Source organism: Panthera onca, chromosome F2 (genome assembly GCF_046562875.1).
Source record: "Panthera onca isolate mPanOnc1 chromosome F2, mPanOnc1 haplotype 2, whole genome shotgun sequence".
NCBI classification, from domain to species: Eukaryota; Metazoa; Chordata; class Mammalia; order Carnivora; family Felidae; genus Panthera; species Panthera onca.
This window is the reverse complement of record NC_138356.1, coordinates 52,237,719-52,491,450: the sequence shown is the minus strand read 5'-3', so window position 1 is coordinate 52,491,450 and position 253,732 is coordinate 52,237,719. Positions and strand designations below refer to the sequence as shown.

General features: G+C 37.5%; 3 long non-coding RNA genes and 1 other non-coding gene across 5 annotated transcripts; 2 read left to right on the top strand and 2 right to left on the bottom strand.

Annotated features, from left to right (window-relative positions):
- The first annotated feature begins 38,959 nt into the window (after positions 1-38,959).
- LOC132664919 (U6 spliceosomal RNA) lies at positions 38,960-39,063 on the top strand. Its single transcript, XR_009603911.1, has one exon. It is a non-coding gene; the product is annotated as a U6 spliceosomal RNA (small nuclear RNA).
- A 21,590-nt stretch (positions 39,064-60,653) lies between these two features.
- Positions 60,654-107,011, bottom strand: LOC144615042 (uncharacterized). Of its 2 annotated transcripts, none has more exons than XR_013553386.1 (4): positions 106,781-107,011; positions 94,306-94,493; positions 93,449-93,599; positions 60,654-60,720 (listed from the first exon to the last, which is right to left on the bottom strand). It is a non-coding gene; the product is annotated as an uncharacterized LOC144615042 (long non-coding RNA). The 2 variants fall into 2 exon arrangements; XR_013553387.1 differs by having other exon boundaries at positions 106,806-107,011.
- A 23-nt stretch (positions 107,012-107,034) lies between these two features.
- On the top strand, positions 107,035-133,608 carry LOC132664404 (uncharacterized). Its single transcript, XR_009603657.2, has 3 exons — positions 107,035-107,127; positions 129,593-129,710; positions 133,556-133,608. It is a non-coding gene; the product is annotated as an uncharacterized LOC132664404 (long non-coding RNA).
- On the bottom strand, positions 124,968-242,175 carry LOC144615043 (uncharacterized). The gene is made up of 4 exons (XR_013553388.1): positions 242,028-242,175; positions 128,498-128,619; positions 127,159-127,318; positions 124,968-125,074 (listed from the first exon to the last, which is right to left on the bottom strand). It is a non-coding gene; the product is annotated as an uncharacterized LOC144615043 (long non-coding RNA).
- Positions 242,176-253,732: the final 11,557 nt, after the last annotated feature.

Genomic DNA, 253,732 nt, shown 5'->3' with positions numbered 1-253,732 from the left:
ATGCTTTCAAATCCTAAGAGTGCCTTTGTATCCTAGGAGGTGCTCAGTTAATAGCAGGTTGACTAATCACTTTCTTGAACATCTACTACATACAAAAAAGTTATTCTCATTACTCAAGATAAAAAGGGACATAAATAATGCTTCTGGCCTGAAGAAGTTTGCAATCTGCTTACAAACACAAGACACAGGAAATAATATTAATATTAATAATGACAAAAATAATAGAAAATATTTATGTAACACCTGCTATATGCTGGAGACCAATTGCGGTAGTGTTTTTTATGTGTTTTAATAACTTAATTCTCATAAAAGTACCTATGAGGTAGATATAGCTTTACCAGTGAGGAAACTGAGGCACAGAAAAAATAAGGAATTTACCTAGAGTAAGTGGTGAAATGGGGACAAAATCCCAGGCAGTCTACATTTAGAGTCATTTCAAGCTATATATTATTCTGTAAATGACCTAATACAATATTAAGTTTATTAAATTAAATTGAAAAGACTAAATATTAAAATAACCATATATTTATTTAATAACACATGCAAAATTTCTACACAAAAATATTCCATAATTTTAATTCACTTTGAACCAAGGAATTTTTTTTTCAGTCCCATACCTCCTCTCAAATATCATTAAACTCATAGAAACTATGCACAGCATCTTCTTAGGAACCTCTCAGAAGAGTAAGACATTGGTCCCAACTGCCACTCCTTCCAACCAGGGCAGCTTGCTTCTATTTCTCTTCTGTATTGAGGCTTCGCATAGGATTCTGTCCACCAATAAAGTAAAAGTACTTTTAAAATCACTGTTATATCTGATATGTGTAAGTATACATAAGACTCAAGATTAGCCCTAGATAAAAACAGAAAATTAAGTAGTATCACATACCTCTGCGATCACATACCTCCCTTCTATTTCCTTCTCCTATGTCAACATAATCACCCTCTACAGCCACTGTTAACCTATGCATAGGTAAGCTAAACTTTTCGTGAAATATACAGGAAATGCTTCCCAAATCCTGACTTCATTAACTACCGGTGTCCTGAACTTTTCATCCCATCTTGTCCTCCTGTCCTGGCCAATGCTATTTTCAAGTCTGTACTTGATCACCTCTACTTCTTGTCTCTACGAATCCGCATTTAACCTTGGATTTGATGCTAAGCACATGTTTACTCCAGCACTCACTATTCTTGATCTTGCTTCCTAAATCACTCCAGGTAAAATTCCTGCTCTGGTAGACATCACACTGCTGCCAGTCCAGATCACCAGTATTTAGCAAAATATCAGAAATCTGCGGGACATTGACGGGGCCTATGGCAATACCTTATCTAGAGGTTCCAGCTTCTCTTTTATAGAGATTCTTGTAAACTCTTAAAAAATGGACTTCTGTTGGTAGTTTAAAACATGCCAGAGGTTTGGGCTCCAGAGGCCTACCCATCAGCACCATGGGAACTGATTTTTCTGACATGCCTTATCTTCCAAACTCATGTCCAAAAAACCAAATACATTGTCACCCATCTCTCCCATTTCATCATTTTTTCCATTATAGTATCTTAAATATAAGGCTTTATATATACATGGTACTGCTCTCAACTCTAGAAACCACGAATTATGGGCTTTAAAATAAGGCCACATAAGTTAAAATATAGCCAGGAAGTAGAAAATCTAACCTACAAGATCTTCAAACCTATATATATATATATATATATATATATATATATATATACACACACACACACACGCATATATATGTATATATATAGTTAAAATATATATATTATATATATTTGTATATTTCTAAAATATATATATTTTATATATAACCATATACATATATATATGGTTAAAAGACATATAACCATATATATACATATATATATATATACACGTATATATATGGTTAAAAGACAAAGTGTCATTAGTAACAGGCCTACTCAGTTATCATAAGTTGCATCAAATGTAGCGTTTCATAACCTTCAACATTATGTGCTTAAGGTAGATAGGTTTGTCAAGAAGGCAACTATTCCAATATTACTGAAGTCTGTCTTGTGTCTGGTGCACTTTTCCACGGGACTTGATAAATGAGCAAGAGACACAAGCACCACAGGATGTAGATAAGATGGGCTGAACATAAAAATGTGTAGAAAGGGAGAAAGCTGGAAAAGAGACACAAAAATAGAAGTGGAAATAGCATGACCATCAAATTCTAAGAAGTTAAATCTAATAAGCAGTCTTTTGTACTCTAGGGATGGCTAGAATCTTTTTGAGGCAAGAATCATGTGGTCCCTAAGGCCATAGGTAGTCTGGTAAAAGATAAAGACCTCTGTAAACAATCCCAACATAAGAGGATAACTTGGATATGAGCTCAACAAAGGACTATCAATCATGTATACAGCTTTAAAAAATGGTGAATGGAGGAAATAATCTCACAAGAAGTATCTTCCCATACAGAGGACACAAAGAGCTATATGGCTAATACTCACTGAATTTTAGAGGGGCGTCATTTGGGAGTTTCTTAACATGGTTTAGGACTCAATTATCTGACCATGTCCATCTTGTTACAGTTCTTTAAATATGATTCCGTTTTTTCCTTCCTCCCTTCCTTCATCCCCTCTTCCCTCTCTCCCTTCTTCCCTTTCTACCTCTTTCAACAAACACTTATTTAATTCAAATTCTAGGTCAGGAATTTTGCTAAATGGCTCATGTCTTTATGCATTGTTTCCCCAAACTAGCAATCCAGCCCATACTCCTGAAAAGCAATCCATATACCCAATGAATCTTGAAGTCATACAGCCTAGGATTCAATCCAACTGTGTAGCCTTGGGCAAATTACTTAATCTTTCAACTGCTATATACTCATCTATAACCTAAAAGTGATAGTTACATATCCATTTCCTAGTTTTGTGGTAACTATCAAATGAGATAATCCAGATAAAGAATTTAATAGTATACCTGAGGTATAGTAATTGCTCAGTAAATTTTAGATATTACTCCCATCACTGTTTGTAAGATTCATCATGGCATCACTCTAAACCATCTGTGAACCACTCTCCAAGTCTGAACTAGCCTTCTTTTGGGATCCTATAGCATCCTGTGTGTGGTCAGCAGATCCCACCCCCCTCAGTTGCTTCCAGGTTTACAAGGAGTGTGGTCATGAGACAGTCTTCAGCTGACAGCTTCAGACTCTGGCTCAGCTGCAGAGAATGACCTCACCCAAGGTCATGTCATTCATCAAACAGCCTGCATCTGGCCACTAAGCAAAGAGATTTATAGACTTGGACTGACATGGGACAAGTCTGATGGGCAATACTGCAGATTGTCCCACTACGTTAGCCAACACTTTGGCAGACCTGCGTTAGTTCCAATTTTCTCTCTGCCCAATCCTGTTTCCCGCCCACTACTTTCACACTTTCACTACTTTTATTAGGGATAAACATCTTGTCCCCTAAACTTCATCTTAGTACCTGCCCTCAGAGAACCTAACCCAAGACTACACCATAGCTCTGTTCTATTAGTTTATTCCTCTCCCAGACTAGACTGTATGTTCCTTGAAGACAAGGAGAATTCTATTTAGCCCTGTACCTTCAGCACCTAGCAAGTGTTGATCAAACAGAAAACACTCACTCAGATACTGTACATTGAATGACTAAAAAATAGGCAAGGAATCAGCTTGAAAGGAAAAAAAAAATTAAATGTGTTCAGTCAAATTGAATCATCATTATAATGATTCTGTTTCATCTTAACTTAAAATGCTTCCATGAATGAGGTAGAAGCTCTTGTACAAATTACATATGCAAAGGTAGAAGAAGTAAGTTTTATCAGCAAATTCAACACTGCTCTGGATAGAACCCTCTTAACATTTTAACAGCTACAGAAACTATTTTTTCTTTTCAATGCTTACTACACATACTTGGAGGATCCAATAATGAACAATGTATGTACGACATCTGGTGGCTCCCAGATAATGTTACATCGAACTTGCCTGGAGTCTGAGCCACAGAGCTGGGCGATCACACCAGCCTGAAACTTGGCTCAGATTGAAATCCTACCCAAGATTAACATAGGTTTCTTGCCAGTGTTGGGAGGATAGGAGTTATTAAGTTTACCAAAGACGCCAGTTGTGATGAAAGTAACAGCCCCATTCTTTCAATCCTTTGATTTATAACGTCTTCAGAATTAATAATCATTCATCCAATTAAATGCTGTTGGTCTGGGCCTCTGGCCAATTCTATGTCATAGGAGGTGATAAGACCCATTAGCTCCGAGCCTTAAATTAACCAGCATCAGGCCCAAGGGAAGTATGTTGCCCAAATGAGCCACCTCCCTCTAATTCCAAACCTTCATGACTGATGCTAGAAAATATCTTCATTACATTGCTGCTGTTATGGTCAAAAGAACAGATTTAGATCCTACAATTAATAAAGCTTAAGGTCTCTTGATAGTTTTTCAACCATTAGTGGATTGAAGTTACATTTTAAAAATCTATGCACATATTATGTGACCTAATATAAACTTATGCAAACATAAAACATCTAGAGGTAGGGAAAAAATCAGAATTTTATGTGCTGTTGATGATGTTACAAGAATACACTCTGGTGACCAACACATGGACTAGATTAAAAAAATACTCTCAGAAATGGAAGAACAAACTTTTGTGCTTTATTAATAGGTAGCAGGACTAAATGTCAGATTATGTTTATTTGCTTTGTTTGGACAAGTGACTTTACCCTTGATTTTGTATGTATTCTTATATTTTCTGTTGAAAAATAAATTTAAATAGCATTGAGATATATAATTCATACATCAGGAAAATTAGGACATGACAAATAAAAATTTAGGAAACATTTGCTAAGTAGCTGCAGTTTCTTTAGGAAACAAAAGAAATCCACTAAAGCTAGGTTAATGTTTGGTGCAGTTCACATGGATTTGAGCATATGCTACTTTGCAATGGGCTAAAATGTGGGCTTTTCTTTGAACTACAAATCCTCAAAAATAAGAACTGATGAAAAGGGTCAGCAAAGTTAAATCACCATGGAAATCCAGGCAGTTTTACACTCTTCACTTTCAAAGTTGACAAGTGTCATTGGGTTGAGGTCAACATTGGTATTCAAACAAGAGGGTGATCTACATTCCTTATAACTAAAGTCTAACAAACATTTTTATAATATTTTATTAATGGAAATTTCAACATGCCCTCAATCTTTGGAATTCTATTAATAAACATAGGACTCTTTCTCCAACAGTGATATTAGAAAAGATATCTTTATTAGTTTTCATTTGTACATATGAATTGTCTAAATTAAAATTATCAGAATTTATTGAATGTGGTTCAGAGAAAAGCCAGGAGACTTTCTGGATCAAATTACCTCATAGCCTATTTTATTCCATTTGATTTATAATGACTTGTGTATAATCTCCTGACTACAGAGTTTACTACAAGAGTTTGATTTGTCAAGGAGATGAGACAATTTTTGTGCTTATTGCCTGCTGGAACACATGCTACAAGTTCACAGGTTAGTAAACGTGTCCAGATATGAGCATATACTCGCTGGTTTTCAATTCCCTTTCAATTTTTCATGCTTACTTCTCAAGCTTATCATTATTATTCTTGAACTTTGAATTTGAAATCTTTCTCAAAAGTTACCCTCATTGCTTCCTATTGTAGATATACATCTGTAGAACCAAAGTAGGCCAAATCTGTATTTGCTAAGTGCTAGAGTTTTATTTAGCAAAATTTTGCTAAGTAAATAAAAGAGCAGAATTTGAAATAGAGCTGATTGATGACTTCATGAAAATCAAACCCTAATTTTACCATAGAAATTCTGCAAATTCAGAAGTGGACAAGAAAATATATGGACCTAGTTACTTTTTAAAAATACATACAAAAATCCCCACCTCATTTTTAATTGTAATGAATTATCATATTATAAAATAGGTAAAAAAAGATCCATCACAGGGAAGTATGTAAGGACAGGAATCATGACCATCAAGAGGAAGAACGAAGGAGGGCTTACACAGAGCAATCAGCTTGCAAGACGGTTGATGATCAAATGGGAACACACCACTGACTGGGAAACTGAGGAAACTTACAGGGGTTGGAATCCATCTGTGGGCTCTGGGTCTCGATCAGGGACCTTGCTCTTTCACCTGTTAAACCTGGAGATCTTGGGCAACTTCTTAAACATTTCTGTGTCTCTATTTCCTGCTCTGTCAAATGAGAGTAAAAAGTACCAATGTCTTGAAGTATTAACTTTGGCACTTAATACTTTGGCCTATTACTGGCACATGATACGTGTTACCTGTCGTTATAAAAAGAGTTTTTGATAGAATCAAATATTGTAAAAAAGTAAAGAAAAATAATCAAAAAAGACATTCAGATAATAATCATGAGGTTGGACAAAATTAAATGTGACACATTAGAGGAAGAGAAAGTTTTTTCTTTGAAATTAGGCGAAAAGTACTGAGGACTTGGGCTTGAAATATCCCAGCAGAGTTTTTGTTAAAGAAAATGCTAACTCCTCCTTTTGGTCTTTTGATATGAACTAAGGGAAGGGTTTCACAGAGTTCACAGGCTCCCAGACAAATGTCCCTATTAAAGTCCTTTCATCAAAATAGAGAGAAAATTATTTGAAGGGATTAATGAGTGTGAGCATGGGAAGAATTATTCACAATGGAATATGGATTCCAAAGGATGTTGCCAAAACATTACCACAGTTAGGAGAGGAGTGAAAAAAAAATCGGCAGTAAGAAAGAACAGAGCACTAATAAAGATATATGGAAAATAAGATAAAGTCAAAGTCTGAGAAAATAAGTACAGAATTAAATCATCACACATGTCCTAAATTTGGTGCAAATTATATTGGTTCTGGAACTGGCTGAGCTTCCCAGGTGCTGTCTGGGTTGGTTTCAGAGAGATACTGAGGTCCCAGGGAGAAAGTAACCAAGTGCATCAAATATCCATGTTTGGTCATGCAGCAGACACAATGCCATATGTTCCCCAAACCCCGTTTTCCTTTCCTCCTGACCACATAGCTAGATCCGGTTGTCATTGTGTCTAACAGTTAGGTGGGGTAATGAGATTGAATTATCCCAAATGGGGTGTAGAAGTTGTATTGTACATTATTTTCAGCACTAGCTCTTCTGAAAAAAGTAAACTTGGTATGCTTTTCTTCTCTTTTCCTTCATCTGCCAGCCATATTCAGAAGTTTTGGGGAGGCTCTAGAGGACTATGGAACCATTATTTGGAAAAGGCTTGGGTCATACAATATCATTGTCTCCCTATTCCAACCTTCATTTGTGACATGAGCAAGAAATAAAATTTCACTGTGCCAAGACACTGAGATTTCGTGAATATCAGTTAAGTCCCCACTGATGAGAACCAGGAATTCATCTTGGATTTGGCAAAACATAGGTAATTGACAACCTAAGTTTAGTTTTTAGTGGAATGGTGAAAATGAAAGCATGACTGCAATATGTTCGAGAGACAATGTCAAGAGCACACAGTTGTTTGGGGAGTTTTTCTGTGAATGCAGAAAAGTTATATATATATTATAAAATTATATATATTATAGAATATATATAATATTTGCATCCACACACCTATAAACATACATATATACATATATACAAAAATCAGTGGCCAGGTTATATGTATAATGAGGGGTGAAATAGGCACATTAATAGCCTCCCCAAAGAGGTCCACTACCTAATCCCCAGAATTTTTGAATATGTTAAGTTACGTGGCAAGGGGGAATTAAGGTTGCAGGTAGAATGAAGCTGTTAACCAGCTGACCTTAAGGAGATTATCCAGGTGGGCCCAATGTAAGCACAAGAATACTTAAACAGGGAAGGAGGAAGCAGAGGAACCAGAAGCAGAGAGATGTTGTCGGGGAAGGACTCGACTGGCCGTTGCTGGCTTTGGAGATGGAATGAGTGGGTCAGCTGGGAGGAGCTGGAGATAGATTCTCCCCTTGCGTCTCTGGAAAGAACACAGCCCTGATAACCTCTTGATTATAGCCCAATGAGACGGCTTTTGGACTTCTGACCTCCAGAATGGTAAGATAATAAATTTACATTGTTTTAAGCCACTACGTTTGTAGTAATTAGTTACAGAAGCAGTAGAAATCTAATATGGAGGACATTCTAACAAAAACAACCAAAAATGGCATGTCTAAGAATATACTTTATAGGGAATATGTTGTTCCTATCTGAAGAAAATTACAAAACTTTACTGTAAATTATAAAAGAAAATAAAAAATAATTGGAGAAACATAATATGTTTCTAAAGAGGAAGGCTGAATACTACAAAGGAGCTCAATGTTCTCAGACTTACATATAGATTTAATGCAATCACATCCATACCCTTCAAAGACCCTTTTTATTATTTATGACTAATAAACTTAGCTCAAGCTAGGGTATTGTTATTGTTTCAGTGATTTTTGTGTTGGAAGAGTAAACTGGAAAACACTGAAAATTTGGATGGTCTCCACCTCTAATTTCTGCTTCTTTCCTCAGATTAATTTCTTTCTACAGTTTTTTTCTTCATACTCTCGGGAGAGCGAGGGACATGGTTTCCCTGCAATATAGTCATTAAACTGATTGGCTCAGTCTAGGTCAAATAACCGTTCCTAAACTAATATGTGTAGTCTGAAGAATGGACATCATAATTGGTCTAGTCTAGGATACTAGCTAGTCCTATAGCCAGAAAAGAGGAGTCTTTTACCAGAAGGAGAGACACAGGTAAACAGAAAATTTCTCAATACAAATCTGATTCTAGGAATCTATTCTAGGAAGTAAAGATGGAGAAAACTATGTAAATGTATTTCATCATTGTGTTATTTATGAAAGTTATTGAAACGATCTAAATATCCAACAATAATAAATAGTAAATTAAATAATGGTCTAACCACACGATGAAATACTTGGTAGTCATAAAAAACATTTTCCATGAGTTTTTAGGACTGACTGATAGAATTCACATTCCATGGGAAAATACTCAAGGTATTAAAAAAAAAACACAAAGAATGTATATTATGGCCCAATGTTGCTATGTGTATATATATATATATATATATACACATATATATATATAATTCACCAAATATTATCAATATGTATATCTAGATAATCAGATTACATTTTCTTTAATCTTCTCCATATTCTAATGAATAGCCTCAAGTGGTATATTTAGACTGTTTGTAAATCTATACATATATATAATATATATACAAAACTGTCTTTGTGAACTGTATAAACATTCAACTAATATAGACACATCTTTTGCTACTAGTACCCAAGGCTATAGTGCAGTACTTCTCAAGTTTGATCAGGCATCATAATCCCCTTAGATGACTACTTGAACACTGATTGCTGGGCCCCATCCCCACAGTCTCTGATTCAGTAGGTATGTGGTGTGAATGGAGAATTTGCATCCCTAACAAGTTCCCATATGATGATAATGATCTAGGGACCACAGTGTGAGAACCAGTGCTCCAATCCTATTTGATGTCATAAAATTGCTTGTACACTCTGCTTAAGTGCCTTTCTGAACCTCTGTCTAGCTTCTCCCTCTTCGAATGTATTGGAAAACCATGGCTTCTTGTCAGCCTAAATCCTCCCTGATCAGAAATCCGATGAGACATTACCTCTCCTGAAGGATTACTTCTTTAATTTCCTAATCTGGATCAGGTGACTTTCCCATTGGCTCTCAAAGCATCTAGAGCTGATTTCTACCTGACTCCACAGGGCTCTGCAAGCCTCCGTTATGGCCCCTAGCATAGCTTTGAGTAAAAGAATGAGCCTATTGTCTTTTTGGATCTATAACTATGTAAGGTCATTGTTGTTGTTCAGTCAAATTGTACAAATCAGTAAAACTGAGGTTCACAGAGATTAGTTTACTATTTCAAGGTCAGCCAAATAGTTAACAGCTGGGTCAGGTCTCCACTCTAGGTTTCTTGATTGCAAGTCCTGTATTTTCTGTATTCCCTGATACTCTAATCGTAGAGGATACAAACTATGCATCTAAAACTGTTACTTCTCCACTACGCACTACTGTGAGATCAAATTGAATCAGAAATAATGGGTCTGAAGCCTGCATCTTCACAAAAAGCCACCTGAAGCAGGGAAGTGGGAGACAAAAGAAAGAATTCTTTTTTAAAAAAACAAAAACAAAAAACTTGTATGCCTCTGGTAGCTAAATTAGGAATTTTTAGAACAGTTTGATTGAAAGAATTGACATATGACACATTTACCCATTTTAATGTGTCCAATGTGCAATGGCTTTCCAGCAATACAAGGTGTGCAACTATTACCACAGTCAATTTTAGAACATTCTCATTATCCCCCCAAAGAAGCCCATACCCTTTAGCTGTTACTCTTCAACCCATCTCCTCAGCCCTAGGCAACCACTAATCTCTCTCTGTAGATTTGTCTGTTCTGGATACTTGATTAAATAGAATCACTGAAAAAATGTGGTCTTTTGTGACCTTCCTTTACTTAGCATAATGTGTTCTGGGTTCATGCCACATTATAAAATTAATAATTCACTCCTTTTTATTTCGCTGTATAGTATCCCATATTTTACCTGTTCACCAGGTGATGGACATTTGGATTATTTCTACATTTTGGCTACTACTGAATAATGCTGCTAGGAATGTGTACAAATTTGGGGGCCTATATTTTCATTTCCCTTGGGTATACACCAAAGGCTATAATGACTGGGTTGTATGGTAATTCTGTTTAACCTTTTGAGGAATAACAAAACTGCTCTCAACATGGTTACATCATTTAATTTATTTTTTAAGTGAATTTGCGCAAATACTTAAGTTTTATTTGGATTGTGCAAAAACAAACCTAACCAAAGTATTCACTTTTTGGTCAGTTATTCATGTCAGATCAACACAATGGACAGTCTTCTGGGGTTGGGGGGCAGGGGAGATACTTGTGAAGCATTCTCACCCTCCTTCTCCATCCTAGATGTCCTATCTGTCACCCATGGCTGATGTGTCATTTCACTTCTTACCGAGTACTACTAGCCTGACCATTTCTGAAAGCCTGGAATAAGGCCTAATTGAGTATGTATAGTAGTTTATATATGTCACTTCATGTAAGAAATTGAAAAAGCCTTGGTGAAAACATGTGGGGCTTAAACAGCTGATTTTTCATTGCTAATCATTTGTAACTACTTCACATATTTCCCCTAAATTTATGGGAGGCATCATGCCATTAGAATAATAACCAAGATTGTTTCCCATTTCAAAAAGATGGTTTTATTCATGTTTCAATTAGGCTTTTCCATAATCACAGGTAGGCATCTTCAAGAACAGAGCTCTGGCATCTTGTACCCTACAGGATAACTCCTCGTTTCTTCACAGAATTGTTGCCCTTAGGCATTGCCTGGTGGGTTTATTTGGAGTGGCTAAGAATCTTGCCCAGGTTTTAATCTAGGCCTCTTGTTGTACATGATTGTACATAAATTCTTGGGAATACTCAAGTTCAGTAGGAAGAATGAATTCTCAACTGGCGTGTATGATCCTTGCATAAGGACTTCATTTTTAAGTGTCTTTTTTTTTTAAGTTTATTTATTTTGAGAGAGAGCACAGCATAAGCAGGGGAGGGGCAGAGAGATTAGGAGAGAGAATCCCAAGTAGGCTTTGTGCTGTCAGCCCACGGTGTGTGACACAGGGCTTGATCCCATGAACCATGAGATTATCAAAATCAAAAGTCAGACACTGAATCCACAGAGTCACCCAGGTGCCCCTAAAGCTGTGTTTCTTTAAAAGAAGCTTTGATACGGGCACCTGGGTGGCTCAGTAAGTTAAGCGACTGACTTTGGCTGAGGTCATGATCTCATGGTTCATGAGTTCAAGCCCTGTGTCAGGCCTTGTGCTGACAGCTCAGAGCCTGGAGCCTGCTTCAGATTCTGTGTCTCCCTTACCCTCTGCCCCTTCCCTACACACTCTCTCTCAAAAATCAAAAAACTTTTTTTAAAGAAGCCTTGACAAACCGGTGGGGGGGGGGGGGGGCAACTGGACTTTGATTAGTTGCCCTTTGTGTTCTAAGGGAGGGGAAAGACGAACAGTTTTCCATCCCTTCCGAAGATGTGCCCTTTGCCTTAGATTTCTCTTGTTCTTACCCCATGACTTTGCAACAAAGTGCCTTAGAGTTTTGAGTCCAGGAGCAAAGCAATTTCCCAAATAAAAGTATGTGAATGAACAAAAAATGTAATTTGCAAAATGCTTCAAGCTAGAAAAAGAAGGTAAGGCAGCTTGTAAACCTATTACACTGAGAATTTAAGTTTATATGACTTTAAGCCATTGAAATTGTAATATCCAGTTAATGAGTTGGTAATACTCCTGTAGGATTCTAATAGTTCTTAAGTGAAATAAACATCTTCTGTTCGAAAGCACAGGCTTTAGAGTCCAATAGCTTTGCTCTGAGTCCTGGTTCTGCAGCCTTCAAGCTATGACCTAAGACGTGTAGTTAAATCACCCTTGTCTAGTTCCCTGGTAAAATTGGTAAATCAAAAAAATCCATATTTGCAAATAGGGTTTTTGTAAGAATTAAACCAAGCCATACAGTGAAAGATCTTTGCCCAGTAACTAGAAGATAGTTAAGTACTCAAAAGTTGCTTACTATTACAATGACCGCTAAGACGTTGAAACCATCTTCCCTAAAAGAAACAACTTCTCTGAAAGAGCTGTATCAAATCTTAACTAATGAATTCTAAAATCTTCAATAATTGAAATTTAAAAAAATCAATAAGGAAAAATGTCAAAGGATTTTTGCCTTCAACAAACCCATCAAACCCAAAGTTTTCAGAACCAGTTTTTAGATAGCCTTGCTTCAGAATATCCATCTGCTTTTAAACACTAGTTGAAGCCTCTACTGGGCTTTGTGGTTAAAGTTTTACCTGGTCTCCTTCTTAAGTATCCCTTCCTTAAATAACTTCTATCACCTCCACCTTCATCCAATTTCCCACCAATGGCACTCCCCTATACACTGTTTGAACCCCTCCTTTGAGAGTCAAATTTCCTTCCAAGAGCTACATTGGCAACTGCTTCCATCACCAGCACTTGAATCAGGTACAAGTCTGTCTTGCTTTTTTTACTCCAATTTTTATCTCTTTAACTAGTTCAGTTTTTTCTATATTTTGGTTCCCCTTTTTATATTGAAAAATTTCAAACTTCCAGAAAAGTTACAGAGACCATGAATACTCAAATACCTTTCTTGTTTCACCAATTGTTAATAATGTGCCACATTTTCCTTATTTCATTCTATCTCCCTGACCCCCAACACGCTTTTTACTTTCCCCAGAAATATTTGAGAGTTAGATGCAAGTATCTTTATTTCACCCTAGATACTTGAGCCTTTATCTCATAAGAACAATGACCACATTTGGGAAATTGAACATTGTGTAATTTTGTCTAATACATAATCCATATTTAACTTTCCCCAATTGCCCAATAATGTCCTTCATAGCTACACCAACCCCCACCCTCCAATCTAGGATCTATCAAGGGTCACACAATGCATTTAGCTCTCCTGTCCATCCATCTCTTAATTCACCAAGGATTCCCTTTCTTTTAATTTTATACTCTCCTAATAACCCACTAAATTGATACACCTAGCCCTAATATCTAGGAGTGAGCTACTGAAATGGTCTATTGAATGCCTCTCTTCTTGCCAATCTGAGTGAGAGGAATCTCTGTGTTGATTAGAAAGATAGGGGTTGGAGTGCCTGGGTGGCTAGGCCAGTTAAGTGTCCAACTCTTGATTTCAGCTCAGGTTATGATCTCACGGTTTGTGGGTTTGAGCCCTGTGTCAGGCTCTGCATTAACAGCACAGAACCTGCTTGGGATGCTCTTTCTCCCTCTCTGCCTATCCCCTACTCAATAACCTCCCCCCCCCCAACATAAATAAGTATTTAAAAAGGGGGGGACTAATTTCATTTATTCTGCCTTGATCTCTGTATCCAAGTGAATACAAATTCTTAAACTTAGAATCTGTTCACTCCAATGACTGAAGAGCAGCAGTCTGCAAACGTTGCAAAAAAGTTTCTTTAGGGTTTTTACTACATTAACCCCATGTTTTGAAATCTTGACTCCCAAAATGCATTAATTAATAATCAGTGCCTTTTAAATAAAATCTCAGCACAAGGCTAAATTGGGGAGGGGAGGTGTTGGCGGGCAAATGTCAGCCTTAATAGGCTTTTTGAAATACTTGACAATAGTGTTTAGTCTCCTTCCTAGGCCACTAGAAAGGATGCATGAACCCCTCCAAAATGAGAACTACTAGCTTACTAAATAAATGTGGAATTCCTTACCCTGCCATAGAAATCTCTCTACCACGTCCCTTTTTACCTCTGGCCTAATTATCCACTGCACCATCTTACGTACACTGCACCAGCCACTTTTGCTGTTGCCCAAATTTTTCACACGTCTGCTCTTTTCTGATCTGTTCCAAAGTTCAGAATCCTCTCGTGTCCATTTTTACCTGTCAAGATACAGGCCAGTGTCATGTTCTCTGTGAAGCCTCCAGTCCTCTACACCATGATTTCTAGACTTACCTGAATGGTTTTCTCAGTACTTTGAAGATATCTCTATCATAAATTTTTATCACATTCTGTTACTACCCTGTCTCTCTTCAGAGACTATGAGCTACTAGAGGACAGAATCTCCCCTTAATCATTATTTTCCCCTGTGGTCTAGCACATTGTAAATGCTCAATAAATACATGGTGAATAAATAAATTCATCAACGAACGCTTGGGCAGATAGTAGAGGCACACAGCCAATGAATGGAGAGTATCTCAGTGATAAAATGGTGGTAGACTGGTTCTCAAGCCATTTTGGCTCTTGAACTCCTTTGAGAATTGTCTATGAACCCAGAACCTATTCCCCTAGAAGATGCTTACATGCACAACCACATAAAACCCCTTACAATGTTAGGTTACTGAACTGACTCTCAGATAACAACTTCTGCTGTGTCCTGTGATTTTTCTGTTAATAAAGCTCAGCCAATCACAGGTTCCTCCCTTGGAAGTAGCAAACAGATTACCCGTATGTTTTGCAGAATCTACTATTTGGCTAGCAAATAACTTTCAACCTGGCAAAGCAGTATCATGTTGATAACGAAAAAGGGAGCAAGTAATCAAATGGTAACTATAGTACTTTAGCATTAAAACACCACTGGTGCCAGTTAAATCTAGTTCCTCCCTAATTTGAATGATCAAACTAAATCTAATGGAAAAACTATTCCTTTTGTGTATCCACACTCAGATTTTTAAAGCAGTTAACTGTCTGCTTCTTTGTCTTCAGAAAAGATTTAAATTTAAGAAAGGCTTTACAACATGGAGAAAATTAGCTGCTGATAAATCAGTTTCTCTAAATTACATTACTCTAAATCCAGAATTTAATCAAAATCAATCACCAGTTTTCAGCGAAGTATGTTCTAAGAGTGTATCCTAAATATGCATTCAAGAATATCTTAGAAAGTCCGTAGAATGACCTATTTTTTGAAACTTCATGGACTGAAAAGATAATGAGAAAATAGATTGTTTCAGTCTATAGACTTTCCAGACATTTGATATAAAGAATTTTAAAATAAGAACTTAAAACAAAAGCACACAGCACCATTTTAGATGTAGCAAACATGTTTTAAATGTTAATAAAAACTTTTCCACTGCATTTTATCCTTAGTGATTTTTCAAAATTAAAATTAGGTTTGCCACATAAAAGAACTCCTCTATTTGAAATGTTAGTAATTAAACAATGAGTACTTACATGGCTAAAATATGTGGATATTTTAAAATTAAAATTGTGCAGTTATGTTCCTCTAAGAATTTTAAATATAAGACATTTATAGTAGTCAAACCCCTAACTTACCTATAAATTAGGTAAGCACTGGAGTTGCTATTTACATTTTTTTGGGGGGAAGGATAAAGGAATAGAAAATGAAGAAACCTATTTGGACTAATATTTGTGGTCTTAATCCCACTAAAACTAATATTTAATTTCAAACAAAAATTATAAGGAGTGCCTGGGTGGCTCAGTTTGTTGATTGTCTGACTCTTACTTTGGTTCAGGTCATGATCCCAGGGTCATGGGACCAAGCCCTTTGTTAGGTTCCATGCTGAACATGAAGCCTGCTTAGGATTCTCTCTCTCTCCCTCTGTCTCTCTCCCTCACTCACATTCTCCCTCTCTTAAAAAAAAAAAATTGTACATGTGATAAGTACTACATAGAATGAACCAGGCTAAAGGATGGGGACAGAATTGATAGAGATCACACCTCAACCACTACTGTTACCCTGTTACTAGGTTGATTTTTTTCTGTTGCCCTCAGATGGGTTCTAACTTTCCTTCCATTGGCACAAATTTCCAAAGGGCATAAGATATAAGATGATGGTGAGTCTGAACCACGTCTTTTACAGCTGGAAGCAGAGTATGGCACTGCAAAAAAGGTGATACTCTGGTTGGACTTATAATGAGATGAATTATGTAAAAGAAGATAAAATACCTGAAGAATTTCTAATGATAAAGTTATATCTAGCAGAAGAATGGATGAGGAAACAAATGTGATTGACTACAGCAATGTTTGAGAACAGTAGCAAAGATAATTCTTGGTGTTTTTTGAGTTGTTTCCATGGAATTAAGGATAATTTAGGTAAGTTAATTATTGCATTCCTTTTTATTTTTTTATTTATTTGTTATTTTTTTTTTTTTAACGTTTATTTACTTTTGAGACAGAGAGAGCATGAACAGGGGAGGATCAGAGAGAGGGAAACACAGAATCTGAAACAGGCTCCAGGCTCTGAGCTGTCAGCACAGAGCCTGACGTGGGACTCGAACCCACGGACCGCGAGATCATGACCTGAACTGAAGTTGGACACTTAACCGACTGAGCCACCCAGGCACCCCTGCATTCCTTTTTAAAATAAAACAAAAAACAGATTTCCTATTCTATCAGAATCAACTTGGTGCTTTTTTTTTCTTTGTATGACTTATTTATTTTTTATAATTTACATCCAAGTTGGTACATGGTACAACAATGATTTCAGGAGTAGATTCCTTAAGCCCCTTACCCACTTAGCCCATCCCCCCTGCCACAACCCCTCCATCAACCCTCCGTTTGTTCTGTATATTTAAGAGTCTCTTATGTTTTGTCCCCCTCCCTTTTATATGATTTTTGCTTCCCTTCCTTTATGTTCATCTTTTCTGTGTCTTCAAGTCCTCATATGAGGTGAAGTCTGACTAATTTTGCTTAGCATAATACCTTCTAGTTCCATCCACGTACTTGCGAATGGCAAGACTTCATTCTTTTTGATTGCCAAGTAATACTGTTGTATATGTATACCACATCATCTTTATCCATTCATCCATCGATGGACACTTGGGTTCTTTCCATACTTTGGCTATTGTTGATAGTGCTGCTATAAACATTGGGGTGCATGTGTCCCTTCAAAACAGCACACCTGTATCCCTTGGATAAATGCCTAGTAGTGCAATTTCTGGGTCATAGGGTAGTTCTATTTTTAATTTTTTGAGGAAACTCCATACTGTTTTCCAGATTGGCTGCACCTGTTTGCACTGCCACCAACAGTGCAAAAGAGATCCTCTTTCTCCACATCCTCGCCAACATCTGTTGTTGCCTGAGTTGTTAATGTTAGCCATTCTGACAGGTGTGAGGTGGTATCTCATTGTGGTTTTGATTTGTCTGTCCCTGATGATGAGTGATGTTGAGCATATTTTCATGTGTAAGTTGGCCATCTGGATGTCTTCTTTGGAGAAGTGTCTATTCATGTCTTTTGCCCATTTTTTCACTGGATTATTTGTTTTTTGTGGTGTTAAGTTTGAGTTCTCTATAGATTTTGGATACTAAACTTTATCTGATGTGTCCTTTGCAAATATCTTCTCCCATTCTGTCGGTTGCCTTTTAGTTTTGGTGATTGTTTCCTTCACTGTGCAGAAGGTTTTTATTTTGGTGAGGTCCCAATAGTTCATTTTTGCTTTTGTTTACTTTGCCTCTGCAAACATGTTGAGTAAGAAGTTGCTGCGGCCGAGGTCAAAGAGGTTTTTGCCTGCTTTCTCCTTAAAGATTTTGATGGGTTCCGGTCTTACATTTAGGTCTTTCAACAATTTTGAGTTTATTTTTGTGTATGGTGTAGGAAAGGGCTCCAGGTTCATTCTTCTGCATGTCACTGTCCAGTTTTCCCAGCACCATTTGCTGAAGAGACTGTCTTTATTCCATTGGATACTCTTTCCTGTTTTGTCAAAGATTGGTTGGCCATACGTTTGTGGGTCCATTTCTGGGTTCTCTACTCTGTTCCATTGATGTGAGAGTCTGTTTTTGTGCCAGTACCATACTGTCTTTTTTTTTTTTTCTTCCCATACTGTCTTGATCACAGCTTTGTAATACAGCTTGAAGTCTGGGATTGTGATGCCTCCAGCTTTGGTTTTCTTTATCAAGATTGCTTTGGCTATTCAGGGTCTTTTCTGGTTCCATACAAATTTTAGGATTGTTTGTTCTAGCTCTGTGAAGAATGCTGGTGTTACTTTGATAGGGATTGAATTGAATACATAGGTTGTGTAGGTTGCTTTGGGTAGTATTTACATTTTAACAATCTTTGTTTTTCCTATCCAGGATCATGGGATGTTTTTCCTTTTTTTTTTTTTTTTTTTGTGTGTGTGTGTGTGTGTGTGTGTATCTTCTTCAAATTCTTTTTCTATAGTTTTCAGTGTATAGATTTTTCACCTATTCGGTTAGATTTATTCCTAGGTATTTTATGGTTTTTGGTGCAATTGTAAATGGGATCGATTCCTTGATTTCTTTCTGTTGCTTCATTATTGGTGTATAGGAACCCAACCGATTTCTGTGCATTGATTTTATATCCTGCAACTTTGCTGAATTCATGGATCAGTTCTAGCAGTTTTTTGGTGGAATCTTTCTGGTTTTCCATATAGAGTATCATGTAATCTGGGAAAAGTGAAAGTTTGACTTCGTCCTGGCTGATTTGGATGCCTTTTACTTCTTTGTGTTGCCTGGTTGCTGAGGCTAAGACTTCCAATACAATGTTGAATAACAGTGGCTAGAGTGGACATCCCTGTCTTGTTCCTGACCTTAGGGGGAAAGCTCTCAGTTTTTCCCCATTGAGGATGCTATTAGTGTTGGGTCTTTCATACATAGCTTTTATGATCTTGAGGTATGATCCTTCTATCCCTACTTTCTTGAGGGTTTTTATCAAGAAAGGATGCTGTATTTTGTCAAATCCTTTCACTGCATCTGTTAAGAGGATCATGTGGTTCTTGTCCTTTCTTTTATTGATGTGATGAATCACATTAATTGTTGTGCAGATATTGAACCAGCTCTGCACCCCAGGTATAAATCACACTTGGTTGTGGTGGATAATTTTTTTAATGTGTTGTTGGATCCAGGTGGTTAGTATCATGTTGAGGATTTTTGCATCCATGTTCATCAGGGAAATTGGTCTATAGTTCTCTTTTTTTAGTGGGGTCTTTGTGTGGTTTTGGAATCAAGGTAATGCTGGCTTCATAGAAAGAATTTGGAAGTTTTCCTTCAGTTTCTATTTTTTGGAGCAGCTTCAAGAGAATGGGTGTTAACTCTTCCTTAAATGTTTGGTAGAATTCTCCTGGAAAGCCATTTGGCCCTGGACTCTTTTTTTGGGAGATTTTTGATAACTAATTTGATTTCTTTATTGGTTACGGGTCTGTTCAAATTTTCTTCCTGTTTCAGTTTTGGTAGTTTGTTTCTAGGAATTTGGCCATTTCTTCCAGGTTGCCCATTTTATTGGCATATAATTGCTGGTAATATTCTCTTATTGTTTGTATTTATGCTGTGTTGGTTGTGATCTCTCCTCTTTCATTCCTGATTTTATTTATTTGGGTCCTTTTTCTTTTTGATCAAACTGGCTAGGGTTTTATCAATTTTGTTAATTCTTTCAAAGAACCAGCTACTGGTTTCATTGATCTGTTCTGCTTTTTTTTGTTTCAATAGCATTGATTTCTGCTCAAATCTTTATTTCCTGTCCTCTGCTGGTTTTGGGTTTTGTTTACTGTTCTTTTTCAAGCTCTTTAAGGTGTAAGATTAGGTTGTGTATCTGAGACCTTTGTCCCTTCTTTAGGAAGGCCTGGATTGCTATATACTTGCCTCTCACGACAGCCTTTGCTACATCCCAGAGGTTTTGGGCTGTGGTGTTATCATTTTCGTTGGCTTTCATCTACTTTTTAATTTCCTCTTTAACATCTTGGTTAGCCCATTCTTTCCTTACTAGTATATTCTTTATCCTCCAAGTATTTGTTATCTTTCCAAATTTTTTCTTGTGGTTGATTTCAAGTTTCATAGCGTTGTGATCTGAAAATATGCATGGTATGATCTCGATCTTTTTGTATTTGTTGAGGACTCATTTGTGTCCCAGCATGTGACCTATTCTGGAGAATGATCTATGTGCACTGGAGTAGAATGTATATTCCACTGGTTTAGGATGAAATGTTCTGAATATATCTGTTAAGTCCATCTGGTCCAGTGTGTCATTCAAAGTCATTGTTTCCTTGTTGATTTTCTGATTAGATGGTCTGTCCATTGCTGTGAGTGGGGTGTTGAAGTCTCCTACTATTATGGTGTTACTATCAATGAGTTTCTTTATGTTTGTGATTAATTTATATATTTGGTTGCTTTCGCATTTGGAGCATAAATGTTTACAATTGTTAGGTCTTTGTGGATAGACCCCTTGATTATGATATAATGCCCTTCTTCATCTCTTGTTGCAGTCTTTATTTTAAAGCCTAGATTGTCTGATATAAGTATGGCTACTCCAGCTTTCTTTTGTCAACTGTTCACATGATAGATGGTTCTCCATCCCCTTACATTCAATCTGAAGGTGTCTTTAGGTCTAAAGTGGGTCTCTTATAAACAGTATATAGATGGATCTTGTTTTCTTATCCATTCTATTAGCCTTGTCTTTTGATTGGAGCATTGAGTCCATTGATGTTTAGAGTAAGTACTGAAAGATATGAATTTTTTGGCATTATGTTGCCTGTCAAGCTAGAGTTTCTGTTGGTGTTCTCTGGTCCTTGTGTAGTCTTTGTTGCTTTTGGTCTTCCCTCTCCCCAACCCCCCAGCCCCATGTCTTTTCTCCCCTCCAAGTCCCCCTTAAAATTTCTTGCAGGCTGGTTTCGTGGTCACAAACTCCTTTAATTTTTGTTTGGGAAAATTTTAATCTCTCCTATTTTTAATGACAGCCTTGCTGGATAAAGAATTTTTGGCTGCATATTTTTCCGATTCAGCACATCAAATATATCTTGCCACTCCTTTCTGGCCTGCCAAGTTTCTGTGGATAGGTCTGCTACAAACCTGATCTGTCTTTCCTTGTAGGTTAAGGACTTTTTGTCCCTTGCTGCTTTGATGATTCTTTCCTTGCCTGAGTATTTTGTGAATTTGACTATGATCTGCCTTGTTGATGGGCAGTTTTTGTTGAATCTGATGGGAGTCCTCTGTGCTTCCTAGATTTTGAAGTCTGTGTCTTTCCCCAGGTTAGGGAAGTTTTCTACTATGATTTGCTCATAGAACCCTTCTACCCCTTTTTCTCACTCTTCATCTTCTAGTACCCCTATGATTCTGATGTTAATCCTTTTAAATGAGTCACTGAGTTCTCTAATTTTTATTTTGTGCTTTTTTGCCTTAGTCTCCCTCTTTTTTTTTCCTGCTTCATTGTTTTCCATAAATTTGTCCTCTATATCACTGGTTCACTGCTCTGCCTCATCCATCCTTACCACTGTGGCACCCATTTGAGATTGCAGCTCGATTATAACATTGTTTATTTCATCCTGACTAGCTTTTATCTCCACAGAAAGGGATTCTAATCTATTTTCAACCCCATCTAGTATTCTTATTATTGTGATTCTAAATTCTGGTTCCGATATCTTGCTTGTATCTGTGTTAAGTCCCTGGCTGTCATTTCTTCCTGTTCTTTCTTTTGGGGTGAATTCCTTTGTTTTTTCATTGTGAAGGAAGAAAAGGAATTAATAAGGTAAAAAAAATTAATTTTAATTAAAAATAAAAATTAAAAGCAACACAAAAAAATCAAAGGATGCTAGATCCAAAGTGTGTTCTGGTCTGATTGTTTAAAGGAGCCTGACAGAAGAGAGAAAAAAGGGAAAGATGAGAAAACAAAGGAAAATGTTTGAAAATTTGAAAAAATGAATGCAATGAGACAGAATAAAATGAAATGATGGAGGTAAAAAAATACAATTTGAAATATTTACAAAGTAGTAAAAATATTTAGTAGAAAAAAATGTTAAATATTTTTAATAGAAATGGAAAATTTTTTGTCTTTCTGTATTCAAGAATAAGAAAAAAAAATTGAATAGATGGATCAGGAAACATACTGAAGTACAATTGAAATTACATCAGTTTCCCCTAGAAGTTGAACTATGAAGCACTTAAGAGTCCATAAACTAAGCAAGTGGAGAGACTTGTGTTGTTCCTGAAGAGTGATGTTGGCCCAGTTGGGCAGGGCTTACTGTAAGGGCTCCGTTCTCCACTAGATGGCACTGCTTAGCTTACTGGGATGGATTGTTGTGGGCTTATAGGTGTGCATGTACATGCGCAGGAGGGGTGGAAATGGCGTCCCCCAGCTACCCAGTCTCTAGTATCAGAACTCTACTTGATCAGCAATCATGTACCCATCCTTTGTCTCCAGTTCCTGTTCACTCCCCACTTTTACACTGTCGGTGACAAAGCTATCAGGCTACCAGGCGGCACCTCCCTCCTGAATTTTATCTCCAGTGTGGCTGTGTTTCCCAACCCCTCACTTCTCCGGGACTGTGGCTTTGACCTGCTCAGACTTTCTGGGGGAGGGTCTCACTGATCAATGGCTAGGTGCCAGTCACATCCAGGAACATTCATGGGACTGTGCTGTTGTCAATTCCCAGAGCCTGTGGCTGGGTGCCAGCCCACCCCAGAAAAAGTTCACACGATAGTGTAGCAGCAGCATTTCAGGGATTATGGGAAATCACAACACACATTTGGTGCTACGTTTCCCCCTTAATGTCCTTGTTCTAGCACCAGCAAATGTGGTTGTTTCCCATGATCCACTGGGACCTTTGCATGTGGGGAGACCACACAACCTCTATCAGATGTCCTCCCAGCAGGGAACAGGGGAACCACCTCTCCACGTGTGGCCCAAGGACACCCAGACCTCACTCTGTTCCTGGGGATTCGCCCCTCCTACCAGGGCACCGCCAGGTATCAAGCTGTGGAGTTTCAGACCCTAAATTCCCCCTGTTTATAGAGTCTTAATGGAATTTAAACCCTCTCCTTTCTCCTTTCTCCCTTTTTTGGTCAGTCCCTTGTGTACTCTTTCTTTTCTCTTCAGCTGCTTTCCAGGGAGGGGGCATGCTTTTCATACTCTCCCCCATCTCTGTCCTCTCTCCTCAAGCAAAAACAGCTCCCTGCTCTGTTTTCTTCCCCTGTTTACCTCTCCACACTGCATAACTGCTGAGTTCTCTGGTTCAGGTTGTGCAGATTGTTGTGTTAATCCTCAAACCAGTTTTCTAGGTGTGCAGGATGGTTTAGTTTGATCTGGCTGTATTTCAGGGACAAAAGAATGCAAAAAGAAAAAAAAAACCTTCCAGGCTGTTCTGCTATCTTGGCCCTCCACCCAAAATGAAAAGCTCTCAACTTGGTGCTTCTAATAATACACCCTTCAAAATGCCACTGTATTGATAAAAATCCTTTGATACAACAGCAGCCCACAGATAATTTAAATATGCAAAGATGTGATCAAAGAAATGAATTTTTTTGCCCAATTTTGATAATTTTATAACTGCCTCTAGTTTATTAAATGCCTCTCAATACAACTTTTCTGAACCTTTTCTCTTAACTCTGATGAAGGCAAAATAGACTTACAGATAAATTTTTCTTTTTTTTTAACTTTTATTCATTTATTTTGAGAGAAAGAGAGTGGGGGAGAAGCAGACAGAGATGGAAAGAGAGAATCCCAAGCAGGCTCTGCACTGTCAGCACCAAGCCCGGTGTGGGGCTCCATCTCACAAACGGTGAGATCATGACCTGACCTGAGATCAAGCATCGAACATTTAACCTACTGAGCCACCCAGGCGCACCCCCAGATATACTGTTTTCTACTAAATAACATGGTGTGCAACTTTCCATATTTGGTCTCAATTATATTTAAAAAACAAAACAAAACTAATTATCTTAAAAGCCTATACCTGTTTCAATATAGTACTTTCCTCACTATTTGCAGGGGAAATGCTAAAAATTTGGGAAGACCTAAATTAGATGTAGAAGACAGATATATGGATAGCAAGAATTTGTTCATTCAGCTACCAGTATTAATAGGAAAAATGTGTAATTATCCAAGTTAAGATACTTTGGAGAATGAAACTGGAAGTGAAATTGAGATGCTATTAATAATTATGTTGGGACAATAGGTACAAAGTAGACTTTTCCCAATCAGACTGGGTTGTATGCTTAGCATAATTATTAAGCATCTGTTAACATGACAAACATAGGGATATTTTTAAAATAAAAAAAGTTGCTGCCTTCAAAGATCCTTGAGTCTAGCAACTGAAAGGAATAAATCAGTCCTGCTGATGCTGAAATAGCAAAAAGGCACTGTCTTGCCAGCCAGTTGCTTGCAGTGGTAACTCTCATCCCTTGTTTGAACTCTGGGATTAGCTTGGGGTCTAGGCTTCCATTATCTGTTTGGACACTTGTATGGCTTGACTGGAGTCATAGTTATGACCCAGCTTTGCCCTCTTAATGGCTCTTTGTGTGTATGCCCTGTTCCCACTGTGGTGGCCCAAGACCTGTAAGTAGGATTACATGAATGCTCTTGTTACCAGACCTGCACATGCTGCAAAAATGATCCAATTTTGAGTGTATGTTTACTCCCTGAGGATTTATGATATATATATAGCACTGATATTAAATCTCTACATTGGCACTAAGTAGATCATTTTGTAAATTGTTGGTAATATGTTGTGCATTCTATATATTGGCTTCCTTATATATGTGGAACAATGCAATCTTCAAAACAACCCTATGACATTGATCCTATCATTATTCTCAATTTGTAGATGAGGAAACAGTTTCAGAGAGGTTGATTAATTTTTCCCAGGTACCCAGCTAATAAGCATGGAACTAGGATTCAAATCCAGGAATCAGGCTCTAAACCTCCTACTCCTAACACTACACTTCACTGGACTGGGCAGAACAACATGCTCAACTTGAAATTGGCATTCTTGAATTAATCCTCACTATCAGCTCAACTGAAATATAAGAAGATTAAGTATTGTTAATCCCTTAAACTATAAAGAAAGCAAATTTAACTGTAAATCTTCTCAACAAGTGTGTGTGTTTCAAATGAAGGAATCTGAAACTGCTTAGAGAGTACACTGTCCTTTCACAAAGTAAATATATACTAATGTTATTAGAGGAAGGAGGGAGTCTGTATTTTAAGGGTTGAAGAAAAGATAGTGATTTAAGCTCCAAAACCCACAGGAAATCCACGATCCTTTATCCAACAGTACAATCAGTTGAGTGGTCCAAGTATCCATCATTCCAAAATACCTCCCCAAAGAGCAAATGCAGAAGATTGGTTCAATCAAAATCTTCGGTTGGAAATGTTCTTTATCATGCTGGTCACATAAAGATGCTTGGCTTATTTCTATATTTTGAATAAGTTAGTTTAAACTGAGCTTCAATTCCTCAACTCTAAATAGATATAATTACAAGAATGGTATTCGATATCACAGACATAAAGAAGTATCTTCTAGCCTATCTATACAAAGTAGAATTTTATTCCATCAGAACATAACAAGTACTCTTCATAACTGGATTTGTTATTTTTGCGAATAGAATTAAAGCCCTCTTGCTTTCAACCTGAATTGTTGAAAAGCATTCCTAATTGTCTTTGTTCACTCCTGTTGTCTTAAATATGGACAAAAGACCTTAAGGTGCCTCCACTAGTTTCCCAAGGATGGGGTATAATGCAGTAACCTTAGAATGAAAACTGAATTCAATACCTGTCTGTTCCTGACACTTAATAGCCACTATTGAGCCAAACCCTTAATCACTTAATCATTTATGTCCTGGTTTCCTAAACTGTAAAATGGGTGATTTCTGACCTATTGAATTTAAAATATCGGTTCAGGGGCATCTGAGTGGCTGAGTCAGTTAAGCATTGGACTTCTGCTCAGGTCATGATCTTGTGGTTTGTGAGTTCAAGCCCCATGTTGGTCTCTGTGCTGACAGCTTGGAGCCTGGAGCCTGTTGCAGACTGTGTGTCTCCCTCTCTCTCTCTGCCCCTCTCCTGCTTATATTCTGTCTATCAAAAATAAGTAAACATTAAAAAAACTTTAGATCATCGTTTCAAAATTTAAATGGCCCAATGTATATAAATATACTTTGCAACTTAGAGGTGCTATATAAGTTCATATCCATTTAATAGGAAATATGTGTAACTAATTAGGCAGTATGACTTCCAGGTATACTTTGGAAGTTGTTGAGAATTTTCCATTTGAAGTATTAGCATCTTTTTTTGTTGTTTACTGCCTTTGAGTTCTTATGACTGAAACTATTTGAATTCTGAGGTTGCTCTATACATACCCTGTCTGCACTAACCTATAGTTCATTAGGCTTTATGAGATGTGTGTTGTGGTCTAGATTTACATACTCTGTTAAATAATAAAAATAGTTAAATCCCTTGATTTGTGTTTCAGTGTACTTTCTTTGGATATGAAAAATCCTGTAGTATAAAGGGTTATACTAGTTACTTGGTTGTATCCCCAGTCAGTGCTGCTGCTTTCAGATGATTTCAAAATTATTAGAATTGCAGCAGATTTATATGCCATTATATGCATCTTACTGGGACTATGTATGTGATTTTTGTCATGGGCAAGTGACTTAGGATAAAACTAATATTCTTTAGAGTTGTCACAAGCAAAATGCAGCTTAGGCATAGATGACCCATAGAAAGAAAAATACTATTTTTTTCCAAGTTTTTATTTAAATTCCAGTTGCTTAACCTATAGGGTAATAGTCATTTCTGGTGCAGAATCTGGTGATTCAACACTTACATACAACACCCAGTGCTCATCACAAGTGCTCTCCTTAATCCCCATCACCCGTTTAATGTATCCCCCATCCAGGCCCTCCCCCAGCAACCCTCATTTCTTCTCTATATTTAGGAGTCTTTTATGGTTTGCCTCTCTTTTTTTTTTTCTTCCTTCCCCTGTGTTCATCTGTTTTGTTTCTTAAGTTTCACATGTGAGTTAAATCATATGTCATTTTTTTCTTTCTCTGACTGACTTGTTTCACTTAGCCTAATACATTCTAGCTCCATCCACATCATTGTGAATGGCAAGATTTCATTTTGTTTTTATGGCTGAGTATTATGGCTAACAGACACATGGAAAGATGCTCCACATCACTCATCAGGGAAATCTAAATCAAAACTACAGTGAGATACCACCTCACACCAGTCAGAAAACGTTATAGGAAACAACAGGTATTGGTGAGGATGTGGAGAAAGGGGAACCCTCTTTCACTGTTGGAATCAAAACTGGTGCAGTCACTCTGGAAAACAGTAAGGAGGTTCCTCAAAAAGTTAAAAGTAGAACCTATTGACCTATTGAATTTAAAATATTGGTTCAAAATGTAAAGGGCCCATTGTATACAAATATTCTTTGCAACTTAGTGCTATTGCTGAATCATTGCATAAGGGATACATGCAGCTGTATGTTTATAGAAGCATTATCAACAATAGCCAAATTATGGGAAGAGCCCAAATGTCCATTCACTGATGAATGGATAAGGAAGATGTGGGGTGTGTACACACACACACGTTCTTTACATTTTCTGAACCATTTGAGAACATGATGCATATATCAAGCCACCTTAACCCTAATGCTTCAATGTGAATTTCCTAAAAACAAGGATATCCCCCTACCTAACCATCCTAATCAAATTCAGAAAACTTAATATTGATACAGGAATTGCATTTAAAAATTTTTTTGAAGTATAGTTGACACACAATGTTACATTGGTTTCAGGAATACAACATAGTGGTTTGGTAAGTTTCCACATCATGCAGTATTTATAAATGTAGCCACCATCTATCAACTTACAACATATTACAATACCATTGACTATATTCCCTAAGCTTTATCTTTTATCCCCATGACTTATCAATTCCATAACTGGAATCCTGTATCTCCTACTCCTGTTCACCTATTTTGCCCATTTCCCAAACTCCTTCCTCTGTGGCTATCATCAGTTCTCTGTATTTATGGGTCTGCTTCTGCTTTTTAAGGTTTTGATTTTTAAATTCCACATAAAAGTGAAATCATATGGTATTGGTCTTTGTCTGACTTACTTCACTTAGCATAATACCCTCAAGTGCCATCCACGTTGTCACAAATGGCAAGATCTCTTTCTTAATTATGACTGAATAATCAATTTTAAATACACAACACGTTTTCTTTATCCATTCATCTATCAGTGGACATTTGGATTTCTTCCATGTCTTGTCTATGGTAAATAATGCTGCAATAAACATAGAGGTGCATATATCTTCTTGAATTAGCATTTTCTTTTTCTTTGGATAAATCCTGAGTGGTAGAATTACTGAAGTATATTATGGTATCCTATTTTTAATTTTTTGAGGAACCTCCATACTGTTACAGGAACCATTTTGGATTTTAAGGGAGTTACTGTCACACATAAGGCCACAACCCACCAGGTCTTTCATTCCTTTTATGAAGAAGTGGAGAAGTGTCCTCCCATTTCTGTCATGATGAAAAATCAGTTTCTAGCCCTAGCAGAGATTATAGCCCAGACTCTAAAGATCTCTTCTTGTTATGTATGTGGGGGGACCAATATGGGGCACCAATGGCCATGGGAGGCTAGAGAATTAGATCCCTGTAAACCTTATAGTGGAACAGAATACCCCAGTCCTAGTCCCAGGGTTTGGATTCTCAAAACCTCAATTATTGGGAAAAACTGCCTTGCCTGGTGGGGAGGGAAGTTCACCATCTCTGTTGAAAGCTTAACATGCCTAGGCTAATGATTTTATAAGTCAATCCCTGGGAAACCCAATGGTGGGGAACCCCAGATCACCTTGAGCCAGGTCCCCACCTTTTGTCTAACTTGTCTTATCTCCTAGAGGCATGGGGCAATGTCAACACAGCCATCAGATGGCAGGCCCCAGGTGGACTATACTGGATATGTGGAAGGAAAGCCTATACAGTACTTCCCCCAGGCTGGTCAGGGTCATGTGTGCTAAGAACTATTCATCCAAATTTCTTCCTGCTCCCACTTGACAGGGGGAACATTTAGGCATCCAAGTGTATGGGGACAGGGAAACAACATGTCCTACAAATTGGCAGTTGGAAAGATGATGAATGGCCTCCTGAGCATATATATAATCCATCATTATGGTCCTGCCACTTGAGCACAGGATAGGTCCAGGGGCTACCACACTCCCGTTTACATGTTAAACCACATGATCAGACTGCAAGTAGTTGTAGAAATTATATTCAATGAAACTGCCAGAACTCTTAACTTACTAGCCAAGCAGCAAACCAAAATGTGCAATGTTATCTATCAAAATCACTTGGCATTAGATTACTTGCTTGCTTCTGAGGGAGGAGTTTGTGGAAAATTTAATAAGAGTAATCATCTGCCTACAGACAGATGATGAAGGAAAAGTCATAGAGGAGATCATAGATCGAATGAGAAAGGTTGCTTATGTCTCAGTCCAGACCTGAGAGGGTTGGAACTCTGGGGAGTTATTCGGAGAATGGTTTTCAACTCTTGGGGGATTCAAAACTCGCATAGGTATTATCCTTTTGATTTTGGGAGCTTGCTTAATCCTACCTTGCCTAGCTCCCCTGGTTATATGGTCTGTCTTCAGCTTCATTTAGGTAATGGTCAAAAGGAAAACAGCCACACATGTGATTATGTTATGGAAGCATAAACCTCTGAACCAAGATGATGCTCTTTGACCCAAAATAGGGGGTCTGAGCATCAAAGGGGTGGAATGTGGTAGAGCCCTGCCCTAAGGAATGTGGTGAGAACCTCAAGACAAAGGAAGGGAACCTGGCTATCTGCCCATGTACTACCTTCCTCATGACTCTGTAACATAGACCACCCATTCAGACTGTATGTTACCATATGTGGGAGACAAAGGAGCAAAAATTGTACAAAGGGCTATACTCCGCTGAGCTTGGGGCTCAGTTTTTTGGGTACCAACTGCTGAGCCCATGCCAGCATGACAAATTAAGTTGCTTTCTGCAAAGAAAAGCCTCAGTGTCCCATTTCTCTGTGCAAGAATCTTGCTACATTCCCACAGAACTTTTGTTTGTGGATGTATGATAAATTTTAGTTGTTAAAATGGGGGAAAGACAGGAGGAACATCTTATGCCACCATGATACCAATATCACCCTCAACCCAGCTGGAAATCTTAAAGGATATTTTCATGTCTGCTTTCATTTCCTCATTATTCATTTCCTCTAAATATTGCAGAGTTTGGTTTCCAACCTTATTTCTACCAAACTGATTGATATTTACTAATGACTTCATAATCATCAATTTATAGGCCTTCTCTCCTTCCTCATCCTCTTTTATATCTTGTGATTTGACACTTGTAGATGTTCTCTTATTTCTTCCTCCATACTATCCAGATATTCTCCAAAACCAAATCTTTGACTTCTGCTGCACTCTCCCCTTGGCAATTCATATTCAATCTAAACAGACAGCTCTTAAATCTGTAGGTCCAACCTCACTTGGTTACTAAATTCTAATATTTAATATGCAACTACTTTCTAGATTTCTTTGCCTATTTGGTCTAGAGACATCTCAAATTCATCATGTCCAAAATTTAAACCCCTTCAGCTTCCATTCTCTGACACTCTTCTTTGAATCACTGTTCTCTTAATGAGCCAGGCTTTAAATTTAAATGACATCCTATCTTCTTTACCCTCACAACTCATTAAATACAATAAGATGGTTAAGTGAGTTTCCCTAATTCTGTCAAACCCAGGTTGTTCTTCCTCTTGTCACATTCAACAACTCCTTCTTTAATCTAGTTTACACTTCGCTGATTAATCTTCTTTAAGGAACGCCTTAAGCATTTGCTTCCTATTCAAAAATCTAAAATGACTCTGTACTACTGAATAATATTTGGATGCCAAGCCTGTTCTTCAATGGTCTGGCTTCAAAAAAAAATTTTATCCTGCTGTTTTCTATGATTTTTCTATAACACAGGGCTATTTGTTCCATGTACATACCCTGCATTTTCAGTCTCCATATCTTGCAAAATGTTATTCACTTGCCACCTGATTTCCCTATGCTTGCTAACTCTTGCACTGAAGTAGTTCTAGATTCTACTCATTCTTTAAGGGATTAGTTTACATTCCATCTTTATTGTGAAATAGTTCTTAGTCTTCCAGATGGAAATAATCTCTTTCATGAAATCTTAGATTATTTTTATCTTTATTTCATCTATGGCATTGGTCATTTTTGGCTTTGTACTATGTAATAAGTTTAATGAAATTTTAATAAATACTTATGAAACACTTGCATGTACCAGGCACATTGGTAGATACTGAGGATGCAAAATTAAACAGAGTTCAAATCCTCAACCAGCCTCCATTCTAGTACTTCTATGAACATTTATCTTCCCTACAAAATGAAAATATTTTGGAGAAGACCATTTCAAAATATGTTAAAAAGAAAAAATCAGTTTATGGAAAAATAATAACATAAATACTTTGATCAGAAGAAATTTTTAAAAAATTCTTAACTTCAAGATCTCTACCACAGGTAGAAAAGTTCTCAGAGAATTCTGTTACTTTACATATGTCTCAGTCTATACTAAATTTCACATAATTTCAACTAAAGTTCAACTTTATGATAATTCATTTTTTCTTCCTCTTAGTAACTAACGTAACTTTTTTAAATAAATGAAACAAAAAAGAAAATTTTGTTATAAGGAATGACTTTGAAAGTTTCCATGTGAAAATAAATTAGGATATACTCCTAAATACAGACTTGGTAATAAAAAAGTGTTTTGTAAAAGATTGGTCATAAATGACTTGTCTAATAAGACAATATTCCTATCAATAAATAGCAGTGGTTCTTAAATGTTAGTATGTATCAGAAACATTTGCAAACTTTAAAACAACACAAATCAATAGGTACCTACTCCCAGAATTTCTGATCCAATGGGTCTAGGATGGGGCTTTAGAATTTGTATTTTGGTCAAGGTCTCAGGTGATGTTGATGCAGTTGTTCCAGTGATCACATTTTGAGAACTACTACTCTACAGAATTACTTTGTGCCATGACTATTTTGAAAATATTTCTAAGGGCATCCAATTACTTTTTTCATTTCTTAAGAATTTTTAGAGAAGAGAAAATGGTCCTATATCATGATCTTCTCTTGGCTACTTTGGTTAGTAGTCTTAGATCTCTACACCATTCATCAATTCTAGTAATGATAAAACTAATAAACATTTTGAAGGCTAATGTTATCAAACCATTATGAAGTAGATAATCTCATAACGTAATAAAATCTATCAATATATAACATTATCAGCACTTTGCATATATTCAACAGTAGGTAGAGCTAAAACTCCCACAAAGGTCTGCCTGACACCAGATTGAGGCTTTACTCTTCCTACTATTTCCTTTGAGAAAATAAATTTGTAGAGACCAGTGATGCATTGTTCTAGTGTTTGTTCCACAACTTAATTGAACAGAGATAATATATTTTCTGAATATAATATTTGATGAAATTTCTCAGACAAAATTATTCCACCATGTCTCCTTATAAATAGCCTATTTCCTTTTTGTTAATTTTCTATTTTATCATTAATAGTGAGCTCTTGGTGAGGGCATACATTACGTGTTTTCATATTCTCATCAGTGAAGCATATTTTCTGCCACACAGTAGACATCCAAGAGTCAATGAAGTGAACTAGGGTTATCTAACATTTTATGTTCTAAATGCCAAGGCTTATCACCTTGTATCAGCAGTGATTAGATTTAAACACTTGAAAGATAAAAGCAATTTTCTGGAAAAGACTAAGCAAATTCACAATTTTATATGGCATGTATGTTTTTAATCACTTCTTGGATCCCAATCAATCAATAATACCACTTCCTGGAATAATAAAACAAAATAAAAAACAGATACTAAAAAGTAATATATTAGGACTCTAATTCTCTTTCAACAGTGCTTGTTTTATGCCCTGACTCTGAGGAACATTTATTACTATGAGTTAAATAAGGAAAACCTTGGGGTGCCTGGGTGGCTCAGTTGGGTGAGTGTCCAACTTCGGCTCAGGTCATGATCTTGTGGTTCATGGGTTCAGGTCCTGCATTAGGCTCTGTGCTGACAGCTCACAGCCTGGAGCCTGCTTCAGATTCTGTGTCTTCCTCTCTCTCTCTCTCTCTCTCTCTCTCTCTCTCTCTCTCTCTCTCTCTGTCTCTGCTCCTCTCCTGCTCATGCTCTTTCTCTCTCTCAAAAATAAGAATATTTTTAAAAATGTAAATAAGGAAAACTTTTTTTCTATAAAGGGGTCATTCCCCCCACTCTTATCTGAAGAACAATTACCATTGTTCTTTTTAAGGCACAAAAATATCTGTATTATGCATATATATTACATTGATAATATTTCTGTCAATGAAGAATAGAAAAATTCTCTTCATATGACCCTTTCCAAAGTGCCTGCCTGAGAAAGTAGTAAATTGGAAGTCACTAGAACAAAATTAAAATCTTGATCAAAACCCAGATGTTGAAAATCTATGGCCAAACTCCGGGGTAAAAAAATACATAAATATATACATATATAAATTTCAGGGGCATGATTGCCAAAGAAAATCAACTTAAAAACTGGTGTTGACAGGGGACCATCAGTGAGAAATCATAGGAAGCAAGAAAGCATATAATTAGATACTTGATCTGTGACATATTAAAGTTAAGTCAAGATGATGTGAACGAAGTCATGGTACAGTCTGAAAGACCTACCATGAAACCAAGGGTAAAAACAAAAGGATCATGTAGCTGAAGGTTTCAAAGCAGCAAATAAACTATGACATGCTCTTGAAACAAAATGACATCCACTGGTGAGGGTCTAGGGGATCACCATGTCAAGAACCACTACATCCAAACACAAATAACATTTACCAATATGTAAATAGATAAATGTTCTATAATGTTCTATATATACATATGTAATGACAGATGGTTTTCTTTTTTTTTTTTAACCTCTTACTTTAACACACCCAGAAGTCTGAAAAATTGTAAATCCACCAAACAAAACCTGCTCTATCCTTGGAACCTGAAGATTTCTGGAGTCCTATAGCTAAGCATAATAAACGTCAAGCTCTAGGCTCAAAGAGAAATGGCAAAAAATCAATAACCTGAGCAGATAATAATCAAAGTATGAAAAATTTGTGCTTTGTGTTTCTATAAAACTTAGAGCTGGGACTCAGTTGAATTATAAGCCCAAGTCTGAAGCCAATATTTCCACAGATTCTTTCCCACCAAACACAGTATTCCAGGATGAATCTGAAACATGGTAAGACTATTCAGTTTTTAACATATTGGTAAGTGAATATTAACAGTGTTACTCACCTGAATATTAATAGCACTACTGAGGTTTTTAAAATACTCTGCCTAGCTTGATTTTTACCAGAATCTTCTACAACACGTAACTGTTACCAGAATCTAGACACAAATCTAATGTTTGTCAAAATATTGGCCAGTAAAGCATATATCCATGGTCAAGATTTAATTTACATGTCAAATCGAAAGGATGGGTGAAGAAGGAAGGACATATTTGTCTCTTTAGGTTTAAGTGCGACTGACGCTAACATAACATTTTAAATTGTGCTGATCAAATTTTAAATAAGTATCATAAAAAAGGAATAAAGGACTTGGAATGAATCAGACCTGAATGCATTAGAATTTTTTCTGTTATGAAATTTTTTGTTTTTTTTCTATGTGACCTTAGGCAAATTTCTCACCCTCTTTGAGCTTTGCCTTCCTAACCTGTAAATGAGGTAACTGTATTAAATAACACATAAAAGATGAGATAGAAAATATAAAGTGTCCAGTTCAATGTCTATTATTTAGGAAATGTCCCGTAATCTGTGTCCAAAGTGATATTTATCATGCATCTAATAAAAATATGTTTCTGGGCACTTTGTTTGGGACCCCTTCTGAGATCTGGGAAGAAGCCCTAGCAATGTGTGATTTTCTGGAGTATGTCAACTTAATTTTTAAAATTCAGATACATAAATCTCATTTTAAATTTAATTTTAATGCCTAAATTCAACTTCATAATATTGTATATACAGTTGACCATTGAACAACACAGGAGTTAGAGGTGCCAGCCCTCCATGCAGTAGAAAATCTGCATGTAACTTTCAATTCCCCCAAAACTTTACTAATAGCCTACTGCTGACCAGAAGCCTTGCCAATAACATCAACAGTTGATTAACACATATTTTGTGTGTTATATGTATTACGTACTATATTCTTACAATACAGTAAGCTAGAAAAAATTTTAAGAAAATTACAAGGAAGAGAAAATATATTTATAGCACTGTATTTGTGAAAAACAATTTGTATAAATGGACCCTCAGTTCAAACCCATGTTGATCAAGCATGAATTGTATTCTTAGCTTCATAAATTGAAATTGAAATTCCCACAAAACCTCTATCTACCTGTAACTATGCCTATAATTATGTCATTACTAATAAGAATCGGTAACTCTAGGGGCACCCGGGTGGCTCTGTCAGTTAAGGGTCCGACTTCAGCTCAGGTCATGATCTCACAGTTTGAGTTCGAGGCCCACATCAGGCTCTGTGCTGACAGCTCAGAGGCTGGAGCCTGCTTTGGATTCTGTGTCTGTCTGTCTGTCTCTCTCTCTGTGTGTGTGTGTCCCTCCCCCACTTGCACTCTGTCTCTCTCTCAAAAATAAATATTTTAAAAAGTTTTAATGTTTATTATCCGTAACACTAAAATTCAGTGTAATTTTTTTTCCTAGCTTAAAATAATCACAAAAGGTTACTTTTAAAGAATATATTTATGGAATCTGAGATCACAATTAAGTGTGTATAACTAGTTTTGCTTTTCAAAGCTGAATTGCCATCAACAATGGCTTTGCACACACCTGAAAAAAATCCAGTGAAGAAATGGGCAGAAAACATAAATAGACACTTCTCTAAAGAAGACATCCAGATGGCCAACAGGCACATGAAAAGATGCTCAACATCACTCCTCATCAGGGAAATGCAAATCAAAACCACACTCAGATACCACCTCATGCCTGTCAGAGTGGCTAAAATGAACAAATTAGGAGACTATACATGCTGGAGAGGATGTGGAGAAATGGGAACCCTCGTGCACTGTTGGTGGGAATGCAAACTGGTGTAGCCACTCTGGAAAACAGTGTGGGGTTCCTCAAAAAATTAAAAATATTTCTACCCTATGACCAAACAATAGCACTGCTAGGAATTTACCCAAGGGATACAGGAGTACTGATACGTACGGGCACTTGTACCCCAATATTTACAGCAGCACTTTCAACAATAGCCAAATTATGGAAAGAGCCTAAATGTCCATCAACTGATGAATGGATAAAGAAATTATGGTTTATATACACAATGGAGTACTACAGGGCAATGAGAAAGAATGAAATATGGCCCTTTGTAGCAACGTGGGTGGTACTGGAGAGTGTTAGGCTAAGTGAAATAAGTCATAGAAAGACAGATACCATATGGTTTCACTCGTATGTGGATCCTGAGAAGCTTAACAGAAGACTATGGTGGAGGGGAAGGAAAAAAAAAAAGGGAGGCAGGCAAAACATAAGAGACTCTTAAAAACTGAGAACCAACTGAGGGTTGATGGGGGGTGGGAGATGGGTATTGAGGAGCGCATCTGTTGGGATGTTGGGATGAGCACTGGGTGTTGTATGGAAACCAATTTGGCAATAAATTTTCATATTAAAAAAATAACTCAAGTTAAAAGTATCTTTCAAGTTTGCCCTTTCCAAATAGGCAGTTAAGTCAGGTGCAGTTTTGAAAATGTTAGCAAATATTATCAAAACGTTTGTGTATTGGGTGAAGAAAGAAGCACATTTTAACACTGTAAGAGAACAGATACTTAGCATTGGAAGGAAAAAGGCTGAGTTTAAATGATATTGGATCCAACCCAAAATTGTCAAGCCAGGTAGGCTGCTTACAAAGACCATCTGCCCAGAACCATAATGTCCAAATCAAAACTTCAAGAATGAACACAAGAGTCCAATTGCCCATATACACTTTACTCAAATACACAAGAATAAGTGTAGAGAGAGACTGAGAGCATATGTGTAGGGGAGAGAATTAAACAATGTGGGAAAAGCTGACCTCTTTGTGCTGGATGATCCAATGCCTCAGAGTGGCAGGTGCAAAGAATGAATCCGCCCTCACCTGATGTCCAATCCCATGAGTCTCTCATTTTGGGAGTTTCTTGCAATCTAAGTATCTCAAGACACAAAGCACACAACTTAATCTGGTGTCACCTGAAAAAAGAGCTATTCTTGATCCCTGGAGGAAAAACTGCCTGTGTGGGATGAATTGAGTAAATATATAGTATATTGCACTGTATGCTTGGCCTAAGGGATTTCTTGAGTGACTTTTCATGGTAAACAATTCTGCTTTACACCTAGTTTAAGAAATGAATCTTTAAGAAATAATTCTCGGGGCAACTGGGTGGCTTAGTCAGTTGTGGCCAACTCTTGATTTCAGCTCAGATCATGACCTCACGGTTCATGAGTTCAAGCCCCACGTCAGGGTCTGCACTGATAGTATGGAGACTGCTTGGGATCTCTCTCCTCCTCTCTGTCTCCCTCTCTCTTCCTCTCTCTCTTTCTCTCTCTCTCCCCCTCTGCCCCTCCCCTGCTCATGTGTATTCTCTCTCTTCTCTGAAAATAAACTTAAAAAAAGAAGTCTATATCTTAAGGTTTCTAATCAAGATTCTGTAACAGAAATAGGAAGAAATCAAGTATACATAGCAAGTATAAATTATCAGGTCCTATTATTCAGATATGCAAAGATAATATGCCTCCGTTTTTTATAAATAAACTCAGATCCCTATCCTACCTGATTTTAATCAATTCTAACATTAGTAATTTCAAATTTAAGCTAGCCCTCTAAGACTTTTCTTTCCCTGTCTTCCTCTCCCAGGTTTCTGGATTCTTACCTAAGTTTGTAGGGATTAGTGAGTCCTGGTGGTGGTGGTGGTGGTGGTGGTGGTGGTGGTGGTGTGTGTGGAGCAGGGCAAAGTTGATTATTGGAAGAATCTGGTCACTTGCTGACACTTTCAGCCTCCTTGGTCCCTAGCATTTCATGCTCCCATGCTGGCATCCACGGAGATCCACTATCCCATTGGTCCTAGCTTTTGTTTCACTGTCTATGTTCCCCTCTCCAAATAGAGAAACATTTTCTGATCTGCTATACTTCTTTGACATTCTTGAGCCATGAGATATCATTCTACTTTCCCTGAATCTTTTAAGGGCCATAGGAAAAGGTCTTGAGAGCTATCTCAAGTGTGATCTGCCTAGTCCCATCCCACTACCATTTCTGCTCCACTGCTACTGCACTAAGTTGATGTGGCACTGGACAGTCGCAATTTTTGCCAGCTTCCTTGGGCTCCACATTGTGTTCTGAATGACAAACTTAAGTGGAAGATATAAGAAGTTCTATCATATGCCTCCACTTGGAAATAATCACAGAGAGGACATAACATCCAATTTGTAGCTTAGACACCCACCCAGGACTCACTCTGATGTACTTTGTTTCTCTTATCCTATTATCTTCCTGAGTCCAACTTGAAAGTCTTGATCAAGATTGAGAAAAATGGGTGCTCATTTCAGCAGCACATAAACTAAAATTGGAATGATACAGAGATAACCATGGCCCCTATGCAAGTATGACACACAAATTCATGAAACATTCCATATTTAAAAAAGAAAGATTGGGCATGTGGGTGGTTCAGTCAATTAAGCATCCAACTTCAGCTCAGGTAGTGATCTCAAGGTTCATAGGTTTGAGCCCCATGTCAGGTTCTGTGCTGACAGCTCAGAGCCTGGAGCCTGATTTGGATTCTCTGTATTCCCCTCCACCACTCCCACTCTGCCCCTCCCTTGCTTGTGCTCTGTCTCTCTCTCAAAAAATTAATAAATATTAAAAATTAAAAAGATTGAGGGAGAAAACCATTTTGGGGGGGGCATGGACTTTATGCTTTGAACTTTCCAGTTTCTCCTTCTGAAAAATACAAAACACAGCTCTTGTGATTCAAAATTCCTTAATATTATCACCTTGTCTTGAACTTCAAAAATCTATTTCAACATGCAAAAATCTCAGCATTTGTTCATCTTTCACTTTACATTTCTGCAGTAACATCTACTGTTCTGGTAATAATCCCAGGATGATTTCATTGCTAGGACAAGGAGAAGTATTCAGTGCCCTTCAGAGTGGGCACTGAAACCTAACAGCAAATGTGACACAATATCTCAATAGTTCATGAAGAAAAGCTACTTGAAAGAAAATATTCTCTCTTAAATGCTGAGGGGGAACTCTGCCTAATGGAAGAAATTTCTTACAAATCTCTTAACTGGGCTTTTCCAGAAACCCTGGAGAGGATAGAGTAGCACTTGGAACAATGGTGGCACAGGTCTCTGATGTAGCAATGAAAACTGGGTGAACTTTACTGAATGGTTTTACTTAATCTTGTTCAGATGTCAAAGTAACTGGAAGTCATGGAATTCTTTACAAAGTGATAGAACTTTTTGTTTGATGGAATTCAGCTGTTAAAACTATCCTGTTTTGAACATATCTATATGAATTAGAGTCATGTATTAGTATCTTTCTCTCTTCCCTCACTGCACCTCTTTTTTTTCCATAAGTGTATAAAACGCAAATAGTCATAGACACATGAGTCCATAAGGAGAGCAAATGATCAAAATAGGTATGGTTAATTATATCCTATTCATGTTCATTTGCAATTTCCTCATTATGTGTCTCACTTTCAGTACTGGACTCTAAGAGTGACAAACAGCAAATATTAAAAAATTGAAGTAACTTGAGATTAGGAAAATCCTGTCTGTGGATTATTTTTATTCCTTGACTCTGGAAAAGGCTGCTGCTAACTGTTTTATTTTCTTTATTGGAATTTATTCAGCTCAAGAAACAACCTAATATTTGGAACCACCTAATATTCCTGTACTAACTGATTCTTGTTTCATCTTTCAAAGATTTGGAATCACCTCTTTCTTATGACCAGTCTTTTCTCTGCATGGGTTGTAAACAGCCTAAAGAAAGCGATTTTTGAGATCCCAGTGTAATCCACATGTTCTTATAAGCAAAATTCTAATCCACAACCTTTTGCAAATACAGGAACACAGGGCAACAGGTTTGTTCTGTTTTGTTTGGGGTTTTTTTTTTTGCATGTTTCTTTTTGTTTATATTGGTTTGAAGTAAAAGATAGTCAACAACAATGAAGGAAACAGATTTAGAAAGAATTTCTGTAATGAATGTCTCCCAGCATCTCTCAGTACAGGCAATATTATATTTCCTGCCAAAACTCATTCAGAGTATTTGAGCCATTCTTGTTACTTAAGAGCATTTGGAAGGAGTCACACAAGAGAACTGTAGTTCCTACAACTCCCTCTTGTATCTATTTGAGCAATAGCAATAGATAGAAGAAGCAGTAGAATTAAAACTGATAGAATTCATGAAGTTTGAACAGAAAGCATCTGTCATTTACAAACTGAGCTTTGAACAAATGGCAGGCAAGCAATCACTGCTATCAGATGTAGGATCTAGCAGTAGACCATATGAATCAGAGGCAGAAACAAAACTAAGAAAAAAGAAATATTTAAAATATTTAAAATAGACCAAACTCATTCTAAGCATGCCCACCTAGGGACTTCACCAGCAGCAAGAAAATGGTTGATAGTTTTCAACCAAAGAGCCAATTCAGACAATAGGATAGCAGTTGCTAGAATTCCATTTTATGTGTTTCATTGTATATAAGCTCTACACTTTAGCTCCATGACTGTCCAAAGTAGAAGAGCCATAAGGAGTGACACTTGTGCCATGAATTTTCTGAAGTTTGGGAAAAATGCTGCAAGCAACCTGAAAGAAAGAATGGTCTTTAAGCTTCTGTTAACTATAAACTGAATATTTTAAAAAGTAGATTTTAAGTTTCAAAGAATTCTTTTGTTGATCTTGTAAAAGTATCAAGTAAACCTGTTCAGACATTGTTAAGGAAGGGCATGTAAATGAAGACTCATGACACTAGAGTCACTATACTGGATTGCCAACAAATTTAGAGAATTTGCACCTTAATAGGGAGCATTCCTATTGGAATAAGTCAATAGGTGATCTTTTTTAAAAAATTTTTTTAGTGTTTATTTATTTTTGAGAGAGAGAGAAACCAAGCACAAGCAGGGAAGGGGCAGAGAGAGACAGAGACACAGAATTTGAAGCAGGCTTTAGGCTCTGAGCTGTCAGCACGGAACCCAACACAAGACTCGAACTCATGAGCTGTGAGGCCATGACCTCAGCCGAAGTTGAACACTTAACCGACTGAGCCACCCAGGCGCCCCAATAGATGATCTTTTTAAATTGTGTCTGAGCAGAGTCTAAATGTACACAAGCAAACAAGTAACTGCAAAGAGAATACATATAATTATATCTTTGAATGTAAGATACTTATTTTACTATTTCTACTCTCAGTAACATTATAATACTTGCGTGGTTGTATTTTTATTTAACTGAACTAATTAGACCAATTTTATAAACAACGAAGACATCTTAAAACTGAAGGAATATGACGTCAACACGAGCTCTAAATTTCTCTTGGTCTCATTCTTTTTCCCAGTTTTGAGATATATTAAACATATAGTACTGTATAAATATAAGGTGTAAAGCATAATGATTCGACTTACATATATTGTGAAATTACCACAATAAATTAACAGCCATGACCTATAAATATAGGGGGAAAGGGGTGGGGGAAAGTTTTTCCTTGTAGTGAGAACTCAGGATTTATTCTTGTAACAGCTTTCAAAGGTACCACACAGCAGTATTAACTATAGTCATTATGTTAAACGTTACATCTCTAGTAATTACTTACCTTATAACTAGAAGTTTGTACCTTTTGACCACATTCATCCATTTATCCCTTCTCCAACCCCCACCTCTGGAACCACAAATCTTTGTTTTGTTTTTAGTTTGCATATGTAAATGAGATCCTACAGTATTTGTCTTTCTCTTTGTATAATGCTCTCAAAGTCCGTGTTGTTGCAAATGGCAAGATTTCATTCTTTTTTATGGCTGTGTGTGTGATCACATCTTTATCCATTCATGAAAACTTAGGTTATTTCCATGTCTTGGCTATTGTACATAATGCTGCTATGAGCATAGGGGCGCAGATACATCTTTGACATAGTGTTCTCATTTCCTTTCAATAAATATCCAGAAGCAGAATTTCTACATCATATATGGTAGTTATATTTTTAATTTTTTGAGGAACTTCATTCATTTGCAATACTAGCTGGATCAAATTACAACTCCATCAACAGTGCACAAGTGTTCCCTTTTCTCCACACCCTCTTTTGCATTTGTTATCCTTTGTTTGTTTGATAATAACCATTCTAACAAGTGTAAGGTGCTGTATCATTGTGGCCTTGGTTTGCATTTCTCTGATGATTAGTGATGTTGAGCAGATTTTCTTGTACCTGTTAACCATTCACATATCTTCTTTGGAAAAATATTCCAGTTATTCTACTCAGGTCCTTTGCCTATTTTTAATTGGACTCTTTGTTGTCCTGCAAATATTCTTTTCCCATTTGATAGGTTGTGTTTTCATTTTGTTGAGCAGAAGTTTTTGATGTAGTCCCACTTGCTTATTTTTTATTTTGTTAAATAGGCTTTAGGTGTCATATCCAAATAATCATTGGTAAGACCCATGTCAACGAGTTTTTTCCCTGTTTTCTTTGAGGAATTTTACAGTATCCAGTCTTACACTTAAGTCTTTAATCCGTTTTGAGTTAATTTTTGTGAGTGGTGAAGAATAGGGGTCTAGTTTTATTCTTTTGCATGTGAATATCCAATCTGTCCATTTATTGAAAAGACTATCTTTTCTCCATTGACTATTCTAAGATCCCTTATCAAATATTAGTTGACTGTATGTAAGTGGGTTTATTTCTGGGCTCTCAATTCTATTCCATTGAACAGTATGTCTCTTTTTATGCCAGTACCATGTTGTTTTGACTACTATAGCTTTATAGTATAGCTTGAAATCAGAAAATGTGATACCTACTACTTTATTCTTCTTTCTCAGGATTGCTTTGGCTATTTGGATTGTTGTGGTTGCATATAAATTTTAGGATTCTCTTTCTACTTTTGTAAAAAAAATGTCATTGGAATCTTGATATGAATTGCATTGAGTCTATAGATGGCTTTGGGTAATATGGACATTTTAATAATATTTTTCTAAGTCATGAACACAAATACCTTTTCATTTATTTGTGTCTTCTTCAATTTCTTTCAATCAGTGCCTTGCAGTTTTCAGTGTAGAGATCTTTTGCCTCCTGGTTAAATTTATTCCTAAGCATTATTTACTTATTTATTTTAATTTTGTAGATGGAATCATTTTCATTTTCCAATAAAAAATATTGCTAGTATATAGAAAGGTTACTGATTTTTTGTATGTTAATTTTATATTCTGTAACTTTTCTGAATTTATCTTTTAGATGAACAGCTTTTGGTGGATTCTTTAGGATTTTCCTATATATAAAATTATGTCATCTGCAAATAGAGACCATTTTACTTTGTCTTTTCCGATTCCGATGACTTTTACTTGTTTTCTTGCCTGATTTCTCTGGCTATGATTTCTACACTATGCTGAATAAGAGTGGTAAGAGTGGGCATGCTTGTCTTATTCCTGATCTTAGAGGAAAAGTTTTCAACCTTTTACAATTAACTGTGATGTTAGCTGTAGGTTTATCATATATGATCTTTATTATGTTGAGGTAATTCATTCTATACCTAACTGGGTGTTTTATCATTAACAAATATTGAATTTTGTTAAATGCTTTTTCTATGTATATTGAAATGATACAATTTTTTTCTTTTATTCTATGAATGTGATGTATCCTATTGATTTGTGTGTATTAAATCATCCTTGCAGCCCAGGGGTAAATCCCACTGATCATGGTGAATGGTCTTTTTTTGTGCTACTGAGTTCATTATATTTTTCACATGCTACTGAATTTATTTTGTTAGTATTTTATTGAATTTTTGCATCTATATTCATCATAGATATTGGCCTGTAGTTTTCTTATAGTGTCCTTTTTTGGTTTGGTATCAGGGTAATAGTGGCCTCATAAAATTACACTTTGATTTTTTGGAATAATTGGAGAAGGATTGGCATTCTTGGTTAAATGTTCACCAGTGAAGTCATCTGATCCTGGGCTTTTCTTCATTGGAAGTTTTTTTATTACTCATGCAATCTCCTTACTAGTAATTAGTCTGGCCAGATTTTCTATTTCCTTCTCATTCAATCTTGATAGGTTGTATGCTTCTAAGAATTTTCCTGTTTCTTGTAGGTTGTCTGTTTTGTTCACATATAGCTGTTCATAATACCTATTTATGATCCTTTGTATTTCTGTGATATCAGTTGTAAAGTCTCCTCTTTCATATGATTTTATTGATTTGGTCTTTATTTGTTAATCTTGCCAAAAGCTTATACATTTTGTTAATCTTTTTAAAGAATCAGCTCTTTGTTAATCTTTTTTTATTGTCTTACTATTCTCTATTTCATTTATTTTTGCTCTAATCTTTATTTCCTTCCTTTTGTTAACTTTGGGTTCAGTTTATTCTATTTCCTTGAGGTATAAAGTTAGGTTATTTATTTGAGAACTTTCATGTTTCTTGCTTTTGTGAGTGGGTTAGAGGGACAGAGAGAGAGAGAGAGAGAGAGAGAGAATCTTAAGCAGGATCCACTCTAACATGGAGCCCAACATGGGGCTCAATCCCATGACCCTGGGATTATGACCTGAACTGTAATCAAGCAACAGATGCTCAACTGACTGAGCCACCCAGGTGCCCCAAGAAATTTCTTATTTCTTAATGTAGGTGTTCATTGGTATGAACTTTCCTCTTAAAACTGTTTTTTGCTGCATAAGTTTTGTCATGTTGTGTTCCCATTTTTGTCTCAATACACCTTTGTCTTTTCCATTTAATTTCTTCTTTGATCTGTTGATTATTTAAGAAACTGTTGTTTAATTTCCACGTATTGATGAGTTGCAGTTTTTCTCCTGTCATTAATTTCTAGTTTCAAACAATTGTGGTCAGTGAAGAAACTTGGTATGATTTCAAACTTCTTAAGTTTTCTAAGACTTGTTTTGTGACCTAACATATGGTCTATCCTAGAAAATGTTCTAAGCACACTCAAGAAGAATGTGTATTCTTCTGTTGTCAGATAGAATGTTCTGCATATATATGGTATGTCCATTTGGTTTATAGTGTTGCTCAAATCTGATGTTTCCTTATGTTTTCTGTATAGGTGATCTATCTGTTTTTGAGAGGGGGTATAAAAATCCTTAACTATTATCATATTGCTGTTGATTTCTCATTTTAGCTCTTTTAGTTGCTTTAAGGTACACAAATGTTGGGTTCATAAATATTTGCAATTGTTATATCTTCTTGATGGATTGATCACTTTATCATTATATAACAATGGTTTTTGTCTCTTTTTACCATTTTTAGTTTAAAGTCTATTTTGTCTGATAAAAGTATAGCTACCCCTATTTTTTATTGTTATTGTTTGGTTTGCTTTGTTTGTTTACCATTTGCTTGAAATACCATTTTTGATTCATTCAGTGTCATTCTATGTGCATCTAAGGCTAAAGCAAATCTCTTGTAGGCAGCATTCCATTGGATCTTTGTTTTTTGTTTTGTTTCTTTATCCATTTAGCCATTCTGTGTGTTTCCATTGGAGAATTTAATCCATTGATGTTTAAAGTAATTGTTGATAGACAAGAACTTACTATTGCCATTTTGTAAATTGTTTTCTGGTTATTTTATAGATACATTGTTTCTTGCCTCTATTCCTGCTGTGGATTTTGTGCATGTGTTGATGTCTTTTTGTGTCAGTTTTCTTTGATTTCTTTATTATATTCTTTTATATGATCACTACAGGTTTTCCCCTTGTGGATACCATGAGACTTACATAGGATATCTTAATATTATAGGGGTGCCTGGGTGGCTCAGTCAGTTGCACATCCAACTTCAGCTCAGTACATGATCTCGCATTTGTGGGTTCAAGCCCCGCATTGGGCTCTATGTTAACAGCTCAGAGCCTTGAGCCTGCTTCAAATTCTGTGTCTCCCTCTCCCTCTGCCCCTCCCCTGCTCATGCTCTGTCTCTGTCTCTCAAAAAATAAAATAAACTTTAACAAAATTTAAAAAATTATAACACCCTATTTTAAACTGTTAGCAAATTAACCTTGAGAGTGTTCCTAAAGTTTATACTTCTTCTCTCCCTCACATTTTAAGTTATTGATGTTAAAGTTTATATATTTCACACTGTGAATCCTATAGCAGATTATTGTAGGTATGGTTATTTTTATTACATTTTTAACTTTAAACTAGAATTGTAAGTGAATTACACACCTCTATTACCATATTAAAGAATTTAACTTGGACTATGTATTTAGCATTACCAGTGAGTTTTATGCTATTTCCTTACGTTTTTACAATGTTAATTAGCATCCATTATTTCCATTCAAAAGATTCCCTTTAATTTTTTTTTTTTTTTTTTTTTTTTTTTTTTTTTTTTTGGTAAGACAGGTGTAGTGGTGATAAACTACCTCAGGTTTGTTTATTTGGGAAATTCTTCATCTGTACACTTCTGAAGGACAGTTCCACTGGGTACAGAATTCGTGTTTGACAGTTATTTTCTTTCACTATTTTGAATTTTGAATATCATCCCATTCTCTCCTGGCCTGAAAAGTTTGTGTTGAAAAATAGGCTCATAGTTACATGGGTGTTCCCTTGTATGTAACTTGTCACTTCTTTTTTCTGCTTTCAAAATTCTTTTTCTTTGACTTAATAATTTAATTATGTGTCTTTGATATCCCTATTTGTGGCCCTTTAGGCTTCATGGATCTGGATGTTCATTTCCCTTCCCAGGCTTGGGAAATTTTCAGCCATTATTACTTTAAATATACTTTATGCTCCTTCTTTTCTCCTTCTGGCTTTCCCACAACGTGGATATTGTTTATTTTGGTTGTGTCCTATAAGTCCCATAGGCTTTCTTCACTCACTTTTTTTTTTCTTTTTGCTCCTCTGACTGGACAATTTCAAATGTCCTGCCTTCTAGGTCACTGGTTCATTCTTCTTCATGATTGGGTCTGCTTTTGAATCTCTGTATTGAGCTTCTCAGTTTAGTCATTGTATTTTTCAGCTCTAAGATTTCTGTTTGTTTTTTGATGCCCTCTATTTGCTGAATTTCTTGTTTTGTTCATGCACTGCTTTCCTAATTTCATTTAGTTGCATATCTTGTGTTTTAGAATTCATTAAACTTTAAGATGATTATTCCAAATTCCATGTCTTAGAGTTCATTGATTTCCATTTCTTTTGGTCAGTTGTTAAAGCTTTATTAGTGTTCTTTGGTAGTTCACCCTTACTTGATTTTTTTATGCATGATCCCTGAATCCCTTATATTAGTATCTGTATATTTGAGTAAGGAGTTTCCTCTTCCCATCTTTACAGGTTCATTTTGGAAGAGACCGTATTTTACCAATAAGTTCAGTTTGAGTTTCTGGCCAGGTCTGCTTCTAATGTCCTGGTACACGGAACTTACTATCAGAGTCCATTTTGGGGCAAGGCCTCTGCTGAACTCTGAGATGGGGGGTAAGGAGTATGTACCAATGGTCGAGAATAGTTAAACAGGACTTCTGACTTGTTTTCCTGCCCAAGCAAGGCTGTAGGATGGGCATCACTGTTGCCTGGGTTCTCTGTTCAGTCTTCCTAGATGTCAGAACTGTGTAATATTCTCAGCAGTAGGTTCAGCTATGAGTTAGTTTCTCTGCCCTGGCAGGGCAGCAGAATGGCCGCCATAACCCGCATAGCTAATTGTTTGAGGACTCAAATCAGGAAGACTGTGCACTGTATTCCTTGGCCAAAAAAGGCCACTGATTTTGCTCTGCAGATGGGAAAGACCACAGGCTAGGCTCTCTGTTCAAGTGCCCCTGTACACAGGACTGTTGAAGGGGCTACACAGCGTCTCATTTTCTCTGGTTAGGTTCTCTGGTCAGGTGGGCTGAAAGTTATATGCAGCAATGAGAGGGACTGTGAATTAGTTTCCCTGCTTGGGCAAAGCTGGTGAACTGGCTTTAAGTCCAGGAAGGCTTTTTTGGAGTTATGGACTGATTTTCAGGATCAGTAAGACTCTGAGGACCAAATCAGGCAGATCTGTGCCCTACTGAATTCCCTGGTCAGGCTGCACTATCATCTTGGCTTTGCAGATGAACTGAGACACTAGTTCAGACTACTACTTGGGTGCTGCAGGTAGGAATTTGGTCTGCCAAGATCTGGCAACTGGTTGTTGCAAATACCTCCCCTCATCCCCATTACAATCAAATTCCTAGTGGTCAAGTCTCACAGATTTTCCTGCAATACCATGGGGGTGATATCAGAGTAGGGGCTCCCAAGAAGTGACCCAAAATGCTGGAGGTGCTGAATGTCTACCCTAGGTTCCCCCCCCCCCCCCCCCGCCACTGATGGAAGAACCATAGGCTCAGGGGAGACCTCTCAGTGTGGTACCGTGCTGGCTTGAGGGAGGGGCAATGTGGTCAACATGTAGCCATTTTTCTGACACTTCTAATATAGTCTGTCTTGGTCTTTGTGGTACCCGGTGGGAGGTGGGGGGCTTGTTTCAGCCTCACCTCTGTGTTCTACGATTTTCTCAGTGGTGCCTTGTCTATGAACAGTTATTAGCTGTTCTTGTGAGTGGAGCAAAATTGGGATCTATGTCACCATCTTGGTAATACCATTCTTCTCTTGGAATCTTTGGACAATAAGCTTACTAACCTAACATTAAGTCATATTACAGGCCTATACTTCATAAGGAAGAGTGATTAATGTGCTATTGTAGAAAAAAAATCCATGAATGAGAAATAAGATGACCTGGAGTTTATTTCTAAGTAAGTTCATACTAACTAGTCTTCTAGTTATACTAAATTAAGTTTATAAGCTCCTCCAACTCTAATATTCTTGTTTTGTTTTTTTAGTAAACTTCAAAATATCCATTCTATAAAAGCAGTTAATATTTATAATTTAAATATTTTATAATTCAAGAAATATACAAATTATCAAAGATTGAATTCTACTCAGCATGATCTTGATGTTAGGTGTATTTTTTTATATTCCATTTTTTAAAATTGGTCATCTACTTATACAAGTTTGTCTTAAACATAGTTTGCTACTATGTTCCTCTTTGTTTAATCAAGTTAAATAGGTAAGACTTACTTTTTGGATTTTATAAACTTGAGCCTAAGTATAAGCTACCACAAATACTTCATGAAATTTGTTGAAATTTAAATTTATTTGTTTATAGGTAAAAAATAAAGTAGGCACATACCATCAACATAGTTTGATCACTAAGTTATTGCAGTTGTTTTTTTAACTCTTAAAACTTTTTTTAAATGTTTGTTTATTTTTGAGAGAGAGAGACAGAGTGTGAGCAGCGGGTGAGGGGCAGAAAGAGGGAGACACAATCAAAAGCCAACCTCAGGCTGTTAGCTGACAGCTCAGAGCCTGATATGGGGAGCCAAAGTCACACGCTTAACAGATGAGCCACCCAGGCACCCCACAGTTGGTTTATAAAAAGAGATGAATATTAGAATATATTCATTAAAAATAAGAAAACATAGAAGGATACTTCCAGAGCATTTAGCAAATTTAATCCCCAAACTTGCAGTTTTCGGTTGTATCCCCGTTTGTTCATCACAGACTGTGCCAATAGCTTAGCTTTTAATCCCTGAAAAACAATTAAACATTTAAGCACCACTTAATGGAGAAGAATCATTAAAATAAAATTGAAGTTCACATTGTTACTTGGAGAGGCTCATATTTATTGTTTCCTATAAAAGTTCCAAGGAAACTAAAAAAATTACAAATATTGGCATGGGGCACATCACTTCTTTGCCTGCTTTTAAAAGAGTTGTCTCTGACAAAGTTTACTGATATGAAAAAAAGGGATAACAACTCAAATTTTCAAAGAGCTTGGAACATAGATCTCTAATGAAGTGACTTTATCAGTTCAAGCTTTTTCTCTCACCAGTGACTATTTTAGAGAGAACAGCCTAACAGGCATATCACAGACTGCACAATCTCCATAATATGTTTTCATTCTAAACACCAATGGTTGTATTTGGGAAATATTAACAGTATTAGGAAAAGTCTTTAAAACTTTTTCTTTAACGTTTATTTCTGGTACAGAGAGAGAGAGCATGAGCAGGGGAGGGGCAGAGAGAGAGAGGGAGACAGAAACTGAAACAGTCTCCAGGCTCTGAGCTGTCTGCACAGAGCCCAACGCGGGGCTCAAACTCACGGACCGCAAGATCATGACCTGAGCCCGAGTCGGACGCTTAACCGACTGAGCCACCCAGGTGCCCCAGGAAAAGTCTTTTTAAAAAGACACTACAGAATTAGAGGTCAGGGGGATGCTTAAAATAATTATGAATAGACATTATATTTACAAAGAATTTAATAGGATAGGAAACTGTCATATTATGTTAGTGAAAAAGCATAATACAAAGCTATGTATATAGTGTAATATCCATCATATATAACATCTATAAATATGAGTACTAAGTATACTAAATGGAAATTTATTAAAAGCAAATGTACTAAAATACTGTGATTTTCTCTTAGTGTGACCTTGTTTATGTTAATACTTTGCTATACTTTTCAAATTCTTTAATATTCATAAAAAGGGAAGATGACTAAGTATATAATACAAAATTTAAACATCCTTTATCATGATGAAAATTGATAGCCAGAATGATTAAAAATGAAAGCAAAACCGTTTAAATGGGGGGAAAGTACCACTGTGCTCAATTTAGATAAATGACACAAAATCAATGCCATATTAGAAAAATTAGGATTTTTAAAAACTTCAACAATTAGCTAACTAGAGAAAACTCTCTTAACTCAAAATACTTTTCTTCCCCAATAATGAGCAGTGAGAGAGGAGTCCTTGTTTGTGCAGAGAAGGTAGAGTTTCAGGCTCTTCCTTTCCTATAACTTCTGTTTCCTCCTCACAGATTCCTATAAATCACTAGTAGTTTATGTTACTAAGCCTATGCCATCTGCTCACTGGGGCCATGTTGTAACCAGGTTTATTATATATCACAATACAGTTGTTAAGAGGACAAGTCCTGGGTTAGGCACCTGTGTTCAGATCTTGGCTTCACTTCGAATGTTGCCCAGCCCCCTAACCTCTATTTCAGTTTTGTCTTCTGTGGAGTGGAGATGACAGCCTCAAAGTGTTTTTTAAATTTTTTTAAAATGTTTATTTTTGAGAGGGGAGAGACAGAGTGAGAGTGGGGGAGGGGCAGAGAGCGAGAGAGGGAGACAAAGAATCCGAAGCAGGCTCCAGGCTCTGAGCTGTCTGCACAGAGCCCAATGCGGTTCCAAACTCACTAACCATGAGATGATGACCTGAGCCGAAGTCCAACACTTCACCAACTGAGCCACCTAGGTGTCCTGGCCTCAAAGTGTTTTAAGACGGTGAAAGGGGTAATTCCTGGAAAGCTGACGATATCCCTCCCACCCTACCCAAAGCCTCACGGTCTTCTCCATCTCATTTCATGCCAATTCAGTCCTTCCGTGTGCTCATGTCCAAGTCCTTGATTTCATCCTAATCCCTCTTTCTTCTCACACTACATCCAATCTGCCAGCAAATTTTGCTGTCTCTACCGTCAAAATAAATGCAGGGTCTGACCACTTCTTTCCATCTCTACTGAGACCATCTTGGGACCAGCTGCCATCCTCTTGATCCAGGACTATTGCAACAGCCTCCTTAACTGTATCCCTCGTTCCCTACAATCTGTTCTCTGCAAATCGCACAGTAAACCATCACGTCACTCCCTGCCAAAATCCTTCAGTGGCTGCCCATCTTGGCCAGAGGAAAAAGCAGATTCTCAACCAAGACCTAAATGGCCCTACAAAAGCTGATCCCTCGTACCTCTCTGACCTCAACTCCTATTCCTCTCGCCTGTGCCTCTCGTCTCCAGCCACGCAGGTCTCCCAGTTGTTCAGAACGAAAGGCAAGTCTTGCTTTAGGGCCTTTGCACTTCCTGTCCCCTCTGCATGGATCATTCTTCCCTTAGATATTCCTATGGTTTGCTTCCTTACCCCCTTCAAATCTTTACTCACATATAATCTTCTCAACAAAGTCTTCCCCATTTAAAATGGCAAATCCTCCCTTAGGACTCCCCATCCTATTTCCTGGTTATATTTTTAACTTGAACATGTATCACTTTTTCCACTTACTATATAAAGTTTTTATTTCTGCTATTTAGAATATCACTCTAGAAAGGCAAAAATTGGGGTCTTTAACAATGCCTGGTACCTATAGTTAATATTTTCTGAGTAAATGAATGACTGCATATCCTTAGGACATTGACTGAAGATAGCAAGTACTTTACACATTTTAACTAATAACATGTTCCATGAGAATATCTAGAATCATGACATCATAAAGTTGGAAAGAACTTAAACCATCTATTGTTTTTTCTATAGTTTTGAAAGGTGATCATCTGAGCTTTCAGTGTGTTCTTTCTCAATAGGCCATTGGCTACCAAAAAGAGAAGCCAGTTTCCTTTTTAAATCACTCTTTTTGTTAGCTAGCTAGGCTGACATGTGTCTCCTGGTAAGTTCTGTTCGTTGATGCTAAGGTTATGCTCTGCAAGTATACTCCATCCATCTTCTACATGAGGGAACATTCTGAATATTGGAAGACATCTAGAATGTCCCACTTAAGTCTTCTCTTCCTCACATGAACATTAAGCATCTGTATACATTTTCTGTTAATACCTGAAAAGTGAGCTCAGAGATGGTCACACCAGTATACTTCCACTATTGCAGACCAAGACTACATTAATATTTTATCCACTGATGTCATACCATTAGCTCATATTGAATTTTTGGTGGTATAAGATAACCAGGTTATGTTAATGATTTATGGGTTTTTTTTTTCACATTAGCTTCTTTTAAGGTGGTTCCTTATATACTTGTATTTTCTCACAAATACGAGATAATCTTCACAGAGACCTCATTCTTTTTAAACTTAGAAATAAACTAAACTAGTGAACTATTACAGTGGTAATGCTATAAACTTTCAGGCAAAGAAAGAATAATAATCCACTATTTTATCATCTATAATCAGAAACACTTGTTATATATTTAAAGCTTCACTCAGGTAGTTTCCATAAATTCTCTTCTTCCACCATCATATCCTCTGCTACAATCTCGGAATTCTCAGCTAAAGAGGATCCCATCTTTGATGAAACACATACCCCCACTCCTCTCAGACACTCTATACTCTAAACATGCCTCAGAGATCTCACAGTGGAAAAACCTCTGTCTCTCCATCTGCCACCAAACCAGGATCTTGAGAACACATAAAACTACAAAATGACTGCTTCTCACAAAGATGATGCCATTAAATTAACTTCATGCTATGAACTAAAAATGTCGAACAGAAACCTTGGTTTGGTAAATTGCTTTCTCGCTCTGATTTTTGTACCTCACTGCTCAACCCATTTGTTTATCATTAAAAGCAGGGTCATAGCATGATGCCTAATAATATCAACAGTGGAATCAGATAGCCTTAATAGGATATATTTTGAAGTGCTTACAAGACATATTACAAATAACAAGTATTTATGAGTTGAAGAATAAATCGTTAACTACAAGCAGTGAAGTGTTTAGTAACAGAACAAACAGCTTATTCTCTGTACTACAATTCTTTTCATCCTATCATAACCCTCCCCGAGCTAGGCCTGAACATGGCTGATGGGAAACCATCTTCACCCTCAAGATTAATTACACATGTGTAGCTAAAAGCGATTTGTCACCAGGAAGATGTCAAATCTCGACACGAACAGAAACAGAACCATATTGTAGTCAAAACAGATTTGCTGGACAGTTATTTTAGGCTTCCAGCACAGGTTACATCTAATTATCCAGATTGGACATGAGAGACATAAGCACATATATACAGCCCTCCAGATAATAAAATGTTAATCAAAATCTATTTAAGTTGCTTTAAGCAGTTTTAAGAGAAGGCTACCAGACTTTGCAAATAAAATTCCAGGTGCCCAGTTACATTTGAATTTCAGATGAACACTTTTTTAGTTTACACATATCTCCAATAGCAATTGACATACACACACAAAGAAATTATTCACCATTTATCTGAAACCTAAATTTAAATGGTTATCCATTTTCTCTGGCAATCTTAGGCTAAGATCTAAGCAAGGGGACTACCATTGGAGTTCACATCAGTGTAACAGAGTGTTAACTGGGGTTTTGGTCCATGCAACAAAATACAACAGGTGATGTGTACCAAAGCTAGGTGACAGACAAAAGGTAGAATGCACAAAAAGAATGTACAAAAACTGGTTCCACGCTTCTTGGACCATTCAATCAGATCAAGATTATAAAAAGGGGGGCAAAGCATTTAGAGAATGAAAAATATATTTGGGGGAATGTTTCTATGGAAAAATCTGGGCTTGAGCCTCACCTCCAGTCCCTGAGGGGAAAAGAGAGGAGTTTGTCATTCACAATCTCAATGAAGAGTAAGGGTTTCAGCCAGAGACACTAGAGGGACCTAATCCTCTCCATAATTGAGAGATACCATGGACTGAGAAAATTAGAGTGGCCTATTTCAGGAAAACAAAGAGACAACATGGTTCTGTTTGCAAAGGAACTATACTTCCATTAGTAAAAGCCAAGAAATGTTTGATTCCCATGGACCAAATGGGGGCTGTAGGGGAAAGAGCTGGTCTGGAGCATGAAACGACTTGGTGTAGAACCAGGATGGGGATATCTCCACACCAGGGCTGAGGTCAGAAGGTGAGATGTTCTCACGTGCTGTGAGAGCTGCCACTAAAAAGGGCTACTGAGAGGGTCTTCATAGTACCCACAGAAGAAAGTATCAGCTACAAACACCCACCAGGGCCAGAGTGAGAAACCAGCTTATGAAGATACCAGCCACCAGCCAGCAAATAATTTCCCTTCCATATTTCCCTTGTTCCCTCCTCCCTCTTTAACCTTGGCATGGTCCGGGGGCGCCTGGGTGGCTCAGTCGGTTAAGCGGCCGACTTCGGCTCAGGTCATGGTCTCGAGGTCCGTGAGTTCGAGCCCCGCATCAGGCTCTGTGCTGACAGCTCAGAGCCTGGAGCCTGTTTCAGATTCTGTGTCTCCCTCTCTCTCTGACCCTCCCCCGTTCATGCTCTGTCTCTCTCTGTGTCAAGAATAAATAAACGTTAAAAAAAAAAAAAATTAACCTTGGCATGGTCCAAAACTACAGCTGGACAAGTCCAGGAACGTTACCGATAAGCTTCTCTTTCTCCTCCCCAAATGCCCGAACCTATTATCTACAGGCCTGGGCCCCTTACTCTGGATTAAAACTCAAAATGCTAATTAATATCGTACACTGATTATTTTTGCATTTTGCACGAACGCTGTCTTATCTCTTATAGTAACTGCATTACTGTACGGTGAACATAAACATTTTAGGACCTGATAACTTTTAATCTGGTGGACAGAAAAAATCTCGGCTCAACTAAAAGTTTAAAGAAGCAATATGAATTACAAATAAAACAGTTTAGATTATATCTAATATATAGTGGTTGTATTGGAACAAAGATTAAAATAGAGCCCTTTCTATGAAAACCAGTTTGGCTGGAACAACTTTCAAGGAAAATCCATCTATGTCCACCTGTCCATCACATTGATTAACCAGGAAAGAGGCTGCCAGCTGCTGTGCTATCCACTTTGGCCACGCTGTTCTCTTGCTGGCCACATGAAGAGCCAGTTTCAATTCGAAAGCCTATATACAATTTTGTGCATTTAAGAACATATCATTGAGTTGTTTTTTGTTTTATTTTGTGTTTTTGTCTTTTGTGGGTTTTGTCTGTCTTTGTTTTTACTTCTGAAAGTCAGCAGGAAGATAAAGACACTGTACATAAAAATGCTTCTAAACTTGTCTGAGATTTTTTCAGACCTAAGAAAGGTTTTACTTTGAGTCGATTTGTAGGGTTTTTTTCCAAAGACTTCACTCAGTGTTTTTTTTTTTCCATTTTTTGTGCCAGTTTTATCCAACTCTCAAGGATTCCCAGATTCCTTTCTGCAAGAAAAGGAACAATGCTAGACAGATTAACCTCCAGAAACTGAGAACAAGAAAGATATATAAACATATCTGGAATCAATAACAAAATCTATTGCAATAATGTATAACACAAGAAACTCCTGACACAGCCATAGCCAAAATGTAATGCTAGCCAAACATTGCACAATGCTGAAGGCAGCTGTCAACTCTGAAAATAAAAATAGTAGATAGTGTCACCACAGACAGAATGTACAAATTCCCATAATACAATTCTCACCTGAACATAGTACAAGAAGAGCAAAAACGTAGAAGCCTGATCCGTTCACCTGTGTCTATCTCTTAAAATTTGCAAATGTCCAAGATGCTTAGGAGTTATCCTGTTGTATTTCACAATAAAGAATAACTAATGCTACATTTGGAAAAGAAGGGAAAGGGATACTTTTAAACAAAAGTAAAATTATATGTAGTATTTATATATAGTATCTTGTGAGTCTATCAGTATAACTCAGATTTATATATCCAAAAGTATTACTCATTTTGGTTTTTCTAATTTCTTATCTTTTTTTAGAATTGAGATATAATTAGCATATAACATTGTATTAACATTAGGTGTACAACATGATTTGATATATGTACATATTGCAAAATGATTACCACAACAAGTTTAGTTAGCATTCATCACGACACATAGTTACAATTTGTTTCCCTTTGAGAACTTTTCAAAAAAAATTTTTAATGTTTATTTGTGAGAGAGAGCACTCACACTCATGTGCACGAATGGGGGAAGAGCAGAGAGAGAGACAGAGACAGAAAATCTGAAGCAGACTCTGGGCTATCATGAACCATGAGATCATGGCCTGGGCTGAAGTCAGAGGTTCAACCAACTGAGCCACCCCAGTGTACCCCACCTTGAGAACTTTTAAGATCTACTCTCTTAGTAACTTCCAAATACATAACAGTGTTGTTAGCTATAGCTCTCATGCTGTGCATTCCATCCCCAGGATTTACTTATTTTACAACTGAAAGCTTATATCTTTTGGCTTCTTACACCTATTTTGTGCCCACCCACCACCTGTAACAACCATCAATACATTCTCTGTATCTATGAGTTTGTTTGGGTTTGTTTAAATACATTCCACATATAAGTGATATCACATAGCATTTGTCTTTCTCTGACTTATTTTACTTAGTGCAATGCCCTCAAGGTCCTTCCATGTTGTTGCAAAAGGCAGGATTTTCTTTCTCTCTAAAATATGCTAAAACCCTAATTTTAGGTCAGTAACCCCAAAATGCTATTTATTGTGCTTTTAAACATTTCTGAAAAACCATGCACTAATAGCAACCAGTTCTTCTGAAGAAATTTAAAAAGAAAAAATAATCCTGTGTAGTGGGTCACAAACTAGGAGCCCTGACTGCCATCTCCTACTTCAAATCTCAGTTTAGGTGACAACATAGCAAAGCGAGAGAAGCTGAAAAAACCTGGCACAAACACACACCTTTGCTTATTCACCAGAAACAGTTTTGAAAAGGCGCATTTGTGCCAATGACTAATTCCACCTCGAAACTATAGTCTAGAAGGGTCTCTAATCTAAAACACATTTGACAAAAATTTCTCCTCACTTTCCACCCCCATCCTTTCCCAGTACAGTATTTAGGGTGTTTTGTTTTTTTTTTTTCCAGTGGAATAGGCAAGATGGATGCAATATAACCAAATATTCAAGTTAAATTCCATCTTGCCCATGCAGGTTAATCAGAACAGTGTCTGAGCCAACTGATTCCAAATAAACCAAGCTCTGTCTCATCTTCAGAACATTTATTTCTTTAGGTTCTATTATGAGCTTCCCTTTGAAAGCTATTCCTATAACAGCTACAATAGAACGCTAAAGGACATTTTTCAAGTCTTGGAACTCCTCTTTGGTTTTAATCAGGATGAGCTTGAGGGGCTCAGGCTTGTTTATTACAGAATCTTTTTCTTTCTGATGATTAAACTGACACTGCTATGCTATTGTTATTGCATTTAACTTTTTTTTTCACTCAAAACATACTCATGAACAGGCCTGAAAATTCAGACAAGTAGAAACAAAGGGGCAGAAATCATCAATTTTTCTTCAACTATTTATTCTAACAGTTTTGGTCTTCTAAGCCTTTGACAAAAATATGTACACCTGAAACATATATAATTATATATATGGTTTTCTGTATTATTCTTTTTATTTATTACTCCATTAGCATTTCCATGTTTTTACATAATCTTTGTAAATATATTTATTTTACATAATATTTTAATAAGTGAATGTACCATGGTTTATTTAATTCTTTCATTATGATTGGACATTCTGTTTCTAGTTTTCACAATTTTAATGCTAGAGTATTAATCTTAGAGTATAAATCTCTTTTCAATATTTGGGATTACTTTATTATGGCAGATACTCAGGGGTGGAATTACTATTTAGAGGACACTATGTTTCTTAAGACTCTTCATACATATTGATAAACTGCTATCCAGAAAGGTCATACCGAATAACTGCCTCCGGCAATAACTAGAACATTCCTTGGTACATTTACCAGTGTTTTCATCCCAGGCTCATTTGCATTTTTGCTAATTTGATAGATGAAGACTTGGACCTCGTTGTGCTTTGCAGTGCATCTTTGAAAACTCAGAGACCTTTATGCACATACAGATTTTAAAACCTTATAAATCCTTTTATGTAAATTAGTAATTTTCCAAATCCTTTCCTCCCACCCAAACACACAGCAACCATTTCCTACTCCCCAGAGGCAGAGTTTGTTCTAGCCATTGTTGCTGCCTCATCCTTTGACCATGAGACCACACATTTATGGGCCTGGAACAATATGACCTCTCCCTGTCTCTTTTTGATTGCTGATCGCAATTGAGGTGATCCACCTTGGCATGACAATGAGCTGAAGGTGTCTTCTTATGTGGGTGGACACTAAAATGCCCCTCTCATAAAGACAGGATATTAAATAACTTGATTCTTGATTCCTGCTCCATAACATGTTTCACTCAATAGTCTATCCCTGGGCTACCGTGTCAGTTGTATTTCAACAACTCAGCAACCCTCAAGATAATGAAAGTCAATTGTTCTTACTTAGCTGTGTTCATGGAGCTGATTTTCTCCATCTTTTATGGTCCAGGTGCATTCAGTTAGTTACAAGATAAATAACTTCTGCCTTCCTCTCAAGAAACCTTATAGGTATTGATGTACCCCACAGCCTGCCTTTGCTTTTCCAGGGTAATGTTCTCAAAGAGCAGAGTTCACACCCATATTAGAAAAAGCAAGTGGCTGGTGTGAGATGGAAGTTCTGACTCTATTAATCTCTGATGTGACTTTACTGTTACTTTCTGGTGCGACCCTGTGCAAGGTCCTTAATGTTTCTGTGCTTTAATTATTTGCCTGAAAAATAGGAAAAGTATCTACCTCATAGGACTGTTGTGATTAAATGAGCTGGTGGGGGGAAAGGTGTAGATATGGGTGTGTAGTACTTAAACAACAAGCGTCTCACGCATAAAGTCCCATACATGTACAAGCTAGAACTATAATTTTATTCTACTTAATTCCTGAAATGAAAATCTTGGCTCATAGTTTATGATATTTGACATTTCACACAACTTAACTGTATAACGTTTTGAGGTATAGCACAGAACCTGGCTGCTTTTTGTGTTCTGTCACATACTTACTGTTATTCATATTGACATTTGAAGTTCTAAGACACATACATCCAGCTGGATTCTTATCAGGACTGTCAAATTCATAAATGAATTTGGAGAATCGACGCCTATATAATAGTTAATCTTACCAGTTTATAAATATGTCCCTCCATTTGTTTAATACCTATTTCATAATCTCTTCTCAGAATTTCATCAGAGAGGCAGAACCACTGTATATAAGATAAGGCATTTGTTACCAGAATTGGGTCTTATGCAATTATGAGAGCTGCCTAAGCAGTGTCTGTAAGTCTGCTTTCTTTCCTCTGATGCTAGAGCTTGAAGTTCACAGGGAGGGAAGTTGGGAAGAGAAGATGGATATAGCATTGGGAAGAGAGAGGACAAGCCGGAACCTACAAGCAGGAGCTGGAAGCCATGAGGAAAGGACAAAACTTATGCCAATTCTCATCACCTGTGATCTTGATATGGGTGTCCTACATAGAAAGCTGGTGTCCTTCATCACAGAGCGAAGCACACACCTGTGAGGAATAGCAGAGTTAAAGAAGGATCCAGGCAAAGGTGGTAAAGCTGCAGACCCAGCTACTGTGTCACACCAAAGTTTGAGATCGCACCAGTGCCTCTGTGTTGAGAAACACCAATGTTTCTGTTTAACTTCCATCTCTCAAATAGCCTGTAAAAATGTCTCTAGTGGCCCACTATAATTGGAAATCTACAGAGAATTCTGAGAAAGGCAGTTCAGTCTAGTCAAAGTGAATGTTACAAAGCCACCACACCTCTCAATAGAATGTATTTAATAGATTATGAGTGGTCTGTACTTCTAATATTTATAATAGGCTACTACTATAATAGACTACTCCTACTATTATAAGTCTCATACTCCTAATTGTTTACAATCGCCACTGTGATCTCTACATATGGTGTGGTCTCTATACAATATGTTTAAGATATGGTTGTGAATACCTTAATGCCTTTGTCTCCTTTCCCCCCATCATACATCATAGTAACTCAACCCTAGTTATCCAACACACTGCTCTCTCAGCACTGAAGTAGCTGATTTATAGCTAGAATAAAACTCAAAAACATGTTAAACAGATCAACTTTGACTTCCTACTTTAGCCGTCATTGCTGCCTTTCAAACTTATTATTATATAATTTTTCACATCTCCAGCACCTCCTCTCCTGAGTGGAGTTCTCACAGTTCTAGAGACTGGCAAGTCCTAGGTCAAGGTACTGGCCACTTTGATTCCTTGATAAGAGCTCCCTTCTGGCTTGCAGATGGCTACCTTCTCACTGTGCACTTGTATGGCAGGGAGAGATGAAGCAAGCTACCTGACATGTCTTCCTATAAGGACACTAAGCTCATTATGAGGGCCCTATCCCATGACCTCATCTAACCTAATTTCCACTCAGGTCCCATCTCCAAATACCATCACATTGGGAGTCAGGGCTTCATCATATGAATTTGGGGCTGGGGGAATACAATCCACAGCATGTTTCTTCATCATCCTCAGTAAATGATTCTGTGTCTTATTTCATGTAGAAATGGAAACAATCAAAAGAAAACATTGGCATCAACCCACTTTCATATCAATGCTTTACACTTGAATTCCTATACTCTGCACCTTTCCTGTTACAGTGGCCAAAATATACATCCTATTGAACCAAATACTCAACTTGTTCATTAAATTTCATGCTTTCCTGTCCACTGAAGAATCTCAGTCCAGCAAATGTCCCTCTTTGTCCTACATTACCAATTTTCCCTCTCTACCGACTCTTCCTGTAAACATGCAAACATGTTGTAATATCTCTAGTATCTATAAAAACTCAGCCTTAATTTTACCTTATCCCATAAGTTGCCTTTAGAGAGAAATTCACAATACCTATTCTCTCCATCTCTTCTCTTCCCACTCTCTCTTGGACTCCTCTCAAATGGGCTTTCATTGCCACCACTGGACAAAAATTGCTCTTGACAAGTTCACCAGTGACCTCATCAATAAACCCAACCATCAGTCTCCAACCTATCTAATCTGGTAACAATTAATAATATTAATGATTCCCTCTACCAAAAACTTTCTTCTTGACTTTTAAAACAAAAAGTACTTAAGTCTCCTCCTACTTCATTAGCCATTTTTTCCCTAAGATCTTTTGCTAGACTTTTCTCATTGCACCAACTTCTTAATGTCAGAATGCCTTATAAACTCAATCCTCAGACCTCTTCTCAATTTATACTCCATCCTTAAGTGAGCTCATCCAGTCCCTCAATCTTAAAATCATTCATAACTTAATGATTCCCAAATGTGTAGCCATAGCCCCTGTCTTCAGACTCATATATGCAACTACCTAGTTAACATCTCTACTTAGATGTTATTTGGCATCAAAAGCTTAAAATTCAAAACAAAATTGTTGATTCTTCTTACCCCCATATAGTTTTCCCCCTGGTATTTCCTTTCTTACTGAAAGGCAACTATTCATCCAATTACACAAGACAACAAGTGTGGAATCATCCTGATTCTTCATTCTCCTACATTGAAAGAGCCAATCTATCAGTAAATCTTACTGGTTCTTCTTTCAAAATACATAAAAAATTTATCCACTTCCTACCAACTGGCCCAAGAACTCTTATCATGGACAAATTGTAAAAGCCTCATAAGTAATCACTCTGTCTCCAATCTTGTAAGTTCACAGTCGAATCTTTATAAAGTTTCCAACTTTTTAGATTATATCAGATCTGTGCTCATAATCCAAAGTCCATGCATAGTCTAAAAATCCCATATCATGGCACATAGGTAACTATACGACCATATTTCCATTCCCTCCCTTACTTATTTACACTGGACTCCTTGTTATATGTGGAACAATACAAGTGTGGAGGAAAAAAAGAACATATCAAGTGTGCTCCAACTGCAGGATTTCTGCATCTATCGTTTCTACTTTTTTGGATTTTTTTTTCCCGCTAAGATAACATCATGGCTAAATAATTACTTCTATCAGGTCTCTTTTAAATGCGATCTCATCCCAAAGATAGCACCCTAAATAAATCACCCCTGCCATTTCTCTTTCCTTTTATTCTGCTTTCTTTTTCTTCATATCACTAATCAAACCTGAAATAGGTGGGGAGCCTGGGTGGCCTGGTTGGTTAAGCGTCTGACTTCAGCTCAGGTCATGACCTCACAGCTTGTGAGTTCAAGCTCCACGTTGGGCTCTGCACTGACAGCTCAGAGCCTGAAGCCTGCTTTGGATTCTGTGTTTCTCTCTCTCTCCACCCCTCCCAAATAAATAAACATTTAAAAAAAAAAAACAAATAGCATGAACTGCTTAGATTTGAAACTAGTTTCCCATGTCTCACTGAAACCACGCACTGTTATGACTCTGGGTGACTTCCTTACCTTTCTATGATGAATTTTCCACATCTTTAAAATAAGCATAAAATAGAATCTACCTCACAGAGCTGTTTAGTCATGGGATTTAAACATGTTTGTGTGTGTGAGAGAGAGAGAAAGAGAGGAACAAAAGCACTTAGAGAAATGTGGCATATAAGCATTACATATACATTAATGCTAGAATAAATATCATTATTTGTCTCCTCCCTTAAGAATGTAAGCTCAGTGAAAGCAGTACTTTTATCTCTCTTGTTCCCCATTGTATCCCTAGTATTTAGAATACTAACTTCACATATTTATTGAATGAATTTTTTACTGGTCACTTTCACTTAAATTTGAATAATTGAGTCTTTTGACTCTTCTTAGTATCCAAACCTATCAACTATAAAAATATTTTCTTACCTTCCTATATTTACTATTCAAATATATGTTTTATATACTTTTTAATTGACTAGAACTTTTCTACTGTTATTTTTTTGAAAGAGAGGGCAAGAGAGTGCACACAGAAGAAGGGTAGAGAGAGAAACCCATGGGGCTCATAAGTCATGGGACTTGATCTCATGAGCCATGAAATCATGACCTGAGCTGAAACCAAGAGCTTGATGCTTAACTGACTGAACCACCCAGGCTCCCCTACACTTCTTTTTAATGTAATACAGTGGTAAGACTTTATTTTGGTGTTGTTGTTTGTTTGTTTGTTTTCTCATTTAGCCTGGTAGGAGTAGTGAGGGTTTCTGTGTGGTAGCCAGCTGTGCAATCTAAGCACATGGGCTCAGATCATATGGACATGAGCTCAACTTCCAGCTCTAACTTACCAGCCCACTGACATTGAGCAGGATACTAACTCTGCCTGATTCTACTTACCTTTATATTTCCTCAAAGGTTAACTGTAAAAGTTGAATAAAACAAAAATGATAATGTACGTGAAGTGATTCACAAAATATCTAACATACATTACAAGGTGAATAAATTTCAGGCGTCTCTTTCCCATTACCTTTCTTTTTTTTTCAATCATACTGAATCCTCATAGTCAATTGTTTGACATGTATGCATACAAAATGTACTAAATGTTACTCATTAATCCAGCCACTGAGATAGAAGTTCTCACAGTCTGGTATGAGATCATTAAACAACTAATTATAGTGTAACACAAAATGTGCCTGAGAGCAGATGTTCAATTATTGTTTAGTGAATAAATGAACAAATGGTTAAGTATAAAGCTTAACCTATAGTATATATCTCTTTCTAGAGATTTAAATTTGTTATTTATCCTATATCAGCAAAGACTAAAAATTTCAGCTCCTGTAAATATAGCACAGTATACCTTATGTATGTCTGTGGCTAGAAATGGGAAGGGGAAGATATGGGAGATGGAAAATGGAGTATGTAGACCCTCAAATAGTAAAATGACATCATGGTTTTGGTGCCTTATTAAAGAAAAAGAAGGGTTTCAAAATAGAAAAAAAATTTCAGTAATTTGCTTTTATAAACATCCAATTCCATCCTTGGCCATATATTCAAATAGTTCCACAAGAAAGTGCCATTAGCACAAAATAAAATGTTTCATAAGACTTCTAAATACTTTGTTTCCTTTTCTGAGTTTCCAATAAGAACTTAATTGTGAGATAAGGCACAAGTACAAAATACCATCCTGATATTTTTCCAGTTTCAGAAAAACAGACATTAAAGTTAAACCAAAAAATATATTCACCTATCATCATCCATCGTTACTTAGAAAGCAATAGTTGCCTATCCAAACAGAGTTGATTGATCCTAGTTTTTCAAAACACACATGAATGGTTTTGGACAGATGTTTCATCAATGACAAATTGGCCTTGAGGGAAAAACGACCACTTTGGACAAAAGCCACATATCCACATATTAGTTTCAGCAGCACTCATTTGAAACTGTTTTCTAATCTTAAATTTCTAAGTTAACTTCTGTAAAAATAAATATTAAGAAAGTTTTAAAATTAGATTTAAATAAATCCTCTAAAGGCTAAGATGACAGTTTTAAGTAACCTACTAATCAACTTTCCAATTTTTATGGCAATAATGTTATTGGCAATATTTTACCAAGCGGTTGATGACATCAACCACAAAACCCTGTTTGTAAATACATATTATCACATTAAGGGAACACTGTTTTGATTTTTAGAAGCATTCCATTTAAGTTCTGGCCTTAAACTGACTAATACTTTTTCTTGTACTGGTTGTGTTTCCCTCTCTTTTTTAATTTTTAAATGATTTTTTAAATTTTTAAGATTTGAATGTAAATTTCAGTGAACGCACAGTGTAATATTACTTCCAAGTGTACAGTATAGTGGTTCAACGCTTCCATACACCACCCAGTGCCCATCAGAACAAGTGCACTCCTTCATCCCCATCACCTATTTAACTCACCCCCCCACCTCCATTTTAGTTTTGACAATACACAGTGGGAACTGTGGGAAATATTCCAATCAAAATTAAAGACTCTGATTGGCTAAGATTAGCATGGCTAGTACCAAAAGGTGTGAAATTATCTCTTAGATATTCTTCAGAAAGTAGGGTGGAAGAAAGATATGTAATAGCTTTAGAAAATGTTTCCAAGAGAAACTCAAGAATTTCATAGCTAAGTAGTCACTAATTATTGAGATGTTTCGCTAAATTCATGTTAAATGTTCTCTACCATAGAATTTGACACTCACACATATCACCACACAAAACAATGAGGGCTCATGATGAACTTATCTCAGTGTACCCACCCCATCTTCACAAATTGTTTTCTTGGTCAAATAGTTCATAGTTTAAATGGTAAAGATGATCTAGCCATTCCTGGAGAGTTTGCTATTCTGTTTGACTTTAAAATCTGTATACTTAATACCTCTCAAAGAACATTCTTGTGAGGGAGAAGGGATGAGCTGTGATAACCTAATCAGGTTTTGATCTCCCTACTTATCACTGTTTCAGAAACCTCACAGCGTTATGGAAATAACTCCCCTTAGTAAACTTTGGCCAAGGCCATCCATGCCTCTCTCTCACCTGCTGAGGAAGATCAGAATGTCCAAGATCTTAGATTCAAAAAGAACACTATAAAGAGTCTGATTCAAAACTGGCAAATTGAACCCTTCTCACTGTTGTCCAAAACAATGACCTGAACTCCCCTCCTCTTCACCAGGTCAACCCCTGCCCAACCTTTGAGCCTCTCTCTGGCTTCTCCTCTGGAAATTCTTCATTGACTGACAAGTGCTTCTCCTGGGAGTTCACTTAGAATCTTTGCTCACCTCAATCAATTTCTCAGGACATTTACCAAATAATATTGGGTAGTTCAGATGTACACTATTCCCTCATCCTCATGGTTGAATCACACTCCCCATCCCACCCCCACAAAAACTGCTGTGTAAATTGGTTTACATTGGACATTTTACCATTTACAACTTTAAAATTCTGCGTAGGTATCTATCTGCTTTAAAATCACCGTCTTTACCATTCTCCTTCTGACAGCATCCTGGCCTCCAGAATTCTGTCTCTATTCTGCAGAGCAATTCCACTTACAAGCATATCAGGTAATTTTGAGTCTTTGACAAAGCAAGATCATGCAAACAGTATCTACCCTCTCCAGAGGGCAATTTGTCTATTACAGTGTTTCCTGATCATACTCGTTGAAATCTTTTCCTATCTGATGAAAGAAAAATAACATCAGGACTCTGCAGTTGTTTGTTCTGGAGCTCTACCAGTGTGGTTACCTTTTATGTTTCTACTTTATTTCCCATCCCATCTCCAGCAAATGGTTCCTTTACCCTATACTGTCTTTATACCTATTCTCTACCTCACGGTCACTGCTTACTTATAGTCTCTAATTCCCTCATAACTTCAGCCTGTACATTCGATCACTATGGCCTCTCTGACTTTTGAACTTCTCCCAATACTACCTACTTCAGATATTCAAACTAAGAAAGCTGATCACCTAGCTTATCCTTTAAATCTGGTCCTATCACAGCTTATTGGCCACCATATGGATTGACTGTCCTTTGTTCAAGGCCTAGCCCTGGTCCTCCAGTCATCCATAGTTTTGATTATTCCATGGTACAAAGGGGATCATCCAGCCTCACACCTTCTGCAGCTGTTGCTGATGGCTTATTCTTCTTAGATTGGGCCAGAGAGAAGCGACTATTAGTTATGCCAATTGCAGTTTCTTCTTCACTATTGTAATAGATGTGTGGTCCCCAAACTCCAGTTCTAGGAGCCACGCTCCTGTGAGTGTGGCTGTTAAACACTCATAGCTTTCCCCCTTTTCCAGGGAACTTTCTTCAGCTGACAGAGCTGCCTCACCCCCAGCACACACACCGGATTGCTGCTCTTTTCCCTTTTTCAGCCTAATTATCCTGCCTTACATCCTCTTATAGATTTTTTTCTGAAGAGCTCTCCCTCAAGATATCTGCATCTTAATTCTTGTGTCATATTCTACATCTAAGGAACATAACCTCAAAAACCTAAATAAACTAAGCTCCCTTTGCAACTCTATTGGAAACCCATGATTCTGCCAGCAACTTCTGATAGTAATAACCTTATATTTATATTTTGAAATCCAGAATTGAGATTCTATTTTGATTTTAGACATGCTATCATTCTAATGGAGATGTAAAATTACATAATTCATCTATAAATAATGTGTATAAGTTTGTGGTGAAATTGAATGAAATGAACTATAACAGGTTTGGCAATTGTATATATAGATCATATTTTTAATCAAATTTCCAGTACTCAAATTATTTTATATTATTCAGATATAACTGACATAGAACATTATATTAGTTTCGGTTGTACAACATAATGATTCAATGTTTGTATACATTGCAAAATGACCACATTAGTACGTGTAGTCAACATCCATCACCACACGTATTTCCAAATATTTTTTCTTAAATGAAAACATTTAAAATTTACTCTTTTAGTGGCTTTGAAATATACAATACAGTATTAACTATAATCACCGTGTTGTACATTACCTCCACGACTTATTTATTTTATAAATGGTAGTTTATACCTTTTGACTCCCTTCACTCATTTGCCCATGGCAACAATCAATCTATTCTCTTTATGAGTTTGGCTTTCTATTTAGTTTCACAAATAAGTGATATCATGCAATATTTGTCACTCTCTGACTGACTTCAATTAGCATAATATTCTCAAGGTCCATCCATGTTGTTGCAGATGGCAAAGTTTCTTTTATGGCTTAATAATATTCCACGGAATACATATGTGACATTTTTTTATCCATTCATCCACCAATGGACATTTACATTGTTCTCATGTCTTGCCTGTTGTAAATATGCTTTAGTGAATGTAAAAGTATAGGTGTGTTTGAGGTATTGTTTTTGATTCTTTTGGACAAATAACTAAAATTGCTGGATCATATGGTAGTTCTATTTTTAATTTTGGGGGGGACCTGCATACTGTTTTCCATAGTGGCTGCACCAATTCACATTACTATCAACAACGCAGAAAGATTCCCTTTCCTCCGTATCATTGTCAACTCTTGTTACTTCTTGTATTTTTCATAATAGCCTTTCTAACAGATGTGAGGTGATACCTCATTGTGGTTTTGATTTGCATTCCCCTGATTAGTGATGTTGAGCACTTTTTCACATACCTGTTTGACATTTGTATGTTTTCTTTAGAAAAATATCTATTCAGATCCTCTGCCCATTTTTAATTTTTTTTTTTTTTTGGTATTTAATTGTATGAGTTTTTATATATGTTGGATCAATCCATTATCAGATATATGGTTTGCAAATATTTTTTCCCATTCTCTAGGTTGCCTTTTCATTTTGTTGATGAAAGAGATGATTTCCTTTTTTGTGCAGAAGCTTTTAGTTTGGTTTTTTTAGAAGCTTTTAGTTTGATGTAGTTCCCACCTGTGTTTTTTTTTCCTTTGCTGCCTTTGCATTTGGTGTCAAACCCAAAAAATCATCACCAAGACCTTTATTAAGGAGCTTACCACCTATGCTTTCTTCTAGAAGTTTTATGGCTTCATGTCTTACATTCAAGTCTTCAATCTATTCTGAGCTAAATTTTGTATATAGTGTAAGATAGGGATTCCGTTTCAGGGAGCCTGGGTGGCTCAGGCATCCAACTTAAGCATCCAACTTCAGCTCAGGTCATGATCTCACGGTTTGTAAGTTCAAGCTCCACACTGGGCTGTGTGCTGACAGATCTAGAGCCTGCTTCAGATTCTGTCTCCCTCTTTCTCTGCCCCTCCCCCCCTCTCAAAAATAAACAAACATTAAAAAAAAAAAAGATAGGGGTCCTGTTTCATTTTTTGCATGTGGCTGCCTAGTTTCCCCAACATCATTTATTGAAGAGAGTATTCTTTCCCCATTATATATCCTTTACTCATTTTTAATTTAATTTTTATAAGGTATAACTGATGTACATTATATTAGTTTTGGATATACAGCAAGATAATTAGATATTTGTATATGCTGTGAAATGATTACCACTGCAGGTCTAGTTAACATCCATCACCACAGTTATAGAATTTAAGAGAAATTTATTTTGACTTTTAAAAATTTTATTTCCAGTTAGATAGCATACAGTGTTATTAGTTTCAGGTGTACAATATGATTCAACAATTCCATACATCACCTGGTGCTCATCATAACAAGTGCACTCCTTAATTCCCATCACCTACTTAACCCATCCGCCCATCCATCTTCCCTCTGGTAATCATCAGTTTGTTGTCTATAACTAAGAATGTATTTCTTGATTTGTCTCTTTTTTCCCCTTTGCTCATTTGTTTCTTAAATTCCACATATGGGTGAAATCATATGGTACTTGTCTTTCTCTGACTTATTTTGCTTAGCATTATACTCTCTGACTCCATCCATGTCATTGCAAATGGCAAGATACCGTTCTTTTATATGGTTGAATAATATTCCTGTGTGTGTGTATCAATGGACACTTGGGCTGCTTCTATATCTTGGCTATTGTAAATGATACTTCTATAAACAAGGGTCCACATATCCCTTTGAATTAGTGTTTTTGTATTCTTTGGGTAAATACCCAGTAACACAATTACTGGATCATAAGTAGTTCTATTTTTATTTTTAAGCTAAGGTTTTGAGAGAAAGAGAGAGCATGCAAGCAAGGGAGGGGAAGAGAGAGAAGGAATCCCAGAGAGAGAATCCCAAGCAGGTTTTGCACTGTCAGTGCAGAGCCCGATGCAGGGCTCAAACTCAGGAACCATGAGATCATGACCTAAGCTAAAATCAAGAGTCACAGGCTTAACCGACTGAGCCATCCAGCTGCCCTTGTAGTTCTATTTTTTATCTTTTTGAGGAATATCAATACTGTTTTCCATAGTGGCTGCAGTAGTTTGCATCCCCACCAACACAATTGTTCCTTTATCTCCACATCCTCACCAATACCTATTGTCTCTGTGTTGCTGATTTTAGACATTGAGACAGGTGTGAGGTGATATCTCCTTATAGTTTTGATTTGCATTTCCCTGATAGTAAGTAATGATAAACATCTTTTTATGTATCTCTTGGCTCTCTATATGTCTTTTTTGGAGAAATGTCTGTTCCTGTGTTCTGTCCATTTTTAACTAGATTATTTGGTGTTTAGGTATTGAGTTTTATAAGTTCTTTATATATTTTGTGTACTAACCCTTTATTGGATATGCCTTTGCAAGTATCTTCTCCCATTTCATTGATTGCCTTTTAGTTTTGATTATTGCCTTCACTGTGCAGAAGCTTTTTATTTTGATGTAATCCCAATAGTTTATTTTTGCTTTTGTTTCTCCAGCCTTAGGAGACACATCTAGAAAAAAGTTGGTTTAGCTGATGTCAAAGAAGTTACTGTCTGTGTACTCTTTTAGGATATTTAAGGTTTCCGGTCTAATATTTAGGTCTTTAAGCAATTTTGAATTTATTTTTGTGTATGTGTAAGAAAGTTTATTTCTTTTGCATGGTGCTATCTAGTTTTCCCAACACCATTTGCTGAAGAGACTGCCTTTTTCCCATTGGATATCCTTTCCTGCTTTGTCGAAAATGAATTGACCATATAGTTGTGGGTTTATTTCTGGATGTTCAGTTCTGTTCTATTGATCTGTGACTTATTGTAGCACCATACTGTTTTGATTACCACAGCTTTGTAATATAACTTGAAGTTCAGAATTATTATGCCTCCAACTTTGCTTTTCTTTTTCAAGATTGCTTTGGCAATTTTAAGATTGTTTTAGTTCTGTGAAAAATGCTCCTGGTATTTTGATAGTGATTGCATTAAATGTGTAGATTGCTTTGGGTAGTATAGACATTTTAACAATATTTGTTTTTTGAATCCATGAACATGGAATGTTTTTCCATTTGCATCATTTTCAATTTTCTTCATCAGTGTTTTATATTTTTCAGAGAAGAGGGCTTTCACCTCTTTGATTAGGTTTCATCCTAGGTATCTTATTATATTTGATATCTATATAAATTATAAGGGAGATTATAAATGGGATCGTTTTCTTAATTTCTCTTTCTGCTGCTTCATTGCTGGTGTATGGAAATGCAGCAGATTTCTTTGTTTATTTTGTATCTGTGACTTTACTGAATTTGTTGATAAGTTCTAGCAGTTTTTCAGTGGAGTCTTTTGGGTTTTCTATATGTAGTATCATATCATCTATGAAAGTTTTACTTCTCCCTTACTGATTTGGATGACTTTTATTTCTTTTTGTTGTTGACTGCTGTGGCTAGGACTTTCAGTACTATGTTGAATAAAAGCGGTAAGAGTGGATATCCTTATCTTTTTCCTGATCTTTGGAGAAAGGCTGTCAGTTTTTTCCCTGTTGAGTATGATATTAGCTGTGGGTTTTTCATATATGGCCTTTATTGTCTTAAGGTATGTCCCCCCTAAATCTACTTTGTTGAAGGTTTTTATCATGAATGAATGTCGTACTTTGTTAAGTGCTTTTTCTGCATCCATTGAAAGTATCACATATCCTTATGCTTTCTTTTATTAATGTGATGTGTATCATGTTCATTTGAAAATATTGAACCATACTTGCAACACAGGAATAAATCCCACAGAATTGTGGTGAATGATTTTTTTAATGTATTGTTGGATTCAGTTTCCTAGTATTTTGTTGAAGATTTTTGCATCTATGTTCATCGGGAATATTGGCCAATACTTCTCTTTTTTTTTAGTGTTTAGTGGTGTCTTTATCTGGTTTTAATAATAGGATAATGCTGTTGTCATAGAAGTAATTGTGAACTTTTCTTTCCATTTCGGTTTTTGGAATAGTTTGAGAAGAATAGCTATTAATTCTTCTTTAAATGTTTGGTGGCATTCACTTATGAAGCCATCTGGTCGTAGACTTTGTTGGGAGTTTTTGATTACTGATTCAATGTCTTACTGGTTATCAGTCTGTTCAAATGTTATATTTCTTCTTGTTTCAGTTTTGGCAGTTTATGTGTTTCTAGGAATTTATCCGTTTCTTCCAGGATGTCCACTTTGTTGGCATGTAGTTATTCCTAAGATTCTCTTATAATTATTTGTATTTCTGTGGTATTGGTTGTTATTTTTCCTCTCTCACTTGTGATTTTATTTATTTGAGTCTTTGTCTTTTTTGGTTGGTAAATATGGCTAGAGGTTTATCAATTTTACTGATTTTTTCCCCCAAAGTATCAGCTCCTGGTTTCACTGATCTGTTCTCTTAGGGTTTTGTTTTGTTTTTAGTTTCCATGTCATTTATTTCTGCTCTAATCTTTATTATTTACTTACTTCTGCCAGTTTTAGGTTTTATTTGTTCTTTTTCTAGCTCCTTTAGGTGTAGGTTAGGTGTGAGATTTTTCTTGCTTCTTGAGATAGGCCTGTATTGCTATAAATTTCCCTCTTACAACAGCTTTTGCTGCATCTCAAAGGTTTTGGGCCATTTTGTTTTCATTTGTTTCCATGTACTTTTTTATTCGTTAATTTCCTAGTTAACCCAATTTTTGTTTAGTAGTATGTAATTTAACCTCCATGTATCTTTGTTCTTTCCAGATTTTTTTTTCAGGATCAACTTCTAGTTTCATAGTACTGTGGTCAGAAAAAATGCATGGTATAACTTACATCTTCTTGAATTTGTTGAGGCTTGTTTTAAGGCCTAATATGTGATCTATTCTGGAGAATGTTCTGTGTGTATGTGGGAAAAAAAATGTCTATTCTGCTGTTTTAGGATGGAATGTTCTTAATATATCCGTTAAATCCATGTCTTCCAGCGTGTCCTTCAAAGCCATTGTTTTCTTGATTTTCTGTTTTGATGATTTTTCCATTGTTGTGAGATATTCAAGTCCCTTTTTATTGTATTATTATGGATTAGTGATTTTGTTATTTTATGTATATGGGTGCTTCTATGTTTGGTGCATAAACATTTATAATTGTTATGTTTTCTTGTTGAATTTGTCTGCTTTATGATTAGATGGAGTCCTTCTTTGTCCTTGTCACAGTCTTTGTTTTAAAGTCTATTTTGTACAACATAAGTATTGCTACACCAGCTTTCTTTTGACATTCATTGATATGAAAGATATTTCCCCATCCCCTCACTTTCAATCTACTGGTGTCTTTGGGTCTAAAATGAGTCTCCTTTAGGCAACATATACATTGGTCTTTTTTTATCCGTTGTGTCACCCTCTGTCTTTTGATTGGAGTGTTTCTTTCATTTCCGTTCAAAGTAATTTTTTTTAATGTTTATTTTTGAAAGATAGAGACAGAGTGTGAGTGGGGGAGGGTCAGAGGAAGACAGAGAGACACAGAATCTGAAACAGGCTCCAGGCTCTGAGCTGTCAGCACAGAGCCTGACGCAGGGCTCAAACTCTGGAATGGTAAGATTATGACCTAGGCTGAAGTTAGATGCTTAACCAACTGAGCCACCCAGGCACCCCCAAAGTAATTACTGATATGTGTCTATTGTTATTTTGTTATTTGTTTTGTGGTTGTTTTTGAAGATTTTTCTTTGATCCTTTTTTGTCTTTCTTTCATGGTTGGCTGATTTCCGATAGTGATATATTTAGATTTCTTTCTCTTCATTCTTTGCATATATATTAGTGGCTTTTGAACTATGGTTACCTATAGGTTTGTATATAACCTCTTCTGCATATAGCAGTCTATATTAAGTTGATGGTCATTTAAGTTTGAACACATTCTTTATTCCTCTCCTCCCCATGTTTTATGTATATGTTATCATATTTTACATCATTTTATTTTGTGGCTCCTTGACTGATATTTTACATAAATATTCACGTTTACTCCTTTTGTGTTTCCTACATTTATACTATCACTTTTGGTCTGTTCTTTCCACACAACCAGTCCTCTTTAATATTTCATTCAGGGCTAGTTTAGTGGTCATGAATTCCTCTAGTTTTTGTTTATCTGGGAAACTCTATCTCTCCTTCTATTCTGAATGATGACCTTTCTGGATAGAATATTCTTGACTGCAGATTTTTCCCATACAGCACCTTGAATATATCATGTCACTCCCTTCTGGCTTGGAAAGTTTCTGCTGAAAATTCTCCTGCTAGTCTTATGGAGGATCACTTGTATGTAGTATCTTCTTTTGTCTTGCTACTGTTAAAATGTTTTCTTCATCACTATATTTTTCAAATTTAATTACAATATGTCTGGGTGTGGATCTGCTTTTGTTGATTTTTATGGGGATTCTCTGGACTCCTGGATCTGGATATCTGTTTCCTTCCCCAAATTAAGGAACTTTTTGGCTATTATTTCTTTAAATATACTTTCCCTTCTTTTCTTCTGGGATTCCTATAATATGAATATTACACTTGATGGAGTCAGAGTTCCCTAAGTCTATTCTTTGGCACAATTTTTTTTGTCTCTTTTGTTCAGCCGTATTACTTTCTATTACTCTGTCTTCTACGTGATTTTTTCCTCTGTGCTTCTAGCCTGTTCTTCATTCCATCAAGCATGTTTCTCATTTCATTTACTGAGCCTTTTATCTCTGCTGTTATTCCTTATGTCTTTGTTAAGGGTCTCACTTGTGTCTTCCACTTTTTTCTCAATTCCAGTAAGCATCCTTACGATCATTGCTTTCAATATGTTATCATACTCCATGAGGTGGAGTGCCTGGGTGGCTCTGTTGATTGGGCATCTGACTTTGGCTCAGGTCATGATCTCTCAGTTTATGGGTTTGAGCCCCATGTCAGGTTCTGTGCTGACAGCTCAGAGCCTGGAGCCTACTTCAAATTCTGTGTCTCCCTCTCTTTCTGTCCCCCCACCCCCAATGCTCATGCTCTATCACTCTCAAAAATAAACAAACATTAAAAAAAATTAAAAAGAATACTCCATGAGGCATGTTACTTATACATTTTGCTTAGATCTCTGGCCCTGGTCTTGTCCTGTTCTTTGGTTTGGGATAAATTTCTCTGTCTTCTTATTTTGTCTAAGTGCCTATTTCTCTGTGTAGGTTAGTATTTGTTGACATGTAATTGTACATAGTAGTCTCTTATCCTTTGTATGTCTATAGTACCAGTTGTAAAATTTCCTCTTTTGTTTCTGATTTTATTTGAGTTCCCCTTTTTTTGTTTCTCTATGGGTCTAGCTAAAGTTTTGTCAATTTTATGTTTTCAAAACTGATAATTTTATTAATCTTTTTAATTGTCTTTTTACTCTCTATTTCATTTATTTCTGCTCTGATGTTTATTTCCTTCCTTCTACTAACTTTGAGATTCATTTTTTTTTTATAGTTCCTTAGAGTGTAAAGCACCTTGGTTTTTTTTTTTCTTATATTTGATATAGACACTTATCGCTATGAGTTTCCTTCTTAGAACTGTTTCTGTTGTGTCCCATAAACTTTGATAGGTTTACTTCTTTTTTCATTTGTCTCAAGGTAGTTTTTGATTTCTCTTTTGATTTCTTCATTGACTCATGGGTTTTATAGTGGCATGTTTCATGTATTTGTAAATTTGCCAATTTTATTTATGTGATTGATTCCTTGTTTCATACTTCATGATCCAAATGATTTCTCTCTTTGATTTCTTCATTGACTCATTGGTTTTATAGTGGCATGTTTGACGTATTTGTAAATTTGCCAATTTTCTTTGTAATTGATTTCTTATTTCATACATCATGATCCAAATGATTCTTATTTTGATTTTAAACTTGTTAACACTCGTTTTTCAGCCTAGCATGTAGGTTAGATAATGCTCCGTATGTTCTTGGGAATAATGTGTATTCTATTGCTCTTAGATGAAATATTCTGTATAGGTCTGTTAAATCCATCTGATCTAACACATTGTATAAGACCAGTGCTTCCTTATTGATTTTCTGTCTGGATGATCTATCTCTCCCTTTAGGTCTGTTAATATTTGCTTTATGTATTTAGTTGCTCCTATGTTGGATGCATAAATATAAAGTCCTCCTTTTGGATTGACCCCTTTATCATTATATCATAACCTTCTTTATTATATCCCTTGTCTTAAAGTCTACTTTGTAGCTAAATGTAGCTACTCCTGCTTTCTTTGGGTTTCAGTTGCATGGAATACCTTTTTCATCCTTGCAGTCTCAGTCTGTGTGTCCTTTCATCTGAATGAGTCTCTTGTAGGTAGCATATAAATAGGTCTTTTTGTTTTTACCATTTAGTTACTCTGTCTGGTCATTAGAAAATTTAATCCATTTTCATTTAAATACTGTTAGATATGTACTCAAGGCCATTTTTTAAATTAATTTCTAGCTAGTGTAGAATTTTTCTTTTTTGTTTGCTCTTTTCATTAAAGATTTGATAATTTTCTGTAGTGATAAGCTTAGATTCTTTTATCTTTTGTGTGTCTACTTTAGGTTTTTGCAATGTGGCTATATAAAAAAACTGAGGTTTGCATAAAATATAACTTACATCGGGGCGCCTGGGTGGCTCAGTCGGTTGAGCGTCCGACTTCGGCTCAGGTCATGATCTTGCGGTCTGTGAGTTCAAGCCCCGCATCAGGCTCGGTCTGTGAGTTCAAGCCCTGCATCAGGCTCGTGCTGACAGTTCAGAGCCTGGAGCCTGTTTCAGATTCTGTGTCTCCCTCTCTCTGTCTGACCCTCCCCCGTTCATGCTGTCTCTCCCTGTCTCAAAAATAAATAAACGTTAAAAAAAAAAAAAATTAAAAAAAAAAAATATAACTTACATCTATACCAATCTATTTTAAGATAACAACTTTAAATGCATTCTAAAGTTCTACATATTTAGTCCCTTCCCTCATGTTTTATGTTTTTGATGTCACAATTTCAGTCATTTTAGCTTGTGTGCACGTTAACAAATTATTGTGATTAAACATATCTTGTGTACTTTTGTCTTTTAACCTTCATGCTAGCTTCATAAATTATTAATATTATATAAATTATACATAAGCGTCCCTTACATAGTGCAAATTTGGCCCACCTATACTGTCCCATAAGTCCCTTAAGTAAATCTTTACTCTTTTTCATGTTTTTTAAAAATCTAAGGGCCCAAGGGAGCCTGGGTCACTCAGTTGGTTAAGTGACCAACTCTTGGTTTCAGCTCAGGTCATGATCTCATGGTTCATGAGTTCTAGCCCCACGTCCAACTCTGCGCTGTTAGTGCAGATTCTCTCTCTCCCTCTCTCTCTGTTCCTTCCCCCTCTTTCCAGAAAAAAAAAAAAACATTAAAAACATTTTTGTTGCTCTAATAGGGTGAGTGCCACATCCTTATCTTTGAGTTCACTGATCCTTGTTTCTGCATTATCTTATCTGCTTTATTGTATCTTTGAGTCATTGTATTGTCCAGCTTTGTGACTTACATTTGGTACTTTCTTATATTTTCTCTTGGTTGAAATTTTTACTTTGTTCATTCAGTCTTCTCCTAAGGCCAGTGATCATCTTTATGATCACTGTGGTGAATTCTTTACCAGGTAAATCACTTACCTACATTTTATTGAGAACTTTGACTGAGGTTTTATTTTTTGCCCCATTTGAAACCTATTCCTCTATTTCTTCATTTTCCTTAATTCTCTGTGTTGTTTTCTATGCATTAGATAAACAGCTAACTCTCATAGTCTCCAAGGAATGGTCTCCTGTAAGAGATGAACCTTATTATTTAACTCTGCCCTAGCTCTTCGTCTTTCAAACATTTTTGATTGTGTAAGCAGCATCTTTTATTAGCCATTTTTAGTGGTTCCTAGTGGTTGAGGGTGTACCAAGACCTCTACATATCCAAAGGAGAGGATCACAGTCAGCACCTAGATTCAGGTTGATTACAAGCCAGACCCTTAGGCAGCAGTATTGAAAATATAAAAATATACCTCTTTCAGGAAAAGACTGGGATATTGGCATTTCTGTCTATTCCTTCTGTTCTAAGCTTTGGGGTAATAGCCAGTTAAGACCTGTTTCCTACGTTGCTGCTGTCCTATTAAACCCATAAACATAAGCAGCCAGGATTTCAAGGAATGTGTCCTCTGGGAAGCAGACACAAAGCTTGAGTACCAGATTTATACATAAACTCCTTTTTCAGAGATACCGGTGACCTGGACTAGGCAGAGGGGGAATCCAAATAGGGTGCCTGCCATCTTCCTCAGTCTCTGAAGAGGACAGTAATTATCCCTAGATGTATGTTTAACTAGAAGGCTGTTCTTCAGGCCACAACTATGATGATAAGCTAACAGGCATCTTTCACAGAAACATTAGAGCCCTCACTCTCTTGCCTCTCTGCTTTGCCCTACAGGTGGTATGTAGTTAAGAACTCTTTTTCCATTGGTTACAGTCCTGTGGGACCTATGAGTGTAAGCCCCATTGGTCACCAGAGCTAGGTGATACAGAGGTGTCCCTTCGATGGCAGATGCTAAAATCAAGGTGCCAGACAAGTGTACAAGTTGCTTTCCAGTAGCTATCAATGACCTGAAGTCAATCTGTGCAGAGTATTTCAGTAAGCACCTAGATGTGTGTTAAATTAGATGCCTACCCCTCAGGCTAATGGTTTAAGATAGTCAAATAAGCCTCTGGTACAGAATATCTGGGCCCTATCCCTGTGCTGGGACAGGGATATCAGTCACCTGGGAATATCAGTCACCTATCCCTGTGCTGGACCTTGGAATATCAGTCACCTGGGAATATCAGTCACCTATCCCTGTGCTGGACCTTGGTTCAGGTGAGTCTGTGCACAGGAGCCCTGTAAGTATAGCCATGCTCCCCTTGGACCTGAGCCCTATTGGCTTTCAAAGCTAGATGTTTTAGGGGTTCATTTCTCAGGTGTAAATCTTTAAAGTTGGGTTATTTGATGTGGGATTCAAACCCTTTATACCTCAGGAAGAAGCTCAGGGTTTTGCATCCCCTCCCTATTGTGCATTCCTGTGTGGAGGGGGAGGGGCTAGAGTTTATGGCAAGATTGTGTCTCGGCCTCTCTTACCCACTTTGATGTGGGTTTTGGTCTCATTTCCTCAATTTATAGGAGTTGCCAGCCAGATTTTGTTATTGTTTTTCCCTAGAGGAAATTCTTCTCTATGTACCTCTAAATTTGGCATGTCCACAGGTGAGTTCCGGGTCCTCCTATTCCCAGGACTCACATTCTTCTTTTTTTAATTCCAGTTTAGTTAACATACAGTATTGTGTTAGTTTCAGGTGTACAATATAGTAATTTAAAAATTCTGTACATTACTCGGTGCTCATTATAAGTGTACTTTTAATCCCCTTCACCCATCCACCTGCCTACCCTCCCCTGGTAACCATCAGTTTGTTCTCTATAGTTAAGAGTCCATTTTTTGGTTTGTCTCGTCTTGCTTCTTAAATTCCACATATGAGTGAAATCATATGGTATCTGCCTTTTCTGACTTACTTCACTTAGCATTATACTCTCTAGATCCATCCATCCATGTTGTTGCAAATGGCAAGATTTCATTCATGTATGCATATACATACATACATGAATATATATATAATCTATCTCACATCTTCTCTGTCCACTTGTCTATTAGTGGATCAGTGGACACTTGGCTTCCATAAATTGGTGGTTATAAGTACTACTATAAGAAACACAGGAGTGTATATATCTTTTCAAATTACTGTTTTCACATTCTTTGGGTAATTGACTATTCTTCAGTAGTAGAATTAGTGGATCATATGGTAATTCTATTTTTAATTTTTTGAGGAACCTTCACAGTGGCTATACCAGTTTGCATTCCCACCAGCAGTACATGAGGGTTCCTTTTTCTCCACATCTTCACCAGTATTGTTGCTTCTTGTGTTTGATTTTAGCCATCCTGACAGGTGTGAAATAATATCTCATTGTGGTTTTGATTCGGATTTCCCTGATGAGCGATGATGAGCATTTTACATATGTCTGTAGGTCATCTTTATGTCTTCTTTGGAGAAATAGATGGTGGGTTTTGGGGTTGGTTTTTTTTTTTTTTTGTTTGGTGTTGAGTTGTATAAGTTCTTTATATATTTTGGATGCCTACCATTTATTGAATATGTCATTTGCAAATATCTTCTCCCATTGAGTAGGTAACCTTTTAGTTTTATTGATTGTTTCCTTTGCTGTGCACAAGGTTTTTATTTTGTTGTAGTCCCAATTGTCAATCTTTGCTTTTGTTTCCCTGCCTCAAAAGAGCTACCTAGAAAATGTTGCTAAAGCTGATACCAGGACTCAAATTCTTAAATCAATTAGCCAAGTAGATAAGAAATTAAAACATTTGTAGTTATTTAATAGCAACTCAAAAATGAAAATCTTTTTACAAGTGCTTTGGAAAAATGGAACAAAATAGCCTTAGGAACCTTTCCCACCACCCCTGTCAGAAACAGTAGACAAAGAAGATAAAGATGCATTTAAAGGAACCAAAATAGAATTTTACATTATACAGATTTTAAAAGTTGGTAATATATGTAGACTTCTTAAAGATTAACTTTTTTTCCCAAAGAAGATTGATGATTTGTCTCTTTCACTACATTTTAAACATAAGTATGTTTGATAAAGTGGTTTGCAATGACTAGTTTATAGTCTACTTCGTAATTCAAAGAAAGAATTCTCATGTATAAAATGTCCCTTTTTATTTCTATAACTATTTCTAGCAATAAATTGGTTAAGGGGGATACTTAGTTTCAAGCATCATTTAAAGATATGAAAAGTTTATACCTTAATCTTCATTCTATTGTCAACTTGAATTGTGTCATTACCATAACTATTTTTGAAATCTCTAGAAACTTTTTCTCTTTAGACAAATAATGAACCTTAGGTTTCTGTTGTTTAGTGATCCCACTATCCAATGACTTCTCAACAATTAATTAGCTTGCTTTGAATTGGTTTTAGATTCCAAGCAATACTGTTTTTTTTTAATTTATTCTGAAATATAACACAGGCCAAGCATGTTCCAAGGAGATATTCTTCCATTGTCTTCCAGTCTCTCTGTACTATAACAGTTGTAGAGCTTATATTCTACACTTTGAATTCCTCTACCTGGAGTCAGAGTGTTTAAGACAGATTCCCTCCAGTTAACAGGTCATTTATGCATTTGAGAAAGGAAAACCTTTGTCAAATAATATCCTCAATGAAACATAAATACTTGTACACATCCAGTAAAGCAGGACACTAATCATCAAAGCAATTGAGTTGCTCACGTGGTGTGTTTTGAGCTTATGTTATTATAGGTATCTCTATCTCACTGTAATAGAAAACAAACCTTACAAATACGCCTCTGTCGACTAGGAAGAATTGGCTTACTGGTCCTCTTTTCCATGTGCTTTCTACAAAGCAGTTTCTGCCAAACAACTAGAAAACTAAAAATTATATTTCAAATTCCCTTGTGACTAGGGTTTTAGATACAGTTTATCAGTGAGATCGGTTTAGGCAAAGTCCACAAGATGGAAGTGGAGTAAAAGCCAATGTATTGCCCTTTTCTGGGGACAGTCATAGCTGGAGATGTTGAGTCTTTTTGAAATGGTGCTCCAGTGCCCACTCGCTAACATAGGGATGCCCAGCAGCAATTGCTAGGTGCTGTGGTGGTCTTGTGATTCCTACCCCTTGATTGCGGCAGAGGAAGCAGCTTCTTTGATGGTGGGTTCCTTGTTGCTGGTCTGAGGCTCAATCCAAGAGTCCCTTCCTAGGAACTACTTCTTTGTTTTGAATCCTTCTCTGCTTCAAAACACTAGAGTTTTGCTTCTTATAATTGTATTCTGATTGATAGATACTGTCTTAGCTGTTATTTTCTAAGCTGTTTTTCCTGAGGTGTACTTAAGGTAAATCAAAATTTTCCAATTATAAGTGTGAAAGCACTTCAAAAATATTTGGCCATTGAAATTCAAACTTTACTCTGGCTTCCAGCAGTTGGTGAATGGATGATAACTGATCAATCATGCTGATAGGAAGTATGACAAGTTGCAAAGAGCAGAACCTTTGAAGTCAGACAAGAATACACACAGTCTAGTGGGTTCTCAGTTGTAGGTATAGTGTCTGGACATGGTAGCAAAATTAAAGAAGAAACTTCATCTTTACATAAAGACAAAAGTCCCATAGTCCTCACTAGAAGTTACGCCTGGGAAGTTAACTCATGCCAGGTGGATAGACTCCTAACATAGTAAAGAGAGAGCAGCCTTTGGAAGGCAACAGTCCTCAGGTCTTCCATCAACTTGGCTACTAACTGACTGCTTGACCTTTACCATTTTCTTTAGTCTTTGAGCTTCAGTTTCCACAGCCACAAAATGTGGATATCAACACTTTGCTCACAGGATTGTTTTATTAGAAGTATAAATAAAGGATGAAAAGCACCTGTGATATCTGGCACATAACAGGTATTCAAAGTGGTTAGGAACTATTATTCCCTCAGCTTTCAAGGGAAAAGTGAATCCAGTCTTGTTCACACAGAAGCAGAAATAAGAAAATAAGAGACCAAACAGAAGAAAGAGAAAAGATAAATAGAAAGATATACAGCCAGAAGGGCTAATGTTGTCTCATAGGCCCTGAGATGCAGGGAAAAAGGAAACATTCTCCTATGGTGAGAAGAAAGGAAATAAAGTAGTCTGGAGCCACAAAGAATCCAGGGTAAGGCCCTCCTGCTGCATTAGCGCTGGGTGACTGTGAAAACATGAGGTCTGCTCTCAGCGGTAGAGGTATGCATCGTGGTTTCTATTATAATTCTGTTTTTACTCAAAACTTGCCAAAAATTTTCTTTTGAGGTGAAACTCTCCAGCATTTTCTACAGCTCAGATTGATTATTTGAAGTAGCATTGGGAGAAAGTAACAACATATTTGTTATTAAAATGCAAGGAGGTGGGAGAAAAAACACAAAATTTTAAGATGTCCCTTATATAAAGGCTTACACCATGTTGGATTGTCCATACAAATCATTAAAAAGTTGTATTTTTTATTGAAATTCAGTTGTAAAAGAGCTTCACAGAATTTTTGTGTTCCTTTTAAAGTTCTGAATACGGACAATACTGACTAAAATACCTAATATAAACTCCATGAGGAGTAGCAACCATATTGTGTTTATTTGTGCCAGCATGGCACATGTACATTGTGTCCACAGCCTATGCACATGGATTCCTACAGCCAGAACAGCAAAAAAGAAACTGGTTCATTCTGTTAAATCTGTTAAATTGTTGGTCAGAGAAACAAAGCATTGTTTGCTCATGGAAATTGAACTTGTTTGTATATAGGAGATCTAGTCGTCTACTTAATTTAAATTTACATCACTTTAACAACTGTTGAAGTAGCACAGTATATGCATAATTATTATTATACACTCTTTATAAATGGATTTAATTATACTTGTAGGAATGACTTTGTTACATAAAGTTCAATCTTCATCTGGTGCCATTTTTCTTTAAGAGTTTCCTTGGTCATGGGCACCTGGGTGGCACAGTCGTTTAAGCATCCAACTCTTGATTTGGGCTCAGGTCATGATCTCACAGTTTGATGGGTTGAAGCCCCACATCGGGCTCTGCCCTGACCCTGCAGAGCCTGCTTGGGATTCTCTCTCTCATTTCTCTGCCCCATGTGTTCTGTCTCTCTCAAAATAAATAAACTTAAAAAAATTATTTAGAAAAAAAAAAAAAGTTTCTTTGGTCAGGCAGACCAAGGCTTAGCTTAGAAGAATGATGCTACCTGGGGAAGCCATGTGCTCAGACACACAGATGATATGGATACAACTTTGAGGTCCAGCTTAATTTAGAATGCTGCTCCATGCAGATTTTTGAACAGGAGTTTGGGAATAAGGCACTGCTATTGAACCATGATGGTATTAAGTGACTGGTTGCTGGCACTCTACAGATCAGCAATCTCACAGAGACAGCAAGGAAGTGCTATACAATCTCCTCCACTCTGACCCTGCTCTCATCTCAGATTCAACACTACCAGTCACTCTAACTCTGTAATTCATTGCATTTTTCTTATTTCCTTTCCCACTACTTCTACTTTAAATTAGGTTCTCATTGGGGCAGCCAGTGGCTCAATCAGTTGAGTGTCCGACTCATGATTTGGGCTCAGGTCATGATCCCAGGGTAGTGGGATAAAGCCCCACATTGGGCTTTGTGCTGAACATGGAGTTTAAGATTGTCTTTAAGTCAATCAGTCAATCAATCAGGTTGTCATTAATTCCTATCCTAGAATATTTTTGATGAGGGGTAAGCTAAGGGCAAAATACAGGCTAACAGCACCCTCCCCACCATCACCAGGTGGAATATGTGTGATATTCCTCGGACACTCCTGGCTACCCAAGAACAAAGGAAAGGGGTTTAAGTGCTTGCCATGGAAATGTGGCAAACTAAGGCAAATGAAAAATTAAATTCCCTTACTGCCTACAGCCCATTGAGAAATCCTTGAAAACTTTAGAGTGACCTCTCTTTAGGAGTTCAGCTGCCTCGATGATGACACTTTGCTAGGAGCAAAAGGGAATCTTGGCTTAACATTAATTTCTTTAGAAAGTTCCTTTATCTAAACTCCCCAAGATATAGGTTGGCAATCATACTCCAAGCTTATGGCCCCCTGATATACATCTGAAGGGCCCCATGATTGAGGTTTTACTAAAGGCTAATAAATGGTGTTTCCCCAGTAACAGCTAGCCCCCTCAAGGTCCTGGAAACCTTGCTTCCAAAATACCTTAGGGATTTACTCTATCCCTAATCCCTTCTCAACCTGAAGGTATATAACCAGTCATGACCCCAGTGCAGCTCTTCCTGCCCATGGGTTCTGTCCCCATACTTTAATAAGACCACTTTTTTTGCACCAAAGATGTCTTCTAGAATTCTTTCTCAGCTGTTGGCTCTGGACCGCCCCATAATCATCCCAAAACGTCATCGTTTTAAGTTTCCAACAATGCTAACAAACCCATCATTTTTACATATATACCACAGGCCTCCTTAAAATTATTTTTCCCAACGGAATTTGAGGCTCCTTAGTTTGTTAATCAAGGATGTCTATGATCTGTCTCCACCACTAACTTTCCAGTCCTTTCTTCCTGTCACGTCCCATGCTTTTTACCAGCTTTATCTTTCCTGGATTATGACATTCACTTTGTGTTCTCTGTCACATTTCTACAGGCTCAAGTTTTGTCCTGCTCTCAATTCCAGGGTTATTTTCTCCATAATCATACTTTTTCCTGCAACCAAATGTCATTTCCCTACCCCAATTACTAAAGGGGAGGAAAAAAAATTCCATCTTAGATTGTCCAGTTTGGGGAATTAGACTAGCCAAAGATCGGTTGGTTAACAAGAGAAAACAAGCAGAAGTTTACTAATATTAGCGTCACAAATATACACCAATTTGGGTTTATTTTAAGTTAAACAAATGTAAACGGATTTGGGGCTTTTGGGCAAGGAAGAAAGTTCAGGGAAGATGAGCAGAGAAAGTGTGGTTAAAAAAGGAAACATCTCTGCAAATGAAAATTTCTTTTATCAAAGGAAAACTTAGGCTGTGTTTTTAGAGCTTCTCCTGCTTCTGCTGGTTTTCAGTGGCCTTTAGCTCAAAATAATCCATATGCCAAAGAGGTATATTTGTGGGTGGCATATTCTGGTACCCTTCTGCACATATCATTTATTACCTTAGTAATTCATTTGTTACAAAACATCTCATTTTCCTAACATGTTGAGATTGTCCTAACATAGATTAAACTGGGGAAATTTCCCCTTTCTGCCTCAGCAAGAAAGATGTTTTAAAGGGTAGGGGAAAGAATAGAAAAAAAAATAAGGCCCACCTCTTTCAGAAGAGGCTGGGTGTGTGGCTGAGATAGGGTACATTCCAAACTCCAACTCATTTCTATCCTCAGCAGAGAAATATACTTAGAATCAGTAAAAGTTGCTTTACTTGACAAATACTGGTATAACTGGGAGGCCCCATTTTCCTGGGAGAAGAAACAGAACAAAGCTATTTCTTAGTTTAAACTAAGAGGAGCCCCAGGATTGGGAAAGTGGAATCTGAGCCTAGGAGTCAGCAGATGCTCATTCCAATCCTGCCCCACTCTTGGGAACTGTGGAAGGGGGCAGGGATACGTCAGCCCCAAAATATGCCTCTGTGGCATAAAGATTATTTTGAGCATCAGTAGAATCTCTGAAAACAAAGTGTAAATTGCCCTTTTGTAAGGGATATTTACATTTATGAAGGAAATCTCCATTTGTAAAGGTGTCTCCCTCTTGGTATCTGGAAGAGAAGGTCACTCTAAATCTTCAGAAACTCTTCTCCTTGGAGAAGGGTAACAACTTAAATCTGCATAACAAATCCGACCCTTATTACTACACTCTCCCTGGTAATCTCCCATAACTAGCCTCCCCTCCAAAACATCTTTCTTTTGTCTTTAACTGGAGATAGTATTTAAGGTGGTGGTTTGGGCCATTTCAGGTAGTTTAACTTGGTTTTTCTGGGTATCTCCCATATATACAGAAGGTATACGTGTTATTAAACTTATTTTTTTCTCCTGTTAGTCTTCTATTATAAAAAGTTCCTCAGCCAGGAACCTAGAAGGATAGAAAGAAAATGATCGATCTTTCCCTACACTCCCCTGTGGCCTGGGAAATAACTGTGCCAGTAGAGTAAAAGAAGGTTTTATAGAGGCATTTTCCCAATGCACCTGGAAGTGCTCTAACAGATGACACAGCTTTGCCCCTGGCTTCACAAGTCCCTGGTGAGGAGCTTCAGGAGAGGACAAGCTTTCACATCATTGAAGACCTCAGGCTCTGCACATCGGAATTGAAAATCTGAGGCACATATTCCCAAGGGCAGCACTGGGAGTCTGGCCCTGAGTGTTTGGCCTAGGGGACCTCTGGAAAGAGGATTAATCTGAATTTGCTGCTACTCCTAATAGGTGAAAACAGAAGTTCAACTCCATCATAGGATAAAATGATGGCTACCCCAATTACAATACCCTTGAGTCGATGGCTTGTCTTGTTCAGAGAGGGCAATAGCACCTTGTACAGCAGCTATTAATTTTTACTAAATAGAAGTTACATAGTTGTGTTTTGGTAATTGATCTTTTCCTGTCTTATACATGCAATTCATCTCCCTTAGACTTGAATGTAAATGACAGACTAATACATTGCAAATTTTCTTTTCGATGATTTTAAAACATTTTAACAGTAATTTAAAAAATTAATATATATAAAGCATTCTATATACTAGAATAACAGCATACTAGAATAACTAGAATATAATAGAATATTCTATATTCTAGAATAACTAGAAAAGCCACAGCTCTGTGCCTAAGAAATATGCAATATATTTAGAGAAATGTTCACCATTCACATATGCAACTTCTATTTATTTACTAAAGAAAAATTAGAATCTGCCTGTGTATGAAACACCCAGCTAGGCACAGGATGACCCAAACCTTCCCTGAAGTTAGCAAATGAATAGGTTTAAAAATGACAATATATAATGATAAATTGTGAGGAACACCATAAAGAAAACAAAATAAATAGAAAATAACTCTCTCCTTTAGATAGATGAGGGAAGTTCTCCATGAAGATGTAGGGTTGCAGCTGAGACCTGAAGGTGAAGAAGTAATCATTTTTGAGAAGTTAGTCCAGACAGAACAGTATGTTGAAGGCACCAATGTGTAAGATGTACCTTCCAAATAGATCAATGTATTATAAGGGCATAGGCTATTCCGGTGATAAAGATATTGAATGTATTCCTTTCAACAAGTATCTACTATGTGAGTACAATGAGCTGGAGATAAAATGAGGAATACAGATCTAAAAGAAGTTCTCCTGGAACTTCTAGTCAGGTGAGAAAGGTGCTGAGTGTGCATTTCAGGTGTCATGGGGACCACGAGATGGGGTAATACAGACATAAGTAGCAAGTGGATTTTGATGGAGTGTGGGGCAAGCTGAGAGCAAAGTACAGGCTAGCAGCACCCCCCCCCCACCACCACCACCAGGTGGAGTATGTGTGATATTCCTCAGACACTCATGGCTACCAAAGAACAAAGGAAAGGGGCTTAAGTGCTTGCCATGGCAATATGGGAAACAAAGGCAAATGAAAAATCAAATTCCCTTACTGTCTATAACCCATTGATAAGTCCTTGAAACAGGCAGTGACCTCTCTTTTGGAGCTCAGCTGCCTTGATGATGACACTTTGCAAGGAGCAAAAGAATCTAAGCTTAACATTATCCCAATCTTGAGAATCTTGTAAGTCTATTTTAACACATAACAATTTCTTTGGAAATTTCTTTTATCTCAGTTCCCCCAAGATATATGCTGGCAATCACACTCCAGGCTTATGGCCCCCTCATATATATCTGAAGGGTCCCATGGTAATAAATGGCATTTCCCTAGCAACAGCTAGCCCCTCAAGGTCATGGAAACCTTGCTTCCCAAAATACCTTAGAGAATTACTCTATCCCTGACTACCTCCCAACCTGACAGTATATATTATGACCCCAGCGCAGCTCTTTCTGCCCACAGGTCCTGTCCCTGTGCTTTAATAAAAGCACCTTTTCACACCAGAGACATCCTCAAGAATTCTTTATTGGCCATCAGCTCCAGACCACCCACCATCACCCCCAAAACTTTATCAGATTTTACCAACCCTAGAGTGAATGAGGGAGTCCTTTCTAAGGAACTGAAAGATTAGTGTCAACCTGAAAATAAAAAGCCACAATGAGAGGCAAGTGAGTGTTTATTCTGGGATTAAAGGGGAGCACAGATTCAGTGAGAAACTCAAATAGTGTCCAACTTATTGGGTGAAAGCCAGGGTTTTTTATGAGGGAAAGGAAGGAGCATTTCCATTATTTGAAGTACAGAAATATTTTTTTGGTGGGTTATTAACATGTTAACTACTTTGGGTTATCTGTTGATTGAGTGCTGGTTTTAGCTACTGGTTTCATCTTCAGGAGGTCCACAAGATTAGTCTTGTGATCAGAACGTCCACTCTCCCACTGACTTCTCTAACATCTGCCAGTTTGTCTAGTCCAAAGGTTTTGGCCCAATTTAAACAAAGGATGTGTAAAGCAGTTTTTCTGTAATGACCACTCTGGCTCTATTTTAGAAATGGATCTAGTCAGGTCAATTTTTCACAATAAGAATTTTCTGGGTAAAGAGTAAAAGGCTCAGGAAACTGTCCAAAAAGAAAGAAAAGCCTGGGTCTGTTGTTATGGGTTCTCTGCAGGTGGACATAGGTAGATTTGTTAATTTAGAGGAAACAATTTACAAGACTAAATGGGCAGTTCAGATTTGATGTGTGATAGAGAAGTAGGTATTGAGACCTTGAATATAATATAAAATTGTGAAATTGCTAGTCAAGGCTGGCAAAAGGAAGGAGTTGAAGTACATTTGAGACTGATGTGCCATTAGTTTTCATTGAAAACTTTTGCATAAGAATTAGTCTTTCTATTCTTGTCATCACATTATTATTTTATACTTAATCCCTCTCTTTTATCTCTGAAACTGTGCTAATACAAACGCATTTTAGTTTTGGGTTTTTGTTTTGTTTTCAAAATTGCTGTCCATAGCGCTTTTGGGTTCCTCTCCTATTTTTCTGTTCACTCAGTTTTGATATTTACTTGGGAGGAAAAATGGAGATTTTATGAAAACTAAACTAGGTCACAAAAGAGTTACACATTTCCCCCTAAGGCTCCTAAAACAATTTTGAACTCAGAACACTTGATTTTACTTTCCTGTCCACAACATTGGGTAAGCATGAGAGCAAGAAAAAGGCATTCCTTCATGTAAAAGCACAATTTGTGGAAAAGAGAGGCTAAAACATTTGTTTTTCTAGAACCTTTACCAAATGATGTGAAGTCCATATGATTGCTAATCATGTTTTACCATTATGTTCCTGGATTGCATTGTCAAAAATACTTTGGTTTTATGATTTCAAAAATTGCTGTTTTAAATATAATTTTTATGACAGGATGAATGGTCCCATAATCTAATGGACATATAATTATGTAGAAGTTATATTAGCACAGCTAAATACAGCTTGTAGAAATAATGTACAGAAATCCTGAGTCCCAAGTCTCCTTCTCTTTGAAACTGTCCTACCTTCCCTGACATTGTTGGTTACTTTCTGTGCTCAGTCCTTTAATACATCAGTTATAATTACTGTTCACATACCCATTTCCTTTACTAAACTGAGTGACTCATAGGCAGAGAATGTTTATTATTTGTTTTTCTAACCACAAAACTTTATAGTAGATGCACAAAAATATACTTTTGCAGGAACAAATAGGAAAGTTATTAATACATACTATAGAGGTTATCAGACATTGGACATTTTTAAAAAATAACATGTATTAAACTTTAAAGGGGGATGTTCATATAGAAGTAACAACCCCTACCCCTGTAACTAAGCCAACACCCAAATACCCCTTTGGCCACTTTGACACCTAGTTCTTGTAAATGTTTCCCTTCCTTCCATGTATTCACTCTCATAATCCAGTGAGTCTAAGAAACACAGCCATGTTTAAACATCTGGGATTCATCAGGCTGATTCTGGTAATCAAAGTTCAGAAGATCAGTTCCAGATGTTGCCTAACTAAAGTTACATAAACATTGTTCACATTTTTAAATACAATCAGACCTAACTTCCCATATCTTGAAAGTAACTTAATTTGTATAGGTAGGAGTTATACTTTGCACTATTTTTTTTAATTAACTTTCAACTTAACACAGAGATAAGGCTGATAGATCTTCCCTAAAGGTGAATGAATATCAATAAAATCAAGATACATTTTTGGAAATCATACATTTAATTACATTAGCTCTAAGATTCCATAAGACAGAAAGAAACAGTAATACTGTCTGAGTGTCCATTATGTAGAGGAGGAAAAGTAATTTTCGCTCTACCCTTCTGGGTTCGTTGCTGGGCCATACCACCCCCTAAAGTACAGACTAACAAGAGAAAACAGAGTTTAATAACATGACTACCCCTCCTGTATATATGGGAGATACCAAGGCAACCTGAGTAACTCCTTGGAATGACTCAAACTACCACCTAAAAACCACCTCTAGGTAAAGACAAAAGATGTTAGGGAGGTTATCAGTCACAGCAGAATAAACAAGGGTATGGTTGATAGGAGTTTCTAGAGATTTAGTCATCCTTCTCTTCCTGGTCCAGAAAGGGAGACACCCTTATCAATGGAGATTTTCATTATAAATGTCAATGACCCTTACAAAACGATTACTTCTACTTGTTTCCTCCTGCATCTGCTATTGTCTTAAAAATAACTAGCTCAGGGGCACCTGGGTGGCTCAGTTGGTTAGGCGTCCGACTTCAGCTCAGGTCATGATCTCACTGTCCGTGAGTTTGAGCCCCATGTCAGGCTCTGTGCTGACAGCTCAGAGCCTGCTTCAGATTCTGTGTCTCCCTCTCTCTCTGCCCCTCCCCCACTCACGCTCTGTCTCTATCAAAAAATAAATAAACCTTAAAAAATTTAAAAAGTAACTAGCTCAAAATAATCTTTATGCCAAAGAGGTTTATTTTGGGGGCAGGACACTCTGTTCTGCTTTTGTCCTGTCATTGAAATTTGCCCAGTAACTTTCACAGAGATTGCTCTGTAGCTCACTGAAACAGTCTTTTAATCTTGAGAATAGGTAAGTTCAAAAAATTTTTTTAACTTTTATCTACTTTTGAGAGAAAGAGAGAGAGTGTGTGTAAGCATGAGCAGGAGAAGTGCAGAGAAAGAGGGAGACACAGAATCCAAAGCAAGCTCCAGGCTCTGAGCTGTCAACAGGAGCCCAGAACCCACAAACTGTGAGCTCACGACCTGAGCTGAAGCTGGATGCTTAACTGACTGAGCCACCCAATCACCCTGAGAATAGGTAAGTTCAATTAAACAGTTGTGTTTCATTTCAGGAGGCTGTGTAACAGGTGGGCTTCCAAAAGTTAGGTCAATATGGTACAAGCAATCGTGTTACTTAATAAGAGACATTTCTATGGGAAAGAAAACAGATGAACAGTTAAAGCAGACTGTAAACTCAGTCTGAGTCATGAGGGAAGATGGTTTAGAAGATTATATTAGGAAAGATTTTCTCTGCTGTTCAAGGTCCTTCCAGCTGGACTAAGAACCAAATTGACAGGGGATAGATTAACAGGCCAAGATAAAATGTAATTTCAGACATGAAATTCTAAACACAGTAAGGCACATGAGGCTTATATGAGATCTTGATCTACAGAAGGAGGTAGGGGAGGATAGCCATTAATAGGAAGGCAAGAGGAGATGTTTGGAAAACAAAGGTTACCCTATCATACAGGTAAATTCTTTAGAGAAAGAGGAATCTCTAGTAATATCTCTCTTCCTGGGATAGGCAGGCAGCTAAAGGGAGGATAAAAAGGTTTTCCTGAATCTGCTACGTTTTGATTGCTTTTAACTCAAAATAACATTCATGCCATTTTGTGGCCCATTCATGCCAGGTGGCCCATTTGGGGCAAACTGGCCTTAAACCTTATAGTTCCCTCTTCCGAAACTTATGTGAAGTTTCATACCTTAAAGTTTGATTTGGTAGATGGTTTCATCTTGTTGAACCAGTCTTAGTCCTGATATTCAGTTCAATTAAACTCTTTCAGGAAGTGATGATGCAGGTATGTTCTCAAAGTTAGCCCTATTGTTCCAGTAATCAGTTATTAAATAAGAGGGCTTTATATGGAAACAAAAGAAAAACAATGGTTAGTAATTGAACCAAATTAGAAACCAGTTTCTGAGTTCTGAAAATAGCCAGTCAAGAAGATTTCTAGATGTCAAGCTTGAAGCATCTTTAGATAGAGTAAGAGCTGTTGTGATTTCTCTGACGTTTACATCAAGCTGTTCATATTTAGTTTGCAGGCTTCAGGAAAAAGGAAAGTTTAAATTCTCAAATATATCCAACTCAGATAAGAGAAAAAATGAAAATATTCATTTGATGAGTTGTAGCTAGGCATTGGAGGAAACTAGAAGAAATCAGGATCTAGTCTAGTTTATAATGAACAGTATTCGAATCTAATATTTACTCAGGTAAGTTATCAAAACATTTTCTTTCTGTATTCACACTCATTTCTACCAAAGACAGCCAAATCAATATTAATTTGTTTGCAAAATAAATCTAGTTTCAAAAAAACTGGGCCTGATTATTTGCATAAGTACTACAAGAATAGCAATTGACCATATAGAAGCTTTAAAACCTGCTTTGCTGGTACTTTATATAAGGGTTGTTTTTTTTTTTTTTTTTTAACAGCCTCTCAAGGCCAGAAACAAAGCCAAATACTTGTCATCAGACCTCACCTGCAATAGCTATACATATGGGTGAATTCCTCTTTTTCTTGAGGTCTCCCACATATTGCTAGGTTTCTGTACCTTCTTTACTCACCTGGTAAGGCTGCTGGGGATTCTGTAAGCAAGTATCAGGCTGATATTTCCCAGGGGCTTTATTAGCTCCATAAAATCCAGCTTAGTTCTTTAAAGCTGTCTGGTCATATCTGAGCCTATGCATGTTTCTCCCAAGCATGCCATTCCAGTCAAAGCGTTGGTAATATAATCAATATTTCCAGTAGTTTCCTGTCACAAGAAGAAAGGATTCTTATTGAACATATGAAAATTTATTGCCATAAAAATATAAGAATTGACAGTTTCAAAATTCTGGATTCTGAAATCAGGTAGGGATAAATGATAAATGTTTCAATTGGAATATATCTGTGTGAACAAATTTCTGGAAATTCAGTTAGCTGAAAAGAAAATTTTTTTAAGACTATATTTTCCAGATTAAAATATTACTGGCTTTTTAAAAAAGTCACAAAAATTACAATTATCCTCTCCAGTTTTTTTACTCCCATGTTACTAATTTTTGTTCTGTTTGAACACAGTATTTGCACTAGTTCTGGAAATTCTTATCCAGTTCAATTTTTATGATGTTAAGGTTATCAGAAACCTGTTCTCAGAGTTTGTTTAACACATTTGCAATAGCCTCAGTAAAACAGTAACTGTAAATGATAAGACTTACAAATGGCCATGGTTAAAGATCTCAGAGTTCATTACAATGCAATTGACAAGGATATTTGCTTACTTCTGTAACGTACAACACTTCAAGATAATAACACAAGGACATCAGACTTCTAGGAGTTTTGTACTATTTTTAGAACATTTTTTTAAAAAATTTTTTTAACGTTTATTTTTGAGACAGAGAGAGACAGAGCATGAACGGGGGAGGGTCAGAGAGAGGGAGACACAGAATCTGAAACAGGCTCCAGGCTCTGAGCTGTCAGCACAGAGCCCGACCGGGGTTCAAACTCACGGACCGCGAGATCATCACCTGAGCCGAAGTCGGCCGCTTAACCAACTGAGCCACCCAGGTGCCCCTAGAACATTTATTTTAATAACATAACTACATAAATGCAATTTATGTACAAAATACAAGAGGATTTAGTATCACCTATTTGACAAACCTTTCCATATAATTTAACATACTTAATATACTTAATTTAACTAATTAAGCATAATTAAAGCTTAGTTTAATTTCTCAAAAAATTTTAAAATGTCCCAGGAGCTCTCAGGAGTATCTCGGACTGTGGTCAAACATGAAAAGATTTTGACATTTGATAAGATAGGATCATATCATTATGAAACCAGATTTAATTATCCATTTAATCAAACTGACAATAAAGGATACCAAAGCCAAATACAGAAGGTTATAGTTTTGAGCAAAATTTAGTTCTTAGACATAGGAAAATATGTTGACAAAGCACAGAATTCTTGTTTTCTTTAAAGGTAAAGAAAAACATGTTTACACAATTTCTTAAGAACAAATCAGTAGTTCAAGAAAACCATTTTTTTCATGAAAACAATTTTATTTTTGCATCAATGTATTTTTATATTAAATTGTAGCCAGTACTGACTGTATATAAAATTCATTTCTGAAGATTCCTTTTCCATAAACCTTCTCCAACTTTCTATCTTACATTCAGATTTTGGCCTGTTTTTATCCAACAAAAATGTATTCCCATTTCTCACTTGCACACAGAGTTGTTTCCCTCATTATTTCCAGTAGTCTTATTTATTAGACTTCTTAACCCTTAGTGAAAATTAAATTGTAACTGTAGGGTCCAAGGGCAGTCTACCCCAAGATGGGCCAGTTAGGCATGAACTTTATTTTTAGTTAAAAGCAATCAAAACCAAGTAGATGCAGCAAAAGCTCTCTTCCTCAGCCTCAGTTGCCTAAAGTTACATCGGAAAGTAGGGCCTGTATTTCAATACAGGGACTGTGTTTCAATTCCCCTTTAACTAAGAAACTTACCTACAAAATAGGGCAACCTTGTTTTCAAAACATCTCCTTTTGTGTTCCTGCCAGTGGTTTTCTCCGACCCCCTACCCCTCTTTTTATTCCTGTTACCTCGCTGTCTTTGGAATTTCATGTCTGTATAGATTCCATCTGTCTCATGTTAATTTGATTCCAAGTTTAGCTAGAAGGGCCTTCAAGGGCAGAGGATGTTCTTCCTCTTTAACATAAGTAATTGTGAACTGTTTGTTATACCAATATTCTTCAGGAATTTTTGAATACATCTCATAATGTCTAGAAAGGTATCTTTTTATAGTATGATTTTTCAATAAAGCAAAAACCTGGTTTACTAACAGACTCCTATTTAATTTCTCTATAAGACAAAAGTAAATCTGTTTAGTACTAAAGATTTTATTATTTGGAAATCATCTAGATATTTAATAAATGATGATGAATTAAGTGACATTTAGCTTAGCAAAATTTAAAGTTTCAGATTGCCAAGCTTTGCCAACAAACTTTTTACCTTTTAATCTCATTTACATTTCCTTAAAGCATTAACAAAGTCAGTCTTTTTCTAACTTTGGGCAAACAGGTAGAATAAGAGTCTTATGTTTATTTTAATTAAACCAATAACCTTAAATTAGCTTTGATACCAAATATTTTCTCAGATCTCACCGATTTGAAAATACATTTGGGTTAGTTTCTATCCATCTGAATTTTGGAATGCCCAATCCTTATAAGCACTTGCCTTTAAAATAACTAAACAGAGCTCCTTGACTAATTTTAGCAATACCATCTACAGATAGGGAAAATATTTCACATACATACAGAAACAAGATGCAAACAAAATCTTATAACTTTTGTTTTACTAATAGCTGTAGGGAAGACATTAGGAGCCCAAATTCCAAATACAGTAAAACCTTGGTTTGAGAGCGTAATTCATTCCAGAAACATGCTTGTAATCCAAAGCACTTGTATATCAAAGTGAATTGCAAGAATCATTGGTTTTGACTTGTTTCTGGAGTTGCATTTCTGGCTCTGTAGAGATTTGTAAGACAAAGACAGTTTTTTTAATTCCCCAAAGAACTAGATTATAGCCTTAATACCAAGGGACTGGCCCATCTTTTTAAATAAATTTGCTTATATTGCAGATTTTTAACTAAAATGGAATAAAATAGATTTATATCTTTAAGTCTATATAACAAAAGCTTTTCTGGGTATTTAACTCAACTGGGCTTTTATTGGTCCCTGAATAATGGCCTTTCACAGATCATTTGTAGGAGAGCCTCAGGGAAATTTGGGGTCCTCCTTCCTCTGTGAAGAGCAGTCGTGGATAGTCATTAATCTTTTTAATTTTTGATTTCCTTAAATTTGGTAGGATCTTTCAAAAATAGAGGTAAAGAGCTTTATAATTTAAAAGATCTGCTATCCAGGGTGAGAAGAAAGGCTAGTAAAAACAAGATAAGAGGGGCCAGTCTCATGTTGGAGGCTGGATACTCACCTTGCACACTTTTTGGCTTCTGTAATCTTGCTTGCCTCCTGTGTCCACCAACTGCCTGGATAGCACCACTGATAGAGGGTTGAGAGACAAAAGAAAAAGGGGAGGGGGCACCTACCATCCCATCCATAAAAGGAGGCAGATGGCAAGGTTCGGGCCTCAGCCTTTAGAAGTGATTCTGCTGGACCAGCACCTGTGTGCAATAAACAGTCTTTCCCTGATTTCCCCAGTGCATGTGCCTTGTCTCTTCCTCAGTACCAAGTATTTGCTGTAACATTTGGTACATTGGCCAGGAAAATTGACAGCTGCCCTGGCCCCTTGAGCCACCATCGTCAGAGGCCATGTGTCGAGGCCCCTGGGGATGGAAAGGAAGGCATGGCGCCAGTGATTTAACCGGACCTGGACCCTTGCTGGGCCTGGCAATAGTTGGCCCTCGCTGTGCTGGAACAGACTCCAGGGGGAATCAGAAAATTCTGCCAGTATGGGACATCGGATTGGTTAAGTGTCCCTGGGGACCCAGGACCAATTTCAGGCCCACCCTAGAGTCAGAAGGGGTGCCTGATCACCTCTGGGGTGACAGAGTCGCCAAATAGGACAGGGAAGTCCTGGGTGGAAGTCTGCAGTCTGTCTGAATGTGTGTGTGAGTGCACGTGCTCCATAGTCTCAGCTACGGTGCCTGAGTAGGTCCTAACCTGCGACTCCGTGATGACCTCATACAGCTCAAGGCAGAATCAGGTCTGTAGAGGTCTGATCGGAGTCAAGGGTTTATACTGACCTGCCAATGCTAAGAGGCCTCTAAATCCCCGTGAGGGGAGTGGCCAGGAGGAGGAAGGGATCTCTTCCCTCATGTTTGTCTTGTGACACCATACGTTGGGAGGGATGTATCTAGTATACTAGAAAGGGGCGGGGCGGGGGGGGGGGGGAAGTTTCTCAAAACCAACTGTTTCCGAATGTATGATTAAGAATTTTAAAAAGGGATTTTCAGATGACCATGGGGTCAAATTGACCCCCAGGAAGTTACATACCCTCTGTGAATTAGAATGGCCCACATTTGGTGTAGGCTGGCCCCCTGAGGATACCCTAGATGTCCCCACAGTCTGAGCTGTTTATAAAGTAGTTAATGGAGACCCTGTACATTGATCAATGGCTGGAAATAGCCCAAGTCAAGCCTCCTTGGGTCCACTTCTGCATTAATAGTAAGGGACAATGTAGGGTCTTAGTGGCATGGGCCAAGAAGAAGACTTCACAGCACAAAAAACTGCCCCCCATCCTCCAAGAAAATTCAGAAATCCCTCCATTTCTGCCACCATATGCCCCCAGCACCCCATCAATCGAGGGATGGGAACTTTGCCTGCCTGACAGTCCACCCCCATTGGTCTTGCCTCCACCAGCAGCTGGTCCGCCCCAGCCAGGGACACCTGAACTGGTAGGAAGATGCCTTAGGTCTGTGACTCAAGGTCCAAAGCCCCAATGGCAATACAGATGCCATTGTGGGTTCCCCAGGAATAGGCCCTGATGGGACCCTCCAAGAAGGAGGAATCAGTTTTCTACTACCAACCATTCTCCACTACTGACCTCCTCTACTGGAAACACCACATACCACCCTACTCTGAGAAGCCACAGGCAATGATAGATCTCCTAGAATCCATAATCCAGACTCACCACCCTGTCTGGGTTGACTGTAAGCAGCTTCTTACCCTTTTCAACACAAAAGAATGCCAACAAATTGTCACTGAAGCCAGAAAATGGCTCCACATTGAGGCACCAGATGGGAATCTAGATGTTGAGGCTTGGGTATAGGAGGCTATGCCTCAGGAGGAGCCCCACTGGGACCCCAACACAGAGATGGAAAGGGCCAGATTAGAAAGACACCCACTCGCCTTCCTCCAGAGGGTAAAAGCAGGGGCCAAAAAGACCACCAACGTGGCAAAGGTATCTGAGGTCCTACAAAAGCCAGAAGAGAGTCTGTCTGATTTCTATGAAAGATTATGTGAAGCCTTCAGAGTTTACACTCCATTCGACCCAGAAGCCCTCAAAAATCAGCTCATGGTCAATGCTGCCTTTGTGGTACAGGCCCAAAGTGACATTAGACAGAAGCTCCAAAAATTAGAAGGATTCACTGGAAAAAAAAAGCCAACGAATTATTGGAAATGCCAACAAGGCTTTTGTAAACTGAGAACAAGCTGCCAAAAAGGAGACAGACTGAGGAATGAAACAAAAGGCAGTTCTCTTGGCTGCTGCCTTGACCCCCTCTGGAAGGGCCCCCCCCCCCAGACACCATGAGGGATGCAAGAACAAAAAAGGGTGCCACTGGGATGGGATCAATGTGCCTACTGCAAGGAATTTGGACAGTGGAAAAATGAATGCCTTAACCACCAAAAAGGGAAACCAAAAACCTCTGCTCCACTCAGCTGCTACCAACCAGAACCACCTGAGGCTGACCTGAACAGACTGGCAGGAGTGGACTCTGATTAGGAAAGACTGGGCTCTATCCAACTAGGCCCCCATGAGCCCATGGTCAAAATGAAGGTGGGGGGCCAAACAATAGACTTCATGGTCAACACTGAGACCGAACACTCTGTGGTGACACACAAGGTGGCACTTTTGTCAGGTTGAGAAGTCACCATCACAGGAGCCTCACGGGTGCAAACTGGAAGGCCATTTTGTGGTCCCCGACTGGGGGAGTCACCAAGTAGTTCATGAATTCCTGTATCTACCCTATTGCTCAGTCTCACTGTTAGGTAGAGACCTCCTAGCAAAGTTGAGTGCAGTAATGGCCTTCTCCTCAGATGGACAGATGCAATTGTGCCTAAACAAAAAAGCCTAACCCATAATTTTGTCCCTGATGATTCCATGGGAAGAGGAATAGAGATTATATACTTCCCCTCCCAGTGAGCCAACTGTGGCCCCCAAGCTAGAAACTGAATTCTCTTCAGTTGGGGTAGAAGGAAACCCCCTGGTCTGTCAAAAAACCACCCCCTGATATTAACTGACCTAAAGCCTGGATCCCAACCTGTCAAAATATGCCAATATATAGTCCCACGAGAGGCATACCTGGGGATCCCGACACACTTGCACAGGCTACTCAAATGGGACTTGTAAAATGATGCCAGTCCCCATGGAATACTCCCCTGCTGCCCGTGAAAAAACCTGGGACAAATGATTACCACCCTGTGCAGGACCTAAGAGCCACTAATGAAGCAGCCGTCATGCTGCATTCAGTATTGCTTAACCCATACACTTTACTAGGACTCATACCCTTGGAACCAGGATGGTTCACATGCCTAGATTTAAAAGATGCCTTCTTCTGTCTCCAGCAAGTGCCTAATAGCCAACCCCTATTTGCTTCTGAATGGGAAAACCCTACCACAGGGGCAAAGGAACAGTTCACTTGGACTAGACTGCCTCAAGGATTCAAAAAATTCACCAACCTTATTCAGCTGGGCTTTGGCATATGATTTAGCCAGGTTCTGGGACAGGACCTAGGATGCATCCTCCTCCAAGGTATGATCTTCTGCTAGCCAGTCCCATGCAGACCCAGTGCTGGGAGGGAACCAGAGCCCTATTCAGGCTATAAGCAGAGGCAGGATATCAAAGAAAAAGGTGTCAAAGAAAAAGGCACAGATTTGCCAATAGGAAGTTAAATCCTTGGGCTTCAAAATTACCCAAGGCAAATGGATGCTGGGAGCCCAAAGGAAACAGGCAGTTTGTGCCATTCCAGTTCCCACTACCTGCGAGCAGGTCCAAGAGTTCCTGGGAGCAGCAGGATTCTGTCGAATACGGATCCCAGGGTTCTCTGAGTTGGCCAGACCTATATATGAGGCACTGAAAGGGGAAGAGAGAGCACTCCTTTTCTGGGTCCCTAATCAAGAAAAGGAGTTCATAACAAAACTCAGAGGCACTAGCCTTGGGAGTCCCAAATGTATCACGAGATTTCAATCTGTTCATACCTAAGAAGGGAGTGGCCCTGAGGGTTCTCACCCAGGAATTTGGATGTTGGCAAAGACCAGTGGCATACCTTTCAAAGCAGATTGGCTCAGTGGCCACACTGTCTGAGGGCACTAGCAGCCACCACGCTTTCAATCATGGAAGCAGACAAAATCACATTTGGGGTAAAACCTAAATGTTAAGGTTCCCCATTCTGTTATTACCTTGATGGATGCCAGAAGGCCATACAATATCAGGGACTGTTATGTGAGAACCCATGAATAAGACTGGAAGCTATAAAACTCTAAACCTGCCACTTTCTTGCCCACAGTGGTGGGGTCCCCAGAACATGATTGTCTAGAGGTACTTGATGAAGTGTATTCTAGCCAACCTGACCTATCAGACAGACCCTTACAAAATCCTGACCTCATCCTGCACACTGACGGCAGAAGCTTCATGAACGAAGGCAAAAGATATGCTCGTTATGCAGTAGTCTCTGATTTTGAGGTCACAGAAACAAAGGCCCTTCCACGAGGATGGTCAGCCCAAAAAGCAGAACTGTGGGCCCTACTAAGAGCACTAGAACTCAGGAAAGACAAACAGGCCAACATATACACTGATTCGCACTATGCCTTTGCCACTCTACGTGTACATGGGCTCTATACAAGGAGAGAGGACTCATGACCGCAGGAGGAAGAGAAATCAGAAATTGGGAAGAAATCCTAAAGCTATTAAGGGCAGTCTGGGAACCAAGGGAGGTAGTGGTCATCCACTGCAAGGGACACCAGAGGAAAGGACTCAGCATCAGAAGGGAATCGACAAGCTGACACCACAGCTAAACAAACAGCAGAAAAACAAACAACACCCTCAAAAATCATGCTGGCCCCAGAACTGCCAACTTCCCCAAAGTACACAATCCAAGAAACAAAATGGGCACAACAGGAAAAAGGCCAGACAAAAGAAGGATGGTGGGTACTTCCAGACCAAAGAGTCTATATACTGGAGCAGCTAGCATACCAGGTGGCTCTCCTACAGCATGAGCTTAGCCACCTAGGAAAAAACGCCCTTGAAACCTTATTAAGCCATTACTATGTAATTGCTTGACTCTAATCCCTCTGCACGTAGGTCTCTCAATGCCACCTCTTCTGTGCTCAAAATAATGCCAAGCAAGGCCCCACTGGGCCCATAGAAATCCAACACTGTGGTCAGGCACTCTTCAAAGATTTAGAGGTAGAGTTTATCAAAATAAGACCCAGTAAAGGATACAAATATTTTTTTGGTATTAATCTGCATGTTTTTGGACTGGGTTAAAGTCTATCCCACACTCACCAAAAAGGCAAGAGAAGTACCCAAGGCCTTGCTAAGGGATATCATTCCCAGACATGGAACACTGTTAACCATAAGCTCAGACAATGGCCCAGCCTTTGTGGCTGAGGTGGTGCAACAAGTAGCCAAAGCCCTAGACATCCAAAGGTACTTAAAAGCAGCCTACCAGCCCCAGAGTTCAGAGAACATATGAACTGGACCCTTGTATCAGCCATGGCAAACTATGTCAGGAAACTAACTTGTCCTGGCCAGATATACTACCCCTAGCTCTTCTCCAAATATGCTGTACATCCCGGGCAAAAATAGGATTCTCCCCCTTTGAGATCCTATATGGAAGACCCCTTCACTAGTCAAATTCAAGGGGGACCTGACAGAGCTGGGTAATTTAGCAGTATAAAAACAACTACAAGGACTAGGGAAAACTGTATTTGAGATATATAGATGAGTGACAGGATACCTATTTTGCCTAGGAATAAAACTGTATTTGAGATACACAGATGAGTGACATCTATGGAATGTCACCTAGGAATAATTATATTCCCCCACAAACCTGGGGATCAGGCTTGGATAAAAGACTGGAAAAAGGAACTGCCTAAACCTCCCTGGAAGGGACATTACCTAGTTGTGCTAACCATGACCACAGCTCTCAAGGTTGCAGGACTAACCACCTGGATCTACTATTCTGGATTAAAGGCAGCCCATCTGTCACCTGACAACCACTTGAAATGGAAAGTAACGGCTAATCAGAATAATTCTCTATAGATCACCCTTAGGAAGATAGCAGACAACAAGTGGCCTGCAGCCAACACCTGAGAACTCCCTGTAACCAGAAGCTTGAGGAAAATCACCAAGCAACTTAAATGAACTGTAACAAATTGTTCTCTCTCAGATTTCATGGTTCTCAGATTTCATATTCTCTTTCAATACGTGTTGCTCTACTCTTTGCAGTAGGGCTGACCCAAGTCACTCCCACAGACTAGCACCTCAGTCACAAACTCTTGTTAGCCTTCCTCTACTTACTAGTGTCAGGATGCATTATTCTCCTTAGATGCATATTATCTGCGTTATGATTGATGCCCTTTTCTGCATGTTGTTCTCTACCTTTATAACCGACTCCTACCCCAGGATGGGATCGCCCTACTTCCTGTCCTTGCTACGCATATTCCTGTTCCTAACCTGTTCAAGAGGAGTCTTCTCACTCCCACCATGCAATGTATGACTTATACTTGCCCTTGTCCCCCAAGGCACAAAGAACCATTCAAGTCATACTTTTTCTTATTGCCTTAGGAATAACGAAAAGGGTGGGCACTGGAATAGTAGAGGAAACAAACCTGATCTCTTCAACCACTTATTATCATGGACCTAACAGATGACATAAAACATGTTACCAAATCTCTGATGGTTTTACAAGACCAAGTAGACTCCCTAGCAGTGGTAGTCTTACAAAATAGAAGAGGGCTGGACCTGCTAACTGCCAAAAGGGAAGGATTATGTCTCTTCCTAAATGAAGAATGGTGCTTCTCTGTCAACCAATCAGGGCTAGTCTGAGATATGGTCCAGCAGTTAAGGAAGCGAATCAACAGATGAAGACAGGAACTAGCAGATTCATGAAACTCTTGGAGTAACATATGGAATTGGGCCTTTTGGCTCCTCCTTTTAGCTGGTCCTCTCCTAATGCTTTTCATAACCCTCCTATTTGGTCCTTGTATTCTTAATATGCTCCCCAGGTTTGTTTCCTCTCATCCAGAAGCTATAAAAGTCCAGATGATGCTCCAGTTGGACCGTTCTAGCTGTCGCTACTCTCCTTTGGATGATGAAGAACACTAGATGCCTGGCCCCTCCCTTCCATGTCCTTATCCAGCAGAAAGAAGCCAGAATGGTCTTAGCCCCTCCTCCCATGGCAGCAAAGGGTTCCCTGGACCCCATAAATTGATTTTCTCTAAGTCTGCTACAGCAGCTTAAGAATCAAGAGGGTGGAATGAGAAGAAAAGCTACTAAAAACAAGATAAAACAGGTCAGCCAGATGTCTGGGGCTGCATACACCCCTTGCATACCTTTGGCTTCTGTAATCTTTCTTGCCTCCAACTACTCATGTAGCACCACTGATAAGTGTCCCCTCTCCTTTTTCTTTTGTCTCTCAGTCCCCTACCATCCCAGCCATAAAAGGAGGCAGATGCCAAGGTTCAGAGCTGAGCCTTTGGAGGTGACTTTGCTGGGCTGGCACTGGTGAGAAATAAACAGTCTTCTGCTCATTTCCCAAGTGCATGTGCCTTGTCTCTTCCTGGGCACGAAGTATTTGCTGTAACAAGGGGACATGAACTCTTGCAGTGGCAGCTGGGGGCCAGGGGATGTCTAGGATACACCTGCAAAGGACATTGCATAGGGAAGTCTGAAACTGGCAGAACCTGATTATAGAGCCCTGGAAGGTAGCAGCAAAGCAAGCTTCAGTGCTACTCTTGAGTGATTTTGTTAAATTCATTTCCTGGTTTTCAGCATTTACATGAGCAACCTGTATACTTGAACCTAGAAATGAGGTTGGGGTGTTTCCTTTAAATCTTGTAGAGAAAGAGAATTTATGTTGGAAGTGGACACTTAAGTCTAATTTCTTCTTTTTCTCATGAGAGACCCTAAGGTTAGCCATTATACAAACAACACAATTGTGAACTCTCCATAAAGAATATTTTTCTTTTAAATATAACCAACTTAAAGGATCCAGCATCTGACTATTGGCAAGTAGGATCTATTATTAGCAACTTAATAAGCCTTTTAATGGTTTAACTAAATATGTAATAGATATCCTAACAGGGCATAGCTGAGGGAGTCTCCAAGTTCCAGAACTTTACTCTGCAAATTAGTTGAAGAAAGAAGAGGACTTTGTTGCACAGGTGGTAAGGAAGGTGTAATGAAAATGGTGTCTCTAAACTTCCACAAATCATGAGATGCCTTCAGTCACAGACCTGCTCATCTGTGACACTGAGCAGGTGCTATTAAATTGGGACTTTCCAGAACTAACAAGCAACAAAGGCTGAGCTCACAAAGGTTCCTATGGGCTGGAGCCTCTCATGACAAACACCTTGGAGAGCCAGCACAGCTGGACAAAAATAGAAAGACTTGGATCCCCAGTCTATTTGGCCGCCAAGGTGTACCCTGGTAAGTGCATCTATCCCACTGGTCACAAAGCCAATCTCTTAGAACATAGAATGAGATGAAAAGAAAAGCCTCATCTGGTTTTTCTTTTGGCTAAGCCTTGGGTCTCTTGGAGCCACACTAATACCTAGGAGGGATGTACTGCAGGGCTGAGAACATGTGTGGTTTTACAGTAACCTCATTGCATGGAAGTTTTCTTGAGGTCGATGGGTGACCTAATGTCAATCTAACCCATTCCATGACCAACTCATCCTAACACAGTAGTTTGTGAGTTAGGTGGTAAACACCCTACCAGCTTTTAAGTGCTTGACCTGTGCCGCCAATTTTGCAGCTTTCGCTTCCAAGATTATTCCTTACCAGAAGGCTTTAACCACAGCAAAGCTTGTCTAAACAGATGCTGGTCTGATGAGAACTGTGAACATTGACATTTTTATGACAAACAACAAAAGAAAGAAAGAAAGAAAGAAAGAAAGAAAGAAAGAAAGAAAGAAAGAAAGAAAGAAAGAAAGAAAAGGAAAGAAAAAGGAAGACCATCCATGGGAGGAAATGGATTAGAGCCACTAAATGCAAAAATCCAGTTCCAAAAAGTATTTTCTGCTGCTAATCTAAACTTAGGAGAGAAAAAGTACCTGTACCACTCTTGCTCCATCAGACTCCACAGATAAGATTTCTTACCATGTCAGCCTCCTGAAATCTCTACCTTTTGTCAGCTGTTTGTCAGATTTCTCAAGGATCTCTCAGCTACTGCAGAGTGTCAGGTGAGTGGTGTCCTGTTGAGTGTGCCAACTGTTGGAGAGGAAGAATTTTCTCTGCTGTTCAAGGTACTTCTGGCTGGACTAAGAAACAAATTGACAAGAGACATATTAACAAAAGAAAATCAAATTTAGTATCAAATGGACAGAGAATCCACAGAGACCTGAAATTCTGAAGACAGGCAACATGAGGTTTATAGGATATCCTGAGCTAAGGAGAGGCATAAGGATTTGAGGATACAAAGTAGGAGGATGATCACTAACGGGAAGGTAAGAGAAGATGTTTGGGAAAAAAGGATACCCTATTTTGCAGGTCAATTTCTTAGAGAGCTATTAACAGAGATTCCTCTTTTTCTGATATAGGTGGGCAGTTGAGGGGGAGGTAAAGAGCTTTTCCTGAATCTATTAAGTTTTAATTTTAACTCAAAACTACATTCATGCCAAAGTGGCCCATCTTAGGGTAGCCTGACCATGACCCCTAGTTTCTAAATGTCCAGCTTGAAGCATCTTCAGATGGAGTGAGAATAGGCAGTGGCAATCTGACAGGCTTTTCTGGTTTGCAGGTTGAATGTTTCTGTTGATGTTTTTGAATGGGTCACACATCACCAGGCATAAAGATTGTCCATAAATGAGATGTTGTGGTTTTTCTAAAGTTTATATGTAGTCATTCAATTTCAATGCAGAGTGCTTTGGGAAAAGGTAAAGTGTTGTTCTTAGTGATTCCAGGTCAAAAAAAGTGGAAGAAAATTGGAAACATTAGTTTGAAAGTTTTGGCCAAACATTTGAGGAAACTAGAAAAAATCAGGATCCAGCCCAGTTTACAGGTAGAAAACAAACCCTTAAAGATAGTTAGCAGCGTTAACTAGTATCCACAAAGGGATGTTATAGTTTCTACTGAAACTGAAGTTTTATTCTATAATCACCCTCATTTCTACCAATAATAACCACAGGCACTAAATTGTTTACAAAATAAGTTTACTTTAAACGTGGCATGATTATTTATATTAGTGCAACTAGAACAGTGATTGATCATATAGGTTCTTTTTGTTTGCTTTGCTGGAACTTTTCATAAGGAATATGGAATTTTTCATCAGAATCTCAGATTAGGCATTTAAAAGCCTTTTCAGGGTAGGACTCTGCCTTAGACTTTGCCTGCAATACCTATAGATTTGGGTAAATTCCTCTCTTCTCAAAGTCCCCAAGATATTCTGTGATTCTGGTCACATAATTTACTCACTTGGTAGGGCTGATGGGAACACTTATAAGCAAGGTAGGAAATTATTTTTTCAAGGGGCTTTCTTGTTTCCATAAAGTCAACCTTAGATCCTTAAAAATCTCTAATCATATCTGATCTATGCACATTACTCTCAAATATGATATTTCAATCAATTGTTTCCAATTGTGACCTATTACAAAGAGAGCAGGTTCTTACTGAACTTTATAAATTTCTAAATTCTAGGGGCTTCTGGGTGGCTTGGTCGGTTAAGCTTCCGACTTCGGCTCAGGTCATGATCTCACGGCCCATGAGTTCAAGCCCTGTGTCGGGCTCTGTGCTGACCGCTCAGAGCCTGCAGCCTGTTTCAGATTCTGTGTCTCCCTCTCTCTCTGCCCCTCCCCTGTTCATGCTCTGTCTCTCTCTGTCTCAAAAATAAATAAACGTTAAAAAAAATAAATAAATTTCTAAATTCTAAAGGCATCCAGTAGGGAGAAAATAAAATTGTTTCAATTCTGGTTACAAAGATAAAATTTACCAAACTACTGTCATAGATGAGAGAAAAATCTCATTAAATCTGGAAATAAAAAACATTAATGAACCAGCAAAGTTTCAAACAAAAAGACATCCTTATGAATTCATTCAGTCCCATGTATTTAATTCTTGATTTTCATCTTTTGTTAGTAGTTTTATGAATCCATCACTTTCTCCATTAGGGTTCTATAAATTCTTTCCCACTTTAGTGGTATGATATGAAAGTTATCAGAAAACTGTATTTGTCAAAATCCTTTCCACGGATCTCCTTGAAAACACTTTCGCAAGAGAATCAAAGTAAAATAATAACTGTCTGTAAATAATAAAAAGACTTAAAAATGGCATGGTTAAAGATGTAATGAGAATTTATTATAATGTAATTGAAAAGGAAATTTGGTTATTTCTGACATACATTTCACAATAACTAGAACTATGACTAATAATATTAAGCCAAAACATATCAGATTTCTAGGAATTTCATAGAATTCTAGAATATTTATATTAACATATACTCCTCCAAATATGGTGTAAAGAAGGCTTACTGTTTCTTATTTGACAATGCTCTCTATATGATTTAACATGTCCAATAAACCTAATTAGTGTAACATCTCTCTTTTCAAAAGGCGAGTAAACCTGTTGAGATGTTCCAAAGTTAGTCAAAAAGACTTCATTTAGAATTTGATTTTGTGATTTTTGTCAAAAATATCAAAAGGTTTCAGACATTTGAATAAATAGGATCACAGACCATTATGAAACACTGTTTAATCAAAGTGAGAATAAAAGATTTAAAGGTAAATACAGAATTCTATATAGAACCTTGTGAGCAAAACTCTAACTCTTTAATGTGGAGAAGATTCAGTTTTCTTAGGTAACCAAAAACGTGATAAAGCAACATCAAGTATAAAACCTTAGCTTTTGAGGCAGATCACTGAAAAGGTAAAGAAAAATCTTTTAGTCTCTTATCAAGAGCAGACCAATAGCCCAAGCAAAGTTTCTTTCAGCTGTTACAAGGACAAAGTTAAATTTTAGTTTTACATAAGTACACTATTGCTATCCAAGCTTATTTTTAAAAGCCTTATAATGACAATTCAAATTTATTTATTGTTTTAATGTTTATTTATTTATTTTGGGAGAAAAAGAATATGAGGGAGGGTCAGAGAAATAGGAAGAGAGAGAATCCCTACAGGCTTCATGCCTCCAACACAGGGCTCCATCCCACAAAATACAAGATCATGATCCAAGGCAAAATCAAGAGTCCTACGCTCAACCAGCTGAGCCACCCAGACATCCCATGACAATCCAGTTTTAGCTAGCCTCTTGTTCTTTATTCTCTTCTTTCCCATTCTGAAATAACCAGTTATTCTTTAGGACAAAATTACTTTTATTTCCCTTGACAAAAATGTATCTCCATATCTTGTAACTTTTCTTACCCTAAAACATCCTACTTGCCCTGTATACCAACAGAAAATAGATTCTCTTACTATTGCTAGTAGTTCTAATCACATATATTAATTCGAATTCCTAACCCTTAGAAGCCTTAATTTCTAGTGAAAACTCAGAAGTAAGCAATCGTGAACTGTTACACCAGAATTCTTTAAATTGGCAAACTTATGATTATATTTCATAATTTCTAAAAGTATATCCCTCTTTTTCCAATGTGGCACAAGACCTGTTAACTAACAGACCCAAATAACTTCAGTGGTTTTTTTTTGGTAATAAGAAACGAAAGGAGATAAATCATTGTTCAATAATTAACGTTCAGTATTTTATCTTACTCAGAATTGATACTGATATTCAATGATTTTCCATCACTTAGCAAAAGTTTAAGACCTAAAGTTACTGAAAAGATTTTGGGAGCTATTTCAAAGTAGTCCTATCCTATAAAACCTCTTCATTGTTGGAAAGTTCATTTATAAACTTTCATTCCACCTAGATCTATGTAATTCATTGTTTTTAATAATCATATTAACATTGCTCACGAGAATTTTGAGACATTAGACAGAGTTAAGCCATCTTATTTTTCTCTTGCTGACAAATTTTCTAACGGAAATAACATGATCTTATTTGACTAGTAAACCCAGGTACAATAAAAGTGGCACATCTGCATTATGTTTAATGCTAGTAACTCTGAAGATGTGCCTATTTTAATTAAACCAACAAACTTCAACTAGTTTTTATTTACAGAAGATTATTCTAAATCATATGAACTTGGAAAACATGAGGATTGGTTGTTACATTTCTGGAAATTTTGGGATACCCAATCCATATAAGCATTTTCCTTCAAGCCAACCAAATGTAGCTTATACAAATTAGTTTTGGTAATGCCATCTGGAGGTAGAAAAATACCACATATGTAACATACACATAGACATATATAATCATACAGACACAGATCTTATAGCTTTTGTTCTAAAATTTTAGCCACGGAGTCAAGTACAGTCTAAAACTCACGAGCAGTTGGATCCAAAATGTGTTTCTGGCAGATGAAATAAGTTTACCTGCTCAGATGGCTAAAGCTATTTTAGTAATATTTGTGGAAAAGACACAAGATTTTTTATTTGCCAGATTTTTAATTAGCTCCTTTTTTCCCCTCCTGATGAGACCATTTCCCCCAAAGTTTCCCTTTCAAAGAAATAGCTGTCATCATCCAGAGAAGACAGGGTAGGAAGGCATATCTCAAAGGCACAGAGAAAAGGATATCCAAGTTTCTCCAAGGTGGAGTTTTGGTATATCTGACTGTTATCAGATGTCTAGCATAATTACAATTTAAATTTTTCCTTCTTAAGGGCAGGACAATTCTTATTCCCAATGTTCTGATTTTTTTTTTTTTTACAATATCTGCAAGCATTTTAAGATAAATAGGGGAGGTTTGGCAATTGGTAACAATAAGTGGGCTTTGAATTGCTTCTAGAGCTGCATTTCTGGTTTTATAAAGATTTTTAAGACAAAGAGTTTCTAATTCCTCAAACATTTGGACTGTGGCCTAAATGGATGGGTGAGTCAGCACCTGGATATCAAATACATTATCTTTATACCAGAGAGATTTCCAACTAAGATGGAAATCAAAAGATTCCTACATTCTAGAGCTTCAGTGTTTAATGCCATATGACTTTATAAAGTCTGTATACATGATTACCTTTTTTTTCCCCTGGGAGTACAATTCAACCTTAGACCAATTTGCTTTAGAAGGAAAACCTCTTTTTTTTTTTTTTTAAATTTTTTTTTTAACGTTTTATTTATTTTTGAGACAGAGAGAGACAGAGCATGAACGGGGGAGGGGCAGAGAGAGAGGGAGACACAGAATCGGAAGCAGGCTCCAGGCTCTGAGCCATCAGCCCAGAGCCCGACGCGGGGCTCGAACTCACGGACCGCGAGATCGTGACCTGAGCTGAAGTCGGCCGCTTAACCGACTGAGCCACCCAGGCGCCCCGAAGGAAAACCTCTTCTAATGTGTCTATCAGCCTGTGCACATTGGCTTCCAACTGAGACATTTTCTGATCATTTGTAAGAGGGTCTGGGAGAAATTCATCTGTTTTCTCTGTGAGAGGCATTTTCCCCATGTGGCAATCTGATTTGTCAGATAACTGCGGTATAAAAGGTAGGGAGAACACTCCTTATAAGCCAATCAAGTTCCCTGTGAGTAGAGTTGTGAATGTCCACTGATCCATCTCTTCTCTAAATTTGGTAGGATTTTATGAAATTGGAGGTTAAAAAAAAACTTTGTATAATGTCATCTTTCTATTGGTCCCAATAAAAAATTGTTTAGGATGAGAGCTCTCTAAAAATTTCCTGCAGTTCAAAAGATGCACTGTCTGGCCACTGACAAAGATCTTCAATGGTACATTCATTTCAATAGCAACTCAAACTACTAAGACTTCTTATGACTTGACTATGGATGCAAAAGTCATCCCAAAAGAGGGCACAGAAGACGCAGCCCCCCTGATCCAAAAAGTTCACCTTCGCAGTTAGCCTAAGAAAGAAAAGAACTATTGTTGCAGGCCATAAGAATGGTTTTAGTAAAAATAACATCTCTGTTCTTTCACAAAACCATGAGATGCCTGCAGCCGTAGCCCTGCTAATCTGTGACACTGGGCAGGTGCTACTAGAATGGAACTTTGGCAGCATTAACAACAAATGTTCAGATGACAAAGGCTTCTTAAGGACCAGAATCCCTAAAGATAAACTCCCCTGAGAGCTAGCTTGGTCAAAGAGAATGCTGCTTGCCACCTTGCATCTTGGATGCCCTGCCTAATTCAGCTGGGTGAGACAAGAGAGAATTTCCTCACCAGTCACAAAGTCATGCTCTTAAGATGTAGAACAAGACAAAAGGAAACCTCTTCTTGCCTGTGGTTCTTCACCTTATAACAAGAGAGACAAAATCATATAATGACATCTCTGAGAGGGAATAGAAAACAAGAGTACTCATAACAAAAATCTTTACAAGAGTCACTATACCCAAGAAACTAATTCACACAAATTTTTTCTCCTGTTAATCTAAATTTGGAAAATAAAGGATAAGGGGTTTTGGTTTGTTTGTTTGTTTTGTTTATTTTTTGAGACAGCAATAGTGGGGAGGACAGAAAGAGAGAGAATCCCAAGCAGGGGCCATGCTGTCAGCATGGAGCCTGACTGGGGGCTCAAACTCACGAACCTGTGAGATCATGACCTGAGCTGAAGTTGGATGCTTAACTAACTGAACCACCCAGGCTCCCACGGTTTGTTTTTTACCTTCTCCTCTCAATCAGGTATACAGAGATAGATCCAGGAGAGCTGACTTTGCTTACTCTCTGCTAGTCTTCCAGGATCCTATCCACAGGCTCTGGAGCAACTATAGTGTTGCAATGGGTCCCATCATGGGTCATCAAACTGTAGGGGAAGAAAAATAATTTTCCCTCTACCCTGTAGATACCTCTGACTTAGATTCCTGACTTAGACAACCCTCTAATAAAATACAGGTTAACAGGAGAAAAACAGAATTTTAATTCCATGCATGCCTCTTGTATACATGGGAGATATCCAAGAAAACTGAGTAACTCCCCTAAAATCACTTAAGCCACCAAATAAAGATAAAAAATGGATGGGGAAGGAAGACAATTATAAGGGAGGCTATCAGGCAAAGCAAAAAAGGATATAACACTATATGGATTTAAGTTGTTGCCTTTTCCACTGCTAAAAATTTCTAGATATTTAGTTATTTTTCTTTACTTGATACAGAGAAACACCCATATAAAAAATGTCCCTTACAAAAGGGCTAACTTCTACTTGGCTTTTAGACCTTCTCATGTGTCTGCTGTCTCTTAAGAATAAGCAGCTTGGGGCACCTGGGAGGCTCATTTGGTTAAGTGTCTGACTCTTGATTTCAGCTCAGCTCAAGATCTCACTTTGTGGTACTGAGCTCACATCTGGCTCTGAGCTGAGAGCACGGAGCCTACTTGGAATTCTCTCTCTCTTCCTCCTCCCAGTCATGCTCTCTCAGAATAAATAAACATTAAAAAAATAAGAATAAGCATTTCAAAATAATATTTATGCCAAAAAGACAGATTTGGGGGCAGCATATTCTGCTCTCCATTACTGGACATTGTCATGGGTAACTCCATATATACTATTTTGTTTAATTCTTGTAATAACTATGAAATAGAAATTACCTCCATTATACAAATGAGGAAATACAGGCTCATAAAAGTTAATTACATTGTTGAAAATAATATATTTAGTGTCTAACCCGGGATTATAGGTTTTTTTCCTGGCCCCAAATTCAGTATTCCTTCCACATGATACCTTCTTCTGTAATCTTAGACAATATAGTCCAGAAAGATGAATTTAGGAAAAATGAAACATATCTACAATCTTTTAGGAAATCTATTTCCCTGAGGAAGACCATAAATGTAAAACTTATATTTCCTTTTCAGATGTAATTTTTTTTATTCTAACCCTAGCGTTGGGCTCAAACTCATGACCTTGAGATCAAGAGTTGCATGCTCTACTGACTGAGCCAGTGAGGTGCCCCTCCTTTTCAGATATAATTTAGTATTTTGTCCATATTTTATTAAGGTAATTATCTGATTAGATTTACGTGAAGCTCAGAGTCTAGCATATGAAGAAAACAAGTCAATCAATCTAATTCCAGTGCTGGAGGCTGTGTAATAAGATATCTATATGCTATTGAATAAAAGTCCTGCACTAACTTCTGATGTTAGCAGAATACAAATGATTCTCTTACAGCAGTGCAAGTTGATTCTGCATAACTACAACATTATTTTTTAAAGTAGAGTTGGGCTCAGAAAAAAAAGAAAAAAACAAAGACAAGAAAAGAAAACTACAGGAAGTCTCCCAAGATGAGAAGAAAGAGAAAGTGGGAGGAAGAAGAAAAAGAACAGTGAGTTAAATTCTGAATAGTGCCAATAAACAATTACAAAATTTTCCCCATATCTAGTAGCATTTCTGAGCTTAGAAGATACCTAGACATTCTGCGAGGTGAGGGTGCTGAACATTAGGGTAGAATGCTGCATCGGAGCCAAAGTAGTTGCAGTTATATATGCTTTTGGCTCCAGTGAAGCAAATGCAAAACTTATGTGGCAGAAAGTCACCATACATTGAACATTCAGAATTCTCAAAATTATTTAATTAAAATAAACTTGATTTTTAGAAATCACCTAACAATGAATGAAATAGGCCACCATGAGTGAGAGTCCTCAGAAACAATGAAAAATCAAATTTAAATGGCCAAAACTTGGAGATACTTAACCAAGCAGACTGTAAAAAGACCAAGTAGAAGTTTTATAAATGAAAAATAGATTAATTAAAATTAAAGCTCAGTGGCTATATTAAATACTATTAGACAACTAAAGAGACAACTAGAAACAAGAACATGAAAATATAAAATGAAGATTAAGAACTATTTTTGTTAAGTTTATTTATTTATTTTGAGAGAGAGCATGAGCAGGAAAGAGGCAGAGAGAGAGGAAAGAAAGAGAATCCCAAGCAGGCTCTGCACTAATAGAGCCTGATGCGGAACTCCAACTCACTAATTGTAAGATCATAACCTGAGCCAAAATCAAGAGATGCTTAACCAACTGAGCCACCCAGGTGCCCCAAGATTAAGAACTATTGAAGAAAAAATAGACACAAGAAGGCAAAACATACATGTAATTATAGTTTCTGAAAAATAACACAGAAAGAATGCAAAAGAGACAGAGAAGGGTTGAGAAGTAGGCTGAGAATGGCTGAGTACTTATGATAGACAGAAACTGTAGGTATAAGATACACAATATTTACCAAACAGAATAACCAAAGGAATCTACATGTAAACTATATAATAGTAAAATTTCAGAACACCAAAGATAAAGGAAGTGTCTAAAAGACAACTAGAGAAAAAACCAGAACACCTATAAGAAAGAGAACAATCTAACAGATTTCTCAACAGCTTCAGTGAAAGCCAAAAGTCTTTAGAGCAGTATCTTCAAAATGCAGAGAGAAATAACTATCAACTTAGAATTGTGTCATAAAAATTCTTTTTGAAAGTCATTATCTATCAAAATAATATTTACAAAAAAGAAAAACCCAGAGTTTATCACCAACAGACCTTTACTAACATATATTCTAAATGATGTACTTAAAGACTCTAGAAATAAGTTATAAAATGCAAGAAGAAATGTTTAACAATTTCCTTGATTAACATGTAGATTAACCTAAAAAGAAATAATGTAAATAATAAAATGACTAACTTCTGTGCTAAGACAGAACAAAAATACTAGATTTACATTGTCCAATACAGTATCTATTAGCCACACACTACAATTTGAAAAATAGTGACAAATTCAGTTGCTCAAACCAGCTACATTTCTGGTGCTCAATAGCCAAATGTACTGGAGGGCCAATCTAGTTAGTAAGAAAAGAGTTACTATAAATATGGAAAGAAACTAAAATATCGCTATTGGAGTACCTGGGCAGCTCAGTCAATTGAGTGTCTGACTCTTGATCTCAGCTCAGGTCATGATTTCACCATCCTTGGGCTCTGCACTGACAGCATGGAGCCTGTTTGGAATTCTCTTTCTACCCCTGCCCTGCTCATGCTCTCTCAAAATAAATTAAAAAAAAAAATTAAAAAAATTAAATCACCATTAACAGATTATATGATTTTCTACATAGAAACCCAAAGCAAATCATCTACCAACAAAATATTAGAATTAGTGTTTATCAAGGTGCCTGAATAAAATATACATTAGCTATAAATTTAGAAAGCATAATTTAAAGTACATATTTATAATATCAAGAATAAATACAATGAAATATTTTTTAAAGATGTACAAAAAGTTAAGAAAGATTTAAAATTTTATTCAAATACAAATCATAAAACATATTAAGTTTATGGATGGTCACCCATAAAAATGTCAGTTCTCCTTAAATTTCACTACAGACTTAATCAAAATTTAATAGGGATTTTGAGGGATTTGACATATTAATTCTAAAACTTATTTGAAAAAGCAAAGGCCCCAAGATGGGCAAAGCATAACTAAAGAAAGATAAGGTGGGAAAAATTGTATTTCTAGATACCAAGCTTTATTATAAAGCTATATAAATAAATATAGTGCAATATTCACTCAAGGAGAGACCAGTTACCAAGTGGAATAGAATACTCAGTAGAATAGAGAGCCCAGAAACATACCTTTGCATAACAGATCTTGGTAATGACAAAGAGGATATATTACTGATAACTGGAGGAAGGAAATAAGCTAATTCTATGAAAAACAATAAAATGTATAGCTTATTTTATAATATAGATTATGAAATTCCAGGTAATTAACATTTTCACTCCAAAGGGAAACTTTTGGAAGAAAATATGAAGATAATTTTTTTAATCTCAGAATAGGGAAAATATTAATCTTAAGTGAAAAAACATTGATAAACTTAACTACACTAATAGAAAGAAATTCTATTTATCAAAGACCACCATAAATAAAATTGGAATAAACTGCAAACCATTTGCAACATATAGATTAAACAAAATATTAGTATCCATTAAGCAAAATTACTCTTATGAATCGACAGGAAAAAGACAAACACCCTCACCCCACAAAACAAACAAAACCAATAAATGACCAAACAGGCATTTCAAATGAGAGGAAATAATAATGGCTCAGTCCCATTAGTAATCATAGAAGTGTAAATTAAAATCAAAAGACGTAATTTTATTTATATTACATTAAATTACATTTATGTTACATTAAATTTAAAATTCTGATAGTATCTATTATTGGCAAGGAATTAATGACAAATATATATAGCTCTAGAAGCTATTTCCAAATTATTGGAAAACAATAATTTTTAAATTGCATCATGAACTTACCTATAATTCAGGAATTTTACTCCTAGAAAAAAGACCTAGAGAAACTTGCATATGAGTCCTAGAAGATATGTACAAGAGTTTTATAATTGACAGCAATGATTGAAATAATAGAAAAAAAATCAGGTAACAAAAATCTGACAAAACTGGATGAATTCATTATGACATAGTCACAGAATATTATATAGCTGTGAACATGAATTACAGCTACTGACAAGATATATGAATCAAAAACGTTGAGTGAAGAGTAAATAGAAGAAAATTACATATTAGTAGTTACATAATATGTGATATGTACACATATATAATTAAATTACATGCTATAAATGTTTACAAATGGCTTTTTATTTAAGGATTGCTATATATGTGAAAATTTTATTTTAGAAGAGAAGGCAATATGTCAGTTACTTCTGGAAGGGAGGTAGAGAAATGAAATTTTGGAGGAATATACATATAACTCAAAGATGTTGGGGAGGGAAAATTTCCTCTACCCTAGAGTGTCCTTCTAGCTGAACTTAGAATCAAATTGACATGAGACAGATTAACAGGAGAAAATCAAATTTAATAGTATATGTACAGGGAATTTATACAGACATGGAATTTCCAAAGACAGGCAACATGAGGCTTACATGAGCTAAGGAGAGGGGTAGAGATCTGAGGATACAAGGGGGAGAAAGACTATTAGTACAAGGTGAAAGGAGATGTTTGGAAATCAAAGTTTGCCCAATTATGTAGATAAAAGTTTCTTAGGTAAAGAGGAACCTCTGTTAATAGCTCTCTCTCTGGTATAAGGATGCTGAGGGGGAGGTAAAGAGCTTTTTCTGAATCTGCTGGGTTTAGATTACTTTTAATTCAGAATAATGTTCATGGCAAAGTGGCCCATCTTGGGGTGGCCTGCCCTTGCCCCTTACAATAACATTCTAGTTTTCAAATAGTGGACTCACTAGTGTTGGTGTGGTTATGTTTCATGAATTCACATCAATTATTTGTATTAGTAGAAAAATTCTCTAAAGGCCTGATATACAAGGGAATCCATTTTAGATTTTTTTAAGTTTATGTATTTTGAGAGAGAGTGTGTGCAGAAGCAGGGGAAGGAAGAGGGAGAGACAGAGAATCCAAAGCAGTCTCCACACTGGCACTGTGGAGCCCTACACAGGGCCTGAACTCACAAACCCATGAGATCATGACCTGAGGTAAAATGAAGAGTGACGCTTAACCAACTGAGCCACCCAGGTGCCCCCTTCCTAGATTTATTTCTAAGTCAACATGACTGTATATAAACTTTGTTGAAACCAAAAGCCTGATTTATGACTCACCAACCATGCATTGCATATCTGCTTTGTGAATGAATAGCCGAAAGGAAAACCATCTTGTTCTTGAGATACTGAATAACACTTCTATTCCCTGCTTACCCTTGTGAGAAAACTCATGAGTTCTGTCTATATGCTAATCCATAATCTTTTGTGCTTTTACAAGATGTAAAGGTATATACCCCTGTAAAAACTGTTCATTCTCCAGAACACTTTCTTCCTTATGAAGAGCATGTTTCCCAGGCAGCTGTCCTAACTTGGACTCAAATAAATCTCTTTCATACTTTTAAAGATTCTAAAAGATTTGTTCGGTTTGTGCTGACATTTCTTGGTGTAGTTGGCAAGATATCACAGCAATTCACACCTGGGGGTCATCTAGAACTTGGTGCTCAGTACCAGCACAGGCCCTTTGTGCCCCTTTAACTTCTCAGCACCTCACAGGTGTCGCTGTTGAGTTATCCTGATATCTGGATCTCCTTAATTTGAAGATATTTTTATTCAAGCTGTTGTGGGTTACCAGTAATGTTCGCTAGATGGGAATAACTTAGATGGATTGAAGTCTCAGATTGCCCAATGGAATTTTTTGACAGGTCTAAATCATTTTTCTTATGCACACAAAGAAAGCTGCCCAATAGGCTAAGCAACCTTAACTAGGTTGAGAAACAAGAAAAAATGGGGCACTGGGTGGCTCACTAGGTTAAGTGGCCAACTCTTGATTTCAGCTCAGGTCATGATTTCAGTTTGTGAGTTTGAGCCCTGCTTCATTCAGGCTGTGTACTGACAGCATGAAACCTTCTTGGGATTTTCTCTCCCTCTCTCTCTGCCCCAACCCCATTCACTCTCTCTCTCTCTCTCTCTCTCTCTTACACACACACACACACACACACACACACACAAATATTTTAAAAAAGACTGGGAACAGAACTAGAAAGAAACTATGAAGACTTTTGGTTCAGTCAATGAAAGCTCCAACTTTTGGGGAGGAATCAATGCTCATAGAGGAATTTTAGGATTTCTTTGGTTTGTTTCTGCACCTTTTGTCATATTTGGACAAAACTTGCCATGTCACGTTGGAAAATGGAAATGACTAATTAATAGGTCTGTAGATTATACTAATACCTTGCAATTAGATTTATTTTAATAAAAGAGATATTTAGAAATTGGGCCTTTAATGTCCTCTCCAAAAATATTAATGAAACAAAGACTAGATTTTGTTTGCATCTTTGTGTATATGTGTCCATGTGTGTCATGTGAGATGTTTTTTCTACTTCTGGTTGGTATTGAAAAAGTAAATTTGTGAAAGAGTTCTATTTAATTGTTAAAAAGCAAGTGCTTATAAAAATTGGACATTCTAAAACTTAGATAAAGACTAACCAAATGTTTTGAAAGTTCATGTAATCTGGAAGAATGGTCTTAAAACTAGTTTAGGTTTGTTGGTTTAATTAAAATAGGTATGTCTTTTGGAGTTATCAACATCAGATATCATATAGATAATCAGCCTTTTATTCTACCTAAATGTATTAGTTTCATTCATATTGCATCTATTATTTATCAGCAAAAAAAAAAAATGACTTAAAAGGATGGTTGATTTTGCCTGACTTATGAAGTTTTCATGGGTAATTGTTAAGAACAAGTAGGTTGAATAGATAAAATGGTTTATAGGTAAAATTTAAATGGCTTACAAAATCTTTACTAACCTGAAATTTTCAAGTATTGGGTTGAATTCATTGAATTTTTAAGTCTTTTCCAAGTAACATAGAATACTAAAGTGTTGAGTACTACATTTGTCTGCTTTTGGCCTGTTATTGCAAAGAAATTGAGACTTGTGTCTGTTGGTAAACATCCTTTGTGCTTAATTGAAAGATTGTATTCCGGGGGAAAAGCTATGCTTCCATAAATTATGAAATGTATTCATAAATTTCTAATCTAAAGAATTCTGAGGTAATAGGTAAGTTCACTATTGATTAGTACTTAGTTTGCACTGGAAGCTAAGGTTTCTAAAAGTAAAAATTCTGATAAATATCCTTCTTAGCAGTCTTAATTATATGGAAAGCAGCTCTATGTGCAAGAAAAGTAAGATGTGTTTTTGAGACAGAGAAAGAGAGTGCAGGGAGCATGTTGGAGTGAGGGAGGGAGCAGAGGGAAAGAGAGAGAATCTTAAGCAGCCTCCACACTCTGCATGGAGCCTGAGGCAGGGCTCCGTCCCATCACCCTGGGATCATGACCTGAGCCAAAGTCAAAGTCAGATGCTCAACTGACTGAGCCACCTAGGCATCCCAAGATGTGTTTGTAACAAGAAATCTTTGGGTAAGAAAGGTATGAGGAATGGGACTACGCTTTGTTGAGGGAAAAGAAAGTAATTTTGCCCTAAAATGAGTCTGATTATTTAGAGAAAGCAAGCTTAGGACAAAATCTAAATGAAAAATAAAATTATAGAAGGTTTGTGAAGGGGAATCTTTGGAAAAAAAATATGCATGGTCTGGACTAAGATTCAAATGAGTGAGTTTTAAAAGGGTACTAGTGTAAGATTGGGATTCAGTTTATCTTTTTTGAGAAAAAGACCAAATTGTCTTTAATTATTGGCCTACTCTTGATAAATTGTAAACAAAGCTTTTCTTTATCTGCTCAGAAAAACAAAGTTTCTATGCTTTGTCTTTATCAGGTCTGTGATTACTTAACAAAAGTTAAACCTTCTCAATATTAAAGGTGCTGTTTTGCTAATAACTATATAAACTTCTAGTGGAATCTCTTATTGCACCTTGGTTAAATATAAAGATTAAGTGTATAATAATCTGTAATCCCATATAGGCACGCTCTTTAAAACCTTCTGAGGTTTTTAACAAAAGTTCCCAAGTATTCAAATTCTAAATGAAGTCTTTTTGACTAATTAGACTTGTTTATTTCATATGTTTAAGTTACAAGGGAAGCATTGTCAAACAAATGATAAAAAACCTTTTTACGTTACATTGTATAGGTAAATGCTGTAACTGTTCTTAGAAATTATATGAAATTCCTAAAGTTTTAATATGTCCTAGTATAAAGTCATGTCAAATGATGTTATGTCACAGAAATAACTAGATTTCCTTGTCCACTTTATTCTAATGAATTCTCATCAGATCTTTAACCATGGCCAGTTTTTAATCTTTTGTCATTTATAGTTATTGTTCTTATACTCTTGCAAAATGTGTTTCCTCTTCAAGGAGATTCATGAAAAGGACTTTCTGACAAACACTGGTTTCTAATATATTTAAAGTTATAAAACTAAGCTGAGTAAGAATTTCCAAAACTAATGGGAGAGCTGCATTCAAATAGAACACAAATTAATAACATGAGACTAAAAGAATTAAGAAAGGTGATTATATTTCGATGACTTTTGTTTGAAACATTGCTGGTCCTCTAATGTCTGGGTCTTTCAGGTTTTGTTTTTAGTGTTTATTTATTTTTGAGAGAGACAGAGACAGAATGCAAGTGTGTTAGGGGCAGAGAGAGAGGGAGACACAGAATCCGAAACAGGCTCCAGGCTCAGAGCCCGATGTGGGGCTCGAACTCACAAGCTGTGAGATCATGACCTGAGCCAAAGTCGGACGCTCAACTGACTGAGATACCCAGGCACCCCTGGTCTTTCAGATTTAAGGAAACTTCTTCTCTTAGGATATCTATGTCTTACAGAAATAAATGTTTCAATTCATTAACAAAGGAATATTTTATCTTTACTCCCTACCTGAACCCTCCAGAACTCAAAAACTGTCAGTGAATATTCTTTTTTTTAATGGAAATTATTTGTATAAGTTCATTAACAATCTGTTCTCCTTAGAACAGAACACCTTTGGAAACAGTAATTATATTACCAGGGCTTTGACTGGAATGTCATCATTTAGAGAGACATGTATAGACTCAGATACGACCAGACAACTTTAAGGAATGAAGGTTGACTTTATGGAGCAAGACAGCTTGGAAATGTTGCCCTGGTAACTTGCTTTTAAAATTCCCTGCAGCCTTACCAGGTGAGTAAAAAATGTCACTTCCTGGCAGGTGCAAGAACCTCAGGATATTTTGGGTACATCAAGAGAAATTCACCCAAATCTACAAGTATTATAGGCCAATCTGATGGCAAGTATTTGGCTTTTGGCCTTGAAAGGTTATTAAAAGCTCAACTTGAAATTCCTTATAAAAAGTTCCAGCAAAGCAGATTTAAAAGAACCTATATGGTGGGGCACCTGGGTGGCTCAGTCGGTTAAGCGTCCGACTTTGGCTCATGTCACGATCTCCCGGTCCATGGGTTTGAGCCCCGCGTCAGGCTCTGGGCTGACGGCTCAGAGCCTGGAGCCTGCTTCCGATTCTGTGTCTCCCTCTCTCTCTGCCCCTCCCCCATTCATGCTCTGTCTCTGTCTCAAAAATAAATAAAAAAACAATAAAAAAAAATTTTTAAAAAAAGAACCTATATGGTAAATCACTATTCTTGCTGTGGTTTTGTAAATAATTACATCACATTGGTTAAAACAAGGGTGATTCTAAAAAGAAAAGGTTTCAATAACACATTTTTGTAGATATTAGATTTTACTACTATTCATTATATACTGGACTAGATCCTGATTTCTTCTGGTGTCCTCTAATGCCCAGTACAACTCTTCAAGCTAACATTTTTATTTTTCTCCCACCTTTGTGACTTGGAATCATTTGACAACTAAAACTGCCCTTTTTCTTGAAGCTTTATAAACTGAAAATATAAATGACTTGCTGTAAAGAAATCACTGCAATAGCCCATCTATAGACAATCTTTATGCTCATTGCTCAGTGGACCACTCAAAGATCAGAGACATTTAAACTACAAACCAGGATGAGAAGTAGATGATATCAGGGTAGACTGCTTTCTGAAGATTTGGGATCCAGTCTGTTTTTCTCCTCTTCTTTATTTTAAAATTGTAATATTAGAAGATAGTAAACCTATTTGTTCGCTTTTACCTCCCCTTTATTGTATCCTAATAAAATATCATGGTAACCCTCTGATTTAACTAACTTCAAATACTACCCTAGTACTTTATTATAATGAGAACTTAGATAAAATATTTAATGACCTCTTGGACCTATTCTAATGTTCCGTTAGCTACACTGGTGCTTATATACTATAAAGGACCTCTGTTAGAAAAACACTGTCAGGAAGTACTCCCAAACTCAGATTATATGTAACATTCACCAGGTTGACCATTCTGCCTCTTTAAACTTAGATAATAATTTATTAAGAAAGGTTCCTGGGTGCAATGGGAGAAACATAGTGGCAACTTGTCCAACATGGAAAAATATCCAATGTTCTCACACACTGTGTTTTTTGGTGAATGGAATAGCCTAAGACAAAATAAGAAAAAACAGTGGGTATCTATCAAAGATGCTACTTTAGGAGTGATGTGGTGGATTCAGCCATCTCCTAAACTAACTTTGCCATGCAACCAAGAAGATTCTGAGGTAACTATGGGTCAGTTCCCTTCTTTCTTAACTATAGAAACCCAAGATGTATAGCTCTCCTCATCTGTGGAAAATCATTAAAGACTCTTATATAAAGTACAGCCCTGATACCCAACCTGACATATGTTTTTAACATCTTAACTTTTTATTTGTTTATAATATTTTATTTTTAAATAATTTCTACACCAGACATGGGGATTAAACTCACAGCCCCAAGATCCAGAGTCACATGCTTTACTTACTGAGCTAGCCAGGCATCCCAGGAACTATTTTAAATACCACCAGAGTTTTTCCCATTGGAGGAAAATGGACTTTATTATCCAATGATTCTTGTTGGATTTCAATATCCATGGACATCTGTGAATTCAGGCAAAATATATGGTTATGCCCTAAACAACAATGGAGCCCTGAATTCACTCCAAGTTGGCCTATAACAGCTCTGCCTATACCAACCAACATATGGTATACAGGAAAAAGAAGATTTTGTGGGCTTATAAAACACCTGTGTAATACTCTGATTTATTTTGTAACCAGAGTACTTTTTATCATAACACTACTGCTATATGGTGTAATGCTGGCTTTGCAACTCAAAAGAATTGCATGATGCTAACAAAACATACACTAATATTGATATTGATGACCAAATGTTTGGGGAGATAGAATTACAACAACCACAAGATGTAATATCTATAGAAACCAATTGGCCAGAGAAATTCTTACATATAACAAAAGGAAATTAACATTTGAAACAAATCAGCTCAAATATTTCACAAGGCTCAAAACTTTAGATAAAGTAGGTAAATGGATACTCAATGTACAATTATCAAAATACTCGGGTTTTCTTTGGATTCTTGTGTTTCTAATTTTATACCTATTCCCTATTGGTTGCTTCAATTGTTACTAATCGGATTTTTATTACTAATTCTGCATGTCTGCTATAAATGTTACCAAAGGCAAAACTCATCACAAAGCACATGTACAATGTTTCCACAACAATTTGGTGTCACTGAAAACAAATCATTTGTAACATTTCCTATTAAAGGCCATATTCTTGACCTCCCTATGTGGACTCCTAGGCAACCTAAACCAGGCCTAGCATCAAGGGACGAAATAATAAACATCAATGCTTTCTATCAAAATATTATTGATCAAAAGGGGAATGATGAGAGAAAAACTCTCTAAAGGCCTGATATACAAGGGAAACCATTTTAGATTTCTTCCTAAGTCAGCATGACCATATATAAACTTGGAACTTTGTTCAAACCAAGAGTCTGATCTATGGCTCACCACACATGCATAGCACATCTGCTTTGTGAATGAGTAGCCTAAACGAAAACCATCTTGTTCTTGAGATACCGAACAATGCTCCTACTCCCTGCATTTCTTTATGACAAAACCCATGGTTCCTGCCTATATGGTAATCTGTAACCTTTTGAGCTTTTGCAATATGTAAAAAAATTATCACCCTGTAAAAACTGTTCATTCTCCAGAATACTTTCTTCCTTGTGAAGAATGTAGTTCCCAGGCAGCTGTTCTAACTTGAGCTCAAATAAAACTCTTTCTTACTTTTAGAGATTCTAAAAGGTTTGTTCAGTTTGTGTCAACAATATATATTAAAATTACATAACATTTTATTTACATCTTTGGTGTGTTGGTTATATCCCATAATTTGCTAAAAATCGTGAGAGCATTAAGTAAATCATATAATGCATGAATGAACATAAGAAAAGCATGAATTGGAGCCATATAGACCTGGATTCAAATTTTTTGTTTTGATGCTTGCTAGTTTGGGAACTAGATACTTAAGCTCTCTGAATATCAGTTTCTTTTAACAATATTTAGGGTAGGCATACTATGCGCTAAGTAGCATTCAGGGGACTAGAGATGTAGTCGTGAACAAAGTTAGCACCAGGTTGAGGTGCTACAGAATTACATATAGAAGAAGTTGTATATACTAAGGGGCCTGGAATGGCTAACCACCAATGAGCCACAATTCTTAATGTGAGACCCAAGTTAATGCCTTCTTAGATGAATTTCTGGAGACATTATTTGATAGACTTTTTTTTTAACTTGCCATAGGCTGTTCTTCCAACACTCTTGGGAATATATGAAACACAGACAAGGACATTTTACACCAAACTAATATTAATGTTAGATGTAATGAAAAAGCTGGTTATCTGCCCTCTCATTGGTCTATCAAATTCTTCATGGTGTGAGGTTGTGTTGATTAGCGTACAGGGGGTTGACTCTGTAGAGAAGTCTTTCTTAAACCTTTATCAGATGCTAATAATCCCTGACTGCCTTAATTGTACCTTTCCCCATTTATAAACTCACTCCTTCGAACCTCCCCTAATGTCACTCGAAAGATAATTACTTTCCTCCATCTCACTTTTACAGACATCAGAATCATAGTTCTCCAATTTCCTATCTGCCCATCTCACCTTGTGGGTCTCATTCTTCCTCATTGCCGTGTGCCCACTGAACAGTCAAGCATTTCTGAGGCTATGTATGGTCAGTGATGCTGAGTGGATCACCATTAATTCTGAAGCCACTTTTGCTCCAAAAGGGCATGAAATATTTCTATCCTCATATAACAAACACCTAAGAGAAAAATACAATGCAAGTCTGATAACAGTAACGTTAATATAAAAATGAAATTTGTGTATGTGACATTTATAGGAATGTAATAAAAATCCCTTGTAGTCAGCAAAAAGGCAGCTTATATGTCAAAGAACCTTCTTGAAACCGGGAGTAAATTCCTATAGAAGAGCATGCATCTGAAATACAGATCTAAAAGAAGCATAAAGACAATGATCTTAAGTTCTCAGCATCTGAAAACTAAGAAAAAGAAGAGAAATAAAAACATTTGCACAAGTCATATTTGGGAAATTTCCAACTGTGAGCAAACCAACGAAATGAGACCTGAATATGTATTCAGATAGTTATTGATGGCAAACTGTGAGCAAAAACCAATAGATAAGACCATAACCATTTAATTTCCTAGGAAAAGGGACTAGGAGAACACATGGTAGTCTCTCTCAACCCCAAACTCAGGTGGTAATATTGAATTCTTCATTCTCAAGCATCCCAAAGCATAAATGAACCAAACAATAAGACCACAACAGGGGAGCTTTTAAATATGAAAGGTTGTTATTCAACTGTTTATTTTTGGGTTTTTTTTTCCCCCTCTGGAAATATCTATATCTGAAATAAGAAGTGTTGACCCATTTACCAACAAAACACAAATTTAAAAAATGCCACTCTGAGTAGCCCATTAATACTATTTTTCTAAGCAGATAATAATTTCTAATCCATGAGATTAGGAGATCCTATAACTATTGACCTACTAGCTGTATCTTTTTTTGAGCTAATGTTTTACAGATCAGTAGACTTTCATCTACCATAATTGGTGATTTGGATTTCTTTGTCCTAATCAGGATTCTGAGCACCAGCAAGAGTCAAAATTCTGGAAAGCATAGGATCCAGACACAATACATCTATTAAGAAACTGAGATGGATTTTAGCCTTTATGAATTTATATGATCTGCTTATTAATGATAAGTATCTTCATGCAAATCAGGCTTTGCTCCAACCTCTGTGCTTTTTACTCTTTATCTTACCCTGTTTAATTAAACAAATTCCTGAAAATAGTGATTTTATTGGTATAGTACTTCATTTCTTTCGCTTACTTTACAAGTCCCAATGGTGTCTCACAGATAGTTTCAGTCCTTCTATACAAAGTATGATTTTCCATTAGGATGAATGAGAGAGGCCACTTACATCTGGGTAGTATGTGGTTGCAGATTTCTGTAAAACAGCACTGGAAAACAAAAGTCTGGTCACAAATCCTTTTCTCAAAGGCAAATACAGTTCTCGCTTTTGATCCAGGCAGAAAGCCAAACCTAGAATAAGAGAAGCCATATGTATGTGTTTGAGAAAATGTTGCCTACATAAGTAGGGATTCCTCCCCCCCCCCCCCCCGAATAATGAAGTTAACTTTTTGAAGACTTTTGGAAAATGATGGAAATGTAATGGTCAAACTACAAACTTTAGAAATGTTTTACAAATACTTTGAGGTAATTTTTTAAAAAGAAGAAACATGAAAAAAGGGCCACAGCCTTCATCAAGACTGATTAATGTGAAGAGGGCAACTACAGTATTTAAAGGTTCACCAGTTTACCTACAGCTGAAACTTGTTCCCAGATATTTTTATCCATGTCCAAAGGAAGAAAGATCTCTGACTCAAAAGGGGAGAGCCTGTAAAATGGTCCACCCTCAACCCCTTCCTAATCTTCATTTGGGCTGAATTAGACAAGAGAAACACAAATGAGTTATTCCAGGGTTACTATTAGAAAAACCTCTTTTATACACATCAGCACAGTTCAAGAAGACTGATCCTAATGTCTCCAGGCTGAGAAGAGTCTACAGATCTTCTAAACAAGTGGTTCTCAACTGGGAGAAATCTGTTCCGGAACACTTGGCATGTCTAGAGACATTTTTATTTTTACAACCGGAGAGTGGGCGATGCTACTGGCATCAAATGAGTAAAGGCCAGGAATACCACAAAATATCCCACAGTGCACAGGACAGCCCCTGGCAAGAAAGCATTGTAGCCCCAAATATCAAATGCAGAGGCTGAGAAACACTGTTGTAGGTCAGTGTCCCCTGCATTAGCCCAAGCTGTGAGCAGCACAGTCTTCTTACTGATTTGTGACTTTTGGGTCCTCGTTGTAAGAAGCCATTTGGGGCCACAATTCCCCTGCTCTGTATGCATCATTTGGGGGTGAGGAGGTGGTTTCTCTCATTATTTCCAGACTGGAAGATCCTCCTTGTAAGTGATTATTTGGAGTCCAAAGCTCTGTTCCTCCCTTCTAGCGGACCTGGCGCTCAGATCCTGACCTGCTCTGGCCTGAAAAGAAAGGCACAAAAGGGAGGCAAGAACCGTATGAGGTGTTATTCTTTGTTTTTCTCAGCCCACCTGGAATATTCTAAGGTAAGCAAAATGACATCTGGAGTTTGCTTCCACCTCTAGGCCAAACAGTAGGTTTGGGAACTATAGACAAAAATAAATTTCAAGAATAGATTTGGGGGTGCCTGGGTGGCTCAGTCAATTGAGCGGCTAACTTCGGCTCAGGTCATGATCTCACAGCTCGAAGGCTTGTGAGTCTGAGCCCCACATCAGGCTCTATGCTAACAGCTTAGAGCCAGGACCCTGCTTCCAATTCTGTGTCTATCTCTCTGCCCCTTCCCTGCTTGCATTCTGGCGTGCGCTCTCTCTCTCTCTCTCAAAATAAACATTTAAAAAATTTAAAAAAAAAGAATAGCTTGGATATTTGAATTCTATTTCATAGTATGCAATTATACATGTGAATTTCCACTTTGATATATTTAATCAAGAAAAAACCAAAATATTGAAAATTTCCTCTATTTGAAAACATTTAAATATATGCTTTTTTCCCCCTTCATTTATTTATTTTGAGAGAGAGAAAAAGAGCAATGAGCAGCAGATGGGCAGAGAGAAAGTGAGAGACAGAGACAGAATCCCATGTATGTTCCATACTGTCAGTGCAGAGCCTGATGCAGGGCTTGAACCCACCAACTGTGAGATCATGACCTGAGCTGAACCCAAAAGTTGGACACTTAACTGACAGACCTACCCATGTACCCCATAAAAACATTTAAATATATACTTTTAAAAATATCCATAGAAAGTGGTCAAGGTTGTTTTCTTGACAAGAAAAAATTATTGAGATGATGTACTTCATTAATTTCAGTATTAAAGTAAAGGTAAAATTAGGGGAAAACATTCACACATGCTGTAATAATTTTCCCTAGTAGGTTGCAAACATTTGTTCATTTGAAGTTTTACTGATCCATGAAACCCAAAATTCTGGATCACTAGAACTGTCTAGTCCACCACCACCAATTCACAACTGAAAAATCAAGGTCTTTGCTTAAGCAACTCTACTGGTAAGAAATTCACTGCTTTCTGAGAAAGACCAGGTCATATTTGGCCAGTCTATTGGAAAGTTCTTTATGTCGCAGTAAAGTATAACATTTGTGATCATCTCATCACAATTTCTTGGTGTTTGGCTCTTGTTCTATCCTGCAGGCCACAGCAGATGAGTCAAATTCCACTCCTATAGGTGGATGAATGAATAAAGCAATGAATAAAGATGGTTACCATACCCATCTTGAACTTCATGTTCTCTAAGCCAAGTGTTTGCTAGTGCTGCACTGACACAACTCAAGAGTTCCTCTCTACATTGTGGTCACTGTCCTCTCAATAGCTTCCAGTTGCTAGAAGCTGAACAACACAAGTTTTGGCTAAAACAGAATCTACTCGTACTATCATTTTTCTGTTTTAGACATTTCACTCATACTGTTCAGCTTTAGGACAAACTAGATTTGTTGGCAAGCCTTAGTAATATTGACACATGAAATTGTAGTCAAATCAAATTATAGATATTTAAACAAATTTTTCTTTTAACTCACATGCCCCCTACTGTGGATACATTCAGTTGGTGAGGTTTCTATTTGATTCAAGGTTAGGATTTTTTTTATTCATCTCTCCTAAATTTTATCCTGTTATTGTCAGCACATTGTTCCACACTGCTGAGATTTAAAAAAATACATTGTTCTTATAAAATATCTCAAACATTTGGAAAAGAGATGAATACAATGAACACTCACATGTCCAAACCCAAATACAATAAATATTAATATTATACCACATTTTCTTTAGGTTATTTTTTTTTTAAACAAACCAAACATTAAATATAGTTGCAGCCGAATGGAAAACTCTAAAATCTCATAATAATATATAATTATATAATATATGTAATATATATTATATAATATATATACACATATATAATATGTAATTATATTATATAATCATATATAATATATACTTAACACTTGATCTTAGCCAAAAGGCTGAGAAGCGATATATAATATATACTTTGATATATAATATACAATTTAAATATATATTATCATAGATGACGAATTATTCTGTAACTTAATTTTTTTCCAATATATGAAATTTATTGTCAAATTGGTTTCCATATAACACCCAGTGCTCATCCCAGAAGATGCCCTCTTCAATGCCCATCACCTACCCTGCCCTCCTTCCCACCCCCCATCAACCCTCAGTTTGTTCTCAGTTTTTAACAGTCTCTTATGCTTTGGCTCTCTCCCACTCTAACCTTTTTTTTTTTCCTTCCCCTCCCCCATGGGTTTCTGTTATGTAACTTAATTTTTTAACTCAACTCTTATTTCTGACCCTCATCCTTCTTAGAAAAAAAAATTAAATACACATGCCATGTGAAGATAAAGGCAGACAGAGATTCGGGTGAGGTATCAGAGGTCAAAGAACACGAAAGATTGCCAACAAACCTGCAGAAGCCAGAGGAGAGCATGAACAGATTTTCCCTCATAGCTACCAGAAGTGGCCAACACTTTGATACTATTCTTCTAGTCTGCAGAACCATGAGACAATAAATATTTGCTGTGGAAACCACCTGGTTTGTGGTACTTTATTACACCAGCTGTAACAAATCAATATACTCATATTACCTGATTTTTCAAGTGTTTGCCAATATGATAGATATGAGGCAGAATCTTTAATTTTTATTTTCTTTCACTAATGATATTGAGCATACACGTTGCTAATTTGGTTTCCATCTTCAAAGAATTACCTTTTTAATCTTCTCTGCCTACTTTTAACTGACTTGCCTCCAAGCACAATGATTATTTTTTACATAAATATTTTAATTATTCAACCATATTTTCCTTTATGAAATAGGCTCTTTGTATCATGATTGAATATTTTCCTACCCTGAGGTCTTAATATCTTCTACAACTTATTTTCTAATAATTTAGAGTTTTGCTTTTCACAATTTGTTCTTTAATCTGACTGGATTTGAATTTTGTGTATAAAATGAGGCAGGAATTTATCATTTTTTACATTTGGATAACTGATTTTTCAAGAACCATTTATAATTCTGTTTTTAGGTCATTAATTTGTACTAACACTTCTGTCATAGTTTGTGTTCCCATATATGTGCTGCCTTGTTTCTAGGCTATTAATTCTCTTCCACTCATCTTTTTTTGTCTAATTTTGTGGCACCGGTACACCATCTTAACTATTATAGCTGTGAAGTTTTCATTGACATTGAAAAAAACCTTACTATCATTTTTCTTCAGTTTCTAATTATAGCACATTGTCATTAGAGAACTTAGTATATTGAGTCTATAATAGATTATTAAAATGGGTCATTTTCCTATCTGTTTTGGCATACTTCCTGAGGCCAAGAACAAAATGGTAGTACCTATTCCAAAGTGCGAGACAAAATATCTTTGAAGTAGTTGCTAAGTAGTTTGCAACACTCAGTCCAAGAACTACATTTAAGGCAAATATGTGCAGGAGGTGAGGAGAGAGAACTTCTTTCCCTTTCCCCATATGTAAAAGAAAGAGATGTCCTCTTATGACTAATGAGGAACTTTAAGAAATCATTAGAGAGTTTGATTCCAGTCTTCTGGAGGTGAATAGCAATGCTACTAGTAGAAAGAAAGGGACATTTATCACTAGAGACAGAAGTTCAGTGTAGAGGGAACAGGCAACCAGCCAAAGAAGCACAGCCTGCATCAGGGAGCCATAACAAAGTGTTTCCAGCTGGGGAATCTTTGAGGAACCCCCTTGGAACTACCCTCAAGAGAAACATTCAACTTTAAACATCCACCAAGCATCAATATAGATGTGTGTAATAGCAAGCAAATAAAAGTTTTCTTTTTCCTCTTCCTCTCCTACTTTTGCCCCACATCAAATTCAAGATGCGAGAATACAAATAAAGAACTGATTAGAAAACATGGAGGAACCAAACAAGGTAATAGTCCAACTAAACATGTCTCCCTCCCATATGTTAAGGTTTCAGTGAGAAAGGAAAAGTATTGAACTTAAATAAAATTAAGAATTTTTGTTATTCACTATAATATATATCATTTTTAGGGTACATGAAGCATTTATAAAAATATAAGAAAAAAACACCGTTTAAAGAATCAATATGATAAATACTCTGTCCTCTAATCATTATATAATAAATTGGGACTTGGTAAGAAAATTAGTGCTTTAGAATCTTGTACGTTTGGAAACTGTGACATATTTCCAAGCACTTGTGTTAAAGATTATTCTTAGAAGGACACATGTTAGTAGTATTTCTTCCAAAAAATATATAACCTGAATCTAATCATCAATAAGCATTAGACATAATAAAATTGAGGAACAGTCTACAAAATAAATGACCTGAATACTTCAAAATACCAATGTCATGAATGACCAAGAAATGGCTAAGGAACTGTTCCAGATTGACAGAGGCTAAAGAAACATAAAAGCTAAATGTAATGAGTGGAAAAAATAAATGTAATGGGTGATTCTGCAATAGATTGTGGACTAGGAGGGGAAAAAAGTTATGAAGGTCGTGACTGAGGCAAAAGCAAAAAAAAAAGGGAGTATTATAAACAACTTAATATTTTTAAAAAATCTAAATATGTGAATTTCTATAAAAGCATAAAATGTCAAAGTTGAATAAAAACTGAGTAGAAATAATGAATAAGAAGACTTAAAGAAACTTAAATCACACTCAACAGCTTTCTCCCACCTTGTCCCCCATTAGTCCTAGATTTTACAAATGAGTTCCTTCAACCTTTCAGAAACATATAACAGCACTGACAGAAGCTGTCCAAGAAAATAGCAAATGCTGTCCAGCCTAATTTATATAAAGAGGAAATATTCAACCAATTCTCACCTATACAGCTGTATCAATTGCTTACATTCTGATTGGCTGTGCCCCAGTATGAATAAACAGTGAACACTGTCATTTTGAAGTATACTTAGTTTGAGTATTACTTGGAACAAGTATAATTAGAATTCCAAAATCAGATGACAAAACAACAAATGATACAATTTCACTTATGCATCGATGGAAATATCCCTGATAAAATTTAGCTTTAAAAAATCCAACAGTCCATTGTTTTTTTATTTTTTTAATGTTTTTAATTATTTTTGAAAGAGAGAGAGAGAGAGCATGAGTGGGAGAGGGGCAGAGAGAAAAGGAGACACAGAATCTGAAGCAGGCTCCAGGCTCGGAGTTGTCAGCACAGAGCCCAATGTTGGGCTTAAACCCATGAGCTGCAAGATCATGACCTGAGCCAAAGTCAGACACTTAACTGAGTCAGCCACCCAGGAGCCCATCAACAGTCTATTTTTTTCTAATCATGCATTATAACCACTTAGTGTTATCTGAGGACAATTCTACATGAAAAATCATTCAATGAATGAGTGATGACAGTGGAACTCGTGAACTAAAGGTCACCTAAAATCTTCTCCATAAAAGCCACACAAACACTGGCAAAAATTGTCCAATCAACTTCTTCAGAACCTGAAAATTAATTAAAGGCTAAAATAATCTGGGGAGCATTTATTTAAGAAAATCAGTTGAATCTCAGTAATTACAATTACCTTTGTAGCATTTGAACTTGGGCTGTTTCCATACCTCATTCCCCAGGTCCATGGTAGCTTTGAAAACCAACAATTCCACAATCACAGGAAAACCAACAGCATAGCAGCCACTGGAGGAAGAATAGGGTTGGAGTTTCTTCAAAGCCCCAGGTAACTGTCATTATTTGACCTGTCTGGCAGTTCCCTTGAAATCCTCAAATGGCTTGTCTTTATTTGACCTGACTCAAGTTTGCCTAATGCAAATAACTTTTTTGTCCTCAAAGGGCTTGTCAAAGATACTCAGCAGCAACTGTTTAATGTCTCAGCTGCCTGAGACAAACAACTAGCTGACCAAACAATGTGGTCATTAGATGACCCCAGGAAGCTTTGAAAAATTCCAACTTATTCCTGGGCATCTATAAGGTTACACATACATGAAGGGCTATATGCATGTCCAGAGCTGTGCACATGCTCAGGAAAGACCTGAGAAAGCCCTCAGCTCTCATCTCTGTCTGACCTTGACTTCAAGGAAGTAAGGACTATGATAGAGTTGTAAATTACCTGGCTGAATGTGGAAAGCTGGAACCAACATATACACTCAGCCCCTAGGCAAAGACTGGGAGAACTATTGGTTCCAAGCATTAAGAAATCACAGTCGGGGTGCCTTGTTGACTCAGTCAGGTAAGTGTCCAACTTCAGCTCAGGTCATGATCTCATGGTTTGTAGGTTCAAGCCTCACATCAGGCTCACTGCTGTCAGCCTATCAACGCAGAGTCTGGAGCCTGCTTCAGACTCTGTGTCTCCCTCTCTCTGTGCCCCTCCCCTGCTCAGGCTCTGTCTCAAAAATAAATAAATGTAAAAAAAAAAGAAGAAGAAATCACTGTACATTATTATCCAGCCATTAAACTAACTGAGTAAAGACTCTAGTGGCTTCACCCAACAAAGAACACAAATTTGACAGAATTAGTTCAGGAACACAGCTAAAGAAACTGCAGTAACAATGACAATAAATAGTAATATCAAACTCTAGGGGAGAGGGAGATAGGATTTTTAAAGCTGCCACATTATTCAAAATATGTAATTTTCCAAAAAAAAAAAAAAAAAAAGAGAGAGAGAGACATGCAAACAAACAAGGAAGTATGGCCCATACACAGAAAAACAAGCAGTCCATAGAAATTGTTATTGAAGAAACATAGATGTTGTACTTCCTAAACTGGATTTAATCAGCTATTTTAAAGATGTTGTAACTATGGGGCGCCTGGGTGGCTCAGTTGGTTAAGCGGCTGACTTCGGCTCAGGTCATGATCTCACGGTCCGTGAGTTCGAGCCCCACGTCGGGCTCTGTGCTGACAGCTCAGAGCCTGGAGCCTGTTTCAGATTCTGTGTCTCCCTCTCTCTGACCATCCCCTGTTCATGCTCTGTCTCTCTCTGTCTCAAAAACAAATAAACGTTAAAAAAAAATTTTTAAAGATGTTGTAACTAAAGGAAATCGTGTCTAAATAAATAAAGGAAAGTATGATAACAATATCTCATCAAACAGAGATTTAAAAAAAAAGAAAGGGAAATTCTGGAATTGAAAAGTACAATATCTGCAATAAAAATTTCACCAGAGAGAGTCATAAAGAGATATGAGCTAGAAGAAGAAAGAACCTGTGAACTTGAAGGTAGTTCAAAAAACAGAACTGAGGAAAAGAGAGAAAAAAATAAAGAAAAAGTGAACACAGGCTCAGAGACCTGGGGAATACCAACAAATGGTGCAACACACACATAACAGAAGGAGAGAGAGAAAGGAGAGATAAAAGAATATTTGGAAAAATAATGGCTGAACATCCCCTGATTTTGTGAGAAATATTAATTTACACATCCAAAAAACTCTACAAACTTCAAGTAGGATAAGCTCAAAGACATTCCCACTTAGACATATCAAAAATCACTGTTGAAAAACAAAGATAAAGGATTCTTAATGTGGAAAAACTATTTAGAAAAGTAATATTTTTGCTTTATGTTTTTACTAAAGGTCCTAAATATTGAACATTCAAATATTCTATAAAAGGCAGTACAGTATATTCAAATGTCAAAGTATTATGGATTTGTTAATAATAGGAAATATTTTGCACTGATTGAATCTGCCCATCTGACCTAGACAATAAATAGAATCAGCCAGAATGGAAATGTTGATTGCAAAATCTTTTCATTCTCCGCAATAAATAATTCCTCCCCAGACCTGTCTTGGTCACAGTGCCAAACTCAGTCAGAGATTCTTTAGAGAATTCATGTCCTAGACAGCAAACAAGTCTCAGTCTTCTAAATAACCTTCCATGCATTACTGAAAGTGATACAATGAACTTGAAGGGTCCCATAGGAAAGAGGATACTAAGGAAACAGCTAGATAACTGAGAAAGAAAAATCCGCATAATTCTATGTTTGGTTCCACCCACTAGAAACAGTTGGTGTAAACATGATATATTATAAATATGAGGAACTCAGCTCATCTACAAGGCAAAAATATCCCCCCAAAACCTCATGTCATATATTTAGTGAAAAATTAAACAAAAATGATTCTTGGTGAATTCCTTCCTTCCCTTTATTTTTGTGAACAAATACTATGACTCTCCTTCTTTTATATCTATGTATTTACCTCCTTTCAAATGTATTTCATTAGAACCCTCTTTTGAAGTAGCCTCCTTAAATTTTGCTAACTTCAGATAAGAACCACTTTCCCACCTCAGATGGGCATCAGGATACTTTATCTTCCCTGGGTTTCAAGAGACTTTCCACCCTTGCTCACAAGGCAGCACTTGAAAGTAGTTTTGAGTATACTCAGATATAGAAGTAAGACTATAATTTTGATGTTTTAAGAAATGGGGTTTAGTGATTATTATCTGTCATAATTGTATGGATTGCTTTAGATTAGCTGGGTGATTGATCTGTTCCACTTGGCATTGTCTGGGATCCCTTGTTTGGGGCTGGGACACTTCCCAAATCATTCTATGAGGCCAATATCTGATTCCCAAATCAGACAGACATTACAAGAAAATAAAACTATAGACGAATATTCTTTATGAACATAGACACAAAAAATTCATAATAAATTCTAGCAAACAAAATCCAGCAACATACGAAATGTATTATACACCATGACCACGTGGGATTTGTTCCAATACAAGGTTGGTTCAATATATGAAAATCAAATAATGCCACAGACCATTTAATAAAGAATAAAAAACACAAGATCATTCAATGGATGCAGAAAAGACATTTGACAAAATCCAACACCCTTTATTATAAAAACACCAAACAAACTAGGAATAGAAGAAAACTTTCTCGACCAGATAAAGACATCTGTGAAAAATTCATAACTATCATACATAAAGATGAAAGACTGAATGCTTTCTTCCTAAAATTAGGAAAAAGACTGCTTTTGCCATTCTTTCAACTGTAATGAAAACTATAGCCAGAGTAATTAGGCAAAAAGAAAAAAGACATCCAGATTGGCAAGAATTTTTACAATTCAACAACAAAAATGTAACCTGATCAATGTATGTGCTAAGAAATTGACCAGACATTTCTCCAAAGAAGGTATACAAATGGTTGATAATTATCAGAGAAAAGTAAGTCAAAGCTACAATGAGATAGCACTTCCCACCTAGTAGAATGACCTTCACTTAAAAAAAAAAGTGTAGGTGAAGATGTGGAAAAAACTCATGTATTGCTGATGGGAATGAAGATATAGCTGCTTTCAAGAAGAGTTTGGCAGTTCTTCAAAAAGTTTCACATACAGTTACCTTAGAATTCTGAAATTCCATTCCTAGGTATGTACCTAAAATAAGTGAAAACGCATGGTATATGTCCATATTAAAACTTGTATCCAAATGTTCATAGCAACATTATTCATTATAGTCAAAAGGTAGAAACAACTCAAATATTCAAGTGATGAATAAATAAACAAAATGATATATCTATGTAATGGAATATTATTGAGCTATAAAAAGAATGAAGTATTCATACATGCTACAACATGGAGGAACTTTGAAGACATGCTAAGTGAAGGAAGCCAGACATCAAAGACAACATATTTTATGATCCATTTATATGAACTGTCCAGAATAGGCAAATTCATACAGACAGAAATCAATATGGTGGCTGCCAAGGACTGGGGGCAGGGAGCAATAAAGAATTACTGCTTAATGGGTATAGGATATCCTTTGGGGGTAATTAAAATGTTTTAGAACAAGACAGAGGTAGTGGTATCACACTTTTTTGGATATATTAAAAAACACTCAACTGTGGTGAATTTAATGGTGTATAAATTACACCATTTGACAGCATTTAACATGAAAATTTGACAATATAATTTGCCACATAAAGAGTGGGAAAATAATGTGATTGCCTCCATAGAGAAAAAAAATCTTTGAAAAATTTCCAGATTCTTTTATTAGAGAAAAAAAATCACACACCAGAATGGAAGGAAATCTCCTTGACTTGTTAAAGTTTGTGTCTACACAGACACACATGCACACACACACACACACACACACACACACACACAATATAATAAGTAGTATACTTAACAGAAAACTTAAGAGTTACTTCCACTTATTGAATAAGATTCCCACCAATAGTGTCATTTAACATTGTATCAGACTTCCTGGTCAATACTAGAAAGTATAAAAATAACAATAGGGATGCTGTTGGTGAAGAAAAGGTATTAGGCTTCTAAGGCAAGATGTAAAAATGTTGTTTAGAAATTATATTATACACCTAAACAATTCAACTAAATTAACAAATAAGAGTTTAGCAAGGTTCCCAGAGACAAAAATCAATATGTAAAAACCAATGGCATTCTCTATACCAGCAAAAATCAACTGTTAAATACAACTTAAAAAGGTATCCTTCCAAAACAATAAAAATTTAAGGTACATGAGAATTCTTTATGTGGTATACATAAACTCAACTTTTACAAATGTTAAACTTTACCAAGGTATGTAGATAAGTATACAAATAAATGGAATACATTTTCTGCTCTGGATGAGCCCATTTAACATTATAAAGATATCAGGACTTCCAGGGAAGATGGACAAGAGGAGGACAGCAGAGTTCATCTCTGTCCCACAGATACAACTAGGTAACCCCCACATCAGTGTAAATAACCCAGAAAATGAACTGAAGACTGGAAGAATAGAACCTCCACAGCGAAATGTAGAGAAGCCGTCACAATTGGAGAGGGTAGAAAGGGAGAATATGCAGTACTGTCTACTGGAGGGAGGTATGCTTTGGGTGAAGAAAGGGGAAAGAATCAGAGTCTCACCCAAGGCACCCCAAGGAGAGGACAAATCCCTGCAACATTTGGCTTTGAAACTAGAAGAGCATAATTTGACAAGATCTTACATCAATGGGACTTAATACCTGGAACTTTAAATATCAGTGGGCTCAGCTCTGGGAGAGCCCAGAGGGCAAGAGGAAATTGAGTTCCACCCTTAAAGAGACAGCATACAAATAGCCCCAGTGAGATAGAGCAGGAAGCCCCAGTTTGAAAAATGCCTGTGATATACAGAAGGCAGATTTGTTTACTATTCCTAGATCACCTGACTAAGAGGCAGGGATCATTGGGAGCCTTCTCCAAGAACAAAAGAGCTGGCAGGCACAATTGCCCTTACTTGGCCCCAGGCCTAGACACAGGGCCACCTGTGGGAACCAGCTCAGTGCCCACACTCACTACCTAACTTGATTACACCAAAGCCCTACCCACTTCCCCACTCCTGTGGAACCACCCTTCCCAATCTTGCTTGCCTCAGTCCCAGTTTGGTGGCCCTGACCCCCAGAAGACCAGCCCAAACCCCTGCTTACAAGCACCTCCCAGTGTGAGAGTTTTGCAGAGCCTCAGCCCAGGCAGCAGTGGGGACAGGTCTCATTTCACAAGCAGACCAGAGCATACCTAATTAAACATACCCCTTTCAGTCCAGGAACTAAAAACTGCCCAAAACAGGCAAAGGGAGCCTCTGAAAAAGACTGTCCTGAAGGAGAAAGTGGCCAGGACAAAACAGCAGGGCACATGCAGCACACAATGGAGTCACTCTCAGAAGCACTGGGCCCTGGGGAACAGGGGACACTACACAGAAGGGCACTATAGGATCTCTTCTTCATAAAGGTCATTACTCTCAAGAGCAGGAGATGTAACTGACTTTCCTAACACAGAGAAATAGGCACATAGACTTAGACAAAATAAGAAGACAGAGAAATTTATCCCAAAAAAACAAACAAACAAACCAAACAAACACAAAACAAAAAACAGGGCAAGGCCAGGGCCAGAGATTTAAGCAAAACATAAAAGTAATGTCCCTCATGGAATATTTAAAGCAATGATCATAAGGATACTTACTGGACTTGAGAAAAGAGTGGAATACAAAAGTAAGTGAGACCCTTAACACAGAGGTAAGGACTAACAGAGATGAAGGGCTTAATAAATGAAATGATAAACATGTTTGATGGAATGAAGAACAGGCTGGAAGAAGCAGATGAACAAATTAATGACCTAGAAGACAGAGTGATATAAACTAATCAAGCTGAATAAGAGACAAGAATTATGCAAAAGAATAGACTTAGAGAACTGTGACTCCACCAAATGTAATCTTCATATTAGAGTAGTCCCAGAAAAAAAGAGAGAATAGAAAATATATTTAAAGAAATAATAGCTGAAAAGTTTCCTTACCTGGGGGAAGAAACAGATCACCAGATCCAGAAGGCACAGACAGCCCCAAACAAAATCAACAAAAGGAGATCCATACCAAGATACAGTAATTAAACTGGAAAAAATACAGTGATGAAAAAAAAATTTTAAAGTAGCAAGAATGAAATCCCCATAAGGCTATCGGGGGATTTTTCAGCAGAAACTTTCCAAGCCAGAAGGGAGTGGCCTGATATATTCAAAGTACTGAATGGGAAATTTTTTCAGTCAAGAATACTCTATTCAGCAAAGCTATCCATAGAATAGAAGGAGAGATAAAGAGTTTCCCAAACAAAAATTAAAGGAGTTCATGATCACTAAACCAGCCCTGCAAGAAATATTAAAGGAACTCTCTGAGTGGAGAGAACAAAAGTGACATAAGAAGGTAGGAAACACAGAGGCAGTAAAAATAGATATTTCTGTAAAAAAAAACAGTCAAGGAAATTACAAAATAAAAAGATGCAATATATGATAACATACACCTAAAACGTGAGGAGGAGAGGAATAAGAATGAGTTCAAACTTAAATAATCATGAACTTAACATAGACTGCTATATGCAGAAGAGGTTATATACAAACCTAATGGTAACCATATTTCAAAACCCACTAATATATATGCAAAGAATAAAGAGAATGAAATCCAAATATATCACTGAAGAAAATCAGCAAACCATAAATGTAAATGGACAAAATGCTCCAATCAAAAGACATAGAGTGACAGAATCGATTAAAAAAAAAGACTCAGCTATATGCTGGCTACAAGACCTTGTACAAGACAGCTAAAAGGCTGTCTTTTAGACCTAAAGACACGGGTAGATTGAAAGTGAGGGGATGGGGAAACATTTTTCATATCAATGGATGTCAAAAGAAAGCTGGTATAACAACAGACAAAGGACCCTATGTAATCATAAAGGGGACAATGCAACAAGAAGAAACAATAATTATAAATATTTATGCACCCAACATAGAAGCACGAAAATACATAAAGCAGTTAATAACAAACATAAAGGAATTAATTGATAATACAATAATAGGAGGGAGCTTTAAAATCCCACTACATCAATGGGCAGATCATCAAAACAGAAAATCAACAAGGAAACAATGGCTTTGAATGACACATTGGAACACATGGATTTAACAGATATATTAAGAACATTCCATCCAGAACAGCAGAATACACATTCTTTTCAAGTGCACACAGAACATTCTCCAGAATAGATCACATATCAGGCCACAAAACAAGCCTTAACAAATTCAAGAAGATCAAAGTCATACCATGCATTCTTTCTGAACACACTGCTATGAAACTAGAAGTCGATCACAAGAAAAAAACCTGGAAAGAACACAGATAAATGGAGGTTAAATAACCTACTATTAAACAACAATTGGGTAAACAAAGAAATGAAGGAAGAAATTTTAAAAAGTACATGGAAACAAATGAAAATGAAAACACAATGGTCCAAAACCCTTGGGGTACAGTAAAAGCAGTTCTAAGAGGAAGTTTATAGCAATACAGATCTACCTCAAGAAGCAAGAAAATTCTCAAATAAACAACCTAATCTTGCACATAAAGGATTTGGAAAAAGAACAAACAAAACCTAAACCAGCAGAAAGAAGGAAATAATAAAGATTAGAGCGGAAATAAATGATATAGAAGTTAAAAGTAAAAGCAAAAAACAATAGAACAGATCAATGAAACCAGGAGCAGATTCTTTAAAAAAAAAAAAAAAAACTGATAAACCTCTAGCCAGACTTACCAAGAAAAAAAGATAAAGGACCTAAGTAAACAAAATCACAAATGAGAGATGAGAAGTAAAACCAACACCACAGAAATACAAATAATTACAAGAGAATATTAGGAGTAGCTACATGCCAACAGACTGGGCAAATTAGAAGAAATGGAAAAATTACTAAAAACACATAACCTACCAAAACTGAATGAGGAATAAATAGAAAACTTGAACAGACCAATTACCAGAGATGAAATTGAATCATTAATAAAATAACTCCCAATAAAAAAAAAAAGTCCAGTACCAGATGCTTCGCTGGTGACTTCTACCAAGCATTTCAATAAAAGTAAATACTATTCTTCTCAAACTATTCCAAAAAAAAAAAAAAAATAGAAGAGGACGTAAACTTTCCAAATTCATTTAATGAGGATACCAAAACCAGATAAAGATACCACCAAAAAGAAAACTGTAGGGCAAAATCTCTAATGAACATAGATGCAAAAACCAACAAATTATCAGAAAGCTGAATCCCACAATATATTAAAAAAATCATTTACCATGATCACATGGGATTTATTCCTGTAATGCTATGGTGGTTCAATAGTCACAAATCAATCAATGTGATAAAACACATCAAAAAGAGAAAGGTTAAAAACCATCTGATCATTACAATAGATGCAGAAAAAAACATTTGACAAAGTACAACATCTATTAATGATAAAAACTCTCAACAAAGTAGGTTTAGAGGAAACATACCTGAATATAATATAGGCCATATAAAAAACCCACAGTGAACATCATCTTCATTGGTGACAAACTGAGAGCTTTTCCCCTTAGATAACAAGAAGAGAAGGATGTTCACTCTCACTACTTTTATTCAACATAGTCCTAGAAGTCCTAACCACAGCAATCAGACAAGAAAAAGAAATAAAATACATCCAGATTGCTAAAGAAGAAGTAAGGCTTTCACTATTTGTGGATGACATGATACTACAGAAAACCCTCAAGACCCCACCAAAAGGCTAGTAGAACTGATAAATAAATTCAGTAAAGTGCAAGATACAAAATCAATATATAGAAATCTCTTGCATTGTAATATATTAATAATGAAGTAGCATAAAGAGAAATTAAGAAAACAATCCCATTTGTAATTTCACCAAAAAGAATAAAATACCCAGGAATAAACTTAACCAAGGTGGTGAAAAACTTATACTATGAAAATTATAAAAAAACTGATGAAATAAATTGAAAATGATACAAACAACTGGAAAGATATTCCATGCTCATGGAAGAATAATAAAATGTCCATACTACCCAAAGGAATCTACAGATTTGATGCAATCCCTATCAAAATAGCAACAGCATTTTTCACAGAGCTAAAACAAATTATCCTAAAATTTGTTTGGAACCAAAAAAAAGACCCCAAATAGCCAAAGCAATATTGAAAAAGAACAAAACTGGAGGTATCACAATCCCAGATTTTAAAATTTACTACAAAGCTGAAGTAATCAAAATGGTATGGTACTGGCACAAAAACAGAAACATTGATCAATGAAACAGAATGCAGAGCCCAGAAATCAATCAATATTTATATGGTCAATTAATTTTTAACTGAGGAGGCAAGAATATACAATGGGTAAAAGTCTCTTCAACAAATAGTGTTGGGAATACTGGACAGCCACAAATAAAAGAATGAAATTGGACCACTTTCTGACACCATACACAAAAATAAACACAAAATGGATTAAAGACCTACATGTGAGACCTAAAACTAAAAATCCTAGAAGGGAGCACAGGCAGTAATTTCTCTGATACCGGCCATAGCAACATTTTTTTAGATATGTTTCCGAGGCCAGGGAAACAAAAGTAAAAATAAACTATTGGGACCACATCAAAATAAAAAGCTTCTGCACAGTGAAGGAAACAACCAACAAAACTAAAAGACAACCTAAGGAATTGGGAAGATATTTTCAAATCACATATCTGATAAAGAGGTAGTATCCAATATATATTAAGAATTTATACAACACTAAAAAAAACCCAAAACTAAATAATCCAATTAAAAAATGGGCGAAAGATACAAGCATAATTTATCCAAAGAAGACATACACATAGCCAATAGACACATGAGAAGATTCTCAATATCACTAATCATCAGGGAAATGCAAATCAAAACCATGAGATATCACCTCACATCTGTCAAAATGGCTAAAATCAAATACACAAGAAACAACAAGTGTTGGTAAGAAAAAGGAATCCTTGTGCACTGTTGGGGGAAATGCAAACTGGTGCAGCCACTTTGGAAAACAGTGTGCAGATTCCTCAAAAAGTTAAAAATAGAAATATCCTATAACCCAGCAATTGCACTACTAGATATTCACCAAAGGATACAAAAATACAGATTTGAAGGGGCACATGCATGCCAATGTTTATAGTAGCACTATCAATAATAGTCAAATTATAGAGAGCCCATACATCCATCAACTGATGAATGGATAAAGAAGTGGCATATAGATTTATTTGTGAAGATGGTGGCATGGGAGGATGCTGGGCTCACCGCGTCCTGCTGATCACTTAGATTCCACCTACACCTGCCTAAATAACCCAGAAAACCGCCACAAGACTAGCAGAACAGAGTCTCCGAAGCCAAGCGCAGACGAGAGGCCCACGGAAGAGGGTAGGAAGGGCGGCAAGGCGGTGCGCACTACATGGACTGGTGGGAGGGAGCTGGGTGGAGAGGTGGCCCGCTGGCCAAGCAGAGACCCCAAGTCTGGCTTGCAAAAGCAGAGGGGCCGGACGGAGTGTGTTTGGACAGTGAGCAGGGACTTAACATCTGGAAGGTTATAAGTTAACAGCTCTGCTCAGAGAGCAGGAAGGCTGGAGGACAATGGGAGGGAGAGTTGCTGAGCCCCGGGACAACAGAGCTCAGTTTGGCGGGGAACAAAGGTGCTCGCCAGCATCATCTCCCTCGCCCATCCCCCAGCCAAAATCCCAAAGGGAACCAGTTCCTGCCAGGGAACTTGCTGGCACCGCACAAACACCCAATGCTGTGCTTCTACGGATCCACACCTCCAGCAGTGGGTCTGACTCCCTCCACTGCCACAGGGCCCCTCCCAAAGTGGATCACCAAAGGAAAAGCAAGCTGAGCCTGCCCCTCCTGCCCCTGTGCACCTTGCCCATCCACCCCAGCTAATACGCCAGATCCCCAGCACCACAAGCCTGGCAGTGTGCAAGTAGCCCAGACGGGCCACGCCACCCCACAGTGAATCCCTCCCCGAGGAGAGGGGAAGAGAAGGCACACACCAGTATGACTGTGGCCCCAGTGGTGGGCTGGGGGCAAACATCAGGTCTGACTGCGGCCCTGCCCACCAATGCCAGTTATTCAAGACAGCACAGGGGAAGTGCCCTACAGTTCGGCACCACTCCAGGAACTATCCAAAATGACCAAACGGAAGAATTCCCCTCAAAAGAATTTCCAGGAAATAACAACAGATAACGAACTGATCAAAAACGATTTAAACGATATAACAGAAAATGAATTTAGAATAATAGTCATAAAATTATCGCTGGGCTTGAAAACAGTATAGAGCACAGCAGAGAATCTATTGCTACAGAGATCAACGGACTAAGGAATAGTCAGGAGGACCTAAAAAATGCAATAAACGAGCTGCAAAATAAAATGGAAATGAACACGGCTCATATTGAAGAGGCAGAGGAGAGAATAGGTGAACTAGAAGATAAAATTATGGAAAAAGCAGCTGAGAAAAAGAGAGATAAAAAAATCCAGGAGTACGAGGGGAAAATTAGAGAACTAAGTGATGCACTAAAGAGAAATAATATACGCATAATTGGTATTCCAGAGGAGGAAGAGAGAGGGAAAGGTGCTGAAGGGGTACTTGAAGAAATAATAGCTGAGAACTTCCCTGAACTGGGGAAGGAAAAAGGCATTGAAATCCAAGAGGCACAGTGACGTAACTTGAATCGATCTTCTGCATGACATATCATAGTGAAACTGGCAAAACAAGGATAAACAGAAAATTCTGAAAGCAGTGAGGGATGAACGTGCTCTAACATATAAAGGGAGACCTATAAGACTCGTGACCAATCTCTCTTCTGAAACTTGGCAGGCCAGAAAGGAATGGCAGGAGATCTTCAATGTGATGAACAGGAAACATATGCAGCTGAGAATCCTTTATCCAGCAAGTCTGTCATTTAGAATAAGAGAGATAAAGGTCTTTCCAAACAAAAACTGAAGGAATTCGTCACCACAAACCCAGGCTTACAAGAGATCCTAAGGGGGATCCTGTGAGACAAAGTACCAGAGACATCGCTACGAGCATAAAACATACGGATATCACAATGACTCTAAACCCATATCTTTCTATAATAACACTGAATGTAAATGGACTAAATGTGCCAACCAAAAGACAAAGGGTATCAGAATGGATAAAAAAACAAGACCCATCTATTTGCTGGCTACAAGACTCATTTTAGACCTGAGGACACCTTCAGATTGAGAGTGAGGGGATGGAGAACTATTTATCATGCTACTGGAAGTCAAAAGAAAGCTGGAATAGCCATACTTATATCAGACAAACTAGACTTTAAATTAAAGGCTGTAACAAGAGATGAAGAAGTGCATTATATAATAATTACAGGGTCTATCCATCAGGAAGAGCTAACAATTATAAATGTCTATGCGCCGAATATGGGAGCCCCCAAATATATAAAACAATTACTCACAAACATAAGCAACCTTATTGACAAGAATGTGGTAATTGCAGGGGACTTTAACACTCCACTTACAGAAATGGATAGATCATCTAGACCTATGGTCAATAAAGAAACAAGGGCCCTGAATGATACATTGGATCAGATGGACTTGACAGATATATTTAGAACTCTGCATCCCAAAGCAACAGAATATACTTTCTTCTGGAGTGCACATGGAACATTCTCTAAGATCACATACTGGGTCACAAAACAGCCTTTCATAAGTTTACAAGAATTGAAATCATACCATGCATACTTTCAGACCACAATGCTATGAAGCTTGAAATCAACCACAGGAAAAAGTCTGGAAAATCTCCAAAAGCATGGAGGTTAAAGAACACCCTACTAAAGAAGGAGTGGGTCAACCAGGCAATTAGAGAAGAAATTAAAAAAATATATGGAAACAAACGAAAATGAAAATACAACAATCCAAACGCTTTGGGATGCAGCGAAGGCAGTCCTGAGAGGAAAATACATTGCAATCCAGGCCAATCTCAAGAAACAAGAAAAATCCCAAATACAAAATCTAACAGCACACCTAAAGGAAATAGAAACAGAACAGCAAAGACAGCCTAAACCCAACAGAAGAAGAGAAATAATAAAGATCAGAGCAGAAATAAACAATATAGAATCTAAAAAAACTGTAGAGCAGATCAATGAAACCAAGAGTTGGTTTTTTGAAAAAATAAACAAAATTGATAAACCTCTAGCCAGGCTTCTCAAAAAGAAAAGGGAGATGACCCAAACAGATAAAATCATGAATGAAAATGGAATTATTACAACCAATCCCTTAGAGATACAAGCAATTATCAGGGAATACTATGAAAAATTATATGCCAACAAACTGGACAACCTGGAAGAAATGGACAAATTCCTAAACACCACACACTTCCAAAACTCAATCAGGAGGAAATAGAAAGCTTGAACAGACCCATAACCAGCGAAGAAATTGAATCAGTTATCAAAAATCTCCCAACAAATAAGAGTCCAGGACCAGATGGCTTCCCAGGGGAGTTCTGCCAGACGTTTAAAGCAGAAATAATACCTATCCTTCTCAAGCTATTCCAAAAATAGAAAGGGAAGGAAAACTTCCAGACTCATTCTATGAAGCCAGTATTACTTTGATTCCTAAACCAGACAGAGACCCATTAAAAAAAGAGAACTACAGGCCAATATCCCTGATGAATATGGATGCAAAAATTCTCAATAAGATACTAGCAAATCGAATTCAACAGCTTATAAAAAGAATTATTCACCATGATCAAGTGGGATTCATTCCTGGGATGCAGGGCTGGTTCAACATTCTCAAATCAATCAACGTGATACATCACATTAATAAAAGAAAAGATAAGAACCATATGATCCTGTCAATCGATGCAGAAAAGGCATTTGACAAAATTCAGCAAAATTTCTTAATAAAAACCCTCGAGAAAGTTGGGATAGAAGGAACATACTTAACATAAAAGCCATTTATGAAAAGCCCACAGCTAACATCATCCTCAATGAGGAAAAACTGAGAGCTTTTTCCCTGAGATCAGGAACACGACAGGGATGTCCACTCTCACTGCTGTTGTTTAACATAGTGTTGGAAGTTCTAGCATCAGCAATCAGACAACAAAAGGAAATCAAAGGCATCAAAATTGGCAAAGATGAAGTCAAGCTTTCACTTTTTGCAGATGACATGATATTATACGTGGAAAATCCGATAGAGTCCACCAAAAGTCTGCTAGAACTGATACATGAATTCAGCAAAGTTGCAGGATACAAAATCAATGTACAGAAATCAGTTGCATTCTTAAATACTAACAATGAAGCAACAGAAAGACAAATAAAGAAAGTGATCCCATTCACAATTGCACCAAGAAGCATAAAATAAATCTAACCAAAGATGTAAAAGATATGTATGTTGAAAACTATAGAAAGCTTAGGAATGAAATTGAAGAAGATATAAAGAAATGGAAAAACATTCCGTGCTCATGGATTGGAAGAATATTGTCAAAATGTCAATACTACCCAAAGCTATCTACACATTCAATGCAATCCCAATCAAAATTGCACCAACATTCTTCTTGAAACTAGAACAAGCAATCCTAAAATTCATATGGAACCACAAAAAGCCCCGAATAGCCAAGGTAATTTTGAAGAAGAAGACCAAAGCAGGAGGCATCACAATCCCAGACTTTAGCCTCTACTACAAAGCTGTCATCATCAAGACAGCATGGTATTGGCACAAAAACAGACACATAGACCAATGGAATAGAATAGAAACCCCAGAACTAGACCCACAAACATATGGCCAACTAATCTTTGACAAAGCAGGAAGAACATCCAATGGAAAAAAGAGTCTCTTTACCAAATGGTGCTGGGAGAACTGGACAGCAACATGCAGAAGGTTGAAACTAGACCACTTTCTCACACCATTCACAAAAATAAACTCAAAATGGATAAAGGACCTGAATATGAGACAGGAAACCATCAAAACCCTAGAGGAGAAAGCAGGAAAAGACCTCTCTGACCTCAGCCGTAGCAATCTCTTACTCGACACATCCCCAAAGGGAATTAAAAGCAAAAATGAACTACTGGGACCTTATGAAGATAAAAAGCTTCTGCACAGCAAAGGAAACAACCAACAAAACTAAAAGGCAACCAACAGAATGGGAAAAGATATTTGCAAATGACATATCAGACAAAGGGCTAGGATCCAAAATCTATAAAGAGCTCACCAAACTCCGCACCCGAAAAACAAATAACCCAGTGAAGAAATGGGCAGAAAATATGAATAGACACTTCTCTAAAGAAGACATCCGGATGGCCAACAGGCACATGAAAAGATGCTCAACGTTGCTCATCAGGGAAATACAAATCAAAACCACACTCAGATATCACCTCACGCCAGTCAGAGTGGCCAAAATGAACAAATCAGGAGACTATAGATGCTGGCGAGGATGTGGAAAAACGGGAACCCTCTTACACTGTTGGTGGGAATGCAAATTGGTGCAGCCACTCTGGAAAACAGTGTGGAGGTTCCTCAAAAAATTAAAAATAGATCTACCCTATGACCCAGCAGTAGCACTGCTAGGAATTTACCCAAGGGATACAGGAGTACTGATGCATAGGGGCACCTGCACCCCAATGTTTATAGCAGCACTCTCAACAATAGCCAAATTATGGAAAGAGCCTAAATGTCCATCAACTGTTGAATGGATAAAGAAATTGTGGTTTATATACACAATGGAGTACTATGTGGCAATGAGAAAGAATGAAATATAGCTCTTTGTAGCAACGTGGATGGGACTGGAGAGTGTGATGCTAAGTGAAGTAAACCATACAGAGAAAGACAGATACCATATGGTTTCACTCTTATGTGGATCCTGAGAAACTTAACAGAAACCCATGGGGGAGGGGAAGGGAAGAAAAAAAAAAGAGGTTAGAGTGGGAGAGAGTCAAAGCATAAGAGACTGTTAAAAACTGAGAACAAACTGAGGGTTGATGGGGGTGGGAGGGAGGGGAGGGTGGGTGATGGGTATTGAGGAGGGCACCTTTTGGGATGAGCACTGGGTGTTGTATTGAAACCAATTTGACAATAAATTTCACATATTGGAAAAAAAGTGGCATATAAATATATATATGCAATGGAATATTACTCAGCCATAAAAAAGAATGAAATCTTGCCATTTGCAATGTTGAAAGATGTAGAGTATATTATGCTAAGAGAAATAAATCAGAGAAAGATAAATATCATATGATTTCATTCCTATGCAGTATTTAAGAACAAAACAGATGAATATATGGGAAGGGAAAAGAGAGGGAAGGAGGCAAACCGTAAGCGACTCTTAACTAGAGAGAACAAATTGAGCATTGCTGGAGGAAAGGTGGGTGGGAAATGGGATTAATGGGTGAGGGGTATTAAGGAGGGCACTTGTGATGAGCACTGAGTGTTCTATGTAAGTGATGAATCACAAATTCTACTCTTGAAACCAACATTACTCTATATGTTAACTCACTAAAATTTAGAGAACAAACTGATGGTTATAGTGGAGGTGAAAGTCGTCATGAGTGAAACAAGTGAAAAGGATCAAAAAGTACACATATCATAAAGACCACTGAGTAATGTATAGAATTGTTGAATTACCATATTGTATGCCTGATACTAATATAACTATGTTAACTAAAGTGGGATATTAAAAAATTACAAAAATGTCAGTTTTTACCAATTTTATCTATTAACTCAAACTGAAACAAAAAAAATCCATTTGGAGTATTAAGGATACGTGGTTCAATATTCACATGGGCAAAATAGAAGGGTACAAATAACTAAACTGACATATTCAAAAAGCAGAGATCAATGCTTGCTCTTTAAATTATTACAATAAACAATAAATAGACAAATGGCTGATGAATCAAAAGTTTGGAGAGAGACCCATGAACATGTAAAAACTTAACATAGAGAATGATAGCACTACATATTTATGTACTAAAGGGAAAGGACAGGTTGTTTACTAGATGGTTTTGCCAAAGTTGGTTTTACTCTGAAGAAAAATTAAAATTTAGTTCATTCATTTGTTTGCAAAGATAGAAACACATTTCATAAAACACCTATATATATGTAAAATTATGTAAAAAAAATCTTTGTGAATAGAAGTGGAAATGAAATATTTAAACATAACCTGAAAGGCACAAAGTATCAGACAAAAAAATCATTTTAAAATCAATTTGATATATCAAAATAGTGGCTACTGATTAGAGAATATAAGGGTAAAATTAATGAGTATAGATTGAGAGATGGAATTTACAATGTCTGAAATCAATCAGAAACTCTCTTTTAAACCAGAAGTCAGAAAAGTTTTTCTGTAAAAGGACAGCTAATAAATATATTAGGCTTTGTGTGTCATATGTTCTTGTTTGAACTACTCAGTTCTGCCATTGTAACATAAAGCCAGCAATACATAATATATAAATATTTGCAACTATGTTCAATACAACTTTATTTATGAACACTAAAATTTGATTTTATATCATATTCATGTGTCCCTCAATATTATTCTTCTCTTCATTTTCCCTGCATCATTTAAAAATATAAACATCATTTTTAGCCCTTTGGCTGTATGAGAACAGGCAACATGTCAAATCTGACCTGCCGACCAAACTTTGCTGACCCCTGGCTCAGACTATAAAGGAAACTTTGCAAACAAACAACACAGTGGAAGAATAGCAATACCAAATACGCAAAGAATGAAAGCAAGCAAAATATAGAAAATGAAATTTAGAAGTCCTCACTATTGAATACATACTCAAACTAAAAATCTGAAGTGCAAATTTATTTATTTTTATTTTTTTAATGTTTATTTATTTTTGAGAGACAGGCATGAGCAGGGGAAGGGCAGAGAAAGAGGGAGACACAGAATGTGAAGCAGGCTCCAGGCTCTGAGCTGTCAGCACAGAGTCCTACATGGGGCTTGAACTCACGAACTGTGAGATCATGACCTGAGCCAAAGTTGGACGCTTAACTGACTGAGCCATCCAGATGCCCCTCGAAGTGCAATTTAAATGAGATGTTATTTTTATACCTTTCAGATGGTCAAAATTTAGAAAGCTGAATAATGCCAAATGCTGGCTGGATAAGAGACATAGGAATCTTCACAACTTGCTGATAAAAATGTAAATTGCAACCCTTCTGAGAGATCTGATACCACCTAGTTTAATTAAGTATATTAATATCTTTTTTTCCCCTGAAAATCCTTCTCTTGCTTTTATATACCAAAAAAGTGTATTAAGGGATGTATATAAGCAAATTTATTCAGATTTGCTGTAGGGAGTTGAAGGTAATCTCTCATTATTGAGAGAATAAATGGGTAAATGTGATGGATATATACATACTAGTATGGAGAACCAAGCAGATTTTAAAAGCAACATGACAAACTGATAGTCATATCAGCATAGTACTTTGTGAGAAAAAAAAAGAGAAATAGGTGAAGTTATAGGGTACTGTATCATTTATGAAAATAAATAACATATGCATCTTATACAACATATATTTCACAAGCTTATATATGAAACAAAAGGCATCTGTCAAACCAGCTAGAAATGTGTGTTGAATGTGTGTTGGGGAGTGGGGGGCAGGAAAAATAAAGAATGAGGCTTAAACATATAAATATATGAATCAAAACAAAAAGGGCATTGCAGGACCATCAATAATCCTACACTGTGTATTGAGGTATGTGATTCATATCTTTTTTTCTCTGAGGTTCAAACAGACATTCGAACACATACAGAAACACAAACAAAAGGCACAAATAGAAATCTCTGAAAACATGATAGTGGGAGATTTTAACTTTCCATTTCTGACAGAGCAAGTACACAAACATAAAAGAAGAAAGAAGACATTTTTACTTAAAGTTAAATGAAGAGATATAACTAACTTCCTATCCTGCAAAGGAAAGAAACATTTTCATATTTTGTCCAGGGACATTGAACTGAAATTGATCACCTTCTAACCTTATTTTTTTTAATTTTTAAATGGGAAAATACTATTTAATCACTTAAGATAATCATGAAGATTGAAACAGAACTTTGTTTAGATTCATAAACCAAAGTGATTTCAAAATTCTCCGGTCCTTATGACTTAGAGTAGAAAATCTGCTCAGTAATCCCGACATAGTCTTTGGGATAAAATCAGAGTCCTATAGTCACATATTAGAGGATGCCACCTTCTTAATTTAAACAAAAAACTTAAAATCTGTAATTCTCCATAATGTAAAAAGTTTAAACATTAAAACACACAATCTAAAACAAAACATATCCCAACCACAGAAACTAAAAATCAGTTATCTATTCATAATAACAAAGAGAACATCTAAATTAACAATAGCTGTGGACAATTATAGAGTAATAAAAATACCATATATCAAAAGGTATAGAATGACTTCTAGTACCAAGTAATTTTGTATCCCAAATTTTATTAACTATTTAAAGGAAATGGAACATAAAAAGACATACATCTAAGTATTTATAGAAATAAAGAATAACAGTTGTCATAAAGAATTGAAGGAGATAATTTTCCAGAAAAGCAAAAGCTAAAAGAGTTTGTTATCATAAACCAGTCTTACATAAATGTTAAAATGATTTCTTTAAGCTGGAATTAAAGACCACTAATTAGTAACTGGAAAACTTATGAAAGTGTAAATCTCAGTGATAAAGGTAATACATATAGTAAAATTCAGAATACGTTCCAGTTGTAAAAGGTGGTGGATTGAAACTAATTAGGAAAACTAATATGAAGGTTAAAAGAAAAAAGTAGAAAAAGTAACTATAACTACAATAATATGTTAATGGATACACCAGATAAAAAGTTATAAATAGTGACATCAAAAATATAATATGTAGCGGGAGGTAATTATGTAGAGCTTAGAATGCATTCAAACTTAATCTGCTGTCATCTTAAAATTGACTGTTATAAATGTAAGTTGTTTTATATAAGCCTCGTGATAACCACAAGTCAAAAATTTACTGTAGATACACAAAAGACAGAGAGAAGAATCTAAGCATACCACTACAGTACATCATCAAATCATAAGGAAAAGACCAGGAGAAAAAACAGAAGGACTACAAAACAACCAAAAATCAATTACCAAAATGGCGTTAAGTACATACCTATCAATAATTACAAAATGTAAATGAGCTAAATTCTGCAATCAAAGGACATAGAGTGGCTGAATGGATAAAAACAAGACCCATCTATATGCTGCCTAAGAGACACACTTCAGATGTAGGACACACACAGACTGAAATTGAAGGGATGGGAAAAAATATTCCCGGCAAAAGGAATATTTCTTTTGGAAAACCAAAAGCAAGCTGGGGCTTTATCAGATGAATTAGACTTTCAGATAGACTATAATAAAACACAAAGAAGGTCATTACCTATTGATAAAGGGGTAAATCCAACAAGAGGATATAACATTTACAAATATTTATGTATCTGACATAGAAACACTTCAATACAGAAAGCAAATATTAACAGACCTATAGGAAGAAATAGACAGCAATATAATAATAGTAGGAATTGTAATACCTCATTTCACCAATGTATATAGATCAGACAGAACATCAATAAAGAAACATTAGCCTTAAATGACATACATGTTGGTTCAGATGGACTTAATAGACATATACAGAACATTCCATCCCAAAGCAACAGAATGCACATTCTTCTCAAGCATGTATCAAGCTTATGTTAGGCTACAAAACAAGTCTTCATTTTATAAGACTGAAATCCTATTAAGCATCTATCTGACCATAATGGTATGAAATTAGAAATGAATTACAAGAATACAAGTAAAATATTTTCACAAATATGTGACAATTAAACAACATACTACTGGACAACATACCAAAGCTTATGGGATGCAGCAAAAGCAGCTGCATGAATTTCATAGTGAAAAGACTACATCAAGAAAGAAAGAAACAAACAAAAAAGAAACAGTCTCAAACAACCTAAGTTTATACTTCAAGAAATTAGAAAAAGAAGAACAAATGAAGCCCAAAGCCAGTAAAGAAAGGAAATAACAAGATCAAAGGAAATAAATGAAATAAAGAGAAAAATAATAGAAAAGATCCAGGATACTAAGATGCTTTTTCAAAAGATAAAATTGACAAACCTTTAGCTAGATTTACCAAGAAAAAAAAAGGGAGGATTCAAATAAAATCAGAAATGGAGGAGGTGACATGACAACGGATACTACAGAAGCAAACAGAACCATAACAGACTACTATGAACAATTACACACCAACAAATTAGACAATCTAGAAGAAATGGCTAAATTCCTAGAAAGATACAACCAACCAAGACTGAATCATGTAGAAATAGAAAAACTGAACATGCTGATTACTAGTAAAAAGATTTGAATCACTAGTAAAAAATTTCCAACAAATCAAAGTCCAGGACCAAACTTCTGGACTATACAACTTCACTGTTATAGAATCCATTGGTGAATTCTACCAATCCTTTAATGATGACTTAATACAAGTCTTTCTCAAACTCTTTCAAAACAAGAGGAGAGACACTTCCAAACTCATTTAACAAGGACAGCCTTACTCTAATACCAAAACCAGACAAAAATACCATAAGAAAAATCACAGACAATATTCTTAATGAATATAAATACAAAAATGCTCTACAAAATATTAGCAAACCAAGTATGACAATATGCTGAAACAATCATATATTACAATCAAGTGGCATTTATTCCAGGGATTCTAAGATGATTCAACATACACAAATCCATCAATGTAATACACCATGTTAACAAAATGAAGGATAAAAATCATACAATCATCTCAATAAATGCAAGAAAAGCATTTGACAAAATTCAACATCTATGATTTTTAGAAACTCTCAACAAAGTGGGAATAGAGGAACATACCTCAACATAATAAAGGCCATATATGAAAGGCCCACAGCTAACATTATTCTCAATGATAAAAAGTTGAAAGTTTTTCATCTAAGATCAGTAAGAAGACAAGGATGCCCATTCTTACCACTTTTACTCAACATGATTAGGCAAGAAAATGAAATTTCCATCCAAGTTGGAAAGAAAGAATTAAAGCTGTCATTATTTGCAGATGACATGATATTATATATAGAAACCCCAAAACTCTACCAAAAACACTGTTAGGACTAGTAAATAAATACATTCAGTAAAGTTTCAGGATACAAAATCAATATACAAAAATTTGTTGCATTTCTTCACACTGATAAACTATGAGAAAGAGAAATTAAGACCATAATCCCATTTATAGTTGCATCAGAAGAAGAAAATACCTAGGAAGAAACTGAACCAGGATGGTGAAAGACCTGTACAATGAAATCTGCAAGACCTTGATGAAAGAAATTGAAGAAGACACAAATAAATATAAAGATATTTTGTGCTCATGGGTTGGAAGAATTAATATGGTTAAAATGTCCATACTATTGAAACCAATTTACAGATTCAATGCAATTCCTATCAAAATTCCAATGGCATTTTTCAGAGAAATTAAGCAAATAATTCTAATATTTGTATGGAACCACAAAAGATTCCAAATAGTGAAAATCACCTAGAAAAAAAGAACAAATCCAGAGGTATTGCACTTCCTCGTTTTGAATGTATTATAAAGCTATAATAATCAAAACACTTTGGTACTGGCATAAATACAGATACATGAACAGAATACAGAGCCCAGAAATAAACCCATGAATATATGGTCAATTAATTTAGGACAAAGGAGCCAAGAATATACAATGAGGAACGGGCAGTTTCTTTAAGAAGTCGTGTTAGGAAAATTGGATAGTCACATGCTAAAGAATGAAACAGGACCACTATCTTAGACCATATACAAAAATTAACTCAAAATGAGGTAAAGACTTGAACATAAGACCTGAAACCATAAAACTCCTAGAAGAAAACATAAGCAGCAGGTATCCTGGCATTGATCTTAGCAGTATTTTTTTTTTTTTTTGTATTTGACAACAGAAGGGCAACAAAAGCAAAATTAAGAAACGGGGATATATCAAATTAAAAAACTTCTGCCCTGCAAAAGAAATCATCAATGAAAGAAAGAGCAACTTATCAAGTGGGAGATAATATCTGCACATCCTATATCCGATAAAGTGTTAATATCCAAATTATATAAAAACTCATTCAACTCAATAGTAAAAAAAAAAAAAAAAACAACAATCTGATTAAAATATGTGCCAAGGATCTGAGCAGACCTTTTTCAAAGAAGACATACAGATGGCCAGCAGGTACATGAAAAGGCGCTCAACATCACTAGTCATCAGAGAAATAAAAATCAAAATCACAATGAGATATCACCTCATACCTATTAGAATGGCTATTATCAGAAAGATAAGAAATAATAAGTGTTGACAAGGATGTGGAGAAAAGGGCACCCTCATCCACTGCAAATGGGAATGAAAATCAGTGCAGCCACTGTAGAAAAGAGTATAGGGTTTCCTCAAAAAGTTAAAACTAGAACCACCATATGATCCAGCAATTCCACTTTTGGGTATTCATCCAAAGGAAATGAAAAACACTCACTTGAAGAGATATCCTCACCCCCATGCTCATTATAATATTATTTACAATAGCCCCAAACATGGAAATAACCTAAGTGTTCATCCACAGATGAATGGATAATCCACAGATGAATGGATATATTCCATGTATACACAATGGAATATTACCCAGTTAAAACATTAACAATTCTAACACTTTTAACAATATGGAAGGACCCTTCAGGATATGCTTAGTGAGATAAGTCAGATACAAAAAGACAAATACCATATGATCTCACTGATATGTGGAATATAATGAAAGTTTAAGTGGAATGTAAAGAGAGAAAGAGAGAAAGCAAGTTTATAGATACAGGGAACAGATTGGGGGTTACCAGAGGCAGGGCACGGAGGTGGGTGAAATGGGAAAAGAAAGTGGAAAGGTACAAACTTCCAGTTATAAAATATATAAGCCTGGGATGTACTGTACAACATGGTGACTAAAGTTAATAATACTACTGTCTTGTATATTTTAAAGTTGCTAAGAGAATAAATTTAAAAGTTCTCGTCATAAGAAAAAAAATTTTGTGGGGCACCTGGGTTAAGCATCCCACTTCAGCTCAGGTCAGGATCTCACGGCTGATGGGTCCGAGCCCTGTGTCGGGCTCTGTGCTGACAGCTCAGAGCCTGGAGCCTGCTTCAGGTTCTGTGTCTCCCTCTCTCTCTGCCCCTCTCCCACTCGCACTCTGGTTGTTTCTATCTCTCAAAACTAAATAAACATTAAAAATTTTTTTAAAAACTGGTAACAATGTGTGGTGATGGATGTTAACTAACCTTATTGCGGTGATCTTTTTGTAATATGTGCAAATAATGGATCATGCACACCTGAAACTATTGTTTTATGTCAACTATAGCTCAATGAAAAAATCAAAAGAATAATAAAATGCAAAGAATTCAGAAGGAAAAAAGTATAAGAATAAAAACATAAATCAGCATTAATAGAAGCAGCAAATACATATATTTATTATACAAATTTAGATATGTAAACATTTAGTAACAAATTTATATTCACTTAAAAAAGTGATAAGACATGATTAAAATTAGAAATTATAGTGAGAAGAGAAAAACAGGTTTGCCCATATAAATTACTAAGATTGACCCAAATGCCAAAACCCCAAACACTAAAAAGGAAATTTAAAAAAAAATTTAACCTTTATTTATTTTGAGAGACAGAGACAGCACAAGCAGGGGAGGGGCACAGAGAGAGGGAGGCAAAGAATCTGAAGCAGGCTCCAGGATCTGAGCTGTGAGAGCCCAACCCCGGGCTCAAACCCATGAACCGTGAGATCATGACCTGAGCTGAAGTCAGATGCTTACCTGAGCCATCCAGGCACCCCAAAAAAGGAATTTTTTAGTATTAAAAAAATCGTTTCACATAAAGGCTTTGATACAATATATTCTTAACAGTGAATTCTTTCAAAGCTTCACGGAAGGCATTTTTTAGAATATTTTATTTCATTTGTGAATTTTATAAAATGCTGTTAGATTTCATCTGAAATGCAAGAAAGGTTTAAAGTTCGGGGCTCCTGGGTGGCTTAGTCGGTTGAGCCTCTGACTTCGGCTCAGCTCATGACCTCACAGTTTGTGAGTTGGAGGCCCTCATTGGACTCTGTGCTGACAGCTCGGAGCCTGGAGCCTGCTTCAGATTGTGTGTCTCCCTCTCTCTGCCCCTTCCCTGCTCGTTCTCTTTCTCTCTCTGTCTCTCAAAAATGAATATACATTTAAAAAAAATTTTTTTAAAGATTTAAAGTTTATTAAATCTTCTAAGACATCAAAACAATAAACTGCATAAGAAAAACGGCATAATCATCTCAGGAGACACTGAAAAGACCCTTGATGAGAACCTTACACCCATTCTTCCTTGATGTGAGAGGTAAAAGAAATTTCCATTCAAATAGAAATCATTAAGGATGCTGACTCTGGTCATTATTATTTCTTGTTTTTAGAAGTTCTAACCAATTACAGTAAGAAACAAATCAGAAAACACAGATGAATCAAAATATAAAAAAGAAAAGCCATTTTTATCTCAGCAATTCTTAGAAATCTCAAAAAAATGGACTGAAAACTTACTAAAATTAAAAGGTTACTTCAGTGAAGAATCTGAATAAAAATGAAATATTCCCGAGTGAATATTCATTCCCCTAATTTAACGGAGGAAAAATAAAGAGAATTATAAATGACCTCAAAAACAAAGATTTTAAGTGTAAATAAAATCATAAAACTTTGCTAAAGAATGAAAATTCACATTAAATGCCAAATACTACAAAGGTATCATTTTTCTATAATAAAATTGTTAAACTCAAAGATAAAGATGCATTTCAATTTGTGTGGAACAGTAAACGTCTTGTTAACGTGTTTTACAAACAAAAAGGCAATCAAATATTTGCACGATATTCAAATTTATTATGAGTTAAAATGAAATTAGCCCCAAAGTCAATCAATAGACGATAATGCTTCTGGCTAATATAGGATTTAAATATGTGGTAAAAGAAACAATTGACTTATAGAAAAAATTAGGTCACACTGCACTCCAAATAAATTTCATATTAAAGTCTAAGTATTAAAAGAAAATGAACCGGAATGAAATACAGGAGAACATTTTTGCAGCGGTTTTGCTGCCTGGGCAGAGCCAGGCTAAGTGGAATCAAGAAAAAATTTTCCTAGGGCCATTGGAGAAATGCCCAGAAACTAACTGAGCTTGGGTTAAACGGGGAGAATTTTCCCACGTACCACTCATCTTTCCCATAAATGTGGACTTCTCACCACCTGCCCCAGAGCACTGCACCTGTGTCTATCAGTTTACATGTGGATATCTCATGATTCCTTCCAATAACTCGTCTAACAAACCTTCCCAGAATACACAGCCCTAGACATCTACTATGGTAAAAGAAAGACCATCACCTGCTAGCCCTTTGGAATGTAACTAATGATCTCAAAATGGGATGGGGGGGGGGGGATACCCTTAGTTTTAAAAGAAGTTTATTGTTAGTGTAATTTTCACAAACAACTTGGCATCTGAGCAATGAGACCTTCAATGAAAGGTAAATTTTGAATATATGAGTGTGAGAGAAGGGCAGCCCAACATAAAGGAATAGCAATGAAAAAAGGCAAAGAATCAGGAAACTTTGGAAACACAGAAGGTAACATGAAGAAATAGAATGATCAACAAGATTAGTGAGTTAAGTGTATGCATTTGCTAGGGCTGCTATAGCAAATGGCCACATGCTGAGTGACTTCATGGAAATTTATTGTTTCACTGTTCTGGAGGCTGGAAATCTGAGACCAAGGTATCAGCAGAGTCAAGCTCCCTCTGGGGGTGCTAAGGAAAAATCTGTGGCAGGCTTTTCTTTTAGTTTCTGGCAATATCTTGGCTAATGTCAACAGAACTCTAATCTTCACGTGGTATTCTCCTGTGTTTCTGTCTGTTTCCCAATATCCCCTCTTTATAAGGACACTAGTCATATCGGATTAGCACCCATTCAAATGACCTCATTTTAACTTGATTACCTCTAAAAAGACCCTTGCTCTAAATAAGGTAACATTCTGAAATACTGAGAGTTCAGACTCCAATGCATGTTTTTTTTTCTTGTGGGGGAATTGGGATTGGGGGGGTGGGCGGCAGGGAGGTGGGTACACAACCTATTACAGAAAGCAACAGATCAGAGAGAGCTTTATTTAATGGGCTGGTGGAATCAAATACTGTTTAACAATACCTTAGGTAACAAAATAAGTTCAATGGTTTTAGTTCAGGGAAAAATGAAAATAAGAAGAAGGAAAACATATCTAGTTATTGAAAGCAAAAACAGTTAAATGTGGTTAACAGGGTCAGAATAAGTTAAGTATTGCAATTTACATATGCTTTGTTATTTCTTTTGGAAAGAAAAACTTGCTGTTCAGGTCATGGAAGAACTACACCAAAGCACAGATTTTAGTAAAAGGAATACTGGAGCTACCAAGAAAAATTGAACTAACAGCCTACAAAAATGGACCATAACAAAGAAATCTGCTGGAGGATATACAATCCCAGGAATTTTGCATGCCCTAACAATAAACAGCAGATGGTAATAAGTCCAAAGAACATTGGTAAATAAAATAGCCAATGGTTTCAATCAGTTGAAAAACTGGAATGTTAACTCCAAATCCTATGTAAACCAGTTTCCAGAGAGAATTTTTTTTTCTTTTTAAGTGAAAACATATTAACATTTTGATGGCACATTTCTTTCAAGGCTTTCAAAGCCTTATTATGGGTAGATTTATCTTCTTTATGAATCATCCAGGGCAATTCACTTTCAAGCTGGTATTGTGTTATTTTCATTATAAATGTATAACTATTTCAGGTATATTGCAGTTTCTGGGGTTGGGGTGGAGCAGTAACCACAATTTTTAACCATGCCTCTATATGCATGTGAATGTAATACATGAATAAGTTGCAAGCCACATAAATAGGAATAAACTAGGAAATATAGACCTATAAGCCTATCACCATAAAAAACATCCAGTTCTGTACTAGTTAAAGCTTTTTGCAGAATGTAGCATGTTGGCACAAATCTATGAATTCTGCAAAATTTAATCTAGCTCATAGAAACCGCTTATATTAACACTACAATAAAATCACCTCTAACATGGCTTATGCTTTAAAATAAGTACGTAAGGAGAAAACTCCACGTTGTCAAAATTACCCCCAATAACCCATTAAATCACCATATACTACACTATGTGATTTTGTGCACTCTCTTTCTCCAACATGGATTTGAATAGTTTTGTTTTGTTCTGGTATGCACCAAATAAAGTACGTAGTTAATATATAAAGTCCATACTGTAATAGATAAATGATGTAATGCCCAAAGTTCCAAAACCTCCCACAAAAGACCACCAGAGTCGTAAGTCAAAGCCAAGCGGCAAGGGTCGTTTATTGCAGGTTCGAACCTGGTCCTCTGCGCACTCGTCGCCGGTGACACAAGAGGCCACGATTAGGGTTGGTATAGCGTTTTTATAGACAGAGACAAGTAGCACAGGGGAGGTTTTTTTTTACTTGTGGCGGGAGGAAGAAAGGGGGAAGGGGGTAGGTGAGGAATGTGCTAAGCAAGCAGGTTTACAGAAGCGAGAAATGCCGGTTAGTTTGTATACAATCACTTATTTCATTACATATCAGACTACATTTAGGAAGTTTTACAGCCCATTCTACTACACAGCGGGTTACAGGAAAGGTCTCACAATGCTTGTAAAACAGACTTCTCAGCAATTGTATTTCTTATCAAAGATCCATAATAAGCAGAAAAGAGAACCTAGCTTTAAACTAAGGCGGGGCTGTCATTTGGATTCAAAGCTGTTCCTTTCAATGACATATGTATATGGAACACAAGTAGTCAAATTTGGATAAATGAAATGCATATATGACAGTTCCACTTTCATGATTAGGATTCAGTCCACTTTTACTCAAATCAATAAAATATTTTTAGAAATCAAAAGCAAAGGCAACAAAAGCAAAAATAAACAAATGGAACTGCATTAAACCAAAAAGTTTCTGCACGGTAAAAAGAAACCAGTAAAATAAAAAGATAGTATACTGATGGGAGAAAATATTTGCAAATCACATATTGGATAAGGGGTTAATAACCAAAATATATAAATAAGTCCTACAATTCAATAGAAGTAAAACAACCCAATTTGAAAAATGAACAAAGAATCTGAATAGACAGTTTTCTCAAGACATACAGATGGCTAACAGGTACATGATCAGGTCTTCAACATCACTAATCATCAGGAAAATGCAAACAAAAACACAATGAGATATTATCTCACACCAGTCAGAATGGCCAGTATCAAAAAGACAAGAAATAACAACTGTTGGCAAAGATTTAGAGAAAAAAAAGAACTCTTGTGTACTATTGGTAGGAATGAAAATTGGTGCAGCCGCTGTGGAAAAGAGTATGGAAATTTCGCAAAAAATTAAAAATTGAACAACCATGTGATCTAGCAATTCCATTTCTGGGTATATATATCCAAAGGAAACAAAAACATGATCTCAAAGATATCTGCACCCCTATGTTCACTGCAGCATTATTTACAGTAGCCAAGACATGGAAGCAACCTAAGTGTCCATCCATGAATGAATAAAGAAGTTACAGTACACACACACACACACACACACACACACACACAGGAATATTATTCAGCCATAAAAAAGAAGGAAATCCTGCCACTTACAACAACATAGATGACCTTGAGGGCATTATGCTGAGTGAAACAAGACAGACAAAGAGCATATGAATCTAAACTTACATGTGGAATCTAAAACAAATAAAAACAACAACACAGACCTCAAAGATATAGAGAGCAGATTATTGGTTGCCAAAGATCGGGGGAGGGGGAGGTAAGCAAAACAAGTGAAATGGGTCAAAGGTACAAACTTCCATGTAATAATAGCATGGTGACTACAGTTGATAATACTGTGTTGTATATTTGAAAGTTGCTAAGAGAGTAGATCTTAAAAGTTCTCATCCCAAGAAAAAAAATTTTAACTGTGTGTGGTGATGGATTATGATGATCATTTCACAATATACAAATATTGAATCATTATGTTGTACACCTAAATTTAATATGTTATATGTCAATTATAACTCAATGAAAAAATTTATACAAGTATTTATGTTTAGACCTTGACCTTTAACTTCTCTCTCATTTGCTCTCCTTACTGTCATTGTCTCTTGGTCTTTCATGATTTCCAGCTCTTTATTTCTCTATCTACTGAATGCCAGGTGCTGATTTCAGTGGAGCATAATGTGAAGGCTGTAGTACTAGAAGCTGTGTCAGGCTTAACCAGACTTTATCACTTACTACTGTTGAGGTCTTAGGTCACTAAACCTCTCTAATCAATACCACCAAGTCAGAATTAGTGTCTAATTCACATGGTTTGGGAAGAATATATAACTTCTACCCCCAATGTACTGACATATATATACACGTGTGTGTGTGTGTGTGTGTGTGTGTGTGTGTGTGTAAAATAGCACCCATTCTACAGATGAGGAAACTGAGGTTTGGGAAAATTAAGCCCACAATAATAATAATATGAAATTGTGATTGACTAGTATAATGCAAGCTTTTATGGCTTTAGGATGAATTCTTTATTGTTCTAGGTCTATAATACAAAAGCCATAAACACAAGAGAATCTTCCTTAACTTTTGCTACTGCATCCAGACTTAAACACATTCATCTAACTTAGATATCCAAGCTCTTTTCTTTTCTGCTTCCTGCCATCTATTTGTGAAGATTCTATGGCTAAAATACCACATTCTACAAATTCCTCCAGCTATTTCAGTGGGATGTGGATCATAGAAAATATGTATAAAAGAGCTAAAACACACTATATAGTAAACAGAGATAAGTTCAGCTTTAATGTATCAACTAGAACAAATCAACTATTTTTTCAATGTCTATCCTATTAAACTGTTAAAACAATTTTTATAAATTCCCTCAGTATCCCTTCTAAAGGGGCTTCATATTAATTATTATGTTATCTTAAACATTCTCTTGCTTTAGTAAAATTTAGTAAAAGAAAATCATAAAAATAAGAGCAAAACTTAAGAAGTGTTCTCAGTAATACTAAACACAGATAAAAACAAAATAAATGCATGCCAAAATATCAATTTAGATATAAAACCAACAAAAGTTCTGAATTAAGTAAAAAGGGATAAAAGTTTAAATGTACCATTTCTTTTTCATTCCAACTAGCTTACTTTTGCTTACAATAATATTTTAGGATATGTACATAATTCTCCTAGGGTGCAGATGCTTTCTGAATTTAGCCATTTTACTCTCTGTCCCTGTAAATACATAGCAAAGAAACATTAACTTAATGAGATATAATTAAAATTCCAGATGACTGAATTAATAACAATAGATAGCCCATTTGTTACAAACATTAAAAATAATCACTAAAATACATAGTTATGTCTTTTATTTCATGGTCAGAAAATGAAGATTCAAGCTCTTCTGGAAAAATTCTACATTAAAAATATATATATAATAAGAAAAGTAATATCATTTATAATTCCCCTTGATATAACCTCCATTTCATCTTAAACAATGTAAAGTACTGTGGTAAAAAAATAACTAAGAAGGAGTGCCTGGATGGCTCAGTGGGTTAAGTGTCCAAGTCTTGATTTCAGCTCAGGGCATCATCTCACAGTCATGAGGCTGAGTTTCACTTTGGTCTCCGCACTGAGTGTGGAGCCTGCTTAAGAGTCTTTCTTCTTCCTCTGTCCCTCTCCCCCGTTCACACACTCTTTCTCTCAATAAAATAGTAATAATAACTAAGCAAATTACTGATTTAATTTGTTTTCAAATAATTTATAACTCTAAAATTTTAGAGAAATCTACTTTAAATTTGTTTAGATTATTGGTTAAAATGGAGGCACACATGGCAAGAATATATAGTGGGGTAAAGACTCTCATTGATAAAGGGTGCTGAGAAAAGCAGACAACTACAAGCAAAAGAATGAAAGTGGACCACTTTCCTACACCATACACAAAAATAAACTCAAAATGGATTAAAGACTTAAATGTGAGACTTGAAGCCATAAAAGTCCTACAAGAAAACATAGGCAGTAATCTCTTGGACATCAGCCCTACCAAATTTTTCTGGATATGTCTCCTCAGGAAAGAAAAACAAAGCAAAAATAAGTGATTGGGACTGCATCAAACTAAAAACCTTTGCACAGAATAAAAAAACAGGGGTGGGGGGGCATTGCCTAGGTGTCTCAGTCAGTTCAGCATCTGACTTTGGCTCAGGTCATGATCTCATGGTTCTTGAGTTTGAGCCCCATGTCGGGCTGTCTGTTGACAGCTCAGAGCCTGGAGACTGCTTTGGATTCTGTGTCTCTCTCACTGCCCCTCCCTCGCTCATACTGTCTGTCTGTCTCTGTCTCTCTGTCTCTCTGAAAAAAATAAACATTAAAAAATTTTTTTAAAGAAAGAAAGAAAGAAAAGACAGGCAACCTACTAAACGGAAGAAGATATTTGGAGGTCATTTATCCAATAAGAGGTTAGTAGCCAAAATACATAAAGAACTCATACAACTCAAAACCAAAAATCCCCAAATAACCCTATTAAAAACAGGCAGAAGACCTGAACATTTTTCCAAAGATACTCAAATGCCCAACAGACACATGAAAATATTCTAAGTATCACTAATCATCAGGGAAATGCAAATCAAAACCACAATGAGATACCATTTCACACTGTCAGAATGATTATTATCAAAAAGACCAGAAATAGCAGGTGTTAGGATATGAAGGAAAGGGAACCCTCATGCACTGTTGGTGTGAATGTAAATGGTGCAGGCACTACAGAAAACAGTATGGAATTCCGTCCCTCAAAAACTTAAAGAGAGAAATACTGCTGATCCAATAATTCCACTGCTGGGTATTTACACCCAAAGAAAATGAAAATATTAATTTGAAAAGATATGTGTACCTCTATGTTTACTGCAGTATTATTTACAATGGCCAAATTATGGAAGCAACCTAAGTGTTCACTGATTGATAAATAAAGATGTGGTATAGAGAGAGAATGGAATATTACTCAGCTATAAAAAGAGTGAGATCTTGCTATTTGTAACCATGTGGATGTACCTAGAGCATATTATGCTAAATGTAGTAAGTCAGAGAAAGACAAATATCATATGGTTTTACTCACATGTAGAATCTAAAAAGCAAAACAAAAGAATAAGCAAAATAAACAGAAATAGACTTATAAATACAGAGAACAAACTGGAAGTTGACAGAGGGGAGGTGGGTGGGAGGATGGGGAAAATATGTGAAGGGAATTAGGAAGTACAAACTTCCAGTCACAAAAGAAATAAGTCACGGGGATGGAAGGAACAGGAGTGTTATTAAGATTGTAATAATTTTGTATGGAGACAGGTGGTAACTACACTTTTCATGATGAGAATTACATATATATAGAATTGTCAAATCACTATATTGTACACCTAAAATTAATATTGTAGATCAATTATACTTCAGTCAGTATCAGTCAAGGCACACATTCTGGATGTATTCAACATATATTGGTTCTTCAACAACTATCCATTCAAAATATCCTGAGGCACTGTTCTAGGTACTAGGAATGAGCTGAACTTCAGCCCTCATAAAAATTATACTCCAGTTAAGACAGAAGTAGGGCAAATATTTTGATATCAAATATTTTTAAAACATGGTATTTTAAAAGGTGGTAAGTGTTGTGAAGAAAAATAAAGCAGAGAAGGGAAAAATAGACTGCCAAGGGGTAAATAGTGTCATTTTAAATAGGGTGGTCAGAGAAGGCTTCACTGGTAAGAGGGTAGTTGAGCAGAACTCAAGTAGATGAAGAAATGCCTATGTCTGGGAAATGGGCATTTCTCATATGACCTTAGTTACTGTTCTATAGAAGAAAAAAATTAAAAGACATTATTACAAGAATTGTTGGTTTTCACTGTGACAACTTAGAACTAAAATCACTGCTTTACTGTGTTTTATAAATGACTATCTTATATCCCTTTTAAAGTATATACAGTAAGGCTTAGCTTCACGTGTTCCTTCTATCCCAATACTTAATCAATTCATTGCCTATCATTTTATTCCTTATGGAAATTCAATAGAAACAATCATAGAGAATTCAGCCTAATTCAAATTACAGCTAAAATCAGTGATTTTTATACTTTTTAGAGTATGAGAAGAATTTCAGAATATGTGTGATCATATATATAGAGAGAGTGAGAATATTCCCTAGGCTCCCTATTACCTTCTAGTGCCTGGCTCAAATCCATTCTAAGGCAAAGCTGCATTCTTGCCTGTCACTTCCATGAAAGAATTATCATCATTAACAGTTGCACAAGCCAACTTTCATGTGGTTTCTTTTAGTTACAATGCAAAGAGTCCTAAATAATGCAGACAAAGGAAAATAAGACAAGAGATGAATCAAGGCTTGTATCTAAAAACTGCAGGCTAGTGAATTATCATCAATTCATTGTAGAAAGAAAGGATTGATGAAAGAATATGTGACAAGGTGTTATACGTAATTTATTTTAAAATTTTAAAAAGATAAAAAATAAATTTACAAAGGTAAAACACCAGATGAAATTTATAAAATAGCAGATAGCAGTCAAACCTAGTTCATGATTCTTTGGACACCATGGCCAGATGAAGAACATAAAATGGGATCAGAGTGGAGAGGAGAGATATGATGTGGGAGAGATCGTTTTGTGAAGAGGAATTTTGAAGAGTGCCACATAATGTTGGAAGGCCAATTCCTTAAGGTGGAGGGAGACTGGAACCTAGCCCCTCTCTTCAAATTCTGGTTGGGGAGAGATTTCAGCTGGACTTTGAAGAGAGATTATTCTGTGACCTGTGATATTGGAGGCATAGTGAACTAGGGTGCCTGTGGAGAAAAAAGATGGAGGAATATTTGGCAATGGGCTGGAAGGTTCTATGTGGAGAGAAAACTACAATATGGAAGACCAGCTGACTTAGTACTTTAGTGGCAGAGCAAGGATAGTTGCCTCATCACTGAGGTTGGCTGCATCCCCAGAGTTTGTTGGAGTAAGGAATGCATGAGTGTTTCATATGTGCTGTAAGTGAGGGTCACCTTGAGTCCTCTTGTAGAAGAGCAGAGATCCTGAAGCAAGAAGCTAGAGATGGAAGCAGTCCCTGGAGACTGTAGGAGGAGGTTCGAGTCACTAGTCAGACTAGACAATCTTCTGAATCAAGGACACAGTAAGTAAGAGGTCCCCCATTTAGCATTCTCACAAGAGCCAGGGGAACCAACCACAGGAGTGGGCTTTAACCATGCCAAGCCCAGAGGGCACAAAACCACCAGTCAATATTTATATTCCATTACCTCTCTTCTCTCCCCATGCCTTATCACTGGTGGGGTAGAGAACATCCATCGGAAGAGTAGTGTAAGAAAGAAACTTGTGAGAAGGTGACAGACACGTATCTGATAAAAAAAAAACTGAAGTGTTAATTAAGAGCTTGACCCTGATGCTTTTAATTTTTGAATTGTGGCTTATTTGGTGACATCAATTGACTCCGGTACAGTTTGTTACTTTAATAACTCCACTGAGCAGCTGAGGAAAGTCTTCCCCTCTGAATAAAGTCAAAAGGGGCATTGGGAGACAAAACTTTGATCGCATCTCATGAATCATGTGTTCAATTTATCAGTTACACATACCTACTCTATATATGTAATCTTCATTATAAATGTTGTGGTTTTCACGTTTTAAGACATCTGCAAATGATTGGGCATGCTTAATTTAAGTGCTATAGTAAATTTCATCATACCCATACATTTAGTATATAATGAGCTCTCCATAAGAATTAAATGGTTATAAGTCTGCATACAGACAGCGTGTAGCAGATGCAACTGAAGAATGAGTGTAACCCCTGGACTCTGCTCAAAGTTCCCCTCCAGGTGAAGTAGACAAGTTCCCTGCAGGGGGACATCTTCCCTCGTCACAATGACACTGTGTAATCTAGTGGTATAATTGTCCAAATGACATAAACAGAAATTGTGTAAAAGGATAAAAAGTGGTCCCCTCTGAGGAACATGAGGTAGGGTAGAAAAGAGTAACACATGGAACCATGGCTTAACTTATGGACTCCTGTCTCCTTTTTCTTTAATTCTTTAAAGTGTTTAGGTATACATACATCCCCAAGAGAACAATGTGCAAGATATCTTATGACATTCCAATTTGAGGTGCAGAAAAATATTATGTGCATACTCAATTTCAGTAGAACTAAATGCATGCAAACACACAGCATAAGATTTGTGGAACTTCTCTTAAAATAAATTGCTTTCTTTTGTTGCAATTTGATGAACTCTTATGGTCCAGAGAAGGTGACAAGACAAATGTCATCTTGGGAAGGAGAAATAAGACTTCTAACTCTGGAAGACTGCGGACACGGTAAGATATTTAGTGGTGAGGACGAGTCAAGACCTCCACCCCACTTTCAGCCAAAATCTCAGATTGGGGCGGGAGGCATATTTGTCTGAATGTGGGGAGAACTAAAAGTGAGAGGGTTTTTGTCTGGTTTCCCATTTTGTCCTGTGGGAGAGAATCACATGGATATGACCACCACATAGTAAATAATTAAACAGTACAATGGAGGAGAAGCAGGGCCTGAGTTTATCTTCCTAGAACTTCTGCCAGCTGCCCTTATATCATATGATACAGAAGGCACCCAAAGGTTTTTACCAGTCCTCTGGAGGGAGGACAGGCCTTGACTGGTTCCTTCTGGGAAGCAGGATTAAGAGGGCAAGAAGGAGAAGCAGAACCCAACAAGGACCCAGAAAACAACTCTGGGACTTTCATGCAAATATGAAACCTCCTCTACTACCTCCCATCACCACAAACACACCTTGCATTGCCCCAAAGGCCAAGAAGTCTATTAGGGAGGGAAAAGAGCTAAGGAGGAAATCTGAAAAACTAAGCATTTATTCAAGAAGGGCTCTGGTACACAAAAAAAGAACCTTATAAACAGCCGTCGGAACTTCACAAAATGCACCTTGAGAAGGTTAAGAAAAAAACAACACAAATTTTAAACAGTCACAATTGCATTCGAACATGAAATATGATAGATCATGAAATTACCGTGTGGGTTGTAAAACACTCACTGCTCTTCTAAGACTGTAAAACGTACTCAGGTTTTTGTCAGATACAACTGAGAAGACACAGGGTGGCGTGCCTTCTTATGAAAGACCTTCTACCCACTGCCTCCTGCAACCCAGCAGCCCACCCCCTCGAACAAGCCCATTGTCTCATTTCTGGGTCAGCATTAGATCATGCATGCATATCAGAGTCTGCCTGTGTGAAACCAATTAATCAAAAGCACATAACATTTACATTGGGCTAATTAATTTCAAAACAAACATAAATCTTAAGAGCATTGTCTACGTAACAGCAGGAGTGTGTGGAATGAGTCATGTTTCCACAACCTCCTTGCCAGCTCTGCAACATTTCAAATAGCCTTGCCCTCCCTAATAGAAGGTGACCAGGTTTTACTGTAGAACTGTTATTTTATACTTGATGACCAAACAATGACCTGAGAATGAAAATACACAAGTCAGCCAGCCCCTTCCCAATTCTGAGCTTTATTTGTACAGCCATTTTTTTTTTTGTATAGTTCTTCTCACTACAATGAACGAATGAAAGACTGTGTCAGCATCAGAGACCTAACCTAAGTTAAGATGATAAAGCCTATTCCTGCCCCTCTTAGGAGTGTCACTGCAGAAGAGCATACAGACTATAATCAACCAAGAGTGATTTTCCAGCAGGTTGTAAAACCGAACCCAGACGCAGCTTTGCTGGCAAGAGAAGCCGTCTCTACAGCATGATGTGTTAAAAAGAGCGTGGGCTTTGCAGACAAACAGATCTTATTAAATTTTTGTCTTTTCCCCCTTCTCAGTGAAATAAGATTAGTAATACATTACTTAGATTCTTAGATGCAAGCAATAGACACTGACTCTGGCTGATTTTAGAAAAAAAAGGGAGGGGCCTTATTTAAAAGCTAATGTGTGCACCTGCCTGGATGACTCAGTCGGTTAAGCACCAACTCTTGATTTTGGCTTGGGTCAAGATCTTGGGGTTCATGGACTCAAGCCCTACATCAGGCTCTGCCTTGACAGTGTAGATCCTACTTGGGATTCTCTCTCCCCCTATCTCTCTGCCCCTCCCCACCCACACATGTGTGTGCTCTTTCTCTCTCAAAATAAATAAATAAACTTAAAATAATAATAATAATAATAGTAATAGTAATATTTGGTTCACAGGATCTCAGGGAAGAGCAGAGAACCAGGCTCAGAGACTGACAGTCTCAGCTTGCCTCTCAGATACCATGGCCACCTTCTCTTTCTGTCTCCACTGCCTTCATCAGTCATAAGCATAGATTTTGTTTTATGATCATAGATTTACCAGGAACATCCTATTTCCACAAAGTCTGGTGTCAGTTGTGTGCACATATTAGTTATGAAGGAGGCTGAGAAAATGAAGTGGAAGATAACTTCTGCCCATTGGTCAGCTACAAATACTTCTTTTGAAGATTTGTAATGAGGCTGAAATTGTATACATTCTATCAAGGAAGAGACCATAACCCCTAAGTCCAGGCTGGCACACAATGGATGTTCAGTAAGAGTTGTTTGAGTAATAAAGTTTTAAAAAGCAGGGAACAGATGAACGATATGGGTGAAGACTCATGCAGCTTGGCACATAACAGACAAGTAATAAATGTATTTTCTTCTCCCAGTTTATGATGCTCAGTTCTCTGAAAACTGTTATATGAATTATTTATATTTAACAATTAGAGATTGAGTTTTCTTTCTTTTTTTTTAATTTATTTTTGAGACAGAGAGAGACAGAGCATGAACAGGGGAGGGGCAGAGAGAGAGGGAGACACAGAATCTGAAACAGGCTCCAGGCTCTGAGCGGTCAGCACAGAGCCCGACGTGGGGCTCGAACTCACGGACCGTGAGATCATGACGTGAACCAAAGTCGGACGCCCAACTGACCAAGCCACCCAGGCGCCCAGAGAGATTAAGTTTTCTAATTTATAGATTAGCATGTTTAAATGGTAAATATACATTCTATAAGTTATCAATTTAAAAATAGAGTGCAGTGTATGTAGTTATTGCCAGAGTTTTTAATTCAATTTATCTTTTTTTTTTTTCAGATTTAGAAGGCTCTATGGTATAACCCACTAGACACTGTGCATTCTATCTTTCGTTAATATTCTGGTAATGAACGTAAATGCCATATAATAAAGACTTTTAATTTTAGATGACCTGCTAAAGTAACTTTTAAAGATATTTTTCCAGTAATTATGAGTATGAATTTAGTATTAACATTCTACAAGGCATTAACATAAATGTTTAATAATATTTTTTTAAAAATACTATTTCATTTTCATTAGAAAGCAGGGTATGCAAAGTAGTCTTTAATTGGCTCATTTATTATCCTTCATTTATGCTTTGGAATATTCATGTCCTCCACAAATTATTTGCTTTACTAATGAAGTAATCATTATCATGGACCAAACTTTCACTGTATTCAATCATCAGAATTCAATAATTTTATTATAAAGATGTTATCATTTTCTAGGCAAGGAACTGAAAAAGTAGAGGGGAAGGTAATTTACCATAGTAACCGAATAATCTTATCTTTCTACCTCTGAAACATAGGGGTTTTATGAAATTACAAAATAAATACAAAAGTAATTCAAGATGTTTTGAACCATGGTAAATCAGAGTTAAGCAGACCATGCAGCAAAGCTATTTACAAAACACAGCATCTTTGACCATCTGGATCACTGTTAAACTAGACCAACATAATGATGAAATACACACAGGCAGAAGGACGAGAGCCATATGCAACAAAGCCAGCTCTCGCCTCAACTCACTTCATGTGGCCCCATGGTTAGAAATGACATTGAATCAAAGGTTTCAAGAAAACACTCTTTCCGTTAAAAAAAAATTTTTTTAAGATATTACACATAACATACATTAAAGGAAAATACAAATAAACAAAATCAGATTGGAAACCACTCTAATTTTGCCACATAAGTAAATCCTGTTAATGCTTTGGTATATTTCCCTCTAATGATGTGTGTGTGTGTGTGTGTGTGTTTGGATATCTTTGGACATCTATCTTCCTTGGATATTCAGGTTAGTTCTAATTCTGTCAATATAAATGTAATTGTGATAAACATACTTTGATAGATGGATTTCACTTTTGACGTTCAACTTGTGTTTTCAAATCCTGCCCCTCCTCCTCTTCTGCTTGTTCTAGATCTGGGGCAAACCACACAAACTCCACAGACACCCTTCTTGCAACCTAAACCCCAGCCTCAACAAAAACCAAGGCCACCTACTTGTCCCTCTTTTTGCTCAAGTCATTCTGCATGGTCCTGTTATCTGAGTAATAAGCCTTTTCCTATCCCCCATGTGCATGTATAACATCATTCTCAACATCCAGACCAAATGTGAGAGGTTGATCCTGCCAGCTGTAAGCAGGATGGTCTAGGTGATGGCTACCACCACCACCAGGGAGGCTCTATTCTCTTGCATTTGACTTGCTACCCGGATCATTTGCTTGTGGCAAGCACACACTCTGAACTGCTGTCTGCCAACTAGTGTGAGTTTTGAGTTGTGTTGCCTGCTAGCAAGCTTGCATTTTGAACCGCCCCACATTCTGTTGCATTTGCAGAATTCTACCAAGCTTATGTTACAGATTAAACCCACTTAAATCAAAAGTTTCAATACGTGACATTAAGGATGTAAGTATGGGTTTGGGGCTGCTCTTTTTATTATTTATTTTGAGAGAGAGAGAGAGAGAGAGAGCGCACATGCATGGGAGGGGAAGAGAGAGAGAGGGAGAGAGAGAAGTCCTAAGCAGTCTTCACACCAGTAGCATGGAGCCTAACTCAGGACACATGAGATCATGACCTGAGCCAAAACCAAGAGTCAGACACTTAACTGACTGAGGCACCCAGGCACCCCTAATTTGGGATCCCCTTAGACTGGTCCTGGGTTGTGTGTCTTGATCAAAACCAGTCTGTGTGACTGAGATTAAATCGAGTCTCAATTCCAGCTGACCATAGGCCCATTCACGCTGTTACTTACAAATTGACCCACTTGGAATTGTGTTCTCTACCAAAAAAAAAAAAAAAAAGACTCTAGAATCTACCCCAGCTGTTATGCAACAGGCACTCTCATTGGTATCCCCAGAGACTCTGTCTCTATGCAAGAAACTTCCCTCCTCAGCCCCATGCTACACTCCATTAGAACAGCAACTTCTGCCCACACACTGAACCCTTCTGGGATGCAGCCTCTCACAAGCCCTAAGCCTATGACTCCTTAAGCTCAGCTGACTCTTATGCCTTGGGTTATGGGAGCAGAACCCCAAAGGCTTGGGATGGCCACAGAGGCCTCTTTATTAAAATGGAAACAGACTTACAGGTAGAGCAAAACCTGGACCCTCTGGTATATTCTACCTATAAAAGAAAATGGCTTTGCCTGTCCTCATACCCTTGCCAGGTCCAATTGCACCAGAGGAGGTCACCCATCTTCAGACCCATAGCCACTTGGGAAGCCCATAGCAATCACTTGAGTGATCAGAAAGGGAGTTCATACACTCCATAGATAACACACGTGGTGGAGCTCCCTAGAGAGTTGCTGCTGTCCATTCTTTAACTGTACATCCCTGATCAAAGACAGCATCTAAGGGTCAGCATCACTGACCAACTTTGGGCAATTGTCTTAGCACTGGAAAGGGACCTGGACAATCACCAATCCTTTCTGCACATTTTACAGACTCTTGGGTCATTGACAATGGTCTGGCTATCTGTTGCCAGTCAACAGTAGAAATTCCTTATATCCAAAGTTTCTTCCAATAGGAACTTCTTGACTCACTGATACCCAAAATACTAATCAAGGTCACACATGGCTCTACACATATTAAAGCCATTGGACAAGGTCTCGCCAAGACACGCCTTATCCCTTCAGAGTTCCAGGCATTATTAATGGTGACCAAGGCACTCGTCTTACCTCTCAGAATATACAATACTGAGCTCCTGAAGCATATAGTGGAACTTTCACTTTCCTTATGAGTTAGGGTTCAGGCCTCACAGAATGTCACAATAGCTTAGACAAGTTCAAATTCAGTTAATAAAATAGGACATATTTCCCTTATCAATCTAATATCAGGAGAGAATTGCAATAAAGAGTCTGGCTCTACTTTTCGATGTTTGATCACAGACAGCTTTTAAGCCCCACCTGGGCTGATAAGAAGGCCTTGATAACTTCTTTCTTTTGGTGCTCTTGGAAAAGTCAGATCATACAAATGCCCTGCACAAAAACACCCACCCCAGCCCCATTTCCTTACCACAATCAAAACCAAAGCCACTCACCTCTCCCTCTACTCAAGCCTTCCAAATCAGCTTGGGTGTCTGCTCTTCCCTTGCCGTAAAGTCTTATATGAATTATAAAGTTTTTTTATAGCTTCTTGGTGCATGTGGCTTCATCAGTATCAATATCGGAACCTCTTCTGACTGAGGGATTGATCCCGCCCCTGCATGGCAACCACAGAACATATATGTACATGGTTGGGCACCTGTCTAATTACTGCCGCAGGAAAAATTCCTAGAAGCACAATACTCATGGTTTCTAATTTTTACTCTTTACTGATGAGAGTAAAGCCAGTGATATAAATTGAGTATCTATTACTTGCAAATATTAAATAAGATGCTCTTTCATCTTTGCCCCTCCAATAGATGGAAAACAGTATCTCATTATTTAATTTGAATTTATTTGACTCCTAGTAATGTTAAACAAGTTTTTAAAATTATTTTCCTATATTATTCATGTATTTTTTTCTATTGTATACTTCTTATCAATACCAGGGGTCCTTCTTGCTATTGAAGTCTTTCTCTTTTCCTTATTAATTCTGAAGATATTTAAATGTATATTAATATTAATCCTTTGTATGTTCTATATTCAAACATATGAATTTGCATACATAAAATATAGATGACAATCTAAAAAATATGTTATATACATATACAAAATACCATTTGTCAAAAAATAGCATATGTTAATTGCTTTATTTTACCATATTTATGGCCCTGTTTGTAATAGAAAAGCTCTAAAATTCTTTTTAGAATTTTTAAAAATTTATTTCTTTTGAGAGGGAGAGAGTGAGCATGCTTGTGTGAGCAGGGGAGGGGCAGAAAGAGAGGGAGAGAGAGAATCCCAAGTAGGTTCCATGCTGTCAGCACTGAGCTCAATGTGGACCTTGATCTTATGAATCATGAGATCAAGATGTGAGCTGAAATCAACAGTCAGATGCTTAACTGACTGAGCCACCCAGGTGCCCCCAGATTTTTTTAAATTATTATTTTTAAGTAATCTCTACACCCAACCTGGGGCTCAGACTCATAACCTTGAGATCAAGAGTCACATGCTCTATCAACTGAGCCAGGCAGATTCCCCAAACTATACAATTTTTACATTAAATTCAGTCTTTTTTTTTTTTCAGTTTATTTTACTTACTTCGAGAGAGTGAGAGTACAGGAGGGGCAAAGAGGGAGGGGGAGGGAGAGGGAGGGAGGGAAAGAGATGGAGGGAGGAGGGAGAGAGAGAAAGAAAAAGAGAGAGAGAGAGAGAGAAAGAGAGAGAGAGGAATCCCAAGCAGGCTCTACACTGTTAGTTGTTAGTGAAGCCGCAATGTGGGACTTGACTCACAAGCCATGAGATCATGACCTGAGCCAAAATCAAGGGTCAGACACTTAACTGACTGAACAACCCAGGCTCACCTTAAAGTCTTTTTTTAATGAACATTACTTTTAATTTCATGGTAGACATAATATTAGGATTTTGATAATGAAAACAGTTATCTAGCAGTTTTGGTCCTTAATATGATAGTTTGCCATATATATGTTTAAATATAATATTAATGTATATTCACATGCTAGGCATATATTAAGTTTAAATACATATGATAGCATGAGACATTGCCATTTTTGTAAAGAATTCCATTAAAACAAATAACATATTTAATAAAAGATGGCTATAAAATTCGAAGTTTTCTATTATTAGTTTACTAATACATTGGTAATCTGAGATTTTTTTTTCCTCTAACAAGTTAGGAATATTTTAAGTTTTTATTTTATAATGGAGTGGAGGATGCCCATATTTGGGTTTTCTATGATCTGTACAAATTTGCTTTAACTATTGAGCTAATCAGATATCATACAAGGAGAAGGGATCTCTGAATATAGCAACAGAATTCTCATTGTCAACATCCATTTTTAAAAATTCAGGATCTACTGAATTACAGAAATATTTTATGGTTTGCTCCTTCCAGTTTATACTCAAAATATGGAGTCAGTGATTTTATTAAATTTTAAGTCAGACCATTCATCCCTCTCTTCTAAACCTTCCCATCGCTTCTCAACTTAAAGCAGTGATTCTCAGCAGTGATTTTGTCCCCAGGAAATACTTGGCAATGTCTAGAGACATTTTTTTATTTTCATTCTGGGAGAAGGCTACTGTAATCTAATGAACAGGGGCCAGAGATACTACTAGACAAAGAACAATGCACAAGACAACCTCACAACAAAATGTCAGCAGTGCTCAGGTTGGGAAACCTGACAGAGTAACAAAGGCCTTGCTATGACCTGCAAACCTCTAGAGGATCTGCCTCTTGTCCTTAATAATTACCTAACTCTTCTCTTATAATCCTCCCCTCCCTTACTTTACTCCAGCCACACTGGCCTTGCCTTCTGTTCCATAATCAGTCAGAAAGGCTCTCACCCTAGGATCTTTGCACTGCTGTTACTTTGCCTGGAAACCCTCTCCAAGCGTCTCAACAAGTTTCGCTCCTTCCTTCCTAGTGTGTTTCTACTCAAATGCCATCTTTTCAATGAAGACTTCTCTGGCCACAAGCTGTCAACTTTCAACCTCTCTTGCCTCTAACACTTACTCCAACCCCTCTCTGTTTTTTCTCTGTGGCATTTATCATTACCAAACAAACTATATGATTCATTTATGTCATATACTGTCCTATTCCCTAATTAGAACATAAGCTCCAGTAGAACAGATTTTTGGCCTTGTTCTCTTCACTTTTTTCCCCCAATGTTGAATCTCCACTACCTAGAACACTGCCTGATGGTGGTATAGGTAGTCAGAAAATTGTTAAATGAATAAATAAATGAGTGTCCAAAATCTTTGATGTTGTATATTTGTTGTACCCCAGAAACTCTACCATCTCCAATACATAGTTGGGTGTGTTGTTTTTTTTCAATGTTAGTTTAACAAGAAAAATTTGGCTGTATTAGATGAAATCTTTTGGCCCATTTCTTCAGAACCTATAAACTTAAAGAAAGGATTAGAGCCAGAAAAGATGTAGAAAACTCAGCAACCCAGTCAATGCGTTTTCTAAGTCTTCCCCGTGAATTAGTTTCTAGCCATTTCCTGAGAAGGCAATTCCTTCTACATTTTACAGATCTGAAGATGGAGTGATTGCTTTATGTTTTATTTTTATTAGGGAAAGTCCAATAATTATACTATTTCAACCCCTGAGACTCATTTTCTACTACTCTGTTCAACTTCTAAGATACTTTAGCATCCTGCTCAATCTCTATTCTAAAGGAACTCAATCCCTACAGACATTAAAAAGGTATTTCTATAAAAACATAAACTATTTGTATCATACCTTCAAATCTGGTCTTATTTCCTGGGTCTAAAGTAGAACACCATTTATATGAAGCCAATGAAGCAAGAGCCACAATTGACCAATACTCATATCCTGATGCTGAATAAATTGAGTTCCCCCTGGACCAAGTCAACAGATGATTATTACAGACCACATGCAGCTCACAGGGCTTGTGCCTATCACAGGCCTCCATCCCTGCCAATCTGTCAGAGAATGGATTGAATAGAATACTCCAAAATCTACTCATGTGGAAAATTTGACAGTGAAAAGAATATTTCTCTTGACTTAAAAAAATTGATTGAAACCAAAATGTGAATTTGAATCTCATAAAGTTGATTCTCTGCCTTCATCAGCCAACAGATAGAATGAGGTATACACCATGCCACCCTTCGCTCTGGTTTTAGGTCATCGGTGTTTAACACAGGTAGAAATTCTGCATGCTTCAGTAATTTATACAGATTTGTTTCCAAACTAGGAAGATGGCCAAGGCTTAACTTTGGCAGTACAGCTGAATATCAAGTATTTATCTCAATCCCAAAGTCCAAACACATCAATGTGAAGGGAAATTTTATGGAGTCAAATTGAGCCGTCGGAGATACTTGTCAAGTATGCTAAGTCCACAAAGCAGTTTGTGTCGTTCTCAAAATATAAATCTTAGTTCATATTTCACCAGTGCTGTCTTATTGTTTTATTTTATATTACTTTGGGTGGGCAGAGGAATGTATGGAATAGAAAATAGTTGGGAAGCAAATGCCTTCTATCAAGCATGTGACCCAGAGACAGCAACCTCATGTCTTCTCCTGAGCAAGCATGATTGATCAGTAGTGATGGTCAAGACAGCTGCACTGAAAGAGTTTGGGGTTGAGGGTCCATGTATCTTGGTCGTTTGTTTATGCTCTGAGCTGTGGGAGAGGCTTTGGAGTTAGAGAGACCTGGGTTCAAATCCTAGTCCTGCCAATTACTAGCTGTTTTTCACATTGCTGCATCACCTGTAAGTAGGGATGATGTTCTTTATATCAAAGGTTCTTTGTGAACATTAAATAATATCATAAAATGACTTACACATAATAAACACTCAATAAATGATAGCTATTATTTTAGAATGGTAAAGATATATACCTTACATACACACTCCCACATGTAAACCCACACACTTATTTATAGCCTCTCTTGTTCCAAAAAATGATGAGAGAACATTTCTAAAATGCATTTTGAAAATTTTTTTTTAATTTACAAAAACAAAAACCAAAAATTTAAAACTTGGGATAAGTGAAAATTATGGTAAGAAAATAAGAGGAAGTCAGGTATGATATTAGATCTCAAAATACATACAAAAGGTTTTTAATCTCACTAAAGTTGGGCCAGAAATTTTACTTTAAATCTGGCAGATAGCAAGAAGAGGAAATCTGATCATTTAAAGATCCTTGGGGCCAAAAAAGTAAAAATGTTTTGTTCAAAACATTTTGGGGCAATAGTTTTGGTGTAAAACTATTTACTTGGCATGATAAACATTCATATTGTCAACAGAACAAGGAGTTTCACACAGGTCTGCTTCTTAAATACTTTTCAAAATAATCCAATTCCATCATACCAATGTATTTGTAATACAGAGAATGATATATATCAACAGGTACATCATCCCTTTCGAAAGAAAAAAAACTCTTATTCTAAAGTAAAAAGACCATGTATAGAGACACATATAATATGTGAATGATGTGGTTTTAAACAAATCTCCAAAAATTCTTGGCTTCTCCACCCCTTTTTTGACCCCCTTTTTTCTTGAAGGGAGCATTGGCTTAATGATTCATTTCTAATAAAATAGAATGCAGTAAAAAGGAAGGTATGAGATTTCAGACACTGGGTCACAAAAAGGCAGGCTTTTGTCTTGTTCTCTCTTTTGCTTGGATTACTTGTTCTGAAGGAAGCCAGCTGCCATGTTGTGGGCTGCCCCATGGAGAGGTTCACGTGGCCAGGAACCCAAGTCTGCACCCAACAGCTAATGATAAACAGGCTTCCTGTGCACATGTGATAGAGCTTGGAAGTAAATCCTCAGCTCCAGACAAGCTTTCAGGTGACTGTAGCCTAGGTTGGCACCCTGACTGTGATGTCATGAGAGACATGGACCTAGAACCACCCAACTGGGCTGCTCTCAAATTCCTTTCTCAAATGGAGAAAACCAGTGTTTGTTGTTTGAAGCTGGTAAGTTTTAAGATAATTTGTTATACAGAAATAGATAACTAATACCACTTCCTTGGAGAGAAAGACTAGAAGATTTAAGCTATTTATAATTACTATAGAATAACACACTAATATTGGTTTCCTAAAGACAAAATAAATATTTTTGAGTGTCTTTCAATGGGACAAGAACTGCTTGTCTACAAGACCTTGCAAGCTTCTACTTGTGGAAAAATACAGATATGCACAATTTAATGAATCTAATTAAAAACACTTTGTGTTCCTTTTCTAGGTCAAAATGACTTTTTTTATTTTTGCATTTCCAAGGTTTTTTATGAACCCCTTACAATAACCACAAATATTAGAAGATGATTGGATTCAAAGGCTTGATGGTAAATGTAATTAGCCTTTAAATAATGCACAACAGTTGTACAAAGGGAATAATTTGCGTGTAGCCATGAATTTGTTGCAAAATGTAGAGGAGCTAAATGGTCAACAGATATCATTCACTGGCTCATTCTTTTAATTGAAAACATTTTGACTCCTACTATGTCTTAGACACTGGGCTAGATACTCCTGGTGCAGACATAAAGCCCCAAACTTGAGTCAGCTGATTTTTCTAGAATAGTATGAAGGTCTAACCAAACTGCCCCCATGCCCATAAAGTCATCCCCAATTATTAAAGAGGACTTTCCTGCTTTTGGACTCATATGGCATTTGCTTGCCTAACATGGTATAACTACCATCCTCATTACACTGTTACAGCATCTGTCTTATTGCACCAACTGGTCTTCCTTAAGCTCAGAAGGAGTATTTCCTGTATGCTTGAATTTCTCACGATATCTTCCTAAATGTCCAAGACAGAATAGGAGTTCAATACTTGTGTAACTTATCAATTGATGCTGCTTTAGCATTATATAAATATACATAAGAGACAATAGAGATGGTTGAGAGAGAGGGAGGGAGAGAGAGATAAAGGGTGTATATTTTTACATTTTTTCACAACTCTTCATTTTCCTTCTGGGAAAGCTGGATTTACAAGTGGAACAAAGAAATAAAACTACTTCAGAAAGGACTATTTTGCTTTTAACGCAGATGAACAAATTACAGCTAAAATCAGAAGATATAGAGTAGTTAACACATCCAGCTTTGAATTCTAGCTCTTCCACTGACTGCTCTGTCAAACTAGCATTTACTTTTCCAAAACTTAGTTTTCTCAGTGGTTAAAGAAATCTACCTATTGGGTTTCTGGGAAGAATAAACAAATGACACAGGTAAAATACTTAGCACAGCTCTAGGCATATAGTAAGTGCTTAATAAATGCTAGGTGGTGGTGACACTTACTTGCAATAATCCTTTGCAAACTGCATCTAGTAAAATTCAAAATTGGGAATCCTCTGATGGCATCAGCTCTCTCCTCAGTGCCTTTGGCTTTATTTTTTTCCCACCTTCCTCACAGTTAAACCTACTGATCTTGACCATAGATTCCCTAAAACAGGAAGTACTGAAGCCTTATCCTGGGGGCTTATAGAATTAAGTTATTCCCTAACTTGAAAAAGTGGCAATCCCAAGCTGATTTCCTTTTTTTTTTTTTTTAATAAATGTTTTATTTTGGGGGAGAATGAGCGAGCAAGCAAGCAAGCAGGGAAGGGGCAGAGAGAAAATTCCAAGCAGGCTCTGTGCTTGACATGGGGCTCTATCTCACAAACCATGAGATCATGACCTGAGCCAAAATCAGGAGTTCGACGCTTAGCCAACTGAGCCACCCAGGGACCCCTGATTTCATCTGATTTGCAATCTGTTCACTATTCTTTGATGCTAATTTTGAGGCACTTTCAACTGTGCTCCTGACACTATGTCAGACACATCTACCCAGGTTTGTATGAGTGGACTTCTGATCTCAAGTTGTGCTTCTAGAAATCTCCTCTAGGACTCCAATTGCTTGGCCATATTCCCCAGTCTCTGAGATTGTCTTCACTTCAGTATGTTCACCAACTCTGAAGGCTTGGTTTGGTTCCCTTCTTGAATGCTCTATGAACAGCCATGCTATACTCACCTCTGATCATTTCCAATCTATGCCTCTTCCAATCATTTCCTTCTATGCCTCTGGTACTGCCCACAGCTGAACAGAAATGTCCATTGTTCTCTAAACCCACAGGTGAACAGGATATTTAAGTGTCTACCATTCACTAAACAACTAGCAGAGTTAACAGCTAATTCCAGGCCAAGAATTTTATTACCCTCTTGTGCAACTGACACAAGGAATTTAGGGAGTTAGGATAAAATTATTTCAGTAATATAGAAGAATCAGAAAAAATTAGTTTTCAGTTTTGTCTATGCAACTTCCTCATGCACTATAGGGTTCTACCACTCCTAAATTGAATGTTTTTTCACAGGCTGCATCTTCTGTACAAAAGACCTAACCTAGCTCAGTCTAACTATTGTTCTCTTTGAAATACCATCTTTCTAGGAGCCCTCTCTATGCTCACTGAAGTGTGGGGTGCTGGGGTGAGGCAGATAAATGGTTGTGGCCATGAGGCAGGGATTATGTAGTAATAGAGAAAGGTTGAGGCAGGACTAAGAGTCTAGCTGTACAGAGTAGGAACTAAAGTTACTGGAGTTAGATATTCAGAGACCAAGCTGAATGAGGCCAGAGTATACCCCAACCCGAAAAGGGTGATTTTCTACCTAGTCCCCACATAATCATCTATGGAAATTTGTAAAGTGGACATGTCTAGGCCCTAATCTCAGCTACTCAGATTCCCTAACTCTGTAGAAGATGCTGGAAATAATTGCAAGATTTTGATTCAAACATAAAGTTGGTCTATTTCCAGTATTATTATCATTGCACAATACATTGAATGTTCATTCTAGGCCAGCAACTGTGCTTAAAATTTTATCTGCATTTGTGTTTTTTTTTCTGAGACCATTTTATAGACAAGAAAATTACTGCTTGCCCAAGCCCATGCAATGACAACTAAAGGTCAAAGTTGGGACTCAAGTTGTGGTCTCCCAAATCCCAAACCTATTTACAATCCCTACCCTATACTGCTTTGCAATGCCCCTGCCCCTTGCTTCTGTTGCCATAAATGTAACTTACTCTTTGGGACTTGTCTTAGTTTAGGCTGATCTAAAAGAATAACTTAGACTGGGGGCTTATAAGCAAATGCTCATTTATTTCTCACAGTTCTGGAGGCTAGGAAGTCTAAGATCAAGGTGTTGGCAGATTCAGTTTCTGGTTCATAAACAGCTGTCTTCTTACTGTGTGCTCATGAGAGAGAAGGATGAGGAAGCTCCTTGGGGCCACTTATAAGAGCACTAATCCCATCAGAAGATTCCATCCTCATGATCTAATCACCTCCCACAGGCTCAACCTCCAAATATTATCATATTGGGGATTAGGTTTCAAAATAGGTATTTAGTGGGAGGTGGAGGAGGAGACAAAAATTGAGTCCACAGTACGGTCATTAGAGTCATACAATATAGCACAGTGCTGCACTCAGCCATTTCCCCAAATGTACTTGGTCCAGACCAAATTAAAAAAGGACACAAAGGATATTAAGACGAGAACTGATCCAACTCTTTCCTGATGTCATTCTGCAGTAAGGATACAGACCCTACATGAAAAATTGTCCCAGTGCCCCCCTCTCAGTAGGACCCTGACATTTCCCCACATTTCTCACACTCTCCTAATGGCAGTCACATTGAACACTGGGACAAAAGATTCTGAAGCTCAAACAAACCAGGTTTGTTCATGTTGTTATTATGCCTCTTTGTGTGTGTGTGTGTGTGTGTGTGTGTTATAAAGAGGTGTCTTTCCTTTTTTAACATAAACTTAATAAATTTATGAAATCAAGGCAAACAACCACAAATAAATGAAATTGGAAATAGGATTTGTCATAATCTCCTTCAAAGCTCTGCAGCTTGAATTAGGATATTTGTTTAAACTAAAAATCCATATTTAGCAGTAGCTGTGAAAGGGGGCCCAGCTGCTTATAGTGCAGCCACCTTCAGATTTCAAGGAGGCTTAAATATGTGTACAGCCTAAACAGAGAAGAATGCGTTACCACCACAACTCCAACCCACTGACATATATCATATGTGTTAGAAGCTAATCAGTACTTTCTCTTCTACCACTAATGGGATAAATGCATGTGCTGAAATTCCAAAAGAGAGACAAAAGAACACACAGCATGAGAAATGTCGGGACAGTTCTGCCCCTAATTTATGCTGCCCTATATAGTCACTGGCTTTTGAAAGAGGATGTCAACACAAATAGACCAATCTTGGAAACTGCAGCAGCACCCCACAGTATCATGACTATCCAGTGGTCCAACTTGTCCTAATTGACCATGAAAACAAGGTTTCTGATACTTCTTTCTTGGCCCAGACCTTGGCCAGTCTCTCCTCCACTGGTGCTCATGTTTCCCCCATCTGTGAAATCAGAAAACTCTCCTCTCCAACGATGGGATGATGGATTAATTATCTACTGTCTGCTAAAGGATCATCAGTTTTTCTGGGGAAAATATCCAAAACCTTGATGTGTAGCAACATATGTAAAAGTGCCCACCTGCTGTTTTTTTCTCTTGGCCAATTGGCAGCTACTGGAAATTGAGAACATACTGCTGGGCTTCAGAACACACTGCTCCAAACCTTCAGTGTTCCCACAACGTGCAATCACAACACAGAACATTTCAGTTGGTCTTTGGTGTGCATACACACTTGAACTCTTCTTTTACTGTTTGTGTAAAAAAACCTTATGCAGGGAGAATCCTGTCTTTAGAAATAGGATATCCCTGAGTGCTTCTGCAATATAAGCAGTAACTTAGGAAGTTTTTTTTAGAAGTCAAAAGGCCAATGCCACCAACAGCAAAGACACTTGAATAGAGTAACGATGTTTATTAAACTTCCCACTATTGATAAATAGATTCCCATGGGCATAGAATACTTCAGGAGAGTGAGCTGAAGACAGGGTTATACTTCATGACTATTGAATGCATTTTCTTTCTTTACAGTTCTGATGCTCTGCTCCCAGTGTGACAAGCACGGTGGGAGAATACTAGGGCTCAAATCAAGGCTGCATCAACACTATTTACTTGTGACCAAGGAGCAAAGACTCCATGAGACACAGTGCATCACTCACTCAATTAACGTTTAAATCTGGGTCTCATTTGGGGTGCCTGGGTGGTTCAGTCGGTTAGGCGGCCAACTTTGGCTCAAGTCATGATCTTGTGGTTTGTGGGTTCGAGCCCCACATTGGGCTCCATGCTGACAGTTCAGAGCCTGGAGTCTGCTTTGGATTCTGGGTCTCCCTCTCTCTCTGCCCCTTCTCTGCTTGTGCTCTGTCTCTCTCTAAAATAAATAAACACTAAATAAGATTTTTTTAAATCTTGTTCTCATTTCTTTTTTAAAATAGATTTTTTAATAGTTTTAGGTTCATGGAAAAATTGAGCAGAGAGTACAGATATTTCCTATATACGAGCCCCACACATGCACAGCCTCCCAACTATCAACATCCTGGACTAGAGTGGCACATGCGTCACAATCAATAAGCTTATGTTGACACATCATTATCACTTAAAGTCCACGGATTCATTATGGTTTGATCTGGGTGTTGTATAGTCTACGGGTCTGACAGATATATAAATGACATGCATCTACCATTTATAACATCACACAGAATAGCTTCACTTACCCTAAGAATCTTTTGTGTTCCATCTATTCATCCCTCCTCACTCCTACCCCTAAACCCAGGCAACCACTAATCTTGTTACCTTTTTTTTTTTTTTTTTTTTTTTTGCCTTTTCAAGAATGGTGTATAGTTAGAATCATGTTATACAGAAATTTTCAAATTGGCTTCTCTCAGTAATATGCGTCTAAGGTACTGTGTCTTTTCATAGCACGACAGTTCATTTTTTTAGTGCTGAGTAATATTCTATTGTCCAGGTGTACCACAGTTTATTTATCCATTCACTAACTGAGGGACTCTTGGTTGCTTCTAAGTTTGGGAAATTATGAATAAAGCTACTGTGAACATCTGTTTGCAACTCTTTGTGTAGATATCTACTTTTATCTCATTTGAGTAAATACTAACGAGTAGGATAGCTGGGTCATATGGTAAGAGTATGTTCCATTTGGTAAGAAACCACCAAACTATTTTTCAAAGTGGCCTCATTTCTTCCTTTTATCCAGAGGAAATTTGCCTTGGGGCTCCAAATTCTCTCCTGTTCATTGTGTCATCATCTTCACTGCCATCTGAAAGGAGCCGGGCCTGGATCTGGGATACCTCCACCCCCGTCCTCAACTCCTGGATCTCTGGTCAGGGGCCCTGGAAAAAGATACTGACACTGAGCAGTACAGCACTACTCAGGTGGTCAAAATTCCTATCCAGAAACCCTACACCATCTGTTTCATGTCAGCAAGAGGCAGCAGCCCAATCATGGTTCAGTCAGAATATCCTACTGGCAGTTTTTCCTAAAGGATTAAGACTCAACACAACCTCTTCAGCAATTTGCATGTTGGGCTGTCAGGTTGCTCACTTTTAGTAGTTGGTCACCTTCCATCAAGCTTTTTAGAAATGTCTCAGTTTGAGAAACACCTCGTTGTCTGCTGCTAGGTTAAAAGGTTTGGAGCAGGAAAAAGTCTTTAGTTCACTATCTAGGGATTCAAATTTCCACATGAATTCTTAATTGGATGGACGAATGGATGAACAGTCACTCTCCACCCACAACACACAAGCTCCAGGCATCCCTCTTCTAGAGAGATTTAGATGCACACACATCCTCTTTTGCACCCTGAGGGGCCCCAATGAGCCTGTCAGTCTCACGAACAAGGACAAAATGAGACATCATGGTCACTCAGACCTGCTCGGGATTCCCTTAAAGACATGTCATTGCCAGGAAATGTCAACATGTTAATTCCACAGCCCAAAGAGATATAGGCATAAACCTGCAAACATATACAGCAATGAAACGCATAGATCATAATAATCCCATCATAACGGGATGGCCCCTGATTAGCAACTTACAAAACAGTGTAAAAGTATGAAAATTGGGATTAGTAAACTTTAATTTCTTTGGCTGGTCTTAATTGTACAAGCTTACCTTGTATTTGATTAGAATTATTTTGAGAACTATCTTGTTGGCGTAAGTAAAAACATCCTATGTTGAAATTGCATTTCTGAATAAGATGCAGAAGAAAAGGGTAGAGTACACCACACTATATCAGCACTGGGCCTCACAGCAAACATTTGGCACCCTTCTAGGAGGCACCCACACTTCTAGGAGGAGTGTTCAATAATGGGTCCTGTGGACTGATCTGGGTAGAGAACAGTAGCTGGGGCAATGGTGGAAGCCATTACCACACCCAGGCCAGAGGGTGCAAAGGGAAAAGGCAGTTACTGGAACCCAGAGAGAATTATGCATAAAGGGCCAGATGGATGCCCTTGACTTCCAGAGACAAATGCAGCCAACCTGTAGCAACAGGACAGGGAGACAGCAAGAGAAATAAATACCCCAACCCATTCTCCTCCTAACCTCCAATATTCTGCCTCTGTCTTTCCCTGGTATAACCACTCTGGGAGCCAGGGAGAAAGGGAAGCCTGTGAGGCAGAGAATAGCCTGAAGGAACAATTGTCTTATTTAAGTCTAAATCTATGCAAGTTCTGTTTCTTATTAGCATGATTAAAGCTTCTCTTTTTAATATTCAACCACTTAACTAACCTTTTGGTTTAATCACAAAGGAATGTAACTCTTAACAGTAAAGCTTTTGAAGACCACAAAGATTATAAAACATTTGCTATAGGAAATCATGCTCAGTTAAATTAAAAAAAAAATGTTATCAGAAGTTAAATTTACACACTAAAGTTATAAATGTGCTCACCAACATCAACGTTATAATCAATCCAGCCCTCTGTAAATGAGTTCATCCTTCTTGAGTTCATGAATTCATCATGTGGATTTTCTTTGAAGCAAAGAGCATTCTGGCAAGTGTCCTGTAGCTATAGAAAAATTAATTTCACCTCTGACAAATTTATCTAAACGCATCACAAAGTAACGTTGCTTTTTCATGCAAGATAATTCTTTATGCTCTGTTTGGAGAACTTGCCTTTTTTTTCTTAATATTTATATAAATCATGGTGATACTTCTTGAACTTTGAAACTTGGACTATAGAAAAATTCTGAACTATCAAGTTTTTGTTTTCCTTTTTACACCAAATGGTCTTTTACTTAAAATCACCCAAATAAAAGGACTCTAGATCTTTGTAGGATATTCAAAGCAATTACCTGGGATGTGGGAAATAACAATAAAATCTCTATGTATATGTCTGTCTCTTTGAAACTAATCTGTCTGTGGGAAATGTCAGTGGAAGGATGAAGCACAGATGCAAAGTTCAGGGTGTACTTTGTTCTCCTTATGCTTAACCTTTGTGACATACATTAGCTCTGTGGTACCAAAAGTCTGGAAAATCAATTTAGTAACATTCCGTAATATGTACTCATCTAGGATAATAACGTAGGAAAACATTAATGTGCATTTCCCTAGGACGTTTAGCCACGACAGACAATATAAACACATTTTATTGGACTTCATCTTTTTTTTTTTTGCTTTTATTTTTTAATGCTAATTATGCAGGTTTCTTTGTATACTTATGTACAAGCAAATAAAAACAGAATTTATTCTCCTCCTAAGTAGTATGCCTAAGAACTAGTTATACGCCAGTTCTAGACCTTTTTCTAGAACCCCTTTGTGTTTGTTGATCCTGTCCTCCAAGACCCTGTTCTCGTTCCAAACTCTATACAGTAAAACCTTGGTTTGCAAGCATAATTAATTCCAGAAACATGCTTGTAATCCAAAGCACTTGTGTATCAAAGCAAATTTTAAGAACCATTGGCTCAGTTGTGATCACGTGACATTCAGCATCACATACTTCTCATATTGCAAGACATCACTCGTTTATCAAGTTAAAATTTATTAGAAAGGTTTGCTTGTCTTGCTGAACACTCACAGAACAAGTTACTCACAATCCAAGGTTTCACTGTACTGCTCAGTTCTTAGAGGGCTTTAGTGGTGGTGTTTTTACCAATGCCTTTGCTCAAAGTCCTATTTTATCAAATCCTTATTTGTCTTCCTCCGACCTGAGACTGGGTTTAAAATAAAGAAAGCAGAGACATTCAGTTTCATGAAACACACTTAGAATAGTAAGTTTGAAAACAGAAGAATGGACAAGAGAGACCAAAGGCAAACAAAAAGAGTGGCAAGATTATTAGATGAGGTAGAATGTAAGATTATAGTGCCAAATAAATTGGCACCTTAACTTGATCCTGTACCCTTTCTAGGTAGCAAATATTAAACACTAGTGTTCATCCTTCCACGTCTTTCCCTGTGATCATAGAATTACATACACACAGGTACCTTGGTTTTGGCGACTGTTTTTATACAAATGCTTTTCATATTATGTACTTACACTTGGAAATTTCACCAAGAAAGTTGACTTAGATCTAATGCCTTCTTTGGTCACACACACATATTTGACACTTTAATCTTACATTTTACCTCACCTAATAGTAGTACCACTCTCCTCTTTTTGTTTTCCTTTGTTCTCTCTTGTCCATCCTTTTGTTTTCAAATTTTATCACTTTAAGGGTGCCTGAGTGGCTCAGTCAGTTAAGCTTCCAACTTAATCAGCTCAGATTATGATCCTACAGTTTGTGGGTTCAGCCCTGCACTGGGCTCTGTGTTGACACCTCGGAGTTTGTAATCTGCTTCAGATTCTGTCTCCCTCTCTCTGCCCCTCCCCCACTCACACTCCATCACTGTCTCTCAAAAATAAACGTTAAAAAAATTTAAACAAAAATCAAATTTTATCACTTTAAGAACCTATCTGCTTTCTTTTATTTTGAACCCAACCTCTCAGTTTCTATTTTTAAATAAGAAAATTTGACTAAGTCATGTGTAACAATTTATTTACAGTAAAGCCTTGGACTGTGACTAACTTGTTCTGCAAGTGTTCCACAAGATGAGCTAACATTTCTAATAAATTTTACCTTGATAAACGAGCGATGTCTTGCAATACAAGTACATGATGCCAAATGTCACATGGTCACAACTGAGCCAATGGTTCCTGAAATTCACTTTGTTATATGAGTGTTTTGGAGTACAAGCGTGCTTCTGGATGAATTATGCTTGCAAACCAAGGTCTCACTGTACTTTACTTTATTCTTTGCATCTTACTCTGTTCACTAATTTTCACTTGGTAATGGTTTCCTCATTCTTTTCTCTTGCTTTTGCTGTTTTGCCAGATATTCCCTCTTTACCCTGTGTTTAATTTGTAATTCAGTACTTTTCCATTCTACCATTCCAACACTCCTGAACACTTATTTTTCTCTTTCTATATGAAACCATAGTAACTATTTCTCCCAGCTTAGTTGAGCTATCTCTTCACTACGAGTTCTTTCCTCTCCTCAGCAAGTCCACACTAGAAGACCTGACTTTCTCTGTTCATTCATTACTCCAGCCCACTCCATCCACACCTAAATTCTAAGTTTCTAGGCAAACATTTAGGCACTGCACTTTTCCCTTCCTGTACATCCCATCTGTTTTAAGAGTGTGAATCTAGTGCTTAAATGATGCATTCCTTAGTTCCACTATTCATCTATTCATCACTATTCATTTACATTCATTTGACTTCTGTCCATTGTGAAGTTTATTACTTGCCATTCTTTCTTCTCTTCATCTTCATTTACAGTGAGGTTTCTTCTAAGGTTTTCAAGTATCTTTCCCATTTGGGGTGTGTAATTGACATTCTCTCTGAATCCGCACAAATCCACAACCCTTTCTCTTCCCCTAGCAGATGAGTTACATCAACATTCTCGGCTTGCAGCCCATTCCTCCTGGCCGTCTATAGCAGTGAGTCCAACGTCTTCTGCCTTCCAGAATTTCACTCTCATTTTTCTTCCTTTGTAACTAGTCTGTTTTTCTTTTCAGCTTGAAATCTTGCAAGATTTTCCCTTTCCATCTTCTACCTTCTCAAAAATTTCCTAGGTCTATCCTTCACATTTTCTAGCCTCTTTCTATTGTCTTTTACATTTTCTGGAATTTGGTCTAGTTACTCAGTCAAGTTGCCAGACTAAAAATTTTCCAATTTTATTCTTTTTTAATGTTTATTTTTGAGAGAGAGCACAAGCAGGTGTGGGTGTGGGCAGAGAGAGAGAGAGGGCAGAGGATCTGAAGCAGGCTCTGAGCTGACAGCAGCGAGCCTGATGTGGGGCTCTAACTCATGAACTTCTTGAGATCATGACCTGAGCCAAAGTCAGATGCTCAACTGACTGAGCTACCCAGGTAACCCATCAAAATTTTCCAATTTTAAATTATACTTTTACTTAATCTACCCTATTTCAGCAAGTTATTGCACTCTATTCTCTTCTCTCCATACTTTGTAAATGAGAAACATGCAATGAACGTTTACATATTCATTCACTCTCCCGAATGTATTGAGTGCACACTGTGAGCCACGAACTCTTCTAGGTGCTGGGATACAATAACACACTTGTTAAAGACAAAAGTTTTTGCCCTTATTGAACTTGCTGTGTGTTCATCTTCTGTTCTTCTACCTACTGAAATCTGCTTCCACCCCTCCACTCAACCAGGGTTGCTCTAGCAAAGATAGGGAACAAACTGTAATTGCCAAACCCAGGCCCATCTCAGCAATCCTCACCAATGGCATTTATATCATTTTGTTCAATGTCTTAATTAAAAAAAAAAAGGTTTATTTATTTATTTATTTTTGAGAAAGCGCACATGAGTGGGGGAAGGGCAAAGAGAGAAAGAGAGAGATAGAATCCAAAGCAGGTTCCATGCTATCAGCACAGAGCCCAGTGCGGAACTTGAACCCACGAACTTTGAGATCATGACCTGAGCCGAAATCAAGACTCAGATGCATAACTGACTAAGCCACCCAGGTGCCCCAGTGTTTAATGTCTCCTTGATTGTGATAATGTAACTGTATCAGTGAGGATGACTTTCATTGCAAAGAAAGTAAAATCCAACTAAAATTGGCCTTAAACTGTAACAATCTGTAAGTGAATGTAACTGAAATTTTTCAGTTAAGGCAGGTTTCAGAGCCAATTTGATTAGGTGGCTCGTCAAGAACCTGGTCCTTTCCTTCTACTCCGCTTCTCTGGTATCAGTTTGTCCTATGCTGTTATAGTTCCATGCTTCACATTTACAGGCCACAACTCTCCAAATAAGATGGTCTTTCAGGAGTTTTTTTCCCCCAGAAATCTCTAGCAAATTTCCTATCATGTCCAGTTAAACTTAATTGGGTCTTTGCCGCTTCCTAAATGAATCCCTCTCACCCTGGAAACAATATGTTCTGATTGTCTTAGGCTTGGGTTATTTGAACCCATCATTATGGCAATGGTATAGACTTACTCTGAATGGCTACATGAACCAGGACTCATCCCTAGAGCTAGGTTAAGTCAGCTTCTTAGGAAACACATCAGCAACATAATGGATAGACGTGTGGATGCCCAAACAAAAATTTGGGTATGGTTAGGACGAGGGGGTAGGGGAATTATTGCTGGGTTGATCATGCACAAATAATAATCAGTTTCCTCCTAGACCATGAATTCTATTTTGTGGCTGTCTAGAATTTCATGTACAGCAAATTCTGGATATTTTAATCCACTACTTCATGATTTTAACTACCAACTGTATAATGGGGCCTCTCAAATCCATATTTGCAATGTCAGCTTCTTTCCTGGAATCTAACTTTGTATTTTCAGTTACATGGAAACTATCTCGGCTCACTAGTACTTCAAACATAACTTATCCAATATCTGCATAGACATGACCTGCAATCCAAGATAGAATCCTCATGAAAACCTTTGCTACTCATCTCTTTGGCTTGTTAAAATTCTCTCTGAAACTGAGGAACTTTTTGCTATCTGCACCAAATATTTGGATCTTTTTTATTAATGTGCAACTTGTGCAGCTGTGTATTACAGTCTCTTAGGCACCTAAGAGTTTTGTCAAGGAGCAATTTAATGTTTAACCTATGATCCTGTCTCCATCTTTTGTCCCAAAGCTCTATCCACTTTTACAATATCGAGTAAACATGATAAACCAGCTCAGTAGTATAGAAAGGTTAATGATCTTACCCTTTGTTCCTAGGCCTTCCTTGAAGTCTTGACCAGAGCTAAGTAATTGAAAATACTTTACCCTTTCATATTTTTGTATCACTGCTTTCCTGGTTGGAATTTTCTTTTCTCCTTGGGCTCATGCATGAAGTCTTCCCTGACTCACCTCCAGACAGGTGTTACTTTCTAACAGAGTTACTGACTCTGTTTCCAAACACCTTACCCAGACAACTCGCTAGTATTGAAATTATTTACTATTGTCCAGACACACTACCTCATCATGTAATGCCCAAAGTTCTAAAACCTCCCACAAAAGACCACCAGAGTCGTAAGTCAAAGCCAAGCGGCAAGGGTCGTTTATTGCAGGTTCGAACCTGGTCCTCTGCGCACTCGTCGCCGGTGACGCAAGAGGCCACGAATAGGGTTGGTATAGCGTTTTTATAGACAGAGACAAATAGCACAGGGGAGGTTTTTACTTGTGGCGAGAGGAAGAAAGGGGGAAGGGGGTAGGTGAGGAATGTGCTAAGCAAGCAGGTTTACAGAAGCGAGAAATGCCGGTTAGTTTGTATACAATCACTCATTCCATTACATATCAGACTACATTTAGGAAGTTTTACAGCCCATTTTACAGTGGGTTACAATCAGGAAAGGTCTCACAATGCTCATAGTAAACAGCAAGCAAAACAGACTTCTCAGCAATTGTATTTCTTATCAAAGATCCATAATAAGTAGAAAAGAGAACCTAGCTTTAAACTAAGGCGGGGCTGTCATTTGGATTTAAAGCTGTTCCTTTCATTCCCCCCTTTTCCTTGTGCCTAAAGAGCCAATCTTGGATCTTCAGTTTTTTATTTGTAATGTCTCGAGCGGTTGGTACTGAGTTCGTAAGACCATTAATTGTACAGCATTGAACCTGTCTTGGATAAAATTAATAATTTTGTTTATGATGCAGAGGCCTAACGTGAGAGCGAGAAGTAGAATGGCCAGAGGCCCGAGTAAAGCGGAGAGCAGGATAGTATTATAGACTTTCTGGGTTTTTAAATTAGAAACCTCCCAAGTTAAAGAATAGGGTATGTGGGGGTTGCCTGCAATACTTATGAGTCCGTAGGAAGTGAACAGGAGCACGCTAATGAGTGTTCCTCCGATTATTGTGGGTCCAGAGCTGCTGCAACAGTCTTGGTATGGGACACCCAGGCCTTTGGTCTCAGCTGGTTTTCGGGGTCAGGTTTTCGACGCAGAGTCAATTTTAAAGGATGGGTCTTACTCTGGTCAACTGTCCAGGCGGTGTTGGCTTCCGGCACGAAGTCTTCTCGAACCGCAAAGGGATCAGCTGGTCGGGCGTGGGTGTAATGGATCCAGGTAGCAATCCTATCGACTTTGAGAGCAGTGGGTGTGGTTAGGATCACAATATAGGGTCCCTTCCACCGTGGTTGGAGGGTCTCTTGCTTGTGTTCCCTGCACGTATACCCAATCTCCGGGTCGGTAGTGATGCGGCTCAGGAGGGGGCCCGTTTTCATAAATGGCTCTCAATCTGGGCCAAACTTCCTGGTGGGTGTGCTGGAGTTCCCTCAGGGAAATAAGAAGTTTATGATCATCAAATTCAGTTAACACATTAGACTGTAGGTTGGGAATTATGGGGGGGGGGGGGGCACTCCATACATGATTTTAAAGGGGGTTAATCCCAGTTTGTAAGGGGAGTTCTGCACCCTGAACAGAGCGTAGGGGAGTAAGACTACCCAATTAGCGCCAGTCTCCATGGTCAATTTAGTTAAGGTCTCTTTTAGAGTTTTATTCATTTTTTCTACCTGTCCTGAGCTTTGGGGTCTATATGCACAATGTAGTTTCCAATCAGCCCCAATAAACTGTGCTATCCTTTGTATTACCTTTGAAATGAATGCTGGTCTGTTGTCTGATCCTATTAGGGTAGGGAATCCGTACCTGGGCATGATGTCTTCTAACATTTTCTTTGCTACTACCTGCGCAGTCTCATGCTTGGTGGGGAAGGCCTCTGTCCATCCTGAAAAGGTATCTATAAACACTAACAAATATTTATATCCATATTTTTCAGGCTTTGCCTCGGTGAAGTCTACTTCCCAATAGGTTCCCGGCCTGGTTCCGCGGGTTCTGGAGCCAGGGTTTTTCCCGTGGTTGGTGGCGTTAGTTAATTGACAAGCTTTACAGCTAGTAACTATCTGCTCAATTTTTGTCCTGGAATCTTTAATGGTGATCCTAGCATGTCTTATTAAGTCTTGCATTTTTCTTGTGCCCATATGAGTGGCTCGGTGCATCTTGGATAAGACTTTATTTCCCATTTCTTCTGGGTTGATTATGCTACAGTCTGCTGCTCTCCACCATCCGTTAAGGCACTGAGTTAAAGGTAATTTTTGGATCCAGTTTAGGTCTTCTTTACCCCAAGTAGGTTACCTCGGATCTGCAAATTTGGGCTTTCTTTGCTGAAGCCCGGTACCCCAGGGCACCAAGTGTCCGGAGGAGATTTTTGGTGCCTTGCAAGCAAGCTTCGGCAGTCTCAGCGGCGATTAAAAGATCGTCAACGTACTGCAAGAGAGTCACTTTGGGGTTTTGATTCCGGTACTCACCCAGATCCTCGTGAAGTGCCTCATCGAACAAGGTGGGTGAGTTTTTAAATCCTTGGGGGAGCCGGGTCCAGGTCAGTTGCCCATTTATGCCTCTCTCAGGATCGGACCACTCGAAGGCGAAGAGCTCTTGACTTTTGGGGGCCAGAGGCAGGCTGAAAAAAGCATCTTTTAAATCAAGGACAGTATACCATTGTCTTTCTGGGCTGAGGGCACTTAGGAGGGTATAGGGGTTGGGTACTGTTGGGTGTATGTCCATGACTCGGCGGTTAACTTCTCTCAGATCTTGTACCGGACGATAGTCCGCACTGTTAGGTTTTCGTACAGGCAGCAGGGGGGTGTTCCAGGCTGAATGGCAGGGACGCAAGATGCCTAAGTCTAGGAGGCGACGGATATGTGGCGTGATGCCATTTCTGGCCTCCATTGACATCGGGTATTGTCGGACCCGAACTGGATCTGCCCCCGGTTTCAGCTCTATGAATAGAGCTGGGCGATGTTTAGCCAACCCCATACCCCCGGTTTCAGCCCATGCTCCTGGAAACTGTTGGAGCCAGGGCTCTATGTTTTGACTTTGTGAGGGTGGCCCCTGGTGGAGTCGATATTCATCTTCTAATCTTAGAGTAAGTGTGGTAATGGGCTGGTTGTGAGGGCCAGTCACTTGGGGGCCCCCTGGCGTAAAATGAATTTGGGCCTCCATTTTAGTGAGTAAGTCTCTTCCTAATAAGGGGCATGGGCTGTCAGGGATGACTAGGAAGGAATGGGTGACCTTTCCATTTCCTAGATCCACAGTCCTCTGGGTGGTCCAGGGATATTTTTTTTTATTCCGGTAGCCCCTTGGACCCAGGAAGATTTTTTAGAAATTTTTCCATGGGGCCTGATCAAGCCCGAATGTTGTGCTCCTGTGTCAGCTAGAAATTGAACTGGGTTCCCCTCCACTTGTAGCGTTACCCTAGGTTCGGGGAGGGGATCCGAACCCCGTCCCCCCTATTCTGCATCTTGAGTGAAGAGGGCGGGTGTGGTTTTTGGCTGCCACGGTTTTTGATCATGACGTGGCTTTAAGTTGCCTGTCCTCTGGAGTCTCTCTATTATTAAAGACACGCTGGGCAATGTGGACTAAGTCCTGAATCTGTTTTCCCTCCAGGTCCTCTAGTTTCTGGAGTTTCTTTTTAATATCAGTGGCTGCCTGATTTACAAAGGCCATTACAACAGCAGCTTGATTTTCGGGGGCCTCGGGGTTCATGGGGGTATACTGTCTAAAGGTTTCCATTAATCTTTCTAAATAAGCGGCAGGGCTCTCTGTCTTACCTTGTATCACTGAATACACTTTTGCCAAATTAGTGGGCTTGCGTGCAGCAGCCCGGAGACCCGCCATTAGAGTCTGGCGATAAATGCGTAGCCGTCCCCTACCTTCTGCCGTGTTGTAGTCCCAGCCATCCTGTGGGGGTCGGGTCAAGGGAAAAGCTGCATTAATGAGATCAAGGTTAGCAGTGGGTTGGCCATCATCTCCAGGAACCAGCTTTCTTGCTTCCAATTGAATTCTTTCTCGCTCCTCAGTGGTGAACAGGATTCGGAGGAGCTGCTGAGGTGGGTTGGTGGGTAAACATAACGCTGCCTAAGAGACTTATTAAATCTTTAGGGTTGTCAGAAAATCGGGCATTCTGGGTTTTCCAGTTATATAGGTCACTGGTAGAGAAGGGCCAGTATTGAAGTCGGGGGTTCCCCGTCTCATCGGGAGGCCCTTTTTCCCGTAAGGGTAAAGCTACGGTGGAGTCAGGAAGGCGGAGTCCTGGCTCATGTGGGGCCCGCCTACGGGTATGTCCGGCGGCCCTTGGACTTTGCCCCCACTAGGCTTGGGCGCGGGTTGAGCCTCCCTATTCTCTAGTTCTCCTATGGGCTGGGCTACGGGAGGCTCTGCCGGCGCAGCAGGGATAGGGGCAGCTTGCGGAATAAGAGGAGGAACCTGGTAAGGGGGAGGGTCAAGGGAAAGTAAATCTTGGTTGTCGGGGAGAACAGGGGGTGCAGATGGAGTTGGCGGCTTGGGAGGGTTGATAGGTTTAGCCGCTAGGATTTGGCATGACTCTGCTATTAAGGAAGTGGCCATCCAAGGAGGTGGGTTTTCTACTAAATCTTGCCACACCAGAATATAGGGAATCTGATCCAAGTGACCTTCTTTCCCTGGTAGGAAAATTTTTTTATTTTACTTTAAGGACCACAGGGAGGCAGAAGATTCCCTCTGTAGGCCAATTGACCCCAAAGGTGGGCCATGCAGAGTGGCAATAGGTGATCAACTTCCTTTTGCGAATGTCTAGGCTTAAGTTGTGTCCTCTAGCTTTTACGTCCCTGAAGTTGGCGAGAAGGAGGGAGAGAGGGGTGCTCTGCGTTTGGCCCATGTTATGATTCTGAGGAAGAGGAGAAGAGAAGGGGGCGGCACGGAGGGGGCCCTGAAGCGGCTGAAATCAGCGATGGAGTTCGCACAGGCGACCTCCGAGGGTGAGACCCCTGGCGGCCTGGCTGGGCCCCGGGGGGAGGGGCGGGAGGGAAAGCCGCAGGCAGCTGAGGAAGGAGGAAAGAGGAACAAAGGATGGAATAATTAATTCTGATCAGCCGAAAAAACACTTAATTCCAATAAAACATCCGACGCACGAAAGAAAAACAAGAGCCAACAAGAATCTCTGACAGTGGTTTCAACTTTCTGGGGCCGTCTCGGCCAGCCCAACAGAAAGGGTTATGGCTAGGACGGCGGTTATTACAAGGGCCCAGGGGTGACAATACATTTAGACTGACATAGAAGCACTCGCGTACTCGCCCGTCCGCGTCCCTCGCGGGAACTTAGGTGCCTCTTAGCATGGGCGGGCAGGTATAAACCCCCTGCTTGGATCAAAATAAATTTTGACCGCCTTAAGCCGTATGAGGATCACCGCGGAAATCGGGTTAGAGCCCACTCGAATCCCGTAGCTTATGCCGTGGGACTACACATAGGGTAGGTCAGGCGCGTGCCCCTGACTCCCAACAATCATTCCAGTCGATTTAACAGACAGACACACAGACACACATCACATCAAAATACGGGTAACAATTGGCATGCCTAGATGGTTTTTTCTTTTAGACGCCTAGAGATATTTCTTAGCACTCTGGAAGTTCATAGAGAAAATGAAAGTATTTAGTTCGCAGGCGCGTTGGGCATAAGCAGCCCACAGAAAAGAATCCTGATGGGCCAAAAAGGCCCCCCGATGGACCAGGAAGGTCCCCAGATGGACCAAGAAGGTCTCCAGATGGGCCAAGAAGGCCCCCAGATGGACCAAGAAGGTCCCCAGATGGGCCAAGAAGGCCCCCAGATGGACCAAGAAGGTCCCCAGATGGACCAAGAAGGTCCCCAGATGGACCAAGAAGGTCCCCAGATGGACCAAGAAGGTCCCCAGATGTCAGTGGACGTCTCCAACTGACCCCGGCCGGGTGCCCTATAGCGCGTCCGCCAGGGTCACACCAGCTTCCAGACAGAACCGGTTCTCCAGAGAAGAAACACAGATCAGAGAGAAAAGGAAGAACGTTAGAGCCGGCTTACTTACCGATCGGAATCAAATACGACCCGTTGACCAGAAGTCTGGTGGGCTCGGGGGAGATCTCGGTGGAACCTCCAAATGTAATGCCCAAAGTTCTAAAACCTCCCACAAAAGACCACCAGAGTCGTAAGTCAAAGCCAAGCGGCAAGGGTCGTTTATTGCAGGTTCGAACCTGGTCCTCTGCGCACTCGTCGCCGGTGACGCAAGAGGCCACGAATAGGGTTGGTATAGCGTTTTTATAGACAGAGACAAATAGCACAGGGGAGGTTTTTACTTGTGGCGAGAGGAAGAAAGGGGGAAGGGGGTAGGTGAGGAATGTGCTAAGCAAGCAGGTTTACAGAAGCGAGAAATGCCGGTTAGTTTGTATACAATCACTCATTCCATTACATATCAGACTACATTTAGGAAGTTTTACAGCCCATTTTACAGTGGGTTACAATCAGGAAAGGTCTCACAATGCTCATAGTAAACAGCAAGCAAAACAGACTTCTCAGCAATTGTATTTCTTATCAAAGATCCATAATAAGTAGAAAAGAGAACCTAGCTTTAAACTAAGGCGGGGCTGTCATTTGGATTTAAAGCTGTTCCTTTCAATCATTATTTAGTTTTATGTCCACCTCCATAGCAAATAGCAATGCCCTTGTTAGGTGTGTAAAAGATGCAATATGTCTGAAAGAATGGAAGGAGGGAAGAAGGAGGAATGTATTGCAGTAATAAACAGTAATCTGTACTGTGATCTTAGAGAGTATTGCCTTCAACTTTCAGTGGATGGATTTTATATGAGTCAAAGGGAATAATTTGGGAGGTAAATAAAGATCTGAACCTAAATCCTTCTATTAATTACAATATGTGCTAGCACCCCAAACTCAGCAAATTCTCTTTCCTGTCTGGATCCAACATCAATAATTCACAAATGCAGGTAATTCCAATCAGCCAAAACTTTTAGGCTGGCTCTGGGGTAATATGGGATATGCAGTTCAGTGAAAATGCTATGGCTCAAATGAGGCATGTTACATTAGTAATGCGGATCTGGTTTCATGTGCTCCAGTACAGATCTGCATAGGCACTAAATTAGAGACAAAAATCCCAAGAGGATAGCAGATAGCTTTCTGCCCCATTTAACAAACACAACTTTTTCTCCTTTCTCGGAGATTGAGCTCTTGTTTCACTGTCTTATTGCCTATCAATCAGCTTGAGAAGACATTTGCAATTGTATTTCCTTCATAAAGACACAAGTCGGGCAGCAGCCACCAACAGTCATCTAAAAGCTCCTTTCTAAATTACCTCTGTCAGACCGTGTAGAAAGTAAAAGGCACACTTCAGTCTTCTTTGATTAAATCAGGGACTGTACCAGCTAGCCAAAGAATGGAAAATCCTTTCCATTTACATGCTCCATTAACTGCACTTCACTGAAAAAATAAATCTCAGTGCGATTCTTTACCTCACTCCTCTAATTACTACTTACAAATTCTTTTCTCTCAATCATGCTGTCTTTCATAAATCAGGAAGCAAAAGCATTTGCAGATGAGGCCCTGGCTCTAATTTAACATGATTTGCCACTGTGCCACTATTAATGCCAAAGACAAATAATATACCAAGTCACCATGGGAACCAGGGCATGAAAAGGTGAAAGCCCTTCCTTCATAGACAGGTGGGGCTTTGGGGAGCCTTATGCCCCACCATCACGGGCCATGGTATTTTGGCAAAATTCCTCAGAATCTGCCCATTCCCAGCCCCAGAACTGTGTTGGTCCATCCTGCATCCCCTGAAAACTAACATGTAATTGGTCCTTACCTCCAAGGGAGAAAAATTACAAGGTAATCATTCACACTGCAAAGAGATTACTCAACACATTCACTTTCAAGAAACAAAGTACATGACCAAGTACTAAAAGCAACTTAGAAAAAAAGATCAACTGAGGATTATTACTACCATTAGAATAATATATTTTACTTTATAAATGCACTCATCTCAAAATTCTATTAAGTATATAGTATCCTTTTACCTTCCAATTTTTATTTACACATAGATTGTAATTCAAGGTTGGAAATGAGATCACATAGTTAAAAATCAGAAATAAAAACAAAATATCTTTATAGTTATAAATCAATGGAAACAAATTATCCTGTTTTCCACAACATTAATTCACACAGTGTTTCAGTGATAAGGCTTGTTTCCAGGGATATAAAACTACTCCAGCAGGGCACCTGAGTGGCTCACTTGTTAAGCATCTGACTTTGGCTCAAGTCATGATCTCATAATTTGTGAGTTCAAGTCCAACATCGGGTGAGCACGAGCCCACTTCAGGTGGCGGGTGAACCTCACTTCTCTCTCTCTCTCCCTCCCTCCCTCTGCCCCTCCTGGGATTCTCTTCCTCTCTGCCCCTTGCTCATTTATGCCCCCCCAAACAAACACAACTACTTCAGCACATGTATCTGTGCCCATACCCTCTATGTACAAGGAAAGAGCTCTCATACAACTCTTCCCCCCAGGAAATATTTCTTTCTCAGCCTCATCCACTTATATCTTATTTGCTCGTTTTGTCCTCATGCAAACAGAAAATGTCAATTATAAGGGAAGAAATCATTGAATTTCCACTGTAAGAAAAATACTTCTTTAGATGAGGGGACAAAGAAAATGCAAAGCACAGTACTAATATGATAATATATAATTGCTTTGGAGAAAAGTCAACTCGATTTTATGTATGTTATTGAATAGTGTCATTTATTTACTTTCCTGCAGTTTTCTCCATTTTATTCAGAACATGATTTAAAAAGCTGAGCCAAGGTAGGCTACTGCATTCTCTTTTGCTATAGCTCTGTAAAATTTAAAGTCAAAATTGGTATACAAATGCATTGCTGGTTACCAGAGTAGACAAATCTTTGCCACACATGCTGATTTCATTGGGATTCAAATTATTGCTAACAGTCTTGGGTTTATTCAATTCAAAACATATTTTAAGGAATAGTTTGACCCTTGAGTTATAAAACCATGTGTGCTTTAGTGAAAATTAAATTTTTTTAATGTTTATTTATATTTGAGAGAGAGCGAGCAGGGGAAGGGCAGAGAGAGATGGAGACAGAATCCGAAGCAGGTTCCAGGCTCTGAGCTGTCAGCACAGAACCCAGCATGGGGCTCAAACCCACAAACCATGAGATCATGACTTGAGCCAAAGTCAGATGCTTAACCACCTGAGCCACCCAGGTGCCCAGCTTTAGTGAAAATTTAAATTCAGGAGAGTTTTATTTCACCTGAAATCATTAAGATTTAAATAAACTTCTTGATGTTGAGCAAAAAGGTCAACCAAACCTACAGAATAATGTTGAATGAGATGCCTGGCAGTTGCTGAGAGGCCAGTACTGGAATTAGGGTACTATAGAAGGAGTGGACATGCTTGTCTGTAATATACCCACAAGTCAACCATGAACCTTTGGAGGGTCAGAGCAAACCAGAGGGAGATTTATTGCAAAGCATCCCCAAAGAATTTGGTTCACTTACCTTGTCTTTTTTAGGAGACTAAATGCATACAGTTTCTTGCATATATCTCTTCTAATTGTGTGCATGTACATGCATGTGTTTGTATACATGCTATTATATTAGTAAGATGCAAATTTATTGAATAAGAGAGTTTTTTTCAAGTTTTTTAAAAAATAAGTTATTTCCTTAGATGACTGTTCAAGTATTAGGTGAGCCATGAAGCTAGCAGAAGACATTGTGATGAGGGAGAACAAGGCAAACTGAGGGAAAAGCCCAGCTGGCATCCCACCCTCCCCGCATCCCAGGTGGGACATGTGTGATATTCCTCAGGTACTCCTGGATGTCCAAGAACAAAGGAAAGGAAAGAAAACAAATGTTTAACTGATAGAGATCATAGTCATGCAGGACATGAGTTTCATCAGTTTACATAGGACTTAGTAAATTACAAGAAAAAGGCAATCTTATCAATAGCCTAATCTCCAGAAACCTGTAGACTCAGTTTCCTGGAGCCCCTAAAATCACCCTCCCCTCCATAGTGATGTGGGGAACAAAAGCAAGACGGAAATGGCAGGTAAAATTAAATATCCTTATAACCTGCAGCCCACTGACAAATACTTGAGACAAATACCAAGTTTAACATTTCTCCAGGAACCCCCTATTGTTATAATGTTAATGCCTTACTAGAGGGAAAACTACCTCAGCTTGACCACAGCAAGGCCCCTGGGCATTTTTTGAGTCCTCTTTAGCATATGAAAGCCCTTCTGGAGGCCTCCCTTTTACCTTTAGCTCACCCAACTTCCTAGTATGTCATCAGTCACTCTTCACAACCGGAATGCAGCTCTTTCTGCCCATGCATCCTGTCCCCATGCTTTAAGAAAATCACCTTTTTGCACCAAAGACGTCTCAAGAATTCTTTCTTAGCCATCAGCTCTGGACCCCCATCACTCCAAAACCCCATCAACTGTGCTAGAATTAATACTTTTGCTAATAAAAATTGATTGAGTACCTATCACATGCTTGAGTATTTATCACATTCCAAATGCGCTGCTGAAGATTACCCAAGAAACATCTCATTTAATCCCAAAATAACTCCATGAGGTAAACATATACCATCAACTGAGGGTTGATGGGGGGTGGGAGGGAGGGCAGGGTGGGTGATGGGTATTGAGGAGGGCACCTTTTGGGATGAGCACTGGGTGTTGTATGGAAACCAATCTGACAGTAAATTTCATATATTAAAAAATAAAAAAAAATAAAAAAAATAAAAAAAAAGACTAGGGAAAATATGAATCTAAAGCCACACATGTAAATAAAATCATGTTTGGGTAGACTGACTCTACATTTACTATAAAGCAGCTGTGTAATACACCTATTTAAACATAAATGTGATGCAATAAATATAATTAGTAAAACAAAATAAATAAATAAATAAATAAATAAAGTATTCAGACTTGGGGGAAAAAAAAAAAGAATGTAAGGAAGCGGGCCATACTGGGAGGTTTTTGCTTCAGGTTTCATCATTTCAAAAAGGAGGCGTCCTTGACATGACAGCAAGAGGGAAATGCTGTCTATCTGTGCCAAGGTCATAACCAGATGGTCTGGTGGTCTATGGACAAGACAGACAGTGGTAAAGTTTAGGTAACAAATACTGTACCAGATTCAATCTAGCAAAACAAAAAAACACAAGAGGTAAGACACAGTGTTATACACTGTATCATTATTCAAAATATCTACTGCTCCTCTGGGGGAGAATTATAATATCCCTGTTCTGTTGACAACGGTTTTGCCACGTGACTTACTTTGGACAATGAAATGTGAACAGAAGGTGAAACATGTCACTTTTTAGCAGAAGCTTTCAGATCCTGCATATGAATCACCATGTTTCTATGTTTCCTTTATTATGAGCCCAGCACTGCCCCTGATAGGAACTTCTCCATCAGCCTAGGTGCAACATTGTGGACAAGAGGTGACAAGACCGCAGCCAGCCCGTGGTGACCGTGTAAATGTGAATGAGAAATCAGCTTTTATGGTTTAAGCCCCTAAGTTTGGGATGTCATTTGCCACTGCACGTTAACTTTGCCCCTACAGATACAAACGATACCACACAGCGATTACAGGACAAGGCTAACGAACAGCCCTCAAATCACAATTCCAACACTGTTATTTAGGTTACTGAAATTCAGAATCCAAAAATCTGACCCTTGAATAAGCCAAAGCAAATATATAACAAATCAAATTTGGTCCCTTGAATACTCACACTGGCTAATATGGACAAACAAATAGGGTAATTTACAGTTGGTTTACATTAAGCAAAATAGGTTACAAAGCTCAGACGTCTCAAAGGCTTTTGTAGAAGTTTTTCCAATACATAACCATGTTGTAAATTTCAAGCCATAAGTGATGTTGGTGCCATAATTCCTTTCAATAACACTTACCTAGTATTTGTTCTGTGTTTGAGTTGTGTATCTGCTTCTTTTTCCCTTTCCGTTACTGGAATTATGTAACATTAATATTTCTCTATTTCTGATCTTCATTATACATGGAAGTATCCTACTGGGAAAGTAATAGTATGTGATTTTCTGGTAGGTCATTTGCCATACTTGATAATTCATTCTTTATCACTGTTTATCATACTTGTAAGTTTTGATAAGGAAAAATAGAACATCTATTCAAGTAATTATACCCTAACATACTTTCGAAGTGATTTGGAGTTGCTTATGGATATACAGATACCATGACAAAAACAAATTGAGAAAGGAGTGCAAAGGAGAATAAAGGCAAGTCTTTTACAGGGATTCAGTACATAAAATTGAGTCCAACAGGAGCTTACATAGTTATAAAATGCTTTGCAAATTACACTTTGACAGTTCTAGTGCCCAAAGCAAAGAGAGAAACATAATCACTTACCAGATACATAATGTCCCAAGAATTTTAAAAAGCGATCACTCAAGAGAAGCACAACTTTTTATGTCATGGAAATCTTTTCAACATCTCCTCTGGAGGCCAACATAGAAAATGTGAGATAGCATTCTTAGCAATGTCCTTATCAATATCCCTTTGCAACAGCAAAATATAGATATCCTACTCTGCATTCTATAAAGAATTGAATTCCTTCCTATGTATGACTTGAGAAAATATCCAAACCAAGATGATAAATCGACTCAAGTGACTTATTCACAGTAAACTTATGTAGCCATTTAGGCCACGTTAAGTTCTTTATGTATAATATTCCATGTGGCATTTCTGGACCAAATACAAAAATAAATATTGAAACACTGATCATGATATAGATAGTCTGTAGTGTGTGTGCTACAATCTATACAGGTCTAGATGTTGGAAAAACATTCTGGTTTATCTGCAAAAGAATTTTGAATTAGATCAAATTCTTTTGTTTAATTCAATTCAAGATCATATTCTTCTATTCACTCCAACAATCTCTACATCCCTTTCCATCAACACTTTTTTCTATTGTCATCTCCAATTCATAGTTATCTTTTATTTTGTTTTTCTGAAGTCATTCTTCTTTCTATAACTGCCATCGCTCGCTGGGCACCTCACTTAAGGTGGCAATCACGCAAAACTATCTAATGAGTATAACTCGTTACAGATGTCCTCTGTGTTCACATAGAGACTATATCATTATATTGCTGTTGGCACCTGTCTTCAGAGTGCCTTGCTGTCTATAGCGTTTTTCTGGCCTTGTTTGTCTCACTATATGAATGTCAATGATGTTCATATAGCAAAACTCTGCCTGGTTGAACAGCATCAATGAAAGCAGTCCAGAAAATGGGGATGGGGTGATGGGGTAGGGAGTGGAGACGATCAGCGAAATGATGAATGGATTTGAGTACATCTCTGAATCTCAGACTCAGACTTGGGAAAATGTCTTCAGGAACCCTCGAATGAACCAATATATATATAAAAAAAAAAAAACAAAAAAAAAACTTCATTTAGATTTGCAAGGCCATTTGGTTCTGCTATTTATTTGTAAATATATAAGGATTTAGAAATTATTTCACTTTGGAAATTTAATATTGATTTGTTGTCCACATACTTGTCTGTTTGACGCAGAGCAAGTTGGTTAATCTCCTTGTGCGTCTGTTTCTCCACCTTCAAAATATAGATTTCAACAGGGCCTACACTGTAGGGTTGCTGTGAGGAAAACACGGGTTAAAATTCATAAACCACTTCCAGTCATCCTTGGCAAGAGTGTGAGCATTACAAAGTGCCTGCTACAAAAGTTTTATTCTTATCACTTCCTATATTTTTTTTCCTCATCCAATATTCAATAGCATGAAATGACAGAAATGGGCACCATGAAAATTAAAACACATTTTTAATTTTTTAAATGAATGCCAAATTCTACCTCATTAGGAAGAAACGAGGCTACAAGTTTTCCTTTCCTTGCACACACTGCCTTAATCAATAGACAACATGATATTTTAATCAGTGATAATTCAAGAAAGATTTGTTATTGCTAAGGTCTCTTCACAAATTAGTCCTTTTTGTTAAAGGCCTGAATAAAGCCAACTACAGTTTTAGATATTTTTTTAAATTTAAAACCCCTTTTCCTCCACCCAGCTTGACCCTAAAGGCTCTCTGTTCTTGTATCCCTGGACTGGCAGCAGGTTATAGTGAAAACACACAGGTCTGGAAAATAAAAAAAACTTGTCGTAAACAGACTGTCGTTCACTGGTTCTTTAAACAAAGCATGTCCCCTTTATGAACTTTGTTTCCTGCAAGGGCTGAATGGAGATGCTCCTTTATAATTAAAAAGCTGTATAATTCTCAGAAACCTTTCACACATTATCTACATTATGTTTCACAATGTGACATTAACTCCTCCAAAGATATACACCTACATACAGAGTCATATAGATGAATTCTCCTCATCTAGATCATTCATGTGTCATCCAGATTTTTATGCTTTCTAGAGAAAACAAAGGAGTTCCACAGAGAGCAAGATGGAGTCAGTCATGTTAAGCAGTGGTATGCAGCTAAAGGCATTGCCGCTCAGACCAGATATCGCCAAAACCAGCACAGGCTGATGTTACCCAGAACAGATAACCAGCAAAACCAAGGGAGTCTGGAAGAACCAAGAGCTGATAATCACTAGAAACAGAAGAGGCCAAGACTGATGAAATTTCTTGAAAAAGTGAGGATTTTTGCAGGAAAGTGTCAGATTCTCCAGATTCTTCCATATATGACCACATCAGAAAGGAAGCTGCCCCCAAAGCCTCTGCTTGTTTGATCTCTGAACATAATAGAAATCTTCCACTGCTTGAATAAGCAGTGAGCCCCAAGAGCTGACCTGGCCTGAGGCCTCATCTCAACTGCATTCTCATGGACTGACTTTGCAATCAGTTTCTTCACTTCTTACCTCTTTTTGTATCTTGTTTGTTGTGTGACTTTGTGTTAGGCTTTGCTCTGTGTGACATGTACGAAGTCAAATTAAATGCATACTGAAATGTCACTGAATTTGAATCCTGAACCTACTCTATAATTATGTCAACGTTGTTTTATGATTGAATAAAGCTGACATTGTGGCATGACACAACCTATGTGTGCGCCTTCATAGCGTGCCCATGACAAGTGCTGTCTTTCTTTCAGTGTGCTAGTGACAAGTTCATAGTTAAAGCTATTCCATACTTAATAATTAGAATATTCTTAACAGCATGGAAACTCTCATCCCTCTCTTTCCACAAAGCAAACACATAGATTTAACTGTATATATTTTTATCTTTGCAGTGATGTCCAATTTATGGCTTCTTTTCAGTCACAAATACAAATGAGATCGTCATTGCCACATTTTCTTCTCAAAATATAACTCTCCAAATATAGCTCCTTCACTCCTTTGTGCACAAACATGTAGCTATCCTCTGGGATTCCCACTTGTACATCCCAGTGCCAAGAAGCCAGTGGCGTGTTTTACTTCCAAGATCACTAGCATCTAAGTGATACGAGCAACTATATTATTCACAACTGGAACCATATGCTGCACATTCTTGGAGATACCATTGGTGTCACAAAAGGTAGGAGACAGTTCCTAGAGTCACATTCTCTCCAAAGAAAAGAAAATAGACAAACCAACAAAGTAGAGCTCACCCCAGTGGTTCTAGGGGACAGGGACTGGGTCAGGCAGGAGACATAGCAGGAATCTCTGAAGAATTCAGTAAAAATGTCCTTGAGCCAGGCCCACTGAGGAAGGCAATCTAGGCTAAATACATAGAAAATTTGAGTAGTGGGCAGTCAGAGGGTCAGGGAGATGGGCTAACTCAATAGACACCATTGAAAGGCAGAGTCCCAAAGCAACAATATTGTAGGGCTAGCATCAGGAGGGAAAGTTGAGTCTGAGATTCCTCTTCTGAGCTGTAACTGATATTAAACTGTCTACAGTGTCTGGAATACCTCATCGACCCACCTAACAGTGGGGGCAAACTGTCCTTAGTGGAAAGCTTTCCTAAGATAGGTCCAAAGGTCTACAGACTGAAAGCAAGCATGACCTTACAAATAAAGATCACCGAACACACAGGAAAACAAGCCACTGTGTGTGAGAATCAGCCCACAAGAAACAAAGATTTAAATGGAAAGAAGTGCAGATATTGAAACTGTTTGCCATAATAGGAAATAGCTATGTGTAAAATTTGTAAAAGAAAAATGGAATTACAAAGCACATAGTAAAACCATGAGAAATAAGTTGAGCTGAAAAGGTTGTAATGTACAGAAATAACAAAAGTGTAATCAAAACTATATATGTTGAATTTTAAAAGCTCAGTGAATGTCAACAAAGAGATTTGACAAAAAATAATAGATTAAAGGAAACAGGAAATAGGAATGGGGCTACAAGTTCCAATTCTCTAATGGTACTTTGGTCTTTCTGGTAACTAGCCCCCATCCTGACTCGATCCAGGGGACCCCCACCAGCAGACATCACATGAGCATACAAAAGACATCCTTATCACTCTGGAGATTCACGGGTTTTAAGAACTGTTTGCCAGGAACCAGAGGCAAACACCAAGTATATTTTATTTGTCACATATCTTTTAAATTGAATGTTATCTTTCAGCGAACAATAGCTATTTACATTTATTATGATTACATTTGCATAGCAATGCTTCACATCTTCAGGGTGGGACCTTCAATCATTTTGACACTAAACAACCAAGATTATTATTGTGTTCATTGCACAAACTGAATTAATAAAATCAACCTTTTATTTTATATATTTAGCATAAATTTGAACAGAATGTTTTTGCAGAAAGTTATTTTTAATGCAATTAAACTGAAAGGCCTTGAGTTCCAGAAACACAGGAGCCACAATATTCCCAATATTTTTATTTCTCTGAAGCCAAAAGCAGTTATTCTGTAGCTATATTCTGTGGCTATATTCTGCAACTTGAATCCAAGAGTCATGGAATCTCATATGGGACCTGTGGTAGGCAGAGTACAGAGTAGTGGACCCCCCAAAATGTCTATGCTCTAATTCTCAGAACCTGTGAGTGTTACTTTACATGTAGCAAAGGGGCTTTGCAGACATGATTACAAGTATGGATTTTGAGATGGAAAGATTTTGTTGGATTTTGCCTACTCAAATCACATAATTTTTTAAAGTGGAGAATCTTTCCAACTATGGTCAGAGAGATGTGATGACAGGTAAAGAGGCAAAAAAGAAAGTGGGAAAAGGACAGTCACTACCTTTGCTGGCTCTAAAGACAAAAGAGCTTACAAACCAAAGAATGAGGGTGGCCTCTCAAAGCTGAGAACCAGACAACAGCCAGCAAAACAAAAAAAAAACCAAAATAACAACAAACAAAACATGGGACCTTAGTCCTGCAACTACTAGGAAATGAATTCTGCTAACAGGCTGAATAAGTAAGGAAACAAGATTCTTGGCTAGAGACTCCATAAAGGAATGTGGCCTCATTGACACTGTGCTTTTAGCACAAGACATGGGTCAGACTTATGACCTACAGAGACAAAAAAATGATAAATCTATGTTTCAACAACTAAATTTGCAGTGATATGTAATAGTAGCTAGTAATAGAAAACTATCATAGGACCTCAGTGAATAGAGAAGTCGTTTTTTCAAAGTCAAGCAACTTTTAGGGATAACATTAAGCTAAATATTTTTTTATTCCATTTTCTATTAACTTACTATTGGTGGAATCAGAATATATCTTTATTTTTCTGGTTAAATATTGGACTACTTCCTAATGGACAGTTAGCAAATGAACAGATACTTGAAAGACACAGGTAATGGTGGTATTAAATTAATATCAATTAGTTTTCAAGGAAAGGAATCATAAGAACTTGTTACTTTTGGCTTAGAGGAATGCAGAGTTTCCACATTTTAAGAAGTTTTGTTTCATACATATCACTTAAGAAATGTTTGTTTTATTGGTAACAGAACAGAGGTAGATCTCAGTCAAAAGGCTATTTGCTACAGTTGTTAGTACTTCAAGAACAGCAGGTCAGATTCCCCAGAAAATTCAGGCTGGCCTCTACATAAAATATTGATTTATTAGTTTAATAAAACATGTTTCTTAATTATTATAAATGTAAAGGGAAATTGTTTAAAAACCAAGAGGTTGTAGAATTGTTTCTAGTGCTTATTTTTGAGAGAGAGAGAGAGAAAGAGAGAGAGAGAGAGAGAGAGAGAGAGAATGGGCACACCAGAGGGACAGAGAGAGAAGAAGAGAAAAGGACAGCAAAAGAGAGAGACAGAAGATCAGAAACGGGCTCTGTGCCCAGAGCGGGGCTCAAACTCATGAACTGTGAGATCATGACCTGAGCCAAAGTCAGATGCTTAACCAAATGACCCACCCAGGCACCCCAAGAGGTTGTAGAATTTTTTAATAGGCCACTTAAGACTTATTAAAATTGGCAAGTCAGCAAATTGCAGTGGAAATAAACTTGAACTTGGAAGCAAAATATTTCTCATTGTGTAGCCTTGAGCAAAAATCCCTCTACGGCTCCTTATTCTCATCTCTAAACTAGTGGAGGACCAAATCTGTTTCTGCCTACATGCCAGATTATGTTAAGAGCCAAATGATGTTGTAGAGATAAAAGTGATGTGTAAAGGGGTCACAAAAGCACAGGACTAACAGCCAGGAGACTTGTGTGTTGCTTTCCAATCTGTCACATGACATTGTAGAATAGGCCATTTCATTCCTCAAAACTTTAGTTCTAACCTCTGCAAAATAGAAAGTTAAACATTCCCTTTGAACTTCACAAGACACCATCTTTGAAAGTTGTTTTTTTTTTTAATGTTTGTTTATTTTGAGAGAGAGAGAGAGAGACAGAGAGAGAGCAAGAGTGGGGGAGGGGCGGGGGGGGGGGGAAAGAGAGAGAGAGAGAGAGAGAGAGAGAGAGAGAGAGAGAATACCCCAAGCAGGATCCACACTGTCAGCACAGAGCCCCACATGGGGCTCGATCCCACAAACTGTGAGATCATGACCTGAGCCAAAATCAAGAGTCAGATGCTTAACCAATTGAGCCACCCAGGCACCCCTTTGTAAGTATTTTCAAGTAAGAAAACTATACCTGAAATCTTTTTGGTACATGAAAGGGGTAGCCCACTCTCAAGAAGTTATGTACATTATAGATACAAGAAATAAACTTGTGGTCACCAGAGAGGGGGAAGAGTGGGTAGGCGGGCAAAGTAGATGAAGGGGAGTAAGAGGTACAAAATTGCAGTTATAAAATAAGTAATTCATGAGGATGTAATGTACAGCATGGGGAATAAAGTCAATAACATCATAATAATTCTGCATGGCAACCAATGGTACTACACTTATCATGAACATCATTCTGTAATGTGTAAAAATATTAAATCACTATAACAAACATCTGAAACTAATAGGATGTTATATATCAATAATACTTCAATAAAAAATTTAAAAAGATGTCCAAAGAAATCTAAATACTTACTGAGTAAATGATGTGATATTTTATATGTATATGTAGTTTTTCTCCCAGATACATAAAAAAATTTCATAGTTCCTAGACTTCTATGTAAAGCCACAAGTTTGGATTAATTGCCAAAATAGCTTAAACCTTACAGGAAACATGCTCCTTGAAAGAGAACCATTAAATATATTCATAAGACTAACAGAGAAGAGACCAATAGTCAAGCCAAAAGAAAAAGGCATTGTGCAGAAATGTCCAGGAAGTCAAGAGTGAACAGTAACTATATTGAGACACTGAAGAGGATGTCACACCTTACTTCATGAAGAGTGGACTCTGTCTTCCATGTGTTTTCAAAAATAGCCGAAAGCGTCATAAAATTTCCCAGTGATGAGAAATACCCAACAGCTGGCTGATTCATCTCTTTGGACAGAATCTGTGATTTATAACACTTCATTAGATTAAGAACATAAAAGTAGGATACTGTATTTTTTAGGTATTTACTATCTGATTGAAAAGGTTTGCCTTGTAAAGATGATTAGAAGACTCCAATATTTATGCTTAGGACACAATTCCACCAAACCAATCACACATGCTCAGATGGGCCAGGTATCTCCTTTATGATACAAATTTAAAAAGAGAAGAAGGTGTATTCTGTTCAGCTGGGTCAGAATCCAAAAGTTCTTATAATTGCTCATTACTTGTACTTTCTACTATTAAAACCAGAAATGCTGACTTGCTTTTGAGAATTTTCCAGAAACTACCCTGAAGACTATCATACTGTCTCTGGACAAATTGTGATTTAACCCTCTCTTGCAGTTGCCTACAAACATCAAGCTTTTCATTCAGAATTACATTTTTTGTTTCTAAAAACAAGCAGTAAGTAACAAGTCCACAGTACAAAATCCTATGTCTTCATAAAAAAATAGGATTTTGAATACAATCATTTACCAAACAGAAAGAGAATGGTAAAATAGTATTTAATTTTTTAAGAATGCTAGTTAAGAAATAACCCAAACACAGTAACTGTAAAGATGATCAATAAATTATTCAAATACATTCATACAATGAGTTAGATGACTCCTTAAAATCCCTACCCCACCCACTCCTTATCTTTGGAATCACTCAAACCTTCTGATACTCAAGGAAATTTAAGCTCCTTAACCCCTTCAATTTACAGTGTACTTGTTAAGAATATCTACTTTACATGACGGTGGTGAAGACAGAAGAAGACATTATGTGTAAAGCTCCTACCTTAATTCTTGTTACATAATAAAGCATCAATAAATGGAAGTTTTGTTTTATTGGTCCATAACCATAAGAAATAGAGAAAAGTATTCTACTGTTCACAAATTAAAGCTCTTAAGAGCTATATTCTAGTACCCCTTTTAGCAAAATAATTATGATAATCTGAGTAACATTTTATAATTGCATAGGACTTTATCATTTAAAACACTTTATAAATATCTCATTTGCTATGAATCCGTAGCAATAGTTAATCCATACCCTTTTAAAGAGGAGACATTTGAGACCCAGAGAAATTAAGCAATGTTTAACAATTTTTAAAGGTGTAGATGTACTTTGGTTGCCTAGGATTTTTGTCTTGAAAAATGCCCTGCCCTCCACTTCATATATAAGGTTCGTCTGAGAATTTTCAAGATATACATAAATCCATGCTCCTGGCTACAGTTGATTGGCTCACCAGTGGGAACAAGATTCAAGTGGAGCCATTAATAATAGCCCACATTCACAGACACCATAAGTGATTGGTCCTAGGATGGACATCTGACTCAATCTGAGCCAAAGGTTTCTTTCTTAATATTCTTTGAACTTAAGCCAAGGAGGTTTCTCTCTGACGGCAAGTCTTCGATATGTTTAGCTCTGGTGCTATTGGCATCTATGACTTCCACAGAATGGGGAATATTATTCTGAGCCAGAGAAAAGAATACAAAAATAAAGGTAAAAAGGAAAGTGGGTACAAGACTTCCTGTCCCATTTCATCATGAGATGAAGGTTCTCCATACTCCTGTCCTTGGTTTTTATGCAGTACACCGGTATTTTTACAATAAATTGAGTTTTGGCTGAAGCTAGTTTGTATGATTTCTATAACTTGGAGGCCTAAGAGGCTAAAAGGGGGTTTCTTACACTAAATTTGGTGCCTTTTTTTTTTTTTTTTTAACTAGAGAGACCACTAATAGACATCATGGTTCTTCTAATACCTTCTTTTGCCATTTTTATGCATTTAATCTTTGGTGGTCCTAAGTAGGATAGAGCTGTAAAGGGTGATAATCAAATTCTATTCATGTAATAAAAGCATTACAATATATAAGAAGAAAATAATACAAAACAAAGAGAGATCACGTCTGAAAGTTGTTTTAGTTCATCCAGTATACACTATAGAGTAGCTAATAAATATTGAATTCATATAACCCCAGCTCACTCCACATTTGTTTGTTTGTTGCTGCTGCTGCTTAGAACTCCCAAACCCTGGTCTACAATCTTGACAGCTCTTCGCTAAGTGCTCAGTTCTCAGCAAAGAGATATTTTATTTCAGATAGACTCCTCTTCATCTCCAAGTCTGGGTTTTGTGTATCTCCCCCAAGTTTTATGAGCACCTATATTAAAGTTATCATAAATCTTGCCCCTTTGCAGTGGAATTTCCTGATAAAAGTCGACCAATATAATTCCAAGAGGGCAGTAACTATTCTGCTCAATGCTGTATCTTCAGTGGCTAGGACTGTGCTTAACATACAGTGGATACTTCACTGTAGATATGTGGATAAATATTTGTAATGGTCACTTTAAATAAATTTCCTTGGGAATTTTTATAAACTTTATAATGTCCCCTCTTTCAAATGGATCACTGATGAGGCATCTCACTTACTAATGAAAGTACTGGAATTACTCAGTTGTATTAGGATGAACATTAGATTGAAACCACTCAATTCTAATATCCCTGAAGTCGCCTTATGAGATTCTATAAACAGTATTAAAGACAAATTTAAATGGGTACTGAAATAGGAAGGGTATTCAAAGCAAGTTCAAGCAATTTATTTATATTGATAATGGAGAATAATAATTAATATCTATATTCCATCAAAGTACAATACGAGTGCCAAATATCCCCTAGAAAAGAAATTTGCAACAAGTTAAAACTAAAAATTGTAAAATAGTTCTCATCTAACTGGTCATTGACTTAGATTTTGGCAATATCATTAGGGACTATGTATTCTCAAAACCAAAATGTTTTGCCTTATGTGAGTGGACATAACTATGTAACCAAATCTCCCTCAGAATATATTAGAAATGACAGTGATGAAATAAAAAAATAACTCAGTTAAAAAAATATGTGTGCTACTCAAATTCCACCAGCAATTTAGATGGTATGAAGCAAATGATCCCCTCACTGGGTGACATCAATCCGACATAAACAATCGCACCAGGAGAGTAACATACCTAAATATACTCCTGTCACAAGGACTTAGGTTGAAGAGAGGCAGAGAGGAAGCTCAATGTTTTAGTTTCCATCAAGTATTTGATGCAGTATTTTCATCCTTTTGCTGATTTTGGCCCTTATGAACACTTTTTTTTTCTTTTAAGGATTTCTAGAAATAGCACATCTTAAAATACAAGGGCATTGTGCATTCTAGGCCAGAAGAATGGCAGTGCCTACTAATATGTTATATGTGACAATAGTATACCTCTAATAAATACTTATTGAATAAATAAATGAATAAACTAATAAGCATGTTTGCATACCTTAAATTTATTGGTTTTCCATATTTAAATTTTTTAATTGTTTTTAAATTTTTAATTATTTTTAAATTTTTTAATTGTTAACAACAACATTATCAGTAAAAACTTGGGCAGTGTATAAGAGAGCAAAGCAGTCTTATTCATAAGGAGAAGGCTTTTTGGTTATTGTTGGTTTTGTTGGTTTTTTTTTTTTTAGTTTTATTTAAGTAATTGCTACATCTACTGTGGGACTTGAACTCATGACCCTGAGATCAAGAGTGGGATGCTCTTCTGACTGAGCCAGCCAGGCACCCCAAAATGGACAACTTCTAACAAGTCTTGAGTTTAATGCACATTTTTTTCAAAATATGCCTACATGTCTATCATGAGAATCACCTTACTTGTTTAAAGAAGAGCACTAGTCATATCCAAATGTTTCCTTTGGATCAAAAACTTGAATAAGAATATATGTATAGCCCTTAACATGAGAAGAAAACAATTTATACATTTTCCACAGAAAAGATCAAGGAAAAAAAAAAAAAAACAGAAAAGGGACAAATAAATTATACTGGAGCAACTATAGAGCCATAAATTCAGAATGGGATATAATCACCATGTATTATTAATATCATGCCAATAGTTCAATGATCTAAATAAAATGGACCATTTCCTGCAAATATATACTTAGTGTAACTTCCTCAAGAAGAAATAGAAAACATAAATAGTCCTTACATCACTAAAGAAATTGTATTAGTTAAAAATCTACCCAGGTAATCCAAAGCATTTCAGACTGTATTATAGATGAATTCTACAAAACAGAAAAGGAAAAGATTGTCACAAACTCTACCAGATAAAGAAGAAACACACTAGTGACATTTGCTTTCAGTATAGTATAACTTTAATACCAATATCACAGTATGAAAAGGAAACTTTACCCTAAATTTACTTATGAACAGAATTGAAACAGAAAGGGGTAATGCATGTTGGATTCGTTCCATGAATGCAAGAAAAATTTAACAATAAAAGGTTATCTACCATATTAACAGATCAAAAGACACTTAGATAATCACAGGGGTAGGAAAAGAATTCAGTAAACTCTGTACAATTAATGATAAAACTTTTATAAAAATCAAGAATGAGAACTTCATTACCCAATGAAGAAGATATACATAAAACCTACCACAAATATCATACTTACTAGTGAACCTTTAAAAGCTTTCCCTTTAAATTCAAGAATGAATCATTTCCTGCCATCTTCACTTTTAATCTGCATAACCCTGGAGGTCCAAGTAATCATAGTAAGACAGAAAAAGTAAGGTTTAAGGGGATAAAGTTTGAAAAGGAAGAAACTGATCATTATTCACATATTACATAATTATTTACATTGACACCTGCAAAAGAGAACATAGGCAATATGCGAGCATTAATTTTAAAAATACATCAAGGTTGGTGGACATAAAGTAGATTTTTTAAAAAAATAGTCTTATTTCTATATACTAGCAACACAAGAAGATGAAATTTTTAAAGTAGCATTTTAAACAATCAAAAGAAGATGATAGAAATAAATTTAAGAGCTTCATAGGTAATAGTATAAGACCTTACAATAAGAATTTAACAATAACTGGATAAGTGGAGGGATGTACTAACATGCGTTTCTTCAACTAGACTGTGACTGCACATTGGAATCACTGAGGGAGTTTTTTAGAGTGCTAACACCTGGGCCCCATTTTCAGAAAGTATGATTTAATTTTTTTTAATGTTTACTTCTTTTTTAAGAGAGAGAGAGAGAGAGAGAGAGAGAGAGAGCATGCACATGCATGACCAGGGAAGGAGCAGAGAGAGAGAGGAAGACACAGAACTAAGCTGTGCTGACAGCATGGAGCTGGATGTGGGGCTCAAACTCAGGAACTGTGAGATCATGACCTGAGCCAAAGTTGGACGCTCAACCCACTGAGCCACCCAAGTGCCCCTCAAAAAGTATGATTTAACTGATGTAGCATGCAGACTGAGCTCTGGGAGTTTGCAAATCTCCCCAAGTGATTCTAATGTGCAGGCATATTTAAGAGGCAACGATTACTCTGAATAGATATTGTGGTGCCCACCCAGATCTCCACTACAGGATAGAAACACCCATTCTCCCAGCTACTAAAAGTATCGACAACTAATAGTTTTAAGATAATTCCTTTGTCCTGGACTTTCCCTCAAGTCCTTTGGCTGAAGACAGTAGAATTGAAACCCCCTGTATACCACTCTATAGCCACTTCTCTCTATTCCTTGCTCCAAAGATAACCACTAACTTGGGTTAGGTGTTTTGCATTCTTGTGCATTTATCACTTTAAATATATATGCATATATCCCTAATGATACACAATACTAAATTAGATCATACTGTATATATTCTTGCTTTATTTGCTCAACTGTTTCTATAAGACATTCACATTAACAACTAATTCTAATTCATTTCTTTTCTAATACATAGATTTCAATTGTATGCTTACACTATAGTTTATCCATTTTCCTATTGATTCTTGTATTCAGGGTGATTGCATTTTTCTGAAGGCAGTGGTTAGAGGGTTTTGAGATGCCCAAAACAATTTGTGATGTCTTTAAATATATAGGGAAAGGAATAGAAGGGCTTGGTGGGGTGGAAAGCCATTGAATATGGTACCATAGAAGGGTAGAAGAAAGCAAGAATGAGAGAAGATAGAAGGGATCAAGATGAAAGCTAACTGGGATCATGTCTCCTGAGGGCCAAAGGACTACTTTGTACTTATATTTCTGTCACATCTTCATTTGCATGTTCTCTTTATCATAGCTATCTTGACTCTTCAAAAGCCCTTACCACTTTTCTCATAAGGTACTTCTAAAATGACATGTAAGGCAAATTGTATCCCTCTGTAGACCATTTTTCCTTGGCCTATGTTGGCTGCCCCCCCCCCGCCCCCCACTGCTTTTAAAACGGAATACGATCCCGTAACATCAGCAGAAGAAAGCAGGATACTCATGCATCATGGCCTACATTTTCTAACAGGTGAGAGTGTAAGTTTTAGAGTCAGACAACCCGGAATAATATGCTACTGTGTGAGGAAGTTACTTTGCCTCTTCAAGTTTCAATTTCTTCATCTGTAAAACGGAAATATAATTTAAATACAGTTCTTCAAGGGTTATATGTAGGACAATTCACATATGCATATAAAGTCTTTGGATGCACAGCTGGTACAAAGTACTCACAGATGCTAGCTTTTTAAAATTATTATTGTGGGAGAGCCCTCCTGAAGGAATGTGATGAAAACTTCAAGACAAGGGAAGGCAACCTGGCTATGTGTGCATACGTGACATTCTTCACGACTCTGTAACATAGACCGCCCAGACTGTATGTCTGTATATTACCATGTATGGGAGGTAAAAAGTAGAAATTGCATAAAAGGCTACACCCCTCTGTGTTCGGGGCTCACTGAGCCTGTACCTGCATGAATAAAGCTGCTTCCTGGACAAAAAGCCTCAGTGTCCTCTCTGTGTGAGACTCTGGCTACATTTCTTGGGGGCTCACTTCTGGGATTGGGAGATGGTGCATTTCCACCTCCTTTGTTGCCAGGTGCGAACCTCAGAGGGCCTGGAGAAGCTACCTCACTGGGCGCCAGCAGACTGTTTGATCTGGAGATTAGCCCCTCCTGGCATGCTGGGGTGAGGACCCCAGATGCACAACAGAACCCAGTGAGGCCCAGGAACCAGCTCAGGGAGTGCCACCTGTCAGACTGGTAAGAACTCTAGTTCATTTTGGTAGATCTGCCCCTAAGAGGCAGAAGGGAAGCCTGATCACCTCCCAGAGTTGCCTGAATAGTTCCACACAGAATTCCATAAGAAACGAAACCGCAATTCTATGGAACTGGGCGCTGCGCAGCAGGTTAGAGTCTTTGTGTGACTGTGTGTGAATGAGATGGACAGTGGAAAGGCTCCGACCTGACCAATGGGCTGAAGCAAGTGTTAAGTCCAGATCTGCATTTCCATTGTGACCTCATAGGGCTTGGGGTGGCATCAGACTTCCTTGGCAGTTTGATCTGGGTCCACGATTTATCATGAACCCACCAATGCTAAGAAGCACCTGAAATATCTCCAAGAAGAAAGCAGCCAGAAAGAGATAGTGTGCATCCTCTCCAAATTAACCCCTCCTATCCCCCTTTATCCTCTCTTGTGCAAAGGGGAGGAAATGGGTGGAAAGCAGAGTAAACTGACTCCCCCACAGGGTATGTTCAGGAATTTCGAGAAGGGATATTCAGGAGATTATGGTATGAAATTAACTCCCAGAAAGCTCCATTTTGTGAAATTGATTGGCCATCATTCAGGTGGGCTGGCCCTCCAAGGGCTCACTTGATAAGGGATTAGTTAGCCGAATGTTCAGGGTTGTTTGGTCAGGGTGGCCTGGATCCCCCATATTTCCTTACATTAACTGTTGTCAAGACCTGATCCTATCCCAGCTGGCTTGGCTAAAAGTCTGTATTGAAGACAACTGTAAAGTTATGATGGCTTATGTCACAGCTTCCTCCAAATGCCGACCAAAAATTGAAAGACCCTTACTGTCAAGAGAGACTGAGGGGACACCACTGTACCCCTCACTGCCACCTGCTCCTCCAGCTGCCCTGGCTGCCAAAACCCCACCCCAGCCTGCCCATAGTCCCCAGGCCTCACCACCTCTAGCACCACTGGCCTCTCCTGATGTGACCAGCTCACTCAGACTACCAGTCCTAAACCCATGTACCCCTCCCAGAAGGGGATTAGACAATCAGGCCAGTGGAGACAGTCCCTCCCTGCAACAACACCAGGGAGCCCTACAGATTCCACTGAGGGAAACTAGAGGACTGGTCTGTTATGAGCAGGAAGGTGAGATCTGAGGAGGCCAGTGTGTTTTTGTGTACCAACTTTTTATCACTATAGACCTCCTAAATTGGAAGCACCATACTCCCTCTAAACAGAGAAGACCCAGGCTATGATTGAAATAATGCAGTCCATAATTCAAACCCATAAACATACCTGGACAGAATGCCACCAACTCCTCCTGACCTTCTTCAACACAGAGGAGGGTTGCCGAATTACCCAGGTGGTACTAAAATGGTTAGAAGAGAATAACCCAGCTGGGATGCTAGATACCCAGGCTTATGCTCTGGCTCACTTGCCTGGGGAGAACCCCAAATGGGACCCAAATGACTCAAGTGTAGATGGACGGCTCACAAGGATTGAACTGTATCAAGAAGCTCTTCTAAATGGCATGAAGGAAGGGGATAAAAAGGCTATAAATATGAGTAGAACATCAGAAGTGCTCCAAGGACCTGAGGGAGAGCCCAAGCCAGTTCTAGGAGAGACTAAATGAGGCATTTCATCTCTATACCCCTTTTGATCCAGAGGTGCCCGTTAACCAGTGGATGATCAATGTGGCTTTCACATTTGGTCAGGCCCAAAGGGACATCTGCCACAAACTGCAAAGTCTAGAGGGTTTCTCTGGGCTGAATGCCAGTCAGTTGCTGGAAGTAGCAACTCAGGTGTTTGTCAATCATGACCAGGCAGCCTAGTGGTAAGAACACCAGAAGATACAGAAAAAAGGCAGACTTGCTATCTGCTGCCTTAGTGGAGCGATTGGAATGTTCCTGGAAAGGTGCACTGCATGGATGGGGCTGAGGCCAAAAAAGGGAATGGAAGGGAGGAGGGTCTCACCCAGGACCAAAGTTAGGATAGAACCAGTATGCTTACTGTTGTCGGGAGGGCCACTGGAAAAATGGGTGCCCCCAGCAGCCAGATAATTCCCAGCAGGACCTCAAGCAGAAAGACACCACGTGGTCCAAGGCTGGTACCAACCAGCATTACGGCCACATGGGGCCCCTGGAGATGATTTTATGGGGCTAGCCACCATGGAGGACCATAAGGAGGACTAGGACAGACCGGGCTCTATGTTGTTAGGTCCCCAAGAGCCTATGGTCTGAATGAACGTAGGGGCTGACCCATTGATTTCATGGTGGATACTGGGGCAGAACACTCAGTGGGGACCGAACCCATGGGTCCCCTCTCACAGAGACAAGCCACCATTGTGGGGGCCATAGGCAATATATCTGTTTCCTCACTGTGATGCCCTGTCATAGTTTCTCACTGTTACTGTGATTCTTGCTCTACCTTTCACTGTAGGATTGGCAGAGGCCATCCTAGCCGACTGGAAGTATGGTGAGAGGTTTCTTTCAGCACTCTCCTTCCTTTTGTGGATAGGATGCTTCATTGGTGTTTGTTGCTTCTAATCGGGACCCCTTTGGTAGACCTAGATATCGCATCATGTGACCCATGTATTCTCATAACCAGGACAGGCCAGGGAGTCACTTGGACTTTACTATACCATGCTCGCTTCTCATGCCAGAGAAAGGTCCTGGGGATCTACAGACACAAAAAGATCACCTATTCTATCTGCCAACAGGAGAGGTAATACACTTGTTTTGACCTGCAGTATTCCCCAAAGGAGGAATGGTTAGAAGTCTGAGACTCCCAGGATGGGGGGGAATTAATTAGCCAAACCCAGGTTATGAATCCCCACCTACCAGCATCGGTACTTTTTGACATGTGCGCAGCTATTAACAAAAACCCTTTGTTGGTTCAAAATTGTGGAAGTCTACCATGGGAATGAGAATACAGGCTCACTGACAAATATGTGTGAACAGGCCTCACCCCAATCCACATGTTATGGTGACCACTGGGCTTACAGCCTCTATCAGAGCTGTGTCTTGTGGGCCACCCATAAAGGTAAAGATAAGGCAGCAAACCTCCAAAAGGGGGCTACAGCCTGTAAACTGGGAAGCCTGTAACCGTGTTAATTTTCCTATCTTTAATCCAGGAGACCCAAAATGGCCAAATGGCCTCAGGACTGGTATGTCTATGTGTATGTGTATATATATATATATATATATATATATATATATATATGTGTATGTGTGTGTGTGTGTGTGTGTATATATATATATATATATATATATATATATATATATAGGCAAGGCACTCACCCAGGAACCCTGTTGTACTTCAAGATGGTTGCTGTCTCATTCTAAGCCTCAACTCATGAAGTCTTTCATTCCTTTTATGAGGCAAGAGAAAGTAGCCCTCCCTTAATCTCCACCACAATAAGAAACCTGTTCCTTGTCTTAGCAGAAACTATAGCCCAGACCTTAAATATCTCTTCTTACTGTGTATGCAGAGGAACCAACATGGGGGATCAATGGCCATGGGAGGCTATAGACATAGATCCTAGCAAACGTTATAATGGAACAGTGCTATTATCGGACTTTGGCTCCTCAAAACTTCAATTATTGGGAATAACTGCCTTGCCTTGTGGGGAAGAAAGTTCACCATCTCTGTTGGAAGCTTAGTGTGCCTAGGCCAAAGATTTTATAAGTCAACCCCCAGGAAACACAGTGGTGAGGGTCCCCAGATCACTTTGAACCAGATCCCCACCTCTTGTCTAATTTCTTTCATCTCCAAGGGGCCTGGGACAAGGTCAATGTAGTCATCAAATGGTAGGCCCCAGTATAGGTGGACTATACTGGATATGTGGAAGGACAGCCTATACAGTACTTCCCCCAGGCAGGTCAGGGCCATGTGTGCTGGGAACTATTCATCCATCTTTCTTCCTGCTTCCATTTGCCGGGGGGGGGGGGGGGGGGGGGGGGGCGGATATTTGGGCATCCAAGTGTATGGGGACAAGGAGACTCAAAGGAAATGATGTGCCCTACAAATTGGCAATTGGAAAGATGATGAATGGCCTCGTGAGCGTATAATCCAATATTATGGTCCCGCCACCTGAGCAGAAGATGAGACCTGGGACTACCACACTCCCATTTACATGCTAAACTGCATAATCAAACTACAAGCAGTTGTAGAAATTATAACCAATTATAATTATAACCAAACTGCTAGAGCTCTTAACTTACTAGCCAAGCAGCAAACCAAAATGTACAATTCTATCTATCAAAATCACTTGGCCTTAGATTACTTGCTTGTCTCTGAAGGAGGAGTTCGAGGAAAATTTAATCTGAGCAACTGCTTCCTACAGATAGATGATCAAGGAAAAGTCATAGAAGAGATCACAGATCGAATGAGAAAGGTTTCTCATGTCCCAGTCCAGACCTGGAAAGGTTGGGACTCTGGGGAGTTATTTAGAGGTTGATTTTCAACTCTTGGGAGACTCAAGATCAAAATCATGGAAATTATCCTCTTGATTTTGGGAGCTTGCTTAATCCTACCTTGCCTAACTCTCCTGGTTATACAGTCCATCTCCAGCCTCATTGAGAAAATGTTCAAAAGGAAAACGGCCACGCATGTGATGATGTTATGGAAATATAAACCTCTGAACCACGATGATGCTCTTTGACCCAAAACTGGGGGGTCCGAGCATCCAAGGCGGGAATGTGGTGGAATCCCCTAAGGAATGTGGTGAGAAAAACAAACAAGCAAACAAACAAACAAACAAACATCAAGACAAGGGAAGGCAACCTGACTATGTGCTCATAGGTGACATTTCTCACGACTCTAACATAGACCACCCAATCAGACTGTTTGTCTGTATGTTACCATGTATAGGAGACAAAGAAGTAGAAATTGTATAAAAGGCTACATCCCACTGTGTTCGGGACTCAGTTTTTTTGGGTATGAACCCACTGAGCCCGTGCTGGCATGAATAAAGCTGCTTCCTGGACAAAAAGCCTTGCTGTCCTGTCTCTCTGTGCAGGAATCCAGCCATATTATTGCTTTACATTCCTTATAAAGACCCACATCAATTACAACTACAGAATATCACCAAGTTATGATCACTGTCAAAAATTAACACCTCTGGTGAAATCATTTTCTTGAGATCAGAGTACACTGAATTCTGATTATATGAATTCCTTTACAGTCCCCCAGTTGGTTCAAAATCTGTCAGTGACAAGGCACCTGGGCAGCTCAGTCCGTTGGTTCAGCACCCAACTCTTGATTCCAGCTCAGGTCATGATCTCACAGTTTGTGAGATCAAACCCCACGTTGGGCTCTGCACTGTCAGTGCAGAGCCTGCATAGGATTCTCTCTCCCTCTCACTCTGTTTATTTATTTTTGGAAGAGGGGAAGGGGCAAACACTAAAAAAAAAAAATCAGTCAGTGATGCACATTTACAAATCTGAAAGTGGCTTTTGATCCTGTCCATTTTAATAGATTCTATAAGCTATACACTCCTACTTTTACTCTAACACTTATTAAAAAAAAATAATACAAGTCTATTGTGTAGTTTATGCCTTATAGGGCTGATAAACATAGGACCCATATTTTCATAGGTGGCTTCATAGAAACTGAGCAATTCCCTGGAATTGCACGCAAAATTTGACCTGTGTGTGTATTCTTCTGTGGAGCATTTTGTTAGATTTTATCAGATTTCAAAAAAGATCTTTGACACAGAATTGAGCAAACCCTGGCTTACTTAAACCGAGTTTGGGTGAGTGACAAGCAACAATCTTGTGCTTCCCTCCTGTGTTGGTCCTGGTGGGCCTGTGATTTATAAGGTTGTTGCACGTGCACAGCATTAATCCATCACCTACTTCACCTCATGACAGAACTTATCTTCCTCCTTGTCAATCCTTCTCACTATAAATGGCCTGGTGAAACCACGTCTATATTCTTACAGCTTGGGTGAACTTTCACCCTGGTTGACCTGGAACAATCCTATTTTACACTGGCACCAGTCCAATTATTAAGAGCACCAATTTCACTCTCAACACTGTCCCAGTTTGAATAATATCATTATTATAAACACAGCTCAAGAATGGCTGAGAAAGAGACTGACCTTTGATGAGCTACCTTCATCCCTTAGAAAAATAAATAAATTGCAGTCAACTTCCAAAACAGCTCATCTTGCCAGGAGCCAAGAGAAGAGCAGCAGCCAACCTTACCAAACTTCAGTAAGTTCTCACTGCACACAGGGGCTACAGACCCCTCCAGGAGATGTTTACACAGGAGGCAGAATGCATTGGGGTCATTGGGAAGAAGCCATTCTCCACACTGCAGATTCTAGAAGAAAGTAGCAGTTCTAGGACAGCATGATGAATGATCACTTGCCCTGACATTGCCCTTTTGTTGGCCAAGCCACCTGACCTCTGAACGAAAACAACTACTTTTAGAATCCAGATTCCCAGAATTTTTGGTAGCTTGTCCAGATCCCAAAGCTAACTTCATAATTCCCAGGAAGAAAACATGCTGTGAAAATTCCTGAAGTACCACCAGTAGTCAGCCCTAGATGCACACATTAAATGAAAAAATGTCTACTATATTTTCCATGCCATTCTTTTGGGACAGTAAAAATGCATGAATGTGAGAATGGAAGCACAATGGATGTGACATTATAAGATATTATTACACTATAAACTATTATTTTGCACAAAATGTTACATTATAAGATATCAAATGAAAACACAGCATTGTTTTGATTAGTATATTGAATGAGGCCACAAAAATGAATTAATTTCTACCTTAGTGATGTGGGACTCAGTTATAGGAAATTCTTCAAAAAACATAGTTCATCCTAAGTTTCACACTTGTCCACAAAAATACTAAATATAGTGAAGTGGTGATAAATATCAATAAGAAGAACATAAAGATAGAAACTTTTATATCCAAATTTAGAATGATGTAAAACATTATATGCTATTTCTGAAGATTCTGTCATGTGAACATCTTCTCAAAATAAATTATTTTCTTGTAAAAAAAAAAAAATAGCTAGAGCTGTAATTAAATTGAATTAATGTGGACATGTGATGCCAGTGAGGGTTAGGTAAATATCACTGGAATCCATCGGGCTTCAGGAATAAAAATCCTCTTGCTGAAAGTATTTTATTAAGGGAAGAAAACCATTCAATTTTATCCTCTCCAAGGAGAAAAATCCTAAAACACAGTCCTAAGACCCATCCTTCAAAGAAGTCTAACAGAAACTACATTCTGGTAAGAGTGCTGACGGTCTCACTGAACATGCTTGTGCTGTTGAGATTTCTCCTATAACTTGGAATGTTAAGTGCAGCCGGAACTGGCCCCCGGACATGCTCCTTGCTTGAGAATCCAATCTCACCAGGTGAAGTAAAACCCAGTCGTCGGTCAACATTCAAGGGATGGGGGTTTTCATCTGACATAAGAACATGATTTGTAGAACATGAGCTGGGAACACAGTTTAACCCAGTTCCCACTGAAAGCCTAAATCCAAATGAATCCCTCTGGGGTTTTATGTGCCTTGTACAATAGAAGCTGTGTCAAGCTACAAGAAGACTGTGATGTGAAGGGCTGTGTGGATGCCACCCCACAGCAGTAAAGCTAGTGCCAAAAACTGGAAATGTTGCAGAATGAAACCATATCCTGCCTGGGCTTCCAGTCCTCATTTAAACCCAATCATGCCTGGTTTGGCCATTTGAAGCTATTCCAAAAGACCTACTATTCTATCAATAAGAATGTAGACGCTGTTATTTACAAATGCTACCTACAAACTCATTAGCTCTTTTTCCTTCCACGTGCTTCCATCCTATTAGGCTATCCTGCTTCTTCTGTTAACATGAACCAGTGTCTCTGTTAAGTATGGTAGGTTAAGGGAGGGATGTCTTACTTGGCCAATCTTCCCACCACTGAGCTTGCCCCAGCCCATCATTGTGAGTCCCTGAAATGCCAAAGCAAGGAATGCTTCTGATTCCACCTCAGAGTCATGCCTAGTCTCTAGTTGTTCAACAAGATAGGATTTGTATGTATCTTCAGCCAAAGTTTTTGTCAATGAATTAGCCTGACACAAGCATGGCACCCATGGAAACTGGATATATCTGTGTTCTTTCTTTGTCTAAGTACTAGCTTTTCTATGTTCTATAAAACTTAGGAAGTATTAGGAACCCAGTGATTGCATGAGGAATATACCTTTCCCCAGTTTTAGGTGGTTATGAGCTGGCACCGGAATATTTCAAGCTATCTAGAAAACATATTAAACAATGTAGTTTTAAAACACATTATGTAAAAAAGTGGTAACCCCATTGGTGAACAGTTGTTGATAGTGCAAGTGGGCATTTATTCATTTCAAATATCTAGGAATTCAACATATAGCTATCTAAGTAGGTACCAAGTATAAACATTTATATAGGCATATCTTTCCTTCACATTGATTGAAATTTGCTTCCTTAGTTTTTCCATACCCTATTGTAAATTGAGAAGAATTTTCTTTTCATTTTAGTTTCCTTTCTACCATAATATGCTGGTTAGTTTTATGTGTCAATTTGACTGGGCCACAGGATGCCCAGATATTTATAGTCTGTGTCTGTGAAGATGTTTTGGGGTGAGATTAACATTTGAATTGTTAGACTCAGTAAAGCAAATTGCTCTCCCCAGTTTGGGTGGGTCTGATCCAATCAGTTGAAGACCTTCATAGAACAAAAGGCTGATACTTCCTATAGTAAGAGGGAACTCCTCCTACCCTGGATGCCTTAGAGTTAGGATATCTGGATTTTCCTGCCTTCAAACTCAAACTGAAACATCAACTCTTCTGGGTGTCAAACTTGCAGGCCATCCAACTGGGTCTTCTACTGTTATGTCTCTTGGTGGTCAGACCTTCACACTCAGACTAGAACTGGCTCTCCTGGGTCTCTAGTCTGCCAGCTACAGATCTTGGGACTTCTTAGCCTTCATAACAATGTGAGCCAATCTCTTATAATAAATCTCTTTCTATGTATTTATACATCCTGTTGGTTTTGGTTCTCTGGAGAACCCTAACACACATGAGAAAAACCACCAAATCACAAATCCACCAAATACTTAGACTTTAGAATCCAAGTCTAATCAAATGAATAAATATATTCATAAATATCTAGTAAGCCTAAAGTTGCTGCAGTGGACAAAGAAAAACACAAAACTTATAGTCTAGTGAAAGAAAAATGACTTATAATCTAGCTAAGAAAAGAAACATCTGGCTAAGAAAATAAGATGTATACACATGAAAAGCCAAGGCAAAATTAGATGATGAAATATAATCAAGTCATAGATGGTAAACAAAAGAAAGGGATTTACTTTAAGAAATAGCCTGGACTGGACAAAATTATGATTGGAGTACAAAATTTACTCATTTTATATATGCATTTAACATTTTCCATTTTATCCAAATTATTTCATGGCCTATACTTTGGGAACTTTAGTCATCTATAGTCTGTTACCTGTAAAAAATAGGAAAAGCAAGCCACGGTTTGGGAGAAAATAGTCTCAATACATACAAATACCAAAGGATTTGTTTCCAGAATATAGAAAGACTTTCTACATTCAGTAATATTAAGACAGACTATTGGTTTTAAAAATAGAAAAAACATTTTAACACGTCACAAAAGAAGATTTGCAAATGATCAAACATCATCAGTCATCAAGAAAATACAAATGAAAACCACAATGAGATATCACTATACATATACTTGAGTGGCTAAAATTTTAAAAGATTGTTAGCAAGGATATGTAGCTATTGGAAATCTCATACATTAACACTTTGGAAACACCTTGACATTTTCTTATAAACACCCACTTGTATAACTTCTCCGACTTATCTAAGAGAAGTGAAAATATAGGTCCACACAAAGTCTTGTCTTCAATATCCATAGCAGCCTTATATGCAAGAACAAAAAACTGGAAACAACCCAAATGTCCATCAAAGAGTAAATAGAAATACAAGCTATGCAAACTATTCATGCAGTGTAATGCTACAAAGGGATGCAAAGAAATGAACTGCTTTGTTGCTGAACCACCAAAAAATTTATGCTGAGCAAATGAAGGTCAACAAAAATAAATACTAGTGTATAATTTCATTTTTATAAAACTCCCGGAAGATAAATCTAAATTACAGGTATAGAAGAAAGATCAGTGATTGTCTGGGACTAGTGGTAAAAGGTGGGGGGTGAGTGGAATGGAGTAGAAAAAAACCTTCAGAGGTGACAGAAATGTTTTGTATTTTGTTTTTGATGGTGCTAACATGAAATACACAGTTATCAAAACTCATCCAACTCTAAAATTACAATGGGTGCTTTTTATATGTAAATTATACCTCAATAAAGTTCAATTTAAAAATCCAAATTAAATCCAAATATGGTCTAATGTTCTTTCACTAAATAGCCACATGAAAGAGTCCTTCACCTCCTTTGAGTCTTTGTTCAAATGTTATCTTTTCAATAAGAACTTTCTTAACCACTCTACTTAAAATTTGAAACTTTCTTTCCAATTTTCTTTCAAGTTTTTTTTTTAAATCTTTATTTTTGAGAGAGAGAGAGAGCGCAAGCGGACGAGCAGGGGAGGAACAGACAGAGAGGGAGACACAGAATCCAAAGCAGGCTCCAGGCTCTGAGCTGAGCTGTCAGCACAGCTGACAGAGCTAGAACGCAGAGCTTAAACTCATGAACTGCAAGTTCATGACCTGAGCCAAAGTCAGACATTCAAGTGACTGAGCCACCCAGGCGCCCCCTTTCTTTCCAATTTCTGATTCCCTTATCCTGCTTTATTTCTTATAATGCTTAGTGTTGGCTATTACACTATTTAATTTGTTGTATGTTTACCGTGTATTCTCTGACTCGAGTGTAAACTCCATAAAGCCACAGATATTTTATGTTTGCTTTTATGTTTTATTTATTAATGCATCCCAAATTGTTATGTGTCTTATACATGGTATGTGGTCACTAAATCTTTGTTGGATTAAAAAAAAAATTCCAAAGAGCTAATCCTTTCAGAGCAATCTCATTTTAACAAGCCACTAGACAAAAAGAATTGGGATACCTTTGAAAAAATCATATTTTTCTATACCGTCACATCCAAGCAGTCCTTCTCAAATGTGTTCTCAGTGTTACTGATTGGCCTTAGGCAACTAATATATACATAATCTTGGTATTGTTGTAGATAAAGGAGAAGAGCTGAGAAAAGTATAAAGAATGACTAAATATAAAGACCACGGTGTCATATTCTGTGATGCAACAAAGGAACAAACACCGCATTTTAGTAAAAATGTCACTTTAATTATATTTACTCTCAGGAATGCTTTAGGAGTTCATTTACTCTTAGGACTATTCAAAGAGACTTATTTACTTAAGTCCCAAAGGAACTTGATTATATTTACTATAATCAAATTATCTAAACCCTCTGGATCAGTTTTCTTATCTGTAAGAGGAAGCAGATTTTCAGACCAGGTACAATGGCTAAGTTTTGAAAAAAGATTGTTAGAGTCCTAAAGAGTAGTTTGCAAGTAGAATTGGGTTTAGGTAATTAATGGAAATGTTTTCAAGCTGTGTCATCATAATGGCAGAATGCTAGAGAGAAGATCCACTAAGTCCAGCTGTCCCTCCACTTCCCCACGGCTAAATTGTTCCACTCTTTCTTTGAATCTATGGGTTATCACAGCTTTTCTCCAATATCCCCAGTCTCCTCTCTTAAACTTACGTTAACCAGAGTAATCCTCTGTTGCTTGCAACCAAGAGTCCTAATGATGACATTGACCCTTGGAAGTGGGCATCACAAGTGTCATATGCTAAATTGTAAGAATGAGTGGAGACTGAATGAGAAAGAGCGAGGTTTTCTTACACTGAGGGCTAGAAAATTTTTGATGCTTGCTACTCTAAGTAGAAAAGATGTTTGATTAAGCAACCATCTGTTGTGTTCTGAGACTCGGATAATATGACTAAAGATAGGAATTTCAGGGGGCTGGATAGATGTCAAGGTGCTGGAGCGGGTCAGCTACTTCTTTCAGATTGTGATAAAGTATTGCAAGAGAGGGAAGCACATGGCCCAAGGTATTCCAGCTGAAGGAGGCAAACAGGACAGTTACAAAGGTTTGTTAAGAGAGGCCCAATAAAGCAAGACTGCCAATGGGCAGACACTGAAATAGTGTAATTTGTTTCCTTCGTGGCTTGGCCAGGGATAAATAAAAAGTGGGAGCAGAGGAATTGAGAAAGCTGTCAAGAAAATGATAGCACTTTACACAGTACCAAAGGAAAAAAGGAAAAAGCATGAAACATTACATGAGGCAATAAAGGGATTGGTTTACTCCAAATAATGAATCAATTAAAGTATATGTACGGGATAAAAAAACCCAATCCTTTCCATCAGGTGATTAAAATTTGGAGACAAGATTTAAAAAGAGATCAAAGTTGAAAACGGGGTTAGAGCTAAATTTACTGAATTGATAAAATGAGCCTCAGCCATAATTCCAGGCATTCAGCTCGCCATTGACAAACCAACAGAGCCTCGTCTGTATGAGCAAGACCAGCTCATTGATACTACATTAAAAAAAAAAAAAAAAAAAAAAAATCAGTTTGGAAGACGCAAAGCCAGGACAGGTCCTAGGTCCTGTTCCTCAAATCTTAGCCAATAACTCAAATCCACGTTTGTATCATAGTCACCAATATTCAATAGGTAACTTCCATTTATATGAGACAACACACATGTAGATATGGGAGTTTCTCCCCTATGTAGATAAGGGAGTTTCAAACTACAAGAAGTTGTGAAAACCAGGGTAACTAATAAATCAAATCCATTTTATTAGCAATTTGGAGTTAAGTTTAGAAATAAGTTCTACAATCACCAAATGTTATTTCAGGTTTTTATTTTTTTGAATTAAAAAAAAATTTAATGTTCTTATTTATTTTTGAGTGAGAGAAAGAGACAGAGCACAAGCAGGGGAGGGGCAGAGAGAGAGAGGGAGACACAGAATCTGAAGCAGGCTCCAGGCTCTGAGCTGTCAGTACAGAGCCCGATGTGGGGCTCAAACTTGTGAACCACAAGATCATGACCTGAGCCGAAGTCAGACGCTCAACTGACTGAGCCACCCAGATGCCCCCAAATGTTATTTTAGGTTTTTAAATGCTTAAAATAATTTGATGTTTTAGAGAAATTTTATGTATTTTAATAAACAGTATATAATTCTATGTAATAGGTACCCTTTTGAATCTTTAGAAATACTAAACCATTTAATACCCCTAACAAACCTAATATATATAAGAAAATTGAAGCACAGAAAAGTAACTTACTCAAGGCTATACAGGTAGTAAGTGGCAAATCTGGGGTTTGAACCTAAGACAGTAAAGTTCCCAAGTTCATTCTCTTATCCACTATGCTATGTGGACCCTCCACCGATTTATTAAACATGCAGTTTTACTTAAGCTTTAAAAATTGATATTATAGGTGTGATTTTACTTTAAAAGTCATAAAAGACAAATTGACTTGTAAATAGTTTTAATATAAAATATAATCTATTTATTAAATTTATAAATTTAGGAAAAAATTATTTAGAAGTTATTTTGAAATATTTAAAAATATTCTGCTTGTTAGATGTGTAAGTCTGAATATAGTGTTGAAAAAAATCAGATTAACGTTTTGAAATATGATATTATAGATATTATTCATACAATGGGATTTAATCTGTTAAATTTATAAGTTAATGAATGTAAACAACAAATGGGTGATCGCTCCCATCCCATAGATGTGTAAGTAGAATAAAATGTGTAAATTGTATATAGGGCAGAGAAAAAACTAAGTTTGAAATTTATACTTCCAGTAATTTCAGTATTGGTTAAAATCCTTTATGAACACAAAATTTTCCTCACATATTAAAACATTTCATTGATCTAAGGGTAAAGATAAGCTTTACCACAAAAGTTCAAGGAGATCATTTCTATGGATTCTTGTAATTTTTTACTGCATTTTCTGTTTTTTACTTATTTTTATTTAAAAAAATTTTAATGTTTATTTATTTTTGAAGAGAGAGAGTGTGAGCAGGGGAGGAGCAGAGAGAGAAGGAGACAAAGAATCTGCAGCAGGCTCCATGCTCTGAGCTGTCAGCACAGAACCTGATGCGGGACTCAAACTCCCAAATGTGAGATCATGGCCTGAACTAAAGTCAGGGGCTTAACCAACTGAGCCACACAGGTGCCCCTAAATTTTTTTTAATATTTATTTTTGAGAGAGATTGTGGGGAAGGGGCAGAGAGAGGGATACACAGAATCTGAAGCAACCTCCAGGCTCTGAGCTGTCAGGTCAGAGTCTGACACGGGGCTCAAACTCATAAATGGCAAGATTATGATCTGAGCCAGTCAGACGCTTAACCTACTGAGCCACCCAGGCGCCCCTTTACTGTATTTTCTAAGCCTTTTCTGCAATTAACATTATGCTAAAAACTAGTGCATTTAGATTATAATAAATTTCTATTGTAAATCCTATGTTCACATTACATGTATATATCCTCCCATATCAATCCAGGTAAAGTTTAAGATACAATTAACATCGAAGAACTGAGGCAATTGTAGTATCAAAATTCAGATCTTCAAATGGGTTATCTCCTACTTTATATAATCCTACCTTTACCTATGCTTGTCATTAAAAAAACTGCACAATCTTTAGTTGTAAAAATAGGCATCTTTCTACGAATTGCATTACTATTTCATTGTGATGACCAGAGCAGACAATTTTGAAAGAAAATTGTAGACAAAGTCTCATAAGCTCACCTTGCTTCTAATTAAACCTGTGCAGACAGGCTAAGGGGATACGCAGAATCAAGGTTCTGTTAAGAAACTATTAATTTAACAAGTATTCATAGTGTTGAATGACCCTATTTTAAGCAAACACAAATTCATACGAACATAACAAGCTTATGAGGCAGATACTACTATTATCCCCATTTTACAAGTAAGGAAGCTGAACACTGAGAACAAAAACACACTGCACCTGATCACACAACTTGTAAGCAGTGGAGCTGATATTTGAACCTGGGAAGTCTGACTCTGCATCCAGAGTCACGAAGCCCAGATGCAAATATGGTAATTCAGCAACAACTTTAGCACCGATTATTGGCCATCAGTCTTCTAAAAAGAAAGCCAAAGGACTTAAGACCATTTTATCGTCAGAATAACAGCAATCGTGAAAGTAGGATGGTGGTTGCTCCAACTTTACAGCAATCTCCTGGAAATGGGTTGTTTTATTCACCCACAGAAATAGACACTGCAAATCCTACTCACAAGGGGCCATAAAAACCAGTGTTGATTCTTTCCAGCCCAAAACCACCAGGAAAATCCCTGTAGTCAAACGAACTTAGTATCATTGACGGACGTGTTGCACCAAAGAACACACACTATTGAGAACTGTGGGGTGATACCAGTAAGAGGGTTTCAAAAAGGATTCATAATAGGGTTTTGGCAATGCATTAGGTGATCTGAGAGTGTGTTCATAGAAGCAGGGCTTTCTTTGTTCTCTCCAAGAAGTGTGAGTAAATCTATGATTGAATATCTTAGTTTTTATTATAAACTAATCTTGTAACTACAGCACAACTAAGCTGTAAGAAACTGCTGCTTAATTTTGGTGTAGGGGCTACTAAAATACATCTTCCTTTTCCAATTACATATATGTCTGAGGCTGGATTTGCTTATATACTTCCAGCAAAACAATATATTGCAAAAAAACTAAATGCAGAAGCACATATAAGAATCCACCTGTCTTCTTTTAAGGCAAGACATTAAAGAGATGTGGGGAAAAAAACCCATGTTGCTCCTTTCACTAATTCTTTTTGTTTTAAAAGATCTAGTTTACTTTCCATAAAAATGTTATTTGTAATAATGTAGCGGGCTTATCTCATTGTATGAGAAAATTAACAATTTAAAATGTTCTGGGCTTCCATTTCTAACGTGGTAGATACAATAATATAACCTATATCAACAAAAGCTCTTGGTGGTTCTCAGCTTTTCAGTGTATTAAGGGATCCTGAGAACAAACAGTTTGAGAATCATAGATGTAGGCAAAGGAAGCAACATGTGCAAAAGTTCAGGGGCCAGAAAGGATTTAACATCATTGCAACAACTACAAGAAACTCAGCTTAGTTTAACCAGAGAGCAGAAGGAGGGATGTTCTAGAATAGACAAAGTAGGAGAGGTCAGCAAGAATTGAAGAAATACACGTGTCAATATGGCACAAATTTATCAGGGACCTTAGCATCTCTTGGTTCACTGTGGAGACCCATCACTTTTTTATAATAGTTGTCTATTGTTTTGTCAGCACCCATTGGTTATGAGGCAATGTCACTCTGAGATCTGCGTTTAGTCAATAAATCATCATCATCATCATAAATCATTTGGGAGAACTCCTTTGATCTCTCCCCGCCTCAATTATTTCAGAGACAAAAAGTTAAAATCTCAAATCCAAATACAAGGTCTTGGGAAGGGCAAGAGACTGAATGAGGGAGAGTTATTTACTGCCTGCTTAGCAAAAATCAACTAGCTAACCTCCTGAGAGTACGTTGCTTGGAAAAAAAAAAAAATCCTGTTGGTTTAAATCCACTATTTTGCATGATGTTGAATCTATCCAGAAGATTATAAGGTAAGCAACTATTTACCTGAAGTCTCACTTCTCTATTTTGACTTTTGCATTCATCTTGGGCAGGAACTGAATTTCTCCCTAAATACATTATGAAGAAACAAACTTAAAGCTCACTACCTTCCTAGAAGGAAGTGATCAGTTCCTAAATTTGAGGCTGCTTTCCATATGGAAATACGAAAACATTTCATTGCACTGTAGAAAATAGCCTGATAGTTTATCTGTACCACATCTAGATAACCTTGAACAATGAGTTTTAGTCCTACTCCATTTTTGTCTAGGAAGCGTACATCATGAATTTGATATAATTGCTTTTTTAAAATTATTATTATTAAAGGACATGGCACTCAATCCGGTAAGAAACCAAGATCTAGGAGGCTAAAACAGCTCCCACGACAAAATACCATGACCAGAAAAAAAAAAAAAAAATCACAGGGGGAAATGTGAAAGATAAAAATTAGCACATAGTGAATTGTAACAATTTACCTAACACAACATCTCAAAATTTCTTTACCTTTTACACCCTAGATTTTATGACATACAATGGGAAAGAGAAACAACACATTCATTAGGATTAGTATAAATGGGACAAACTCAGACTTGACATATTCTTGTTTAGAAACCACGAAGTGAAAACATGTACAAACTGACATCACCATACTCATGGTGTTTCCCTGTTGCTTCAGTTTTAAGAACTGTTACCATTTTAACCAAAGCTAACCCCCTCACCTCTTGTGAGAATTCTCACTCATCTTCTTGGGAGAAAGAAAACAACTCCTTTTTCCCCTGCAACATCCACTTCAGAAATAATGAGTAAGGGCAGTGATGTTCAAATAAGTTCCACAGTGAAATCATTTAGGAGCTTTAAAAAATTACCCACGTTTCAATTCCACCCAGAAATAATGATTTAATTGTTCTGAATGAGTAGGTGCTTAAGTATTAGTTCTTTTAAAATGATAGTTCTCAGGCCTCATTTCATATTAGAATCACCTGGTGCACCTGACAGGTTAATGCCAAAGCCAACCCCATACCAATTGGCTGGTGGCGCCTGGGTGGCTCATTCCGTTAAGGGACTGACACTTGATCTCAGCTCAAGTCACAATTTCACGGTTTCTGAGTGTGAGCCTCCCGTGGGGCTCTACGCTGACAGTGCAGACCCTGCTTGGGATTGTCTGTCCCCTCTCTCTCTGCTCCTACCCTGCTCACACATGCCCCCTGTCAATAAATGAATAAATGTAAACAAGACAACACCAGGCTGGACTCTCTGCAGGTGGCACCTACCAACAGCAGTGCTTAAAAGCTCACAGGCATTTCCGAGTGGCAGGTTCTTCAGGTAAAACCTTGTCTGCAGAAGTGATGAGAGATCCCAAACTCCTTCAGAGCAGGAAATCCAATGTATAGATCGGCTAGCTGGCCTTATGTGACGCCATGATCTGCAAATGTATCAACATGAAGCTGTATTGTGATCAGATGCACAGGATACAGTGGGACTGTCCTATCAGGGACTGGACATATACAAGCCCATCAACGCTCAAATACCTAGTGTTTCCACATATTATGGTTTACTTAAAGAAGAACTTGAGAAGAACTTACCAAGATACGAAATCCCTACGGAAAGGGCAGGAGTTGCTACTACATGAAGTCCAATATTAAAAAAAATAGTAATGCAACAGACACATAAGAATAATACATTTGAAGAATACCATAAAAAATTCTGAATCAGACGCCTTACAGCTGCATGATGGCATCAGATTCCCTTTAGCCTCTATTTTCTCACTTGTACAAGGGGTTAATATCTACTCTGCCCAGCTACTGGAGAATTCCACATAAAATCCTTGCTGCTCAAAGTGTGGTCCTAGATCAAGCAGCATCAGCATGATGTGGGGGTTTCTTAAAAATGCAGAATCTCGGGGCGCCTGGGTGGCGCAGTCGGTTAAGCGTCCGACTTCAGCCAGGTCACGATCTCGCGGTCTGTGGGTTCGAGCCCCGCGTCAGGCTCGGGGCTGATGGCTCGGAGCCTGGAGCCTGTTTCCGATTCTGTGTCTCCCTCTCTCTCTGCCCCTCCCCCGTTCATGCTATGTCTCTCTCTGTCCCCCCCCCCCCAAAAAAAAAAATGCAGAATCTCAGGCCATACCTGAAATATACTGAAACGGATTCTGTATTTAACAAGATTACCCAGGTGATGTGTGTGTACATTCAAGTTTTAGAACTCTTCTCTGTACATCAGCATTGTTGTTATTACTAAAGCAGTCACTGTGGGATGCCTTTACCATTAAGTTCATTGATACAGGTACCTATATACAAATAAAATAAATTTATACTGAACTTTTCATCGCACAGAATTTTCTGAAGCAGTGAGCATCTGGAAAGTGCTGAGTTATCTGCCAAGACATGCTACAATCTTGCAACCTGGTAGAATTCATTTACTGGGCTAGTCAGTTCACCGGGAGGAATTTCTATCCTGAATCCACTCTGAAATTCCCACACACATGACAATGACATCTCTGTGGAAAGGCTAGCTTACATTCAATTGTCTTATATTCAATTGTCCAAGAAAATCTTATCTCCACATCCCAGACAAAAACACAAGAAAATGGAGTATACAAATATATACAATGGAATATTATTCAGGCTTTAAAAAGAAGGAAATCCTGCCATTTGTGATAACATGGATAGATGGACCTGGAGGACATTATACTACATGGCATAAGCCAGACACAGACAAACGCTGCAGAATCTCACTTCTGTGTCAAATCTAAAAAAGTCAAACTCATAAAAGCAGAGAGTAGAATGTGGTTTCCAGGGGCTGAGAGGAAGGGGGAATGGGGAGATGTTGGTCAAAGGGTATAAAGTTTTAGGTATGCAACATAAAGGAGTTCTGGAGATCGAGTGCACAGTATGGTGATGATAGTTAACAACACTGAATTGTATACTTGAAATATACTAAGAGGGTAGATCTTGAATGTTCTCATCACAAAGGAGGGAAGAAAGGAAGGAAATAAACTATGTGAAGTGATTATTTTCCAGTGTATACCTATAGCAAGACATCATCAACATGTAAACCTTAAACATCAATTGTATTTGCCAATTATACGCCAAGGAAGATGAAAATAATAAGAAAAAAAAGAAGGAATCTTTTCTAAGGTTAACTGGAGAAAGAGACCAAGAAATGGAGAACTGTATCAACTTAAAAAAATGAGAACTTGTTCTTGAATAAGAATAGATAGATGATTTTGAAACTCCACAGGAAAAAGTCAAAATTTTAACCCTTTGCTATATTATTTCTTTTTTACACAGAAGCCTTTACTAAGATGTTTTCCAGCCAATTACATGAACTGCATTGGCTATGCTACATTTGGGTAGGCAGAATCTCTCCTCAGAGCACAAAAGTTTCCTCAGACTAATGGAAGTTGTTTTTCTTAAAATTTTATATGAAAGATGAAATTTGTCACATGTCGTATGACCATTCATTGTTTCTCTGAGTAGGAGAACGAAAGAAAAATATACATGTACAACTCCATTTTCATGTAGAACAAGATTTTTAAAAATTATTTTTTACTAAAATATCTGTATGGAATGGTCATATGGCTATTCTCACAAGCCCCAGCATGAAGACATGAGACAAAAAGTTAAAAGAAAAACACATATAGGAAGTTAATAGCATATTAATGCAAACTAAGTATTCTGTGAATATTCTCAATGCATACTTTATGCATGAACATTTTGCCTTTCACCAAATCAAATGATATATACTCTTGTTAAAGACTTGTCTAATCACAAATCTGGATAGGAATTTACAATCTTCTTTGCTTGTAGACAAGCTTTACTCAATTTGACCAGCCCATGAAAAAAAAAAAAACAAAAACAAAAACGAAAGAAATCCAATTAAACACAGATGGAGGAAAACAAACTCTTTCTCAGCAGGTTTTTTATTCAAATACAGCCAACTTGAGTATGATAAATATTTGAAGTTTCGAAGGGGAATAGAAAAATACAGGTAAAACCTGAGAAAGAAGCTTTTTTCTAGGGCTTTAGATTTAGAGCTCTACGAATTTTAAAATTTTAACCCTTTCACATCAGTAACTAATAGGAATATTTTTGTGGGCTACATGTTTTGCTTTGGGGTTTACACTTGATGTATATAACCTGACTTCAGTTTACCAATATTCTTCAAAGATATTGTCACCAAATATGTAGTTTTAGGCAGATATATTCTCCATCTGCTCAGTACAGCATTCTATTCAATTCTATTCTATTTTCATTATTAGGTCTAGTCTCTAAATTACTGTTCAAATTTATTATGTACTTAACTTTAACTTTCTTGACTGCTTGTTATGTACTGAAAGAGGTAAGCTACATATTCCCTAGATGATGGATTTTTTCCATCTTTTTGCATTTTTGTATTTGTATTTCAATTTTTATGTATTTATGTATTTTGAAGACATATTTTTTTAGAATTGTTATTTCTCCCAAGTGAATCAAACAGTCTTTCTTTGTGAAGAGAATCCTACAATAAATTATCTTTTTTGAAGTCACCTGTAAAGTTTTTATTTTACCTTAAATTCTGTTCTTGCCTGATATTAATTCAGCTACTTTCAGTTTCTCTGGCTCGTATGTAATCTTTATTTTTCCATTTCCTTTTCTTTCAAAACTTTAATGTCTTTTTATTCTTTTGTATTAGCTGATTCTTTTATAAATATCACCAAGTTGCATTTTTAAAATCTAGTCTTATATTTGTTGTAATGTAAAACTGAGTATATTTAATTTATATTTCTTTTACTGATAAATTTCATTTCTAGCATCTTACTTTTGTACTTTCTCACTGTTATGATTTTCCTTTTTTTTTTTCTCATACCTTGATTTATTCAATTGACTGGGAGAAATTTTTTTTCTCACTACATCTACCTCCTGTATTAACTTATACATTATACTTTTGTCTTCATTCTTTTAATAAGTTCCATGAATAACTAGATCTGGATCAAGTCTAATGTTAATCAAGATCCTTACTCTCCTTCCACCAAATACAAGAATCTTGGGACACGTTAATTTTGATAGCCTCTACTAACACGTATGCTATTGTTTCCAGTATCTAAGTTCTATCTTATATGAATTCCCCCATTGCACACAGCATGAGGCGTGTTAGACTATGTTTCACTCACATTATGGGATACATGTAGAATACATCTCATTATCCTTTTTGCTTACACTGTCAGAGTTTTACATTTTTATCTCCTGGTTTATGCAGCCCCAAAAGCTTCAGTTATAGTCTTACAGATTTTTTTTTCCAAGAAATGTTTCTTTAGGTCTTTCTCACACAATAACTAACATCAGGGTTCACCATTTCTTCTCACCAATTAGAGTTCCCTGCAGTATAATTTTTCTTCTGCCTTACATGTGCTCTTTATAACATCCTCTAGTGTGGGTTTATTGGTGATCAATGTTCTGTTATTGTTGTCTGAAAATGACTTCATTTTACCAATATTCTTGAAAGATATTAGCACCAAATATATAGTTTTACATTGACAGCTATTCTCTTTAGCACTTTGAAGATATTATTGGTCTTCTGGCTACTGCTATTAAGAAGTCAGTCGTCCAATCAAATTGTCTTTTCTCTGTAGTAATCACTTTTTCTGTCTTTGTTTTAGCATCTTGTTTTTGACTTTAGTATTTTATAGTTTACTCTGACTCATTAAATTAGTATCTTTTATTTACCCTGTTAACTTTATGTCTTACTTTGGTCTTTATTCAATTGTAGAGTTATGGCCTTTCTAAAATTCTGGAAAATTCTTGGTATATATCTCCTCAAATATTGTTTCTCTCTTTCTGAATTTTTCTTCTGAAATTCTAATTAGATACATGTTAGACTGTATCCCAATGTCCTTTTTTGTCTTAGCCTGACATATATTTTCTATCTCTTTGTGTGTATGTGTGTGTGTGGTCTCGAAAATTTAATTGCATTCTTCTTTTATAGATTTCTCACTTAATTTAAGGTGGTTATGCTTGACATATTTTGGAACAAACAGATCACATGAATCCAAGTAGCAAAACTGCATGAGGATTAACTTGTGGTACAAATATTCAAGGTAGATATTTTCCCCTTCCAACCTATGCCAAAGTTATGTCCTCTTCTGTGGACAGGTCTATTTCTCACTTTGCTCTGCATTAAAGTGGCAGAGTCTTCTACAAGATTCTTCATATTAAGGAGGTCCTAGATTTTATCTCCCAGTCATCAAGCTCTATGGAACTTTGAAAATTGGGGTTTAATTCTCTTCTATTCCCTCCCTCTTTTTATTTAGAAAACAATATTGACTTCCTTCTTTTCATCATCAAAAACCCATTAGATCTGAATGAGGTGGTGTCCCATGGAAGCAGTCTCCTGCAGGATGGGATTAACCACCAGCAGGATGAAAACACTGGCTATATATAGGAGATGGAGGCAATGGGAACTAGGTTTTCACTAGAGGAGCAAGTATAAATATCAAATGGAAAAAAAAAAAAAGCTAGAATAAACCTTGTGTTGTTGGTTTGGAATTGGAGATAACCATGCGAATTCGTGACTTTAAACATATGTCAAGCTAAAATAAATTATGGGTTTTTTGTGTGTGTGTGTATATATATACATATATATATATACACACACACATTTTTTTTTTAATCTTTCTACTAATAGAGCTTGGGAAAAGTGATACCTCAGTAGTACCATGTACAGCTCCCACCTAGGTCTTAGTTTCTGAATGCCAGTCTCCATTGCATGAAACTAGAGACCCTTGGAAAAATGGATGAAGCCAGGGCTGGAGCATATGAAAGTCAAGACAGCCCTGGAATATCTTGTACTAGGTAGTAAGGAAGTACACAAATTAATAGGTGCATGGGAGAGAACACAGAGGCCAGCTTGAAGGCATTCCCATTGGCTAAATCTGGGGAATATTAAAGCATCACAAACAAATAATGATAATAATGGATTACCATACCTAGTAAAATGAAAACCCAGAAATCCACATTAATATAAATTAATAGAAGAAGCTACCTAATAGCCACCAATAGAAGCCATCTAATAAGCAAGGAAAATGAAAAATTACAATTTGACAACCATACAAGCTATGATTAATGCAATCAATTCATGCATTAAAATCAGGTGGTAAGTTAGTTAAGAAACAGGATTTTGTATAGTCCAACTATCTTCCTGCAAAATTAATATTGGAAAAGGGAATAAGATTTGGGAATAATCTTACCACGGAGAAACCTTGCAGACATTATCTTAATAAAGTGATAAAATTTAACACAACCAGGGGTGCCTAGGTGGCTCAGTCGGTTGAGCGTCCGACTTTGGCTCAGGTCATCATCTCACGGTCTGTGGGTTTGAGCCCCTCATTGGGCTATGTGCTGACAGCTCCGAGCCTGGAGCCTGCTTCAGATTCTGTCTCCCTCTCTCTCTGCCCCTCCCCCACTCATGCTGTCTCTGTCAAAAATAAATAAACATTAAAAAAAAATTTAACACAACCCATAATGGGAACATCATGTGTCACCCAATAATATTCAATGATCTTTGGACAAAAATACATAATCTGGCATGGAGTAACTCAAATTGAAGGGAATTCTACAAAATGACTGGCCTAGACTCTCCAAAATCACTGTCATGAAAGTCAAGGACTGAGGTACTGTTCCAGGTTGAAAGAGTCATTAAGACAGGACAATATGTGTAACACATAATCTAGGTCTGGATCCTAGAAAAAATCCATAGAAAAAAACATGACTGGGACAATTAGCACAATTTAAGTGGGGTCTTTGAGAGAAACCTCAATAGTTCTTTTATTTATTTTTTTTTAAATGTTTATTTCTGAGACAGAGACAGAGAATGAGAGAGGGAGGGGCAGAGAGAGAGGGAGACACAGAATCAGAAGCAGGCTCCAGACTCTGAGCTGTCAGCACAGAGCCCGATGCGGGGCTCAAACTCGCAAACTGTGAGATCATGACCTGAGCCGAAGTCCGTCGCTCAACCGACTGAGCCACCCAGGTGCCCCTGATTCCGTTACTTTTGTAGTTTCAAACCATGTCAAAATACAGTATTAAAAATCAAACCACCTGAAGCTCAGGGTCACTAGGGTGTAGCACATATCCTCAGGGCCACATGTTACCTCCCAGTTTTCCTGCTTTCACTTTGGTTTTGGCCTGTATGGATTTATTTTCTCGTCAGATCAGCGATGCACTTGAAGAGATATCGCTTTGTATTTTACTCAACATTTTCAATTATTTTCAACAGAAGAAATGTTCAGAGTATCCAATTCGCAATGCTATAGGAAATTGTAGCCTTATTTATTTTTTAAATATACTTTTTAATTTACTTTTTAAATTCCAGTGTAATTAACATAGTTTTATGTGTACAATATAGTGATTCGACAATTTTTTTTAAAGTTTATTTGAGTATTCTCAACACCTAGCGTGGTACTCAGACTCACAACCCTGAGTCCAGAATCACATGCTTTTCCTGCTGAGCCAGCCAGGTGCCTCTGAACAATTCTATACATTATTCAGTGGTCATCTCAGTAAACATACTCTTAATCTATTTCACCCTAGCCTCATATTTTAATATATTCTTATTTTTTTCTGTTCTGTTCTTAAGAAATGTCAGTGCATGTGTGATCTCCTTTGACTTTCTAGCGTATTATCTATTCTTTTAACTTTTATTCATTTGTTCAATTTCTTCACGCCTGTATTTCATATCCCTAATTCCATTTTCAGCACTATCTAATCTTTAGTTTTCTTTTTACTAATTCTTCTATGTTTTCCATTTCTAATATGGTTTTATTTCTCACATTTCTTTACTAATGTTGACAGGTTAATATTTTTAATGATCTTCTACTGTCTTATCTCTAAGCATTTATTTGAGGGCAGCCACTATTTAACTTTATTTATCTTCTACCCTAATATTTGCCTGCTTCATGGTGAAGTATCTCTCAAACCCCTTTCAGTTTTTTGTCACATCCCTTTCCAGATTTTTTCTTCCAATATTTTGAGAAATTCCACCTTGGCTACTTTCTGGTTATTACTAGATTTTTGAGTGCCAGCTATGTTGTTGAAAAAGAAAATAGGGGAGAGACTTGGAGAATCAAATAGTCTGTAAATAGCTTCAATTTCAGCTAGTTGTGTCCATACACTTACCTCTTCATCAGCTTCTGCCAAATGAGCCGATTTGAACTCCAAGAGAACAGGAATTTTTCTGTAACCCATTAAGTGGTGATTTAGCCTAATCATCATTAGCTGACAAAAATACATGGCTACAAAACTAAATAGAAACAGTTTAGTGATGTAGCAAAAGAAATAAACCCAGTAACAAAGATGGCATGTCACTGCATTTGTTCTTTATCACTGCCCCCAAACACTCCGTAGTATCACAGTGGGATATTTATGCAAGTCAATGGACATATAAACACATCTAGATCCTACAAGCTTGTTTTGCTCGGCGAACAGCAGGAGTGCCAGAGTGCTTGGAAAGTATTGAGCATATTTGAGATGAGGTCAGACAAGTAGGTAGTGGCCAACTCACATTGGGCCACAGACCAAGATAGGGAGTTTACATTAAATTTTAAATACAATAGGAAACCATTAGCATATGTTAGGAAGGGAAGTAATAAAATATGTATCTAACTTCACAAATAGGACCTAAGGGTGGAAATAAGGACTCCAATTTGGATGATATTCTCATAATCTAAATAAGAAATTGCACTAAAATAGTAGCAAGTGAATGAGTGAAATGGATGAACGCATAATTTGGGAGATGCAACCACTAAGACTTGCTGTTGAATGAGTTATGGAAGAGGAAGAAGGGAAAAGGGAGGGTTCCAAAGATGCCTTGTAGTAATTTCTCTAAACAAAGGGGAAATGGGTTGTTACAGGAAGAATAAGAGGAAATTTTTTTTAGAGTTGGAAATATTAAATGAATGAATGAACAATGATGTATCGATCTGTCAGGACGAGCATATGACTCAGTTGGCAAACAGAAACTAGAAAGATCTTTCAATAAAATAGGAGAAATACTATAATCAGGAGTCTGTGGGACCCTCCGGAAGTACATAGGAAGGGAAACTAAACAGTGCTTTGGAGGTCAGGGTGGACTGCTTGGAGGAAATGGCTGTCACTTGAATGAAGATCCAGTGGCGAGAAAGAGGATAGTACTTTCTGGAAACCTCAGGGTGGCTGAGAGAGAACAAGGCAGGAAATGGAGAAGGGATACAGAGGTGAAGGCAGACAGACCATGAAAAGTTTTTTCTTCTTTTCAACCATTTTTCAGAGTTGGTACTTATCCTGAGGGGAACAGGATGTCAGGATAGGCTATTCAAACAGGGAAACCAAAAAGTACATACTTCCCTTCTGTTCCTGTTTCCTTATCAGAAACCAGTCACAGACCTCAGAGCTATTGGGCTGGGGAGTCAGGTGTCCCTCATGCCTAGGAAGGAGGTGGGGGATCCGTGAGCATTAGCAGTGTCTACCACAGGGGGAGGCCTGTTGCTATGCAGATGATATAGAGTCTGTAAGTATCCAGATTCAGTTTTCTTCAGTGAAAAAGACACATGGAGGTAAGTAAAACAAATGATCTGTTAAAATGAAGTTCTGGTCTAAGCAGATATTGGTTTACTGCTGTAGTATTTGAATAGGGATGCATACATTATCATCAGATCTTTATAGCTACATTTGGGATGATCGATTTTTAATATGGGCTCTGCACCAGATGCCTGAATGGCTAACACTGAGAAACTGGGAAAGCCCAGCATGGCTGCAAAGTGGAAGAGATTTACCAAATATGTAAAGACACCACTGACAGAGCAAACAGTGTTTTGAAATCTGGTCTCCAAGCAGAAAGCCCCAAGTGCAGATGCTTCAAATTGCTGTGATGGGTTCAAGCTGCTTCTCCCAGTGCATTGCGTGTGTGTGCGTGCATGTATGTGCGTGCGTGTATGTGTGTGTGTGTGTGTGTATGCACGCCTGCACATATGCACACATGCCTCAGAAAAAACAGGGAGCAGAGACTGATTTTTAACAACAGCTGTGATTCTCCTCAGTAACTCTGTAAAAACTAGTTCTTGATACCATAGGGAAATTTTTCAATATTATGCTAGAGTTGATATGAATCAAGCTGGTTGGCATTGCTAGAAATGTTACTTTTTCCTACTATTCAGATGAGGAAACACGTCACATGCTTTGTTTTGAACAGAAGAATCCTATTGACCCCCAGGTTCTACTTACTATCTGTGTGGTCGTGAAGAATAAACTCTAACTTTGTGAGCCTCAGCTTCCTCATCTAGAACAGGATCATAATGTGTACTTTACTATGTTATTATAAAGATTAATTTTTTGAGAGCTGTAAATCACATAATACCACGCATGTCTGCCGTCTGGTGCAGGCTCAATTATTGGAGCACTCACAACACCATTTTTCAGTTCTCTGTGCACAGTTGTATGTTTTGGATAAAACTTATTTTCTTTAGGTCACTTAAACTCAAAATAATATCATTCTCATTTTAAATGCACAGACTAATCATTTTACACTGAGGAATTTTTAGAGAGTCTATTTTAATGAACCAATTGTTTTATTTAAAAAATCGTGAATCCTATTAAGGTCAGATATCTTTCTTCATAAAGTTCTAACAAGCAAAATTAAACATGTGCCAAATGTTTTCCCATTTGCTAAGAACTACAGATGTCCTGGCTCGTGGTACAGGGACACCCACAGTCATACCCACAGGCTGAAGGGCTTAAAGAAAACCTAATTTATGGAATCAGAGCTCACCGTGTTTGGTGGCTCAAAAAGCTCCCCAAACACACAGCCTTCAGGCTTGGCTCCATCTACTGATGGTCCCCTGAGGGACCCACAAAATTCAGCACTGTGAGTAGTGGAAGCCATAAGTGCAGATAATATGTTCTGTGGATTCCCCAGGAGCCCCGATCCATTCCAGGATTAACACGGTTGAATAGGTTACAAAGAAAGTATACTGAATTAAGTAATGCCTGGACATTTGTGCTTTAATAGTAGTTCTGTGAAGAGAGAAAGGTAAATGGCAAAGACTTGTAATGGAAAAGCACTACAGCAACAACGTCCATGCAGAGTCACCAGAGAACAGGTATTAGGGGAAAAAAGAACAGAAGACTAAAAGGAACTCACACCCGGAAATCCGGTTTCAGAAAACACTAAGACTAAAGTAGGTGAGTAGCACAGTTGTGAAGCAGCAACACTTGGCTAATGAGTAGCTTATGAAAAACCTACTTTTTTAATGTTAATTTTTGAGAGCAAGAGAGAACGTGAATGGAGGAAGGGCAGAGAGAGAGGGAAACAAATCCAAAGCAGGCTCCACGCTCTGAGCGGTCAGCGCAGATCCCAACGTGGGGCTCAAACTCACCAACTATGAGATTATGACCTGAGCCAAAGTTGGGCGCTTCACAGAGTCACCCAGGCGCCCCTATGAGGAGGCTACTATTTAAACAAAATGTTTATTTTAATAGAGAGAGCCAGTGAGGAGAAGAGAGAGAGAGCAAGAGAGAGGGAGAGGGAGAGAGAGAATCCCAAGTAGGCTTAGTGCTGTCAGCACAGCAGGACTTGATCTCCTCACCTGAGCTGAAACCAAGAGTTGGACACTTAACCAAGAGAGCCACTCAAGGCCCCCATGAAAAGCATACTTCTGAGAAGCTCTCTTCCATTCTATTCCTGATACTTCTGCATATATGTAGGTAGAAGGACAAAAAGGCCAACTTCTAAAAACAAGCTGACAGGCAACAATGCACTTTTTGCTCTATTCACCTCTGTGTTTGCCAAGGTCATTATTTAGCTTCTCTTGCAAAGCAATCACAGAAAGCTGTCAAAGAGGTCATTGGCAAGGAAGGCAAGCATGCAGGAGAAACAGACACACACCATTTTACCAAGAGCTGAGTTTTAGTCCTTCCTTGGTCCCTGATGAAATGTGTGACTTCACTAAATTGCAAATCTTTGGGGCTTT